A 224,553-nucleotide genomic window follows, 5' to 3' on the forward strand; every position below is an offset into this window, starting at 1 on the left:
TCTATAAGCAGGACTTCAAATTCAACTAACAACCCCATAGGAATGGTCCTCAAAGGGCCCCATTTTATATGTGTATTGAGCATCCTGGGTCCTCAATAGATGTGGATTAATGGCTCCCAAATCAGTACTTCAGGCCTGACTTCCACCCGGCATCTCCAGCTGCTCATTAGACATCTCCTCCCAGACTTCCCATCATCACCTTAAATTCACTGTGGTCACCTTGAGTCCCCAACCCACCCATCTCTCCCAGAATTCCCTCCCAGGTCATGTGCCTGCTAGATCTGGCGCAGCCCACGCTCCATTCATGCATCTTCACACCGTGTTTTCCTTCAAATGGCCTGCAATATTGCCACATATCTGCACACTGCAACCCCAAACCCAGCCCAGCTCACTTGCCTTTCCTGCCAGGGTTTGGCCCCACTCCCCTAAAGGGTCCCCAGATTCTCCTCCTCCCACCCAATTTCTTCCCTGGCTCCATGAGTGATCTTCCTAAAGATGTCATACTCTCTGTCTAGAACCCCACAGCTCTCCATATCTTCTGCTCCCTTTCCAAGCCCCTCAGCCCGGCCTCCTGGGGTTTGGTCCCAGCCTACTTCTGCAGCCACCCCCATCCTTTCCCCTCTAGGAAGCCTCGCCTCCAATAGGGTCTGACTCTTCCCAGCTCCTTATAAACCCCCAAGGTCATTCCAAATGCCGGACACTTGCTGCTGCAATCTCTGGAACTGCTGTTCTTCTGAGGAGCTAAATCCCAAGCATCCTTTTCCGAGGAGTTTTCCTGCACGTTCTTGACTGGGATGTGACTGACCCTGCTGACAGTCTTGGCTCCTGCCCATCAAAACCCAGTAGCTCCTCAAAGTCTCTGTGACAGCAAAACTGTCCCTGGCTGAGAGCGACCTTGGTTGGATGCTGTTCTTTCACCTTTCCTCACTGACCTTCTCTAAATTATCAATATGCCCCAGACCCTTCTTTCACTTGCCTCAAAGTCCTTAGCTTCTGGCTGGAAGCTGTGAGGAGTAACGGCAATAATGACAACAACAACACTTGTAATAATAGCATCCCCTTAAGTGGCACTTTCTACGCATTAGACACTGTTTAAAGTCTTTTACATATATTAATTCTTTTAATCTTCACAAAAACCTATAAAATAGTATTACTATTATCCCCACTTTTCAGATGGGGAGAGTGAGGAAGAAATTAAGTAACTTGCCCAAGATCACCTACCTAGTAAATAGTTGATAAAAAGGCACAGCAGAAAGCACAGGCTTTGGAGTCAGAAAAACCTTTCAGATACCAACTGTTACCAACTGGCTGTGTGACCTTGGCCAAGTTAATTCCGCTCTCTGAACCTAATTTCTGCATTTGTAAAATGGTAATAATAATAACACTTAATTCATGGGGGAGGTCCTTGTGAGGATTAAGTTAGTTAACATAGAACAGTGTTAGGCACAAAGCAACACTCTCTTTCTGCATCTTATGTTCTTCTCTCCACTCAGATACTTAAATATAGTAACAGTGGTAATGCCTCACATTTGAATTCAGGTTCTTGACCTCCACACTGCATGGCTGCCTACACTATTCCATCAAACCCTCCCAGGCCACACTCGGGCAGCTGTGCCTCCTTTCCTCCAGTGAGGTCCCTCACTGCCCTCATCGTGTCCTGGCCTCTAGACTGCTGACATTTGTAATCTGGTCGCACCATAGCTTGCTTGCCCCATCCTGCTCCCAGAATGCAGAGCATCAGAGCTGGCCCAGCAAACCCCAGCCCAGCTCCACTGCGTCCCGGGCCTACTGGGCAATACGTCAGATGTCCAGATTGCTCCTTGATTAGACCCCTTCCTCTGTGTCCCTCCAGCCCTGCCCATCGCTGGCAGCCCTGACTTGAAGGAGCCGACCTCAACCTTGGCTTCTACTTTTAGATCAAAGCCTGGATCCAACAAGAGCCTTACACCTTCACCCCTTTCTTCCCACCTGAGGCTTTGTTCTCTTCTAGGCCCTGGCACCCTGTTCTTCCTTTCCCTTCTAGAACTTGGCTCTTCCCAGTGTCTGCTCTTTTTAGCAGTCAGTGTATTCCCTCTCCAATGGCTCCTTCTTGTCTGTCTATAAATTTGCTCCTCTCCCTGACTAACAAAGCTTTGCTGCAGCCTCCTTTTCAAGATATGGGCCTGTCTCCAGTCCTGTGTGTATTTCTCAAAGAATCACCTACAGTTGTCCATAGTTGCTGCCCCATTTCTTCTCCAACTCACTCTTTAGCCCCTACCATTCTGTTGACTTCTTAATCACCACCTCTAATGACCTTCATGGGGTCCTCACCCGCACCTTCCTGCACCAAACTCCTCTTCAGGGTTTGAGCCTGTGACTTCCTTCCTGTGTCCCCCTCCATCTCAATGACCTCTGTGCTCTTGGTTCCACTCCTGCTTCTCTGGAAAGTGTTTCTCAGGCATGTTCATGCCTGGCCCTGAAATCCTCTTCTCCTCTCTGTACCTGTCTCCTTGGGTGCTCTCATCTGCTCCTCTAGCCTCAGTCCTCACTGTCCCGACATGAGCCCAACCCTGAGTTTCTTTCCTCCTGCTTCAGCCTTGTGCTGCAGCCAGCCCTCTATATCCTCTCTCTCACTCTGCCCCACAGGGGTCCCAGCCCCCTACCCAAGTCAGTCTCTGTGCTGTCCTCCAAATCTCAGATGGATTCAAGCCTCTGTAGCTTTGCTCCTCTGTAGACGAACAGACATGCCTCACCCTTTCATCCGAATATTTTTTGTTTTCTTCATTTTCTATAAAGTCATAGTCAGGAAAAAAAACAATTAAAAATAAATCCTACCCGTTTTAAGGTGTACCTCCAGCTGCCCAGCTCTAGGGAGCCTTCTGGTATAAGCTCTCACCCACCTCTGACCTCCTAGGTGTTTATAAGCAGAGCCCACAACCCACTACTGACTCTCCCTTTTCTCAAGATAATGTGTGAGTCTTGTCTCCCATACCTGGCTCTGGGACCCCAAGAGGCTTAGAAAGTGTGGTGTTCAAACAAGGTGTCTGTTTCCAGGATAAAACTGAAGGAGGATAAAACTGAAGGAGACTGCATTGAATGGTATCTAAGTTCTCTTCCAGCTCCAGTGTTCAAGGACTTGGAATTTGAGGATTCTTTCTAGAATGTTCCTCTGGGAAGGTCTTCAGAATTTCTGGAAAGTGTTTTCAGTTAGCAGACATCCACATGTTCATGAGCTGCCAACAAGATTGCCCCCTTTTGGGGAGTTGAGCCCCAAGAAAACCAGGCAGGTCAAACGTTATTCTGTGTGTGGAGGTAGGGAAGAGGAGCATGGCCTAGAGATGGACTCCCTCTCCTCAAGTCAGCAAATCCAGAAAAGGATCTTTGAAAATCTCATTGCATAAGCTAACCTCCCCTTACACACACACACACACTCTCTCTCTCTCTCTCTCTCTCTCTCTCTCTCTCTCTCTCTCTCTTTACCTATATCCCCGAGGGGTAGGAAAGTTCCCCCAGAAGCTCTTAAGGAACATCCTCTTCCTCTCTTACTCCAAAAAAGAGAATAGTCAGAAGCTTGGGCTCAAGACCTCACCACAAATCACAAAGCATGGCTGCCCCCATGGGGCATCATTGAGCATCGCAATCTCCATCACTTTTTGGCCTCACCATGATAAAACAAACCTCCATCTCCAGGACCCCAAGAAAACACTAATGTACTCCACCTCATCGTCTCAGCTCCTTCACCTCCCAGGACACTCTGACTCCATGCCCATCAATAACACATTACACTCAGCCCTCCAACACTGACACACACCCATTGCCCTACCACTAAGGGTCCCCTATCTCTGGTGCCATCACCCCAACTCTTGTATGGCCTTCAGTACATCTAGTCTACCCAGTTCTCAAACATCCATTTTGAGCTGAACTATTGTACCCCATCTGCAGACCCATCTTCCTCCCACCACGTGGGCTAGCCCTCTGGAGAACAAGCCTGCGTCCTCTTGTCAGCTCAGCACGGTGATCACCACCCTGTCTCCCCCGTGGGCTCTGAGAAAGAGAACTAATGTATACTAGGTAGCCTTGTATGTCCTAGGCGTTTCTCAAAGTGTGGTCAGAGGACACGGACATCAGAATCACCTGGGGAAAGTGCTTAAAATGACACATTCCTGAGCTCTATCCAGAACTACTCACTGACCGGTGGCGGGCGGGGCCAGACATCTGCATTGTCACCAAACTTCTCTGGTGATTCCTGTAACAGTTCAGAATCATGGCTCTAGATGCCTAACATCTCCACGAACTTAATATTCTAGGCAGTGTTATTCTACCTTGAACTGTTGAGGAACCCAAGATATACAGAGCTTAGGCAAATTGGTAACAGTCCTACAGTCAGTCAGTCATTGGCGCCCGGGAACCCTCCTGCCGTGGGAGGGGCCCTCTGCACCGTGGGCTCCGCGTTAGGGCCGAGAAGAGGCCATGTGCATCGCAGTGCAGGCCGGATGTGTGGCCCTAACAGGAGCCAGTTCTGCATTCCCTGTGTGTTTGTGCTGCAGGCAAGTTTCTCCACACCGCGGTCACCTTCTCTCCACACAACAGTCCCGGGCCAGCCGCGCGAAGCAGAGCGGCCCCGCGGGCTCCCTGCAGTGGGCAGTGCGGGAAGCGCAGCTGCGGTCTTGCGGCCCAATCCGCTCCCGCCATTGGCTCAGGATCCCCGCATGGAGCGAGGGCTCCACGCTGTGACCAAAGCAGGGACTGCACGTCCGGGGGTGGGGGAGAGCGCTGGAAAGGTGTCGTTTGAGGGCCACATTCGCAGGTTCCTTTCCACTTCACGGCTCCGTTTTCAACCCACTCCCTCCGCTGATCCCCATCTTAGACCCATTCTAAGTAACTCCTAATCCTCGGATTTCAGGAACGCTTGGGATGATTCACAAGCCAATGTCTCTGGGTACTCACAGAAAGTGAGGAAAAGCACCGCCTATATTTTCTTCCAAATCCCAGAAAATTGCTCCAGATACAATGGTCTTTACCGGGAGCCAGATATATACCCTGTCTTCATTCCAGAATCTCAGCCTATAGAATTTCTGGAAAGTTTCTGGCCACTGCCATGCTGGCTGCTTGTTCAAAATATTCTCTCATTTGTCACCCATCTCCTTAAAACAAGGCTCTCAGAATTGGACCCAGTATTCCAGGGGTGGCCTGATAATCTCATAAAGCAGTGGGGTAAGCGCCTCCCTTGATCTGGCCGCTCCTTTTTGGTTAATGCAATTTGTGAGTGTATTAGAGGTTTTAGCAGTCACGTCACACCATTGACTCATATTGAGCTTGCAGTCAACTAAACCCCCCAGGTCTTTTCATCATGAACTGCTGTCAAGCTGGGCCCACCCCTCCACCCGGTACTTATGTCATTGATTTTGTTTTAACCTAAGTGCAGGACTCTACATTTATCCCTGGTAAATTTAATCTTGTTGGTTCCAGCCTGTTGAAATCCTTTTGAATCCTGACTCTTTCATGCAAAGTATTAGCTGCCCCTCCCAGCTCTATCACCTGCAAACTTGATGAGCCTGCTACCTCCCTCAGTTGTCAATAAAAATGTCCGACAGGACACAGGCCCAGATGGAGCCCTAAGGCATACTGCTGGAGACTTCCCTCTAGTCTAGGCTGACATGGATCCATTAATCAACCCTCACTGGCTCTGGCTCTTCACCAAGCTTCATGACCATTTGGTTCAGATGTTTCTGCTACATCTACAGATACTGTGAGAGGCTGTCAGCTGCATTGCTGGAAATTTCTCCTGCCCCAGGCTGTGGCCCCGACATTATGGCTGTGCCCTCTTTCTATTCTCCAAACCTCTAGCATCATTTATTTAACCATACCTTCAGCGGATTATAGACTTTTGACAGTGCCCTCTCCTGCGTCTCTTGAAGTGTTAAAATGTTTCTGAGCTTTAGGATCTCCCTGGGTATAACCCACTGTTGCTATTTCCTATCCCATCACCCAAGTGCCTCCTCTGAGACCTTATTCTCACACTTAAATTCTCTCTCCTGCCATCTTCTTCTCTGCCTACAAATATGTGTGGTGGCCTCCTTCGCCTAAACAGCCTTCTACTAGTTGTCTCTTTAAACTGGTTGGCTTCTGTCTCCAAAAACCCAAACAATTCCCACCTTACCTCCCATGTCTTCTGAACCTTCAGCAATCTTCCATCCCTCAGCTGAGTAACCACCCTGCCCAGTCAATGCCCAGTGATGGTGGAGATGGGGTTGGGGTTTGGGAGTCAGTCAGAAGATTCACAACAAAGCCTGAGTGATCAGATACAATCAGGTATGGGAGCTTCATAAAGCAGAAAGCCTGCGAGCCTTCACACACCAAAGTGAGGCTGTGGTCAAATTACGAGGTGATCAGGAAGTTCACAGGAACTGAGACATGACGTTTGAGCCTAGGCAAATTGTCTGGGCAAGAGAAGACCTAGAAGCAGTCTGGTCACACACAAGAGCAGCAAACACGGAGAAGTCCGACCCTAGGAACTTCTTACATAATTCTTACAGGGGTTGACACCAGTCCTGGGCCCAGGTCAGATGGGAAAAGACAGGTCAGCTGAAGTGGGGACAATAGAGGAGGGTGGGTCCTGTAGTTTTTCTGAGCCCTTATCTCAGGCTATACAAATCAGCTGTTAGGAACCTCAGAGAAACTTTAGTTCAGGGGTCATACACTCAAAAATGTATGTGGGCCAGAGAGGTCACAGAAATGAGACAAACCAGGTATATAAAGCACCAAAATGAGAAGTGGTGACTGGCAAACTGGAAGGAACATGCCCACAGAAGTAGTAGCTATTCAACTGCAGCCAATTGTAGTCATACGGGAAATGTGACATTGTTGCCCGATTTTCCAGAGAAACCAAAAATCTGGATATTTTAGTGAAAGTTTATCTCAAATGTTGCCAACTAATTAAAAAACTTTCAAAAACATGTCTGAAGCTTTGATTTGACTCATGGCAGCCATCTTAACTACTGCCAGTTGCCTGGTACTTGGAGAGGCTAAGTGACTTGCATTTGTAATATTAATAACACTACATTTAGTTCCTCTGAGTTTTTTGATATCTGTGTAGGTTACTTTTCTGTATAGAAATACTTATCCAGAAATTACTTTGGTTTTAAAAATTATATTCAATTTTCAAAGTTACATATACAAAATCCTAGTTCTTGTCTAAGCTTTTTAAGTTCAGCTTTTACAAATCTTATTATTTTGCTTATAAAACAAAGGAGTTTGATTTAATGTAAGGTTAACATATTTGATTTCCCTAAGTACTTCATTTACCTGACTAAAACAAACCTTCCCATTTACTTAATTACTATGTCTCCAATACATTAAGTTTATAAATACAGCAAATCTTAAATCATTTTAAATGTTCCAAAACTATATAGAAACTTAGCAAGATTTCAGTTTAAAATTTAACTCGAAATAAATTACTCAATACCCTTTAGTTGGTATTACAAGGTAAACCTGATAAAATTAGAGGCAAATTCTCTTCCGTATGTCAAGGATTTAAGAAACCAACTGTAGAGCAAACTGTAAAGCAAACATAGTAATGCTGTGGGTTTGATGTTCTTAAACATACCTATCCTTCATCCTAACTGCTCCAGCATTAAAAGGTGCTTCCCCATCAAGGTAACAATTTATGTTGCCCCATGTATTTTGGGGTTTACCTTCTCAGATGAGTAAGGTTGTAAAGCAACCAGAAAGGTGGGTTGGGCCACTGACTGGATTCTAAGGGACCCAGAAATTCCTATTTGTGGCCTGTGAAAGCCCTATCACAGGGTCTCCATTACTTAAAGAAGTAGTCGCCGAGCTCACACCCCTGGGTTTGATGCTCTTCAGTACCTAATTGCATTTTCTCACAGAAATCTAGAACCCCCCCCCCACCTAAGCTGCCACATACCTTGATAGGGTGGTGCATTTTCTTGGCTCTGAAAACACTTAGGAGTCTTTCCATCTTGATGATTTCTGCTTTCTTTTTATATTCTTCCTTTTTGAGAAGACCACACTCTTATAGGTATTAAGATGACAACTGGTTGAATGTTGGACTTCTGTCACAACTCTATGCCTTGTAGTCACAGTTCCTAAAGATCTGCAGAACTCTGGTCTCCTCGCCCTTAGTTCACTGTCCTGTCCTCCACTCTGCGCTGCCCCTCTTCGACAGCCTTCCCCTCTAGCACTCAGCACACACCTTCTTTCGTGAAACCCTCACCTCTCAACATCACCCTTTTTTAACCCTCTCCCACGCCAGCTAGATGACCATAGGATCTCTACTCCACCTTCACTATTGTAGGCCCTCTTCGCCATTTTGCCCACTCACCCTCATACTCCTATTCTTTTAGGGCAGCTGCCCTCACATTAGAAAGAGGGAAATCTGATATTACTTGTTTACACTAAGGCAGGGACAACTGAGTCTAAACTGGATGCTTCCTAAGGGGGAAAGAATTGAAAGAAAAGGGATTAACATTTATTGGACACTTACTAGGTAGGCACTAGGCACTGGGGTATTTCACTTGAGGTGTCTCATTCCCAATAGCCACATGAGGGGACTTGCTGAGAAATCAAAGCTCAGAGACGATGAGTACTCTTATGGTCTCAATGTTGGGAATGGTGAAACCAAGATGCAAACCTAGTCCATGCACCTCCAAAACTTATGTCCTTTCGCACCACACAGCTTTTCCTTCTTAAATCAAAATAAAATCCTTACTAGTCAAATGTTGGCAAAGTGAAAGCATAGTGTTTTGGTGAGAAATGCTGCTTTACTGCTTCCTATTAGAAATGTGGCTCGAATTTGTGAACTCCTACAATTCTGTGACCCACCAACCCTGGAAAAGCTCTCCTAAACCTCTACCCCACAACGCAACAATTAACATGTTGTGCTGGTCAGACAGCATTTTCACATGTATTGTCCCATTGACCCTGTAAGGAAGGTAGCAATACTAATAACCAATTGGAAAGATGAGGGGACTGAAGCATCGAGACAAATATGCCCCAAATCACCCAGCCTGTGAAAAATGCATCTAAGAGTCACACATCAGTTCACTGCCCCTGAACCTTGTGTTCCTGCCACTCAGCCAGCGTCCTCCAGGCACCCTTGCCTTTGATCTTATGGGATTGGGTGGTAACCTGGAGTTTAGGACTCTGCATCTGCTCCTCAAGACCTCATCCAAGCACTTCTGTCCCCTTTCATGGATTTTCAGTCTCTTCCCTAACCTTATGATCTTTTCCATTTTGTTTCCCTCACCCCACATCATCTCCTCTGTGATTCCACTTTGAGCATCTTGAGTCACAATAGGATCAAAAAAGCCCTACTGGGGGGGGGGGTGGTGATCACTTAGTGAGGGGTGTAATTGTCCATTACATCGTTTTGTACACCTGAAACTAAAACAAAACAAAAACAAAAACAAAAACCGTGCTGCCAACAGTTTCTTACTGTCCAAGCACTAACCAATCACGGCTCTCCCGTGTTTAGTTAGACCAATGGTTTATTGGTCTTTCTAATAAGCCATTGCCTAGTTCCCACACTGAACTGGGTGTCTTAAAAACATTACACAACCCTCGTAACAATGTTGCAAGCCATGTGCTATTTCCCACCCCTTGTGGGTGAGAAAGACCTAGACACCTTAACTTACCTCAGGTTACAGAGTTAGGAAGCAGCAAATAGGGATTCAGTCAGGAGTCGTATCAAAGGCTTCATTCTTATAGACATCACACAAATTTTTGTGAGAACGATGACCACGCCGATTATAAAAATGGGTAGGGTTTTGCTCAAACAATATAGTCACAAGCTCACTATTGACAGACTTGAAAGGAACCTTCTGGAGCCCATGGTCCTGCTGCAGTTAGACCAGCATGGCAGCCTCTGCACGAGTCTGTCTCCTGCGTCCTGACCCGCTGTGCTGCCAGCTCGCAGACACCTTCAGTGCCTCCTATCCCCTGGCGGCACAGCTGATGTCTTCTATTTTCCCTTATAGGGTGTTTCAAGGGTTTTTAATATTCAGAAAAGGATATTTGGAAGAACATTCCCCCAGCGAAGGCAGTTTGAACTGGTCCTTGAGTCAGAGGTCACTGAGAAGAGGCAGGGGCACGAGCAGGAAAAGTGTGTGCTTGTACCTCCGCTCTGCTCATGAGCTGACAACTGCACTTGCCCTGACACTAGAAGCAGGACCTTAAGCCAGAAAGCTAGATGGGAGGTAAGGGCTTCGAGAGAGAGGACTGGGCCATTGCTAAGAAACAGTCACTCTCCTAAGCCTTTCTTAACACACCTTATTTCATGTAACCCTGACAAGGCAGGTAATGTTATACACATACATTTGAAGTTGAGTTTCAGGCAGTTTGTCATTTACCCAAGGTCACATAGAATGACGGATCGAGGATTCAAAGCCAGGTGTGTAAAGCCCTGATTCTCAACCACTACCCTGTATTGCACTCTACACTATATACTTGAGGTAATAAAACCCAGCCCAGATGTAGCTTAGATTTTGGGTTAAAGAGCAGTTTCCTTGAAGGGTAGGATTGACCTCAATGAGTAAGTGAATAGGTTTTAAACAAACTGAATAAAACATGGCACTCTTTTCTGGGGCCAAAGAAATCTAGAAGAGGTGAATGCCAGGTGACTACAGAATGGTCTGCAGTCCAGAGATAGCTTAGCACAATCTAGAGAGGGTCTTCCTCACCCACGGGGCTGGGGACCAGGGGCAGAGGTAAGAGTTGTGAGATGGGAACTGCAGAGGTTTGGTTCAGTGGGGACGAGGGGAGCGGCAGAGGTGGGGGCAGAAAGGAAGAGATCGGGGTATCGCAGTGCAGTGCAGAGGTCGAGAATCCCAGGCAGCCAGAATACATTCGTATCTCAGGCTGAGGTCTGGGTACCTGGGTCCGGCTTCTCTTCCAAGGAGGGTGGCTTCAGAGGCCAGTCTCCTAAGGAAGAGGACAGTGGAGGGATTGCAAATGAGCAAGTGCAATCTACTTGTACTCCAGGACAAACCTGGGCCAGCAACCAAAGTGAGTTTCCAAGATTTCTGTGGCTTATCAAACGGCTTCTTCTTTTTTGAGGTCCATCACTGGACTCTTTCCCGGGAGTGATTAACAAAACCCTTAAACACGGAGGAGCAGAGTGTTTGGAGACTGGGGGAGAGAGAAACCAGAGGAGAAACTTACGGCTTTTTTAAACCACTCTCCAACTCCTGGTTATTCTCCAGGTTCAGCTTAGAATATGGTACTTCCTGCAGGAAGCCTACTGTGAACACCTGAGCCTGTCAGGTGCTTTCCTCTGTGCACCTGTAATGCTAATGGCCTGCTGTCGCCCCCGCTGACAGCACAGGAGAAGGAACACGCACTGGGTCTGGAACATACATGCTCTAGAGCGCTCCATCTTCTATTTTCCTGAATGTCCCTGTCCTAGAACAATCTTAACACACCTGTAATTTAATACACTGAAGGGCATGGAATAAAACTGAACCAAAGGGGCTTGATTTAACTCCCAGTGTCTCATGGTGTGAGGGTGCTGGCAACAGCTTCCCCGGGTGTAATGGGAATTCAGCTGCCCTCACCCTTCACGCAGGGTACGGAGAGCTGTACCTGACAGCTTCTCACACTGGCTTCAGGTTGCTGTGGAGAGCAGTGGTCTGCTGATCAGGCAGAAGACATCAGACAAGACTTGTGTTTCCCTCCCTTCCTCTAGGACAGGATTAGGTACCAAGGCTCTTCTGTCCGCCCCCCAGCTTCGCTCCATATGGGTTTCTCCAGGGTATTTTCCTTATTCTTCCCTATGCTTTTCTTGCGATGGTTAAGGAATCACTGACATCGTTTCTGAGTCAGTCATATAATAAATATAACCACTGCCACCACCACGCCATTTATTAAGTGCTTGCCAGGCACTGTGCTCAAGCTTTACATTATCTCGGTAATCCAACCACTGGAAGGTAGATATTTTCAACACCCCCTTCCCTCCCACACACATCATTCTCTGAGGAAACTGAGGTTCAGAGAGGTCGAGTCAATCAACAAGTTCAAACACAGCTGGCAAGTAGCAACACTAAAAATCTGAACCAAAGACAGATATTCCAACTTTTACAAAATCCTGGCTTTCACACAAGAGGCCAGGATGTTTCTCATTGGAAGTTAAAGAACACATTCTCCTTCCCAAGATATTGCGTGAAGACTGGATTTTAGGTGGGGAAGAAGGCGAGGTCCATAGTCAGCTATTGTACTTAGAACACTCAGAGGAGTGAAGAGTCGGGGTACAGGCTGACCCGTGGGTCCCTGTCTCCGGCAGCCGGCTTCCAGGGCCTTTCCCACCTAAGGTGTCCACTCCTGACATGTGACTACTCAACATGCTGTTTCCTTCCAGCAGGTGCTGAAATGCAGAGGTAAGCTACACTTGGTGACTCGGAGCAGCGCCAGAAACACCTAAGAGAAATTGGGAGACATTCACAAAATGCTCCTCATCCCTGAACTGATGGACCCTAAGGCATACAGATGCATTTAGGTGGAAACAAACTTTGGTTCTCCCGCCCAGTCCCCCTCACCCATCTCGGGGGCCGCACAATAGGCCCCTAGGCTGCCAGGCTGCTGGTATCTGAGGCTTTGTCCCCCAGCAATGCACCAAAAATGTTCAGCAGGCTCTGCTGAGGATCCCAAGATCTGTGAGGATTACACAGAGCTGGCTGAAAACTAGCAGAAAGGACCTCCAATTAGAGAAGCTAAACTGGGATGGACAGAGGGGACAACAGAATGACAAGAGGGGAGAGCACACACAGAATAAATGGAGTTTGTGTTAATAAACAGAACTATCACAGGTCAGGAAAAGAAAAAAACAAATGAAGATTAACAGTGATGACCTCAGGTTGTGGGATCCTAGAAAGTCCACCCAAACAGGTGCAGTCTGGAGGTTCTGAGGAAAGGGTCACTGTTTTAGGGGAAAGGACCTTGGTGAAAGGGTTGCTGCAGACTGGGCAGGGGGGAGACTGAATAGGAGAAACAGGGAGCTCTACAGAGAGGCTGGAATGTCTCTTTAGTTAGAGCAGGCAGTTTGCAAGGACACCAGAGTTGTGGGCAGGGCCTGGAGGACAAGCACTGAAGGTCCCAAAGGGGCCATGGGCTGAAATCCGGTTAGAGCCTCTGGAATCTCATGAGCCACTTCAGGTGCATCCCGGCATCCACCCTGTTTGGGTAAAACTGGTCCCTGAGGGCCATTCCCTGTAGTGCTACTAAACTCTGTACTGGATTGTGAAGGGTAGAAGACCCAGAGGTGGGGAAGTTATCAAGGGGAAAGCCCGCTGCATCAGTGATTAAGTTCACATTCCGAGAGAAGACAAACAAGCACACTGCCACCCCTGCCCGATCCTCACGCGAGCCTCTGGTCGAAGGAACCCACCACACACATCACAGAGCTGAGGAACAAATGCCAACTGGCAAATTAATATTGTCCTTGAAGTTTGGACAGAGGGATGAGAGGAGACATGGAGACCTGGGAAGATCCAAATCGGGACACAGCCTCTCATCATCTGCCCACACATCCGGGCAAGAGGGTCAGTGTCCTCCATACATAACTACCGCGGCAGTGTGGGCGAGAAAGACAATCAATGCTGCTGGAAGGCCTAGAGCAGAGTCCCTCCCGGGGGGAGCCCAGGGGCTTGGAAAGGCCTGGGAAAGTCATCTTCCTGCTCCCTCCAGTCTCGTCTTGTAGTCACAGGGTGCACGACACATGGCTTCAGAACCTTTGCTTGTTTCACGTGGTTTCGTCTCCAACGAAGCAGAAGCTCCTGGAGGGTAACAGGTTTTTTCCACACCCTGCAGTGTGGGAATGTGGCAAATACTTGTCACAGGTTGGGTGTCTGGAGTATTAATTACAAATTTTTCTACCAACAGGAAACACATGTCCAAACTATCCCATTGTTGTTCTTTGACCTATCGCTTGCATTTGACACCAATCTCTCCCCCTTTGTTGGTTCATGTCTGTAGACGTCTGTCCCTGTATCTACCTCAGGCTGGCGAGTGGGCCCACCTAGTCTAATACCAGCTCGGCCTTTTTGTGGGACTAATGAAAGGTCTGTGACCAGAGTCTCTAGGGGGCAGAGAGAGTCTCCTCACACTGGGCTGGCCCACGGATAAGGATCCTTCCCCTCTCTGTCTCCTAACAGATTCAGATTAATGATCGCTCATTCCTAATTGTCAAATTTCTTTTCCTTCATCCTGTGTCTAATCACCAGTGACAGAAACCATTACGCAAATGAGAGCAGACGACTTCCCCCAACTGTTCGCGTTGGTAAAAACCTTGTAATTTAGAGCTCTGATTTGTAGGGGAAGCTGGTCTCCCCCAGGCATCCTGGGCATCTGCTCAACTGATGCCCAGAACGGCCCCTCCTCCATCCTCTGAACTCCAACCCCCAACAAATATCTGACTTCAAGAGCGGTTTCCTCTGGACATGCTGGTGTGAAAATGGGAGCTTGCGACATGGCTGACCTTCACACAGCCCCAAACCTCAGCCCCTTGGTGTCGGCTTCCATGAGTAAGGATGAGCAACAGGGCAAAAATGCTTCCTCCGCCCCAAATAGAACTACAGTCTGAATGACCCTAACCTAGGTGAGTGAAGGGCAGAGCCACAATTTCTTCCTTGGGGGAAAAGGAGGCGGCAGAACATGAACCAAGGTTCTTAGTCATCACCTAGATCTTCCATGCTGTCGATGCAGAAGGATGCAGGGAGAAGTTATGGGACCTATTCAAGGACACACTGGAAACCCAATGGGATCCACAACTGTCTCCCATAGCTCGTTCCAGTACTCTTGTAACTCCCGAGACGGCTTCCTGGCACTTTTCCCTAGATGTCTTTAGCTGGAACCCAGAAGAGCTTCCACCCTGAGCTGTACCTTTTGCACCCTTCTGGGCTAAGCCTGTCTGCACCAGGCACTGCGCAGTGGGTGAGATGTGAGGATGGCCTGTAGTACAAGGGAGGAGGTAAGGTAAGAGGATCCATATAGTTTGGTAGAAAGGAGCAGCAGGGGGTTTGTAGCTCTGGGTTCGAATCTTCATTGCCACTCAACACTTAACCTCTGAGCCCATTTCTTCAGCTGTAAAATAAGAATACCTACCTTGCAGGATACTGAGAAACAAAGATAAAAGCACTAGGCACATATTGTGTGCCTAATAATTGGGGGTCACTATTATATTACCTAAGAATCAGAACCAATCCTGTGAAGGAATCCTGATATGGTCACCGTATCAGACCTGTCAGCACAGCACCCAGCGAGGCCCAGCTGAGTGGCACACAGCTCCCTGGCCTGCATCACCCACATCTGCTGGCTGAGCCAGGAATGCAGCAGATGAGGAGGAAAACAATCTGCTCTCTTTCAAACTGTGGTTGTGGCCAAGTTTATCCTCCATCTGCCTTGTTTTCCTTGTGTGCTACTCTTTCCCAAAAGAGATGGACGGATGGAGATCACCCATTTTCCAGCATTGATTATATTTGAAAGAACTACACTTGAGAAGGTACCGTGTTTGCACACCAACACTGCATCAGAGAACCCCAGAATGGGGTACTAACAATAAACACCCCTCCCCCAAATACACACAGGTGCGCACACACATATGCACACGTCCTCTCAGTCCATCAGTGCACTGTAACTGTAAACTGAGCTTTGGAGGTAAGAGCCATAGCTCAGACACTGGAAGTAAACCTTTGGCAAAAAAAGAAAAAAAAAAAAAAGGAAAAAATGACCCCCGAGACTCCAACTCCTCTTTCCTTCCGGAGAAGGGGCGGTGACAAGACACAGAGCCACCCCATTGCCCAATTCCAGGGCCCCACTTCCACTTCGAGTTGTGCAGTGCACAGCTGCCCAGCTGTAAGCTGCAGCTCGGACAGGGGTTCCCATGAGTAGCTATGAACAGGAAAGGAAATTCCACTTCTGTGCTCCACCAGTCGCCCTGCTTTTTGAGGGTGTTTGTGAACATTACAGTGGGGTCTCACAGAGCAGCTGGTTTAGAGACAAGGCTACACTTCTGTCCTTGCCATGACGTGAGGTGGATGACAGGTGGCGGTGAGTTAGCTGCCTAAGCTTGACCCCATTCTGTCTCCTGAGCCAGGAAGCTCCGCAGACGCAGATGTAGCCTGGGCAGGAGGGCCACAGGCCCCGGGGGCTCTAAGCAGTCGCCTCAGGCAGGCTGCAGTGAGAGCCGACCGACAACCAATGGCTAAAACTGAGTTCCAGAGCTTTAGGTTAGGTCAGGCGGTGCTGCCCTGAGGGTCCCTCTCTCTGTCCCACTGGACAGGGTTAAGCAGTAGAGAAACTCGGTAAGCAAAGAGGCAGGCCAGTGTGAACACATCCGCGCGCGCACACAGCCCCGCACAGAGGCTTGCACCCCTGGAACCTAGAGAAGCCACTGCTAGGAGGGCTCCCTTGGTACCCAGCACAGGGAGCAAGAGCTGGTGCTGAAAGAGAAAAGCTGCATGTGCCTGCAATTTGGAATTTATGCACAATCCTTGGTTCTTGTGGCCCAAGGCTCTTTTCTATGTATGGCTTGAACCTGAAGGTCCCAGTTGGAACCCTGTATTCTCTCACAGGAAGCTCTCTAGGCTCTCAAAGGCAAACCTCCCCATTCATCTCCCCATTCGAGTCCCAGGAGCCATTCCCAGCCAGCACAGAGCCCGACTCTGGGACACCTGGGAGGCGGCTGACTGACCTACGGGTCAGGGCGGCGCTGGCCCTGCAGCCCCGGTGTAGAGGGCATCCACGAGCACCTCCTCTCTTAGGCTGAGGCACTGAGGCTGCAGGAGACAGGACTGAGAACCAGAAGTGGCATCCTGACCCACAGGAGGCGCACGGAACAGATACACACATGCGTGTGCATGCACACACATCCCGAGGTTGACAGATTGACACACACAGACATGATGACAACCAGAAGCTGGGACTCCAACACTGAATGCAGGACTTTAGGGAGGCAGAGAGGTGCTGGGCACAGAGGCAAGGGTAAGAAGTCCCTCCAAACGGGAGCGGAGTGCCAACCACCCTGCCTTGCCCCGAACACCTGCCTCCAGGGCCACGCAAGAGTCCAGTCCGTTAAGTGCTGCGTGCAATGCTAGTGCTGGGAGTCTCCTGTCCTCATCAAGGAAGCGGTGTGGACCGGCTAGCAGGCGCCTGGCAGGAGGCCTCGACTCCTGGCAGGCTAGTTGTAGCGGCCCTTGATCATTGTGTTCAACAAGGGCCCCACCTGTGAAGAGACAGGAGGAGCCAGTCAGAACTGCCTGTGCTCTGAGCCTGGAGCCACACGGGGGTGTCGGGAGACATTCGATGTCCAGCCACCGGCAAGAACCAGGTGTTCATTCAATCTTGTAAACCCTCTAACCAATTCTTCCTGGGGGTCAACCCAGTATTCTGGGGCATGGCCCTTGCCTCTAGGTCCATCTTCCCCCTCACAATACCCTGTATCTGTAAATGGCACCAACTGACAAACAGAAGGTCAGAGGGCTAATAATCCCCAAACATCCAAGACTGTTTGTCTGCATGTTTCTTAAATGTGCCTAAAGAATGTTACATGCCTCTATATCCTGAAAAGGTCACCTACAATTGGGGCCAGCGTCACTTCCCAACCCCAAAGGTCCCCTGGAGGCAAGAGCGTTACAAATACAAACCTCCTCCATTTGCCCGATGGGCCACGGGCACACCTGTGTGGGAAGCAGGTCTCAACATTACCTAGAGCAGCCCTGGAACAGCTGGGAGTGAAGAGATGCTTTACTGCTTGCTTCCCATTCCAGAAGAATCCCCTCAGGGGTCCCCAGCTGGCACACAAGCCCCATGGGGAACATTATCACTAGCATGGAACAGATTATAATTGATCCGCCAGTCAAGCCCTGCTTTCACCAGAAAAACAAGGAGCTTCTGAACATACCCATAACCTCTATGGAGAGGACACCAGATACTGAAACAGAGGCGCTACAGAGAATGTGACGCTTTCCAGGGAAATCCTGACTTTCCCAGGTCACTGTCCAATGAACCATACAAGTGCCACCTTGGGGCAGCCACATACCTCTTGTGGGTTCCCCAAGGCCTCTCCAAGCATCTTCTCAATGTTTCTCATTATGGCCACTTTCTGATGGGCTTTGAGAGGATATTCAATTCTCTTAGGGGTGGGAGCCCCCTGCAAAGGAAGCAGTAGCTCAGGAAATGCCTTTAGCACAAAGTTTCAGTGTCACCCACTATTCCCAGCACCGTCCTCCCTTGTAAGAAACACAGCGCAAGTCTATCCTTCGTCATCTTCCCAAAGACCCGGGAATCACTTCCATAGACAGCCAACCTCCCCACCCTGCCCCCAAATAATTTATTACACCTACCTTATCCCGGTCCCACCTAGGAAAAAAACCCCATATTCACCTTATACCAGAAGTTCACAGTGATGGTAATCCCCCCATTTAGTAATGACTCTATGTGATGCCACCTGAAAGAAAATAAACAGGCTCCTGTTTGCTACCAATACTTTTCAGAGGAAGAGATGGAAAACTAGAGTCCAGCTAAGGGAAATAATGAAGACAGTATCTTTATGTTCGTCCTGTCAAACACACCCTGGGACTAGAGGCAGTGGTCTTCAGTCTCCACATACCAAAGAGCCAAGAACAATTTCTCCAGCCTCAAGCCTCTGGGACCATTTTGGACGTGAGAAACTGTCATCTGTCCTAGAGACAGGGTTATCATTTCCCCCACGTTCACTGTTCTCAGATCTGGACACACCAATCTTCCTATTGATCATGTCAGTCCAGTCCTGCCATAACCCAAGAGGGACACAAGGACGACTCTGCAGGGACAGGAACGAAAGCTCCTGAGAGGCCCCCAGTCCCAGCCCCTCCTCACCAGTACATTGGGATGTAAAGCACGTCACCAGGGCCAACCACTGTTTCATAACCAACCACGTTCTGGAAACTGGGAAACCTCTCGTAGTCAGGATGGTCAAAGTCCACCTGAGAGGTTTAAGAGAAAGAAAAAAACATCAGTCAATCATCAAATTTTACCAGTAACTACTATGTGCCAGTTATTCTGAGAGTCCAAAAAAAAGATGCCTTAAAAATGTCTTTCGAATTTACATCCAGCAGAAGATACAACATACACTACATACACACACTGTAAACACACACACTCTCTCTGAGAATGAGGTAAGACAGGCTATGATTGAATGCTGAGTGAAAAAGAATCCTAGGCCTCAGTGCTCCTGAGATAACAAGCCCATCATCACAGCTTGCAGGTCAGAACACCTACTTGTGGCTTGCAGGCATGAAGAAGTTAGGACTCATCCTTCACCCAAACCTTCAGAAACTTTCTCCCAAACACATACTCTAAACAGCCAAGACTCCTGTATGAAGTAGCAAGGCAGCTTTCACCTCAAGAAAGAAAAGGACCTCTCTGGTTGGCCAGAAAGGCAACCATATACCTCACTGGGCTGCAAAAAAGACATTGACGTATCTCTCAATTTTATTCGCCTTTCTTTTTATAAAAAAGGAGCATCCATGACAAAAGAAAACAATGATTAAATCCAATGGAGACTACATTTTGTTCCGTGAAGTTGTAATCCAAACAGGGTGACCTGACCATTGGCATCAGCAATGGGGTCTGACCTCCAGCATTAGCTCTACGGGGCTACTTATACTTAGAAACATCTGGAGACCACCACAGGGGCCTGGAATAAATGAAGTACACTGTGAAATTATCCTGAGCTTGTCTAAACCTGACATACTACCACAGGGAAGGGGAAAGCCATACCAGCCTTGGGTCCCCAAGGAGTTCTATGCCCTCCTCGGCTCACCTGGCTCTGTCTGTCACACGGGTGATGAACAGGATATGGGTAGAGGCACTCAAACTGATCCGGAGGGAATAAAATGCATCGCTTGTAGCCCTTTATCTGAGCAAAGAAGTTCTGTTGCTCATCATAGTGAGCAGGTGTCACATTTCCTATAGGAAGAAAGACATTTTCTTATTCAGAACAGTGGCTCTATTGCACAGGCTAGAACTTAGGGCCCAGTGCTGGAGAGAAACCCAGCCTACCCTCCCAGCTAGGGGTTCCTAATCAAAATTTCAGGCAGAATCAGGAAGATGGTAATTACAACTCTCAGTAAATTAGACGTTACACTTTTAATCAGTAATAAGTCTAGAAGTAAGGATTCGGCATCAATTAGCAAAGCAGACTTTCTTAAATGATGGCTGCTGCCCTTACTGGAAGCAACAGCACATTGAAATGATACCCGTCTAGCAAAGTAACACGTTGTATATACCTATATTCTTCTTGACTATGGCAAGAATTCAAGGGCAGCAAAACAAGAGAAGCAATTGAAGTGACTGGTATCAGCAGTGCATGACCTTCCCTGATGGAGTTAAACCATCATTTTAGGTTGTATAAACGTATGTAATTGCTTTGGGTAGCTCTTCTGGAGCTCTAAGATTCCCAACCTCTCCTCCCATTTCACACCTGTGGGATGCAACACTTCTCAGAGCAACACTGGGGCTGATGATTCTCATGGGGGAGGAGCAGAGGGGGAGCGTATCAGATTCCTAAAGAGTGTTGTATAATTTAAGTAGGCAAATGTTTTAAATGCCATCTTGAATTAGTTCTGCCCTAGTGTGTGTATTCTCCATCTACTCTTTATAGCTGAGGTGGCGCCACGTCTGGTGTTTAATCCCACAATCCTTGAGAGCTGAAGGACCCTCTGCAGGGCATTGCGTTTAGAAAACCTTTCCCAGGTCTGCCTGGGTGGACCAAGACAGCTTCCTTCTTCAGTGCACAGTGGCACTGTACATCCTCACAGGGGATTTGTGACAGATCCTCTACCTGACAGACCCACTTCCCTGCACTCTACCACAGGATAGGAAGGCAACAGAACAACGCAGTCAAGTAAACCAGAACTCTTTGAAACCAAAAGTTGGTTTCAAATGGGCAGGTTAAGGGTCAATCCATAAAGTCCAGATCTAAATCTGAAGAAAGAACAATCAAAGGGAGAGAGATTTCAGAGCCCAGTGCTGAATGACAGTGAATAATTACTCTGCTTCCTTGTTCAACCCAATTTATTCTCCATTTACTAAGTATGGGCCTGGCACTGAGCTATTGTTGGAAATAAAAATGAGGCAGTGACTCTGGCCAATAGTAGCTCTCCTTCTGATTAGAATTTAAAAGCTTCTCCTTTTATTCAAAAGAAAAAAAAAATATTTGCTTGTGTATGCATAAAATTCTCTAGCAGGCAGGATACACAAGCAACTAATAACATGCGGTGTCTCCAGAGAGGGAAAACTGAGAGTCTGGAAAATAGGAGTGGAAGAGTTATCATTACATACCCATTTATAACTTTTGAATTTAAACCCATGAATGTATTATCTATTCAGAAGATGAGGTTTAATTCACACTGAAAAACTGAGATTCTCTCTTTTACTGGGATAGAAATCTTCTGAATGCAGACACATCCAATAGAGAAGAGCAGTATTTCAGAGATCTCTGACATGTGAGTATACACACTCACACAGCAAAGGGAAAAGGGAACTTTCTTTTTAGAGTACATGAAACTAGCTTACAGACTTATACGTTATCTCATTTAATCTTTTTAGTAACTATTTATAAGATACTGTTATGTCCCTTTTGCAGATGAGACTGAGGCTTGAGAGGGTGACTGGATATTCAAAGTCATGAAGCGAATAGATGGTGGACACAGGACTAGGCACCAGGTTTGTATGACTCCAAGCTATGCTGCTTTCAGAACGATGTCTTACCTTCCATGCCGATGAGCAGCAGATTGGAAGTCAGCTGCCCCCAGCCACGCTTTCCCTGTTGCTTATTAATCCAGTTCCAGTTAAAACCCAAGAAGTCCATGACAATCTTCCTGCCCACAGTGTCATTGAGGGTTTGCTGTAGATACAACCTATGTCACCCAAGAAGAAGACCCCATTAGTGCATGTCCACCCCCTTGGCATGGCCTCCCCACATCTGGAAATGTAAGCCCAAACCCACACCAGCATCTCCCACACAGAATGGCTACAGTCATGTGACTCTTAACCAACATGGATTCTCACAGAACTGAATCTTTACTTATCCTTCTCTGAGCTCACCAAACATTTTTATTTTAAAGAAGTGCTTCTTAACCTTTTCTGGGTCATAACATAAATCCTTTAAGAATCCAATGACGGTTCCCCATAAAAATGCATACACAGAACTTTCACACAACTTCATAGCTTCCTCGAAGACTATCCAAGACCCCAGAATAATGAACCACCCTTGTTCCAGAGACTCTCAGGGCCTGAGAAATCCCTGTGGCCCTTGATGGCCATTGTGGTAGACTGTATTACTGTTCACCAAGAGCTAATTCCCTTCCCTGTGGGAGAATTATTCTTCTGTACCTCCCTTGAAACCAGGTTTGCTTATTTAATTTGCTTTGGCCAATGAAATCCACAGAAGTGACTTGTGTTGCTTCCAAACCGTAATTTAAGAACTGGTACACACTACTACCACATCTTCTCCCTCTGCCACAGCAATTGCAAAGCTTCAGAGAGCAGCTGCCAGGGCAACCTGGGTCCCAAAGCGAAAAGGATGATGTAAGATGACCCGTGAGAGACATGTAGTGTGAGAAATAAAACTTTCTTGTTTCAAGTTGCAGAGCTCTGGCTTGAAGCCTAGTTTTCTCCTAATGATTCAGCCACCTCTCTGTAGGAGCCTTCTACAGCTGAAGGAAGACACCAGGCTTTCTGTACGTCCAGGGCTCCTAACACACCTGAGGAAGATCAGAAGTTACTTAAGGGATATGAAAACCCAGACACACTTAGTCAAGCCCACAAAAGACATTGACAAGGGGACAAGTGGAAGACAAGATGCAGCAGCAGCCCCTTCCTCGTCCGAAGAACATTACTTAAAAAGGCTCACAGGTATCTTGGTGCCTAGAATCATGTTTAAGACAAAAATTACTAGAAATCTTAACAAGTTGGAAACACTATCTACCTCTTTGGGGACAAGGAACCCACAAGACTCAAATGCAACCTTCGGACTTGCTCCAGAGATTGTAATATACATACACATAAAAACATTTTGCAAGTAACTTAGAAAGAGGCAGAACCACTCATGAAGCATGAATCTCAACAATTTCTATTACACCTGAACAGTAAATACTCCAAAGAACTCAAAGAGGATCCTAATACCCTTTACCCCACAATCACAGCCACCTGTACAATTATACAGCGGAGTTGGTTGATGTTCAAGGCAGGGCAAAACTTGCACACAGGAACATTTTCTCTGTAAATCACGTATAAAGCACAGACCACATTCATACCTCATACTTAGTGAAGGAAAATGCTCTCATTATGGCAGGTAAGAAACTTAAAAGTAACTGAGGAACCAGAGGATCCATGTTTATCTCATGCGCATTTCCGTGCATGTGTTCACTGAATGGAATTACACTCGACCAGCACTGTTTAAACCGATCTCAGTCTGAACGTTGGAGGTGTGTGTATGCACATACACATGTGCGTGGTATGTTAATTCTGAGAAAATTAATAGACCTGACGACTCAACTAAACCAGTCTTTATAAGACATAAATAACAAATCAATCATAGTTCAAACCCTGGAAACTCTTTTAGTCAAAAGTCCTATTATTATGACAACTGCTGAGTCAGGAAGATGGGGAAGAGCTATTTCAAATCCATTCACTCAGCTGCATACTGCTAATAGGAGTCAGGAAGACAACTGAGGCAGGAGACCAGAGAAAAGCCCAGGGTTGGCCGCCAAATGTGAGATAGAGATGGTCATTCACCATAGAGTAAGTACTTAGTGAAAGCAGTTTCCCAGACACAATCGCAATGTTCTAGTGTAGGACCGAATGCTGACTGGACCTACTGAAGATGCTGTCCTCAAACAGGGATAAAAACAGAGAGGAAGAATCACGCCGTGTGTGTGTTTTGTGCTTGCTGTTGCCAGTACGAGGTGGAACGTCAATATTCAGCCCCCGCCCCCCACCGATCTAATCTCATCTTCCCTAAGCTAGAAGATTCTCATATCCTTCATCCCAGAATCACACTAATTCATACGACGTTTCAGTTTGAGCCGTCCCCAACCAGCCTAATATTTTAGGACACGGGCTGCAAACTGGCCATCTCTGGGCGACATCAAATGACAGACATTTTTGTTTGGTGCCTCTGCAGCATTTAAAAAAAATTTAAATTAGCTGCTCACATTTAAGCCAAAAAGATTTTAGGTAAAAATCTCGATTTCTGGCTTCTCTTGAACAGAGTATCCGGCAAGCCTGACACTGCACTCCCGAATGGAAACAAGTGACGTACTGACTTCTCAATGTGAACAGGGTGTCTGCCTGCGTTTAGCCTCGTCATAATTTTTACCCAAACAGCTTTACCCATTTTGTTCACCTACCTCACCCCTTCCCGGCGACCGTGACTCTCACTTTATGAAGACGACCAAGAACTAAAGAGTCACACAGTCCAAGTCTCATCACGCCCTCGTCCTTCCACCCAGAGGATCCACCCGACTCCTCCATATCCTCAAACAAGTAGGAGAAAACAGGTGCCTGAGAATCAATGGAAAACCAACATGCGGGAACGTACCTCTCTTCCCCTCCTCGCTGCTGTATGTCCTGCAGTTTCTCGACAAACTCGTGGAACTTCATTTCCTCCCGGTTGGACCTCGGTTTAAAGTTCTGGAAATTGGCCATCTTTTTCTCGTCGTAGTACAAGAACTTGTGGGTACTGGCACTGTAGACGGAGAAGTCTCCGCTGCCGATGTTCTCTTGCAGGTAGTCCAGGTCCCATTTCAGGGCAGGGTACACAAGATTCGTGTCGGTTAGCACCACCGGCTCCTACGCGCAAACACCACGTGAAAACAAATGAAGTCGTCCCAGGAGGCTGGTGGATGCCTCTCCCACCATTCCAGCTACTTGCCAACTTCAGAACAATTTCTCCCGTTAACCACCTCGAACCCCTCAAGTCCCGTTTCTCCTCGCCGCCCTCTCCCCCAGCCCTCAGGCCCTGGCCCACCGCCCTGCCTGTGCTCCAGCTCTATGGACGCTCGCTCTCGACCTCTCCTCGCCAGCGGCTCCCTCGCCCCCTCCAGGACGCGGCCCCGCCCCCTACCTCATTCTCGATGAGCTCCTCCGCGCGGGGGTCGCTGTGACTCAGACGCGGGATGGGCCGGGTCGGGAAGCTATAACTGCGCAGTTGGGACTCATCCCAGGCGGGGCCGGGAGCTTCGGCCTCTTCCCGGGGCTCTCCAGATCCTGAGGCCGCGACCTCCGCCGCTGTAGCCGCCATCTCCGCGGCTGGGGACGGCCCTACCGGAACCGGAAGCTCCACCTATTCCGGATAAAACACAAGGAAAGCATAGAAATGAGCTGCGAGAGAGAGAGGCCCTAAAAACGCGGAGCCGAGGCCTGGGAGAGCTCCTCCTAACGGTCACCTACAGCTCTACAGCCTACACTCCACCCGTGGAGGCCTGGGCCAGACGTCACTCCCACTGAGTAGGGGTAATCACCTGTTTAACCAATTCGCAAAGTATTATTGCTGCTTCAAGGTGACCAGACCTACACAAAAGGCAAAGCAGGAGGCAAGTTTAGTGGGGCATTAAACTTTACACTAAGGGATGGGGAGAGAAACAAACTCTTGACCTACCTAAAGTAGTCGGAAGGAAAAGCAATTGTCATTGATAGATGTTGGGCAAAGATTGCTCTGCAAGCCTAAGCAAAAGATATATGGCAAGTTGAATTCTTTCAAAATCAAAGGCAGTTTTCTTTTGTTTAGCATCATTTGATTTTTCTGCCTGTGCTGCCATCTCTTCTACTTGAAGGTATTTACCAATGTTATTATTAATTGCCAACCATTATCATCCCACATTTTCAAACAATTGATATTTGTTATAAACAGCCCTGTCAATTACCATGATGGCTTACTTTGACAAGCTATTGCTTACTTTGACAGTTCTTTTATTTTTTTTCACTTTTATTTATTTTTAAGTGTGTTTTTCCAAGACTCATCAGCTCCAAGTCAAGTAGTTGTTTCAATCTAGTTGTGGAGGGTGCAGATCACAGTGGCCCATGTGGGGATCGAACCGGCAACCTTGTTGTTAAGAGCAGCACATTCTAACCAACTGAGCTAACTGGCTACCCCCACTTTGACAATTCTTATGGCTGACCGTCAGAGGCCAAATTCTAAGATGGAGCCAAAGATTTCCATCCCATGGTGTAGATGCCCTATATAAATCTCTCCCCTTGAGTAAGAACAGGACTTATGAATATGACAGGGTCTCACTCCTGCAATGAGGTTACATTATATGGCAAAAATGTAATTAAGGTCCCTGATCAGTTCACTCTGAGTTCATCAAAAGTGAGATTTACCCTGTGTAGGTCTGAACTTGACTTCATTGAAAGGGCCTGACCTAATCACTCTAGCTCTTTAAATCTGGGTCTAGAGACAGATGTCAAGAAGATTTGAAGCCACAGAAGCCTTTGAAGAGCAAAAGGCTATGTAGTAGAGAATGGCAGGTATGCTCTAGGAACTAAGAAAGACTCCTAGTTGACAGCCAGCAAGAAAGCAGGGACCTTAGTCCTACAACTACAAGGAACTGAATTCTGCCAACAACCACTGAGCTTGGGAAGAAACAGAACATCAGATGAAATAGCAGCCCCAACTAAACCTTGATTTCAGCCTGCTGAGACCCTAAGCTGAGACCTAGTAGCTAACCCATGCCTGGACTCCTGACTCATGGGAAATGTGAGATAATTAATTTGTGTTATTTCGGGTTGCTAAATTTATGGTAATTTGTTGTGCAGCAATAGAAAACTAATGCACTGGCTTAACTATGTAATTATGATACACAGTAACTATGCTATACCAAACTGAAATGGGTTTAACTCTGTGGAGGGTTTGGGGGCTGGGGGTGGCAATTAAGGCTTTAGTTTTATCTGCATGTTTGAATTTTTACAAGAATATATTAACATGTAACATTAGGAATTAAAAATAAATTAGACTGAGAAGATTCAAATGACTAAAATCAGGAATGAAAGAAGGGGCATTACTACTGACTTTGCAAAAATGAAAAGGCATATAAGGGAATACTATACATACATTTATATGCCAAAAAATTAGATAACCTAGATGAAATGGACAGATTTTTTTCTACGTATATACCTAAGAGAATTGAAAACATACACCCACACAAAAACTGATACAAGAAGCTCTACAGAAGCATTATTCATAATAGTCAAAAATGGAAATAACCCAAATATCCATCAACTGATAAATATATAAACAAAATGTTGTATATCCATATGATGAAATATTATTTGGCCAAAAAGGTATGAATAACTGACATACGCTACAACATGGACAGACGCTGAAGATGTTATGATAAATGAAATGTCAGACACAAAAGGCTACATATTATGATTCCATTTATATAAAATGTCCAGAATAGGCAAATCCATAGCGACAGAAAGTAGATTAGTGGTTGCCAGGGGTGGGAGTAAGGGGAAATATGCTAATAGGTAGGGGGTTTCTTTTCGAGGTGATGAAAATTTTTAGAAATAGTGGTAATAATTGCACAACTTTGTAAATATACTAAAAAATAAGTTTATTGTACCCTTTAAAGGGGTGAATTTTCTGGTATGTGAATTATATCTTAACATAAATAAATAAATAATTTAGACTAACTCTGTTTTTAGATTCAAATTAGATCAGGGCTCGCTTGCTGTTGATTGAATGCAGATAGTGTCCAATAATCCTGAACATCAGCTAGTGATGCTTATTTACAAGAGGACAAGTTGCTGTGAAGTAGTCCTCAAAATTTATATACTGAATAGTATACATCAGTTTTTATTGCTCTGATATATATTTGAGAATGTCAATAATAATGGATTCTGCTCCAGTGGTCGCCCTAAAAGTTCCTGGAAATATGTGCATATTTATACTGTGTAAACTATGCAAATCCTACTTGTGTAAATAAAATGAAAATATATTCACATGCAAACATAATAATGTCCTCTATCCTTCTGTTAAACTACTGTTTGCTAATTGTGTCCTGGTTTGAAAGATATTTATCCAAGTGCTAGCAAATCTGAGGCTTTAGGAGGGCACTAGAGAGCTGCCTCTGGTGATAAGTTTGGTTTTACATTTGTTTGGGTTGAGGTGACTGGGACATTCGTATGTAAACAGGGACAGAAACCGAGGAGCCAATTCTACTCCGATTTATGTGTTGCACCGCGCATCTAGGTGAAAACAATTAATCACTTTGTAAAACAGAACAAGAATAAGCAAGACCAAGGGCTGAATTTGAAGAAGGATCACGTTTGGGGATGAAAGGAGGAAGTGCCAGTGAAGGAGACATAAAAGGCAAGCAGTCAGAGATTTAACACAGGCTCACTTTACTTGTAGGGCTCCTGCGGGAGGTGGGTCAGCTGTCCACCTGAGATGCTCAGGTTCTGAGGCTCCATTATCCTGGGATGCGGCTAAGTCAGCTGAGGGAGAAAAGAGACACAACAATCTGAAATACCAACGCAGTGACCTTGGTTTCCTCCTTTTCTCCCTTTCTCGCTTTCCTTCTCTGCCTCAGTCCATCCACTCATCTGGCTTCCCACTTCCCAACACCGTTTAAGCCCCGCCCTGTTGAAGCCTTAAAACTTTTTCTTCACTACCCTCTTCCTCGGTCGCGTTTGGCCCGGCTCAGCCGCCGTGACAGGCCTTTGCGCATGTGCGGGGAGAAACGAGAAGAAGGTGAAGATGGCGGCGGCCAGGGCGGGGGTCCTGGGAGTCCGATTGCTGCAAAGGGCATCCCGGAACATGGTGCCGTTGGGTGTACGGACAGGTCCGCGAGAACCGGCGAGGCCTCAGTGTGGGAAGGGGATGCTTGAGGTTTGGTGTGTCGGGGGGAGAGTGGAAACCGCGGCGGCCGTGTCCGGGCTGGGGGCGGAGGTGGAGTTGGTATATTCAGGAGAAAAGCGGGTGGAGGGTCTTGCTGGTCCTTGGAAGTCTCGGGCTCTGGCCTCCGCAGCTACTGCAGCTTGAAACCTTCGGAGCTTCAGGAGGAACGGGGTCCCTTCTGACCTACCCTGTCTGCTCTGCAGCCTCCCACATTACCAAGGACATGCTCCCGGGACCCTATCCCAAGACCCCAGAAGAAAGGGCTGCCGCCGCCAAGAAGTATAATATGCGGGTGGAAGACTACGAGCCGTACCCGGATGATGGCATGGGGTGAGATAGAAAGGGCCTGCTCGCACCTGGGTGGCGATGGGAGAAGGCGGCTGGTTTAGGTGGCTCGACTCTCTTTTCCCCGAACCTTCCCGTGACCCCTCAGTCATTGGTGTGGGTGCTTTTCTCTATAGAGGAAGGTGGGAGAGGATGGGTGAGCAGCTGCTGCCGAGAGGACTTCAATTTTCTCCTTGGCTCAGGCTGTTTTCTCAAATGAGGAAGCCGAGGTTTTAATAGCTCCCTTGAGGACCCCTGAATAGCAGGAACCTTCCTTGGCTGCATCCGGAGCGCAAGGTTTCATTTGGATTGAGCATCTGCTAGGCTCAGGTGCGGTCAGCCAGGCACGTGACCAGGCGGGAGCTGGACTCCTGTCACAAGAACCTTGCTTGTAGATGGAGTACTCTATATTTATGTGTATAGCTCTCTTTTTAAAAAAATATCTTAACTGTTAGGGCTATGGAAATCGTAGCAACTATAAAGCAGATTAAACAGCCAACTCCCTTAACTCCAATTGATGTTATCTACCCTCCCACCCCCTCCTCCCCGCATACAGCCCCATAACATCTCTATGGTTAATTATCTGAAGTGATTACTATCTCCCTCATTTTCTGTCCTAGCATCATTCTTTCAATTGTGGTTTCCGCAGCTCCTATTTGTCTTGTTTTCCAATCACTTTCTGTGACATACGTCTAGTTGTCATCATTTCCGATGTCTTTTATTGTGTTGTGGACAAGAGCAGGCTCAGGAGCAGCCTGTATAAGTAAAACCTGGATTTGTTGGGGAAAACCCAGCTTAACAAGAAGTCCCATGAGGTGTTTGAGATATTGAGGTGTATGCCAACTTGGTGGTTGAGGAACACAGATGCTATGAAAAGAATAGTTTTCTAATCTGTACCCGTTTTGTTTTTATTACAATTAGCTGGGTGACCTTGGGTTCAGATCCTAAACTTCAATTTCATTCTTTAATGATAGAATCAGTATGACTGACAGCTAAATTCCCTTCCAGCTCTAACCTTATAACATTGTGTGGCTTTTTTCCTTTTTTGTTGAAAGGTAAGTACAGCTTGCTTATGTTATAATGTTTCAGAGTTTGACATGAACTTTTAATTACAATTTGAACTTCTGTGGTTCTATACTTAGTGACTAGAAATTGAGATTTTGATTTGGAAGTCGGTTCCTCTTTCCTTAGGTGAGACAGTTGTCTTTGTCAGTGGGTTACTACTTATCTTTGAGATGAGGAGAGTCTGAATTGTCTGAGTGACACTGCTCAGAGCCCCCTTGAGAAGTTCTTGCTGTCTCTCAGGTATGGCGACTATCCGAAGCTCCCTGACCGCTCACAGCATGAGAGGGATCCGTGGTATGACTGGGACCACTCAGACCTGAGATTGAACTGGGGTGAACCGGTGAGAAACCATATCCCATGTAACCTTTCTTCCTTTTCCCTAATGTCTTCCTTTAGCTCAAATGGCACTTCTCTGTCCAAGTAACACTAAAGTTTTCTGCCCAGGGAAGCAAAATCCAGTGAATTGAGTTCTGAGGTTCCATGTGTGGTATGTGGAATGGGACTTCTGAGAATAAACAAGCCTATACTGTGAAAGTGGTAAACTTCCATGATTGAGCTGTCTCTAGTCAGCAGAAACTTGACATAAGCCAGCATCTAGTCCTTGGGCCAGAGCATCTCAAACTTGGCTCTCAGAATATTGCCCAGGGCAGTAGAATGCCTGTCAAGCCCTGTATCAGATTCTGATTACACTGGATCGCTTACCTTTTGCAGGAAGAGCAGTATGTGACAGTTATCTGCCTTTCTGCCTCAGATGCACTGGGACCTAGACATGTACATCAGGAATCGTGTGGACACGTCCCCCACACCTGTTTCTTGGGATCTCATGTGTAAGCAGCTCTTCGGCTTTGTGGCCTTCATGCTGTTCATGTTTTGGGTTGGAGATACTTACCCCTCCTACCAGCCCGTGGTGAGTATCTGAAGTGTGCCCTTAGGCACATTTACTTAGCCCTATCTCCTGAGGGAATGAAGTTACTGGAGTAGGAATTGAGCCAACACCAAGCTGGGCTTCCTGGTAGGACCTATAGAGGGCTTCACACATTGGCTTGGCACAGTACCAGAGCATAGCTCCATGCCTTCATCTTGGATCTGAGTGAGAAGAAACAGTTTAGGATGCAGTGAGGAATAAGAATGTGGAAGCCAGCTAGTCTCTAGAGTTGCCGTTTGGGAACTGTACTTACCAGTTAGGTTCCTCAAGTGATCTTTCAAGGTAGAGTCATGGAATCTAGAGCTGAAGCCTTATCCTTTTTGGAGCTGTGAAGAGCACTACCTATGGGGTATTGGAAGCAAATAAGGGTTTACTACAAATAATAGTTACAGTTTGGAGAATGTAAGAGACAAAAAAAATACTGTCTAGCTTTAAGGAAATTGAATTTGGATAAGAAGAAAATTTAGGTAAATGACACGATGAGCAACATTTGAACAGATATATAGGAATTTGGCACCGTTTTTGTGTATATATGTGCATAGTGAATGTATGTGCCAAGGAATATGGGAAAGGTTACGGTAGATGCTAAAAATTTATATATAGACTTTGGATGATGGGGAGAAGTTAGAACATTTGGGGCAAGAGAAAACAATGAAGGAAAGAAAAGGAGAGTGAGTTGGAGTGGAACAAGCATATGAAATAGTTCCTAGATAACCAGCTTTGGTTACCTGGAGAGCTGCCAAAAATTCAGATTGCTGGGCTCCACTTCTGGGAGAGCCTAATTCAGTAACTCCACAGTGGGGTTCAATATTTAATAAGTTCCCAGGCAATTCTTATGTCTTGGGAAATCAGATGTGGAAATTGCTGTATTAAAAAATATCGTGAGGTGAGTTGATCGTTTAGGTCGGACAGCTTTTACTGCCTGACTAAGGCATTTGGACTTGATGGTATAATAACACATTAATTCAGCAAATATTTATGAAGCCCCTGCTATGTACCAAGTACAGACCATGCTAAAGGTTGGGGATACAGTGATGACTTGGTCTTCGTATAGGCAGCTGAGAGCCATACTGGGTCTTTGAACAGAAGAATGACATAATGAAAGCTAGATTTTTAGGAAGATTAATCTGGGAGTAGTCTACAGGATAGATTGTAAGGAAAGGAACTGAAAGCAGGCAGGCTGCTGTGTTTGCAGTTGGCTGCTCAGTGCTACCTCGGCAGAGATAATCAATGTTCTCATGGTAGCTGGTGTGGCTGTGTGCACTGACACGAGCCTTCCTGCCAAGCCTCAGGGGCCCCAGGCTGGAGAGTGCACGTAGGGCTGGTGTGAGCACTAACTTCACTTCAGGAGAGCAAGAAACACAGTGTGGCTCTTCCATTTTTCAGTTCTGTAAGCACATCACCCTTTTCTCCTCCCCGTGAGCTGTGTTCTCTGACAGCTGTTTGTTGGTAAAGCCAGCAGCCCCTAAAGCACGTCCCAGCCGTGTCTCCTCTGTGCTTTCCCCCACTGCTGCTCCTGCACGCCTCATTTGCTAGGCCACTTTAGTGGTGGAACCATTAGAGGCTGAGTGACTTAAAGGAGATTGAGTCTGTCTCGACCCCGAGAGAGAGTGGGATGGATGGATGCATCGTCTCATTTAGAAAGCTCTCCCTCGTGCTCTCTCGCTCTCTCTCTCTCTTCCTCCCCCCCTCCCCCCACACACACACAGTATAGGCACCACTTCTCTTACAATCTAGGCTTTCTCTTTGCCTTGGGCTGAGCAGGGAAGAGGAGTGCTCTTCCTGCTGTTCTAGCCCAGCTGGGTCTGACCAGAGGCTACCACATACCCATTTAGTGTGCATGGCTGTTAACTCAGAGTGGGATATAATCAGGTATTGGCTGGATGTATGTTGTTCTTGCTGACCTGCGTTTTTTCCTTAGGGGCCAAAGCAGTATCCTTATAATGATCTGTACCTGGAACGAGGCGGCAATCCCACCAAAGAGCCTGAGCCAGTGGTTCACTATGAAATCTGAGGAGGCTATGGGTTTTGTGCACCCTGACTGACTCCTTCCTTCTTACAGATTTAACCTTCACGAACTCCCTAATAAAACTTAGTACTGTGCGTGGTATGTGTGCCTCATTTCCCCACACTACCCTGAGGAACCTCATTTTTTCCTCTTTTTTGTGCCTGTTGTCTGTAACCCCTTCGCCTCCAGATTGGAAGGATGGGAAGGTGGGGGGAGTTAAGCACAAGAAGATGTTAATTTGTTAATCTTGCTGGGACTGTGAAGGTAGTTGAGGGTTCTGTTTGTGCGCAGATGGTAAGTGTAGTTTCTTTTCCCATTTACAGGGTTGGGGAAAAAAGGAAGATACGTTACTGACTTCCCAAGTTAAAACAAGATTTATTTCCCATTAAAAAAAAACTGTAATAACAATGGTTAGCTAAAAAAAAAATTGTACTCTAACATGTTTAAGTATATTATAGGAAAAAAATAGGTGTTTTTGGACTGGCCTACAGCTGTGACTGCCTCTAATCTTGTTTCTCTTAGAATACGTATTCCTTATGCCAAAGCAACTTCTGAATCCTGGCTTTTTATAAGCTGACATTACCTGTGTTTATGAATTAGAGGACAGTTCAGTGAGTTATTACTGAACCTATGGAAGCTTTTGTTACCTTAATGATTTATCAAAAATTGTATAACATCCTTAGAAAGAGGAAAACCATGTTTTTGAGGGTCTATATCAATGCATCTGTTTTTATGGGCCCAGCACACTTCCGCTGCGCAATTCTGCTATCTACAATGCATCTGTTTTCAAATGAACCAACTTAGGTTCTTCCTTTTGGGAACATTTTCTTAAATTACAATCATTGCCTGAAAACCTGACACACAAAGAAGCATACATTCCACATGACCTATATAAGCAAATCCATTCAAGTTAGATAAGGAGTCCTTTAGTGGTTGTCCAGGCAGTGGTACACTTTTATGTAATCAGGGAGTGGGTAATTCTACTGAAATGCCTCTCTGAAAATTTCCACTGGCTTTCTTTTTTTTTGGGGGGGGGGGGTGACAATTGTTAGTAAAATTAGATTTCAGTTGTACAATTCTGTATTACATCTATAAATCTCGTGTGTTCACCACCCATAGTCAGTTCTTCCATCACCATATATTTGATCCCCTTACCCTCATCTCCCACCCCCCATCCACTGGCTTTTTATACGTCTTCTTTCTCTGTCCTTTAAAGCAGTTGGTAATCATTTAACAAACATCTGTGTGCCTCATGTATATATCAGGCAGATAGGCCCTGGGGATATAAAGTTGAACAGGACACAATAATGGCCTTCAAGTATTTACCTAGAAGAGGAGACTGGCAGTTATAAAACAAGGTGAAAAGAATTTATAACGTGTGAGTCAAGAGAAAAGTGCAGTTTTTTTTAAAAAAAATTGTGTCCTGCTTGAAACTGACCTTATGCCTTTGGTTCAAATTTCAGAGCACTCCAGCAGTGACACTTACTGCCTCATTCCCTAATTCGAGGTGTTGCCTGAGGTTCAGTTTTCAACCCTGTTTACTTTCTCTCAGGTCTCATCCACTGTTGTACTAAAAAGTTCAAGAAATAGTGAGTACTTAGTACATAGATAGAGTGAGCAGGCACAGGCTGACCTAAATTGTCTTCTGTCCTGAGTTGGAAACTCCCAAATCCACATGAAAGGAAATCTACAGAGTTGTGTCACATGACTTGGGGCCTGTCTCAAGATAACTGGCTCACTATCTCTGGAGGATATCAGGCAGGAATATGGTAGAATTCATGCATTAGATGAAGTTTTGAATCAAACTTAGGTCTAAAATCTTAAACTGTCGTTAGGACATTTTTAGTAGGAAATGCCGTAATTCCCTCAACAGAAGATAGATGCTCTTCGCCTCCCTCTCCAGCGCCTTTATCAGTCACAAAAATCTGTCTAGTTTTCTTTTACAAATATTGCCGCTATATTAATCCACACTTGCATCACCTGGTACTTGGATTGTTCTATTGTCCTAATTTGAGTCCTGCTTCCAGCTCTGTTCTCTAAGGGGATCCATATTGCTAGTCTCAAAATACAATCTTTATCGTATTGCACCTTTACCCATAATTTTTAGTAACTCCCAATTATCTCAGAGTTGAATTGGAATTCCACAATCTATATCCAGCCCACTCCCCGCAACCCTAGCCTCTTTCATTCATGGCATGGGAAATGGCAGGGCAGCTACTAGCTGGTTGGGCCACTAACTCCTTGCTGGGTCATCACCTATCTTCTTGCAGCTCCAAGGTATAATACTCCTCTCATGTCCCTGAAACCTTTCCAGAAGCCCCTGGTCTACACTACCTTGCCCTCCGCACACTTATAGCCCTAAATTAGTTCAACCAGTAGTTTGGGGCATCAGTTGTTTCTGGGCTACAGTGTTTCATCGCTATTTATGGCCTCGATTGCTTTTCACCTTTTCAATTAGGGTTCTGCTGAGAGCTCCTGGAGCTGGGGCCGAGTCTTCTCCGCTTCAATAAGTAGATAATGAATTAGTATTTTCTCTTTTCAGAGGCTGCCCCAAAGCCTAGCTCAAATTGAATAAACCAGAATTTACTAGGGGCAGGATCTGACCTACTGCAGCAGAACCGCGCAATCACAGGACAGGTGAGGGAGGCCCATTAAAAGCGGAATCCTATTATATCCTTTCCGTGGGACTGCCGGCTCCTTGGCTCGGCGCTTCGCGGCGCGTGTGGGCGGCAGTGCCCTGCGGGCAGGGTTCCTTTTGGCCCTGCACAGCCGCCGTCCACGGTGCCCCGCTGAGCCTGACAGCCCTGTGAGAAGACCAGGTCCCGCTTGTCACGCCTGACCCCTGGCCTGGGCTCTCCTGGCAGGTTGGTTTTCCCCGCCTGTCCGGGGCCCCTCAGGGCAGAGGCCATGCTGGGGACCCGGAACGCCGCTCCTCCCTCGGGAGAGCGCCGGGTGGGGTGGGGGGCGGGCTCGCCCTCCGCGGAGACCCGGGCACGTCCCCGGGCTTCGGCGGGTGCGGCGCACAGGGCCGGATTGGACCCGGCTCCACTCTCCCTGCTGCACCGGGGTCCCTCTCCAGCGCTGCCCTCGCGTCTTACCGTCCCTGGGCCCAGACCTGGCCCGGCCCGGGAGCCCGCTCCGAGTTTGGGCACCCTGCCTGGGCGGGGAGGCCTGTGGCTAATGAACCCCGCGCGCCGCACTTCGGGGGAGGCCGGACAGAAGCTTGGCGGACCGTCTAACGGGGACCGGGCTGCCAAGGGTAGCCGGCGCCCTCCATCACTGCAGGAGTCTGTTCGGTTCTTCAGCGGTCATAACTCTCCCACCTTCAACGCCCCGCTCCCCGGCTACTCCGACCCCAGCGGGGATTTTTCTGTGAACAGATGTCTCTGAACAAAGTAGATTAAAAGCCCGTCTTCCCAGTGTCTAGAGGGTCCGGGTTTAAACACTCTATGGAGTTTAGTTAAGTTTAGACTAGTATAATGGTTAAAAGCACTGGACTCTGGAGGCTGATAGGGATTCACATCTTGACCTAGCCAATTTTCTTCTTTGTAAAATGGGGATGATAATAGTACTTATCTCGTAGAACCATTGTGAGAATTAAATGAGATACACATGTCAAGGGCGCAGTGCTAATCGTGAGTCCTAATTTTAAGGGATTTTTTCCAAGAAACGTGAAAATGGCTTTGACCAGCAGGTGGCACTGATAACTGGTATGATGTGTAGCGTGTCAGAAGATACCTGAAGTAGCCTCAACTGTTTAGAGGACCCCTGGAGATTTTAGCTAAGTTGGCAGTCTCAAGCTGTCTTCAAGCTGGAAAGTACTTTAGAGATTAAGTAATATTTACCGCGGGTTTTTATAGGTTGCCAGTAACCTGACTGGCTTGCTCAGTCAGGTAGTAGTGGGTCCCAAGTTTCCTCCCTTTAAAAAGTGTTTCTTTTTAAAAACTTTTCTGCGCTTTGCTAGCCCATTGGGATATGGGCTAGCAAACCTTGAATATGCATCAGACTTGGGTTGGAAACCACGGAGTTAAAGTGAATGTCTGCATTCATTCAGCAAATATTATCAAGCACTTTCTATGTGCCAGACATTGTTCTGGCACCAGTTGAAACATGGTGAACAGAGTAGACACAGTGCTAGCTCTCATGGAGTTTACTTAGTGGGTGAGACCAACGGTACAAATGTAAATACATACGTAATTATAAATTACTAAGAAGAAAAAAATTGAGGCTGTTTTTGACTGGCTCACCTCTCTGAGGAGGTGAGAAGCTGAGCCCAGAAAGATGTGATAAGCAGCCAGTCATGGAGAGAATGAAAGGAAGAGCACTTAAAGTATAAGAAACAGGGCCTGCTCGGTGGCTCAGGCCGTTGGAGCTCCGTGCTCCTAACGCCGAAGGCTGCCCGTTCGATTCCCACATGGGCCAGTGCCAGATGACTCCCTTGCCTTGCCTTGGAGCGCGTCCTCTCAACCACAAGGTTGCCGGTTCTATTCCTTGACTCCCACAAGGGATGGTGGGCTGTGCCCCCTGCAACTAGCAACGGCAACTGGACCTGGAGCTGAGCTGCGCCCTCCACAACTAAGATCGAAAGGACAACTTGACCTGGAAAAAGTCCTGGAAGTACACACTGTTCCCCAATGAAGTCCTGTTCCCCTTCCAAAAAAAAAAAGTGTAAGAAACAGAATTTATGAAAGCTCAAGATAGGAAAAAGCCAGGAAATATAAAACGGCTAAGGCAGCTGGAGCACAACGAGTAAGGGGGAAAGTAGCAAGAGATGAATTGGTGGGCAAGAGCCTTTGAACAGGGCCACAATAAGAGGTTTCAATTTTACTTTGAGTGTGATAGAAGCCACTGAAAGAGTTTAAGCAAGGAATGCCACAATCCTATTTTTTATTTTAAAAGTTTACTCTTGCTGCTGTGTAGAGAATGGATTGGATGATGGTATGAGGAGCAGGGAGATGGCCAGTTGGAAGATTATTGCAGTAATCCAGGTGAGAGATGATGGTATCTTCAAATAGAGTGGTGGTGGTGGAGATGGAGAAAAGTAGACAGATTTCGATACATTTTGGAGTTAAGATCTGGGAAACTTAGTGATGAATTAGAAGGGAATAAGGGAGAAGAGGGGATCAAGGGTAATTTTCAGGTTCCTGAGTTAAGTAACTAGGTGAACAGTGATACCATTTACTGAGATGAAAACTAGAGGAAGAACAGATTTGGGGGGAGGAGGTGTGGAAAAGAGAATTCCATTTTACACAGACTAACTTTTAGGTATCTTTGCTATTTCTAAATGGAACTATTGGATTAGCAGTTGTATATAAGAACTTGGAGCTCGGAGGGGAGATTTGTGTTAGTGATATAAATTTGGGAGTCATCAGCACACGGATGATATTTAAAGTCAAGAGAATTATTAAGGTCACTGAGAGATTACCCGATTTGATGGTTATTATCACCAGGGGGCTTGTTGACAACCAGTGTGGTTGAATATCTTTGGATTTAAAGCTTTAGATTTCAGTAATTGGGTAAATGAACTGTTCTTACAGATCTGCAGATGGTCATGTGTCACCCTGTGATGCCCTGAGATGCCCCATCCCGTGATGGAGAGAGAGAAACAAGATCTCGTGTTCACAGGTGCTCCCTGGGTCTGGCCCTTAAGCTTGCTGGTTTCTATTTTCAGTGGGCTGAGGGCCATGTCAATTTTCTGCCACGTACAGGACAGACCATGAAGCTGAAGGAACTTGAGAGGCCAGCTGTTCAAGTGTGGAGCCCAGCCCTCCAATACCCTGTGTATCTGGCTGCAGGTATGGTGATTTTGTGGACCAGGATCCACCAGAAGTACACAGGTTAGGGGAAAGTTAGTGTCCAGAGTGTTTTACTGAGCATCAGAGAAAGCTATAGAGTCATGGAAAGATGGGGTTGGCTCGTAGCATAAGCAAGGGGTATTAGATGTTTTTGCTACCTGGGGCAACCTTGGAGTATGGCTCAAGGCCAAGCACCTCTTGCTTCTTTGTTACCATTTGAAAACGATTATACCCAGTCCTCTCTTGTTCCTTCTCCTCTCCACTCCCTAATCATGTATGGCTCAGACCCATGCATATATTCTTGCTCATATGCTGCCTCTTCTTGACTTTTCTTGCACCTAGGAACATCTGCCCAGCAGCTAGATGCCTCCTTTAACACAAATGGCACACTGGAAATCTTTGAGGTTGATTTCAGGGACCCCTCTTTGGACTTGAAACGCAAGGGAGTCCTTTCTGCCTCAAGCAGGTACTGTGTCTACACTGCTGATGAGTATGCAGGGCAGATCCTGGAGTAGACCCTGATGGGGAATCCTGAGAGTAGTGTGTGTTTCTCAGGGCTCATGAGGGGACAACGGAGGGGAGAAGGACCTTCACCAAGTTGGAGAGACGTTAGCTCTGGGTTTATTTTGCAAAAGGAGTTTTAAAGCACCCTGTCCTTTCTGGTCAGCAGCAGGTCAGGCAGAGTCATGTGGTAGAGATGTGTCACACAAGTCTGGACCCGGATTACCTGATCTCTCTCTGAACGCAGAGATGTTGACTCCTTCCTCCCTTGGGCTCTTGTGAAGATAACAACCTTACACAACAACCCTCTCTTCTGCCAACGGGAGGAGAATGAATGATCCTTTCTTCACCGCCAGGGACTGATTGGGTGCTCATGGATTTCGTGGCCCTGGCAGGTTGAGAGGGCATTCACTTACTAGCATTCACTGAGCACATGCATACATTTCCAGGCACTCTCTAGGGGCTCTGTATGTCTTATTCATCACCCAAAATAAGTCTAAGCAATAAACATCATTGTTCCCATTTCTCATAGGAGGGAACCAAAACTCTGAGAAGCTAGGATGTAAATCTCGGCCTGCATAACTGCAAAGCCTACCTTCTTTCCATTATTCAACTGTTCTTTTATAGGTTTTGTACAGATAAGGCTTACAGTCTGAAGCGATGGTCTCCAAATTATTGTACCATTAGGAAAAATGTGAATAATCACTAGATTCAAGTTACATATTCAATAAAATAATACACATTTATTGCTGTACTGTTAATAAAGTATAATATATATCTTTTTTAGATTAAAAATATAAATCTTTTTCTTATATCCCAGAGAATTATCTCGCCCATCCCACTTTGGAGATTACTGGTCTGAATGTTCCATCTTCTTGTGCATTTTGGGGTCCATCTGAGAGATTAGTTAAGATGTTTAGACAGAATACCTTCTTCTTTATTTTCATGGTTTAATCTTATAATGAAGGTTTAGTTATTGTTCTTTTTTTTTTTTTGAGCCCCTATACCACTTTATGACAGTATCCTTATTTTGCAGTTTTTTACATCTCTTTGTATTTTCAATACCTGTACCTTTTGAATATCAGGCACTAGAGGGTTTACCAATAATGATGAGATATTCTTAGCCTCTAAACAAGCATTTCAGAAAGGGCCCCTGAAAGGGGTGAGGTAATTCAATAATGGTTATACTCCTAGAGATAAGAAAAGGGGCAGTGGGCAGAGCTCTTCTCTTCAACCAGCCAAGCAGCAGTTTCAGTAGTGGTTTCTTAGGGCTGAGTTCCTAAAAAAGAGGCAATAAGATTGCTGAAGAAACCTTGAAACTGAATCCTAAGATCCCTGTGGGCAGGGATTTTTGTCTGTTTTATTCATTGCTGTAGCACCCAGGACAATGCCTGGCATTGGGTGCTTAATAAATGTTTGTTGAATGAATGAGTGATGTTAGAAATTTCTGGTTTACCAAACTGAATTATCACTTCAATTGGTTGTAGTTAATCTTTAGTTAGTCCTAGTGTCTTAAGAGCTTTTCAAGGGTGATAATCTGTTTATTTTGAAGCCAACTAGTTGAATGGACCCCTTTTGAAACATTGGTACTGAAAGTGGGAGTCTTCACGTGAAAGGGAAGACTTCACGTCTTCACCTCATACCCTGTTCCACCCTGCAGGGATTTGGGGCTATCACCAAAATAAATAGGACAGTTCACACTGTGCATTGTATCTCATCTCTACTTTCTTTTCCACCTCTAGAATTGTTCCCAAAGATGGGTTCTCATTCCCAAAGACCTAAGGGATCCCCTTTGACACAGTCCTGTTGGGGCTTTTTGGAGGAAATCCTCTTAGACACCCTAGGGTCTCAGACACCCACTTTCTGTTCCAGCCTGGCTTAGGTCACTTACTCAAAAGTCAGTATCACAACCTATTGACTAAGATGATCAGGGTAGATGGAGGGCTATCCATCCTTTGCTTTCTGCTTTCCTCTTTTCTGTGTCATTTACTGCATGGCTTAGTGGAAAGCACAGTTGTGTTGGATTGCAGCCTGGAACAAAGCTGTGTGTCTTGTGTCAGTGGTCTTAGGTTTCCTCACTTACGTATAAAGAAGAGGTTGTACAAGGAGACTTCTAAGAACCTGTGGAGTTCGAATTCAGATTGTGTGTTCAGACTCTCCTTCCTTTTCTTTTTCTAGCTTACTCTCCTTCCTTTTCCCTTTGTTTTTTAAAAAACCCCTTCTTGTGTCTCTTCATTATTAACTAAACATATATTTTACAAAATCTTCTGCTTTCCTTTACCTTCCCTTTTCACCAGACCCATGCCACAACCACATTTGAATCCTGAATCCATGGAATTCTCCTCAATCCATGATGCATCAGGGAAATATCTACTTAGAAATAACCTGACTGAAAGAGAAATGTTCTGAAAGACTGGGTGTAAATAAGGGACAGCTTCAAGCTGTAAATAGCTGAAGAGAATGCATGGATAAACGCCGCTGGATGCAATCAGAATCAATATGGGTCAACATGTGCACTGAAGCAAGCGATGTTTGGTCTGTTAGATGAATCTCACTCAAGAGGAAAGATTTCTGGGAGAGTAATACGTTGTTTATGTATTGACCTTTGAACTGAGGACATAGCTGCTGTGGCTCAATGATGTCAGAGGCCAATGTGTGATCTGCTACTCTCCACCTCTGTCTACACTGAGGTTCTAGATCTCTAAGTGACCTCTGTCACCTCTGTATGACCCATCCTCTAGTAACATGGAGAAAGTAGGTGGTCTTTCTTCCAGTACCTTTATTTTAGTTCTACCTTCTTTGGGAGCACTTTGACTTCTCTTTGGGTGTCTGTGTAAGGGATAACACCAAGCAGAAAAAGGTCACTTTGTATACTTCTTTTAGTTTTCCTGTTTCCAAGACTTGCCTTCTCTCTAAAAGACATCAAGATCACAGAGTAGAGAGAGCATGGGCTTTGCTATTGGACAGACCTGGGTTCAAATCCCAGGTCTGCCATCTACTGCCCTCTTGGGTGGGTCATTTATCTTCTCTGGCTGTAAATTTCAGATATAGAGTAGGCACATAGCCTGGCGCATACCATGCATTAAGAAAAGTAGTTCTCTCAAACAGCCATTGCGCCACTTCAGTGACTTTATTCTCCAGCTTGGAGCACTGCCTTCATTTCTCTGTGTGACTTTCAAGGAGACTTGGAGTTCCTCAGCTGCTTTGGGCGGGAGGTGGACAAACTCGTTTCACTTGAGTTCACCAACACGAGGCTGGAATGTTTCAAAGGGAATCTTTCTAAGCAAATAAAAGCAAAATCCAAAACAAAGAAGTACATAATTTGTAGGAGCAAGAATTTATGCTGCACATATCATATTCCTAATCGTAAGGTAGCTAAAGCTTGGCACAGATGAGCTTGTATGACTTTCTGATCTCTTCAGCCTTGCCTTTTGCTTTTTGCCCAAAGCATAGCCATGAGCTAGTTTTTAGGGCTGGTTCTATCCTTATGAAATTCAGCGTCTTCCCCAATTATTCTAGACTGGTATGCAGTCTGATGTATCTAGTACAATGGTTCTCAAGCTTGGCTGTTTGGTAGAATTACCTGGAGGGTCTTATTAAAAATGTAGATCCTGGACCTGTCTCTGGAAATTCTGCTTCACAATGTCTGCGTAGGAATCAGAGGGCCTGTATTTTCTTTAGGTCCCACCCATTATTCTGTGATGCCATAGGGTCTCTGTCATTTCATCATTATCCTGGGGACCTCTTAGCAGAGAATTCCAACTGTATTCTTATGTTTTGATAGTTCCCACCTTCCCGTACAAACTCTTTATCCTATATCTTCTCCTTAAGTCTCTTAGTTCTATTTTCAGGCCAAAGCGCCATCTTTTTTTCTTTTTTCTTTTTTTTAACATTTTATTTTAAAACTATTCAAACATAGAAAAGTTGCAGAATAGTACAATGAACAATCAAATACCTAACTTAGATTCATCAGTAGTTTTAACATTTGCTCACATGCTCATGCGTGCTCTTTCTACACACACACACTCACACACGCACACACACACAGCTATCTCTTGTCCCCTGTCCATTTGCAGAGGAGAGATGATTGAAATGCCTTGAACCCACTGAATGATCAAGTCCCTGTCCTTGCTTGACTCATCCCAGGTGTTCCCACTCTCCCAGGTGTTCTCTATCACATCCTCGTTGGGCTCTTGTTTCACCCTCACTAGTGACTAACAATAAGAATATACACTCTACACACTGACAGAAAGAAAATCATTTTGTCACACTCTGTGTTCCGCATTTCGGCCACTCCAAGTAACTGGGCCCTCTCCTCAAACCCTTTGGTGGCGCCCCCCTTCCTTGAAGCCTCAGGTACCTTTTACTGTGGTCTGTATGTCATGTGCTCTGACCATACTGAGGTCATTACACCTCCTCTACCATTGCCATGTGAGTTTTTCACAGGCCAGACCCCACTCTGGTTCCTGTGTGACCTCTTAGGGCCTTCTCTAGCTACTCTGTTCACGTGCCCTCTGCCCACTCTGATCTCTAGCCCCAGGATGCCGTGGCAGCCTCTTGAGCTAGTATGGGACACATTCTTCTGCCCTATTAAGCGCAGCCCCACCTTAGAAAACATCGTCTTTCTGACAGTAGCTTTAGATCCACCATTTGTGCCAGCTCTGCTGTTTTGCTTTAGATGCTGACCTGGTCTGAACTAGTGCTTAGCTAGTCACTTCTGACGGGTTGGCTCTGCTCTCGTGACTGGCCAAACAGGTTCCTGCCTGGTCACCCCACTCAATTTCCTTGCTTGCTATTCTCAGGGTGTGGGAACATTTCATTTCAGTTAGGGAATTTTAGGACATCATTCGATGTGAAACCTGGCTTCTCTGAAGGGCTGCAGAAATCTCCTTGGCTAGCAACTATGAAATAGAGGACAGACCACCTATGAGGCTTTGGGGATTTCACGTGCCTTCTCTAGGGGCGTTGCAGAGCACCATCCTTGTCTGTAGGAGCCCAGGGTCCATCTTTTTCCTTGTGCAAGACACTGGCTGTATGTTGTTAGAAGCAGCCTCAGAAAGCCAGAAAAGTGTTTCCCAAGCAGTACATTTATTCTTCATGCCTCTGTGCCTCCAGGGATGGCCCACTGCAGCCACATAGCAGCTCCAATGGGACAGCCGCACGGAAGAGGCACGGGTGGGGAGGTCCTTGTGTCTTTTCTCACTTCCAGTTTGGGAGAAAGAAGGGACAATTGTTGGTCTAGAGAACATGCTTCTAGTCAGGTACAGAAGAGTTTGGCTCTTGCTTTAGACAGGAAACAGTATTTAATGATGGTTAAGAGCTCAGGCTCTAAAACAAGATGGACCTGACTTTGAACCTTGATTCTGCCACTTCCTAGCTGTCAAATGGGAATAAAATTACTAGCTGTATATTCAGAAGTTTGTAACTTCTCTGTGCCTCAGTTTCGTCCGTTGACAGTGGAATGAGTAATAACACCTTATGGGCTGTTGACTATTAAGTAAGCTAATATATGTAAAGCACTTAAAACGGTGTCTGGTACATAGGAAGTATTCAGGAAGTGTTAGTTGTTATTTGAGTTGTGAGAATTCTGTGAAGTAATTTATTTGAAGTATTTATTACTAGGTCTATATAACCCCAATAATATTAATTTAAAAAGAAAAGCATCGCCCCACAACTCTGAGGCAGTGGCCTCCTGACTTCTGGTGTAACATAGATGGAGTATGACTTTCAGAGAAAGGGCAGGATCAGGCAGAGGAGACCTACATTCTGTGTGTGGGACATGAGGGCAACAGGCAGGTGCCCCTGAGGGTGGGGATGGCTGCCCAACAGCAGAGGCTGGCACATGTGCCCACCCTCTGCTTACTGACATGGGCCTGATTTGGTGCTGATGCTAGTTCCTCCTCTTTGTAGGTTTCACAAGCTGATCTGGGGGAGCTTTGGCAATGGGCTTCTGGAAGGCTCCGGGATTATTGCAGGCGGCGGGGACAATGGCATGCTTACTCTGTACAATGTGACCCACATCCTGTCTTCGGGAAAGGAGCCTGTGATTGCCCAGAAACAGAAGCACACGGGGGCGGTCAGAGCCCTCGACTTTAATCCTTTTCAGGTACTACATTTCAGTTGGTGAGACATGGCCACGCCATAGAGGTCAGAATGGAAACATTCACTTATGACCTCCGGTCTATAACTCTAAGCCCTTCCCAAGTTGTTCCTGGGGAGGCTTTGGAAGCCCCATATGTGGGTCTCTTTCCCCTTTGTCCCGTTCTCATCTCTTCCTGGGATGCTGTCCCTCCAAAGGCCTGTTCTTCCTACAGGGCAACCTCCTGGCCTCAGGGGCCAATGATTCTGAAATCTTCATTTGGGATTTGAATAACCTGAGTGTGCCAATGACCCCAGGATCCAAGTCACAGGTGAGGAAGCTCCCGGGTCTGCTGCTTACAGCGTGCAGCTGACTTTCCCAGGCACTCTTGAATTCTGGAGGCAGCCAGAGCGGAGGAGATTTCAGGCTTTACCACTGGAGGGCAATAAAGCTCCACAGACTAATGTGCTACCAGCCTGATTATAACTGGGATGAAGAGGAGAGGGGAGGGGAGAGTGGGGGAGGTGGAGAGTGGGGGAGCGGTTTGTGGTCATAAACTGTCCACCAGAGGAGGAAAATGAAGAAGAGCTAGGGGAGGAAAAGACATTGAGAGAGGGAATGAGGGAGCTGTTTCTCGTAGGCAGGGTTAGGTAGGGCCCTGAGCTCACCGGTAAGGGGACAAGGGGAGGACTCCCACATATACCCTTGTCCTTTTTGTCAGTCTTATCTCTGTATCTGGTTCTCCCATGCATTCGAGGGTCTCGTGTATGTCTGTCTCTGAGTGTACCTCTGTCAGTCTATAACTGGGCCTATCGTTTTGCTTCCTGGGTTTTCTCTGTTTTATGCTGACAGTGTTGTGAGGTGAGTTAAGAATGAATTTGATAGCATCTTGTGCCCAGAAAGTAGTAATGGCTTTTCTTTTTTGCCTCACTGTCTGGGGATCTTGGGTGTCTATGTTTCTTTCCCTCCCTCACTTTCCTCCTTCTCTCCCTCCCTCTATGTCATAGACATGAGGGCTATTTTTAAATCTTGACTCTATCCTCTCAGCACCTTGGGGTAGGAGTAAAACCCAAGTGTGCCTGCCATTGTCTCAGCTTCCATACCAGTTCCCTAAAGGATCCTCTCTGGAAAATTCAGCTCCCAGCTCCCCGAGACTGTCTTGGTTTGGGTAGCCCCGTCCAGGTCTGCTTCTGGGCTTTCTGTGAGTGATTGGGAGCAGTGGAACAGCAGACGTCTCTTGGTCCAGGGGTGACAAGTTGTCCTCCACCCCCTACCCCCATCCTGCCTCAGCAGCCCCCAGAAGACATCAAGGCACTCTCTTGGAACCGGCAAGTTCAACACATTCTGTCTTCTGCTCACCCCAGCGGCAAGGCAGTTGTGTGGGATCTCAGGAAGAATGAACCTATCATCAAAGTCAGTGATCACAGCAACAGGGTGAGTCCTGGAGGCAGAGTACAGGCTTGGGACCTGCTTCTCCCTCGCGCCTAGCCGTGGCAGCTGCTCCTCCCCATTCTCCCTCGCGCCTAGCCGTGGCAGCTACTCCTCCCCAGGCCAGGCTTCTGCTTTCAACTGTTGCACATGTGGATCCAGCAGATTTCCTGTTGCGCATGAAAGCTTAGGTGAGCTAAACAGAGGTGATCTGGAGGCTTCTAATGCTCCCTTATTCATGGTCATCACTCATTTTCTGATGGCTCTGGTGTTCTCAGTGACCTAGAGGAGACACAACCCCTGCCCTCCATGGTCCCATTCCAACTGGGCAGAGAAGGTTCATAACTAGAGAAGGCAGGTTACATCACCCACTGGGGTCTGCTTTGTTCACAGATGCACTGCTCAGGCCTGGCCTGGCACCCAGACGTAGCCACTCAGTTGGTGCTATGCTCAGAAGATGATCGTCTTCCAGTGATTCAGCTGTGGGACTTGCGCTTTGCCTCCTCACCCCTGAAGGTGCTGGACAGTCATAGCAGGTATATCCCAACCGCCCCACATCCTTGGTGGAGGGTGAGGGCATAACTGACCTGGGTAGGAGGCAATGAATGCTTCACTTTGGCTACCGAACATCCTCCCTGGGTTCAAAGCCATCCCAGTGAACGCACAGTCCCCCAGTCCTAGCTCCTGCCCCAACCAAGTGGAGTTTCATTAGACCCAGAGATTATGGAGAAAAGCCTGAGATCCCATCTAATGTCCAGAGATGGGACTGGGTAAAGGGTCATGAGAAATATTGGAGCCAGTCCCCCGGGAGAGTCCCCAGGCTCTGATCTGAGGATAATGCTCGTTTCTTTAGGTGATGAAGTTGCTTCCTCCAAGACGTCACCTGAAGAAAAGAATTTTGGCTCCTATTTGTCCTGCACAGAGGCCTGCCTCTGAAGCTGTAGCTCTTGGGCCTGCAGCAGAGAAAGCAGCTCCAGAGTCTGTTCTTTTTAACTGAAGGGCCATGTTGCATTTATACCTCGTTGGGGACTTTTGAGAGTTAGGTCCCCACTATCTTCCTGGGCTAAAAGCACCCATAAGGATGGGTGCTTGCCGGATTCCTGCTGATTCATAGTCCCTAGTCTACAATCAGGGAAAAGAAGCAGACCATCCTGCAGTGACCTGTGGGATGTAGAGTGGTCCAATGGGTAGTGCGCAGGCTCTGGGATTTAATTGGGTTCTGGCTGCCTGACTGCTGAAAGTTCCTTAATTTCTCAGCCTCATTCTCCTCGTTTGTAAAGTGAAATCAGGCTGCTCATTTTATAGGGATGACATTTACCGAGATATATAACGTATAAGATATCCCACTCTTAGTGGGCATTCCGGAAATCCTAGTTCCTCTTTCCCTTTTAGGGGGATCTTGTCAGTGTCATGGAGCCAGGCTGATGCTGAGCTGTTGCTCAGTAGTGCCAAGGACAACCAAGTCTGGTGTTGGAACCTGGGGAGCTGCGAGGTAGGCTGGCCCTCGTGTGGGCATGCTGGCATGGGAGATGAGACGATTGTGGGGGAACCCCAGCTTCGCTGTGTGTTGTGGGCTGCCTTTCCTACGTCAGGGTTTCCCTGATGGTGTGTTCCGTCACTTCAGGTGGTGTATACGCTACCCACGCAGAGCAGCTGGTGCTCTGATGTGCAGTGGTGCCCTCGGGAGCCTCCAGTGTTCTCTGCCGCCGCCTCTGATGGCTGCATCAGTGTGTACTCTGTGATGGGGAGGAGCTGGGAAGTCCAGCAGAGGAGACAGACTGGCAAGGTTTGAAGGGCTTGGTGGAGAATGCTGGAAGGGAGAATGCTGTCTTCTTTTGGTGGGGAGAGAGGACATATGGCCTGGGAAGAAGTGGGGACTGTTGAAGAGTGGGAAGATGGGACGCTGGGTTTGGGAAGGCTGCACTTTTACTCCCGTGCCCCTCTTCCTGGGAGGAGGTAAGTTCCTGCCACTATACAAAGGAGGCCTTCACCTTGACTTTTGTTCTTGGATGTTCCCTGTGGTATTGCAGGGACATTGGACCTCCATGCTGGCACCATTATTTTGGAAGGATGAACTGTCCTATTTGTCTTTCTCCTAAGTATACACTTTATGTCACACTCCACTGTAGACCTTGGATGCAGTAGACTTTCCAAAAGCTGCAGCGGATCCCACCCTCGCTATTAGTCCTCTGGAATCTGGGAGTCCAGCTTTGTGGGCCAGATTGGGCATTTCAAGGATTCCTCCCAAAATGGAGTTTGCAGGTGGAGTTCCTGGATAAGCCACCACTTCAGGCTGGTAATGCAGGTGTCCTTGTGCCCTCAGATCTTTTCTTCCTTCAGCAAAAGCCAGCCTCTCCCACCATTGCAGGTACCAGAGCAAGTGGCCCAAGCATCATTGCTACCTCCCCTGAAAAAGCCCCCCAAATGGATGAGGAGGCCAGCAGGTGTTTCATTTGCTGTAAGTGTAGTGTGTGTATGAGCGTGGTTGTGTGTGTGTGTGTGTGTGTGTGTGTGTGTAGCCTACCATGTGCCCAGAATGAGGCTATGTTCTGTAGGAGATTTATTCCCAGGGATTGTGTCTCAGATCCGGTCCCACTTTACCACTCAAGCACAGAGTTACTATAGTTTCCCTCTCTGCCCCTTCACCTGCTTGCTGTGCCAGTCCTGTCTAAAAGGAATTGGTTGCTTTACACGTCCCGCTTATGGAGAACCGCCTGAGATTCCACCTGCTTTTTCTCTAAGCATTACATGTCTGTGAGTCCAGCTATGTAAGGGTTAGCATGCAAAGCAAGAATGAAAACAAAAATGATTTCATCCTGTCACTCTGCTCACAAACTTTGACCCCGTTTGCCTTATAGGCTTAAGGCCAAATGTACACAGAGCTTCATTTACCTTTCCAGTTTTTAATCCTACCTTATTCTCATGTATTCTCTATGCTCCGGTTAAATATGACTCCCTTCTGCTCCACAAATAACTCCCAACTCTGCTGCCTCCACCTGTACCCCACCCTTCAGCTTGTCTCCCAGGCTATTGAATTGTGCTGTAGCCTTTTAAGCTTAGATACCACCCCCTTCATGAGGCCTGTCTTTAACCCTAGTCAAACTTAACCTCACTTCTGAATCTAACAGATTTGTACTCCTATACTGATATGTTCTAACTCTACTAATGTTATTTATATACATGCCTGGAGACTCTACTAAGTAATAGACTCCTTGAGGATAGGGACCACATGTTGTTCATTTTTATCCCTAAAATAGTACTTCTCAAACTTCTCAAATCACCTGGGGATCTTATTAAAATTCAGATTCTGGTTCATTCCGTCTGGGGTAGGGCCCAAGATTCTGGTTTTCCAACAAGTTCCCAGGTGATGCCCTCGCTGCAAGGCCCTAAAGCACCTAGTGCTTTCACTATTAGGTTTGAATTTAAAACAGGTGCATAAAAGTAGAGATTCTCCTTTTTCAGAGCCAACAGTTTTACTAGAGAGGTAAGACCAACACATTAAGGAGGAGTGAGGGGAAGAATTCTGAGGTCAGAAGGCTTGAATTCTTATCATCGCTCTGTCACTTAGCAGTTGGATAACCTTGGGCAAGTCACTTAACTCCGACTTCAGTGTTTTTATCTGTGAAATGGGGATAGTAATACTTGTCCAGCTTGTGTTAGTAAGGTGGCATGAACCTCAAACAAGAATAAGCTTTTTTTGTCAAACTATCAAGTACCATACCAATTCAAAGGCAAGCTGGCTTTGTTGAGCACTAATCAGTAGTATAGATTTTGTGCTGTAGGAGTCAAGAGAAGAATTCTGCCTGGGAAAGTTCATTAAGGAGGGGGTCTCAGGAAGGGAAGTAGTGAATGGCTGGGGAGTAAAGCAGGAGGTGTCAACCTTGGCTGCAACTGGAATACCCTGAAGAGCTTAAAACATACTGATGCCTGGTCCCACCCCAGAGGTTCTGATTTAATTGTCTGGGGTACAGCCTGATAAGTCTGAACAGCTCCCTGGTGGTTTTCATGGGCAGCCAAGGGGGACAACTGCTGGAGTAAAGGACCTTCACTAAGCGCTGCTTTTGTGCCAGGTGCTGTGGATGTAAAGTACCTAATTTGGCGAGAAGGGTGCTTGAGGTGTGCTGGTAGCTGAGGTACAGAGCAGGGATGAACTGGGCATTTGGGGGACGTGGAGCTGTCATGCAGATGAGCAGGGAGACTGGCGCTGGAGAGGCAGATCGGGCCCTACTTTTGGAGAATTTTGTGCACAGCGGGCAGAGAAGTTACAGCTCTCTCCCGTGGCCTTGTGAAACCGTTACAAGATCCTGAACATCAACAGGTACAAGGTGATAGTCTAACACTTGGATTGAAAGAGGGGAAAACCTAGAGGATAGTAGCCTATTCCAGTAATCTCGGTGTGTTAGCCCTGGGAACGGGACAGAGGGGACCTGCATGAGAGACCTAGCACCAGAAGAGGTTAAGACTCTTATCGCTTGGCTGTCGTGGGTACAAAGACTGTGGTAATGCCAAGGTGTTTGGTCCAGGTGACTGAGAGAAGGGCGGTACCAGGACAGGTGAGGAGAAGATGAGTAGCAGGTGCTGAAGTTTTAAGCTAAGAGTGCTAAAAATGCAGAGGTGTTTTTGGTATGGGGCACATTCAGTACTCAATGCCTGCTCCTACTTCAGCCCCAGGAGTTCTCTTACTGATTTCCCACCCTAGGGTTGACCAACATGTAGCCTTGCCCGCGATCCTGACTTGGCGTTGAAGGCATGACCTTCACCCTTCCTGTCTTTCCTCACCAGTTTGGGGGGAAGCTGATCACATGTGGCCCCCCCAGCACCACTGCCCCCCAGGGGCCACAGCCCTGCCTCCGCCTGGTCTTCGTCAGTCAGGTCACCACAGAATCCGGATTTCTGATGCGGTCAACTGAGCTGCGAGAGGCCCTGGGAGCAGGAAATCTCCTGAATTATTGTCAGAACAAGATCCAACGAGTGTCATTGCCAAGTGAAAAGATGCTCTGGCAGTTCCTGAAGGTAGGAAGCCTGACGCCTGGCTGCTCAGCAGTGTTCCCCCAAAGCTGGGTACTCCGACCTCTGTCATCTCCAGGAGATGCACAATCGCACTGTGACCCAGATTTCAGAGGCCCTAACCCCTGTTAGGTTTTTCCTACATAACACCCACCCTCTGGATACAAAATCTTCATCCTTTACCAGAGGCTCAGAGGCCCTTTGCGGCTAGGGAAGCTGAGGAGTACAAGTGACATTTGCCTTTTGTTGCCACTGTTGCTGATGTCCTAGATGCTTTACCAGAGCCAGGGTGAAGGCTCTCACGGTGCCATGCCAAAGGGCAGATAAGGTGATGGGAAGGGAGAAGAGGAAGGGAAAGGAAGGGAAAAAGATTAGCTGGAAGAATAGATCACCATGAGAAGGCTTTGACTTTGTCTCCAGTAACCCAAGGCAAGTCCTCGTAGTGGGACTTAGGGCTGAAGGCCCACCCTACTCTGGAGGCACGACTTCAGTTACAATGCTGATTTACTCTCAAGTTGGTTATGACCCCAGGAAGAGTACTGTCACTGTCAAAGGAAATGCGCAAGCAAGAGGAGAGGGCTGAAGGGAGAAAGAGAAATAACTGATTTTTACAGGGAGAGAGTTATTCAGATCCTCGGGATTATAGAGAAGAATGGAAAAAGAAGGACAGGGACTTGTCCTGGGGGGTCTAAGAAGGGCTTGGGTCTGTGCTTCAGACATAGTGGAACTTTGTGAAGGTAGACACCAGGAGTCTGGGGAGGAGAAAAGGATTTGAGAAAGATCATCAACTACAGAGTAAAGCTAGAAAAACATGTGGGGAGAAAAGAGTAAGAAATGATGCTTTTGTTCTAAGCAGGATAGAGATGATAGCTCCAGGAATGGGGGGGTGGGAAGCAGATAGACAGAGTTCAGCCTTTATGCAGGCAGTGGTGCTGGCAGGACAGAGGGGAGTCTTGTTAAGAAGCTACTCAAGAGCTGTCCATCGTGATGGTTCTGAAGCTGAGTGTGGGCGAACATTTCCCAGGGAAGAGCATGGACAAAGGAGGGGACCTTGAGAGACTATGAGAAAGATGGTAGTCAGAACTGAAGGTTTAGTGTAGGATAAATGAAGGGCCCAGACCAGTGACCCTAGATTATGGCAGGCCTTCAGGAAGGCTTGGTCCTCAGTATCTGGGACACTGAGTAGGTAAGCTGACTGTTTACTGTGTCTGCGCACCTCCCACCAGGCATCTTCTGAGCTAGACATTTAGACTCAGAAGACTGCTGTAGGAGGACTTAGCATCCGTTTCCTCAGAAGGCTGTGGGACAACCTGTCGGCAGGGCACACCCCTTCTGTGGCAGTCCTTACCGCAGTCTGTGCAGCAGTACAGAGTTCTCTTAGTCAGCTCCCCAGAAGACAGCTCAGGTGCAAGACGAGATGTAAATCAGGCCGATGTGTAAGTTCCTTAGGTTGCCCTGGCCCAGATGCCTCAGCCCACAAGAGCCAATTTCTCTTGTACCAACGCTGAAAGTATAGCTTCTAGAGTCCCTGCAAGGAATCTGTTCAGTTACAAGAGTCCATACCCGGAGAAATCCAAAACTCCAATTCTAAAATCAGTTACAAGAGTCCTGGCAATCAGGGAAACCCAAAGCATGGTGTCCATATAGATTATTTATAGTTTATGTTGTTCCAGTCCAAATGCACTGTACCAATCACAAGTAATGTTGCCTAGAAACACAACTGACATTTTATTCTTATCAGGTTACCAGGGGAACAGTTCTAGGAAATCAACCGGAGGTCCAATTCTCATGCAGAAGAGGGAAAGGGTTTCGTTAACATTATGCCCACAGCCCAGCAGGAGTAAAACCTGAGGAGAGGAAAAGGGAGAGATGGTATTGGCCTCAGCAGGTCACTGCTGGTAATACGAAGATCTGTCTTTGAGGGTACCCTGGCACGGATGTCCAGCTTGTGTAGGAGAGGGTCATTCACATTCATTTAATGGTGACTTCTGTGTTCTGTGGTTCCCTAGGTGACCTTAGAGCAAGACTCCAGAATGAAGTTCCTAAAGCTATTAGGATACAGTAAAGATGAGCTTCAGAAGAAGGTAAGCTGCTTTCCCATTAGAAACATGTACTTGATGCAGAAAAAAAGGAGGATTAGTCAGTGGAAACCATCTCAGAATACCTCTTCATGGGCTTCACTAATGCATATATGAACATTTGACCTCCTGGTTAGGCTTTTCCCCAGGAAAATAGCTGAAGGATCTTACTGAGTTTAGTTGGTAGGGTTTGGAGGTGGGAAGAAGGCATAATGCTTTTTGATCTTGTGCTAGGGAGAGTGGTACTCACAGGTATTTCCCTGCAGGTGGCCAAGTGGTTGAAGACTGACTCGGGGCTGGGTGAGAGTGCTCAGCCCAGGGGAGATGACCTCGACAGTAAAAGACAACAAGCCTTCTGTAGCCAGGTATGGTCGGAGCCCAGCCAGCCAGATCCACGGTAGCACAGACCTGCCTTCAGGACATCTCCCCCTTCCTGGCTCTTGGCTTTGCTCTAGTGAAGTGCTCAACTTCTATAGAAGTCTTCAGACTCCTCCCTCTCTTGGAATCACAGTGAGACATAGAGTCCATAAGCTTTGGGGCTGAGAGTAGAGCTGTGTTTTAGACATGAACTAGAGCCCTTCCAAAACTTTACCTGGTTATTCTTTTAGCTTTACCCATTAAGGACCGCACAGTAGAGCTCCCAGAGAGAGCTACTAAACCAGCTCTGTCTTTGGGCTTCATTTCTTAAGTAGCCACCTCTGTCCTTCCTTGTACAGGCTTCCAAACACATAACAGAGGAAGCCTCTGCCTCCTCAACCTTCTTTGATGAGCTGGTCCCTCAGAACCTGACTCCATGGGAGATCCCCATCACAGAAGGTACCCAGACCCTGAGGGAGAAAACCTCTCCGCGTGGGAGTAGGTGGGCTCAAAGTTCTCGGACTTGAGGACATTTCCTTCTTGTCCCCTGCCTCCTGCCTCCCTCCAACCATCATAAATGCTAGGTGGTTCTGTTACTGGTTAGAACTCTCTCTGGCTGTAGATTTTCATGGATGGGTCCTTCCTATGGAAGGCCTCCTACCAAGATATTTTTTTCTATCCTTCTGTCTTCTTGCTTAAAGGGCTGTGACCCTGTTCTTGCTGAGCAATCACACATCACCCTTTGATACTGATGCATGAATCCCTCCCTCACCTTGGGTCCTCTCCTTAGAGAGTTACCACCAGACTTAGGCACCCCATGATACCCACTACACTTTGTTGTTGAGGAATGAAACTTGGGAGTTTAGTTTGGGACGATGGAGGCTGAGTGATACAGAGAGAAAGGAGGTGTGCTGTGAGCCCACCCTGCAGGGGACAGGAAGCTGGGCTCTGAGGACGGGCTAACGTGGAGGTACCTCTGACCGCAGACATGGATGGACTCCTGAGCCAGGCACTCCTGCTTGGAGAACTGGGCCCTGCTGTGGAGCTGTGTCTGAAGGAAGAGCGCTTTGCTGATGCCATCATCCTGGCCCATGCTGGGGGTGCCGATCTACTGAAGCAAACACAGGAGCGCTACTTGGCCAAGAAGAAAACCAGAATCTCTTCAGTAATTGCCCACTGTGTAGGGAAAGAGGGGAGGGGATTACTTTGACCTTGTCTGGGGGACGCGCACACCTTGGGACTGGGGTTTAGAGGATCTGCCAGTCTTTTTCTTCCCACTCTAAGCATCCCAACCTCATCCCGAGCCCCTCACTGTGGTCTGACAGGACGCCTGCTCATGAGTGGCTTTTCTACCACATTCTGGTGCGTGACTCCTGGTGCTTGTGCTGGATGGATGGTTGATGGCCTCCTTCCCTCTCTGCCCATTACAGCTGCTAGCCTGTGTTGTGCAGAAGAATTGGAAAGATATGGTGTGTGCCTGTAGCCTGCACAACTGGAGAGAGGCACTGGCCTTGCTACTGACGTACTCAGGGCCAGAGAAATTCCCTGAGCTCTGTGGTAGGTGGTCCTAGGCTTTAGAAGGGAGTGCTGTGACCCCAGTGTGGCATCAGTGGGCCCCCTAAGGGAGGAGGCAGAAGAGCAGCCCGAGCTCTGGGAGGCCAGGCCATGTGGTGTGGTTCAGCTGGGAGGCAAGGACTACAGCGCATGCCCCTACTGTCATTTGTGGTCCCGTTTTACTTTTTCTTGTCACATCTTGAAGCAAGAGCTTTGCCCTTCATTGCAGAGCGGGGTTAACGTCAGTGTTGCCCAAAGCCACTGTGGCTGCTTCTCCCACAGTTCATGGTCCTCCACCTGTTTCCAAACAGGGAAAGGAGGAGGAGCAAAGGGGAGCTGTGCCATTAAAGAAGCTTCCATCTCTCTGCAGACATGCTGGGTACTCGCATGGAGCAGGAGGGCGGCAGGGCACTCAGCCCCGAAGCCGGACTCTGTTACGTGTGCTCAGGGAGTGTGGAGCGGCTGGTGGAGTGCTGGGCAAAGTGCCACCAGGCTTCCTCCCCCATGGCCCTACAGGTACCCCTTCTCTGCAGGGCACTGGTGCCTCCATAGCAGGGCCTCAGGAGGCGCTAGTGGTAGGGATGTGCAGGGATATCTGGGCAAGTCTCCTAGGTGCCCCGGCTGGAGTCAGGGTCTTAGGGAGGAGAGGAAGGTCCTTAACGTCTGGGCCCTTCTCCCAAGGATGAGCTATCCCTCCTTCCCTCCTCAGTCAGCAGCTACTTAGGTATTAACCTTGTGATGTTTTCTCTTTGCAGATTCGGTTATACATGTTTATTCTATATTTGAGTAATTGTGAGCCTGGGCCTTCTGTTAGCTGCTAAGAAAAATTCTGTGGACCTAAATTGTACCAGACACTCTGTGGGAGACCAGAGAAAGTGGGGGAGGGGGCACAGACTCATGGGGAGGCAGTCACACGTGAAACAATAGTATAAATGAATCTGAAATGGCTGATGTACTAGCAAAAAGGGTAAAGAAAGCAAAAAAGAGGCAGCGATGTACGAGAATCTAAGACCCAGATGGCCCCAGTTGAGTCCATGCTAATAGCTTAGGTGGTGAGGTCAGGTGGCCCTTCAACTGTCATGTCTCTTATATATCATCACCCATGTCTTCACCTGCCCATGGCCAGGTGCACTTCTCCCTATAGTGGGAAGTCCCTGGGTGAGCTGCTGGGGCTTAGAGAGCAGAATGTGCTTGGAAGGAGCTGACAGCCCTCATCCTTGTTCCTCTAGGACCTGATGGAGAAGGTGATGGTTCTCAACAGGGGCTTGGAGCTACTGCGGGGTCGTGATGGGGTGAGCCTAGGCCCTGCCACAACCTACAGGGTCACTCAGTATGCCCACCTCCTGGCAGCCCAGGGCAGCCTGGCCGCTGCCATGAGCTACCTCCCCAGTGACTGTGCTCAGGTGAGTGGGGCCATGTGGAAAGAATGAACCATTTTATTCCACCATTTAACACTGGCTGAGCACTTCTGTGTCCCAGGCACTATGCTAAATACTGAAGCTCCTGGGATAAATAAGATCTATTCCCTTAGGAAGCTCACAATCTCTCAGGGAAAATCAGATGGCAATAATTTATCCTAAGCGCCCGGGGCTCCAGGGAAAGGGCTGGTTTTACCTGCAGAAGTCAAGGAAGGTTTCTCAGTGGTTCAGGTTGTCGAGCTGGACCTTCAAAGGGAAGTAGCTTACCTGAAGATATAGGGTGATCTAGGCAGAAAGAATAACGAGGAAGGAGGCTTGGCAGGCATTAGGAGGCTTTGGGTCATCTAAGGTGGCTCGAGTGTAGAGGGTCAGCTGAGGTTTGAATGCTATATGGGGCCGGGCTTTGTGAGAGAGAATGTTTGCTTGTTTTAATTTTACTTAACACAGTTCATTATTATAACTTTTGTAGCCACCAATCCAGCAGCTGAGGGACAGGCTTTTTCATGCCCAGGGAGCTGGTGTCTTGGGCCAGCAGTCTCCTCCTTTCCCCTTTCCCCGAGTCATGGTGGGAGCTACCCCCCATTCTAAAGAGACATCATCTCGTAGATTGGGATTCCAGCCTTCTCACCAGGTAAGACCTTGTTTGTTCATTGATTTGTTCATCCTTTCAAAAATAAAAAAAACTAAGTGTCTACCAAGTGCCAGGCATGGTTCTAGTCACTTGGAACATATTAGTGAACAAGAGTGATGAACATGGCTGACTTCATAGCGCATAGATGCAGTTACTTTTCTAATAACTGTTTATTGAACAACTGCTTGACTCTTAGAACAAAAAGGTGCACAAACCATGATCCTTGCCCTTAATTAGCTTCATAGTCTAGTGGAGATATAGATGTGTAAAAAAAAAAACTACAGTAAAATTTATAAATGCCATGATTAGGGTATGATAAGGTGCTACAGAATCACACAGAAGAAAGCAATTTACTCTTGGGAGTTGGGGAAGTTTAGGGAATATTTCAGAGTGAATGTAATGTTTGATCTCAGTCTTGAAGATTAAAAATTATTTAGGCAAAGGAAAGGGTAGGTGAAGGCTGTTTCAGGCACAGGGAACAGCATGTACAAAAGCATTGAAGGGAGAGTAAGCAAAGCCCATTTGAGGAACCACTAACATTTTAATGGGGATGCAACACAGGTATTTGTGGCAGTGGAGTGGGCTTAGATGAAGCTGGGGTAACAGGTGGGAGTTCTAACAGGCAGGACCTGGCATTCTGAGCTGAAGAGCTTAGACTTGACCCTGAAATTTATAGCAGTCAGGAGCAATTGAACGGTCTTATGCAATTGATAGCAGTCAGGAGCAACACTAGCTATGTGTTTAGGAAGCGCAAGGCTGCAGGCAGTTAGGAGGCTATTGCAAGAGATGATGAGGACATGAAATGACCGAAAGCTGGACAGTAAGGTTCGACTTGAGATATTTAGTAAGTAAAATGGACAGAAATGAGTGATGGTTTAGAGGAGTGTGTGAAGTGGGGGGATTGGCTCCTAGGTTCCTGGCCACAGTGCCCAGATGGATAGGGTGCTATTAACTTATGATACCAGGGCCTTACCAGAGGAGCTGGGGAATGAAATCGAACGGATTGTAAATAGAGGTGTCAGGCAGAAGCTCTGATGTTTGATTCATCCTGTCCACCTTCAATTCTAACCCTACTTTTCTTTCTTCCCTCTCCCTCCTTCGCCCTCCCTCCTCTCTCCTCCCTTTCCCTCTCTCTCTGTCTTTTCAATTTTGGAATAATTATAGAATCACAGGAAGTAGAAAATGTACTGGGAAGTCTCATACATTCCAACCCACCCCTACACCATGCCAATATTCCACACAACCACCGTGCAATATCAAAATTACGAAATTGACATTGGTACAATCCAGAGTCAGATTTCAGATTTCACCAGTTTTACATGTACATGTGTGTGTGTGTGTGTGTGTGTGTGTGTGTGTAACTACATAAGAATTTGTCTTTTCAGGTTTTGAACAGGGTGCTTCACAAAGCAAAACAATTTTAATTTTATAGGGTCCATTTTATAGTTTTCCTTCTGTGAGTCTTGTTTTTTTGTGTCTAGTCCAAGGTTCCCCAAATTTTCTCCTATGTTCTTTCTAAAAGTTTTACAGTTTTATGTTTTAAGTCCATGTTCCACTTTGAGTTAATTTTTGTATAAGTTGTGAAATTTATTTTAGGTCAAGCTTCATTTTCTTGCCAGTGGATGTCCAGAATCATCTACTGAAAAGGCTGTCCCTCCTCCATTGAATTGATTTTGCTCCTTTGTCAAAAATTAATTGGGCATATTCTGTGGATTTATTTCTCAGTTCTCTATTCTGTTCCATTGGTCTATGTGTCTGTCCCTCTGCCAGTACCACTCCGTCTTGATTACTACTTCTATATAGTAGGTCTTGAGACTAGAAAGAGTAATTGCTCCATTTTACTTGTCTTTTTCAAAATTACTTTGAGTATTCTAAGACCTTGCCCTCACATAAATTTTATAATAAGCTTGTCTGTGTCTACAAAGAAACTTGCTAAAATTTTTACAGGAATTGCATTAAAACTATAGAATAAGGTAAGGAGAATTGACATCTTTGCTCTGTTGTCTTTCCATCCATGAACATGGTATGTCTCTTCAATGCTATCTCCATTAGCATTTTGTAATTTTCATCATACAGATCCTGACATGTTTTGTTCAGTTCAAACCTAAATATTTAATTTTATCTTGAGCAATTAAAATCCAATGGTATTGCATTTTTAATTTTGGTGTCCACTTGTTCATTGTTAGTATATACAAATGGAATTGATTTTGTGTGTGTTAATCTTGTATCCTGTGACTTTCCAATGTTCAATAATGAGTTTCCTGAACTGATTTATTAGTTCTAGGAGCTGGGGTTCTTTTGTTTTTGTTTTGTTTTGTTTTGGTGGATTCGTTGGGATTTTCTATGACTGTCAATATGACAGTCACATTGTCTGCAAATAGAGACAATTTTATATCTTTTTCCCCCAATCCGTATGCCTTTAATTTCTTTCTCTTGCCTTATTGTGGTACTAAAATAAGAATGGTGAGAATGAACATCCTTGCCTTGTTTCCAATCTTAAAAGGAAAATATTCAATCTCTTACTATTAAGTACGTTAGCTGTAGGTTTTCTGAATATACTCTTTATAAGTCTAAGAAACTTTCCCTCTATTCCTGGCATACTGAATCACGAATCAGTGTTGAATTTTGTCAAATGTTTATCTGCATTATTTTTACATAGTAATTTTTATTCTTTAGCCTGTTGTTATGGTGGATTACATTGATTGATTTTTAAGTGTATTGAACCGGCCTTGTATGACCAGGAATAAATCCCACTTGGTTGTAGTATATTATTTTTTAATATACATTGTTAGATTTGATTTGCTAAAATTTTGCTGAGGATTTTTGTGTCAAAGTTCATAAGAAATATTGGTCTGTTGTTCTATTTTGTGCTGTCTTTGTCTGGTGTTGGTATCAGGGTAGTACTGAACTCATAAAACGAGTTAGGAAATATGTATTCTATTTTCTGGAAGAGATTGTGTAAATTTTGTGTTAATTCTTTGCATTTGGTTAAAATTCTCCAGTGAAACAACCTAGGCCTAGGGATTTATTTTGGGAGGAGCTTTTTAATTAAAAATTTAATTCTTTTAATATTTATAGGACTATTTATCTATTTAATTTTGGCTGTTTTAGTAGTTTGTATTTCTTGAAGAGTTGGCCCATTTTTTTCTAAGTTGTCAAATTCATGAATGTAAAATTACTTTGTAACATTTCTGTAATATTCTTTTAATGGCTGCAAGGTCTGTTGTAATATTCTGTTTCATCCCTGATCTTGATGACTTGTGTCTTCTGTCTTTATCTTTGTCAGTTTTTATAGACCTATCAATTTGGTTGACTTTTTTTGGAAGAACTAGCTTTTGTTTCATTTTTTTCTATTGTTTTTCCATTTTCAATTACTTAGCTTTTTCTTTTCTCCTTTCCAAGTGCTAACCCTTTTTTCTCTTCACAGGTTCAGACTCCATCTACAAGGCCAAGGATTTTCACACCTCAGTCATCACTAGTGATGCCCGTGACACCTTCCCATCCTAGCCCTTATCAAGGCTCCAGAATGCAGAATATAGGAGACTACAGGGTACCTGGGCCCCAGGTAACCCAGCCTTTGCCTCTGGGCCCTGGGGTAAGGCCTGGTGAGTGAGTGAGTGATCTGTCTGGGCAAAGCATGGAGGAAAACAATTGGCATTGCCAGCATGAATTTGGAAAGCAGTGTGTCTGTGTAGTAGAGGAGCTTGGAATTTGAAGTTAGAATTCCCAGTACTACCACTTACTGGCTTTGTACCTGTGGGCAATATACTTAGCCACTCTGTTTCTTTTGAAAAGTAAGAGTAGTTGTTATGTTGGTCATTTCAACCCCACAGGATTGTTTTGAGGGTCAAATAAGGAGTATAGTTAAAAGTACTTTGTAAATGGTAGATCTCCATACACGTGTTAACCATTTATTATTATTAGGTTTTTAAAAATTATTACCATTGCCTTATTCCTCCTTCAGGTGCTCTGAGTCTCTCCCAAATTGAAATTTCGTGGCAATGATTTGTTTCTATTCCACTTCAGCTTTCTCTCAGCCACAGCTGTTAAAAGGGCAAGGAGTGCAAGCTCCTAACCCCATGGGATTCCCTGGAACATGGCCTCCTCCTGGTACCTTTCCACCCATGGCAACCTCAGACGTCATGCAGCCTGGCTCCACCTCCCTGCCTGAGACTGCTGGACTGCTCCCTTTGCTTCCTATGAGACCACCAGGTCTCGGCCCTGTGAGCTCCCAGCGCCCAGCCCCTCCTATCAGCTTCCCTACGGCACACCCTCCAGGAGGACCAGGTGTGCCGTGCTCCAGTGCCCTCCCAACCACTGGCATCTTGACTCTTCATCCAGGTCAGGCTTTCTTCCAGGGCTTCCCTCTTCTGGGTCATTGCCTCCCTCTTCCCCACCTCCCCACTACCACCTTGGGAGTCTCTTCTTCAAGCCAGTGAACTGGGGCCCGATGGATTGGAGAGTGTCCACTGAAAGTATGGCTAGTCTGCAGAGGGAGGTGGATTCCAACAGAAATAATGTTGATGGCTTTCAGACTAAAAATTTCCAGTGTTCCTGACTATGCCCCTAAACATCTCTATCTTCATACTGCATAGGAACTCAAGGTTCCTTGAAAACTGATCCAGCTCCCAGGGCAAACCTTCAGAGGAGAAAGGTCAGTATAGCTCCCCCCCCACCCCCTCAGACATTCCCCAATGACCCCCATTCTAGTTCCTTACAGAATTCAGCCCAGTCCTTCCCATTCTCAGGCATGCACTCTGCCCTCTCTTTTCTTTCTCACTCTTCTCCCCTCTGCCCCCTCCTCTTTCCTTCTTATATACGTACAGTTTTCCCATTTCCTAGTACCCCACTCACTATTCTGTCCCCTGTTCAGTCATAATTTCTGCCACTCTCTCAAACCAGGGCCTAGGGAGTCTCTCAGCTTAGACTTACGTGCCTTTCTTTCTCTCTCTTTAGTTGCCAGAGACATTTATGACCCCGGCACCAATTACTGCTCCAGTTATGAGCCTCACCTTGGAGTCACGAGGGGTCCTTTTCTCACAGCCCGATGTCCCTGGTGTTGGTCATGCTCCCCCTGGAGCCCCAGGAGAACTCAGCCTGCAGGTGACAGGAACAGTGTGTTCTCCTCCCTTTGGAATCCTTTCAGCCCTCCTTGGGTATAGAAAAGCAGGGAGCCTCATAGATGGGCCTTCTTCCTCAAGGTGGAGGCAGACTCTGAACTGGGAACGGGGAGAGGGCAGACACCAAATGTCCTTATTGCAGAGGGCACCTCCTCCCCAACTCTGCTCTAGTCGGAGCAGTGTGACGCTGAGTCACTGAGGACTGGTCCTTCGGGAAACTCTGAGAAGGACAGTTTGCCTGTGTATCCTTTCTTCCTGCTCCTCCCTCAGCAACGGCCACCAGAGAAGATGGACAAGAAGGAGCTGCCCCCAGAGCATCAGTCCTTGAAGACCAGCTTTGAAGGGCTTCTACAACGCTGCTCCCAGTCTGCCACTGACTTGGTAAGTCTGAACCTCCTCACACCCCATACCTGATTCTGGGACCCCTTAGCTGGAGATCACTTCTTTGCGTGACTCTTTCCTCACTGTCCCTGGACATGCTGTCTGTATCTTATACTTATTTGATGTCCATCCTGGGCAGGGTGGGGGAGCATGGGGGTGGGGGAACTGGTCTGGTTTGAGGTCTAGCACCTTGGTAGCAGGACACAGCAGCATTGAGACTTAACTCTTGGAAAGGCAGCTGGGAATACTGGTAGGAGGGTGAAATCAGGAGTAAGGAAACCTGCCATTCATTCACTGGCTGTGTCAGCTTGAGCAAGTCACTTACCCTCTTGAGGCCTCCATTTCTTCTTCTGTGAAATGAAAGAAGTAGCATTAAGTCATTCTAGCTCTAATCTACTGTGATTCTTTATAGTCCTGTGTAATGCTAGGCTTAGGGGCTGCAGTCAGAATCCATTTCCCTCCTTGCAGAAGACAAAACGGAAGCTGGATGAGGCAGCCCATCGTCTAGAATGTCTGTATGAGAAGGTCTGCGAAGGGACAGTAGGTACACTTAGTGGTACTCTCTGCCTCCTGCCCTTCCACCATTACCCATGGCCAAAGGGAGCCCATAGTCCCCTCCCCTTAGGTCTCACCGAACTGGGTTCCCCACAGAATACATCCACCTTGCCTGGACTAGGCTCCAGAACTTAAGTCCTGTCTTATCCCTTCATGCTGCCAGGGTAGGGGCTGGGTTGGACTTACTAACCTAAGGGCCAATCCCTCCACAGCTCTCGCCTCATGTCCTGGCTGGGCTCCACGAGGTTGCCCGATGTGTGGACTCAGGAAGCTTTGAGCAGGGCCTTGCTGTACATGCCCAGGTGGTGAGCTGCAGCCGCTTCAGCGAGGTCTCCAGCTTCATGCCTGTCCTGAAGGCTGTTCTCACCATTGCTCATAAGCTGCATGTGTAAGCCAGGCAGCCTCTCTTACCAGGAGGCTGTTTCTGCTGTTACTTAACTCGTCCCTGCAGAAAAGGGAACTTTGGAACAAATTCTGTTTGTTTTTCTCAACCCTCTTTCCTGCTGCCAGGCATATGATGCTGTAGGCTTGGCTCCAAACCAGCAGAGTGCCTGCTTTCTACCCCTATGTGCCTGGCCACCTAGGATCTGCCCAAGACTCACTCGGCCTCTGAGGCCGAGCATGGAGCCAGTTCTGTACTTTCCCTAATACTGTACTCCCACAGGACCTGGGGCAGCATGTATTCTCCCCCAAGGATATTCTATTTAAGTGGCTTCTGAGAGGGTGAGCAGGATCATTACTTCCAAGTCTACCTCTGCTGTACCCAGCCTGTGGGTCTTTGTTTTCCCCCTTCTGTGGGTTATGAGCCTGACCTTACCTTCTCCTTGCCTCTGACTTCGCACTTCCAGGTCCGTATTTCTCTGAGTGCCAGAGGCTGGGGTAGAGTTGACTGTTCATCCTTTGAACAAGTCATGGACATGAGGGATGGGTACTGAGCAGAACCAAGAGAACGAGCTTTGGCCTTTATCAAAAGGAACTTCTCACCTACCAGCATTAGTAAGGGTAGGCGAGGTTAGGTGGAAGGTGGAAGGGGTGCAGTTCCTTTTGCTGGGAGCTTCTTAGCCTATGAGATAGGAGCAGAGGGACCACTGCCTGTGGGGAACGGTCCCTGACTTGACCTGTCTGAGCCCTGGCCCAAGGCCCTAGACCATTCATTCTGTGAGTATAAGCCCAGTTCTGGAATAGGAACCATATCACTGAAAGACTGTTCTAGCATTGCTCCTCAAGGGTTGGAGGCCCTTCTCCCCCTCACCCCCCACACGTCTCAGGGCTGCCTTCTTTCTGGCTGGATGCTGCATTTGAAGCACTGATGTACTTATGTGCAATAAAGCTGCTTTGATTTGGTTTCCTCAGTCATATCCCAATAATTGTTTTCTGAGTCCTTTTTTGCCTTTACCTCTATTCCTGTCTTTGTTCTTGCTCCCTACACCCTAATAAAGCAGGGGAGAGGCTTTGGGATCGATGGGGAGTCAAGAGAGTTGAAGAACGAAGGGTGTCACTGAAATAGACTCCCTCCTTACAGCATTTGTGGCCACTCTGCTGTGTGTGTGTCTCCATCCGTGCCTGACAGTCAGCACCAGGGTTTTCCCCACACCACTTCAGGGCTGAGCTCAGCTGCACAAAGGGGCTGGGTGTGAAGCCAGGGGGTACGGTCTCTAATCCAGTTGTCGATCCCATCATGTCTGCGGGCTAGATGTGTGTGTTTGGGAGGAAGGGATTGTTAGGCAGTATTTGTTTGTAAAGCCACTTGCTCTTCAGATAATACTTGCACTAACTTCCATTGATGAAGCAGTGTGAGCCCCAGCAAAGTCCTTTCCCAAAGTGTCTTTGAAGCCAAGAGCCCATTGAAGGGAAGAAAGGCCGGGAGAGGGGATTAGTTTGTTCAGCAGCTGTGAATTTCAGTGGGAGGTTGATGAACTCCGAAGTCTTTGTTTAAATTAAAGGGGGGGGAGAAAAAAGCCGCTGCTGGAGTGAGAGCCCCACTGGGGGCCCTGAACTAACACAAGGAGAAGTCTGAGCTGCAGGGAGCTGTGTACTGACTGCAAAGACTTTTCCCAAACACTTTCGGAAAAGGTGTTGTGAGAAGAGAAGGGGGCGGAGTGGGGGATTAGCATGTGAAATGAAGTGTTCATTGACTCCAGTGGGGGTAGAAGGCTATTTTAATGGCATTTTGTTCTCTTATTTTCTCTTTTTGAGCTCTTTAGAGATATTGTTTTGCGAAGGCAGGCTTTCTTTCCCCTTCTTTCCAGTCTTCAGATTGCCTCTATGGGAGCCAACATAAATATTTCTCCTCCAGGAATGCGGGTTAATTAAAAGGAAATGAATGAGTGGAAGCATCCAATCCAGACCCACAATAGGCGAGTGCCCTGGCCTGCCCTCCCCTCCCACCACCACCAGCACCACCAGCACTGAGCACGACCCTGTCTCTGTCTTTGCCCTAACCTGCTGCTCAAGCCAGTTGAGGCTGGGATTCTTTTCAAGAAAAGAAAACCCTGCCTGTGTGTATGCTTACAGGCCAGGGACAGGAAGGGACAGTGTTATGCACCCCACCCCCCAACCAGTGTCCTTGTCACTTCTTAGGACCTCCCTCTGTTTCTGTCCTCTGGTTGAGGACTCCAGATGGGCTCCTAAAGAGCACACTAGAGGAGGGAAGGGGCCTGGGTTCCAGTACGCACCCCATGGTAACTTAACTAGCTGGTGGAACAAGCCAGACATCTTAGCATCAGTTTAAATCTATAAAACAAAAGTTTGACTAGCTGACCTTAAAGTGTCTTCCCCCCCCCAAAAAAAAAGTGTCTTCCCAAGTGGCTGTTAGTTCTGGAGTTGTCCTCATTTGTGAAAGAGAACACAACCCTGCTGATTGAGTCTAAGAGAGAACCTAAACTCCATGATTGCAGGGAGGACCGTGTGTTGTTCACCACTCTATTTCCACTCCAGTGTTTGCTGAGTGAACAAATGAATGAAGGGATAATGCAGGAGTGGGGAAAGCAATAAAGGTCTAAGGTAGCTCAGTAATGTTTCTTTTATATGAACTCAAATGAATCTGGTATCAATCATATCCATTTGGGAATACAAAACAATAACGTGTGAAAGAACGTCACGTCCTGGCAGCATGACATGTTTAAGAGTACTGACCTGGAGTTATCAAATATGAAGCACAATAGTTTCCCCTACTTTTCTGCTGAGAGACCTCCTGGAGAATGCAGCTTTCCTTTACAAGAATGCAGCGTTCCTTTCCTTGTCCTTTTATATTTTCTAGCTCTTGCCAGGTTTTCTTACTGTACAACTATCAAATAATTCTGCCAAGGGGGACAGCGAGGTTGGTATATGCTGCTGCTTCATGAAGGAAGAAGGGAAAGTTGGGCGACTCAAGAGGCCCAGATAAAAGCTGAGGGAAGAAACAAAAGCCTTATGCTGATAGAGCTGGAACCGAAGCACTAGGAGACCCTGAAGGGAAGTGTGTCCCCTATAAAGGAGAAAGGGGAACCTCTCTCCTCAGTAAGTGTTGGTAGGCCCAGAAGATGTGTAGGAATGAGGTCATAGCTTTGGAGTCTGACTTGGCCACCATCTCAGTTTGGATATGGGGGCCCTTCTACTCTCACAGGCTGGCCCTTAGAGCCTCACTCAGGCCCTGTTACGTACTTGGAGCCATATCTCCTCTGTGCTCTTTCCTGCTCTGGGAGAGGTGAGATGAGGTTGTCTAGCATTTGACCAGTTGTGCTCCCAAAGAGCAGACCCAGGACCAGCCTAGGGGAAGGGAAATGGCTGGGAAGCTCCTTGGGCTCCAGAAGATCTGTCAGAGATTGGCTCTTCCCTTCCCAGAACGCTCTCATAAGCAAGTCCCAGCTGTACTGCTTCTCTCTGAGAAGAGGAGCAGGAGACTGAAACACCACAAGCAGCAAGCTCTTAGCTACTGAGTGAATGTCTTAGTGGAAGAATTATGTGAATGATTTACTAATCCTTAGCAGATTGGCCTCAGTCAGGCCAGAATAACAGGCCATCGGGAAGTAAGGCTCTAGGGATGATGGTATTCTGGCAAGGTGGGAGTAAAGGGAGGGCCTAAAGGTTATAGCTTCCACCCACCCTCCCCTATATCTCCAAGAATGAGTTCAATACCTGGCGGAAAAGACGTACATAGTGACTGCAATAAATTAAAAATTGAAGGTGCTGCACTTCCTATTAGCAACAGTTTCATTGCAGGAAGTTTACTTACTGAAGGAAAATATCCAAGTCCCTAAATCCTGCCTGTTTGAGAACCAGGTTAGTGAAAAGGAAGGGTCCTAGTTCCTCCTTCCTTATGACCTGCGTTCAGAGGTGCAAACCAGGGTCCGGATGGGAAATTGGCTTTATTGAGCTCAGTCTTGGCTCAGAGGAACGAGGATCCTTTGTGGAAGGAGAAGAGGTAAAGTTGGTTGCTAGGAGGAAATGGACAGAAGGTTACTTTAAAGGGTAGGAAATGACTGCTAATCTAACCTGACATAGTTCCTTGACATTGTGGGTATGTGGAGCACCTCAGATGATTGTCTAGGAAGATCATTACCCCACTGGTCAAGTCCATTCGAGATGGGGTGCAAAGATAAGTAGCACCCTCCGTTTTCAGCAAGGCAGCACTCTAGGGTTTCCACTTCCCCCATCTTCAACCCCTGCCTCTAGGAACCAGTCCCCATGCTTCTTCCTGGGCCAGTTTTCTCAGTTTCTCTTCAGGGAAAGAGGGCAAAGGGCAAGGGGAGAGAAAACATTAGAGATTCCGGGAGAATCTATGCCAACAGTTAGCAGGGAATCAAGCACAGGAGTAGCTCTACTGTAGGAGGAAGATGGAGCTGTGGTAGGACCTGACAGCAGAAAATGGGGTGGAGGGCAAGAAAATGAGCAAAAAAGAAGCTATGGCTTTACCTCGCGGGCCCTGCATATTTGAGAAGGGGTCTTCCTGTTCCTAGGGCTCCATCGGCTAGGTCCCGCATTAGGGTAGCTAGGAATCGGAGGGGGAAACGTCTATTCTCATCCTCGTCCAAGGAAGATCAGTAGCTCAAAATCTCAGAGTTCTCAGATCTAAGAGTGGGCGGTGAGGACGTTGCAGACAGCTCCAGGGAACGCAGCGAAATTGGAGAAACAGATTGGAAAGTGACAAACTCAGGAGATTGCAGTTTGGGAGTGCTCGGGATGCCTAGGTTTGGGAGTGCGGGATCTCCATTCCCTAGGTTCCTCTATTACTGGGGTCTCTAAAAGAAGCCAAGGAAAAATGGGGAAAGGAGCAGGGAGAGGAGCCCCTTAGGGTTTTCTCACGGGTTTGTGCGCCGCGCCCCCCCGCGGCCGCTCGGCGCGGCTACAGAAGTACTTGGTGACTCGCCGGCGGCACTGCTCGCAGCGGACCGCGCAGCACCAGTGGAACTTGCAGTTGCAACTGGACACGGTCTCTGCGCGGCGCTCCTCCACCGCCAGCCCGCAGTCCCCACAGAGCCGGCGGCAGCTGCGTCGCTCCCAGCGGCCCAGGGCCCGCCCGCGTCGCAGGCACTCTCGGCCTTCGGTGCCCAGCAGTCCTAGCGTTTTGTTCTCCAGGCAGTAGTCCGGGGAGTCCTCCAAATGCACCAGCTCCCGCGTGGAGATGGAACGGAAGGTGTCGGCGATGGCGCCGCGGCCGGCCGCACTGTTGCCAGCACCTTGCAGCAGGTCCACCTTAAGAGCTGCGTGGTACTTCTCCTTCAGGTGCGCGCCCACCTCGCGGAACTCGGGCAGCTGCAGCCAGCAGGTCTGCGTGGTGCAGCTGCCAGACACGCCGTGACACTTACACGTGCGTTTCATGGTGCCCTTCACCGCCTGGGAGAGAGTCAGGAGTGAGCGGGCCAATGATTAAGCGCGTGGGGAGTCTCTGCCTCTGACAGGGGGGTTTGCGAGGCATCTAGTCAGTCTATGTGGCCAGCCGCCTTAGTACCTCGTTTTCCCAAACTGTTACATGAATGAAGAGGCTGGTAATGGAAGGAGCCAGCTGCCTAACTCCAGGGGCTGCAGGACTCACCTTGCGGCCGGCCTCGTTGTTGTGCAGGTTCATGGCAGCCCGGGCATCTTGTCCTGTCTCCAGGGCATCGACGAACTGCTTGGATATTGCCTCTCCGAAGCCCACGTTGTCACTGCAGCCTCCCCACAGCCAACCTTGACCTCCTGGAAAAGTGTAAGGGGAGGAAAGGTCATTGAGCAGGTGGTGCGGATCCTCCTGGGCGGCTGTTTCTAATCAGGTTGAGGGGATATGAGATGGGGAAGGATTAGGGCTGGGCGAGAGCCCAGGCTCAAGATTTGTTTCAGCCTTGATTTCTTTTTGCCATTTTTGCGCGCCCACGTCCAGCCTCAGCCAATCCGCTGCTCAGGCCTCCATGACATAAGTAGTTGCCGAGTAGATTCTCTGCAAGGTACCGGCGCTCCTCTCCTTAAACACAGTTTCTGGCCTTTGGGCGGAGTGTGCACGTGCCGTGCCAGCGATTGACTTCCGGAAGGGACACACGGCGCGAAAAAGGTGAGGAAAGCGTGAGCATTGAGGGGATCGGGAGGAACAACGGAAAAAATATGGGACAACCAAATTGGAAGTTGAACCAGAGGGCAGAGAGGATAAGAGGACAATGGAGGTAAAGAGTGGAAAGGAGACAGAGATAGACAACATGGAGGGACGTCACCCCTGTGTTTGAGAGATTGACTGGATTGAATCCTCTGGGAGCGTTGTTCCTTTATCATTATTATGTTTAAATTAAAGAAAACGGAGAGAAAGGCCCACGCAACATTTAGCCTGGTTTGTCACAATAGCTTTGGGGCTTAAACTGGTTCACCCTTACTTTCCTCAGATTTGGAAGAATCCAGCTCTTCTTCACCCCACCCAGTTACCCACCAAGCTTTTAATTCTTTTTTTTTTAAATTTTATTGGGGAACAGTGTGTTTCTCCAGGGCCCATCAGCTCCAAGTTGTTACCCTTCAATCTAGTTGTGGAGGGCGCAGCTCACTGGCCCATGTGGGGATGGAACCCGCAACCCCCTTGTTCAGAGCTCGCACTCTAACCAACTGAGCCACTTGGCCATGCTGGCTTTTCATTCTTTAAGTGAACTTTACTGGCCTGCCGGACCTACCCCCAATATCACTACTCACCCAGTTGCCCATTCCGGGAGTCATCACAGCCACAGTTGTCAAAATCCCCCAGGCTGCAGTTTCTAGTCAGAGTGTACATGACTCCAGCAGAGCTGATGGCGTGTACAAATGCTGTCTCCCGATTCGCTGGCAGGGACCAAAAATTGGGTCTATTAGAGGGAGGGGTTGCAATCCAAAGAAATACCCGTCATGCTACCTTCCTTCAGTATAATCATTATACTCTCCTTTCCCAGCTCCATCCTATTTTTCCACCTTTATAGTGTGCCTTACTCTCTTCCAGGGTCTACTCCAGCCCTGGTCTCAGCCCTACTCTTTCCCCTTCTTTTCAGGTAACATATTTTATGATTAGGTAGCTAGATTTTTGTGGAAGTACATGATTGTAAAGGGTTTAGGTGGGAAAGAGCCTGAGGAAGAAATGGGGGAGATGAATCTGAAGTCCAGGTTGTAAAGAACCCATCCCCACTTCCTCCTAGAACATTGAAGCGCTTTCATTTCCTGGCATGGCTACTCTTTATCTTCTCCGTGGGAATCTGGTTTCTAAGACATTTCCCACTTGCCTCGTACCTCTCTGCTGAGCCGGCTGAAGGAAGGGGCTTAGAGGCATGAGGAATTATGAACCCTACCTACCTCCTGAAGTTATCTGTATCCTGAGGAAGGCTTTTGCAGGCCAAGGATGGTATAGGATTGGGGTTGAAGCAAGGTCTACTCATTGAGCAATGAGGGTTTGGGGGAAGAAAGTAAAAAGTTCTATAGGTAGAAAAAGGAACTGGAAGAGGAACAGAGAAGATCCCAGAGTGGGAGATGACCTGAGAACAGACCAGGTGAGGAATAAGGGTGTTGGGAGGCAGGGGGCCATCCCTGGAGAGTGGGGCTCTAACCTGTGGCCAGGGGGTCCCGGGAGCTGTGGCCGAGGCTTTCCTTACCACTGCGAAGGCCGCCATGGCTGGACAGCTGCAGGGCTCTCTCAGGGCAGTTCCAGCGGTCCCAGGCAAACTGGTATTTGCATTCCTCAATACCACTCTGGGCACCAGCTGCCACGCTGCTGGAGTAGATCAGGTAAGCCTGCCGGGATACAGGGGTCAAAATTCAGACTCACGGCAGCTGGACTTGGGAGACATTTCCCCTAAAGTGGCCAAGCCCTTCCCTTCCTGCCCACTCTCCTATCCCTCCAAAATAATGACAGAGTAAGCACTTTAAATATGCTATCTCATTTAACATCACAGATAACCTTGTGAAATAAGAACCATTTTATAGATGAGGAATCTGAGGCTCAGAGAGGTGAACTAAAGCGATTTGCTCAAGGTCCGCCAGCTAGCAAATGGTAGAAGTAGGAATGAAATTCAATTTCATCAGGCAGTAGACCTCACTACATCTTTGTACACCATACTATTCACTATACTATTCTACCTCTTCACAATGATCCCAAATTACATAATTCATGAATTTTCCATTGTTCTCATCTCATTACTATCTTAGAAAAGACCGTTTTGAAACTGGAAATGTTCTTAGAGACAATGCAGTACAATGCCAATACTTTGAAGATGGAAAACTGCATCCCCCCCACTGCACTGAAAAGGTTGTGACTGCAGCCTGACACTGAAAGGCTTTTGACTTTTCTGCCTCTGGACATTCTGCCCATAAATTCAGAATCAATATTCCCGACTTCTTGTCTTGGCTCTGACACTTGTTCGCTGTGTGGTTTGAGGTGTGCCCCTAACCTTCTCTGTGCCACAGTTTTTCTGTCTGTAATAGATAGAGCATAATAAAAGATGTGGATATAATAAAAAGAAATTGGCATGTGTGGTCTTCAGCCAAGAAGCTAACATTAGCGAAATCCAAAGAAATCAAAGGAAGTTTTTTTCTTACCTTTGGACCAGTCATCAGGAAATTGTTCACTGACCTAGGAGAGAGAAAAACCACAGAGCATAATGGAGATGCACCAACTCACTTCTGCTGCCAAAAGCTGTAAGGATTACTTCAGGAAATATAATTGATAGGAAGAAAGGGAAAATGGTTTTGCCAAGGAAAGATTATGCCTAAGGAATCTACTAAAGATAATTTATTTAGTAAAAAAAAGAATACGTACAAAAGGAGCTAGTATTTTGCTTCCTTTGGATTGTTAAAATTTCAAATACCAAAAATGTTGGGAGTAATGTTTGATCATTATTTTGCCAGGGTGGGAAGAGAGCTCGCATTAACTCACTGCTGTGTACCAGATGCTCTACTCTCAGTATTTTACATGTTGATGTTGTTAAATCCTTACTATCTCAGGCATTATTATCCCTGTTTTTCAAATAGGGAATCTGAGACAAATAGGGAATCTGAATTTTGACTCCTGTATCCCTGCAGGCTTACCTGATCTACTCCAGCCACGTGGCAGCTGGTGCCCAGAGGTATTGAGGAATGCAAATACCAGATTAAAATATATTGTTTAAGCTCTCCCAGCTAATAAGTGATTGAAGCAGAATTTGAATCCAGGTTTGTCTTACTCCACTGTACTCTGAGAGGGATAGTTCTCTAATCAGAAAGAGGTAAACAGTGAAATATCTTTTTAGGGATTGAGTCATAATTAAATTCCCAAAACAAAACAAAACAAAAATTCCAAAAACAATTTGACTCTGGAAAATAGTTTAGCTGTTCCTTTCAAAAACGAAAAATGTACTTGCCAAACGATTTAGCAATTCCACTCTTGGGCATTTATTGCAGAGAAATGAAGACTTATTTTAACTCAGGAACTTGTACTCATATGCTTACAGCAACTTTATTCATAAGAACCAAAAATTGAAAACTACCTAAATGTCCTTCAAAGGATGAATGGTTAAAAAACTGTGGCACATCCATACCATGGAGTATTGCTCAGCAATAAGAAGGAATGAAGTATAGAGCTGGAGAATAGATTAGTGGTTGCCAAGGGTTAGGGTTGGGGGATGGGTTTGGCTATAAAGGGATAACACCAGTGAGTCTTGTGGTGATGGTAGAGTTAAGTATTTTGATTGTGGTGTGATTATGCAAAGCTATACATGTGGCAAAAATCACATCAAGCTATACACACACACACACACACACACACACACACAATGAGTGTATGTAAAACTCGTTTTCTGAATAAGCTTTATGAATGTTGTACTATAGTTGTAAGATGTTAACACTGGGAGAGGCTTGTGTGGGACTTCCCTGCACATTTCTTTGCAACCTTCTGTAAGTCTATAATCATATAAAAAGGAAAAATACAATGTATGCATACGTAATCCGGAGTGTTGGAGATTTGGCAAATGGACTTCACTATAGACATTTGAAAATTAACACAAACATGCTACCTATTATCTTTCTTTTTCCATTATAATGGAAGAAAGTAACATGGGAATCATTATATATATTGTACCATGAAATTCGGTGTACCCTGCAATTCTAAAGGCCAGCAAGATGCTGGCCATCGTCAGAAAGCAGACTGGGAACGAAATAGACTGAGAAAGTTCAGTTTCCTATCAGAGGCCAAAAGAGCTTGACTGACTCTCTTTATACAAAATACACACAACACCTAAAATGTGGGTAGTTTCTGAAAAACATTAGTAATAAACTGGGAGGCTGCTATATGAGAGAAAGTGAAAAAGATTTTGGATAAAAATGTAATGGAATTTTAGAAAATTGTAAAAGACTACAGAGGCTAGCAAAACTAAAGCCCACTTTTTAAAGCTTGGCAAGCGAAATTAAGTTGATTAAAAAGCACTACTCACTTGGGGCAGTAGCACCAGCAAAGTTCGAAAATGCATTCAACACTATTTAAATGAATTCACAATTGCCAAAGCCATTATGGGTTTGCAGGTAAATTTCTGATCTGGAAAGACTAGTGTCAGAAAAGTCAGCCAGGCCCTTAGCCTCAGAGAATGGAGCCTGAGCTTGCTCTGGCTCAGATGGGCAATCTTTATCTTAGGAATAACTTTCAAAGGCTTTTGGACATTACCAGGCCAGACAGTGGCTAGTTTCTGTTCCCCAAGACAGACAATATCAAGAAAGAAAAGAAAACAAAAATTGAATGGCAGAGGAAAGAGAAAGCTGTGCCATAACCCTGGGGTAAAGAGACTTCCTGTGAGAAGATACTAAGTTGGAATCACAGGGAGTGCTGAGCAGAGATACTAGAGGATTCTTTCCTCGAAGGCCCTACAATACGTAACGGTCTGTATGACACGCTGATCTAGTCCATTTGATTAACCAGTCATATCTAATTGAGCACCTGCCGAAGGCCTTATTTGGACAATTTTCCCATGAATTGACTTGTGTTGTTAACCCTCGAGTTATTCGCAGACATAGTTGAACCATATGCCTGACTTATTCATATCCAAAATATTCAGTATTAAGAAAAGACTTGCAATAGTTGTTTACTAGTCTTACTGAGATGATCATTTCACAATATATACATGTATCGAATCATTATGTTGTATACCTGAAACTAGTATCATGTGATATGTCAATTTATCTCGATAAAAGAAAAGACTGTATGTCCTTGTGGTGAGCACCAAAAGAAGAGGATCTTGATTAATGAGACAGAGGCGAGATTTCATTTTTGGGGGGAGGGAGGTAGATAAAAATATAATACAGATCCCAGAAAACACAGTGAGTGTGTGATGTTAGAAAGTAGAAAGAGCGCCAAAGAAGAAGGAATTGAGGTGTTTGTATCAGTACCACTTAGGGACAGTTGTGATTGAAGGAAAGATGCTAACAAACAATGGAAGATATAACATTTGTTTAGTGGATAGAGGCAGCTCTATAAACATGAGACAAGCAGCACACTCCTGGACGGAGGTACAAGCCCCCCATTCCCCGTATGTACAGTTGCTGATGATACTACCCCCATTGGGTGTGATTCAAAGGGTTTATGCCTTCCTGAACCCTCCCAACTAGTCTCAGACCTTTTCTGGAATTCCAGACTTGCATATCTAACTATGTTCTTGGTATGTCACTTTGGTGTTTAAAAAGCATCTCAAACTTACACTCCTGATACATCCCAAACTGAACTCCTGGTCTTCACTGACACTATATCAAACCCACTCCTTCTGCAGTCTCCCACACCTAAGCAAAGGACAGTTCCTTTTAGTTGTCAGACAAAAATCTTAGAGCTATCTTTGACCCCTTTCTTTCTCTCACATCCTGTATTCAATCTGTCATCAAACCTGCCAACTCCAGCTCAGAATACATCCAGGCTCTAACCAGTTCTCAGCATCTTCACTGCTGTCCCTCTGGTCCAAACTATCATTCTCTCTTGCCTGGATTATTGGTAAAGCCTACTAACAGGTCTCCTACCTTCATTCTCCCACATTCTACTCTCAAAATGATTGGTCCCTTTAAAGATTGATTCCTTTAAAATATACATTAACTTTTTTCCATTCTCTGCTCAAAATCCTCCAGCGGTTTCCTATTCACATAGAGCAGAAGCCAAATTCTTACCATGGTTTATAAGATCCTACAAAATGTAGCCCCCACTAATGCCTCTGGCCTAATTTACTACTCTCCCCTGCTTACTCTGCTGTAGCCACATATCCTTATTCCTCTGACATACTGGGCACCCTCAGACTCCAGCACTTGCTGTCCTCTTTGCCTGGAATGCATTTCACTCATATCTCCATCGCTTGTTCCTTCACCTGCATCAGGCTTTTTAATCAATGTGTCATTCTCCTGGAGGCTGTTCTTAATCATCCTGTTTTAAATCGCAACTCCTTCCATCCCCTTTCTCTGGTTCATCATTTTTCTTTTCTCCACGGCACTTTTATCATCAGAACACGATGTTTTACATGTTTACTTATTTTTTTTGCTCTTGCCTGCTCCCACTAGACTGTAAGCTACATTAAGGTGGATTTTGCAGGGATGGGGTTGTGGTCTGTTTTGTTCACCAAGTATTACCAGAGCCTGGGGATAGCAAGCATTTAATAAATATTTGTTGAATGAAAGAATGAAGGAACTCCCTTTTAGGGGTGGGAGAAGGAAGAAATACCATCTGAGGAAACTCAGAGGCAGCAGCTATCTAGAGAGAGAGGGAAATAGGAGAGAATCCCTCATTCATGCCCATGGTCTTAAGCACCGTGATTACGCAACATCTCCCAAATCTTTACCTCCAACCCTGACTCCTATCTCGAGATCAGAGCTGCATTCCCAAATGAACACTAGACTTCCCTACTGGGAATGTTTCAAATTGTAAAGACAGTATGTCTAAAAGCTAACTCATCTTTCCTGCCAAACTACCCACTTTTCCTGATGTTACTATTTTTTGTTAATGGAGCTGCTCTCACCATCCAATCAGTTATTAAGACCTGTGTGTATTTTACCTCTATTATATTTTTCACATACCAGTTCCCTCTTTTCTCTCTCACTGTCTCAGTGACTCTCACTGTCTCAGCCTCTGTGGTGGTCTCTGACCTAGGCCACCGTAGAAGCTCCACTGACTTCTCTACTTACAGTTTTTACCATATTCCAATCCAGTGTATAGGTCTGCAGCTAAATCAGCCTTCTGAAAACCAGATTGTGATGTCCTGTACAAGAATCTTACGCAGTTCTCCAACTCTTGCTACTCAAGGTGCTCCATAATCTGACCTTCATACCTTTCCAGCCTGATTTCCCATGAAATATCCCTACTTGTCCAGTCCTCTAGTCAAGCTGAACCAGTTGCTATTCCTGGACATCCATACATTCATGCCTCTTTGATTTTGTTCTTGCTGTTCTTTTTTTTTCTTTCTTTTTAAGTGTGTTTTTCCAGAACCCCTCAGCTCCAAGTCAAGTAGTTGTTTTAATCTAGTTGTGGAGGGCGCAGCTCACAGTGGCCCATGTGGGGATGAAACCAGCAACCTTGCCTCGTTGTTAAGAGTGTGGCGCTCTAACCAGCTGAGCTCACCAGCCGCTCCCATGCTGTTCTTTTAAATCTTTCCCATTCTTAGTATTTTCAACCAGTAGTGCTGGAACAACTGGATATCCACATGCAAAAGAATGAAGTTGGATCTATATTTCACACCATATACAAAAATTAATTCAAAATAGATCATAGACCTATATGTAAGAGAAAAACATTGATAATTTAGACTTCATCAAAATTAAAAACTTTTGTGCTTCAAAAGGCACCATTAAGAAAGTAAAAAGACGGGGCCGGTCCGGTGGCTCAGGCGGTTAGAGCTCCATACTCCTAACTCCGAAGGCTGTTGGTTTGATTCCCACATGGGCAGCGTCCCCTGCAACTAAGATTGAACATGGCACCTTGAGCTGAGCTGAGCTGCCGCTGAGCTCCTGGATGGCTCAGTTGGTTGGAGTGCGTCCTCTCAACCATAAGGTTGCTGGTTCGACTCCCGCAAGGGATGGTGGGCTGTGCCCCCTGCAACTAGAGGCAACTGGACCTGGAGCTGAGCTGTGCCCTCCACAACTAAGATTGAAAGGACAACAACTTGAAGCTGAACGGCACCCTCCAAAACTAAGATTGAAAGGACGACAACTTGGCTTGGAAAAAAAGTCCTAGAAGTACACACTGTTCCCCCAATAAAGTCCTGTTCCGCTTCCCCAATAAAATCTTTTTTAAAAAAGTAAAAAGACAACCCACAGAATGGGAGAAAATATTTAATTATATATCTAGTTAGGCACTTGTATTCAGAATATATAAAAAGTACTTACAACCAAACAATAAAAAAGCAAATAGCCCAAGTGAAAAATGATCAAAGGATCTGAATAGAAACAATCCAAGTATCTATCAACTGATGAATAGCTGGATAAAATGTGGTATATCTGTACAATGGAATATTATTTGGCCATAAAAAGGAATGAAGTACTGATACATGCAGCAACATAGATGAATCTTGAAAATATCATTCTAAATGAATGAAGCCAGACACAAAAGACCATGAATTATTTGATTCTATTTATTAAAAATGTCCAGAATAGGCAATTCTATGGAAACTGAAAGTAGAATAGCAGTTGCTAGAGACTGAGGGGAGGGAAATGAGAAGTGACTGCTAATGGATATGGGGTTTCTTTTTAGGGTGATAAAAATGTTCTAAAATTGATTGTAGTGAGAATTGCACAAGTTTGTGAATATAGTAAAACCCATGGATTTGTGCACCTTAAAAGGGTGAATTTTACAGTATGTGAATTATCTCTCAATAATGTAATAATCCCATGTATTCTTAAATAAGTATCTTGTTCAAAAGCCACAGGCAGCATTTCCTGAAGTTTCACAGCAACTTTTTTCTACCTCATATTAAGGCTTTCCTTTATTCCCTTATACGTGACTATAAGTAGGGGCTGTCTTAATTATCTTTGTATCCCCTCCAGCTCCTACTATAGTACTGAACATAATAAGTAAAGTACTCTATAAAAATGCATTGAACTAAAGAGTTTTAGAAAAACGATGGAAGGATCATCAGATGCAACAGAACAAGAAGGGCTGAAACAAAGATTTTGGCAGATATGAGAGGGAAGTCGTGACAAACCAGTGCTCCCACTAATTTTCTGACATTGTGAGAAGATGGCCGTGCACAATTAGCAGATGATCATACAAGAGCAACAGACAATGAACGCTGAGCATATGTACACAAAGGTTGGTGTTATAATCAAAACTTCTAGCACGTTGATCTGACACACGTAATGCCATGTGTAATTGTTATTGGACTTCATAGTAATGAGGCATCAGTGGTCAGCAATTTACATCAATAACTGTGTTAGTTTTGCTTTTACACGGCCAAATAAAAGTTTTTGTCTCTTCTATTTTTGTTAGTCTTCCAGTGTATATACTGACACCATATAAAATTTAATTTCTGTCACACAATAAGAGCTAACATTTATCGAGTATGTCAGGAACTCTGCTGAGTGCTTTACCTGTATCATCATTTTCAATTTTTATAACAACCCCGTGGGGTAGGTACTGTACTATTTATTGAGTGTTCATTCTGTGTACGCCAAATACTGTTTCAAGTACTTTACATGTTTTAAGCTCACATAATTATCACAGCATTTATATGAAGTAGAAACTATATGTCTTTCTTTTTATAGACACAGAAACCTAAACACAGAGTCACTGGCCAGCATCACACAGCAGGTTAAGTGTTAAAGCCAGGACTGCAACCTAGTCAGTCTGATTCTCGAGCATCTGCTCCTTCTGTGCTGTGCTTTTCTGCAGCCCATATTTGCCTTGCTCTTATTCCCATCTGCTAATCCGGGAATGCTGATCCTTGAAAAGTTCTTGATACGATTTCTTGGAGGTCTCCCTCATTGACAAATGCAGTTAACCACCATGTTGTCTGAGCTGCTTTTCTGTTCTTCCATTGCCCCAGCCTTTCCGTGTTCACCAGGCACCCATATCAGCCAGGCAGAGACTCTACTTTACCTAAGGGACACCACATCCCCGGGCATGGTTTTGGAGATGGTTGCTGCTCACACTGGGTTCTATGCATGAACAAAGTGGGCACAAACAAATGTACCATACTAATGCAAGATGTTAAAAATGGGGGAAGCTGGGTGGGACAAGAGGGGAGGGGACATATGGGAAGTCTGTGTTTTCTGCTAGTTTTCTATAATCCTCCTCTAAAAAAACAAAGTCTATTAATTTTTTTAAATGTAGGTATAAATGACTTTTAGCCCCCTTTAGAGTTTTATGTTTCCACTTGGGTATCCAAACTACCATTTGTGTACAAAAGTCTTATAGAGTTTTAATAAAAATAGTTCTTTAATAAAAATAGCTTATAATACCCTCCTAGCCATCCTCCAGCCCACTTCAGTGGACTGAAGCCAAGGGGCTTGCTAACAGATTCAAGTGACAAGCTTCATTGCTGGATCTCCTCTAATCTCTTCCTTTGGAGTGATGCTGTCCTGGGAAGACTCCATAGTCACTTATGCAGATAAACTCCTGGGGCCTATAATTCTCCTGAGCTGCCCATGTAAGCTGAACCCATTGGAAAATTAATCTAAATGGATTATCTTGTAGAGTGCATGTGAATTCTCTGGGGAGTTTATTAAATAAGAAGATTCCTGGGCCCCAGCTCCAGAGACTCTTGTTGAGCAGAGTGTGTGTGTGTGTGTGCGTGCGCGTGTGTGTGTTCACATGCATGGGGGGGGGGGGAGTAGGAATCTGCATGTACACGTTTCTGAGATGGCTGTATTGCAGATGGTCCTCAGAGTCCACTGGGAGAAACACTGGTCCAGGGGGAATAGGGAGGCACCAACGTAATAGGGAGGCATCTAATACCTAAGTAATAATTTGAGGGCCCGAGAAACTCAAATTATTGCTTGAATCTTCTGGAAAATGGCTGCTCCAAATGCAACACTAATAAACTGGTGGACATTTTCTTCTTTTGTATCTGGATGGAGTACCTTCTGGTTTGGGTAGCTCTCAGAGCTCTCACTGGTCACTGCCCTGAGGGGCTGGTCTCTGAGCTGAGCATTAAAATCACAGATCTCTTTCCTTCCTTGCAGTTTTTCTTGGTATTATAGGATGTTTTCCTGGCAGTTACAGCTGACCTGTTTATGACCATCTTCCCCATACCAGGAATAAAATATTTGGGGGTAGGTGGGTTGAAATATACTTACAAGGATTCTGAGTGTTGTCTAAGGGCCATCTATCTTCTAGGAAACATGCTAACTACCTCCACGCGTGGAAGTCTTTGCTGCCATAGCTATTATTTTACACTCTTAGACCACTGCTACGCTCTTGTCATCAATCCTGAAGTGAGTCTTTAATTCATTATTTGATCTATACTTTTTCCTACAAGCTTCTAACGCCATCTTATCCTTCTCCCGAGATAATTTACTGATAGTGAGAACTGGGGAGAACAATCAAATCTCTCTGTCTCTCCATCATTCATTCTGAGCTCTCACGGTAACATGTCACTGTAAGTAGCTTCACTGTCACTCTCATCTAGTCTGGTTCGCCAAATTGTGTCCTGCTGTCCTGGTCTTCACTACCTTCTGCCACAAGTCCTGTAATATCAACATTTATAAGTTCTTTCTCCTTCTTTTTAATGTGTGTCTAAATCCTTCCTGTTCTCTTCATTACTAAATATCTTTTCAACTATTGTTGAACAACAGATACAGATGTATTAGTAGTTTTAGGCTATGGGTAACCACTAAAGCAGAGCCCCGTGCACTTTCTATCATTTTCCCATTTCATCTCTGCTCTAGGGACCGTCTAACCTTGCCACCTTAGTGGTTATAATCTAGCTGTAATCTAACCACAATGCGAAGTTTCTTGGTCTAGGTTCTATAGCTCCTCAAACACCACAGCTTTCAGTATTATGCAGCTTATCTCCTGGGCTATACTGCCTCCTGAATTGCCTATTCCATCATCAGTCTGGTCACCAGTACATTTTTCCCCCCAGGCAGCTGGAGCAGGAGGGGAGGGACTTCGGATCAACCCAAATTCAAATGCCACAGCTTCTCATTTAGCTCTTGGAAAATCTCCAAGTTTATTTTCTTCGTTTGTTTGTTGACCTAACATTTATTATCGAGATACCCATGCACTCTAATTTTCAAAGCGTCTCTTCACTTGATACCATTTGAAGAAACTTTTACTTTCAATCATTATTTATGATTGTTTTTTACCACCTGAGGAAGTTCACAGAAAATTGCAAATCCCCATTCTCTGTCAGTTCCGTCTAGTGGTGGACAAGAGGTCTAAGTCGCTATCCAATGTTTCAACCCTTTCTCCCTAGTTGGTGGCGGTTCTCCAAGCTAGCACAGCCCACAAGGTAGTGAGTAGCACCTCACATGGTACGGTTAGCAGTTTAGCTGCCATGGGGAGCACACGTGCCCGACTCTGTATAGCGTGCGACACACATGGGCACTGGACCAGGAGTGCCAAGCACCAGGCTATCTTTAGACTTCCTTCCCCCTTTGCGTGACCAAGGCCTTGTTACTAGGCCACGTCTGTGTGCCAGACTCCCTGTCCCGTCAGTGTGAGAGTTCCTTCCCAGGACAGCACTCAGTTCCATGCAGCCAACTTCTTGCAGGTCAACCTCACTAGTTTGCCAAGTGTGCCTGCATACGTTTGACTCTCAGTGGTTGATGTAACTTAGATTTAAGTGAGGATTCCCCTTTCGCATTCCTCACACATATTTTTAAAAAGCAAAGGTTCTGAATATGAATCTCCAGAATTTGGTGTTTTCTTCTCAACACCCAGGACTTTCACCTCAGTGCCCTCTGATCCCCCACTTTGTTCATCCCTTCACTTTCCCCACAAGTCTTTAAATAACAGGTTTGGCTTCTTCCTACCCTTTAATCTCATCTCTTGAGGTCCATAAAAAGTCTCTGCGTCATGAAGCTCTAGTTGGCCTATTTCAGGAGAGACCACGTAATTACCGTAATGTGGGGTGATGGCCCAGGGGAAAGGAGAAATGGTCATGAATGAATATAGACGCAGAGCTCCCTCTGGAGATTTGGCACAGAGAGAGAACAGGGGAAAGGGGGCAAAAGGTTAAGGGGGAGGGTCCAGTGTAGGGAAACTATCTGGAGCTGGAGCTAGAAGTTGTTCCAGTGAAGCAACTTTCTCTTAGAAGGTTGTCTGACAGCCAGCTTTTCATCTCATGGAACTATCAAGATGCCTTGGGCTGGGGACAGCCTGAATACAGCAATTTCTGAGCAAGTTTCCTTGTGATTCTAACGACGTGCTATAACATATGACACACAGGGCACACCTGCACCAGCACATACACACAAATATGTACACACACACAATTACAGAGAAGGCAGACCTTACTCATAACTGAAATAGTATCCCGTTGGTCCAGAATTTTTCACTACCCCCTCTGGCAATACCTGAGGATATTTAAGCTAGGAATAATTCACCGCACAATTGGAAAGAGTTAAGTTTAAAGTGCATTTTTTTTCCCAAGGGTACACAGCGTGACTAATTCTTATCCATTGTAAAGTATAACTAATTGAAATCAGGCTCTTTCCTATTTATCTAGGGGAAGGATTAGGAGGGAAAAAGGCAAAAGATACCTGAAGTCTTGAAGGGAAGAGAAGTATTCAGAATTATAAAGACAAACTTCCTCCTCCTTAAAAATTTGTCGAGAGGGAACAAAGGTGATATCAGTGGAGAGATCTATTTCAGTAGAACAATGGAACAGAAGCCAGATTACAGCAAGTGAACAGTTATGAAATAAAAGCAGCTAGTGTTGACTCATTGAAGGAGTGTGGCACTGAAAGGAAAGAGAGAAAAATGCAGTGAAAATTTGGGCCATGTGAAGGCTTTTTTTCAAGATGAGTATAAAAGGAAAAATTAAGCAATGTGTAGCTTTGGGACATATCCCCATAGCTATTTCACTGATTTAAACTTCATCTCTGTCTTCAAAAGGAATTCAGCCCTATAAATCATTTTCAAAATTTTTTTATAAATGTGAATTTTCTATATTATAATGTAGTGCCCTAAAATATATTATAAAAAGTCTTATAAACCAGTTGACTAAAAAGAACAAAAAAAGTTAAACGGATGTGTCAATTTTAGTAGTAGTCCTTATATTAAAATTTATATTTAAATCCCACATTATCTCAAATCCAGTCCTTGACAAATAATTACTGGCAAAGACCATATAATAGCCCACAGGACAACTATGTATCATGGGTCTCAGGCAGATTTCTTCCCAAGCAAATCACAAGTTTTCAAGGGATAATCTTTTCCCCTGAAAGTGAATGAAATGTCATTTGTATTCTAGGATATTTTACAGAGAGATAGGCTGTCTTTCCCTGTCCTAATTTCCTTCTTTTTGTGTTGTAGCAAACTCTGATGAGAAACATTGAGCTACAAAAAAGCACTTGAATGCTTAGCATTTAAATGAGGACTGTAACTGGGAATAAGCTGTACTCATTCTCTGTTCCGTGGTCTCTAAGTGAAAGCTGCTAAGGAACAGCCCAAGCCACTGTTCCCAGAAAGCCTGTGATTGCAGGAACCTCGTCCAGGATCATGAGGCAGAGCGTTTTGCTTTGTTTTCTGATCTTGTTACCTTAGTCCCTCTAGTATAAACTTCAGAAAATATTCATGTTCTCAATTGCATTGATGGATGCAATACCAGTTTGTGTCAGGATCAAGAAAGTAGGTGTACATGGTAATTCTAAGAATTGTTCTATAAAACACGAGGTGAACAGTTCAAGGTAGGGAAATTGACAAGCCTGGACACTTTGGTATCATTTTCATGACTTAATGGAACTAAATCCATTGGATGGTAAAAATGTTCTCTCCTCAATCTGATACAATGATCAATTTCTGTTGCCTGTACTGACCAGCACAGCTCAAACAGAAATAAACTCAAATATGTATTTGAATGAATTTTCTCTTTTCACTAATTTGTATTCTTGATTCCGCCCCCCCCAAGAGTGTCATATCTGTGTGATGTCCCCCAAGATTCACTCTAATTACTGGCTCTAGATCTCTCAGACACAGGATAGGGGATTCCTTATCCTACCCCTCTTCTTCCTATTTTGAACCATGGTAGCATTTGGATGATTTAGACTAGGAGAAATATATGCAGTTGAAAATGCTACAGAAAGTATAGATGAAGCAAAATTAGCCAGGGGTTGATAACTGTTGAAGCTGAGTTTTGAGGGTTTGTTATTTATGCTGTTCTATCTTTGTAAAAACATTTTTTCCATAATATAAAATTAAACAACAGTATACTCTTAAAGCAATAATTGATGCAATCTGGGCTCCACCAGACACCTTGGATTAACATGAAGAAATGCCAGACAGGATAATATGGACAATCTATTGGTTTGCTATTTATTATCCTGGGTATTGGGGTGGAGTGGAACTTTCAAAGTCTAATATAATGAACTGAAGATACTGAGTAAAGGAAAAGGACTGAGATTTATGGTAGCAAAAGAGAATTACAGGGTGTTTCTTTTGTAAAAAATATTTATTAAAAAAATACAATAGTTATCCATATATAGTTGCACATACAGGAGAATTACAGTTTTGAATGAAGGGGAAATTTTTCCTTATGCAGGATGGTTTAAGGTAGGCCTGGAAAACAAGAATTTTATCTGTGGAGCTACATAGAAATAACTGAACTATTGGCCTACTTTCAGGGTCTATTGAGACTACTGGAAAGTAGCCTCATACTATGCTGGTACCAAAGGATGCTGAAACTGGGAAAACAACCTACTAATAAAAGCGAATGTGGGCTGGTCAGATAATGGTGAATTTAAATGATTCCCTCTTGGTCTGATTACTTTTGGCCTGCAGAAAACTCTGACCTAAGAAATATCTAGAGAAAGGGTATGATCAATAACAAGGGCCTATAATAAACATTATGAAAAACAAACCGTAAAATTTTGGCTTATAATGAGACTAGAGTCTGTCCAGAGTGAATTGTATTTTCTTTCAAGGGGTCGTTGGCGTGTAGGTATATTTCAAATGAGAGGCACTGGAGGAAGTTATTTATGTGAATCGAGCCCAGAGTTTCCCCCAACTGTTAACCTCGCCTGATCTTTTACCTAGAAAGAAAAATATGCTTTCTGAAAAGTGAAGGTTTATCCTCAGTAAAATTGTATTGACCTCTCTTTCTAAGCCTTCTGAGTTCTCCTCTGCCTCTCTGATGGAAATAGAAAAGAGAAAATAAATGGAGCCCAGGAAAAAGGGATTTTATTAACAGTTCCAATAGAGACTAGCATTACCCCATATAGAGCAGTCTTAAACCAATTGTCTTAGCTGGGTAAAGGAAAGAAAAGTGAACTCCTTCCATGGAAGAGAGAGGGGTTGGATTGAAACTCCTTTTCTTCTGGTACTTTTTTATACCCCACTTACCTCTGTGTAATATCACAAAAAGGAGATCCTTCTTTATGCCATGTTATCCTCGACACACACACACACACACACAAACACACACAATTATAAAGATGCACTGGAAAGCATCCTCCTGATCGCGTGTACGAACTGGTTTCATGAGAAAAGCTATAATAACGTGTCTCCTCCCAGGACCTCACAGCCTTTGTAAATAATATTGATAATGATGATAAGAATTGTCATCACCAGTATTATTATTCATGGCAGGAGAAATAGAGACTCGGAAGGGAAAAATGCAAGGCTCAAGTTGTAGAGAGAATCAGTGGCAAAACTGGGAACTAAGTTTCTCTGATCATATCTCAAGCCCTTCGAAGAACTTCTTACGGTGAAGCTGCTGACCTAATCCTGCTCAGAGTTACCCACTCCCCTAGCCCCAAGCTTTTTTTAATGGGCTATGATTTTTTTTTTTTTTTTTGGATCAGGGAAGCTGTCAGTCATGTGAATCTTTTTTTGGCATATTATTTTCCAGATTCCAAAGCAACTTCTCATACTTGATTTTATTTCACAGAAGTTCCCAACCTCTGTGAGGATGAGAATCCCTTTCTAGTGTGACAAAGCTTAGTAGATCCTCACTTCATTGCACGTGTTCTTTTTGTGTCTGTTAGTGGGAAAAACTCAACCAAAACTTAATGTGACAACAAATTACCATGAATTCCATAATTTTTAGAGGAGTATGTATTTGACTGGTCATAATATACATTTGAAAAATTGTAGCACATATACACATAATATACATTTGAAAAATTGGAGTATGTATTTGACTCTTCATAATACACATTTGAAAAATTGTAGCACATATAATTTTAGCCATCAGAGATGCCTGGTGAGAATATGGATTCAAAGACTTCCCCCATCCAATAATGGAAGCCTTGGCTAATCAGGGTTCTGCATGTCATTATCAGATGAAATTTGAAGAGTCATAGAAAGGTTACCCTACAAGTGTAAATGTAGAAAACCAAGGGATGATGTATTTCAAAAGCTGCTTTAAAACCCAAAGATTTCAGAAAAATTCTTGCTCTACTGCAGGAAAGAAACTGATCCGGTTTAAATCCTTTGGAAAGGAGTAAAGGTAGTGATCTCTGTTAAAGAGTGCGAGCAAAGCCATAGTAAACCTTCATGTCCTGAGGCATCTTTCTGATTTGGTGATTGAGTTGAGCAGAGAGAGGGCGTGTGAGAAATGGACAGAACTGGGCAAGACCCCATAGCATTAGGAGACATCATTTGGAGTTAAATATAGGCAACATTTAAGGAAAAACATGTTCTAGGTCCATTCATTCCAGACGAGTAAATGTATTGGGAGCGGAAAGTCCAATTGGTTCATCTCTGGCCATTGTTATAGCCATCGCGCTCTGCTTGGCTGTATCATGCTTTCCCATTCTCTCTCTCTTTTGGGAGCCATTAGGGTTAAGAAAAACAAATTCAAAGAAAAGATTTTTCTCAAGTTACTAAAGGATCATTCTCTCAGAAGGGTCCCAACAAGAGGAAACTGTGGAGAATGCTTTTCCCTCCCCAATTATTTTGCACTGAGATAACTAGCAAAACTGTATTGTAGGTTCATGTCATCTTTATTCTATCCTTTTCAAGCCCAGGAATTTCTGCTGATGGACTCTTTTAGACAGTAATTTCAGGCGAGACTACAATTGAACAGCCAAGCAGAAATTGTGGTTCTCTATTTGTTAAATGCTTTTGAGGTCCTCACATAAAAGGTTGATAATGAAGTATTAAGAGAAGCATCTGAAAGGCTGCAGTTGGTCAAATTTCTCTGCATGGCACAAAGGGAAAGATGACCTTATGCAAAACCCTAATAGTTCCATTATAAGAATAATCAAGATTTAATGTTAAATTTAAAAATCACATTTCAAATGCTACCAAAAAACAGGCTCTTGGCAAAGTATAAATGTTTAATTTAAATTGGGGCTTATCGGGAGAAGCAATGAAAAACTAATTGCATTATAAAGGAGATTTGTACATTTTCTCCTCAAAGTCAGGCAAAGCGAGAAGGGGTTCTTAAACCCTATTTTTAAATTAGAACTTTCTTTCACATCTCTTTTTTCTTCTTTCTTTTTGAATCCAGACATTTGAATTTGGACAGACAAGCAACCCAGCCACCTTTCAGTGTGGCTGTGTCAGTATCGGAATGAAATGAACATGACCCCCTCCAGCAGGGAAGGATCACACAGTAAAGGTATTTTTTATAGAACAATTCTTCACACTGCCCTGGTGACTGGGGAAAGGAATCTCGTGTTTCTCTTTTGCTGATACTGAATCAGCTGAAGAATACCATGAACATCAGTAGAAATGCTCTGAAATAGTCTCCGCTCCCTTTTGTCTTTTTGTTCTCATGACGGGGAGAGAGGAGACATTTTTTTTTTTCTGAACATGCAATATTTAATTAAAATGCCAATTAAAAATGGAACAATTGTTTGGTGTTTCCGTTTATAATCAGAAGTGTTGCAAAGGATTATATTAACTGGCAAATCATTATATTAATTTGGCATACTGATCAACTCTAATAAAGATGGCTATCCTCATTTATGATAAGAATACACTCTCAATTAACACAGGAAGCTGATTTCAGCAAAGAAATTCCTATTCTTGCTTCCTCAACAGTTTAGTAGCAATTGGATTCATAGCTTGGGGAAATAGATGGCCAAAATGAGAACTGATAAGAGATTGAACTCATATCTCAATTGGGGAGACACTCCAAACACTCTAGCAATATGCATTTCCTAGATCTTATGTCTGTATGTTATTGCACACTAGCTTATTAATATTTCCATGTATAGATGCTTTATGTGGTTTCTGAGAGCTAAGTGGAAATGATGATAAAATTTATCGTTTGTGCAATGGTTCATGGTTTACAAAGCACTTTCACATGTCTCATTTTTTTTGAGCAGTTTAGAAATATTTGCAAATTGAGTAAATTAAATAATTTTGTAGAAAAGTTCAAATTTCTAAAACATTTTATTTCAGACATCTTTGTTAACCTAGTGCCAACTCAGTAGATCAAGTTAATTTTTAATCTCTAGGAAATGATGGTATGAGCACTTACTTAGACTATTCTGAAAAAATTGAAGTTAAGTCAGAAAGTGCAGAAAAAGATAGCATTAAATTTTTGTCTCCAGCCCTCACCTCAAATATCAGATTCAACACACAGTAGAACTTGCTTTGAACTACTGTCCTCTTCTCCGCAATGTTGACATCAGGATTTGGTAAAAGAAAAAGAAAAAAAGGCTACTATCTCCCCAAAACAACTTAGAATATTTGTGATATAGCAGTTTAGAAAAATAGGAAACCCCTACTTTTTAATCCATTCCTTTATTGGTAAAGGTCTAAAGATTTACTGAAATCAGCCATAAATATGGGAAGAACCCTACTTCATTGAACAGTTTTTTCCTAGGAGAGATCCCAAGGCATCCTACGTTTCTGGAAATAAAAACGAGCTCTCTCTCATACATTACATGCATTTACCTAATTCTAAGTTCCAGGTAGGAGTCCAGGTTACTTACCAGGTATGGCTGAGTTGGAGGACACAGGTGAAAAGAAAGATGCACACAGAAGGCTTCATAAGCAACATTATCCTCTGGAGTGACAGAGATAGAAAATTCTGAAAACGTGGGAGTCAGAGCAGTAAGATGGGGAAGTATTCTCCTTGTGGTAGTGGGATGGAAATCTCCTCAAACCCCAACTTCCTTGGGTGTAAGCGATCCCAAACAGAGTTAAGGGGAGGTGAAATGGAGCTGCCAAAGTTCCAAAGAAGAGATTATCTACTTAATTAAAGTTTTTTTTCCCCTCTAAGTCCTTCAGCCAATCAGAACTCAAGTGCCAGAGAAAGATTGAGTCGATCAAAAGAACACTCCAGGATCCTCCCAGACAAATGCAGAAGAAGGGGACGAGGAAAAGGGGACAAAGAGAGGAACACGGAGAAAGAGGACAAAGAAAGAGGGTTGGGGGAGGAAAAGAGACATAGCAAATCCCCTCCACATAATCACTGTGTGGAGTCTCTCTCCTCTCTCTTGCCTATGCCCTCCCACGCCACCACTACCTCCCCTACCCATGCACACTCACACACAGACACAGAGAGGTGAGCCTGGTCCCCAAGGAGATTTAGAAGGGACTGTGCTTTCCTGGTTGCCCTTTGTAGGGCTTTGAGGCTTAATTTGCATTTAGGATAGCTCTCTTCAGAGAAAAATATACCATGTACTGGGTGAACCTCAGCTTGTGATTTGAGAATACAGGGATACAACCCAACATACCCTGGTATCCTCTCTCTAAGAAAGAAGTTTAGGAAACTTTAGGGAGCCTGATGTTTTCTTCCTTTCAATTTTTCCATCAGACCCTTCCTTGTTGAATACCTATTACATTCTCAACCCTACACTAGGCGTTGTGGACATTTTTAAAAACCAAAACATGATTCTGCCCTAAAGACATTTATAACCTAGTGAGGTGATAATATAAGAATGTAATTGAATAAGGTATTAAATTGCGACAAACTGCCTATAAATCATACGGGTTGATTTAGAGGTTTTCTGAAGAAGGCAGAATTTGAACTTCAAAGAAGGGATGAGATTTCAATAGGCAGCCAAATTCCTGCCCTCTTAATCACAGGTGGTGAACTCAGGAGGGTGCCCGGGCCTCCTACTCACATGTCTCTGAGTTGCTGTCCCTCTGTCCTACTAGAGAGGAAAGGTCACCTCAGTCACAGTGCAGGGGTCCTCAGAGGGCCCCCAACTTACTCCACATGGCCCCCTCTTCTGCTTTAGCATCCATCTCACCTTTCCTCAGAGCTCCCCAGGGACAATGGTCTTTCTTGGTTTTCTTTGCTTTATCCTTACTTCTCTTGCTTCAGAACCCTCTCTGGCTAGATCTACACTGGCAAACTGAACTGGAAAATAAAGGATTGTTAGGTTAATTCACTACCTAGCTTATTCAGGCCAGATGGTTGAGGGGTCCTCACCTGAATATTTTGACTGGGTGATTTTGTTGTCCACTTGGACTCTTCTAGGCCTTTATTTGGGATTCTTTATTGTGACATGAGTTTGGTCAGTTTTGACTCCTACACAAACAACTTTAGGTCCTTCACTCTCTCTTCTCCCCCTCCTCAAGTTTTTTGAAGTATAACGGACGAATTAAAATTGTACATATTTAAGGTGTGCAACTTTGTTGTGAGAGCAATTAAGATGATATCAATTTTGAAGTTTATATAACCTTAAACTCCTCTCATCTTTTCCAAATCCTAGGTGTGGAGTTTCCTCTCGGTAGCCTCAAATCAAGGGTTCCATGTAAAAATGAACTACATTTGCATGATTTCTCTAAATATGAATTATATTACATTATTCAATAACTTTTAATATTATAATATGAAAATAAGATGTTCTTAGGTCTCTTGGAATTTTATACCAGCAGCTGATATTTTGAAGCATGGACAAATATAACCAAATGTAATCATCTTCTACCCTAGTTTATCTTCTGAAGTTGTGTGCTTGATAATGGTCTTTTAGACCTAAAACTGTGGCAATTAAGGCATAGGGTATAAAAGCAATATCCTGAATACTCTGAGTGATACTACTCTTTTAAATTACTATTAATATCCTCATGCTGTGCTATATTGTTTAATCTCTGTTTAAAACTTTGATAGTGGCACCTATGCTTTGTTGTACTTTTTTTCTGAGAAAACATGGAAATGTTAATTTGTCTATATATTTAATTGGCAAAAACTTAATGGCCTATAATATGTCAAGCCCTGTGTAAGACTCTCAATTATAGTGATAGAAGAGGCTGTCAGCACATGGATTGTCTTCTGGAAGACACAGACTAGTAAACATTCAAAAATGTTAAAAGAGAGAAATGCATGGAGCACTATGAAAGCATAGAGGCTATATACTTAAAACAAAACGAAACAACACACCAAACAGAAACAAAAAATCAGGCAGAAGATGCAGAAAGTCTCCCTAGAATATGCAAAGACATGGTTGAGTCTAAAAAAAAAAAGAGTAAGAGTTCATCAATCGTGATGGAGAGGAGAGGGGTTCCACATAGAAGGAATAACATAAGGTTTTACAAATCTGTGAAACAACAGGGTACATTTGGAGAACAATAATTAGTCCATTGTGGCTGGAGTGTGTGTGGCATGAAGATACTAGAAGGAAAGCCAGAGAAATCAGATAGAATGCAAGTAGGGAAGGGCCTTCTACTAGGGAGTTTGGATTTTATTATGAAGGCAGTTGGAAACCATCAAAGGGGGTTAAGCTGATGTGTGATATAAAATTTGTATATCAGAAGGATTATTTTTTGGCAGTGATGAAAGATGGCTTAGAGACAGAGGCAATTTAGGGCCAGTTGCAGAAATGTAGGTGAGAAGAGACAAAGACTGAACTATAGCAGTGAATAAAAGAGGATGGAATTAGGTGTCTGTTTAGTATGACAGACTGCTAGTGACTGAGTATTTGCTTGGCAATTCATACTCATTAAGTATTCAAGATTCATTTGTTAATATGTAATCCATTGTTCTCCAGAGTATTTTTAAAAATCTATTATTAAAGTTGATGTGAGGACATTAATATTTAGGTACAAGCATCCTTTTTGATTTAACCAGGCAGCCCCCCCCAAAAAAACTCCACTCTATAAACAAAATAAAAATACTATTAGAAATATTTCCTATATATATGTTAAAAAGTAAATTTCTTTAATATGTAAAGAGCTATTACAAAGCATTAGGATGAAAATAAAAAGTCCTATTTAAAAATGGCTAATTCATATGAATAAGCTCTTCAAAAATTAAGAAATAAAAATATCCAAAAAGCAGATGAAAATATTTGGCTTTACTAATTATAAGAGAAAAGACAGAATAAAACAATGAGATACTGCCTTTATTCATCAAATTGGCAAAGGTGTAAAAATATGAGATTCACGACGGATAAATGTGTTGTGTTTTGTCAAATGGTCATTTTATATACTCCTGGTAGGAATGTGAACTAATCTAATACTTTGGAGAACAATATGATAACATGAATTTAAAACTTTAGTCATATTAATATATGTTAACCCGATCACTCCACCTTTAGGGATTTAGCCTAAGGAACTAATCAGGTAATATTTATCAGGATATTCATATCAAGGATATTCATATTCAAATTAGTATAAATAATAGCTTTAGTAGAACCCTTTTGGAGTGTCTACCCCGTTCATAATGACTGCTTTTATGGGCTATCTGACCCCCCCATGGGGGCCCTCCAGCAGTGGATTTTGTGCCACGTGGCATCATTCCTCTCCACACCCAAGACAACTACGTTGGCATTCACCCTAGCTGAGCCAATCAGGTTTCCTTCCCTGGGAATCTGGATGAAAGAGAGAATGAGAAAGGAGATAGTAATCTGTCAAATTGAGCTTCTCATTGTGTCCTGAATATTCCATGTATTTTTTTTTTCCGAAAGAAGAATGCTGAGCGCAGAAAGAAACTTGGTATAGCAAAATGCTTTCTAAAATAGATGACTTAGAGAATCTAGAGGTTCTGTAATAGTGCGTAGAAGGGGCCAAGATGTTTGTACAACCAAAAAGGACTACATCAACTTAAATAAGTGATACCTGGCTGAGACAGGTTAGTGTTGAGTAACAACTTGTGGCTATGATCCTCTTTCACAGTACAGGACCGCGACTCAGACTGCTCTGTCTTTGTAGAGGAAGTGTAGACAGGAAGTAATTAGTAACCCAGGGGTCCTGGTTAACCCATGTCTTTTTACTTTACTGTTCCATTTCCATTGGTTTTTCAAGGATGCGAAGAGGGGAAGAAATATGCAAGACTGCGAAAGAAAAATTGATAGAGAATACTCATGTGTATGGTGTATTAGTTTCCTAGGACTGCTTTAATGAAGTACCATAAACAGAGAGGCTTAAAACAACAAAAATGTGTTCTCTCACAGTTCAGGAGGCAGAAGTCCAAAATTAAGGTGTCAGCAGGACACCTTGGGGGCTCACAGGAAAAATCTGTTCCAAGCTGGGTTTTGTTGTTGTTAGTTTCTGGGGTTGTCCGCAATCCTTGACATTGCTTAGCTGCAGAGGCAGCACTCCAGTCTCTGCCTCGGTCCTCCTGTGGTACGCTCCTGTGGGTCTGTGTCTCTTCTACTCCTTTCAAGGATACCAGTCATATTGGATGAAGAGCCTACCCTACTTCCGTATGACTTCATCTTAACTAATTATGTCTACAATGACCCTATTTCTAAACAGGGTCCTATTCTAAGATAGAGGAGGTTAAGACATCAACATATCTTTTTGGGTTTACAATGAAACCCATAACACATGGTATAGATAGCTTTAAACCTGTAACTCCAACAAATCTTGTATTCTTATTCAGATGTTGTTATAATCTCAGATTTTAACACATAGGACCCTTTCACTTGGTGGTCAAATCCCACACATCAGATGTTGAAACAAAAGTTCGATGATTCCAGAGCCTGCATTTTGCACATTGAACCCCTTTACATTGAGCCATTTGATTTATTTTGAGAACTCTTCATTTATTTCCCAGAGGGGTAGCTCCTTGGCTGATGGAGGGAGAGTGCAGTTGATGGGTCAGCTGTCCTGCATACAGACTTTAAATTAATACGTTCCACATCTCCTTTATTCCCTCTGTTGTACCTGGTATTTGCCAGTTAAAATCTTCTCCAGGATTCAGTATGACTGGTCAGCCCCTTGGCTGCATCACCCACCACATGTACGAGGACTTTTGGCAGTAGCTTCCTCTCCTTTATCCATTCCCTAACTTCCAAATAATGGTTAAAATCTTTCATTTGCTTATGGGCTCCCTCATTATTTTCACCACTGTAAGTTTTACTTATTTATATGTTATATCGTCGCCATTATTTTAATGAGTGGTCCCAATAGGGAAAAGGGCAAACTGCATGTGTTCAATCGGCCGTCTAAACCTTGTGGCTATATGTACTTTTTTGATAGATATCACCAGATTGCATTTCCTTTCCACTATTTGTGCTGCTCGATTCTTTTCCTTGTTTTATTGCATTGGCTAAACTTGAATATAATGTTGGTAGTAGAAGTGAGCCTCTTTATCGTATTTTAATGGAAATGCTTTTAACATTTCACATGAAATATAATTTTTGTTGTAGGTACATATCCTTTATGAGACTGAGAAATTTTCCTAATATTCCTGCTGCTCTTTTCCGGAAGCTAGATGCTATGTTGAGAGCATAGTCAAGCAGCCCTATGGGAGGGTCAGTGTGGCCTCAGCCAGAATCCGTTTTCCAGCTCTGTTAGTGAGCCATCTTCAGAGACTGGACTAAACCACACCTTCAGCTGGCTGTGGACTAACCATTCCTGACTGCAGACTTTTGAGAAACCCTCAGCTAGAACCACCTAGCTGAGCTGCTCCAAATTTCTGACCCACAGAAACTGTGAGAACACGAATGTTTTTTATTACATTTATTGGGGTAACATTGATTAATAACATTATATAAATCTCAGGTGTTCAGCTTTATAATACGACACCTGTATTCTCTATTGTGTGCTCACCACCCAAAGTCTAATCACCTTCAGTCACCATGTAGTTGACCCCTTTTACCTCCCTCCCCCTCCCCCACCCCCTTTTCCCCTCTGGTAACCTCCATTCTATTGTCTGTATCTATGAGGGGTTTTTTTGTTGTTGTTTTTGTTTTATATCCCATATGAGTGAAATCGTACTATTCTTGTCCTTTTCCATCTGACTTATTTCACTTAGCATAATACTCTGAAGATCCATCCATGTTGTCACAAATGGCAATATTTCATCTTTTTATGGGTGAGTAGTGTTCCGTTGTATATATGTACTGTATCTTCTTTGTTCAGTCAGCCATTGAAGGATACTTGGGTTGTTTCCATGTCTTGGCTATTGTAAATAAGAACATAAATATTGATTGTTGAGTTAAACTGTTAAGCTTTTGGGTGATTTATTATGCAATAATGGATAATTAATATAGGGAGTTTTTGTAGAGGCTTTATTAGATTAAGGAATTTTCCAACTATTCCTAGGTTTACAAGGGATTTTTTTAAAATTATGAATTGATATTGAGTTTTATTCTATGCATTTTATCTATCTAGTGAATGAACATTTTTCTTTAATAATGCAAATATGAATTATATTGGTTGAGTTTTTAATGTTTAACCAAGCTTGCATTCCTAGGATACACCCAACCTGGTCATATTGTATTGTCACTTTTGTACATTATTAGATTTAGTTTTCTAACACTCTACTGCATTAGGATTTTTACATCTATGTATTGAGAATGGCCTATAATTTTCCTTTCTTATAAAGTCCTTGTCAAGTTTTGGTATCAGGATTTTGCTAGCTTCACAATAGAAGTTGAGGAGTGATTTATCTTTTTCTGTAGCCTGGATTGGTTTATGTAAGGTGAACTTGGCCCTTGAATATATGTTAGAACTCACTGGTAAACTATGTGGTCCTGATTTCTTTTGGAAAATGTTAAACTATTGCTTCAATGACTTAATGGTTATAGAATTATTCAGGGTTTTTATTTATCCTTGAGCCAGTCTTATAATTTTTCAGTAAGTTACAATTTTTTCTGGACACTGGTTCATTTCATGCAAGTTTTCAAAGTTGTTGATATATAGTTTTTCATAACATACCATTAGCATCTACTTAATCTCTGTCATATTTATAGTGTTCTCATTTTTATACTTATTACTATTTGGATCCCCCCTCTCTTTTCTTGATCAATCTTGCCAGAGGTTTTCAAATTTTACTAGTTTTTTTCTTTCTAAAAATCAAATTTTGGTTTTGTTCATCTTCTGTGTTGTATGATTTTCTTAAGTTAATAAGCACCACGAATTAGAACAGAGCTCAGCACATAGAAAATGCTATATAAAGCATAATTTTTTAATTTTATTTTTATTATCTCCTTCCTGTTATTTACCTTCTTTGGATGTATTACGTTTTCCCTTTCCTAACTTCTTAAGTCGTATGCCATTTTGTTCTCATTCTTGGCTCGCTTGCTCTGGGGGAAGCCAATTACCACGTTGGGGGCACACTCAAGCCACCCTATCCTGGTCATCTTCTTTTACAAAGCATTTAAGTTATAAATTTCCTTTCTGGTACTGCTTTAGCTGTATTATATATATGCAATATATTTATGTCACTCAATTGTAAAGAAGTTTAGAATTGAAGTTTAGAAGTTTAGAAGTTTAGAAGAATGAGTTTTTTCATTCTAAAAGAATACATACGTTGTAATGTTGGGTATCTTCTAGATACGTCCACTAGATAAAATTGTGAAATACGTTGTTCAGAATTGTTAAACCTTCCTGATGAATTGATCTTCTTTCTCTCAAATAATGCTTTTTCCTTTAAAATTTATTTTGTCTGTTATTAATATAGCTAACCAGATTGTTGTTATTGTTAGTGTTTGCTTGGTATGTCTTTTTCCATTCTTTTACTTAAAAATGTTCTGTGTCCTGTCTTTCTTATAAACTCCATTGAGATAGATTTATTTTAAATCAATCTATGTTTGCTTTGAATGGGACCACTTAATTCATTTATGTTTATTGTGATTACTGACATGTTTGAATTTCCTCCTGCCTTTTTTTGTGTGTGATTTCATTTCTATTTGCCTCAACACCCTCTCATGTATCTTTGCATGCCTTCTTTTAAAGTGATTGAATTTTTAAAAAAATTTTTATTTCCCACGAATAACTTGGAAGTTATGTACACTCTTCTTTTAGTGTTTACCCTTGAACTTTTATTATCCATATTCAACTTTTCAAAGGGAACAGGAAAGAGATATTAGGTAAAAACTAAGGCAATATTAATAATGTGTGAACTTTAGCAAATAATAATATATCAGCATTGATTTTTAATTGTAACAAATATAATATAAATTCTACTAATGTAAGATGATGATAATAGAGAAAACCGAGTGTGGGGTGTATGGGAACTCTAAACTATTTTTACATCTTTTCTGTAAATCTAAGACTGTTCTAAAATATAAAATCTAAAAAATGAAGGAATGATAAATACACATACAGTAGAATAAAAAATTTGAATTTATACAATTGAGAAGCTTGATCCAGAACTTCCACTTCTATTAGTATAGCCGACTAATACCTCGAGCAACTCTTGCATTGAAAACATCTAAATATGCTGGATAGAATTTTTTTTTTTCCAAGTCAAGTTGTTGTCCTTTCAGTCTTAGTTGTGGAGTTCAGGTCCAGGTTCAGGTCTCAGCTTCAGGACCAGTTGCCATTGCTAGTTGCACGGGGCTGTCAGGGGGCACAGCCCACCATCCCTTGCGGGAGGTGAACCGGCAACCTTGTGGTTGAGAGGATACACTCCAACCAAGTGAGCCATCTGGGAGCTCAGCAGCAGCTCAGCTCAAGTGCCATGTTCAATCTTAGTTGCAGGGGGCACAGCCCACCATTTCTTGTGGGACACGAGGAATTGAACCGGCAACCTTGTGGTTGAGAGCCAACTGGCCCATGTGGGAATCGAACCGGCAGCCTTTGGAGTTAGGAGCACGGAGCTCTAACTGCCTGAGCCACCAGGCCGGCCCAAATATTTTTTAAAATATCTGTTTTTATGAATTTGATGAGCTGACAAGATAATAAGGAATACTCTTGAGATGAAACCAATAATTAAATAAGGGAAAGCAGTAACCCAAAAAGATAAGTTGAGCATAAAGCCAGCTTTTTCCCTGAACGCATTTGATAAACCTGAATTCTGAAGCTGTGCATAAAATTTTATGATAATAATACCTGCTTAATGATTTGAACTTTTATTAATGTGAAATGTTCCTTTCTGTCTGATTTAAAGTTTTTAGCCTTGAAGTCTATTTTCATCTTATATTAATAGTAGTTAAGTTTTTGGGGAGTCAAAAGTTACATGAGAAAAAAAAAGTTACATGAGGATGTTTGACGTGCCTTTTTTTCCATACGTGGTCCCGGAGAGCTATACAGGCTGCCGCCAGCGTCACATGTGGTGTCTCAATATACTCTGATCCCCCTAGCTATCTTGACTCAGGTATGAAAAAGTCCTTTCTTCCTTTAGTTCAGCCATGACAGGGTCCTTAAATAACACACAAACAAACAAACTTTAATTTCAAAAACTTTAAGGAGTTAAAATTTGAAACCACAGAAATAAATGAATTTAGAGAAGATAGAACTCATAGAAGTGACTGAAATATATTGAGCAATTCCTATGATCCTATAAAAGGGTTTACATGAATTAAGTCATTTAATTCTCACAATTCTGTGAGGGATGCGGTATTATTACTGCCCTCATTTCTGGGTGAAGAAGCGGAGGCTTAGAACGGCAAGGTAAGTTGCCCAGGTGTATACAGTAGCTAAGTGGCAAGCTAGCATTTGAACCTCGGTGTGTCTTACTCCAGAGCTTATTATTTTTACCACAATGCTGTACTGTCTAGCAAAACCAAATTCTACTCTATAGATAGCCTTGGCTACTTTATAGGATCCTCAGTTTTTATTTCCCACTCCCTGTCTCAGTTTTGAAGGGGTTTACTTCCCACTTTCAGTCTTAATAACTTCTCACTAAAGTTATCCATTCAACATTCTCTGGGGTGTTGGAATTTAAGACCTTATACCTGTAACCTGCGTTGTATTTAGTGGCCAGAACGCAGGCGGGCCAGTCATATTGAGAAGCTTTTCTAGGATCTGCATCCTTGAGCTATTTCACAACTTCTCATTTGAACTTACAGATTCTTGAGAAGATCCAAGCATTTTCACAAAAAGCTTTATGAAAAAATATGTATAAGCTATGGAAAAGAGATTAAGAAAGCGGTAGGATGATATAAGCACTGCCCTTTTTAAGGTAGGTACTTGTAAGTTGAGGTTTTCTTATGTAGGCATTATTTCAAGCAGTCATATTTGTGTCACTATTGGGTTCACACATGAAGCTTGAGACAGAGAACTTTGACAAGGATCAGAAAAGAACAATGTTAGAAAGTATGAGAAGTAGCAGTGGTGTTAAGATGGTCTAATAACAAATTTATTACTGACTATAGAAAAGGCAATTTAATGATTCCCTTGAGGACCAAGGGAAAACAGACAGCAGCTGCTTTAGGAAGGATTTAGGTTGGCTATTGGTGAAGGAGGAATTTGTCTCTGTGAGTCTGCAAATGATGTAGGGGATTTTGGAGTGAGTGAGTCCCGGGATCTTGTCTCGTGAGACCGAAGAATGGAAACACGGACCCAGGAGAGGCAAAGAGTTTTAAAAAGAGGAGAGTTTATTGAAAGCAAAGGGTCAGAGCTCCTGAGCGGTAGGGGGTCCCGAACGAGGGTGTCCAGTGACTGAGGCAAAAGCTCTTACTTTTATACCTTCCCTTGCCTATTTGGGAAAGGGGAGCTGGCGCCTTCTAATGAAATTCGTCTACCAGGTTTGGTCCGCTTGCCTATCCTGAAGGAATTAGCAAAATAACCCACTCTTATCTATCAGACCTGCTCCATTTGTCAGGCCAAAAGGAATTTTATGATTAACCTCAAGGCATTTGTTACATTATGTCCTGGAATGAAAGAATGATATCCTAAAACCTGGAGTTTTAGGATATGGCTGTCTTTGTTTATTCCACCAGGGACCTCCCTGTCTACCTAGGGACATGCTAACTAACCTGTCTCATTGGGAGGACCTTTCTGACAACTGAAAGTTATTGGATGCTGCAATTCTTTTTTATTAAAAATGGTAGGGGAGAAATGGTGGAATCTTCTCTGGAGATATTTAAGAAGAGAACAGGCTGCTGTCTTTCCAGCCTGCTTGAAAGTAGTTCATTTATTCATTCAACACATATTTAATAAGTGCCTGTGATGTGCTATATGCCGTTTTATGCACAAGGGAGACAGCTGTGAAGAAGACAGAAGCTAACTTTTGTTGTCATAGAGTTTACAAGGCAGAGATGGTGGTAACTTGGGAGATAAATAATGAACAAATTTTTAAAAATTCAGATACTATGTGCTAAGAAAAAAGACAACAGGAAATGATGAGAGGCCAACGTTAGATTTTGTGGTCATGTAAGGCCTTTCTGAGGAAGGTGATATATGAGGTGAGACCTGAAAAACAGAAAGGAACCATGTGGTATAGATCTAGGGAAGAGCATTCCCCATGAATGGAACAGTATATGCAAAGGTCGGTTTATGGAGCAAAAAGACCTGTCTGGCTGAAGCATCATAAGCAAAGAGGGGAGAATAGTTGGAGATCAGGTCAAAGAAGTAGAATAACCTCGATTAGAAAGAGTCTTCAAGATGTTTGGATTTTATTCTAAGGGCCACGGGAAGATATATGAGGTTTTAAGCAAGGAAGTATATGGTTTATATTTTAGAAAAATATATTCTGGTGTCTATGTGAAAAATGGATTAGAGGGGTAATAAAACAGAGCAGGGAGAACCATTTAGGAGGTTACTGTAACCCAGGTAAGAGGTGATGGTGGTTTAGCCAAGAGTGGTACCATGTTTCCCCCAAAATAAGACTGGGTCTTATATTAATTTTTGCTCCAAAAAATGCACTAGGGCTTATGTTCAGGGGATGTCATCTTGAAAAATCATGCTAGGGCTTATTTTCTGGTTAGGTCTTATTTTCAGGGAAACACGGTAGCAGTGGACATAAAGAGAAGTGGATATGGTTCTATGATCTCTCAAAGGAAATGTATTTCTATTATCCACCCCCCAAAAAAACCAAATAATGTAGATATGCGACAAGCATGAACATTTCACTTTTAGTGCCCGGGACTTCACAATGACTTGTACACTTACATTGTTTGGGGATAGGAAAAGCATTCTTTGAAAGCACTAATGAAATCAGTGTCATACTGGTGTTATGGGATGGTCTGATGGAAATGCTTTGTACATGGACAATGGCTCTTCTTGTTTATCCTCTGAAGTCACACCATGCTTATTAGAGATAAGGCTAGAAAGATAATTTAGAGTGATCATGCAGAACGGTATGCAAGGCTGAGGGAACCATATTTTATTTTGTAGGTGGAATCATTGAAGGTTTTTCTGAACAGAGGAATAACATGATTAAAAACTTTTATAAAAATATTAATTTGGTGAAGAATGGATCAAAGAGGAGAGATTCTGGAGATAAGAGAATCACCTACAAAACTGTTGCAGTTATCCAGGCAAGGAGTAACACTTCTAAGAAGCATTTAGACTAGGGTAGAGATAAAAGGATTGGAAAGGAAGGGACTGATGAGATGAGAAACATTTTGGAGGCTGACTCAATCAACAGAACTTACAAGTGGAACTGATTGGAATTAGTAAGTGGAACAGAAGTAGTCAAAGGTTGTTTCTGTGATTTTGAATCTGGATGAAGAGGATGCTATTAAGAGAAAGTAGTACAGAAAAGGAGATGGTTTGGGGCAAGCGGAAATAGGATACATCTGTTTCACAACAAGGTGAATTATACTGAACACATCTAAAGTATACATTTAAAAATAGCTAAGATGGTAAATGTTGTTATTTTTTTACACAATTCCAAAAAAGAGGAAATAAAAGAAAGAGTAATGAAGGCATCAATTCTGTGTCAGCAACAATCTGCTAAGAGACAGGATGGAGAGAGAGAAGAATACCTTAATTTGGTGAATTGTGGGACAAGTCAAGGAGACAGATGGCAACCATTCAGCTTAAGTCCTACAAGAGTGAAATGTGATGTCTAGTGACCCTGTGAGCCTATTCATAACACAGCCAGGAGATTCTCTGGATTTTATTTTACTCTGGACTCCTAAAGAAATATGTTTTATACTTTTTAAAAAGGAGCACCAAGTAATACACAAAGTTGTCCCCACCCAACTGCTCATACCTCTCTGCTGTGTGCTAGGGGAGGAGTGATGAAATTACACCTCACCTCTGGCTATCAACAGCTTCTCACCTGACCATTGTCTTTACTGTTTAGCCACCTAGGTTTCCTGAGTACCAGCCTGGATGGATGCTGTGAAAGTGTTTTATTGCTGTGTTTCTCAACAGTCGTGGTTATCCCTTCCTCACTAGTCATTCTCTAGTCTCTCTCTCTCTCTCTCTCTTTTTTTTTTTTTACCTTTTTAAAATTATAATTGGCGAATATAATTCTAAGACATTTAAAATGTAAATTCTGATGATTTGATAAGTGTATACTTGTGAATGGCTTTCTCCCATCTAGTTAATTAACACCTCCATCACTTCACATATTTATTTTTTTTTTCTTTTGGTAAGAACATTTAAGTTCTACTCTCTTAGCAAATTGTGGTTATACAATACTGTGTCCTCAACTTCTATCCCTCCCCAGCTTCCCATACTGTTTTCCAAACAATCACTGATCTACTTTCTGTCACTATAAATTAGTTTACATTTTCTAGAATTTTTTATCAATGGAATTGTACAACATGTACTCTTTTTCTCTGGGTTATTTCATACAGTATGTTTTTGAGATTCTCACGTGTTGTTCATTTATCAACAGTTGATTTCTTTTTATTGCTCAGTAGTATTCCATTGAATGAATAGACCCGATTTTGTTTAAGCATTCATCTGTTAATGGCCATATGAATTGTTCCCAGTTTTCAGCTATTACAAAGAAAGCTGCTGTAAATGTTTGGTATAATTCTTTGTATGGACATATACTTTCATTTATTTTGAGTAAATACTTAGAAATGAAATGTCTGGTTCATATCATATGGTAGGTGTATGCTTACCATTTTAAGAAACTACCAAACATTTCCAAAGTGATTTTATCGTTTTACATTTCTACTGGCTGTATTTGGGACACTGACAACACCACATGCTGCTGCTAGTGGGGATACAAACTGGTATGGCCACTTTGGAAGATAATTTGGCACTTGCTTACAAAACTAAACATAGTCTCACCATCCAATCAAGCAATCATGCTCCTTGGTATTTACCCAAAGGAAATGAAAACTTATGTCCGTACAAAAATGTGTACATGAATATTTATAGCAGCTTTGTTCATATTTGCCAAAACTTGGAAGCAACCAAGATGTCCTTCAGTAAGAGAATAGGTAAGTAAACTGTAGTACATCTAGGCAATGGAATATTATTCAGTGTTAAAAAGAAATGAGCTATCAAGCCACTGAGGAAACTTAAATGTATATTACTAAGTGAAAGAAGCCAATCTGAAAAGGTTGCATACTGTGTGATTCCAACTCTATGACATTCTGGAAAAGGCAAAACTATGGAGACTAAGATCAGTGATTGGCAGAGGTTGTGGGGAGAGGTGAATAGCCAGAGCACAGAGGATTTTTAGGGCAATGAAACTACTCTGCATGATACCATAATGATGGATACATGTCATAATACGTTTGTCCAAACCCAGAGAATGCAAAACCCCCCAGAGTGAACCCTAGTGTAAGCTATGGACTTTGGGTGATGACGGTGTGTCAGTGTAGGTCCTTCAGTTGTGACAAATGTACTACTCTGGTGGGGGATGTTGATAATAGGAGAGGCTATACATGTGTTAGGACAATGGGTTTGTGGGAAATCTCTGTACCTTCTTTGTAATTTTGCTCTAAAACTGCTCTAAAAAATAAAGTATTTATTTTAATAAAGTATCATGTAAAAGCTCGAAGACGAGCTATACTGGTATTAGAAATAGAAATAGATATGGATAGAGGTGGATTTCCCATAAGGCTAAGTTAGGCCCCTTGCATTGCCATATGTTTTTGTAAAATTTACAAAAAAATAAGACATTTTTGTATTCTTAATGAGGGCTCCCCATATTGTATTAGCTACAGGATCCATAAATCTGGATGAGTCTAAGATATAGGGGGTTCCTGACCCATATTACTCTTCTCATCCTGAGTGTTCTTTTTGTAACTAGCTAGAGAATACCTTTCATAGGAAAGTGGGATTTGGGTTCTAATGAAAAGTTTTAAACATCTGTATTCCCGATAGTTGGGATCTCTCACAACAAAGAGAGTATAAATCTCTCATCTGTTTATTGAGGTTCTTATTTTATCTTCAATATTTGTCACTTTCTTTTTAAATCTGTCTCACTTCTTTTTGGCTTTTAAATCTCTCTGTGTTTCACCTTCTGTTTCTCTTATGCATTATCTATTGTGTTTATTCACTCTAGTGTTCCTGGTCATTTAGTTTTTATTTCTGAATTTTTAAGTTTCTAATTCTTTCATGAGTTCTGTCATTTTATTTCTGACTTTTTTGATATCAGATTTCTAATATTCTTTTATGTCTTGTGTCATTTTTAAATGTTTTTCTGTTTGTTTTGAAGCAGAATATAACAGTTTAAATCTATTTCTGGTATGCTTTCGCTGTCTGTAGAAGTGTTATTCTGCCTTTTATATTTCTTTTCCATAGAATAACCTTTATTGGATTTAACCTTAATACTTTTCTGCTGTTAATTTTTAATGTGCTGTTTTTTTTTCTTGAACTTTCAGGTGATATGAGTATAGTGTTTAAAAATATGGTGGCTTGCTTTCTGCAAATCCCCCCCACCCCCTACTTGATCCAGACCTTTTCTTTCCTTGGCTCTATTATCCTAATCCTGCTCAATTTTGACTCTACACCCAGAAGTTTCTCAGTGTGTGGCCGTGTCTTGGAATGGAGCCTTTGGCTGGTCAGTTTCAAGAGTTTATAGGGGCTAGACTGCTCTAGCCACTTCAGATTTTAGCATGGGCCCCCATGCATTCATCCACTAATAGGATTAGGCCAGACTCCTCCAGTTTAATCTCTTGTTCTCAGTGTTCTCAGACTGACTCACCTCACTTTCCTATTGGCTATTTGGGGGTTTTCCAGTTTTGGGATCTGTTAGATGTCTTGTTACTTCCTCTGCTTTTTCCCACACAGATGCTGAAATTATGCAGATGTTATGGCTGTTGGTGATTTGCTCTCACCTGCTTGTATGTGGGGTTCATGGAGATGCCTTGTCAATTAATTTTGCAAAATGTAGTCCATGGATTTTGGTTTTACTATCTGTTGTTCTCTTCGTTTTTATGTGGGAATCTGGAGAGATTAAGTAACTATGCTGCCCTCATTTTTTTGTTTTGTGTTTGATTTAAAAAAAAATGTACAAAAATGACACATTCTAGTTGTTTTTTTAAAAATTCAGAGCTATATAAAATAAAAAGACAATGCTTTCCTTTCCTCAGTCCCATTCCCATGAGGTATTTACTGTTAAAAGTTAGGTATATGTCTTTCCAAACATTTTTCTACCATAGGTATATCATATATATATGATATGTCATATATATATATATCATATATGTATAAAATAGGGAAAAAACATTTTTCCTACCACTTTACTATCTACATTTTTATTACAATTTGTTTTTCCTTCTTAATGATACGTTGGGAATATCGCTAGGAACTAATATAGTCTGATAGTTCTTGCTGTTGGTCACCATTGCCAGGTGGCTAGTTCTCTCAGGAAGGATACAAACTGCTTCTGGTTGTTTTGAAATAAGCATTCAAATAGTGTTAAGGTCCACCACAAAATAATTGATAGTATTTGTCTGCAGTTTGAGAGATTTGGGTACTCAGGACCATTGGGCAAAGACCTCCATGAACTCTAGGCTGCTTTGCTCTAAGAAAATTCTGTTTGGGTGACAGTCCAGGCTAGAGTCTCCCTCTGAGCTGGGCTTAATCAATGCGATTTTTCCTTTCCTGCAACGGAGTATGAGATTTTGTCTTGGACCAAAGAAGAAGGAGACTATTGAATTCCACTGATGAAACTCTAATATGGCAGGGTGACCAGAGCGTTCATAAAGTGAAGCTCTGCCACGACTGGACCAACATTGAGTAAGTCATTCGACCTTTCTGGGCTCAAAGAAAAATGTTATTTGTCTAGAAGATTGTTTCAAAATGCATTATAACTTAATTTTAGAAAATAAAAGAAGAGATATAGGGCATGTACTTTCCAGTTCCATTTGGTAAGCATCAGTCCTTTTTTATCTTATACCCAGTCTGGTACTAGGGAACTATGAATCTGTTGGGTCATAAATTCTTTGCCCAAACAGACAGGAGAAAATACTGAATAGAAGTATGATTAGTAAGTTCCTTAAGGTATAGATGGGCTTACTCAATAAATTGTGCTTTTATTTCCTGGAGAACTCACTGACACAGAATAGATTCTCACTACATTTGTTGCTATTGAATTGAGAAAGGGAAACTGAGCTCACAGAATCCTGCAAGGACTGAGTCTCCTTAAAACACATTTTTCCTTTCCAAATCTTGTATAAATGAGGCACCATTGATCTTTGGGAGAACTTTTTAAAAAGACAGATGACTGGGCCCCTCCCCAAATTTATGAATCAGAGTTTCTTGGAGTAGAAGCTGGGAATCTATCTTTAAAACAGTTCCCCTGGTGATTTTGTTGATCAGCCAGGTTTGGGAACTATTGGATTAAATGATCCCAAGATGAACTGCTTGGGCTAAGGGATAACTTTCTTAATTGCAATGGGCCTGATTTGGGATGCTAAGAAAGCCCTATCAGGCAGAAAGAACCTTCTTTCTTCCTTAGCCTCTCTCTCCTACTTCTTTATTATTATTAATTTTTCAATTACAGTTGACATACAATATTATATTAGTTTTAGGTATGCCACATAGTGGTTAGACATTTATATACTTTATGAAATGATCACCCTGGTAAGTCTAGTACCCATATAACACCATATGTAGTTATTACAATATTAGTGACTATCTTCCCTATGCTGTTCTTTACACCTCCCGATTCCCTTGTGCCCCTCCCCTGTTCCGTCTCCTGGCTGCCACCATCTTTCCCACACTAAATCTGCTGTAAATAACACTTAAAACAGCAGCGCCACATTGTGGACAAAAACCATACGACACTGTCCTAATGGATCACGGGGGCTGCAGTTGCCACTTTGTCCTGCAGAGTGCGGCACTGCCTTAGATTTTTAGGTGAGGAAGTTTTCCTTACCTATGTGGATGATCTCAGTAAACATCCCCTGGGAGAAAGCATGAGATGGAACATTTCTGCCAGATCAGAAATCAAAAACCTCCACGTTTAGAAATATAAAACGTCCACGTTTTGAAACTAGAATAAACTGGGGAAGAGACCAAGTGCATTGGCAGGCATAAGCCTTTTACTGAGGTTAAAAGCCAGTCTCTGAGACAGTCTTGGTCAGGGTAAGATTATACAGGTGGTCTGCAAGTCAGTGTGTGACTTTATAAAGACATGTCTATTTGGGGTAGTACCAGATGTCACACGTCTTGAAAAGAGTTATTTTTTTATACAGTACACATGAGTCAGGCATTAATTAATAGACCAGACCTCTTGTGATATTTCTACCCAATGACACGTTGGATTTATGTTGGTGGAGCATTTGGGTCACTATAGTATTGTTTTGATTATGCATCTTTTGATTGGGTCCCACCTGGCCAAGGCTCTCTCTGTCTGTCTTTCTGTCTCTCTCTCTCTCTCTCTCTCTCACACACACACACACACTCATTTTTCACTTTTCTGATATTTGTACCTGGATGCTTTTTCAATGGCCTAATCATGCTTAGTGATCCACCTAAATGAATACAGTTAGAAAGAGGATGTATTAAAGGTTCTATAAATCCACCAGTCCACCTGATTTCGTTCTCTTCCTGTTTTCCAATAACGAACTGCATGTAGGCCCCAACGTTGGGAGGGAGCACCCAGAAGGATGCACGCCTTTGCAGATTTGCATAAAATTTCCTGGAAGATGGAGGCACGGCTTCGTTTCTCCGCTTAGAGTCTTCTAGCTGCTTGGTTTTCTGCACTAGAGTTACACTGGTAGCCGGGATCACATGGTTTCGTGTAATGGTTTCTTCCTGGTTTTGATTGCTCTGATATGTTTGCTGTCTCCCTCACTAGGCTGTAAGCCCTTTGACTGCAGGCTCCATGCCTCGATCTCTTACATCCTTTGCACACTCACTTCCCACGTTGTTGGAAGTCCACTATGGGCTCAATACAAATAATTAGATTGACAGGTTGAATAATGAGGAGAGGTGTTTTCAAAGAGTGAGCAGGAAAGGAAAACCAAGAGAGAGAAAGGGATAAAAAAATAATGTTTCTAAAAGACAGACTTAACTGACCAGTGAAAGGAAGTAGTTGATAAAAGAAAAATGGAAGAGTAGGTCTAATCAACATCTATGTGAAGGGAGGAAATTAGAGTCTAGCTTTTTTTCAAAAAATGGAAATGCTATTAAGGATAATAATAACCCCTGCGGAGATAGTCATGGTCTAAATAGGAAGAACTAAAAATTTCCTCACTGATTGAAGACAAAAATGAATGCAACAGTTTCTTTCTGTGAAAGAAATTTGTAATTTTGGAATGAGTTCGGGTTGATAGATGAGTCTATAAATTTAATACAATAGGCCAAGCTTAAAATCCTCCCTGAATGCTACAATTAAAAGTTGAGTACCAAAACCATTTTTATATCTTGCTTTATTGTTCTGTAAAGTTGAGCCAGTTTAAGTGTCCACTAAGATTGAAAAGAATTCTGCTTTAGCTTCTTAGATACAGTAAATAAAAGAGCATAGCCTTGCATTTCTGACACTCAATCTCATTAGTGATGTACATTTTCCAGAGAACCTTGTTTAGTATGTTTTAACGCTTATGAATATTTAGAATTTAGAAAGGACTAAGATTTATTCAGATAATAACATACTTGGAAATGGATGTTTTATTTTTCATTTGCTTTTTAATTGCACATATACTCGAAAGAATACATCTAGAATGTTTTAAAGCAAAACTCAGAATTTTATCACTTCACTTATATCTGTTTTTTACTTTATTTTTAGATTTTTTCTTAATGGGGGATTGGAAGAGTTTTTCAGGGTCTTCCAAACCAGGCCATTGACAAGTAACTCCTTTATCCCTGCCTCTTTAATAAATGTGTTCTTGAACGTCAGCCCATGACTTTTTAAATGTCTTCTAAGCTTGGCTCTAGTCTCCTTAAAATGTCCTGCTCTCCTGGGCACCTACCACTTTAAAAGTCTTCAGTCTGCTGAGCTCATCTCCTCGAGTGTCTGCTCTGTCTTGGGCATCTGCGTCTTTCAGAATCTTCTCTTTAAATGCCGATCTTATCCTGGGCCTTGGCCCCTTTATTTTTTAAAAACAAAACTCAAAATTTTATCAATTTGCTGATGTCTATTTCTTATTTAAATAATTGCTCTTCTCTCTCTGAAGTGATTGTTTTGGTGGAAGCGTTTCATATTGTTTGAGGGGAAAATAATCCATTGATTTTAGTGATATAAATGTAAAATGGCTGGGGTCTGGGTCAGTGATTTGGCCACAGTTGTAAAGAAGAATAAATAAACCTAAAAACAGTAAAATCTTGGAATACAGCATACTGGTTAATTGGGTTTCTGATTAACTATGGGTTATAATGAGAAGACACTTTTTGTTTGAAATTTCTAAATTGCCTCAGTGTGTTTTCTTGCTTTAATAAGTAGTCTAATGAACATAATTAAATCTTCTCTTACTGATTCAGCATCCTACAATGCCTCAGGATCATTACTCTGAACATAACATATAATTCTGTACTGTACTGTAGCTACAGACGGTATAGGAGTTTAAGATGACTCCTGAACATTTCTATACTTTAAAAAATATAAATCTCTGAACTGTGCATTTCACTCTATGTAAATTCACCTTAATTAATTAAATAGGTAAATAAATGCCTATTCCATATCATAGAGGAACAGACTATTCAATCCAGAAGAGACTTTTGATATTATGAAATTCAATGCCGTAATTTAACAGATCAGAAAACTAAGACGCAGAAAATAATAAGCAGGGTTAGTACAGCTCCACTACAATCAATATCTCCTGATTGCAAATCCAGTGGCCTGTGGACTCTGCTATTCTGCAACTTTCAGATGACTTGGGATTCTTGTCATTTGTCTCCCTTCCTCCATAAAAGTGGAGTCCATTCTCAAAATTGGTTATTTGGGATTTCTTATTAAATGAATGTAAGCTCCACTAAAATGTAAGCTCCCTAGGGTGAGGGTATTTTATCTGATAAAATACCCTGATGTCTTTCTGATGTCTTCTCAACATGTAGAACTGTGTCTGCCTCTTAGAAGGCCCTCACTAAATGTTTGTTGAATGAAAAAATGAGATGAAATTGGAATATTTAGTATATACAAGCTAACCTGATTTCGAGTTCATGGGCTACATATAGCTCTATGTTAATCTACTCAGCATTCATTAAGTACACAGATTATAGGTTAGAATCATATGATCAAAACTTTGATATGTAGTTAGAAAAAGAAAGGAAAAGGATAAGTATTAAATAGTTGTGGTAAAACGTCATGAACTTTTGTCTCATTTTGTCTACCTCAGTTTCAAATACCAAGTGAGGAACCCAAATACGAAACTGTAAAAACACTCTTCAGATGGTCAAGTGAATCAACAAAATAGAATGTCACAACTCAGCGTTGCAAAGCTGTTTGTTAAATATGAATTCTACATAATATTTAAGCACATTTCTTTAAACAAAGCAAACAAAACCATCAAAACTAGAAAAAACAGAAAATTCTTGAACACTGGACACTGTACTTATTGTCAGATATGCCTTTTGACTCTCAAAATTAGTGAGTTTACTCAAATCATCTGAAAAGTGCTTCAGTATTAAGAAATACCTCAGAAACAAACCCAAGAATAAATGAATTACAAAAACCCTCTTCTTAAGGACTAGCTTAAAATTTAACGGTGTAAACATCTAAGGTTGTGTGCATACACAGGTGTATTTAGACTTGGTTTTAATAAGACAAAATCTACAAAACTAGACCCAATGTGGTATTACCGTTCTTTTCCAGGAAATACTTTTGGATGCCAGAATTCTTTGGATTTCTTTTTTTCTTGAATCACCACTAAACCATAAGTTCCTTGAAATCAAGGATAATGCCTAATATAATACATACACATTTATAACTGCAGTTCTTGGCACAATGGTGGAAAATAAAAGGAACTTTAAAAGTCTTTGTTGAATGAATGAAGTTAAAACTTAACTGGAGTAGAAGACATGGGTAAAGATGAAAGGAAATGAAGACTTGTCTTTTTAGAGCTCCAGTCCTGGGTATTTTTGAGTTTGCCTCTAAACCCCTTAATCCTCATTATCATGAATATCCACTGGGAACAGAGCTTTGTGAGGAACACATACAACTACAAATGTTTTCTGCCAAAGTACATTGAAAGGACAGCTTTCCTATAGCTTCTTTATTCTGAATTTTGCCTACTTTCTGAAGTAACATGCCTAGTAATACGAGTCTTATATGTGCCATGAAATATTGCTTTCTGGATAGAAGTTTAACTTTCTGCATTCTCTGCATTCAGTTTTCTATTCCAATCACCTTTAACCTCTTCTGAACCAGAAGTCATGTGGTGGGAGGGATCACAAGTTTGTGAAAATGACGGGACATAGAGAATGTAGAGAAGAGAAGATGCTGCCCCATCCCTTTAAAGGGGGCAGATTCGACCTCTAGGAAGCAGAGGCACTGAGAACGGGCTAGCTGCCCAAAGTACATGAAGGGTGCAGCCTTCTCACTGAAGTGCTATTAGAGTCCAAGGTCCCTGAGAGGTCAGTTTGCAACCTCAGAGGTCAGGGCTATTGTGAGGGTCTGCTTTTTTGTACTTAAGGCTTGGGATGGCATTTTTCATGCCAATGTTCCTTGGTCTTACGAGTCTAGAAATTTCAAGATCAGGGACGGAATCAGTAGTTTAACTTCCCATTTTTCTAGTTAGCAAATGGGCTGAATGTATAAACCTCCAGTAGTAAATGGCATTTTAAGTTAATGTTTATTAACCCTGAGGAAAGGAAGTGTCACCTTGGATTTTTATCGTTGATTTTAAAGTTTTAAGCATTTCACACAAATGGTTGTATCAGTTCTCCCAACCTCCCTGTAACTAGAGAAAGGGGAAGAATGATAATATAGCACAAATCAATTCCCTGAACAGAAAAAAAAAAAGGTTTAGCTAACTATTAAGCCCACTTTCTCAGCTATGAGAGGTTTTGTTGTTGTTGTTTTTAAATACGCTTTACTCTCTCCACTGGATAGCTTCTTTGCAGAGGAGAGGTTGAGAAGCACAGAATAATATCATAAAATTTCTCAACTTTAGCTTTATCTTCTTGCTATCTGAGTGACGTCTTTAACAAAATGTGTGAGAGGTGGAGTTCCGCTGGTTAACTAAGTCCTGACAGTAAATCCTTTGATTTTCTTTGAAACTGGGGATTAGAGCTGACCTAAGGTAAAATGACGAAATAATCCGAGTTATCTAGCCTCCTCCCCTCCCACTTGCAGGCACTCGCCCTGGGGACCACCTCGTTAGCCCTGAACCTACAAGTGATCACCTCATCAAGGGCTTGACTGCACTCCCAGTCTATGCTTTCTCGTTTTTTTTTAACTCAAGTTCTTTGTTTTATTCTCTCTGGAGCATAAATTGTTTTTATGGATGACAATTACCTAACTTGAGAAATTAATGAATGAGCTGCTTACGTTTGCTAAACCCATTTTCTCTTTCTACTTTCACAGTAATTCACGTTAGCTCTTGTCTACCACTGTGTTGACACTGGTTATCATTGACCCCCATTGTTGGAGATCTCCGAAGCATGGGGCACTGTTGACTCCTTCTGTCTTAAACATTCTTTCCTAAAACCACACTCCATTTTCTCATGGATGCCCTCCTACCCAGAACTCTCTGGCCACTCCTCAGTCTCCTTTGTCAGCTGCTACACCTCTGCACAACCCTTACATGTTACCTCTTCTTATTCGGTACCTTCTAATTAGGCTATCTCATAGACTGCATTGTTTTAATGGCCTTCCCTATGCACATGACTCCCACATCTGTCTAGTCCACCTCTCTTTCTTGAGTTGTAGACTTGTCTCTCCAAATGCTTCTGGGACATTTTTCCTTGGATGTTTCGCAGGTACCTGTAACTCAGCATTGTCAAAACTCATCCTGGAAACTTCTCCTTCCTCCTCCATATTTCCAACTCCGTGAATACCACCATCAACCCATTTGCTTGCAACCAAAAATATCATTTAACCAACAAATTGTTTTTAAACACCGTTATGGGTCACATATTATGCTAGAGCATGTATACGTGGGTGAAGATGTTAAATAAGATTGGCCCCAGCCCTTGGGTTACATATAAAACCCAAGTGGGAAAGCAGACAATAAATTGTGGCACAAATAACTAATTAGTTATAGTTGCTATAAGCAGCACGGAGGAAAAGACAAGGAATCATTTCTGACCCTTCCTCCTTCCTACATTGAGTATCAGCTGTCAATTCTCTCTCCCCTATCAATTCAAATTCCCAAATATCTCTTCAGTTTGTCCTCTCTTCTCCATGCCACTGTCACCAATATCTCTCACTTGAACTATTGAAATGGCTTCCTGACTAGTTTTCCTCTGCTTACCCTTGTGCCTGCTGTCTATTTACCACACTGTATCCATAGTGATCTCTTAAAAATGCAAGCCCTCATGTCACTTCTTTTGGAGCAAAAATTAATATAAGACCCGGTATTATAGTGTATTATATTATACCCGATCTTATAGTAAGATAAGACTGGGTCTTATATTAATTTTTGCTCCAAAAGACGCATTAGAGATGATTGTCCGGCTAGGTCTTATTTTTGGGGAAACACGGTAGAGTCAGGGGATGAGAGGCATTCTGCCCCACACGTGACTAGGGAGACAGAACATCTTTATACAACAGATGAAAGTTGATGGGTGGTAGGTTAGACTTTCAAACCAGAAGGGCTTTAATCATTGATTGATTAACGCATTCACTAAACAACATTCATTGAGCACCTACATGACAAACACTAGTAGGCACTGGGACACACCAGTAAGTGGGACATAGGTTCTCAGGGCTCACAGCCCAGAGGGGGAGACATACAAGTGATGAGTCAATTTCAGTATAGTATTTCAAGAGCTAAGAGGGCACCCAGCACAGAGGAAAGGCACCCAAGACAGATGTGGGATTGAAGGAGCTTCTTGGAGGAGGTGACATCTGAGCTGTGATTCAGAGGATAATGAAAAAGTAGCTAGGTAAGAAAGGAGGGAAGGGCATTCCAGGCAGGAGGTGAGGAATCTGCTTCACACCCATGGAAGGATCCAGCAGTTGAGGTGCCAGGGAGCTCAGTGACTTCTCCAAGGTACAAGGCAGAGGAGAGACCAGACCCAAATGTCAGCAGGGAACCTGAGTGAGGAAGAAACCTAGCTTAAACCTCAGCCAGGAGGTGTGCTTCTGGTAATGGGATGTAAGAGGGCAGGAAGCAATGGGCCTGAGGATGAGAGCAGGGCCTCTTCTTCTAAGGGTAAGAGTGGCCTCGGAAGCAGAAGAAATGGGAATGGATGAGGGAGAGACTGAAATCCAACATAAGGTGAGCCAGACCTTGAAAGTTCTTCCTTACTGGGCGACCAGGACCACTAGGGTTTGGTGACTCTGAAGTACAGAAGTCTTCATAATATAGTATAATATAATATAATATAATATAATATAATATAATATAATATAATATAATATAATATAATATAGTATAGTATAATATAATATAAAACACCAGGTCTTATATAACATAAGACCTGGCCTTATATGAATTTTTGCTCCAAAAGACGCTTTAGAGCTGATTGTCCGGCCAGGTCTTGTTTTTGGGGAAACACGGTCACACTTTTCGGAATATTTTTGATTCCCAGTTGGTTGAATCCGCAGATGTGGATACGGAGGGCAAATTGCACGTCTTATGATGGCTTCCAAGGTCCTCTATGACTGGCCCTTCCCGCTTATAAATTTACGTATCTCAGGCCACCCTTCGTCCTTACTCTCTATTCCCAGGATACCCTACTGTTTGAACTTTGGCACATTCCTTTCCCTCTGTCTAGAGCACTCTGCTGCTGCCCCCCCCCTTCTCCCACTAACGTTTCATTTAACTAATTGTTTTTTGCTTCATGTCTTCAGAAAGTTGATCCAGGTTAGCTCTCCGTACTGCACCCTCTCCAGGCTCCCTGTGGCTTCTGTTTTTGTGATATTCATCATGTTTTTACTGTGGTGTTCCATGAGGACAAGGGCCCACATGTCTCATTCACTGCCAACACTCTAGTGGTATCTGGCCCAAGGGGTATATTCAATAGGTAGTTGTTGAGCTGAGCTTGTTGCATAAACTACAAATAGGAGATGTTTAAAGGACTCCCTCTTTGAAGCCTGCTGTCTTTCAGGCAATAAATGTGCGTTTAAATAAAAAAGCTGAAAGCTGTACCCCAGAAAGTTTGTTTGTTTGTTTGTTTTAATTTCTCAGAATGTGTGACAACTCAAGTGTGATTCAGGGTACACAGAGGAGGAAAGAGGAATCAGATCAATGGGGAATATGTCTTCTGGCAGATATTTGGGATCTCACGGTAGCCCTCAAGTCACACTGTGGAGGCACTGACTCTACCTGTACTTTCTAAACAAGACAGGAGCTGGCCAGGTGTAAGAGAGGTGAGATGGTGATAGAATTGATCCTGCACATTTTTTTATCCTAGCTCAGGAAATCATTTGCCATGTGATCTAGAGAAATCTTCCTCAATGTTTCCACATTAAATGAACATTACAGTACAAGCTTATCTTGCCAAGGAGGAAAAAGAATAATTAAAAGTTAGTGTAAGAAATAAACCCTTACTGTTTTCAGATGCAACAGAAGTGTTTTTTAATGTTTGAGTTAACATTAATTCAGAGGATTCCCATCTTCTTCATAATGAAAGTAAATCAGAACTGCTTTCTCTTCCCCTTCCTCTACTTTTTTCGCTCCCCGTCCACGTTTTTCTACCCCTTCCCTCCCTCCCCTCCTCTTCCTCTCACCTTCTCTTTCCTTCTTTCCCTTTATGAACAATTTCAATCTAAAAGCCATTAGGTAAACAAGGTAGGTCTCTTCATGGTGGGAGTAGGTGGGGGGCAGTGGTGCCTAGAGTGGGGTGTTGGAGTCTAAGGAGGTCAGGGGTTGTCCATGCAAGGTGCTGCCTGAGAAGTAGATGTTGGATCCCAAGGACAGCGAGGAAAGCTTTCACTGGCTGAGGAATGGGGTATTCAAAGACTCTCAAAGTGATCCTCACAGAATATTTATTAAGTACTGTCTTTCCTTCAGCACCTCAATCAAGTGAACAGAACTAATATCCCTAGTAATGGGACAAATCTAAATCACGTGCCATCTGAAAGGATGCAATGAGAACACAGCATCAGTACTTTCGTGACAGCCCTGACAAAGGTGCATATATGCTCTGAATTTAATCGTGAGCAAATATTAGACAAACCCAGTTGTGGGACATTCCAAAAAATAAGTGACTCTTAACCTTCAAAAGTATCAAGATCACAAAAGTCAAGAAAAAGTCTGTTCTAGATTGAAGGAAACTAAAGAAACATGGTGACTATATGCAATGCATGATTCGAGATTGGATTCTTTGGTTAAAAAGGATATTATTGGAACAATTGAATGGAGTGTGAGGATCGGTGATTGTAATGTAGTTTTCCAGGAGATGCCCTTGCATGTTGGAAATACACACTAAAAAAACACAGGGGTGATGGGATATCATACTGGCAACTTACTTTCAAATGCTTTAGAAAGAAAAAGTTCTTTGTGCTGTACTTGCAACTTTTCTAGAGTTTAAGATTAGTTATATAAGGAAGACAGTGTCTAAAGTTGGCAAATAAATAGAAGGGAAAAAATAATCTAGAGTTATTGAAGGCCATACTAGAAGTGGTTCAAAGAGGTTACGTATGAAATATGGTTGCAAAGAGGGAGGGAAAGTGACATCCCATTGTAAACTAGTCTATACTGTTTGATTTGCTCTATGTACATGTATTACTTTAATAAAAACCAGTGAAAATCATTGAAAGCTAGTAAATGCTTCGACCCAGGCCAGAGGAGCCCCAGGTTTTATGTTTACCCTGAATCTGTGTTCACCCCATCTAGAGGAAGTTCTGGGGACCTGGAACCCCAGCATTTCTTGCCCAAATGGCCCCTGAGCCCACTTCTAGAACCCGTGTGGTCCTCTTCCCTGCGTCTGTCCCCCAAGAGTGGACTATGTCACTTGTGCACACATCGCCTGACCCCATGGGTGGCTGTTTGGAGGGTGTGTGACTGGAACTGACACGTGGGTTAGAGTTCACGTGGATGAGAGCATGAGGACCCTCCAGGTGTGGAATAGAGCTGGGGGAGGGAAAAGAAGGCGCGAGAGGCTGGGGGCCTGGGAGCCCGCTCTTCCTACACTTTCTGATATGGAACACTGAGGTCTTTGAGAAGTCTAAATCCAAAAATAGCCTTCTCGAACATGAAGGCAGAGGTGTCAAGGCAAAAGGAAAGGATATATCTTTATCTTATTTATTTACTTATTTTTTTTGTAAGAAGACTTTTTTTTTCCAAGACTTTATTGGGGAACAGCGTGTACTTCTAGGACTTTTTTTTCAAGTCAAGTTGTTGTCCTTTCAATCTGAGTCACAGCTCAGTTCCAGGTCCAGTTGCTGTTATTAGTTGCAGGGGACACAGCCCACCATCCCTTGTGGGAGTCAAATCGGCAACCTTGTAGTTGAGAGCTCATTGGCCCATGTGGGAATCGAACCGGCAGCCTTCGGCATTAGGAGCACGGAGCTCTAACCGCCTGAGCCACAGGGCCGGCCCCGTCTTTATCTTATTTAACAGTTTGTCATCTTGGTTTATACATTTTAAATATTTAAACACAGTATGTGGACCTTCATTTGTGCTCTTCCTGTCGCTCTGCAAAGGTTAGGGGCAAACCTGTTGAAATTCTCCTGGTAACCTTGGTTTCTACCTTATCATTAAAAAAAAAAAAATCATACATTAGGAAAATATGTTTTTGAAGCCTTCTGGATCTGTCTGTACCTGTCACCACAGTGTTTTAGACTGCTTGTAAACATTTCATAAGCCAAGTTAGTACAAGGATAATTCACCTATGGGAAAAACCACGTGCCAGGCAGGCCAAAGGTCAGTGACTGAAGATTGCCTGATCTGGTGAGATGAGCCGCAGCTCCCTCTAACATTTCAGGATGAGCGTGTTGCTCTCCATGCTACTGTGATTGAACCTACCTGTTCTTGTTGTATGTGACATTCTAAATGGTTTACCTGCTTCTACAAAAACAAAGATATCATGTTCACTCTACTGAAGGCTTGTATTTTCAAACTGGCCCAAGTTTGTACTTTTGTAAAAAGTTTTAATTTGAAACTACTCTGATTCTCTCTCTCTCTCTCTCTCTCTCTCTCTCTCTCTCTCTCTCTCACTCTCTCTCTCTCCCCCTCTCTCTCCCTCTCCTTCTCTCCTTCCTTCCCGAAGACAAGGTACATAGACATTTGCTCCCAGAAAAGGAAAGTTATTGGGAATTTCTTTTGTCTTGGAAAGGAAACAAGCTTTTTATAGGGAACAGAGCAGATGAACTTACGGACCCAGAGTCTAAGAGTTTGGCTTTTCATTGCATTCCTAAGAGGGTCCCCTCATGTGCTCTTAAATTCTGTAGCTTCTTCATACCTCTTTTTCTTGATCTCTAGCTACACAGAGCTGCCCAAAGGAAGTTGCTATCTGCATAAACTGAATAAGGATACAAAAGTACAAAATGTCATGTGAATATGTTTTATTCATGAGAAACACTATGAAAGCAGAGTACAGTGAAGAAAGAACTGTTGGTCACAGAGGGTATTTTTTTCCAGCCACACCCACGTACTGACAACAATCTCAGCCAGTTGTGTTTTCTCTGATTACAAAGAGGTAACAGACAAAAAACTCTGGCTGCACCAGAGTCCCACTTCACATAAAAGGGACATTTTTGGAGGCAAGACTCATGGGGAGCAGGACTGAGGGGTAGTCACAAGGACAAAGTTCCCTTCCAGGTCTAACATTCTAGAATTTTCATTTTGAGTAGGGTTTAGGAGCAGGGATGCTCAGCGGAACAGGAGAACTTTTCTCTGTTAGTGCCGAAGTTCTGGCATAGCCCAGTCTGTCTGAGGTTGAATTTCACACTTAATCCCCGTTTAAGTCAGTTGTGGCTTCACAGGGTTACAAACATAGGTTCTTAAAATTTTTATTAGCTTTGTTGAATGAGTACAAGAGATAGGAAGATACACCTTTTACTGGCATCGAAAACAGTAAAAGCTTGACCAACACCTTTTCCTTTTATTGAATCACTAATTTAATCACCAGGCTTAGGAGAAAGAAGTATAGATTTCCAAAGCTAAAGATGATCGAGTGTTGTAACAAGAACAGGGTTATGCGGGTTCCAGCTGGGATCCATTTCTTCCCATACAAAAGGTGGAGTGGGATAAATCTTTGAGCACTGTAAAAAAAAGACAGAGAAGTTTACATCTCACAAAATGGAAAGGAAGAAATACTGACAGAAGGAGCAAATTCATTCCTGCCCTATAGTCATTCTGCCCTTTGTCTGGCACCAGCCTAGCACCACTAAATCTTAGAGCCCACATCTGGCTGGAGAGACTCGCCTTCACCCTCTTTATCCCATGCTGTGTCCTTACAAAGTCCCTTATTGAATACAATGTTGTGAAAAGGTTCACTTTCCTCATACAAGTCCAGCAACTGACAGAAGTGTTGTATTCATCTTGAAGTTTAGAAAATTATTCGCAGATTGTGTATACAGGTTCTCCATCACCAGAGTGAAATGAGTGAATTCTTGTGTTTCCTCCTGATTCTTGTGGTAACTAAATCATTGCAAAAATAGCTTTGTCTGTGAAATGTTTAAAGATTATTCGTGAAAAGATTATTTTTTCCTAGAATCTCCCATCTTGATCCTAAGACTAGATGCAAATGCATTTCCCTCATGAAGGAAATCTAAGGATTCTTACTATGATAGTCAAGTACTTATCTTCTTGTCTTCCTTAATGAAAGATCACCACTTTTCACTGAGATTCTTTGTAAGGGCTCCAAGGGTAGACCTGTTAGTAAATTTTGAACCAAAATCCAGCTTCTACAGATATGTCCAAGTGACTAATATGGCTCAGGTAGCAACAGAGAATTTAAGGGATATCTTTGGTGTCTGCGCTATCTTTCTGGGAAAATTGCAGGTTAGTGTGTGTGTGTGTGTGTGTGTGTGTGCGCGCGTGTGTGTGTGTGTGTGAATTTTTTATTTTTATTTTTTGCATTTTTGTTTTTCCATTACAGTTGCCAAACAGTATTAGTTTCAAGTATACAACATAGTGATTAGACATTTATAAAACTTATAAAGTGATCACCCTGATAAGTCTGGTATCCATCAAATACCACACATAGTTATTACAATATTATTGACTCTATTCGCTATACTGTACTTTACATCCCCACGACTATTTTATAACTACCAATTTGTATTTCTAATCTCTTCACCTTTTCACTCATCCCCCCAACCTCCCTCCCATCTGGCAACCATCAAAATGTTCTCAGTATCTATGAGTGTGTTTCTGTTTTGTTTGTTCATTTATTTTGTTCTTTAGATTCCACACATAAGTGAAATTATATGGCATTTGTCTTTCTTTGTCTGACTTATTCTACTCAGCATAATACTCTCTAGGTCCATCCATGTTGTTGCAGATCGCAAGATTTCATCCTTTTTATGGCTGAGTAATATTCCATTGTATACATGTCCCACCTCTTCTTCATCCGTTCATCCATTGATGGACACCTTCCATATCTTGGGTATTATAAATAATGCTGCAATGAACATATGGATACACACGTTGCTTTGAAGTAGTGTTTCGGATTTCTTCTAATAAATCCTCAGAGGTGGGATTACTGGATCCTCTTTGTCTCCTGTTATAGCCTTTGTTTTAAAATCTGTTTTGTCTGGTATAAGTATTGCTATCTCAGCTTTTTTGTTTGTTTCCATTTTTTATAAAATATCTTTTTCCCATCCTTTTACTTTCAGTCTGTGTGTGTCTTTTGATCTGAAGTGAGTCTCTTGTAGGCTTTTTTTTTTCCCTGCAGGTTAGTTTTTAACATAGGATTTATAAACCAATATGGAAATATTTCACCTAAGTTTACATAGCTTTCTGATTTCATCAGAATGAATACTATAGATAGCATCATTAAGTAGGTATATATAAAAAGCTATGAATAAAAAAGCTATTTCATACAGTTCTGTTAGTTAATAGTTACTGTATATTTCTGACAAAATCCTAGAGCAGAATCACATTCTCTATTTCAATATGGAGTGGGAGCTCAATTTGGAAAAAAAGACTCATTATATAAAAACCACCAGCTTCCAAGTCCTGAATTGCTTCTGACCTCATTTCTCCATTGCTATCCAAAGAGATATGCAAATATTTTTCATTATGCTGATGGGTACAGTGGTAATGAATTAATATTGGCAAGATATTTTGAAATGACAATGTAGAGTTTATTAAAGAAGCAAGAAATGGAAAACCAGAGAAAGCCTTCTTGATTGGCCAGATTTTGTAATATTATATAACATGTTTTTTACACCCCTCAAATAAATAGGGCAGATAACTTTAAAGTTTTTCTTTTTAAGTCTTCCTGTTACCTATTACTTTGACAATAGAAAAAAAAAGCAGTCTGATTTAGGAATTACTTAAAATATTTAAAGGGCCAAGCATCTGGGAGAATGGAAGTCAAATGATGTAGCCCCTACTCCTTGTTTTCATCTTTCATTCAGCAAGCGTTTACTGAATTAATACACGGGGTGTGTCAGCAACATTTTATACTGTGTGGGAGATATAAAGATGTCTAAGAGGGCAACCCCTTCCAATAATGAGTTTATAATTTATTAGAGGAGGTAAGATATACATACTCGTATACAAATATCTGTAATACAAGACAATATAGTGCAAACTATAAGAAAAACGCAAAGAATAGTACTTTCCTGGGGTGAATGGGACATTTTGTGGAGAGTTGGCCTTTGAGCTGGTCATGAATAGGCTGAGATTGTCCAGACAGATGTAACTGCCTGAGTAAAAACATGTTCAAAGTACCTCCTTTGTGAAGCCTTCTCTGGCCCCTCTCCCCACTTCCTGTCTCCTCCTGCCCCAAACGGCAGTAGATTTGTGTGCTCCTTGTCTTGTACTGCACATTGTAATTTGTATGGATTTTCATTTTGACAATTATATTCTAATTGTTTGGAAGTCTGTGTCTCCAGGAGACTGTAAAGTCCTTTAGGATAGGAGCCATGTATTTTCATGTTTGTTTTCCTAACATTTAACAGGGTTTCTGACATAGGGTACCTACTCAATAAATACTTGAGGGAGAAGGGAAATAATTACAGAATACATTCAGGCATCCGTGAGTAGTACAATTTGACTGGAATCAAAGATTCATAAAGGAGAGCAGTGGGAATTAACGCTACAAAAATAAATTGGAAAGTAGGCCTGACGCTGTCAAGTGCTGCTGAGTAAGTAAAACTGTAGAAACACTTCTGTGCCACTGATGAGACTGTAAATTGGTGCAACCATTTTGGAGAACACTTTATCAACATCTAATAAAATCAAAGATGCCATTTTCCTGGGACCCAGTTATTCTAATTCTAGTAAAGCTCTTTCTCCTGTATACAAGGATACAGATACAGAATATTCATACCAAAAAGTTGGAAACAAACTCAATGTCCATCAGCATGAGAATGGATGAATAACTATAGATATATTAATAATGAATAATTAATAGCTATAATATTAGTTATATATGTTATAGATTATATTAATATTATAAGTCATGAATAATAATAAAAACTATAGATTTATCAGCATAGGTGAATATTATAGATGTATTATTGACTGAGTAAAAACAAGGCTGCAGGAGAATTCTTATTTACCTTTTACATAAAGATTAAAATACTGCAAACAGTATTACATATTATTTAGGGATATATGTATTATTATATATGTTACACATACTATGTTTTGTGTATATATATATGTTACATATATATGTATTTTTTAGGGCAGAATAACAAATTCAAGAGAGTAGGGAAAGAGATATAATCAGGGAAGTTTATACAAGGGCCTCGACTCTGTTGACCATGTCCCATATCTTAAATTTGATGCTGGGTATATGAGTGTTTTGTTATGTTATTTTTTATTTTTTACTGGCGAAGGGGAACAGGACTTTATTGGGGAACAGTGTGTATTTCCAGGACTTTATTGGGGAACAGTGTGTTTTTTCCCAGGACCCATCAGCTTCAAGTCAAGTTGTTGTCCTTTCAATCTTAGTTGTGGAGGGCACAGCTCAGCTCCAAGTCCAGATGCCATTTTCAATCTAGTTGTGGAGAGCGCAGCTCACTGGCCCATGTGGGAATCGAACCGGCAACCCTGTTGCTCAGAGCTCGAGCTCTAACCAACTGAGCTATCTGGCTGCCCCTTGTTTTGTTATTTTTAATATAGCCTGTATATCATAAATATTGCATAAAACACATTTTAACAAGTTATTTGGACTCATATTATGGCAGTGCTGGAATAACATGCTAAAGAGTTGAGATATTGTTTGGTAGTTAACAGAACTCTTGCAGACTTTTGAGGAGGTAACAGATATCATTATAGGCATGATCCAAGTCACCCCAGACTAGTGCTATATAAGATATGGGGGGAAATTACAACGGTATTAATGCTGTGTCACTAGATATGAGATGGGTTCCTTTTGCCCTTCCACTTCTCTGACCATACACGGTCCCTGTAAATCTTCTTTTTCCTTTAAATAGCCTGCTTTTCTTTCTTAAAAGTCTAAGTCTTTTTTATCAGTTGATTCCGGGTTCTTATGTAAACTCTTGATATTCCTTTTGTATTTCATCTGTTCTTATAAAATCCCCTGAAGACTCACTCTGTCCAGTTTTCTTATTCTTGCCTCCCAACCATATATTATGTTATTCCTTATTTTGAAATATCTCATTTCCAGCCTTGAAATTTTTCCTAAACTTACCTCTGCTATGAAGCTTTCTTTATTAAGAAAAAACCCTTAATTTAAAAGTTCCAAGATAAATGTGTTTGCAACACAGTTTAAAACAAAGAACATTTATCCTACAATGACAGCTAAATAATTGCTAGTACTAATTTAGTGCTTAGTATGTGCCAGGCATTGTTGTAAACATTATTCTAAAATGTCATGTAATGTGTTACATATAAACACTCATTTCATTCTCGTAACACACCTATGAGATGTGTGTTATTATCATCTTCATTTCACTGGTAAAGAAACTGAAGCAAAGAGAAGTCAACTTGAATAATACTCTGCCAGGAGTAAATAAATGCTAGAGCTTGGAGTCAAAGCCACGCAGTCTGGCTCTCGAGCCCATTCACTTCATCCCACCTCATCACGCTGCCACTCTGTATCAATAAGGACACCTCCAAAGTGGGAAGCGAATGTAGGCTGTCCTCCATTTCGGTTAGATGCTCTTGTCTTGTTAAAAAGGGCAATAACTGTAGGAAAGTACTGATTATTCCTTTCGCCTCCTCAAATTTCTCTGACTTTCCAAAGAGTCTTTTGTTCTTGAAGGACAAGACCCACAATCTTCCTCATCTTTGTCTTTCCAGTGCTTGGCACAGTGCCAGGCCTGTTGGAGGCATTTGATCCGTGTGGATCAAATAAATCAATTTCATGAAATTAAGTAAACATAAGTAATAGTTATAATTCTGTTCTTCAGGAAGTTCTACTTAGCGGAAGACACTACAGCCCTATTATTATCAGGATCAAATAACAGTTACAAGTACAGAAAGTATCCTTCCTTTTTAGCAATAGGTTGTATTTTGGAAATGCCGTATGTATTGAATCATATTTTCCTCGTGTCCTACATTACTATATTTGAGAGTCTAGATCAAAATTTCTGATAGAGCTACCAACTACTAACTATTAAACTAACCACTAAAACTTCAGCTTCATTAGCTGTCTTTATTTCTGTCCACCCACCTACGTTCTGAAATGCAACCCTGGGAGATTGCCCTAGGAAGGCAGTGTGGTATGCAGGAGAGGCTTATGCTGGGGAGTCAGACTGACGTGTGTTGAATTCTGGTTGTGTCACTTATTAGCAGTGTGACTTTAGATAAGCATTTAATCTCTTGAGATTCAATTTTCTTATTTGAAAATAGAGCTAGTAGCTTATGTCTCATCAGGCTATTGTGAGTATCCATAGGTAAAGCACCGGCACAGTGCTGAGCACATAAGGACTCACTTCACCTTAACTTCCTTTGTGACCCTGAACGGAAGAACATTGCTTGGACATCTGATCATGAAGCCAACCTGCAAGAATGTGGGTTGGGGCTTGAGGGCTGGATGAGTGGGAACGGTAGGGATAAACCAGTTTTCTTCAATATACCCCAAAGTAAATCTAAAGTCCAGCATGTGTTGAATGTTTTCTCCCTGCCCAAAATGTGGGCTCTGTCACTCATTTGTCATTAAAAATGTCATGATAACACCATGATTTTCACTGTTCTTTTACTAACAGAAGCTCATGGATACTAGCTTCCAGGAAAAGAACGAGGTCCAGCAGTTTACTACAACTCCCATATACAAATGGAGAACCTGAGATCCGGCAATGGTGTCTTACCCAAAAGAATGTGGTAAGTCAGTTCCTAAGTTCAAGTGTCTCTCCAGGCACACAGGCAGCCAGAGGTGTCAGGTCTTCAGTAGACTTATATGCCACGTGCATTGAGCATGAAAAATAAAGAGAAGGCATTGGTTTAACCTTCAATCTAAGGATAAAGAGTGGATAAGATATGTGGAAAATATGTAGAAACACATCATATTAAGAAGATACATATTTATGATTGCAATTCCTTTAAGTCTTTGCTCAAATTTTACTGTCTCAATGCCACCTACCTTGGTCACTCATATACTTGCAGCCCTCCCTGCCCCACCCATTGCTTCTGATTCTCCATTTCCTGCTGCACTTTTAACCTTACTTATATAATATCTGTTATATAATAGGTATTAAAATTAAGCTTTTAGGTTTAATTTTTATTATCTCTCCCTCTACACACACTAGAATTTAGACTCCAAAAGTGCAAGGACATTCTGTTTTAGTCACTGTTGTACCCTAAGTATTTAAACAATACCTAACATATATGAGGCACGCAATAAATATGTGTGGGATAAGTAGGTTCTGAGAAACTACAGGACAGTTTCAAGATAATAAAGACATTTTGAGCACATGCATTTGCTCCCTCCCCAAACCTTAGTAAAACAATAATAAAGAGATTTTTAAAGAAGCATAATCCCCCAAGAACAAAAAGAATGGGAGAAGACACGACAGTAAGACTTTGGAAGATGGAAAACAGATGGATGAGTGATAACTATCCTGGTTATCTGTGGAAATAGATCTGCTAATACAAAACGAACAAACAACAAACAAACAAACAAATAAAACTGAGGGAAAACGTGAAGAACAATAGACTATGCAGAAAGAAGAAAAGGGGGCCGGCACGGTGGCTCAGGCGGTTGGAGCTGTGTGCTCCTAATTCCGAGGGCTGCCAGTTCGATTCCCACATGGGCCAGTAGGCGCTCAACTACAAGGTTGCCGGTTCGACTCCCGCAAGGGATGGTGGGCTGTGCCCCCTGCAATTAGCAATGGCAACTGGACCTGGAGCTGAGCTGCGCCCTCTGCAACTACGATTGAAAGGACAACAACTTGACTTGGAAAAAAAGTCCTGGAAGTAACACTGTTCCCCAGTAAAGTCCTGTTTCCCTTCCCCAATAAAATCTTAAAAAGAAAGAAGAAAAATATTCCTTCAAACTATCATTAATATTCTTAAAATAATAAGAAAAAATATTGCATCCATGGAATAAGACAAGATGCAATAAAAAGGAAAATTCCAAAAGATCTTCTGGAAATTAAAGTAGGATAGCAGATCTTTAAAAACTCGATGGAATCACAGTGTGAGGGATATAAATGATGAACGTCGAAGTATTACCTTGTCTTGTGCACCTGAAACTAATAATAAAAAATAAAAATAATAATAATAAAAAAAAAACTCGATGGAAGGTTTGTAAGATGAACTTGAAGAAACCACCCAGAAAACTAAACATAAAAAAAAGACATGGAAAATAAAAGAGAGTTTTTAAATAGAGGATTGATTCTGAAGGAGACAGAGAGAGAGAGAATGCACAAAGAAAATGGAGAGGAGAGAGTAATTAATTAATCTCCCCCAAACATCTCAGAATTGAAGGGTAAGCATTTCTAGATTGAAAGAGTCCAGCAAATGTCCTTGATATTGGATGAAAATGGATCCATACCAAGATACGGTAGCATCATGAAATTTCTGAAAACTGAGAACAAAGAGAATATCTTAAGAGCACTCTTTTTCATGAGACTAATAGAGAGTAGGCTTTTCTAAAATAAGGAGAAACCAAGAAAGAAGAACACGAAGGATCAGGAAATCCAAGAGAAGAAATGGGACCCTCTAGAATGAGGCTGAAGAGAATTCTCAGGACAAGACAATTGCAGCAGCCTTAGAGAGCAACAATTCCAGCTTGCTCCAGGAGAGATTTCTTCAAGAAGATGAAATTGATAGAATACCCAATGTGACTAAATGTATTGAGAAGAGATATAGACAGTTGATTGAGAGATTGGGTTGAATTAATGGTAAGTACACAGAAAACTAAAAGTAAAAAAAAGATGTGTTAGATCCAAAGTAAACAAAAAGTTGTGCAAGAGAGAAATCACAGATCTATTACATGGCTATGTATGAACAATATTTACACAGTGATAGTAATATAAACACTGAATATTGATAAAACCAAAGATGACAACACAACTGTATTGGGAGGTCAGGGAAAGTGAAGCATGCACATGCCCATGTGAATGAGTGAGTATTTGGTGGTGATGGTGAAGAAGGTGGAATTCTCAACTTTGATGGCGGAATTCAATAAATAATACATAAAGGTTGTAAAAATTAGTGAGTAGCCATAGAAGCACATCATTTAAAGATACAGAGGCAAATGCCCAAAGAGTCAGCTAGAAAGAGTTAAAAATTGTTATCTCGAAGGAGCAGAAAATGGTGATCAGAGGTGGACAGGGTACTGCTATTTTCAAAATAAGCCTTATAAAGCTATTTGACTCTTTAAACTATGTACAAGCATAACTTAGGTATCAACATAAAAACAAAATACAAAAAATGACAAGAGACTTTAGAAGTGAACAGAGGCCACTGGGACACGGCTCCCACCCACCCAAACATTGTCTTACCTCGTATTTCACCAACTTGCCCTGCGCACTGCCACCACCTCGACCCTCAAACCAGGTTACTAAGAGAGGAAAGAGAGACCCTGGTTGAGTCTGGGATCTGCTCTGCCAAAATTTTGTTAGGAGCCCTGGGTCATTTTTAGTCCATTATCAGTAGATGACTTCTTCCTCAGCGATTTAAGGGCTATCTACTAAAGTTACAAACATCAAAACTAGATGGTCTCTCCTAATGCATTTTCTCTTCCTTACCTTCCATTTAATATCTTGATTCCAAAACCCTTGATGCTACATGCACCTTCTGTTCCTTCTTTCTTTAGGTTCTACTGTAGAAGCAGGAATGGCCATCTGCTTTTGGCAGGTACTCACACTTCCCAAGTCTTTAACACTTGGATAATAGAATAGTTTGTTACCCTTTCACCTAACTGGATTGCCTTCACCAGGGATGAAAGACAGAGGTACTAAATATTAGCTATGGTTATTTTTTGTGGAGAATATTACCGTATCCTACCAAATTCTAAAATATTTTCCCCTTCTCTTTCATTGGCTATTCTGCTGGCTCTGATTTTAAGGCTGATCCATGACATAAATACAAAAACTATTTGGAGGACAGAGTTAGAGTGACCGTGGTATATCAGGTATGCTCGTTCATTCATTGCACAGTGCTCACAAGAGAAGAATGTCTCATTTTAGATGAGTTGAAAACAAAACAGAACATTTCACACGGTCCTTGGTTCTGACCTAGACAACCCTCTTATCTGTGCTAGAGAAGGTGTGCTTATCCTATTTTCAATTAAACAAAGCTGGAAGAGATATTTAATATCTTGGAGGAAAGAATTGGAATTCAAAAAGCTCTCAATAGTTTCCCAAGTTAGGATTAACAAATAAATGAAATTTGCCAGGGATACTTTTAAAGTCCCATGCTTATGTTCAAAATATTAATCTCAGAAACAAAGCATGGGAAACATTTAGTTTAACAGTTCAAGTAAAAAAAGGCTATGAATTTTAGGTAACTTTAAACTTAGCAAGTTGGCAGCAGAGTGGCTGAGGAGTGACTGCCAAAACCGTAAATGTTTCTTTTTCTTCCTCCTGGAGGACATAGGCAAAATTATTTATGGATCAGTCAGTTCACCAATAAATATTTCCTGAGGAAAGTGCTGTGTAGAGCACATATAGAGAATAAGAGAAAGAATTCAAGGATCTTTCAACAGGTTGATAGACAATGTACACATAGGAAGTGAGGGCAGTAATGATAACTTATATTTGAATAGTGGTTTAATTTACCATGTTTAATTATTTCTATCATTTGTTGACTTACAGCTGACCTATGGAGTCAATGCAGTCACCAATTTAAAGATGAGAAAATAAGGCTCAGAGAAATAAATCACTGATTCTCAAACATTTTGCTCTCAGGACACCTTTATACTCTTAAAATTATTGAGGTACCTCACACATGATTAAGTCAAAATGGATGAAAGACCTAAATGTAAGAGCTAAGCTATAAAACTCTTAGAAGAAAACATAAGTGTAAATCTTTGTGACTGACCTTTGATCAAACAATGATTTCCATGTGACATTAAAAGCTTAAGCAACAATAAGAAAAATAAATAAATTGGTCTCCATCGAAATTTTAAAATTTTGTGCTTCAAAAGATACTATCAAGAAAGTGAAAAGACAACCCACAAAATGAGTAAAATATTTGCAAATTATATATCTGATAAGGGACTAGTATCCAGAATATATAAGGAACTCTCACAATTCAGCAATTTTAAAAGGCAATCTTATTTTTATTTTTATTTATTTTTCGTCACATATATATATGAAATATATATATAAAGTATATATATGTATGTGTATATATATATATATATATATTATTTCTTTTTACAAAGGCAAGTCATCCATTTGCTTTGGAAATTGAAAATTCAAACATCTTTGGCTGTGCATTTTGGCTGAACCATCACTGATATATAGGACATGTTCCCAGCCATGCGTATGGTAGCTACAGAGTGAATGGAACAAACAGGACTTGTGTTTCATGGGGCCCAGTCTGTTGTCACGTGTGTGTGTTGTCAGCACACACTGGAGGGAAAGGAGCCTCAATAAATTCCACCAACACTGGTAGCTGGAGTCTGTAATGAAGCCCCCTGTTCTGGCGTGGACCTCACCTGCCACCTGAGAGAAGTGGGTCTTCCCAGCTGGGTGTACATCTGTGTCAATAGAAGTCACACTCGGAATGAACAACAGTGTTCATTTTCTGCTCCTCCAGACACCCACCTGTGTGTGATCCCAAACAAGGCAGCTGAACACGGACCACACCAGCCTTTACAATCCAACTCCCCTGCCAACGTCCCCACCAACGTCCCCAAGAGCCTGAGGAACTTCTGAACCTGTGCGGCCAGATCCCAAATAAATGTGAAGATACAAGGCAATCCCATTTTTAATTAGGCGAAGGATTTCTATAGATGTTTCTCCAAAGAAAATATGCAAATAGCCAATAAGCAATTAAAAGATGCTCAACATCATTAGTCATTAGGGAAATGCCAATGCGTGGGTGGAAGACATTTTTCGCTACCCTTCTAAGTTATTCTGCCTGGTCTAATAATTACATTGATGTGGGACAGATTAACAAAAGATAATAACCAAGTTTAATTATATACACCCATGTGGGAACCCCACATACGTGATAGGATCAGAGCCAGAAAGGTAAAATGAGGTGATTCTATAACATCCTGAGCTAAGGAACGAGGTCAGGAGGCTGGGGCTTCAGAGAGGGGGAAGGCCATTTGCAGGATGATAAGAAAAGCAGATTTTAGTAATTAGATGTTTTACACGCCCTATAGATAGGTCATAAAAAGTTATTTCTGGTGATAACTTTTATTATGGGCAAGGCCTCAAATTTAAATTCTTTCAGGGAGAGGAAATAGTTTCTCCTGAGCCTGCAGGGTCTTGATTGCCTTCAGCTCAAAATAATCCACATGCCAAGTAGCACATCTTGGGGGGGCTTGTACTGAACCCCTTCACCAATCAAAATCATAATGAGATACCACTTCACACTCACTAGGATTGCTATAATGAAAAAAACATACTAACAAGTGTTGGTAAGGATTCAAACAAATTGCAACCCTTATAAACTGCTAGTAAAAATGTAAAAGGGTGCTGCTACTTTGGAAAACTGACAGTTTTTGAAAGGTTAAACGTAGAGTTACCATATGACCCAGAGATTCCCCTAGGTATATATATCCAAGAGAACTGAAAATATATGTGCACACAAAAACTGATACACGAATGTTGATGCAGTATTATTCACAATAGCCAAAAAAATATAACCAATCCAAATATTCGTCAACTGACGGATGGGTCAACAAAATGTGGTATATCCATATAATGGAATATAATTCAGCATTTAGAAGAATGAAATATTGATACATGCTGCAATGTGGATGAAGCTTGAAAACATTAGGCAAAGTGAAAGAAGCTAGTCACAAAAGACTGCATATTTTATGATTCTGTTTGTATGAATAGGGAAATCTATAGAGACAGAAGTAAAATAGTGAATGGTTGCCTAGGAGTAGGTTGGGAAGGTTGTCACTGGGAGGAGATGAGAAGTAATTGCTAGGAGTAGGAGGTTCTTTATGGGATAATGAAATGTTCTAAAATCGATTGTGATCATCGTTGCACAACTCTGTGAATATACTAAAAACCACTGAACTATATACACTTTGGTGGGTGAACATTATAGTGTATGAATTATATCTCAATAAAGCTGTTATAAAAAATTAAGGACTCTGAAGAACTTTTGTTTGTGTGGGTTATTTCTATTAAACATTAACCATATTAGAAATTAAAACATAAATGTTTTAAATATTTATTTATTTGAAATAACAACAGTAAACCTATTGCATGTTAACATAAACAAATAGCATAATAAATTTTTATGAAAAATAACCATATTTTTATAACAAAAATAATTTAGTGAGAGTAATGTTATTTTGCTATATTTTTACTAGTATATTTAATGTCTGACAATAGAAGATAGCTGAATTCTCGTATGTATTGCATTATGTTGTTTGGTCAAAGTATATGAAGAAAATCTAATCTCACACAGATATACAGTTGGAAAAGGAAAGAATATTTTAATAGCATTTTTAAAGATAATTGTGGCTATTCTTTGATACTATACTAAAACTCAACAAGTTGTAGTTAGTTACAATATGGAATCTGAAACCAGATCAATGAACTTTTCATATTCTTTTACATTTGAATCCATTGGTCTCTCTTTCATTTTGAATGCACCTTTCATTCTTCTATGATTTTATAACATTATGCTTTGGTTATTTGGAAAATTTTACTTCACTGAGTTATGCAAATCTTCCAAAATGCTGACGTATTTCATTCTATAATATCAAAATATCACATTTGTTAATATCACTACTGATTTCATCACATGAGTCTTTAATTATTGGGAAGCTGTCAAACTCAGTGCCACGTGCAGGATTTCCAAAATTCTAATTTTTTCTTGAAAGCTCAAATTTTATCATTGGAACAAATATTGAGAGTTATTTCCTAGAAGCAATGATCTACTATTCTAGAAAATGTCTGCCAAATACTCAAGTCTGAATATTTATAGTTTGCCTGTCATTCTTGCAACTAAAAATGATGTTATGTAAAAAAAGTGGTTAATTCAACTCACAACTAAAATGATCTCACTGATGCTTTTTCTCAAGAACACCATTACTCTTTGATATATAACAGAAGTGTTTTATGCGTGCTTCCTGTTTCATGACGCAGAATTTGAAAAAAACCTGTTCTCAAAGGTCAAGATTTAATACATAACTTTCACTTCTTTATCAAGAACACTTTTAAGTAAAACTGAATTCCCTCCAAGTGCATGGCAATGAGGAATACAGTAACCACAAGTATGGTTTGGTGCTACTGCTTTGCTTCCTGTCAAGGTGCACAGAGTTTACCCACCATTACTTTGGTACAAATGTTAACATGATGGTGAAGAAAGGCTAATAACGGCTTAAGATTATTATGAGACTTATTTTGGCTTTACAGATCCCCTGAAAGTTTCTTGGGGGATTTTTAGGGGTCCATGGATCACATGTTGAAAACCTCTGCAGTAAATGCTTCTCCCAAAGACAAGCATCTAGAAAATAATAGAACCACTACTTGAAACTGGGTCCTATTATCTCCTACTCTAATGGTTTCTCCATTGTACGATCGAATGCCAAAATGAGTGTTACAGATACGAAGTATAATACGAACTTTTATTAAAACCAAATAATTAAATTTCTACTAGAGGCCTAGTTAGAAATTCAGTTAGTGGTTATCAGCCTGATATGATCATTTTAAGTTCATCCAACCCTTGTCATAAAGATAACTTAAATAGATATTTTGAAATCATGAAGAGATAGAATACAGCTACTCGTAGATGGGAGACATTCATTCCATACTCTGAAAATAAAACTCAACTGCTATCACTTTTGGTTAAAGGCCTTTCATGTACTTGAAATCATAGAATGTTAAAAGTAGGTGGAACCTAAGAGGTAATCAAGTCCATTACCTCACCACACAGGAACCTCCTCCCAGCATCTGGGACAGGTTAAACAATTCTGGTGAGGAATGACTTACACTTCCCAAAACATCAGAAAAGCTCAAGTGATTTTGACTTGAAATAGAACCTACTATCCCTTCCCCCCCTTCCCCCAATACTCTCATTCCCACAGTTTCACTCCTTTCTTCAACCCTCAGGTGCAATAAGGAATAGGTCTATTTCCTCTCTATGGCATATTTTAAGTCAGCCATCCAGTCCCCTCATAAACCTTCCCTTTTTCAGTCTAAAAATACTCAGTTTCTTCGACTTTGTTTTTTGTATGGACCCACACCAGGGTTGTCTGTTTGGTTGGTTTTGGATTTATTGTGGAGGGCCAGGTGGGATCTTTCCTTGACCTTCCAGGTCTTGCTTTCAGTCTCAGCTTCTCTATACAGTGGTCCTGGGTCACCTTTCCCTTCTTCACTGATTGAGCCCTTCTTGTGTTCCAAGCACTATATTCTCTACTATCATTTTAATTCCCAGAACAACCCTATAAAGTAGGTACCATCAACATCCCCCACCCCCTTTTTAAGGCATTACAGTTTGAGGATTTTGGGTAATGGTATACAGCTGTGTATGTAACTACCACCGAAATCAAGATATAGCATAGTTCCCTCATTCTAAAAATTTTCCCCCATGCCCTTTTGCAGTCACATATGTGATTTTCTAAAAATGGAAGAATTTTGTACACACTACTTTTTTAACCTGAATGTCTCTCTTAGCAACATGTATTGAACATCTTTTGGTGGCAGTTAATTTTACAACATCATTTTAATGTCTGCATAGTAGTCCATTAAATGTTTCATAATTTGTTTAACCAATGTCCCCTTGTCAGATATCTATGTTTTACAGTGTCCTGCTCTGTCTTCCTGGAAGTATTTTTCTACTTCTATTATACTCGTCCCCCGCCCGCCCCCCCCATCTGATACTTCTTAGTCTGTTTGCTAATTCTTTGTCTTCTTTCTACCTATTAAATATTGGTACTTCCCAAGATTTTGTCCTTGAACCTTCTTACTCCTGTAATCCCTTCCTAAATGATTTTCTTTCTGCTTTCACTATGAACTCTTTAGATCACATCTCTATTTCTCTTCCAAATACCGAGATCCTTATTCCCTACTGTCTACTGGGTATTATTTCCATGTGGATATTCTTCTTGCAACTCAAACTCCACATGGCAAACACTGAACTCCCATTCCCTTTCCAAAATCTTTTATTATTATTATTTTACCACCTATTTCAGTTTGTGGAGGTCATGTCACCTTTGTCGCCTCTCCTCCCTCATCTCATATACCCAATCAATGAAGTGCTATTGATTTTACTCCAAAATGCCTCACGGCGCGTGCTCTTCCTTTCCATGTCCACCACTACCATCCTAGGTTTTAGATCCCAGGACCCCCTAACTGATCTTCCAGCCCTTTATTCTGGTCCTCCTTTGACCTGCTCTTTAACTGTTACCACCAGTTAAAGTTAACTGTTACCACCAGTTAAAGTTAACTGTTACCACCAGTTAACTTTCTGACACATGAAGGAGATGATTTTCCGCTTGTGCTTGAAAAATACCTGATCTCTCTCTCTCTCTCTCAAGTCTAAACTTCCCAGGCGGGCTTTCAAGGCTGCCTTTCTACTTTTCCCTCCTACTCTCCCACTCCACCTTCCTCCTCTGGTTACATCAGCCATGAACATTCCTGAACACACGTTCTTGCTTTTGCTCTACCCTATGACTATCCAATCTTGAGTCTATCTTGCTGACTTTTTGCCTTCTGTCTCTTACGCGATAGGTGTTTGCACTGTTGCAGACAAAATAAAAAATCAGCCCTGCCTACTGGTCTGTCCTGGTTAGCAAGGTCTCACACCACCTGGAAGCAGTTGTGTATTAGGGATAATCCTGAGTTAGGGAGGGGCTCGGCAGTGAGGGAGGCTAAAATGCCTCTTTACATTTCTTCAAAGCAGAGCAGCTTTGGATCTGTGCAGGGAACAGGGTTTTCTATTCCGATTTAAACTCTCCTAGAGTTCTGTAGAGCAGATGTCACACCAACTGAACGGTAGCTATTTCAGTATTTTCCCCATTCCAGAGATTAGCACACTGACATAGATCTAGGAAAGCAGAGCTATGAGTCAGGCTCCCCTCCCCATAAGGGGCGACAGCCGACCTTACATTCAAAGACAGAGAGGCTGTAAGGATAGCACCTCCTGATTGGAGCAGACGGAGTCAGACAAACTTGGGGGCTGCTGATTGGCTCCGGCTGGGTCAGGCGCTGTTGGGCTGTTGTAAATGTAAATAGCTCTGTGACCGACAGTAACCCCGGTGAGAGGGGGTGGAGAAGAAGGCTCTTCCTCTCCATTCATGTTTGCTACCAGCCAGGCCCAGACAGGCAAGCCCTTTAGCAGAGGGGGCTGGGCAGGACAAGGCGAGAGGTTGTGTCTTCGGCAGATCTTAAATTGAGCTGAGAGTTAAACATCCACCCGCAGGTCTGAGCCAGGGCTGGCAGTTTCCACACAGAGCTGCTTCCTTTCTGCGCTCAGTTTTGACTATTGAAGAGGGTTTAATGGCATGTTCTGTGCTAAGACGGAGGTGGTGGAGGACTCTAGGAGGGTAGTTTTATGGGGTAAGATTAGTGGCTGTAGTGGGTGTGTCACGGGGAGATGGGAGCCTGTCTTCCCTTGTTCCTGGTCACACAGTCCTATTTGTTGAGAAGGCAAGAGTGGAGGCAGAGTCTAAGACCAGAGGGGTTCCTGCTGCTCAGGTCTGCTGATGGTAGCCTTTCCACTAGAGGTGCAACTTCTTCCACCCTCTACTCCAGGGAAAAGGGAAGTCTGTGGGGACCGGAAATAGGAAGAAAGGAACAAATGGGTACATATTAAGAATAAAGAGTGACTTTCACACGTTGCTGATGGGAATGTAAAATGCTGCTGTAGAAAACTGTTTGGTGGTTCCACCAAACTTTAAAGATAGAATTGCCATATGACCCAGCTACTCCATTCCTAGGTATACTTTATCCAAGTGAATTGAAAACAGGTACTCAAACATTTATATTTATATTAGTGTTCATAGCATCATCATTCACAATAGCCAGAAGGCAGAAACAACTCAAGTGTTCGTCAACAGATGAACAGAGAACCCAACTGTGATATATCAATACAATGGAATATTATTCAGCAATAGAAAGGAGTGAAGTACTGATCCATGCTAAAATGTGGATGAACCTTCAAAGCATTATGCTCAGAGAAGGAAGCCAGACACACAAGGCCACCTGTTGTGGGATCCATTTACATGAACTACCTTGAATAGGTAAATCCATAGAGACAGAAAGCAGAGTGGTGGTTGCCAAGGCCTGGGGGAGGGGAGAAAACATAGAACAACTGTTTAACAAGTACGAAGTTTTCTTTTGGGGTGATGAGAAGATTTTGGAACTAGATAGAAGTGTTGGTTGTGCACCATTGTGAATGGACTAACTCACTTTCAAATGGGTAATTTTGTGTTATGTAAAATTTACTTTATTGAAAAGACTAAAGGGTGAATCCTTACTTCTGTCCACAATTCTCTAAGAAAGGAATAGGACGACAGTAATGAGCAATTCTGTGCCTTTCACTTTCACTTTCTTCTCATTGCTCATTTCCTTTCTTTGGGCACAACGTTTTTTAAAGCCCGGCACAGTCCTGGCTACTTACTGCTCCGATGGGAAATGGCCAGGAGAGAGAGGACCCCTTTGGCCCCTCTGAGACCATCCTAGCCTGGGCAAGGAGTCACAGTGAGTCAGCACTGCAGACACTCGGCCTTTGTGAGCTGTCTGTGGCCTGGGTGTAGCAGGCTGGGCAGGACTGGGTGGGGGAGGGACGGGCCTGGGTCCTGGAAAGGGGAAGGCTCTGCCTCCAGCAGCCCCAGTAGAGAATCTCAGCTCCTTAGAGCCTGCAATTAAGGCCTGTGGCATTTGCCCCAAGTCAGTGTTCAAGAATCAGCGCTTTGCCTGCCGCATAGAAAGTTAACTATAGGTCACCACGCCCACCGCCTGTGACATTTCGTACAGTTTGTCCCAGAGACAGAATTTAACACAAGACATGAGCTCTTTCAATAATTTTATCAACTGATTGTTTAGGTGCAGAAGACATTTCTAAAAGAAAAAGATGCCCTTAAGGATCTCAAAACCCAACATGAGGGTAGAGAATTGTTTGGAAAAATATAAAGGAAATGTCAGGTATATTTCTTTGGTTTGAGAGGAGAGCCTCAAATTCAGGTGTGTTTGAATGTTAAAATGGGTCATCAAGTGGAGTGAGTGGGTTCTTCCAGAACAGAATGTATTTGCAGTTTAGTTTGACTTTGCATAAATTTAGCTCCTTACCATTACAACCAGGCTTTGCCTCTGAGTATAATTGAGTATCACTGGGTATCTACTTGAGTATATGAGAGATTTAGGCATTCTGGGCTTATCTAGTTTGTCATCTCCACACCCAATATAGAGAGTGGTTAATTGACAGTTCTGGAGCTGGATCACAGCACCATTACTCTCTGACAGCTTACTTTCTCTCCAAGTAAACTCAGTTATCTCATCAATAAAACTGGGATAATATTATCACCTGTCAAGCATTCAGTACAATGCCTGGCTATAGTAAATGTTGTTACTATGAATGTGTCCACAGGTCTGGTGCACTCAAAACTTGGATTTCCTGCATCAAAAGGTTGTTAGATTTGTTTTTATGCCGTGGCCTCAACTGCTTTATCTAATGTAGAAAATGGTATACAGATTTTTCCAAGGATTTTGATATAGCAAGACTATCATCCTGGATTCTCTAGTGCCTAGTGGCTTTTCTCATGTTGCTGGTGTCTGTCCCCTTGTCGTTTGAAAATAGAAATCACATCACTATATAAGTAAGAGAATATGGAGTGCTTCTTTTGATTATATTTGGGTTTGAATCTCAGCTATTTACAATGAATGGTAAAAACATTAAAACAGAGGGAATTATTTTCTCATACTTTTTTATTGAGATATATTTCATATCCCATAAAATTACCCTTTAACGTGTATGACTTAGTAGTTTTTGCGTATTCAGAGTTGTGCAAACATCACAATGTGACTTTAGAACATTTTCATCATACCCACAAAAAAACCCATGTCCACCAGCAGTCACTCCTCATTCCCTGTCCCCAGCCCCTGGCAACCACCAATCTGCTTTCTGTTCCTGATATTTCATATAAATGGAATCATACAATATGTGGTCTTTTGTGTCTGGCTTCTTTCCCTTAGAATAATATTTTCAAAGTTCATCTATGTTGTAGAGGTATGAGTACTTCATTCTTTTTTTTTTCCTCTGGCAAATTGTGTTTATGTATTCATCTCTTGATGGACATTTGGGTTCTTTCTACCTTTTCGTTACTATTTATCAGGGGTGCCCAAACTTTTTTCAACGTTTTTCACCAAGGGCCATATGCAGGAAAATACACAAACAGCCGGGCCACTCACTCGAGGTGAAGTACGTATTGCCTCACCTGGTTTGTTTAAGTAAACTAAATATATTTTTGGAATTTGCTGCGGGCCAATTAAAAATGGATTGTGGGCCGCAGTTGGCCCGCGGGCCGTAGTTTGGACACCCCTGCTATATATTAATAGTATATAGTTCTGCTATAAACTTGCATGTACAAGTTTTTGTGTGGACATGTTTTCAGTTCTCTTGGGTACATACCTAGGAGAAGAATTGCTGAATCACATGGTAACTCTACATTTTAACTTTTTGAGGAACTGCCAAACTTTTTCTAAAGCAGCTGCACAATTTTAGATCCCCCCAGCAATGTATGAGAATCCCAAATTCTCTACACCCTCACCCACACTTGTTATTAACTGTCTTTTTTATTGTAACCATTCTAGTGAGTGTGAACTGGTATCTCATTGTGGTTCTGATTGGCATTTCCTTGAGAACTAATAATGTTGAGCATCTTTTCATGTGTTTATTAGTCATTTGTGTATCTTCTTTGGAAAAATGTCTATTCAAATACCTGCCTATTTTAAAATTGGATTGTTTTTTAATTGTTCAGTTATAAGAGTTCCTTTTATATTTTGGATATTAGTCTCTTATCAGATATATGATTTGAAAATATATTCTCTCATTCTGTGGGTTGTCTTTTTACTTTCTTGGTAGTATCTTTTGAAGCACAGATTTTAAAATTTTGATGAAGTCCAACTAATTTTTTTTTGTTGCTTACATTTTTGGTGTCATATCTAAGGATTAACAATTGCCTAATCAAAGAATATAGAGATTTATAGCTTTGTTTTCTCTTAGGGGTTTTATAATTTTGGCTGATCCATATTTGTATATGATTTGAGGTAGTGGGCCAACCTCATTCTTTTACATGTGATTTCCCGTTGTCCTAACACTATTTAATGAAAAAACTATCCTCATTGAATTGTCTAGGCACCTTTGTCAAAATCAATTGACTATAAATGTATATATAAATGTATATATTTATGCTCTCAATCCTATTCCACTGATGTATATGTCTTTCCTTATGACAGTACTACACTGTCTTGTACTGGCCCTTTGAAGTAATTTTGAAATCAGGAAATGGCGAGTGTTCCAACTTTGTGCTTCTTTTTCAAGTTTGTTTTGGCTAGTCTGAGTCTTTTGAATTTCCTATAAATTTTAGGATCAGCTGTCAATTTGTGTTAAAAAAAAAAAGGCAGTTGGAATTTTGATAAAGATTGCATTGAATCTGTAGGTGAGTTTGAGTCGTATTACCAATTTAAGTCTTCCAATCAATGAACATGAGATTTCTTTCCATTATTTAGATCTTTAATTTCTTTCAATAATACTTTGTAGTTTACAATCTACCATTCTTATACCCTTCTTTTGTTAGATTTATTCCTATTTATCTTATTCTTTTCGATGCTGCTATAAATTGAATACTTTTAACTTTATTTGCCTATTATTCATTGCTAGTTTATAGAAATACAATTGATTTTCGTATATTGATCTTACATCCTTCAACCTTGCTGAACATGTTTATTAGTTCTAATAGTTTTTTTGTGTGTGTGTGGACTCTAGGATTTTTTTATATAGAAAATGATGCCATCTGCCTGCAGAGATAGTTTTCCTTCTTCCTTTTCAATCTGGATGCCTTTTATTTCTTTTTATGCCCAGGCAGGTTTTTTTTAGGGACTATCGTGGTTTTTCCTCTAGGAAAGAAGGAGGAAACAGGTGGCCATTGGGCATCAGGAATTTTATTTCTGTGCTCTTCCCCATTATTTTCTTAAATTACTTTTTACTCTTTGTCCCATGGTTAAATCTTGATTATTAAGTAGAGCCTTAACCACTTTATATTTTCCCATACAAAACATGTCAAAAATAAGAGGTTATTACTTTGCCCCCTAAGTTCTCCTATTTTTACAACTCACCCTTACAGATAAACTCATACTTATTTCCTTTTCCTCTCAATCTCGATTTCAACTGAACAGATTCTAAGAACTTTTCCTTCTTGGAACGTTTACAGATAGGAATAAACCACAGCACCAGGATGAAATAACCAACATAAAATACAGATTGCCTGGAAGAAGCATATAAGTATGTTTAATCAGAGGGAGGACAGCCAGGTATAAAACAGGAGGAAATGAAAAGAAAGTAGCAGAGCTTAGTGGGGATAAATTGTTTAACTTGGATGACAGTTCGTGGAAAACAAAGCAGAGACTTGGAAGAAACAGTGCAGTTATAGAACTGAAAAAGAAAACACGTTCCGCCTGAACGTTTACTACCATCAACTTAAGGTATTAAGGTCTGGCAAGGCCTTGATGAATATAGTCTTGATTTTGGATGCCCAGAATTACTGTGAGAGTATCATGCTTCTTGTCCAAGGTGAGGGCAACCTTACTTTAGAAAGTGAGGGGAGCTGGTTCTAGGAAACTTTTAGAAGCCTAAGTATCGTCAAGGTGGCTCCTGTTGGAAGATGGAGCTTCTTCCAACTGTAAAAAAGCCTGCCTTCTCTTTTCCACACGAGGATTCCCAGATAAAGTAGTAAAAGCTAAAGCCTTTTCCACCTTATGATCATGAAGCCCTCCCTGTTCCAGGAATTTATAAACCTTCCCTTGGATTGTTTTTTTCTTTCTTCCTGCTGTTGTTAATCAGTATTTCTAGGAGGCCACTTTATTTCAGGGAGGGACTACATTTCAGAGGAATGGCCCAGACTGCCTCACCTAGGACACAATGTAAAAAATAGCTTTCCCAGGAAGCGTTCTTCCTGCTACTAACTTCCTCTTGGGTCCATGTGACCATGTGGCACACAAGAGATCTGGCATTTCCCCAGGCCAAGGTATCAGCTGGTATTAATGTGTTTGGTTTAATGGCAGCAGACTCCTGGTTTCCTGCTGCCAAGGCTGAGTTTAACCTAAAGTTACCCTTAGGAAGGACAGGACAGGTTACTGGGGTATGAGTAAGCCATTGTAGCTTTTGCTTCTGTTTTACTCTTAAAGGTGCAGGAACAGGACCTAAGTGGTGTGGTGAACCATAAAGATAAGTTCCAGGAGACTCTGAATCATAGCCAAACAACTCCCAGACACAGCGCCATCATATTCACTTCACTTTTATTATGAACAAACACAATCTCAGATCAGTACAACTAGCTTCAGAATTATTAATAGAAATTATTCCAAAATTATTCTTAGGTCACAAATAACTATTATCCCACATAAAAAAGGAAAAATCCCATCCAATCAAGGAACAGGTATCCTATGTTTCCATGGCAATGAGTTTATGCATTCTCAAATTTTGTCTGGTTAGTTATTCACCACTTATCCAATGGATTTATTCAATCCCTCAGAGAGAACCATATTGATTAAATGATAGCATCTAGGACAGATGTTCATGGTGGGTACTGCTACTATAAAAATATTCGGGACTCAAGAGAATTCCTCTGCTGAAGGATCCCAAAATGCTTTATCAAAAGCATTAGTCACGCCTCAAAACTGCCCTTTGAGGTAGGTCAGTATTATTATTCCCATTTTAACAGAAGGAAAACTGAGGCACATTATACTTAAGTGACTTGCCCAGGGTCACATAGCAGGTCAGTGGCACAGTGGTAAGAGAAGCCTTGGCCTTAACCACCCACGTAACATTGCCTTCTTGCTTTCTTTAACCTTTCATGCTGACCCATTTGAGCTACACGTACAGAGAATACACTCAGGATACTAGCAAACCAAGGAGAAAAAGTTTCCACTTTAAATGTTACAACCATCTTTTAATCTAAAAAAAAATTTACAAATCAAATACATTCAAATTACTTCCACCCTCCATCAAATGTGGGCACTTAATAATAAACACAGCCCTAAGAAAAGTTTCCAAAATGAAGCCTAGAAGGGAATCCTGCAAATAGCTGTCCTGATAATTCTCCAGCCAGGCCCCCTTTTCTACCAGACACTTCTGCAGGCTTTCAGGTACAAAGGAACTCCACAGAGTGAGGAGGGAGTGAGAGCAGGCTCATTTACAATACTGATTAGAAAAGATGTAAGGCACCCAAGTAAGTTGTCTGCTACCTCCAACACTGTTAGAAATTCAGACTCGATCAGATCTGAGTTTCTGGATCATTAATGTACCCTTTGAATTCAGCTTTAGAATCTTGAAAAGTGTTCCTTATTCAGCAGACACCCCCCCCCCCCCACTACCACACACACATCTTCATATACACTGGGGCTCTCAGCCTGAAGACCCAGCCTTGTGTAGAGTCACGGTATGGATCAGATCCATGGAAAATGATTAGAATAGAAAGATAAAGTTGTTTTTGATCATACATTATAAAGCAGGCACCTGATGACCTGTGAAATTAAAACTATCCAACCGACATTTCCAAGGGACAGGTCAGCAGATCCAAACTACAGCGATCTTCGGTTAGATTCTTTTCTACTGAGAGGAATGGCTCAAAAGGCAAAGATGCCTTTTGTGCAGGCTTACCCCTGTAGCCTCTATCTATGCAGTTAACACAGGAAGGAAAGCCCTCTGCCCTTCCACCATTGGGCTCAACAGTGGACAGAGCATTTGGTATTGTACATTTCTAATCTTGATGGAGCAAAGCAAGGCTTCTTCATTGACTGAGGTACAGGGACAGGAGTGGTCCAAGGTTCTCAGAACACAGATGGTTTTTTTCCCCCTGTTCTGTACTAGTGTCTGCCCTAGGCTGTGTAGTGGGGAATGCTGGTTAGTTTGCTGGACAGAAACTCTATTCAGCAAAGTTCATGGCATCTCAGCCAAAGCTTTGCAGTGTACCCTGACTCCAGGGAACAAACCAGGTCCCCTTTCGAGTGAGGCACTTTGGAACTTGCCTTTGCTTCTTGTGCTTCCCAGCGAAGACTAGGCTCCCTCCTACTTCTACCAGCACTGTACTGTCAGCTGGGAGCAGGACTAAAGCTGGGCAGGGTGACTGAGCAAGCAGGGGGAGTCTAGCATGCTCTCTGGTTCTGACCCAGACAGAGGAGCCTGAAAACAAACTCTTTTGCTCCTGGCTGGCTCACTGGCATGATGCAAGTATTTGGCTTGGCTGTGCCTCATGAGAGAGAGTGCCTGAGCCAGGGATGTTTCTAGTAGGGTTTGCCAGCCTTGTCTTGAGTCATCAGCGTGGCAGGGGAGCACAGGGGTGTAGGTGGAGGGACTCTGGAGGCCAAGTGAAAAGTGGCAGCTAGCTCGACTTTATAAAGAGAAACAGTGGTTCAGTGACCCTGAGCATTCTGCCTGCAGGAGAGGGAGCTGCCTGGACAGCAATAGCCATCACTGCTTCTGAATACACACAAAGAAGGCTGCCTGTCCAGAGAAAAAAGAAAACATCAGGGAAGAGATATGACCAGGGAGAGAATGGACAGAGGGTAGAGCCAGGATTCGATAATTAGGGTAGTTAAGCAAACCCCTACCTGCTCTCAGGCAGTGTTATACTTCAGGCGAGATGTTAACAGAGAAGGAATGAGAGAGTCCGACACTGTGGGGAGCAGCCTTCTAGTTTTTACTTGTTCCCAGGAGAAATGGGACTTAGTGAATGAGCCTAACATTTAACTTGTTTGAATAACCAGCTTCATATTAGGACACCCAATAACTTACTCAGTGATCTTCTGAATCCAAATCCCCAAGCAATGTGTTCTTGACGTCCTTCTTCTGTAGTTCTCTCTTAGGAAGAGATACAGACCCTGTTCCTCAGCCTCTCCATCTCTTGTCCAGCAGTGAGGGGAAAGTAGACAACCCACCTACCTCCCCCTTTTCTTCAAGCATCCCTCTTTCAGAGAGAAATACTCTAAGTGAATTAATATTCCAAGCAAAGTTTATCTGTATATATATTTTTATGTTTGACCCAACTCCACCTCCGAAAACTCCACCTTCCTTTTTTTTGAATGCTCACCACTGTACCACCAATGCATTCCTTTTTTTGGATGTCTGGAAATACTGTAGCCACCTTATTACTACGAAATGAGGTGACGGTCAGATGGCAGAGCAGAAAGACGAAAGAATTTTGACAATTTTGTGAGCTGCTGGATTCACTAATTTTGGCAAAAACCAACCTCAAGACTTCTGGTTATATGAAATAAGAAATCTCCTTTTTATTAAAGAAAACAAAAATCCTTCTCCAGCAAAGACCACTTTTACTACAAACTAAATGCTTCTTCTTTATCTCCAGCCTAAACTCTGTTGGGACACTGAGATTTGCTTTTGTGTTCTAGTCTTGCCACGCTCCTCGGCCATTCCCTACTCAGAGTTAAGAGACAAAGAAAACATGCTGTGTGGTGGGGCTTGATGTTGTCCCTAGGCAGGCACAGCAGGAGCCTCTCACTTTTTTTCCCACCTCACCCCATCCTTACTTATCATATCATGCATGCTCTCTCCTCTGACAATTTACCTGCTTTAGAAGCTTTGTGCCATATGAAGTTGTTTTTCCATTCTATCTAGCAAAAGCCTGGACTGACGATAATTAACAGAGGACTTCCCAGAAGATTTTATCATTTATCTATAGCTTGACCCACCTACTCAGGCCAGCTCAGGCCGGCTCAAGGAAAGTTATCTGGGGCAAAACCCATTAGTTTTGGATGATAGAAAGGCTGTCTAGGCTTCAGAAGCTGGACACCCACCAATGACTCACCAGCTTTTTGCCTGGGAGGCAATGAAGAGGAAGAGACAGGAAGGTGATAGCAACAAAGCAAAGAAAAGGGCAATGGGTTTAGAAGACAGAGAAGAGAAGAGGAAAAATAAGCATATCAGCTTAGCATCACGAAGGCAGAGTTGTTGGCTTTCAATACTTTTGCATTTTAAAAGAATACTGTACTGGAATAGGTTAACGGTCATCATCTTTAGCGTCCTGATAGCATTATTCAGTAGTTAATAAACAGAACAAAAAACCTCTGCCTGGCTGGCTTTTGGAAAAGGAACCCAAGGGACCCAAAATTCAGCCACTCTTGTAGCTTCCGTCTCCAGTTCTTTTAGCCCTGGCCAAGATGGCCTCCTTGGATACTTTCTTCCGGTCATAAGCCAGACCGAGAGCAGCCATGCAATCGATGAAGAATGTGGTTAAGTTGATGTGCCAGCGGTACTCACTGGTGGAGTAGTCATAGGGAAAGGAGTGGTGGTAATTGTGGAAGCCCTCACCTGGAACACAAACAAGGAGAAAAATTATGGAACTCTACTGTAGATTTCTGTCTTTCTGATTTTGGCACACTGGTTACCTAGCAGAGTACCTCAAACCTAGTAGAAACGTGCTGTTGTCGAATGATTGAATGAAACCAGTCTCTTCTACTCTGAACCAAATAGACCTCCTCAGCGGCATTGTAAGAAACAAATCAGGAGACCCTGGTTACTCATGGCTGTCTGGGAGCCTTTGTAGGAGGACTGGCAGTTTCTCTCAGAAGACAAGTTCATTAGAGAGAAACTGTTATCACTGGAAATGGATTTTAGATTGGAAAATTCCAGAGCGTCACTAAATATTGGTCTGAGATCCTCTAAGCTCTGTGTGTATGTGCAAGTGTTAGAGAGGGGAGACGAGAGAGTCTAGAATGAAGAACTTTTGCTGTGTTTCTTACAAAGGTGAGCAAAGGAGTATACCTGCATTGGTACTACCTCCAAGGGTGTAAGGGACCAACAGAATTGGACAGCAACAGCCAAGTTAGGAGAAAGGAGGCCCAGCCCAGGGGCTTGAGTTTCCTCAGCCACTACTGCGTCAGTAAACTGCTCTGACTTCAAATTCTTTGAGTTTTGACACTAATGCGGTGGTGATGCTGACAATACAGAAGTTCTGAGGGAGTCAGAAGCCAAATGCTTAGATATTCCCTTTACCCTCTGAGATTCTGTAGTGAGCAGTTAGAGGAAAAACAAAGAAATTCTGGATTCATGGTAATTTCCGTAATGGGTAAAACTTTGGACACTCCAGAGAGTTCTCCAACCCTTGGCAGGCCACTTCTTTCTGAACTGCATTCAACAATAACAATACTGACCCTTATGAAGCCAGGGTAAAGCTGGGTAAAGAATAGCAAATAAAAGAACATGTTGAGCCCTTTGAAGATAAAAGAACCCCAGTAGAGGAGTAATGATATTAACGAGCAAATGAAGGAAGTCCTGCAACGTAAATCACACCATCCACAGCATCTCAAAGTGCGTCTTCTCTGTCACACGCCCCCAATCGTCCACAGTGTGAACTGAGGAGGGTGGAATGATCCCAAGGCTAAAGGTACTGACAGAGGATTCCTAATTTCTTTTCTTTTTTTCAGAGAATTTTTGTAAAAATTTATTTGAGCCACACAGAGGATACGCCTGGAAGCAAGACCTCAATAGATTGAAATAAATGCTTCTGAGGATTCTTAGGCTGTGTATAAAGTACGAACCAGGCCTGTACTTACCAGATTTAAAACTGAATCAGATACACACGTGGGGGGGAGGGGTGGGTCAATAGGTAGAAGAAAGACAAAACTTTGCAACTGGGGCAGCACGATACAGCCCAAGAAAGGCTCAAGGGAGGTCAGCTTTGGCAGAGAGATGCGCATGTGACTGTGGGGGAGGTAATTCAAGAAGAAGAGATTAGAAAGGCCGGAAAGGGAGCTAGGGGAGAAGGGGGCGGGGTGAGGTGATAAGGGAGGGGAGCAACAGGTATGGAGAAATAAATGATCACTGAGGCAAAGTAAAATATTGGGAGCCACTTTGAACTGATAGTCAGAAAGAGACTAAAGTTGGGGAAGCTCACTATAGATCCATGTGCAGTACAGAACAAATCGCATTCCGGAAACTTCCATTTCTATGAAAATCTCACTTAGACGGCCTAGGTGATCTATTTCAACATGGTTCAGAGTAAACATGCACAATGGTAAAAGGTGCCTGAAAGGAGAGGGGAGATGCATGAAAGTTAAAAAGAGATAGGAAAAAACATGCCTTTATTGCAGATTGTATAAAGATGGTCAGCATGGAGAATATCAAGGAAGATTTTAAAGGGAAAGAAGTGACTATTAGGCCCTAGTTTGCATAAACATGTGGAACAGCAAGGTAGCACTCAGCACTGGTGAGGAAGAGGCGGCCATGGGTTTGCTTATGGAAAGCTAATTCTAAGGAAAGGTTTGTGTAAGCTAATTGCTTAAGCCTCAGTCAAGGCCTAGATTCAGTTGAAAAGAGTGACAGAAAAAAAAAAATGGAGACAGATGGTAGAACCCTGTTGTCCTAGACTCTGGCTTTTGGGACTGAAATTATAGAGACAAATAAATTCATGACTAGCTACCGTGTTTCCCCAAAAATAAGACCTAGCTGGACAATCAGCTCTAATGCATCTGTTGGAGCAGAAATTAATATAAGACCCGCTATTTTATTATATTAAGGCCCGGTCTTATATTAATTTTTGCTCAAAAAGACGCGTTAGAGCTGATTGTGAAGCTAGGTCTTATTTTCGGGGAAACACGGTGGCATTAGATCCACAAGCAAGCACTTGTGATCAAACTGCTTTATTGGGAGTTCCCTAAGCCATGTTGGAGGGAGGTGGGTGTTCTTAGCACAGAAGAAAGCAGAAGAGAGAAAAACAAAAAACAGGAGACAAGAATGGTAGGTGGTGGGAGAGGGCCGCCAACAGTTGCTTTGATGTCTTTCCTATTGGCATCACCAAGCACTAAGGCATGGTATACATTTCAAGTATGGCCTATCTGAATACAGCAAGGAGATATAGGACAACTTTATTGAATTAAATTATAAGCATTTATTCTCCATTATATAGAGCATATTTAAATATAAACCACTAGGCTTCCTAGTCACTGACTCTATTGTTCTATTTACGCATTCCCTGCCATAAGCAAGACTGCAGTCCAGCCCAGAGGTGACCGGAAAAAAGAAAACCAAAAAAGGCTCATTATACATAGCATCTGGGGATCATCTGGGAACCTGGCATCAAAAGCATTGTTATTTTTCACCCTTTCCTTTGAATATAAGCTTTATTGCCTGACTCAGAAGAGTTTTCTGATATAGTGCCCCTTACAGAGGCAAAACAGATAGAAAGAGGTCCTAAGACAGGTTCATCTGGTTTTTCTGGCTCCTAGCCTGATACCCTTAACCAGGAGACCACTAGATGTGGTCTTGCGGTGGACTGCTGACTTACCGATAGCTCCCAGTGAAACCAGGACATTCTCTCGGGGGTTAATGGTCTTGTCATAAGGGCGATGTCCGTAGAGGTGGGCAGCGCTGTTCACCAGCCAGGTGGCATTGAGCACAATGGCGTAACGTAAGAAAGTGGCAACGTACAAGCTGTGTTGAAAAGTTTCACCCCAGAAATACCAGGGCACAAGTGTGGGCAGGATGAAGCACATGAGCAGGACAGCAGGCTTGTAATACCTACACGGAGAGATCACACGCCAAGTCAGCAGGGAGGACTCTGTGAGACCTACCTGATCTCCATTATCACTGGGCTGTCTCCTTCCTTCTGCATTGTGAGTACAATGTGGCAGAAAACAGAACAAGAGGGAATGGGGGGGGGGGTGGGGGTGGGAGGGAATCTTGTGAGAATGCAGTGTTATTCTCACTCTTTAGATGAGGTGATGAGGGGTTAAATGACTTTTCTAGGATTGCACCACTAGGAACCAGTGGAACAAGGATTGGAATGCTGGTCTCCTGACCAACTCCATTGCCCTTTTTTTACTATAGCATAATACCATGTGGGTAAAACAGGCGAGGTCCAAATTACAAACAAATACACTGAGTTGTGCTCAGGCTTGTTTTCCCATTCTGCCTTTGGGCTCTTTCTGTTTCCCGTCAGTGTTCTTTACAGAGATTACGTTTAGTGTCTTGCCTCCATTTCCTGCCAGCCATCCTCTAATCCTTCCTCTTCTTTTCCCTCAGAGAAGCACCCTCAGTGACCTCAATGCCTGGTCCTTCTGGAGACCTGTCACATTCGTCATTCTCTTCAGGGTAGACTAAGCCATTGACTTGATTTCCTACATCTCCTCAGCAGTCAAGCCTTATGCTCTTTTATCATTGGTATTTCCTGCATCCAACTCCTTTCCATTCCTGCCCTTGCTTCTCTAGCATGGATCCCCGCTACTTCCTAACTTGTGGCCCTGCTTCTCACCTCTTTGAAATAATGGTTTCTTTCACCTGTTATGACAGTGAACTTTCGAAAGCACACCTCTGGCCATGCCACATTCCTGCTCTGGAAACTTTAAATGGTTTCCTAGTGTCTATCAAATGAAGTCCTAAGTCTGCTTTTGAGACTCTACAAGAATGGCACCAGTCTCCCTCTCTAGTCTTAATCCTACCACACCCCATATACTTCAAGCAAAAGGACTCTGTTGCTGCAGCATACTTCATGGTTTAGTTCATTCCGTTCTGTTTGCACTGTCCCGCCCCCACCCCACACCTGTGAAAGTCTCTAGCCATCAGTGGATTCCAAACCCACTTTCTTCATAAACCCTTCCCTGATGTTCCCTGCCATGAAATCTTCCTCCCCTTTGTGCCACTTATTGGTTCAGAAAATATTTTGCGATGCATCATAGTTACTCAGACACGTGGCTTATCCTTTCCCTCCCCAATAGGCTACAAACTCCTTGAAGGTAAGGACAATGACAGTCATCTTTGCAACAGTGACTTCCTAGGTCAATAAACATTTGTTGAATTTAATTGGTTTAATTAAGATAGCTCAGAAGGAACAATAGTCTTTGGCTGTGGACCTGTGGCTGTTAAACATTAGGGCTTTAAATGATGATTTGGAACATATACACCCAGTACATTTCTCAGCTTCTGTTTATAACTCCTAGGAGAAAAAAGGGGTTCCCCAAACACCAGTTACCCAGCTCCATCCCACTTCACTCACCTCCTCTGGAACATCACCAGCTTCTCGGCTTTTAGGTCAGACAAGTCTAGCAAAGCACCTTTCTCTTTGACAGCTGGGTGTTTGCGCACAAGCAGCCAACCCACATGAGAGAAGAAGAAGCCACGCCGGGCATTGTGGGGATCAGCATCTGTTTCTGAAAACTTATGGTGGACACGGTGATCTCGGGACCATTCGTACACATCATTCTGGAGGGACAGAGAAGAGGCAAATAGGCCTGAAGGGAGACACCTTCTTAGCGGAATCCCGATGGATAAACATCTGCAAGAGCTCATGGCTCCCAGCCCAACCTCATGAAATACCCAGGAGCCGAAGCTCCAAAGGAGGGTCATGGAATTGCCTCCTCTTTCCGTCCAACTTGCCAATGAAGCTGAAGTGGAAAAGCCACTTAAAATCCCAGGACCACATGAAGAGGACTGGCTGCTTGAGGAAGGTTATATGGAGGGCAAAATGGAGGTAAATCACACAGAGCTCGGACGGCATCCTTAGGAGAGAACATCACAATTCTTCAAGCAAGAAATGTTGGAAAAGGTCTTCACGGGGCGCCTAGTTCCTGGGCAGGGAGAACATGAGGCAGGCAGCCTTGCATTCTAGAGTCCTGGTCAGTCGATAAGCCACAGGGAGCTCCATTCTGATGCCTTGGCAAGAGACAGCTCACACATCTTAACAAGGCCAGGCACATAAATCTTACCGTGTTTCCCCGAAAATAAGGCCTAGCCGGACCATTAGCTCTAATGCATCTTTTGGAGCAAAAATTAATATAAGACCCGGTCCCATTTTACTATAATGTAAGACTGGGTCTTTAATATGATATGATATGATACCGGGTTTTATATTATATTAATTTTTGCTCCAAAAGACATGTTAGAGCTGATGGTCTGGCTAGGTCTTATTTTTGGGGAAACACGGTAGGTTGGTCACATTCCCCAGTGACCTCTGGGCTCCTCTGGGACTCTTCCCATCCCTTAAAGAATGTGCCAATATCTCTTCCTTCCCTTTGCCCCAACATCAGGAGCCCTCAAGTGCTATGGTACAGATGGTTATACAAGTGTGGTAAGTACCTGGGACATTGCCATGAAGAAAGGGACAAGTCTGGTTTCCTCTTTTGTCCCCCTCTTGCTTCAATCTAAGCCCCGTACCACACGCTACCCTTTGCCCATTTCTACCCTTCAATAGCTATGAGTTCCCTTTCCCCAGTTTCCTTCATTCCATCTCTGCTATAAATTTTCTGCCTCAACAAACCTCAATATTTGACTTAGCCAGCCTGGCAGTCCAAAATAGGACAATAATGTTGGTCTCCCTAACCTCTCAGTGACACAGTTTTCTCATCTGTAGAATAATAATAGTATCTACCTCCTAAGATTGTTGTGAGGATTTAATGAAATAATCTATGTCAAGTGCTTAGAATAGTGCCAGACACATAGCAATATAAAAGTGTTTGCTCTCATGACCTGAAAACAGCAGAGTTCATGAGTCTGTGAAACATCGACTTCAATCCCATCATGGTGGAGTCCTAAGATATTCACCTAAAAGGGTGAGTCTATTGTCCACTGTCCACCCAGGAAACCAGCGTCAGTTCCTGGCTTATGCATTGTGGCGCTTGAGGATGAAGGACCCCAACAGCCAGACTGCGTGATAACAGAGGGACCTTAGGATAAAATATAAGCCTAGACACAAGGAGTATTTCTAATCTCCCTTTTCCAGCGACTCAGAAGCATGCTCATGCCTTATGGACGTAAGGACTGAGCCTGAACTTGACATGACCTGAAGGAGAGAGGAAAGTGAAATGGTCGTCCCGGTGTTGCTCCTCTTTAGGTGCTGATCCCCATCCCATCCCCAGACCATCAATAGAGTGGAGAAAAGAGCGGAGCAGAGCCGGCTTCTTACCTGGAATGCCATTGTGTTGGCAACAATCAGGAAGAACCGCAGGGGCAGCCGCGCTTTGTAAGTTCGGTGACTCCACAGGCGATGAGCTCCGGCTGTTATGCCCAGGGCACTGACCACATAGTAGAAAAACGCTGCCAGGAGGAAAGAGTGGGGAGGGGGGAGGGTCACTAATCAGAGAAAACATGGTGTTCTCTGTATGTCTGAATCTGTGTCTTCGGAGACTTCAGGTGAAGATCTGCTTTGCCCTAAACTTTGGGACAACTGGGTCTTTTAGGTCTCCTCGATTTTACCGCTTGACAAATGCATCACCTCCCATCCTCCCGACCTAGGAATTGCAATAAGCTGAGGAGTCCCAGGAACTTCAGAAAGGCAGGACAGAGAAGAGAGCTCTCGCTACCCAACCATTTGTGATTCTGTCATGAGGGACATTATCCCAGGGCCCGTCTCCTTTGATCTTCAGGTAGCTTCCCCAAGGTGTCAAGGACCACAGAGTACTCCTGCAGAGCTTAGGACCAAGGGCAGTCTTAAAATATTTAACAGCCAGTATGGTCTGGGCTCTCACCAATTCGAGGGACTCTGGGTTCTAAGGGATACTCGCGGAGCTCAGAACTATGGCTATTTACCAACTGGTACAAAAGCATATCAGTGTTTTAATAGGCAGTGTGGCCACACTGTACATACCATACCTGCACAGTGTCTTAAGCTTAGCCAAGAATTTTGTATTCTCTGATTCACTGGATACCTTGAATGGACTTTAATATCCTACTTTGCAGTTGAAGAAAAAGATGCTCAGAGAGGTTGTGTTTATCTGTGGTCACAAGGCTAGCACGAAATGGAGCCACAATTTGAAACTAGTTTTTCTGTCAACAAGCAGTTCATATTCCAACTAGATTGTTCACCTCCCCAAGCTACAAACACAGTTCCTGTGTCTCTCCTTTGCCATGTCCCTCTGTCAGCCCATTCTCTCTCTGGCGAGGCTAATTCTAGATACTAGTGGGAGATGCTGAAAGCTGTCAGCGGAGCAGCCCAGCACTGTCCTCCCTCACCTTCCTGGAGGCCTGCCAGCTCAGGAGGTATCAGCTATAACCTCTAACTGGGAAGTGGGTTGCTGGGTATACCCATCAGCCTCTGTTCAGTAGCTCTAGGAGGCAGGGGCTGAGGTGGACTGGTAAAGCAGTGACTATTGACAATGTTCCATTCCTAGGGAAACGGCTAGAAACAATGGATCCTCAGTGGCCAGAGAATTTAGTTGCAGTTGGAGACACCACACATTGTAACGAATTGTCCTGTGTTCTCCAGCCATAGATAGCAGTTTCCTAAACAGCCCCGGTCCTCTCCTCTACCCTATCTTCCTCCACCTATCCTATTTCTCCTTCAGGATCCGGAGGAGAGCCATTGAGCCAGAGTCTATCCCAGTGAAAGTTCTGTCTCTGATTTTCTCTGTGCTGAGATTAAGGCCTCAGGTAATTTGCTGGCCTCAAGCTATGTGACGATTATCTTCCTAGATGCAGTATCTGCCTATATCTACACCTGGAAAAAAACGACAGTGGAGCCACAGCCCATGAATCACCGAGGAGGAAGGAAAATGGCTTTGGACATGAAAGCAGAAACACTCAGCTCAGAACCAAGGGAACCACTGGGGTTGTTTCATGCCATAGGTGACCCTGGAAAGTTGACTCAGAAAGCACGGATGATCCTAGTATTAGGTACTTTAATGCCTTTTCTATCGACATCAGATAGAAGGCCTTCTGTCAGGTGGAGACTCATTGTCTACTAAAGTCCAAATTGATGGTTAAGTAAAATCTCATAGCTTTGGCCCTAACACAGAGATAAGTTTTGCCCCTTGGCCCTCAGTGTTGTCAGGGATATCCCTTTAGCCGCCCCTCAGGGCCCTTCTGAGAGGCTCTCCAAATTGCTCAGTCAGGAGAAATGCTGTAATCCCAACCAGTTGCTAATTTAACACTGTCCTTAGGGATAAAAGAGAAGGCGAGGCCAAGCTCCTAAATTCTGAAAGTGGGACCTCTGACCCCACCTCCCCTTTCTTGTTCTTTAAGACAGAGGAATTCTGATATCCCCATATCAAGATGGTCATTCCATCAAGTAAGCCACCCACCACAGGGCCTGGGGACAGGACTGAAAAAGGTCACCTTCCAGTCTCTGTGCGCCACATTTCTAAGTCCAAAGGCACAGCACACACTCATGGGCAGGGCAAAAAAGGCAGCAGGCACAGCCTTGGTTTGGGATAGCATTCTGCCACCTGCAGCAGCAGCCGAGGTTGGGGAGCAAGCAGAAACAGTCTCGCCAAACTCTGGACTTAACCAGGCCTGCAGGGAGTGCTGAGGCTGGAAGGGGCTTATGGGCAACAAAACTCCTTGTGAAGAGTCCTCTACTGGGGTGGAGGGGTGAAGAGAGAAGGTTAGGCTCCCTGGGGAATCCTTACCAAGGCTCTCAATTCCCCAAGCTGCGGCCTTCCTCAAGCTGCAACTAAAGTTCGGCTGGGTTCTCAGAGGGGCTAGAGAACAAATGGCTCCCTCCCCTCACAAACAGAAGAGCCCTTTCTGATCTGCAGATGAATCGATTCCCTGCACCTAGCAGGCCCCAGCAATGACACACATGTAAGCTACGGAGCACTGTCTTCCTAGTAATTCCAAAAGTACTGCTGTCCCAGTTTGTACCTGAAAAGATTGAGATCTCAGGAGAGGGGATCTACCCAGTTGCAATTTCACGTCTGTGGCACTGAGAGGATTTCCCAAGACAAAGCTACAGGGACCAGATCCCACCAGGAGGTCCTGGGAGAATCAATTAAAACTTGGCCTACCAGCCCTTCTACATAAATACCCTCTGAGAGTGCAGCTGCCAACAAACACCCCACACCTGACACTGCCCTGGAAACCCTAATGTTGTTTCCCGGATAGAGAGTTCTGGCTCACCACCCTCAGATAATGGCAGTGTGGGGCCCCTGGGCCTTTGTAGCTCCCTGCTCTCCCCTTCCTAACTCAGGCTTAGGGTGGCAGAGGTGAAAATGCCTGCAAAGCACATGTGTGTATCCAGGGGGCAGGGCCCTGCTATCAGCCCATACCCATGGATCCCTGAAAAAGCTGAGCCAAGGGCAGGTCAGGGACAGAATTGGGAACTGGCTCCCTCATTACAGCAGCCTAAAGCTGGGGCTCCTTAGGGCTCTCTTTTCTGGCCTGGTCTGGCTGTCCTGGCAAAGAGAGACTGCATGGCATCAGGAGAGAAGGGCTGGAGCAAGCTAGATGGGGAATGGGACATGAAACAGTTCAACATTATCTCATCCTAAGGACATTTCACTGAGTGGTGTGTACAGTTCCCTGGGGACCTACATGGAGTCACAGCACCACATCTGTTTAACGCAGGTCATACAGGAGCCTTCATCTTTCTAACAGAAGCCTGCCTGGTCAGGCCAAGGGGTCAGGGCAAAATAATTTTGTGGATAACCACCTCTCTGTTCCTCCCTCTTATAACTCTTCCTGAGCAATTTCTCTTGCTATCTCAAGACAATGTTCAGCATATGACCCCTGGAAACCACCAGTCTCGTTCCATATTCCCATGCCTCCCAGGTAGGGGCCTTGATTCTTTTGTGGCTGCCAGGGCTGGGACAAGCAGCCAAGCAAATGGCTTAAAACAGAAAAGCTCTTTCAGGGAGAGCTGACTCTGGCGCAGTTCAGTTCACTTCAAAGCCTGAAGCACATGGTCTCAGGGCTTCCTCCCCAATATGAATATGAAAGGACCCTCAGCATCCACACCCCTGCTTCCGAGCCCCCTAGGCTCTTTTCCCAGCCCACTCAGCCTCTAAGGTGACTGAAAAGAAGTGGTTGGGAAAACCTGGGCCAGGAGAGGCTGGTGCCTCTGTCCCATGGAAGCTCCTACTTTATTAAAGAGTGGAGAGAACTTGGGGTACTGGGTCCCGAGGACAAGAAAAACTCTTACCCCAGAGCCAGGTGTAGACCTGGGAGGTGGGGACCAAGATGATCCCATACAGGGCTCCCAAGTGTAGCAGAAACATAAGGATGATATTCCTCCAAACATACTCAGTCTTGGGCTTTGGGCCTTCCTTATCTTTGTAGGTTGGGTCATAGATGTCATCTTTTATTTCAGGGCGGATCTCTTCTTCCAAGTGTAGGGCTGTCTTTTCCAACTTGCCTTCTCCATTCGGCAGGATCCTGGGGGGAGGTGCTGTGATGGTGGTGGTGGTGGTGTAGGAGCTAGACATCTGGAAGGGAGAGGAAGCTGAGAGTCAGGAGAGAGAAGACTACACGTGGAGGTAGGGGCCACTTCACTCTCTCAAGCTGGGAGAAGGATGGAGTATTGGCGCAGACCCTGCCCCAATTCCCAGGTTAACTGAAGATGGGATCTACCCCGAATGGAAGAAAAGGAAGTAACTGTGTAGATAGATTGCGGAGAGCGTGAAACCTCAAGGTGAAGGGGCAATGGAAGGAGTAAAACACACCCCGAAGAACACACAAAGGAAAACCCGCAGGCATATGTACATAAAGGTAGCAGCACGACCCGATTTTTCTTTAAAGCTTAAGAAACAAAAGTTAGGGAACCAAGTCCCCAAATTACAATTCACATTCCCAACAAATGAAGGCAGTACAACTCTCAAAAGATGGTTATGTCCTCCGCGGAGATCTCAACTCCTCCACCGAGTCACCCAGAAACCCGGCCAGCGCCGGCGAACCCGCGGTCTGGGGGCCATTGCTGGGAAGCTCACCTCCTCTTGCAGCAAGTGGGCTGGCATCTGGGTTCTCTGGTGCTGGAATCACTTTCCCAGGGCTGCGTCTGTGGAGCGGAGTTCGGGGCAGCTCGAACAGCGGGGGGACTTCGGTAGCGGAGCCCGCCTTTGCGCGGCGATGGGCAGGGCTGCGCTGGGAAACCCTTCTAGCGCGGTGCGCACTGGATGGGTGTCCCGAACCGACTAGCTGTGCGTGGATCTCCAGGCTGGGGATTTAAAGGCTAGAGCTGGCAGTGGGTGACCGTGTCCCGTATTTCCTCAGACCCTTTTATTCGCTGCCAACAGGGGCAAAGTGCGCAGAGTTGGCTTCGCTGTGCGGAGGGGGGAGGAGACAGAGCCGAGGCGTGCTAGGGGCTGGCCACGCAAAAACTGGGTGCTGCAGACACACCGCTGCCCAGCCGCCACAGCTCCTGCCCCTGGGGAAATGCTAATGGGCTTCTGTAGACTCTGGCGCGTCATTGGCCGAAGGGAATTTGGTGCCACCTCGTCCTGCGGTTTCCATTGGCTCCGCGCAATCTGCTGTTCCCTCTGCCGCGAGCTCCTCGCTCCCCCTCCCACCCCTTTCTCCTCGGCTTCTCTTCCACCGGCCACGGGGCCTGGGTTCGGCGCCCCGCGGCCTCGGAGGCGTTCGGGAGCCTTCTCTCCGGAATACCGAGAGGTCCCAGTTCGGGAATGGGGAGTGGGTACCAGCCCAGGACTGGCCCCCGGGCACTTCGCGAATGGATGGGCATTGGGGAAGTTTCACAGGAAACAGTAGAGAAGACACGGGGGTGACCAGTACACACAACTCCATCCTGCCTTCGGATTCCTAGAGACGCGTGGGAGGGGCGACGTGGCTTTAAACCTGGGGTCGGGATCACAGGGGGACTGGTGAAGCCGGCCGCCCTCGCTAGCGAGCGCTGGGGGCTCGGTCCACTGCGGAACAATGGCTCTGCCCCGCCCACCACTTCCGCGATGCTAACCAGAGAACTGAACTGGCCAGGTCTCTCTCGGGGCGGGCCGCGGCACGTCCATCCACATATGTGTAGACCTGCACGCGCGCAGGATGTTCAGCCACTAGGCACGCCCATCGGGGTCGTTCACCGTCAGGCACAAGTGGGCGATCCCATCCCTATGCCCACGCCTCCAGAATGTGTGCGGGATCTTTTGGAGATTCTTCAGATTGTCAGGTTATAATTCTCAAATCTCCGTGGAAAAAAAAGCAGGAAGCACAGATATATGCTTTCACCCAGAAGCAGGAGAAAGGGCTACGTGGAACAAGAATAGCTAACAGGTATGGAATTGTTACTGTAAGGCAATTCAGCAGAATTGTTTTATTTCATCCTTACTGTGACCCCGTAAGGTGGGCAGTCCATTATTCCCTTTTGAAGTTGAAGAAAGTGAGATATGGAGAGATGAAATAACTCACCTATGGTCACAGCAGCCAGCAAGTGTTGGAGCTGCGAGCTGAGCCCAAAAATGTGTGGCTAGAGCCCAAACTCTTCCTGCCCAGAACCCTGGGTCCTTGAGATGCTCTGACCTCGCTGACCTATCCCTTATGCCCCCTGTCTTTTCTGGGCCTATGGGAGCCTTACCATGAGAGGAAGTTGAGAACCAGGCAGGCTATGCATTCTCCCAGCTTCCTTCCATACCCATGCCTCTCCAAATACTCTCCCAGGATCCTTCTTCTGGAAAGAGGAGAAAATAAGGACTTGAGTGCCAACAGTTGGCTTCTCAGGAAGAGAGGCCTCTGGGATTGTCTGGCAGGAAGACTAGGGAGCTCCTTGCTGGCCACTGGACTCAGGGTCAGGCCAACTCTGGCCAGTCACCAGGCACCTCCATTCCAATCCTGACTCCCCGTCTAGTGCAGAAGTTTTGAATGAGACTAGATGTTTTCAGAAATGCTTAGTTTGTGGAAGAGAACTCTATGCAATGCTAATTCTTTTCCGGCTCTTTCTGCAATGTCTGGTTTTTAATTTCTCTGTCAACTACAGGGCTACTCTGCAAGGGAGGAGACTGAGGGTTTCTTTTGGGGTGTACCTTTAATTGTGGCTGAAGGTGGCTTTACCATTGAGACCAGTTTTCTTTTGCTTTAACTGCCTAAGTATATTTGACCTTGTTTCCTCCAGACTCTGGATTTCATCGGGGAACAATCTGAAAAATCAGGGTTCCTTGGAAACTGCCCTCCTTGCCACTTAAACTCCGGTAGATATTACTGCTGGTATTACTTAGTGCTGGCATTATTACTTAGGCCAGGTGCTAGATCATTCATTTCCTGCCAGAGAAAGGGGAGGATTGCCAAGACAAAAATGCAGAAGAGTACTTTATTCCTGTCTAAAAACAAGATGCTACCCTGTGGGGCAATCTTTGGGAGCCTAGGTAAGGACTAGATTAGGGAGAGAGTTTCAGAGAGAAATGTCAGAGCCCATCTCATTGCTGATAACTGTGATAGAAGGGTGACTGGTTCCATAGCTTGGGTTTATTCCCTGAAGTTCGTCCAGGGCATATCACATGGCTATGAGTGTGTCACCCATTACTTTAAAACTCTCAGGAGTGTGCTACTGCCCACAACATATGGCTGCATGGTAGAAGTATTATTATGGAAAAAGCGTGAGTTTTGACATCAAAACGTACTAGGTGAATGGCAACTTAGAAGTTATAAATAAGTAGGGGATCAATACTTGTATCTAATAGAGTTTATATATTGATTAAGATGATGTATATTTTAGTACATAAATGGAAAGTACAAAGTATGTTTGGGAGATGGAGACTGGAGCTATAAACCTTCCTCTATGAAAAGAGGCACAAGGTACCATGGCAGTTTTTAAACTTCATTTTGATTCTTCAACTCAAGAAAGCAAGAAAGAAACAGACCCTCTTTAGACTTCTTATGTAACTAAGTTGTCAATAGCAAGAAGTCACAGAAAATAGTCTCCCTGTTCATTCAGCCCGTCTCAAGTGTTCCTGGATCTGGCAATTATAGGCAAGGAATTGTTCATATGCAAAACAGGGTTGGGAATGCAAATCTACGCTTGGAAAAGTTCTCTGGTTCACCCCCATTTCTCTGGGTGTCCTGGTACTCTGAGCCTGGAAATCCTGAGGCTCTTCTCCAGCACAGCCAAGTAACATGATGGACCCTGAGGGGTATTTTAATGCAGCGATTTGCCAGAATTATAATTGCTCCTCAGCCATACCCTTGGGAAATTGTCACTACTTTTGACATGAACCTGATGAAAACATAATTTAATATTGAATGATACAGTGTGTCTATTTCAGCCACCACTTCCTTCTCCTTTATTAGCATAAAAAATTTAGAGGTGCTTTTACTGGAAAAAGAAAAGAAAAAAACTACCTTAAATTAATCATACGACAATATTTTTATTCTGTTTTCTTAACTGGGAATTTGTTTCCCCTTAGAGAAGATATCACCTCCATTCCTGAGGCCCTGGTCACAACTATGGCTTTCAAGGGACAATGGTAAAACCAACACACTGACTTGGATTCTAAGTGTGTTTCTTGGTCAAGGGGCCCCAGTGCAGCAAAATAAACAAATCGTCCTAACAATTATCACAGCAAAAATGAACAGCCATTATATGTAACGGGCTTAGACTGATAAACTTAGCTGAAACTCAAAATGATAAAGGAGCAAACGGAACTGAAAGGGCACCTCATAAGAGAAGGCATAGATGGGAAACTGTTTAACTTTACTAATTACTCAATACAAAATAATAAGATATAATTTGTCCCTACCAAAGACTTGAGAATAATCAAGTCTTTGGTAGGAGGATAAATTGAGTCACAAACATATTCTCCATAGCATTACTTACAATATTAAAAATAATGTTATAATACATAATATTACAAAAAAACTATAAGCTATGATACAGTTTTATGCAGCTAACACCAAAAAAATATTGTGTAAGAAGCATTTCTAATGAAATGGGAAAGTGTTCATACTATAATGTTAACAAGGTGGGACATAAACTTATCTATTTATGTGACCACAGCTATGTAAAACAATATTGTAAAAGGGAGGGAGAAAAAGGAAGTATTAGGCTGAGATCTTCATTCTGAAATTACTGAGACACCTCTAACTTTGGGCAATTTACTTTGTTCTGTGAGCTTCAATTTCCTTATTTGTATAATAATATGAGGATAATATTTGTTTTGAAAAATAATATGCTCTCAGGACGTAAAGTACAACATAGGGAGTATAGTCAATAATATTATAATAAAGACATATAGTGTCAGATGCGTGATCTAAACTTCCCGGGGTGATCACTTAGTAAGTTATACGAGTATAGATGTCTAATCACTGTGTTTTGCACCTGAAACCAATATTATATTGCATGTCAACTGTAATGGAGCAAATTTTTTGAAAGATCCCCTCTAAAAAAACACAACCAAAATGGTTGTGAAAATTAAATAATGTATTATCATGATTAATACACTATTGGATACATAGTAACTTGCAATTACAGTATTCAAAGTGCTCCATGACTTGACCCTGAACTTCCTGTTTCAGCTTTAATTCTCACTACCTGCTTGGTATAACTTACACCTTCATCAAACTGCACTTTTACTGATTTCTAAATAAGCTCCATCTTCCCACCTTTTGCTCCGCTTCAACTCTGTCTGTCAAAATATTACTCATTCTTCAAGGACAAATTCAAGCTGTGTCCCTTTCTTAAAGCCTCTCCTGATTCTCACTGCTGTTGGAATAGACTTTCTCTCATCTGGGGCCTCCACAGACCTAACTCCATCATTTATGGCACTTCTTACACAGATTTAAAAATAATTACCTACATGTATCTTATTTCTCCTATCAAACTTCAAACTCCTTGAGACAGGGCCCCTGCTGCCAAAATTAGTGAATTTAGAAGGATCACGGATACAAAATCAATATAAAAAATTATTCCATTCTATATACTATTAAAGAACAATTGGAGAATGAAATTTAAAACATACTGTTTGTAGGCTGGCCCCGTGGCTCAGGCAGTTGGAGCTCTGTGCTCCTAACTCCGAAGGCTGCCGGTTGCATTCCTACCTGGGCCAGTGGGCTCTCAACCACAAGGTTGCCTGTTCAACTCCTTGAGTCCCACAAGGGATGGTGGGCAGCACCCCCTGCAACTAAGATTGAACACAGCACCTTGAGCTGAGCTGGCGCTGAGCTCCCGGATGGCTCAGTTGGTTGGAGCGTGTCCTCTCAACCACAAGGTTGCCGGTTCTACTCCCGCAAGGAATGGTGGGCTGCCAGCGTCCCCTGCAACTAGCAACAGCAATGGCAGCTAGACCTGGAGCTGAGCTGCGCCCTCCACAACTAAGACTGAAAGGACAACAACTTGACTTGGAAAAAAAGTCCTGGAAGTACACACTGTTCCCCGATAAAGTCCTGTTCCTCTTCCCCAATAAAATCTTAAAAAAACCTACCAACCCCTCCAAAAAAACACATACTGTTTGTAAAAAACACATACTGTTTGTAATAGCATCAAAAATATCAAACACAAAGGAATAAATCTAATAAAATATGCAGAATATCTACACTGAAAACTATAAAACATTGCTGAGAAAAGTTTTGAAATTCTTTTTTTTAAAATTTATTGGGGTGACAATTGTTAGTAAGGTTTTGAAATTTTTAAAAGAAATGGAGACATACCATGCTCATGGTGAGAGGACTCAATGTTGATCTTTAGATTAATTTAATCCCTATAAAAATACGACAGTTTTTTTTTGAGGAAATAGACAAGCTGATTCTAAAATTGAAGTGGAAATTCAAAGGGTCTAGAATAGCCAAAACGATCTTGAAAAAGACAAAGTTGGAGGGATTAAACTATTTTATTTCCAGACTTACTACAAAGTTAGAATAGTCAAGATAGTGTGGCGTTAAAAAAGTGGACACAAATAGGGTAATGAAACAAATTAGAAATTTCAGAAATACATCAATACATATATAGTTAACTGATTTTTTACAAAGGTCTCAGCTCAGTACAATTCAGAGGGGAAAGTCTCCTTAACAAATATTTCTAGAATAATTGATATCTATATAGAATAAACAAACCTTAACCTCTAACTCACTCTATACACAAATATTAATTTGAGAGTAGTCATAGCTAAATGTAAAACTTACAACCATAAAGCTTCTATATAAAACCACAGAAAAATATCTTTGTGACCTTGAGGTAGGCAAAGATTCTTTGGATAGGACACAAAAGAAATAACCATAGGAAAAAAATTGATAAATTAGACTTCTTGAAAGTTCAAGTTTTCTACTATCAAAAGGAACTATTAAGACAACAAGTAGACAAGCCAGAGAATGGGAGCATATATCATAGCACATAAAAAGATAAACATCTCAATAAAAAATGGCAAAAGTTTTGAATAGACAAAAATAAACATATAAAAACAGCCAACAAGCACATGAAAAATTGCTCAACATCACTAGTCTTAGATATAAAACCCAAAGCATAAGCAACAAAAGAGAAAATAAATTGGACTTCATCAAATTTTTAAAAATTTGTGCTTCAGAGGACATTATCAAGAAAATGGAAAGACAATCCACAGAATGGGAGAAAATATTTGCATATCATACATCTGATAAGCGACTTATATCTAGAGCATAAGAAGAACTCTTACAACTAAATAATAAGACAGTTAACCCAAATAAAAGTTGAAAAACATTTCTCCAAAGAAGATTCACAAATGGCCTATAAGCATATGAAAAGATGCTCAACAATGTTGGTCATTGGGGAAATGCAAGTCAAAACCAAAATCAGATACTTCATACCCATTAAGGATGGCTATATTCCAAAAGATAGATTTTATAATAACAAGTGTTGGTAAGGATGTGGAGAAATTGGAACCCTCATACATTGCTGGAGGGAATGTAAAATGGTGCAGCCACTTAAAAAAAAAAATTTTTTATTGGGGAATATTGGGGAACAGTGTATTTCTCCAGGGCCCATCAGCTCCAAGTCAAGGCGTTGTCCTTCAATCTAGTTGTGGAGGGCACAACTCAGATCCAAGTCCAGTTCAGTTGCCGTTTTCAATCTTGGTTGCAGGGGATGCACCCCACCATCCCATGCGGGAATTGAACCAGCAACTTTGTTATTAAGAACTTGCCCTCTAACCAACTGAGCCGTCCGGCCACCCCACTGGCAGCTCAGAGGCAGCTCGTTGTCTTCAATCTAGTTGTGGAGGGTGCAGCTCACTGGCCCATGTGGGAATCTAACTGGCAACCCTGTTGTTAAGAGCTCATGCTCTAACCAATTGAGCCATCCGGCCACCCTGGTGCAGCCACTTTTGAAAAAAGTTTGGCAGCATCTCAAAAGGTTAAACATGGAGTTACTATTTGATCCAGTAATTCCATATCCAAGAGAAATGAAAACATATGTCCACCAAAAACTTGTACACAAATATTTATATTAGCAGCATTATTTGTAATAGCCAAAATGTGGAAACAACCTAAATGTCCATTAACTGATTAAAGGATAAATAAGATGTGGCATATTTTTACAAAGGAGTATTATTCGGCAATGAAAAAGAAACGTGCTAGTACATGCCACAACATAAATGAACCTTGAAAACAATGCTAAGTGAAGGAAACCAGTCAAAAGGACCACATATCATATGATTACATTTATATAAAATGTCCAGAATAGGGAAATCTATAGAAATGGAAAGTAGATTAGTGGTTACCTAAGGCTTGGAGGGGTTAGTGGGGGAGGTTGAGGGAGTATGATGGCTAAGGAGTGCAGGGCTTCTTTGTGGGGTAATGAAAACATTCTAAAATTGATTGTGATGATGGACACACAACTTTGTGAATATACTAACAGCCGCTGGATTGTACATTTTAAATGAATAAATTATGTCGGTAAATTATACCCAATAAGGCTATTAAAACAAAAACTGCAATAAGATGCCACTTCACACTAGAATGACTAAGTTTAAAAAACCTGAGCAACTAAATGTTGGTGAGCATGTGGAACAATTGAAACTCTCTTGCATTGTTGGTGGAAGCATAAGATAGTACAATCACTTTGGAAACAATTTGGCAGTTTCTTATAACATTAAACATCTGTCTATTCTAAGATCCAGTGATTCCACTCCTAGGAATTTCCTCAAGTGAAATAAAAATGTATGTCCACAAAAAGACTTGTACAAGAAGATTCACTGCACCTTCATTTATTATAGCCTCAAATGGGAAACATCCCAAAAGTTCGCCAATAGGAAAACAGATAAACAATTCCCGGAATAGTCATGTAATGAACACTCATAATCACAATGAACTACAAATGCAACAACACGGATGATTCTCAAAAACACGCTCACCTAAGAAGTTAGACACCAAAAGTACATACTGACTGATTCCCTTTGTATGAATCCAGTAACAGGAAAAACTATTGTGTATCGAGAGAAGTCAGATGTGGTTGCCCAGGGTAGGGCGACTTGACTTGGAAGGGAACCTGAGGAAAGATTTTGGTGATTGAAATGTTCTGTATCTTGTTTTGGTTACTTGAATATATACAATTATCAAGATTCATCAGACTGAACACATGATCTGCACATTTTATTTTACCTCAACTTAACTAGGAAGGGTTGGGAATGTGATCTGCACATTTTATTGTATGGTAATTTTACCTCAACTTAACCAGAAGGGTTGAGAACCAGAGTATGAGCCCAGGAAAAGAAGTCCTAAAATTTGTTTGCTTCATTCATTCATCCATTCATTCATTCATTCATTCATTTTAAATACAATAAATATTTATTGAGCCCCTACTATAGAACAGACACTATTCTGGGAGCTGAGGACACACTGGTACGTCCCATGTTCTCTCCTTCGCGGAGCATACTTTCTGATGGGAGAGACAATTAACAAAGTGAACACATATGAGTATAATGTAAAGTGCAGGAAAAAAAGGATAAGGAGATTTAGAGTAAATTGTTCTACTAAATGCAGAAACTTTGCAGATTCTGGGCATCATTTTTGCTTAAGAGGAACCCAAAGCTCATTTATTTTATAAATTGCTATTCACTTGTCCTATACGCCTGGTGCTTCAGTGTTTGTGCCTAATTATTAGTGCCTAATTATTAGTGTTTGTGCCTAATAATTCCCCTAAGTGAGTTCCCACTTGGCTGTAACTTTTCTGCCTCCCCTTTGGGGCACAAATTATGGTAATCAGGACTTGCCCTTCAGGATGTTTCCAGGGCTAGACCCAGAGTCTCCATCAGGCGAGGTTGATTTCTAGAGTGCAGTTAGTTTGCTTGCAGGGGACAACCTTAAGGCAGAGTTCGCCAGAGGGGCTGAGTGTCTTCACCAGGCCTCTCTCCCTATCCTGACCTCTACAAGGAGTGAGAGTCTTTCTAAGGAATTCTGTGGCTTGCTCTGACTTGATTTTGCTTCCCCTTGATTTTCCCTCACAGATGGGAAATCAGTCTTGTTCTGGTCTCCCTGGGGCTTGGATGAGAGCTACTGTGATAGGCTTTCTGTATGTAAGTGACCTTTATCCCAGGAAATCATATGGTTCTCATGAATGCCTGCTTATGACCTACAGGCCCCAGCATTGGGCACTCCCTTTTCTCTTTTCCTGACAGCTTTCCCCAACACCTGTGCTGTTGCATTGATCAGACCTGTCTCATCTGACAGGCGGGAGGACAGCTCAAGAAATCCTCCTCCTCTTCCCACTGCTAAGAAGTCAAAGATGTTTATTGTCCTGTCAAAATTTCCTCCCCACAAAGAAAAGCTATGAGCCCAAACAGGTCACTGCCAAGAGAGGTGAGAGAGAGAGAGAGTTATGCCTCTGGAGTGGGAAGGCACTTCTCAGAGAGGCATCAGTCCTTGCCCTCCCTTTGTGTGGGGGCCTCTCTTTAATGACCTCACCACTCCAAGCATGGCTTGGGTTTTCCACTCTAAGCACCCCAGCGAAAGTGCTGTCGACTTCCCTGGGAAACCATGATTTCTCTACAGGGCGTCATCCAGGTGTAGGGAGAGAGGCCCACTCCCAGAGCTTTCAGATGGAAGCAGACTTGTGAGGCATATTGTTGCTTCGCCCTTTCTCATCTCCCATGGCTGTGAATCACTCTTGCTTACAAAATCGGCTGCTATGTCTGTCAAGTTATTCCCTCTTACTGACCTGAGCTGGTCTGGGCCAGGGTTTTGAAATGTATGGGTACATTCAGTTTGTTAGCGTCTCTCTGATTCTGGATTCACGTTAAAGTCCTCAGAATCCTGGGCATTAATATATTGATTGACGCTGCATTGTTTTGTGGTTCACAAAAGTCACACCCTTTGTAGGTTTCAGTTTCTTTCCCGATGTTACAGTAGGCAAGGGGGTGACACAGTAGCCGACTGTGCTCAGGAAATAAGCTGACACTTGGGAGGATGGAAAATAACAAGATTCCAGAGCCTGTTTCTTTCTCTTCTAACTCTAGTCCCAGCTTCATCTCTGACTTTCTCTTTCAATGCTTTGTCCCTCAGTTTCTCTTCTGTGAAATGGGGGCAAGCTGACTTCAATTACCATGTACTTCCCTCCCAGATGGGAAATCAGTCTTGCTCTGGTCTCCTAGAGGTTTGGGGGAAAGGATGAGAGCCACTGCGATAGGCTTTCTGTGTGTAAGTGACCTTTATCCCAGGAAATCATGTGGTTCTCATGAATGCCTGCTTATGACCTACAGGCCCCAGCACTGGGCACTCCCTTTTCTCTTTTCTTGACACATTCAGGGAGAGGGAGCTTGGGGACACATGCCTGGGATATGGCACAATAGGTTGCAGAAAGAAAGAGGGAGATAGAATTGCAGCTCTGGGTGGGGGCTACTCTGTGTAATGCCTAGCTTGAAGGTCTGTGACTGTTCCCAGCCAGATGTCAAAAGATGTTCACAGATCTTCACGTAACGTGGCTAGCCCACTTGACATACCCTCCTTTTGCCCTCAGCTTCCTGCAAGGAGAGGCCAGCCATAACCATAAGGCTCTGAGCCTTGGGGAGGTAAGGCTTACAGGAGGACCAGCTGTGAGCCCTAGAGCTGCTCAGGGACCTCAGGGCCATCTCCTGCCACAGCTGCCCTCCAAGCTCTGTCCTTCCTTTACCTTCTCTTTGCTCACTCGTTTACACTTTTTGACACCGATCTAGGCCCAACTTGGGGTGTACATAAGCACATATAACACATGCCCTTGGCCTGAGGTCCTAGCCCATGAATAATAGAATCTACATCTATCTCCTCCGCTGTCACTTCAGTCCCTCCAGATCCTGAGATTAAAATGTCACTTTGCTCAAATGAAAAAAGCACACTGAGACAAATGGGATCCAACCACCCCATATCTCTCTTCATCCACACTGCCGGTGGTATCGTGGTGTCAGAGCAGAAGGCCAGAGCTGCACAAACTGTCCTCGCAATCCTGAACGCAGGGTTTCCCTTGGGACAGAGGGCAACATGAACCAGGGATGGAAGCCAGCTCCCAAGTCTGGGCCAGCATCTGTCCCAGCCAATTCTGTGTGCTGAGAGAAGGGGGCAGGACCTTCCCAGGCTGTGGGCTCTTTCTTGTCCTGTGGTCCAGGCTGAGTCACAGGCAGGAGGGCCAGTGTGATTGGACTCCCCTCCTCCTGCCCAGAGGAGAGAGAATCAGGCTGGTCTCTCCCTTGTGGAGCCCATCTGGGCACCCCTGGCTTCTGGAGAAGATTCAGTGAAACCGGATGGGGCCCCCACATCTCCATGAGTGTTTTGGTTCACTCAGTCAGCAAATATTTGTGGAACACCCCATGGACCCAGGCACAGTGAGAAGTGCTAAGGAAGTCCTGACCTTGGGAGTTCAGCATAGAGGAGGAGATCCTCATGATGGTGGATGATGGAGCTTAGTACAGGGTGCTATGGACTCCAGAGGAGAGGCACACAAGAGCAGCTTGAGAGAATCAAGGAAGACTGCCTGGAGGAGATGGCAGTGCTAAATCCCAAGGGGCTGTAGGATGTAGACGTGGAGAAAGGCAGTTGAGAAGTTTAGAGGCCCAGAAGAAGGAAAGAGATTCCAAGCTGATATGCCACTGACTAGGACCCTGGACCACGGCTCCTCCTGGGCCCTCGGCTGCAGAGATAGTGTAGCATGTCTTCTGCTGAGTGATCCTGGACAAGAAGGGGCCAATGCACTTGTTGAGTCAGCTCCCTGTGTTACCACACTGTCGTAGAGCTATGACCTACCTGTCTCTGCAGCCCTTCACCCCCAGGTTCTCCCATCAAGCACAGGACATGTGTACACGCACACACATACTTGCACATCCTGGTGTACGTGCCAGAGGAGGGGCTTCTACCAGGTTATTACCACCTATATCTGGGACCTGGTCAGACAGTCAGTGTGAGTGTGAACAGTGAATATCCTGGGGCAGAGTGTATGATCCAGGGACTGACAGTCTGGGCAGGTGAGATGTGGAGACAAAAGTCTCCGGACCAGGGCCAGGCTGGAGATTTCTGTGGTAGCCTGACCTCACATAGAAAATCTTTCCCCAGACTGGGAAGCCAGCCCCCCACCGGAGTATTCCATCTAGGATGGACATACAGAGATGACAAGCAGGTACAGGCCCAGGGCCTCCAACAACAGGTAAATGAGCTGAAAGGAAAGTCTTTCTTGCTCTGACTCTGCCTTGGAGCCCAAGTGGGGAGAGGAGAGGCCTGGCCCCAGCCTTGCCTTTGTGGTCAGAGAGTTATCCCCCCATTTGCTTTCTGTAGTTGCTAAGAGTGCCCTTAGGGAGGTCACATGTCCTCCAGAAGTCCAAACCAGGGCCTCCCTCTCTCCCATTTGTGAAAGATATTAGACTTTAGCCAATCCTAGCCCTTCACCCCCTTACTCTGGTTTCCTCCTCCCCTCTTTCCCTCCCTACCAGCAGGCCCCTGCCAGAACTCTCCCCTTTCCCCCAAGGCAACCTTTCCCCAGTCAATCTAGCCTGATGCACTGGGGGAGCACAGGCAGCCCACACTCCCCTGGCCTTCCTTTTGCCTGACAGTAACCTTTCCAAGCTTATGTCACCCCTGCTTTGCACTAACACAACGGCTGAGCCAGGCTCAGCAGGGTTGCAAGGTCCAGAGGGCAGCTGGCTGTGTCCTGAGCCAAGCTTCCTTCTGTGTCCCCACCCCTCCCACCCCCTCCAGCCTTTCCCAGGCCAAGAGTCTGTTGCTGTCCCATTCTGTCCCTCTGAGCCAATGTATCCACCTGGGAATTGAGTGTTGACTGGGCCCTCCCCGTGCCCAGGGGAAAGTCAATTCCCTTGCTGCTCTGTGGGAGGGAGAATGGAGCCAGAGTTCTGGGCCCGCCCCTGGGGAGCTCACAGATTTCTAAAAGAAACAGGACAAAGCACAATAGCTAACTGGGCAGGATAGTATCTGATGATGACAGAGTTTAAACAGACCATATTAAGTGGGGTACTGGTTCCAGGAAGCGAGAGGGGCCCTTCCTTATAGAGGAGCCCCTAGAATTGTTTAGGGGAAGAGAATGGGCTTGAAACACATTTGTTAAGCTTTTTTTTTTAGTGTCTACTTATGTGTACTTATGTACTTTGACAGTATTAGCATTTACCCACATATGTATACTTCTCTTGCAAAGCTCAGAAAAGTTGTACCAGGGTGGAGTTATTGGAGTAAGGGACGATGTGGTGGCATATGGCATATGGCATATGGCATACATGTGGTGGGCATGTATGGAGAGGGAGTCCCCCCCCCCCCGTGACACCCTGCGTGACAGCATGTATCAGGTACATCTGCAAGGAATGTGGCAGGTACTTCATGGATTTTGTCTAGCAAGTAGTTCTTTCCAAGCACAGAAACAAACATGCTAAGCAGAGAATGGGAAGGAGATTGGTGGTTCCTGTTCCCCTCGGTCCTCCCAGGTTCTGCAAACTGCCCCACGGGCCTATCCAGCCTCTATAAACCCTGGAACCTATGGTCCTGGCCCCTGGGCAATTTACAGCCTGGAAGGCCCCCCTGGGTTACCCAGAGGCGTCTTCCTTCTACTCTGCTCCCTACCTCCACCTTTCTTCTCCATCTCTCCCTACCCAAGAGAGAAAGGGGGAAATCCCTCAGCTTCACATAAGATGTAAAATAATGACATCTAAGGTGTAAAGTAATGTCATCATGGTGGATTTCCAGGCTGTTTGTCTGCTGTTGCCACACCAGGGATTAGCTGGATTCCCATTTAGAGCCCAGAGTTATTTCCTTCTATTTCCCCAGGAGACTCTGGGTCTGCAATGTCATCTGGCCCAGACATGCTCTTGCAGAACCCTTGGTTTCCCCATGTCAGAGCCAGCTATATTCATCCCGTGCCTCCCAAGCCTGTCTTTCAGCCGAGAACCAGCCAGGGGGAAAGAGGAGATATGGCAGGGCTGTCAGCCCCAAGGACATCAGGGAGGCCCACAGGGGCTCTGACCCAGTCAGACCCTGTCAGGCCGGGCACCAGCAGTCTTCTCCCCTAACATCCTCTGTCATGATCGCTGGTCTTGCTCCCCACGCAAGAACGCAGGACATGGTGAGGCCAAAAAAGGAACACCAACGGAGCCATAGATAGGGGAGTCATATCCCTATATTCTTGCTGGTGGCTGGTTGAGACACGATAGCAAACATCCGCCAGTACCCCAACAAGGGGTCTTCCTGCACCCCAGTCTCGCTGGCAGCCAGGTGAGACACAGGAAGCAGGAGCCACACAATCCACAACCTGCCATCTGCTTCTCTGCCAACCAACCAACCCCTTGCTAACTGCAATCCGCGCTTGCTAGCGTAGCCACGGCAGTTATATCCGTGGCCAATGGCTAACCGGTTACAGCTGATAGCCAACTAGTCACAGCTGATGGCCATCTACTACCCGTGCCAGCACCTTTCCATGTGAGGCTGAGAGTCTGGAAACTGCTCTCTGGGACTCTGTCCCCATACCCCCCTTACCAAACCTCTCCTTCCCCGAGACAAATGCGAGCTTTTTCTTCCTGACCCCCAAGAGCTACCTGACCCTCTGGATTACCTGGCAAATCTATGACTGCCCTATTATGTACTTGGCATTGGCTGAGGTCAGAACTTAGTGCCAAGGGAGGGTCATTTGAGATGGTGGGACTCCAGGAAAGGGATGGGGCCTGGTGCTGGCCAGCTTCCTGCCAGAGCAGGCTGGCACCTGGACCTGTGGGTCAGAGCTAAAGCCAACACCCAGCTAATTCCTTTACCTCCTTCACATTTCAGGGCTTATCAACAAGAAGGAGCCAAAGGCAGAGTTATGGAAAAGGTAGGACTTGTTTTGGGAAGATGTGTGCTCCTGGTTTCACACCGGAGAGTAGATGCAGGAATGGTAGGAGTCTGCTTCTTTGGTCACTGGGGTGGGGGTGGGGATGGGGGTGAGGGAGAAGGGAATGGAAACAGCACATGAGGTGAGAGGTGGGGAACACAGGTGGCACTTGGTAGAGATTCCATCCTTCTCTACTGGAAGGTGTGGAGGCCACAAGAATGAGCCTCATAGACCTCAAACTACCAGTGGAATAATTGACCAAGAGCACTCACCTGGGCCATACTTCCAGGTGAGCAAGCAACCTGGGAACTTCCACTTCCTCGGAGCCGCTCAGCCAATGATTGAGCTTAGCAGGGATACTAAGGTAGGCACCTTTCTGGGAGACACTGAACTCCCCTGATGGTTTATGTTGGCTCCCTGGATGTCTTGGCAAACCTTTCTTAGACTAACTACACTGCAGAAATCCACTCAATCGTCCTACCCTCTCTCCTTGACTCAGGCTCAGACTTACATCATAGTGTGACAGCTCTCTATGCCTTCCTTGGCTCCCTCCCCATTTTCTCTCACAGGTATTTTCAGTTGCACCCTTATCCAGCCTTGACGTTTGCTTCTCAGAAGACTCGGATTAACACAGTAGGTTACTAGGCCTCCAGTGGCTTAGGACCTATTAGAAGGGCCAGACATGAACCTTTAGAGTTACCCGGAAGAAAAGAACAAGTAACAGAAAGGAGCTGGGGAGAAAACCGGTCTTTTGGTTGGGGCCCCTCTGAAGGCCCAGTCCTTCAAACTGGTTTTTTGGTTCTTTTACTGAGAAGTCAAGGGTCCTTCTGCCACCTGGTGGTCACTATGAGCAAAGCACCTTTGCGGCTTCCCACTCTGTTCTGTGATTCTGCTCAGGAGAGTGGGAGTGGAGAATTTGTTCTGGTGTTTGGGTTCTCTCTCTCCCTCATTTATAGCATAAGTTACAGGAATTGATTCCAAACTTTACATCCAAACGTTCCTCCTTTAAAATCAGCACCATCGCTGGACATATCTATGAATATACTTGTGGGGACAAAGCCCCAAAAAACAGTTTCCAGGCTCTCGGCCTCACAATAGAAAGGTGCTGGCTCGGGTAGTAAATGGCCATCAACTGTGATCAGATGGCCAGCAGCTGTGGCTAGTTGGCCGTCAGCTGTAACCCGTAGGCCATTGGCCACTAATATAACGGCTGTGGCTACGCTAGCAGGAACAATGGGGGCTAGCAAGAAGATGGTGGCTGGCAAGCGCGGACTGCTGTTAGGCAGATTATGTAGATTCTGCTTCCTGTGTCTCCAGCCCAGCCGCCAGCGAGAATATATTGGTTTGACTCCCCTATCTATGGCTCCGTGGGTGTTCCTTTTTGGCCTTACCGTGTCCTGCGTTCTTGGGCGGGGAGTGGGAGCTGAGACCCTGCACGACAATACTAAAAACCATTGACTCGTACACTTTCAATGGATGAATTGTGTGGTATGTGAATTATATCTTAATAAAGCTGTTTTTAAAAATTAGCTCTAAGAGGAGTTAGAATGAACTGAAACTTTTAGAACATGAAAATGAGAATCGTTGGTTTCAGTTCCTTGGGGCACCCACAAACAGATAGGCAAGACGGTCACACAGTAGGTATTTAATAAATACTTAGTAAATTACTTATGCAGTTAAATGGAGCCACTTCTTTCATTGCCTCACTACCCACCCTTTGACTTCTATACCCCACTCCTTTTAACCAGGCATCTATAGTCTTCTCACTTTCCAAAGTCATCTGAGAGATTCTAGTCTAAACCTCCAAAAGCTTTTATCAGAATTCTTGAACTTTTAGCACCATTTGGTACTGTTAATCTCCACCCCCTTCTTAAAACACTCTTCTGACTTGTGTGTCTTGAAAATCCACGGTTCTCCTCCTATTATGGCTTTTTTTTTTTTTTTGGTTCCTTTCTCCCAACTCTCTTCTCTTTCAATCCTTTGGCACCCTCAGCTGTTCCTGTGGCTCCAATAAACACTTCTAGCTACCTGATCCCATCGCTCTTTCCCCAGTCTTTATTACTCTCTCAGGCTCTGGCTCAAATTGCCCAATGGCCTCAGATTCCATCATCTGAGTGTCCCATTAACACTTTAGACTCAAACCTACTTAAAGCTGAATTTATCACCCTCCTGCTGAAACCTGCTTCTTCTGATCCTTCTCCCCCACCCTCTTTTAAGAGCATCACTATCCTTCCAGTTGTCCAGGTTTGATACCTTAGATCTACCTTTGATTTCTCTCTCCCTTACACTGTACATCCAATCAGGTGCTCATCCCAGCAGGTTCTGTCTAAGAGACTTCTCGTATATTTTTCCATTCCTTTCTACTCTCATTTCACTACCATAATTCAGGCCTTCATTATCTGCCCCTAAACTAACACAGCAACTGATTTCCTTGCTTCCAGTTTCCCCCCAAACCAACCTATCCTATAGTCAGACGACTTTTCATAAAATATTGCTTTGATTTTATTACTCTGTTCAGAAGCTTTCTTTGTCTTTTTATTGCCTAATGAATTAAATGTCTGACATTTGAGGCCTTCCATATTTGCTCCTAACCCTCTTTCCAGGCTTACTTCCTATTCTCTAACCAAAATGGAATTGTTCTTCCATAAGAGCATTCAATGTTCCTACCTGCCTGCCTTTGTACATGCTGCTGTCCCAGCATGGATGACACACAGGAAGTCGTTATCACTGTAGTCAGACAGACCTGATTGGAAAGCCTGATTCCACCATAAGTTATCTCTCTGATCCTCAGTTTCTTCACCTGTAAATGGAGATAATAAAAACCTACCCCATAGGGTGGTGTGAGAATTAACTGAGATAACGCACTGCAAAGAGTCTGGCATGGGGGAGGTTAATAACTGGTAGTAATACTTTATCTGCCTCTTAAAATATTATCCATTCTTTAAAGTCCATCTCAATGCCATTGTCTTCAAATTTTCTTTTTTCGACCTTCCCACTTTCAAACCCAATGACCTTCTTTCCTCTGAACCACTGTTTGTTACTATACTTGTCATTGTAGCTATTTTCATACTTGTCACACATACTTGTCACCCATATTCTTCCCCTAATCTCCAAGGAAATAGCAATTAATTCAAATTTGTGCAACTGGTGATAAGTAAATCTATTGCATGACTGTCTCGCATGTGAAGAAATGAACTATAATGATTTCTTGCTGACATGGAGAGCTAGGGTGGTGAAGGCAACCAGCCAAGAGGTACTCAGACTCTGAGAGGAAAATGAACCTTAAGTTTTTATGAATGTAACTATGGCTTTTTAAAACTAATCATTTTTCTGAATATAAAGTACTCATAATCACAGAAAATAAACTACCAAATAAAAAGTATCTGTAATCATACCATCCAGAGATACCCCTCCTAAGTTTTATATTCTTTAATATTATTCTTTTTTTCTATGTATCTAAGTATAATATACACATAAAATTTGGGTTCTGTAGATATATATGCCAGAATTTGTCACATAACATGTGGTGAGCATTTTCAAATGGCATTAAAGATTGTTCAAAAATGTTAATTTCTGCACAATAATCCATCATGTGAATGTATCCGAACTTATTTAATTCTTGTTTTTTATTGTTGGATATTTGAGCTTCTTCTTTTTCAGCTTTTTAAAATCTCTTATCAATTATGCTGATAGAAATATCAGGATAGATTTCTAGATTTGGGATTATAGGGCCAACAGAATAAAAGAAAGTAAAGCTCTAGGTTCTGAATTCCTGTTCAGGAAATTAAAAAAAATTTTTGAAGTATGATTGATCTTTATGGAGATTGATATGCAAAAAACTGTACATATTTAATGTGCACAGTTGATGAGTTTGAAAATAAGTATACATCTATAAAAACATCATCTTAGGAAATTTTAAATCAATTTTCCGTTTCACCAGCTGCTCTAGCTCTCTTATTCATTTTTGTCCCTTTTTCAGGTGTTAAGGAGATAACCCATTTCAGGAGTGAATATGTGATTGGATTCCATGTCTTCAGAAAAATCTAATGCAAGCTTAGCTCAACTCACTTTCCAGTGACCACCAGGGATAAAGATTACTGTAAGTCTTAACATTTCTCGCAATGTCGTAACTTTTCCTTGTGTGGTCTTTTAACTCTGTTTCCTTGTGCATATTTAGCATGAAGCATTTTTGAATCTCGGCACACCTTGTTTGGTGCAGAGACAAAAAAGGGGAGGAGAGGTACAAATCGGTATTTCATTTCTCATTAGCCCCAGAAATTCAGCTCTCCTGCCATATATCTTTAAGCACCCTGGACTTCTCCCTTGCAGAACTTTATATGATTATAAATTATTTGTGTATTTATTTAGTGCCTGTCTTCTTCACCAGAGTGTAAGTTTCACCAGAATGTCGGTTTCTGGTGGTGTTATTTGCTGCGTCATCCCTAGACTCGAGCATAGTCCCTAACATAGAGTTTGCATGCAGTATCTGTAGAATGAATTATGACTGGAATGAAGACTCAGGATGGAAAAATATGTATCTCCTGTAAATGGGGCCTCGGGTTGAGACAAGGAGGTGTCTTGGGTGATGGCCCCAAGACTCTGACATGACGCTGGAAGAGTGAGCACTGGGGAATCTGCCTGCTGTTCCAATCTCCTGCCTTCACAGGCATAGGACATTCAGTCAATCATGCCTCGTGTGACATTTGGCGAGTGGCTCTGAGGGAAAGAAGAGGCTTGGATCCTCTTCCCCAAGCCTCTCTGTCATATAGCCCCTTTCTCTCTCGTACTTGTCTTTCTCTTCCCCTCCCCTTTCTTTCTAGCTTGGTGTTTCAAACTCACATGGAGCTCTTTCCTTCCCCACTCCATGCCCTCAGCAAGGAGCCTGACTAACACCTCACATCAGCTGCAGAACCCTGCTTGCCACGGCTGGGGCTCTGTCTGGAAGTGATCACGCTGATGGATTACTTCAGGACCACATGAGCACGAAATGTCTGGACAACACTCAGCAAAGGGACATGATCATGGCCACAGACGCAAATTTCTAGACAGCTGAAGACTAACTTCCTCATTTTTGTTGATGGCATCATCTGTCTCCCACCACCTGGGGTTGATTGGTTCCGTCCATTTCTACAGACGGCATAGACAAATGGACATAGATGTTCAGGAGGGTCCTCTAGAAATGGGAGGAAAGCTGAGGGTCTCATACAAAAAGGTTTCCTTTGGGGAGATGGAAGATGCAGAATGTATTCCAGCAGGACTTGTGAAATTGGGAGGTGCTAAGAAGGAAGTAAAAGGCTGAAGTGAGTCATTTTGATGAAGTGGGTGGGTCACCTACAGCCTCTCTGTGAGGTCTGTGATGAAATAGAACAAAATGCCGTTTTCTTGGCTTCCTGAGCTGGGAGAGCTGCGATAGGACTTTATACACCCAAACCTTCCAATGGATCTGGCTCGTCCATTCTGATGTATTGAGAAGCTGGGGACTGTGGAGGCCCCTGGAGTGGTGCTGTGGTGTTTGTTATATAAACACAGGTAGGGGAGGACTCCCTTGGGCTTACCCTACTCAAGTCTGCTTGCTTGGTCCACCATGCTTGTTGCTGAAAACTTGGGCTACTCAAACTCCACATGACTCTGGGGGTATATTGGTGAAGATTAAGCTCTTATATGCAGGGTTCTTTCTTATAGATAAGTGAGTTCCAATTCTTTCATTGAGAATCATTGCCAAAGAGAGCCACTGTTTCTTATGGAGTGTGTCCTTTTATTTTTATTTATTGGGGATGAAAAAGGTTGAGAGTCACTATGTGGAATACAGAAAGTGGTTTGCAGCTTGCTTCTCCCCATAGAATCAGGACTGTAAGTCACTTGAGGATTCCTTCCTCTAGAATATGGGAGGTGCCTTATCCCTGGGGAACTTACGTATGTGGAGAACTTATAGGGAGATGGGTCACAGGTTTTCATCCTGCAGACTTTGATGTCTCTGGTCTCTTTCTCAGACCTAGTAGATCTGAATAACAATTGAAAAATCTGGCTGGGATGGGCATGGCGTGAGAATGGAGGGCCCTGGTTGAGAAAATGGGGTAATCCTCTTTTTAATGTCTGTACTAGGATAGCATGTGACCCAAAAATTTATCCCAGTGAAGCAATGGGACCAATTCCCCAAGTGGGCTAAGAGGCATCATGATTAAGAGGACTTTTGGCTTTGATGGGCAATGAGGCTTGTTATGTGATAACGTGCTTTCATTCCAGGACTTTTATAACACTCTCCAGCTGAAAGGCCATCATTCCATTCCATTGGCATCAGCTGAAATGGAATGGGAGTGGACACAGGGAGTTATGGGACTCTTGTGCTTCTGGGAAATACCAAGAGTCCTGACTGAATGCATCCACTTTAGATGTGAACTGCTGTGTATGAGGGGAATGCTCAAGGATGAATGCCATGGTAAGATAACTAAGTTTGTTTCATGTCTTAGAGTGCACTGTTTATAAAGACTTCTATACTCTACTGTTTCAATCCTAAAACAGTCCTTAAGATCAGCAGGGCAGGCCTTATTATCAACACTCTGCAGATAGGTAAACTAAGTCTCAAAAGGGACTTGGTCAGAGCCATATGGTTAGTAAATTGCTGAGCCAAGAGTTAAATCCAATAGTTTTGGTCTCAAGTTCAAGCCTCTTGGATTTAGTGAACTGATGATAAGAGGCAGCCAGAGCTACTGGACTCCCCTGAAAATGGTCACCCTCTTTAATAGGGTATGGTCACTCAAGAAAAGTCAAGTGCCATTTAGAAACTTGAGGGCATAAGGAACTGCTGGACACAAAATTATCAGGCGATCCCACTTGATTACAACATTTGCAACTTCTTGCGTAAGACGAAACATCCTAGGAATGAAAAGCACCTTTTGAGAAAATTTCTCAAGTTATATTGCATAACCTGTACTCCCAGGGTCATTATGGGTTGATCCACACATAGGGACAGTGCTCAAGACTGAGCAGGGAAGGCTTTGTTGCCCAGGTAGGTGACTGTAAATAAAGCAATCCAGCTCTGGCCACCAGCTCTCAAAAGAGTGCGACCTGTCCTACAAGGAACCTCCTCGAGTGCATCCAAAGCCTCGCTGATGGCAGGCCTCCCTCAGAGTACAAAATTACCCCGAAGGAACCGGAGACCAGCTCCTCTTCTGCTCCCTGCTTCTCTGGACAATACCGCCTGCTTTCTGTTCATCACCCCTGTCCCAGTGTTCAGTTTTGCAAGCCAGGGGTCCTTTTGCAATTGTTTGAAAGCTTGTGGGTAAGAGACACAAGATCAGCTGATTTTACACAAAATGGCCAATCCTGGCATAGTTCCTCATTTTCAGTCTTCCCAAAGAAAACAAGCACTTTGGAATGTGTCTCACTAGCCAATAAAATGGAGAGAGGAAAATTCCTCCATCTAGACTCACAGAGAAGCCTTTGCTCCGGCCCAGACCGAGTTAGTTCCCTCGGTAGTATCTGGGCTGGGGCAGGAGATCCATACAGCAGACTCCGTGGTAGGACAGCCACTGCTTTTTCAGCCCTGTCTCAGATGTTGGGGTACACTTATTCATCAAGGAGCTGAGCCCAGCCCTGGGTTGTCTGGGGTCAGGATGTCTTTATGGCGACATTCGAGACTGGTGACTTTCATCATGCTGATGTTTTACTGAGTGTGAAAGTGGGCTTCATGCCAGTACAGCAATAGAGTAGCCCAGATGGGAAGCCAGTTGGAGAAAAGTCAGCCCCCACTCCAGCCATCAAGGAAGATCGACCTTGTGGGGTCGGCCCTATTGTGAGCCACAGCACATGCCTGTAGGTAAGCCAGGGCAGCTGATCAGAGGCTGCAGCTGGGCATGGTCAGGGAGGTGCTTGGGGGCTCATGTCAGGCTCTTAATTCAGAGACCTGAGATTGGAAAGAAAGCAGATTAGTCCTGATAGCTCTCCTATTTCCGTTCTGTGCTCACACTTAGATTTCTATGCTTACAACTAAGCAGAGCCATAAGATAAGGTTGTCAGCTGAGCTGGGTCCAGATATATCTTCTCCCCTTAAGGAGTCCCCAGGCACACTGTCCTTGTCCTTTGCTCTCTGACCCACCTGCCCAATCAGGGCTTAGCCTTTTCCCTAGGCTGAGCCCCAGCCCTTAAGGAGCACCTTTCTATCGGTATAGCTCACCCTTAAGCTATGAGATGGCAGACCTCAGAGAAGAGAATACAATATGGAATTCTGCAGACCTTCCTCCTTCCTTATCAGCGCTCAGACACCCTGTCCCTTAAGTATCTGAAACTGGAGGTCCTCCTGCCACGATCCTTTTCTCCTGATATGGGGTGGAGTGAGGGAGAGGAGCCCCCTTCTCCATCCCACCAGGGGACAGCTCAAGGTGAGACATTAAAGGAGCCTCAGACGTTATTGGCTGAGCCTGGGGAGGAGGCAGCACTTCTCCGTCCACCGACCCTCGCCTTGGCCCCACCCCAATCCATGGCGGTCCTTTCAGGAGCTTTTAGTGGAAATGAGCTCAGACCCGCAATGGAGTCCGCCAGCCTCTCTCTTCTCCCAGCTCCTCCCATTTCTCTTTCATCACCTTTTCTGTCCAGCTCCACTCAGGACCATCCCTCCATCAGGCCCCATCTTCAAGCAGCTCTCTTCTCCCCGCCAGCATTCACCTCTGTCACCCCTCCTTCCTTCCACCCGCAGACTTCACTTCTTCCTCATGTTCCCTTCTCTCCCCTCATCAAACCTCCGTGCCCACCAGTTCCCTCCCACCCCTTGCTTCTTGTCCCCTAGGACTTGCAGCAAGAGGGAGAGAAAGCCCCTGACAGGACCGACAGTCATTCCTTAACCCTCTCCTCCTCATCAGCTCCCTCCCCCCCGCAGGCACAGATTCCCCTACAAAAGGCAAGAGGCAGAGGCTGTGTGAGACCAGCTGCTCTCAGACTCCCTTTGCCCTCTGCTGGCTAACCTGGGCTGGGCCTTTGCTCCCTCTTTCTCCAGGTGAAAGTGGGTACCTGACGTGCTGGGTGCCCTATCTCATTCTCCATGACTTCTATAGAAAGTTCTGAGGGGCAGGAGCTGCAAAATCTGGGAAGCGGAGCCTGGGACAACCCTGCCTACAGTGGTCATTCTACCCCCCATGGGACACTGAGGATCTGCACCATCTCCAGTGCCGTGCCCTCCAAGCCCGAACCCAAGAAGTCTGAAGATGGACCCCAGGGGAAGGCTCACGGGATCCTGGTGTCCAACTGCTGCCTCCAGATCAGTCGAAGTATCAGAGGTAGGGTTCTCCTGGGTTACTGGAGTCAGGAGAGGGGTCACCAAAAGCTTTTAGGGTAGGGAATGTGGTCTGAAGAAGAGGTAACCTCTCCGTGTCTCTTTGGGTTTGTGAATTGTCTGTGTCAGAGCTGCATGCCCCAGAACACAAAGGCCAGTCTAACTGTCCCAGAGGTGGAGCCTGGCACTGTCTTCACTTGGAGGCCCAGAAGGGTATGTGGGAGCTGGTTTGAGGGGGGACATGGAGTGATGATACGCTAGATTGCTCCCCCTGGAACCCATGCCTCCCTTTCATGCCTTCATTCTCTATGACCCAGCACCTTCACCCCGTCTACCTCAGGGACTTGGATGGAGGAAAGCAAGCATGGTTAGAGTAGCCAGATTCAGCCAAGGGATAAGGTGATGGATGGGTGAGGAAAGGGGCTGGGGTGGAAATGGGACTAAAGTCCAGGGACTGATGGGTGGGGATAACTGAGAGGAACCCTGCTGTTGGGGATCCCGGGCTTCTCTCCATGGCCCTGTAGGACTTTGGGGAACAACCCTGACTGAGAACACTGCTGAGAACCGGGAACTTTATATCAAGACCACCCTGCGGGAGCTTTTGGTGTACATCGTGTTCCTGGTGGACATCTGTCTCTGTGAGTAACATCTGTCTCTGTGTGGAGTACCATCTGTGAGAAGTATCTATGTGTACAACATCTGTGCACAGACTTCTGTGGGCAACGTCTGTGGGGACATCATCCATCTGTGTGAGCAAGCTGTGTCCCGCCATCTCCATCTCAATAATCAAATTCTATTTGTTCCCTTTTCAGCGTAAGGTATTTTGTTTAAAAGGAACTTGTCACTGAGTTTGGGAGAAGAAGGCAGGCTGTTAGAAAGCTGTTAATAAAAGTTGCTCTTGAGCTACAAAGGGGAACTTAGTTTTGAAGTTCAAGCTCCTGACACCTACTCAGCAGCCCCTGGTTTCTGTTGGCAAGTGGAAGTTTTTACCCTGCTGTAAAGCGTGGAAGATCACTCCTTTCTTCTGGGAAAAAATAGTTTGGTGGGTTTCACACAAGGATTATACTATATCTGATCCATGTCTCTTTAGAGGCAGGAAGGAAAAGATTCAGCAAGTCTGAAAGCTCAGGTAGCTGGTGAAAGGGTGGAAGATGTAAATGGTGGAGAGGTGATACATGCAGTTCGGGTTCTCTCACGTGAGAGCTCACCATGCCACTGGCATTGAGGGAAGCTAATCTGAAGCTCTGGCTTTAGACACAAACTGAGAAGGTTTGGTCTCTAAGTTGAGAGAAGCAAGATAGAGTAGTGAACATGAAAGGATAGAGTCAAAGAACTGTTGCTAATAATAAAGTTGGACTCAACAGATGCTATAAGGCCTTTGGATAAGGGTGCTTTGTACTCAGTTCATTACTTCTTTTAGACACTTGCACAGCAAGTGAAGTTTGGCCAGTTTTTATAGAGTTGTGTGTGTTGATTAAAGCTGCAGCTTGGACCATACAACTAAAGTGCCTCTATTACTAGGTGGCCGTATACACCACAGAAGGCTCTATTCTTTTTAGAATGCACGACTCTTTTGAAAGTAGAGTCTGAAGGCCTGATAACATCAGCGTTGATGCAAAATTTCATCCTCTTTGTGAGTCAGTCACATTTGTATGAGCCCTCTAGGAAAGCTGAGCAGAAAGCCCTTGCTTCTGGCTGTCCTCTGTTGGGACTCACTCTACCAGGACAGCAGGGGCAATTCTGAGTGTTTACCATGGGCCATCAGCATGGACTGAAAGGCGTGCATGTGGGGAACAACGGTCAATGCAGTGTGCATATTGTGGGGCCCATTTGTTTTCTTTCAGCAAACGACTGTCAGAAATTCATTTGTTGACATATTGATTTTTTTGTCTCCACCATCTGCTGTTAAGGAGTGTTCCTCTGCTTTTTCAGCCCATGACAGCAGCTGAAATCCACAGGCAGATGCTTGCTCTATAAATGGCTTGAAAGTCTGTATTTCCAGATTAGCCTTTGGAGCAAGATGGGGAGGTTTCTAGCTGCCCAGAGTTATGGGGAACCATTTCTGACTCCTCTGTTTAGGGCTTGGAGGAGTGAAAGTTCTAGAAGCCTGAAAGTCCCATCCACCCATATTCTCCACTTGTTGAGATTTCAATGCACTGCTCAATGATACGTGGTCTGTGACTTCCGAAAGTCTGAGTCGTAGTTTCAGTCTAATAAGTACAGAATTCTTGAGTGGCCAGGAGCTTTGGAGGTCATCTAGTTCAAGGATACAGAAATCTCTTCTCTAAGATTCCTCCTGTGATGCTTTTTCAGATGACCAACCAGCCCCATCCTGGGGAGTATCCATGGAGATTTCACTGTTTTATGGGGAACAGTTCTACTGTTGGGCAGCTCTATTTTCTTCCATCTATGGAGCCCCATCCTCTGTGCCAGATTTTGGATGGAAGGATACAGAGATGACGGATTCTTGGGCCCTTCATGGGCTCATTTACTTTTCAGAACTTTCTTCTTTTGAGCCATTTTCTTCCGTGTTACTTTCTGAAGCCCTAGTGGGTTCAAGGCCTGGCACTTCCAGTTACCAGTTGTGTGATCTGGGGAAAGTTTGCTAACCTCTCTTAGCCTCGGATAACCATCGTAGCCACCTGACAACATGGTTATGACGGTTAAATAAAATCTCCGACTAATGTACTTAGTGCCGTGCCTAGCACGTGATACATAATATCTATTATTATTTATAACTCACAACAGTGTCATGAGCACTATCAGTGATGGAAGGTAAGGGAAAATTAACCTGACACCTTTAAACCTCTGAAAACCTCCAATTCCTATGGAGTTGGGCTCTTAGTAAAGTCCTTGAAACCCTTAAACTACTTGAAGATGTGCCATAAGTGCCTTTGACTTCGAGAATTGAAGTCCCTGTCGCAAAGTGCCAGCCCCCTCAAGAATTTTCATATGAAAGAGAGTTTGAAGGCCTTCACATTCTGATGGTTCGTTCCTACAACATTTAGTTAAAGTGTACTATACTAGTTTCCTAGCCCTCATTCTCTCCAGGCCTCTTCCTTTTGTCAGGCAAATCTTCAGGCAACATTGAGCCTTTGGCATGGTCTCAGGAGGGCCACTTTGCCGCTCTCCAAGGTCCTGATCTCACTTTGCTGCCATCTCAACATCCACTCAGCCTTCCTGAACTCTTGCCATCTGCAACTAGACCGTGCATTCTAGCGAGGATGATATAGCCCCTAAGGGGATGGAAATAGTTTCTTTCAAAGGCAAACAAACAAAACAAAACAAAACAAAACAAACTTTAGGGATTACAATAGTTTTTGGCTCTCCAAAGGGCCACAGCAAATAAGCAAATATAGGGTAATAATATTTAATTGGGGTAGAGGTTGATGAGAAAGAAAATGTCTAAAGAAACTTCTGGGTTGGGTTATAATGCAAAAAAGGTGAAGAAGCACTGAACTATACCCACCTAATTTTGCTAATAGTATGCTAAGTATGCTGACTAAGCTCTTCTGCCAAGAATAGGATAAGTATGGAAGTCTTCCATAGAGTCTGGCACAAAGCAGGGGGACTGTTGTGTTGTTCTATCAGGATGCTGTCTTCTAAGAGCTGCAGTAACATGTAGTTGGATGTTAATCTTTACCAGTAGGCTTTTCCATGTCAGCTCCTGTGACCGGGTTCACATGCTCCAGGACCCATGTTTGATATTAGGGTAAACACTCTGGCATCATGGAAAGATATGAACATTGGAGTCAGACAAATGGGGTTCAGATATCAGCTGTGCCACTTACTGGTTTTGTGACCTTAGGCACTTCCTTTTTGGTAGAATTAGGGTAATAACCCTTATCTTGTGGAGATAACATGCATAAAGACTCTAAGAGAATCACTGGTAGTAATTATCTTTGTATTATCTAGTGGAATTTTGAAACACTCACTTGGTCTTCTAGACTGGTTGTAAAAAAACACCTTTCAAGAAAGAAGCCAATCTGAAAAGGCTACATACTGTATGATTCTAACTATAGGACATTCTGGAAAAGGCAGAACTGGAGATAGTGAAAGGAGCAGCCATCGCCAGGGGTCAAGGGGAGAAGGGGACGAATAGGGGGAACACAGGATTCTTAGGGCGATGAAACTACTTGTGACACTATAATGATGGATACATGTCAGACTTTTGTCAAAACCCATAGCATGTGCGACATTAAGAGTGAACATTAAGATGTGTCAGTGTAGGTTCATCAATTGTACCAAATGTAGCACTCTGGCGCAGGATTTTGATAGTGAAAGAGGCTGCACATATAGAGGGGAAAGAGGTAGATAGGGAACTCTCTGTACCTTCCACTCAATTTTGCTTTGAACCTAAAACTGCTCTCAAAAGTAAATTCTATTAAGAAAATATCTTCCAAGGTTTGTGCTTAGCTCCCTATACAGGGATAGTGTTATTTGAGCAGCATCCACTTCTGACATTAGACCTTTAAATTAAGGCATTTTCCCTCAGAAGAACTCACATCGAAAGATATTCAATAAATGTTTGTTGTTTGTGCTGTTAATAATAATGATGGTGGTTGTGATAAACTGAGGTCTTCTGGCCTCCCATTTTACAGATCAGGAAAGGTTTATATATAACGTATAGCTTGTCCAAGGCCACACAGCAAGTAAGTGGCAGAAGTAGGAATCCAATTCAGTGACTGTTGCCTGGACTCAAATTCTGAGGCTTTCATCTGCTAGAGTTTACTACAGCCAGTCTGCATACAGATGTGTTACACATTAATTTATTAACATCCTTCAACATCTTAGCAAGGATAACTCCTTGTCCTACCCTAGTAGAAGCAGAATCTTGAGAGAAATCTACCAGCTGATTACTCTTCTTTCTTTGTGTTGCTGTATTTAAAAGATGATATAAAAACAATAAAGAACATCTTGAAATATAATTCACCCATAATTCACCACCACAGCACCAAAGATATTTTCATTTTTTCACATTACCAGTCCTTATCTACATATTTACATATTTTACCTAGTTGTATTATATTGTACACTTTCACTTACAATTATATCATAAACATTTCCTCATATTTGTAAGTAGTTTTTATATTTTCATTTTAATGATTACAGTCACACCACAATTAACTAAACCATTTATCTCATGTTATGTTATTTCAGTATTTGCCTATTATAGCTATCTATCCTTGTTGCTTTTTTCCCCACTTTTGTTGAGTTATTTCCTTGGGAATTTCCATGGAGAGAGATTACTAGGCCAAAAGACAGGAATATCTTCTCAGTACTTTCTATGTGTTGTTAATTTGCCTCTGTAAGCTATCCAATTTATTATGCAGCTAGTACTGTAAGATCACACCAATTTTGTCACAACCTTACCAACACTGGATATTCGCATTTATAATATTATTAAATAGGCATGAAGTGGTACAATTTTCCTTAATTTGTCTTAATCACTAGCGAGGATGGACACATTTCTCATGTTTTATGTAATTTTTATATATTTATTTTTTTGTAAATTGCATAAGAAAGATATGTTTTAAGAGGGGCAACAAAGTGGTTGTGTGATGAAGTTTGGAGCATTAGACACTAAGATGGGACCAGTCACCATCTTCGGGGTTCCTGGGGCTGAAAAGAACAGCCAACAAATTTAGATATCACTTGCACAGAAATTTAGCCTGAGATGGGCCCTAGTAAACTATAGTGGTCAACCATTTATAGTGATCACATTTTTTCTCCCTTATGCTTTATTCTAGGAACTGGGTAGACCGAGACACCAGGGCTATTTGGAGTCTCACCTGGCTAAAACAGAGCTATCTTTTTAATGCAGGCAATGTGGGTGAACCATCCATCTTCTCATAATAACTGTATCAGTTGTACAATCCTTTAAGCCTTACAAAGAGCTTTTACACCTGTTATCTCATTTGATGCTGACAGCAATCCTGTAAGGGATAGATATCATTATTTCTGTGCCATAGATTAGGAAGCTGTTATTATTGTCATTATGAATAGTTGAGGAATGATCAGTAAATCATAATGGTCCCTGATGGGTGGAGTTGTTCCTCTTCCTAGGCAGAGAACATGCTGGAGAATGATCCTGCCTCCACCCCTCCCCTGTCACCATCATGATATTTATGAAAGGGCTTCCAGCCCTTTGTCTGCTTGGCAGGATGGCTGTAGCCTTTTGTTGATGGAGGAAACATTGAAGGTCTTTGTGTGAAAACAATGGCTGTTTGTTTTAGGAGACAGTATTGTTATCTCAAAGGTGCACCTGGGACTGGCCCTATAGAGGAGCCGCTCTGAGCCAGGACAGGGCTGAGTTTGGTCATCATGGAGTTGGCGAGGAGGGCAGAGACCCTTGACCTTTGGTGACTTGTGTCTACATGCCAATTAATATCAACTGGATGCTCTTTATCCATCACTGGTTGTAAGGAAATGCCTGCCTCTGTTCACTCTGCTTTCTTTTAGTGATTTTAAGGTTTTGTCTATAGATTGGTGGAATCTTGCATTCACAGGAGAGGTTGAAGTAAGATCAGGAGATCAGGAAGAAGATGTCATTCTTTTTTATTGAGATATAATTGACATAGAAGATTGTATTAACTTTAGGTGTCCCACGTGATTTCATATATGCATATATTGAAAATGATTACAGCGATAAGTTAACATCCCTTAGCATACGTAGTTACAATTTTTTTTCTTTTTATGAGAACTTTTAAGATTTACTCTCTTAGCAACTTTCAAATCTACAAGACAGTGTCGTTACGTATAGTTACCATGCTGTACATCACATCCCCAGGACTTTTTTATACTATAACTGGAAGTGTGTACTGTTTGACCGCCTTCAGTGTTTCACCCACCCACCCTCACCCCCTGTCTCTGGGGGTGCCAGGTCTTGAGATCAGAGAAAGAGTTGTTACCAAGAACTCTGCTTTAATCAAGTACGGAAGAGCAAACTGAGCTCACTGATGAAATCTAGATCGTCTAGAGTTTTGTAGATGAGATCAGGCTAAGGCACTGCCAGTGTATGTGGCCAGAGAAAGAACACATATTCATAAGGCATGAATCTGAGTACTGACTCTGCCTCTTGCCACCTGAATGACCCTGAGCAAATCAAATAACCTCTGAACTTCATGATTCATGGGAAACTGCTCGTGGGTAAGGTGAAATAATTAGGCCATATCTGACAGGCGACTGGGAGACTTTGCATGGGAAAGCTCTTGGAACATGATGAAATGTGCTAGACAGGTAAGAGAATATAATAATATTGATAATAATCTCTTTATGCTATTGGTGGTGGCAGTAGGAAGCCTAGAGTTTTAAGTTCAGGCAGATCCTCAGGACTGGGTGGAGTTTTCCAGTCACGGAAATAAGGCATAGGGCAATGGTTCTCAAAGGTGAGCTCTAAGGGTCCCTGGAGCTTCCTGAGACCCTTTCAGGGAGTTTCTGAGGTCTGCCCTTACCCAACTACATACTGTGACAGGTCATATTTTCTTCATATACTTCAACCAAAATAACACATTGCAACAGATTCAATGCTGAAGCAGATATGAAAACCCAGCTGTCTTCTATTAAGCCAGACATTAAAGAGACTTGCAAAAATGTGAAACAATGCCACTTTTCTCACTAAATTGTTTTTCTTTGTTTTAGAAAATATAGTCGATTTTTTGTTGAAATGTTATTTATGTTTACATGTATTAGATTTGTTATCATTAGTATTGTTAAATCAATGAACTAATAAATACCGTTTCCCTGAAAATAAGACCTAGATGGACAACCAGCTCTAATGCATCTTTTGGAGCAAAAATTAATATAAGACCCGGTCTTATATTACACTATAGTATATAAGACCTTTATTTTACTTATAGTAAAATAAGACCAGGTCTTATATTATATTACAGTATATAAGACCGGGTCTTATAGTAAAATAAGACGAGGTTTTATATTAAGTTTTGCTCCAAAAGACGCATTAGAGCTGATTGTCTGGCTAGGTCTTATTTTCGGAGAAACATGGTATTTAAGTTTTTCCCCAGTTTTAAGTTCTATAAGGTAATTATTGATAGATACAGCACAAATAAACAAAAGCTTTTTGGAGTCCTCAATAATTTTTAAGAGTTACAAAGGGGTCCTGAGAACAAAATGTTTGAGAACCACTGGCTTCAAGAATGAGTCTGAGCTGGCCAAATTAGATTATTTTGCAGCATGGAGGAAAAGGATAGATGAGACAATAAGAGCTTATTAGCAAAAGATTCAAACTAAGGAGAAGATTCTGTGGATTCACACAGTCATTCATTCAAATATTGATGAAGTCCTACTATGTGTCGGGCCCTAGGCCAAATGTTTAAGGCTTTGAAGTACAGGAGACACATCCTCTGTCTTCAAGTTGCAAAGGAGGCCGACATGTAAACCAACAGTGACGAATGCTGTGGTAGAATGGTGCCCTGGAACCAAGGCAAAATATGGGGGACAAAATGGTCAGGGAGACCAGGGAGCTCTTGCAGATCCCAGAGGCAGATGACCATTCAGTATAAAGAAGCCCAAAGTCATTGCCAGGGAGGCCTAAAGTCATTGCCATTAGCTTGCTTATTTATTTTACGTTATTGGCTCTTAGCCTGGAGAAGGCAGAGGTTGGAGGGGTTAGCATTCCTCAGGGCTTTGCCATAGTCAGAGTCTCAAAGGTCAAGTATGAGAGAAAAATGTAAAACAGTATTTCTCCTCATTCTATTGTAAAAGAATTCTACCCCATTCCCCCCAAACCCTGGGAATATTTTTATTAAAATTTTAACTACTACACGGTCCTTGTTAAAAAAACAAAAGCCAAATAATCTGGAGTATGATAAAGGTCACTGTTATTAACCACTGTTAATACTATGGTGTATATCATTTCAGCCCTTTTCTAGGCACATATAAATACATATGAATTTTAGAGAAGAGGCTTTGGTTGGTTTACACTAGAAGGCTGTGTATGTCACATGAATGCTGTCTATGAGGTGAAATGTTTGCTGATGGTGACAAAACCAGTGTGGGAGGCTCTCCTAAGCTGTTAATGGCCAATGCATAATGTCAGTGTGGGAGGGTGTCTTGATGCACTTTGTGGGAAATAACTCATACTTCAAAATAGCTGCAAGGAACTGCCAGCAAAGGCCAGGATCAAGAACAATGTGTCTTGCTGGCTCTTTCTGTGTCCCGGTCTGCCTCTCCTCACTAATCCACTTTACTTCTCACCTACATCTGCCCACCACTTTGGACTCCTTTTCTTTCCTCTCTGGTCCACTGTCCATAACCTTTCCCTGTCCTCCTGTCCCTGACATAGCCTATGGCTTCTTGAGACTTTTTACAGGGGTCTCTCTGCTGGGAATTCCAAGGAAACATTTTCTACTTTGGGTTCTTGAACCCCAGGGAAAATTTGATAATGTGTTTCAAGGAGTTCATGCCCTTCAAAGTGGCAAAGACATTGTTTCTATTTAAATTATTTAAAAATCAATCAATATATTAATTACTTAAACTTTCTTTTCTTTACATAGAACCTGAGAGCGTCCTGTTGTGTACTGAGTGAGCATGCCCTATAGTAAAGAAGGTGACACATTTATCTGCAGTGACCAAAGCTCTCTTCCTGGCTTGTCTTCATCTTGCAGTATCTCATGAGCCAATCATGGATGAGGCTACTCTTAACAGACCCTGTAACTCCAGAGAGTATCCGTTTTTGGCATTGGATGAACATATGGCTTGGTCATGGTATTCATTATTCTATAATCTTCACATAATCTTTGATGCATGTGCCTTGAGTTACAAAATTACAGGTAAAGTCCAGGGCTTCTATATAGCGAAATCACTCATTGCCAACTCTACTCTTTAGTCACCATTTTCTGATCATTTGTTAAGACACTGCATGAAATGGTGGAATCATAATTGGATATACATGTGTGTGTGTATATATATATATATATATATTTATATATTTATTTTTATATATTTATATATTTATTTTTATATATTTATATATTTATTTTTATATATTCCCAATTATATATATATATATATATATATATATATATAGTTTTAGGTCTGTCTTGCCTGGTTTCCCATCTTTCCTGGGTCCACATTTTCAAGGACTCTAGCCATGGTGCTCTTTAACATCAAGGGCTCCTCTTCTAATACTTCTTCAGTTGCTAGTATTAAAAATCTCTTTGGTGCAGCTTGATATAGGCAGCAAAAATCTTTAAACCTCGGGTCTATGCCCACTCTCCATGGCCTTCGTTTTTCCAAGATGATCAGTCTCTGGTACATCTCAGGCAAAATCGTTCAAGGAAACAAATAAGAGCACACAGTCTTCTTCTGTAACTTTCTATGACAATAGTGTAGAACCATCTCTGTCTGACTCATCAGCCAGAAAAACTCCCATACTAAAGCAGGTCTTTTATGTTATATTCCAGTTAGCGTCTTCAGCTTTCTTGAAACAGTGTGCCCTTTTTCTTAGAGACCACAGCTATATATGTCTTATGTATCTCTTAGGACATTGGCTTAAGTTCATGCTATGCCTTGAGGTTTCTGAGGTTTCTGGACAACAAAAGAACTATGTTGTTTGGGGGCAGTATTTTTTTTTCTAGGTTAGCTTTGAAGAAGACTCTCCATCTTCCTCAGGACTTTTGACCTACTGGTTTGAATGCTGTCTTAATAAACTCGACAAGCAGTTCTGAAACTGTAATAATTTATACACCATCAGCGAAGTTTATAGTAAATTTACAGGCATCAATAGCTTTGCTCTCCCTTGCATCTGCACTAGAAATTGAATGTAACAGAGGAGTTCCAGCAGCTAATCACAAGTGTGTCCTTATGGCCTGTTTGCTAGTCCCATCGCTAATCGTACAGTTACCTGATTTCAGTATTTCATCACCTGAGATAATCTTGTTACATTTGATTCAGCATGGATAAATGTTTATAGGTCTTTTTATTGCTCCTCTCCTAAGATTGCAGAGCTACCAGAAAATTTAGGGAGATCACTGATCAAGTCTTAGGTTCATTTTCTATTTCTCAGAAGGATCACCTTCAGCCTGATTGAATTCCCTTCAGAAACAATTCAAAACTCTTTGGCCTTGAATCTAATTTCCTAAGAAGAAACTGGCCACATATAGTCATAGGTTCTCTAGAACTTTATAATCTTCTGAACCTAAGTCCTAAATGGCTTGAGAATGTTCATAGACTTAGTTATCAAGGCAGCTGTGAGCGATATAGTTCTCTCGGCTGTATTCTCTGTAGATACACTGATGTGAAATGCACTGGTTTTTCTATAATCCTCCAGGGAATACACTGAGGATTTAACCCTTTCCTCCTTTCCAGGTCCCAACTTTCTTCTGCTTACTGTCCATCTTAAGAAACATGAGGTATTTGGAATCCAAATTTAAATGACCCAATAACAGTAATCAGAATGTATGGATGGGATAGAGAACAAAAAAAGAGATTGGAAGGAGGGATTGCCCACCAGGAAGAACAACAACAAAATAATTATTTAATAGGGACTTCCTACTAAGAAAAGGAAAAAGAGTTCTGTGTGCCCAGTAAATGTTTTAACCAAGAGATCTGCAATTAGGTTGTACTTTTCTTAAGACAGGAATTTTGTGCTATCGGTTTGTTGGTTTTAAATCTTTTATCACCCTCTATGCCTATTTTAATTTTCTTAGAAAAGTTCCTTTTACAGAGTATCCATCTGACATGGATGTATTCATATGAAATGCTGCAGTTGGGATATTGATTTAGCTGCAATAACAGTGGCTTAAATAAGATAGAATTTTATTTCTCTCTTGCATAACAATTCAAGGTATAAGAAGACCTAGTCTAATATAGGTCTCCACAAACAGGCTCCTTCTATCTTATTGCTTAACGTATGGCTTCTTCTTTTTATTTATTTATATATTTTTAGATTTTTTATATATTTATATATTTTATTTATTTATTTATAAAAGTATTTTTTTCAATTACAGTTGACATTCAATATTATTTTATATTAGTTTCAGGTGTACAGCATAGTTGTTAGACATTTTTATATAATGTGATCCCCTCTATTAGTCTAGTACCAACCTGGCACTATACATGGTTGTTGCAATATTACTGACTATATTCTCTATGCTGTACTTTACGTTTCTGAGACTTTTTTTTTTTCTGAGACTATTTTTTAACTACCAATTTGTATTTCTTAATCCTTTCACCTTTTTCACCCATCTCCCTAACCTCCCTCCCCTCTGCAACCATTAGTTTGTTCTCTGTATCTATATATCTGTTTCTGTTTTGTTTCTACCTCAACATATGGCTTCTATCTCATGATCCAGTTCCTGCTCTTATGTCTGTACTCCAGCTAGCAGGAAGTAAGAAAGTAGAAAGGGAAAGCATGTTCCTTCCTTTTAAGGACATGAGCCAAAAGTTGAAAGTGGAAGCATATCACTCCATTTGTATTCCATTGGCCAGAATTTACTCAAGTAGTCACCATACCTAGCTGCAAAGGAGGCTGGGTAATGTGGTTTTAGTTGGGTAGACATGTGCCCATAGGTAATTACATTATTGTCATGCAGGGATTCATGCGGGGTCTCTAGTCCCACTCCCACATAAGAATGCAGGACATGGTGAGGTCAAAAAGGAATACCCACGGAGCCATAGATAAGGGAGTCATACCACTATATTCTCGCTGGTGGCTGGATTGGAGACACAGAAAGCAGGAGCCACACAATCTGCAACCTGCCTTCCACTTCTCTCTGGCATCCAACATCACTTGCTAGCTGCAATCCACCTTGCTAACTGCAATCCACGCTTGCTAGCTCAGCCACCATCTTCTTGCTAGCCCCCATTTTCTGCTAGCGTGGCCATAGCAGTTATATTAGTGGCCAATGGCTCACTGGTTACAGCTGACGGCCAACTAGCCACAGCTGATGGCCATCCAATCAGTTGATGGCCATTTACTACCTGTGAGCCAGCACCTTTCCACGTGATGCTGAGAACCTGGAAAGTGCACTCCTGGCTCTGTCCCCACTATTATTGTGTAAAAAGAGGAAGAAAGGTATTGGGGAATAACTAGTAGTCTATGCCAGATAGGGGGATAAGAAATCTTGTCCATAGTTTGGAATGGAAGCAGCAACAATTAATGGAACCCAGAGAAATCAAGGCACTTATAACCTCTGTCACACAAAATCATCAGGGAAATTGATGAGACCTGATTCTTTTCCACCAGGAGTCGGTATTACAGTGTTTAGCTAAGCTATTGTGGAACTATTGTCGGAGGCTGCTGGGGAGTCATAAGAAGGGATAGTTTCAGGGCATTGTATTTTATTTCACTAGAAAGTATAATCACCTTCTAGAGATATCCATAAAACGTCCCTTCTTCCCCAGATTATTTATATGACAAAAGCCAAACTGGATCATGTGCTAAGAAATAGGTAAAGATATTTCAGAGAGCTTCTCAGCAAGGCAGCTGGTAAGAGAAGCTCAGGAAGAGGCCAGCAGAGGAGCTACAGGGCAAATTTATAGAATTGGTAAAGCACAGGAAACTTCCAACTCCTCAACAGTCGGAGGACTGGTGGAACAGTGGAAGTTCTATCCACATAATGACTGTCAGGATGGGGACTGGGGGTTGAAGGGACCCCCAGGTTTCCAGAGAAGCATCCTCAGTGCTTTTCCTCAGAGCTGTCCAGCTTAGGAGGGAGCAATTGACTTTTGAGTGGCAAAAAGTTGAAGACACAGAGTTTCCAACAGAGGAATAGTGCAGACACATAAAGGAATTATACACTTGCTGGCAGAAGCACCCCAGCTCTTTAAGGTTCTTTGTCAATTAGTTGAGAGAAGGGATCTCATTCCTGTCCAAGGAGAGTACTGTTAGAAAAGAATAGCTGTGTTTATTAAATAATAATTAAGGCTAGGGAAGGGGCTCAAGTGGCATATGATGGCCTATAAGGCAATCACCTGGGAAAGGAGATGCATAAAGCAACTGCTGACTTCTTATTGCTTTGAGCTGGGAAGGTCTTCCAGAAGTTCAAAAGAGAGGACAAGAATATTCAATCTCTACTGTAAACATTGGAATGGATAGAATCAAGTTATTATCCAAGCTCATTATGATGATGACTAATAATAATTATTACAGTCATACTTCTTTAATAACAATATGTGTATGCCCCACCTATGTCTAAAAGGGATCTGAGCCAATTTACATTTTAAAGCACAGCTACAACAAAATGTAGCCCATTAGAACTACAATCAAAAGACTTAGGAAGTGAAGTGGGAAAAGATAGGGGAGGATGGTAACTTATGCCAGAAAACTTAAGATAAACAAAAGTATTGCAAATGGTAACAAAGCCTGAGGTTCCTGGCAGTCAAAGCAAAGAATAAAACACGGATTGCGTAGTTCTTATTGAGTAAGAAAAAGCATACCAGGGTGACAAAAAAAAAAAAAAAAAGAAAGAAAGAAAAGAAAAAGCATACCCGTTAGTAAGGAGATGCTAACTTTGGGAAAAATTAGCTCTGTTGGATTTTATATAAGAGACATGGAAAATCATAATGATAAAAGCTGTGTTAAAAATTAAAACTACTTTTCTTTTGATTATTTCTTATATCTGACTCCCTTAAAATCCATATTAAATACTCATTTTATAAGGGCAATTTTTAGGAGTCAGGATATGTGTGTGTGTATGTATGTATGTATGTATGTGCACATGTGCACACATACACATGCAAATGTTTATAAACATATACATATACACATATATATATATAATAGCTGCAATATGTATATGTGTGTGTGTGTGTGTGTGTGTGCTTATATACATTTTCATTATATTCTAGAGACCTGCTTTACCCACAAATAAAGCTTGGCGGGCCTTTAGGAATTAATGGTAGGTATGTTCCTATAACATCATCATCAGTTGGCTTGGTCAGCAAGCCCCCTTTAATATAGGGTAATAATGTATTTTAATTAATGTGAACTTGGTACAGATAAAGTCACCCACTGCCCTCTAGAGATTCAGACAGGAGCAGAAGCTTTTCTAGCTCCCTTTTCCTCAGAAATAATGCAATATTTTTGAAAATGTCATAGTGTCCATATAACTAAGGGCCACGTTACAATGAAGTAAAACCCAGTGAAAACAGGCTTACACTATAATGGGATTTATTGTCTAGGTAATGAGAGTCAAAGTAGGTTAGGGTTCTGGGTGGATCAATCCACTGGCTTCATGATATCGTCAAAGACCCGTCTGTTTCTGTCGCCAGTTCTGCCAGCTGCACAATCACTTTCATCCTAGGGCTAATTCCCTTGGGCTTTCTCATTCATATCTAGTATGAGATAAAAGGTCCTAAAAGTTCCAGAAATCTCTCTTCGTGACTCCTTGGTTTGAAGTGGGTTACATGCTCATCCCTCAACCTGTAATAGTGCCAAGGGAGGGGCATGTGTGGGTAAGCTTAGGATTAAACTTCCTGTCAAGTCCTTGAGCCAGGGTTGGATTCAGCTTCTAGCAACTTATATGTGAGATGATCCATACAGGTGTGACACCTGAAATAAAGTCATGGTATTAACCAAGAGAGGATCTTAGGGAGGCAGTCACAAAGTCCAGTACGGTATCCAGCACCTGGAAATTTCAGCCTGTAACTTGGAAACAAATAGGTAGAAAGATTTTTTTGTTAATGATTTGATTGTTTTATATGTATTATTATTAGATGTGGAGTTAATTGAACTCCACGGAAATGAAGAGAAATAAAATCTACCTATTATACTCCTCATTATTTAAAAAGTTAATTTTTCTTTCAAGTTTTTACATTCTTGGCATTTAAAAAAGTATTTCATTGTAATGATAGGGTGGAAACACTTTTGCACTTTTTTTTCAATTAAAGTTTATTGGGGTGACAATTGTTAGTAAAGTTACATAGATTTCAGGTGTGCACACAATGTGATTTATAGATGATGTGATACAGAACTGTGCACTTTTGCACTTTTTTATTACCATTTCAGTCGCTGTATCAGTCCATTAAGTCTCAATGATATCATAATTTACTTAATCATTTAGATTATTTGCAATTCTTTGATATTATAAATAACCCAGGTCACATTTTTGTGCATGTGATTCTTTTTCCATCGTTGGGACTCATCTATGTCAGAATATGAGTCTCGAAACAGATTTTTGTACAATTATCCGTTTAAACCAGAATGAAGAAATTTGAAGCTTCTTTTAAGGTGGTGATTTTTGAGGCTACCAAGTACTTTTGCAATTCACCTCCTGACTCAGATAGTAAACTCTTCAAATAGAGTTTTCTCATAAGGACGTCTTATAAACTTGCATAATCCTAACTATTTGGATTGATTTTGGAAGGAGAGTGAGAGACCCTAAACAGAAGGATTCTGAGTGTTCGTGAGATATATTAATTTAGTGTAGAGCGGTGGCCAAATTCATGCTCTTTGGAGTAAGGCAGACTTGAGCTTGAAGCCAAGTTCTACTTGCTGGCCATCTGATCTTTGGACAAGTTATTTAATAACATTTTGGATCTCATAAAATGCAAATGGTAGTTCCTATTTTATGAGACTTTTTTCAGGATAATGGGAGACAAAGTAGGCAAAGCCCAGTGAATAATGTGTCAATTAATGGTGGTTATTGTTATTATTCAGCAACTGTGAATTTGATCTCAGGCCAAGGTCAAAAGGCATGATGTAGTATGTCTAAAAGAACTTAATTTCTGTCCAAGAGAAAAGAAAAATCAGAAACTCTGTGTTGGAAGAAACCAATCAACCTTGTCTATAAATCCCCTTCATAGCATTCTCATGCAGTTATTGTCCAGTGTCTGAAAATTTCCTGGAATGAGGCCCTCACTACATAAAAAGGTAGTATGTAATGTACTGATACACTGACATTTGATATACTGACTCAAATTCTGACTCCTAGCTCCCACCCATTCTATGGTCCAGTGTCATTTTTTTGCAAAACATAGAACTTCCACTCCTTCACTGGATCTTCAAGGAAGGAGCCAGAACGCCACCCACTGCCAATTGCAGGACCCCCTCCATGTGACCTTTAGTCCTTTGCTGACATTCTCAGAGGTGAAATGGATATTTGTGAAGTGCTCCATTTCATAATTGAGAGCACTAGTAGTTAGGAAGTCCTGCATTTTGGGGACTTTTCCTCCTGTAACTGCTACCCTTTAGATATAGTTCTGTCCTTGGAAACAACAAAGTTAATTTACCATGGAGGCAGACAGATTTGCTTTTGAATCCTGGCTCCATTAGTTATTTACCTTGGACAAGTTGCTTTAGTTCCTTGAGACTGGAAAAATGGGGATAAAAGAACATCTAATACATAGGGTTGTTGTAAGATTAAGTGAAGTAGGCATATAGAACACTTAGCATAGGGCATATAATAGGTGTTCTGAGTCACTGGGCATTTGACCCGGTGAAACCATTTTTCTCAGAATACATAGTCTTTACTGTCTTGGATACTACCGTGTTTCCCCGAAAAGAAGACCGGGTCTTACATTAAGTTTTGCTCCAAAAGACGCATTAGAGCTTATGTTTTGGGGATGTCATCCTGAAAAATAATGCCAGGGCTTATTTTCTGATTAGGTCTTATTTTCAAGGAAACACGGTAATCAGAGATGTTATGCCTCCATAAAGGGTTGGCAGCCAATTCAGAGGAATGTTCATTCTGAGCAGTAACTTAGAATTGGAGAATTAGAGAAGAGAAAAAGATGCAGCAATGAGTACCACCTAGTGGCCATGCAGAAGATGTAAGCATTTAATCAGCCCATCTCATGAAGAGAGGTTCAGCTCACTGATTGTGGGGACAGAGCCAGGAGAGCAGTTTCCAGGCTCTCAGTCTCACATAGAAAGGTGCTGGCTCAGGTAGTAAATGGCCATCAACTGTGATTGGATGGCCATCAGCTGTGGCTAGTTGGCCGTCAGCTGTAACCAGTGAGCCATTGGCCACTAATATAACTGCCGTGGCTACGCTGACAGAAAATGGGGGCTAGCAAGAAGATGGTGGCTGAACCTGCAAGCGGAGCAGTGAGGGTTGAGAACAGTGTGGCTCCTGCTTCCTGTGTCTCCAATCCAGCCTCCAGTGGGACTATAGTGATATGACTCCACCATCTATGGCTCCGTGGGTGTTCCTTTTTGGCCTCACCATGTCCTGCGTTTTTATGTGGGGAGTGGGAGCTGAGACCCCGCCTGCCACGCTACACGACACATGGTGTAGCGAGCAGGGTCCCCCGCACGACACTGACCATTAGTTCTGTGTGATGGGCTCTTAGCAGACAGATGTTTGATTTCCAGCCCATTTTTCAGATGCAGAAAAGTTGAGTCTGAGTACTCCAAATATTAAGGTCAGATAATCACAGATTTGAGTTAGAGAAAAGTAAAGTCGTTTCTTGGACTTAATAGAGTGGAATGAGGGAATGTGAAATAATAATGCTTCCTTCCTTGTTAATTTTCCCCCTGGAAAAGTATGATGTTACTTGTGTGTAATCTGGGACCATATTAGCCCCTCTTCCCTCCATGAGTATGGATGAGCTCCAGTCCACCCAAGCCATTTCTTTTCCAGATGGGGTGGTGGGAGAAAATATGGCCCAAGATTTGAAAAGGAACATTCTTAAAGGGAGTTGATCATAAGAGGCTGAGAAACCCTACTTAAACTTTTTTGATGTAAATACAGACTTACAGAAAAGTTGCAAGAGTAATACAAAGAATTCTTATAAACATTCATCCAGATTTCCCAAATATAAACATTTTACCATACTTGCTTTTCCTTCATTATTCTCCCTCTCTCTCACCCTCTCTCTCCCTCTCTTTCTCTCTAACTTTCCCTCTTTCTCTCTTTCTTTCTACACACACAGACACACAGACACAGACACAGACACACACACACACACACACACACACACACACACACTGTTTGAGAGTAAATTGCAGACATAATGCCCTATTACTCCTAAATACTTTAATGTGTATTTTCTAAAAACAAGGACATTCTCTTATCAAAGTCAGAAAATCATCATTGTTCCAGTACTTTATCTAATGAACAGAGCTTATTATAATTTCACTCATTATTCCACTAATAGCTTTTATAGTAAAAGAAAAATATTATGGTCCAGGATATAATCCCAATTAAATGTACATATTGCATTTAGTTTTCATGTTTCTTTAATCTCTCTCTCTCTCTCTCTCTGTTTTTATAAACTCACTGGAGTCCCAATTTTCTGTGTGTTTTTTTTAAAGATTTTATTGGGGAAGGGGAACAGGACTTTATTGGGGAACAGTGTGTACTTCCAGGCCTTTATTCCAAGTCAAGTTTTGTCCTTTCAATCTTAGTTGAGGAGGACGCAGCTCAGCTCCAGGTCCAATTGCCATTTCTAGTTGCAGGGGGCGCTGCCCACCATCCCTAGCAGGACTCAAGGAGTTGAACTGGCAACCTTGTGGTTGAGAGCCCCCTGGCCCATGTGGGAATCGAACTGGCAGCCTTTGGAGTTAGGAGCATGGAGCTCTAACCGCCTGAGCCCCCTGGCTGGCCCTCTTTTAATCTCTTTTAATCTAGAACAATTCTTTAGTCTTTCTTGTCTTTAATGATTTAGATAAAATGTTGAGTAACAAAATAAATCATAATATTAACAAATTATAAACTATAAGAAAAAACAAGAATCCATGCGTTTATACTGACATACACAAGTGAATAAATAAATGAGAAAGAAGCGAAAGCTTTTCCTGAAGAGAGTGCCAACTAATAAATGCAGAAAGGATGATAGAATGAGAAAATCACAACTTGGCAACCATAATAGTAATAATCAGGCAAAAGTCATCAATAGATGCTAAAACTAGTAGCAGGATATTTGCATAGTCTCAAAGTATTTCCCCACAAAATATGTATTAATTACAAAGAGGAAAATAATAAGTTTACATTGAAGAAAGCTGGAAGACACCACCTTAACAGGGATCAAAGGTAACATTAGATAATATATGCCTTTGGTATTCCTTGCCAAAATGCATAACCTGAATTTAAGCATGAGGAAACGTCAGATAAATCTATGTTGAAGGACAATCTGTAAAGTAAATGGCTCATACTCTTCAAATCCTGCCTTTTAACCAGAAAACGCTGACAGTTCTGCTTTAGACTGGGTGTTAGGGTAGTTGAGGGAGACCCAGTTCTTCAGGGCAAGGGCCAAGTCTTTTTGTTGTGGGGGTGTTTCTCTCAGGAGACCACTGTTCCCGTCAGGATGTACCGGGGCCAGAGTTACCATGCCTACCTCCTCCTCCCACAGCTGCAGAGTTAGTGACTCTGGGGTCCACGAGACCACATCTCCATTGTAAGGTGTTTGGCCAAGGCCTTAGAGTCCTCTAGAATTTGGAGGCACTTTCCCAGGGGCATAAATATAAGACAAATACAAGGAAGCACTACCTGATGCAGAAGGTGGAAATTTCTTGACTCTGGAGAGTGAGAAGTCGGAAGTTAAGCTGGTTCAGGAAAGTGAATTTTCAGAATGACAATGTCAAGACACAATTACTGAGTGGTATTCAGTCCTTCTAAGGTGAGTGTGGCAGGGAAGAGGTGGGGTGATCTTGTAGCAACAAGTCTTCCTTCATGTACTCCCTGGTTTCCCCAATGCCACCATCAGCCTCCCCAGCCAGTTCTAGGGGGTGGGTTTGATGAGCTTCTATCTAGGTAGCAAGTTTGGCCCCACAGCAATGGGATTTCCTGGGGTGTTTTTTGTTTGTTTGTTTATTTTTTCTGGAGAATGGAGATGGGAACAGTGAGCAGGACACAGCCTTTTGGGTTGGTTTTTAGTGACCTATGGAATGACAAGCTCCAGTGCCTATTACTATACCAAAGTGATGTCTGAGCTCTTCTTACATACCCCGTCAGACACCGGAGTCTCCTTCCAGGCCATCAGCAGCATGGTGGACTTCTGGGATGTGAGTATGATATCACTTCTATCCACCCCCCCCCCAATAGCCTGAAGGCTGAGGCCACAGGCCAGGGTTCAGGGATATCAGACAGTGGATCAGGCCATATGCAAAGACCAGGCCATTCCAGGAACAGGATGAGTCAAAGGGTCAGGCAAGAATTAATGGGTCAGCCTAGAGGTAAGGTGGAGGTGGGTGAGAGATCAGGGAATCAAGCCAGTAGTTAAGACTAGTATTGGGAGTCAGAGGTAAGGCTGAACTTCTAAATGCACTTTAAATAAAGAGGAAACCCAGATCAGGTCAAGATCTGGTCAAGGTTCATGTATTAGCTGAGGAGTCCAACAGAAACAGACTGGAGATAAGCTGTGGTGTCAGGGAGTGAGGGTAAAAGTCATTCTGAGGGTAGGGATCGGCGTGAGGCTGAGTTAGGCCCAACTCAGCTTGTGGTCTAGTTTGCCCAGGGCCCATTACTGGACAGTTTGTATTGGACCAAATGGTACAACAACCAGAGCCTGGGCCGTGGCTCCCACTCCTTCATCTACTATGAGAACCTGCTTCTGGGGGTTCCGAGGCTGCGGCAGCTGAGGGTCCGCAATGACTCCTGTGTGGTGCATGAGGACTTCCGCGAGGACATTTCGAGCTGCTATGACGTCTACTCTCCAGACAAGGAAGAGCAGCTCCCCTTTGGGCCCCTCAATGGCACAGCGTGAGTGAGTCCCCCCACCAGTGTCAGAGGGCTTGCCCCTCTGAACCTGACACCATCCCACCAAGGTTTAGGAACCACGTCCACTGAGCCTTAAGGGGAGAGGTAGAGGTAAAGCCTTGGGGGTACTCAGGGGAAATGGGGTGGGGGCATCTCTCTGAGTCCTAACTGTGATTGTTGGGAGACCTTGGTCTGAATCACTCAGGAACAAAGAAGGTGCATTAGCAGATAGAGCCATAGCCTCTGGACGTGTTTACACACAGGTCATGGCCACCTTTGCCCTAGTGGCACTTCTGCCAGAGAAAGCATCCTTTCTTGCCCAGAAGTCCCTTGGGGCCATGGAGAATGGATAAAGCATTGGCTCTGCCACGTGAGTCATGGTTGGAAGAGTCTGACCTTTGGAACTGAGTATGGACGAGGAATTAGGGAAGAGAGTGGGGAAAGGATGAATAGGACTGAAAAGAAGGGGGGGAAATAAGGTTCCAAGGGGGGAATGTTTGTGGACAGAATAAAGAATCATGGGGTGCACAACCATAGGAGCAGAAAGGGGTTTTACTGGATTGTATGGGACAGGCGTTCCCCTTATTGGAACTACCCCGGCTGGGGTCAAAAGTGGGGCTTGGGTTTGTCATTCATAGTGTTGGGTGACATCGTGAAAAATTAGGAGATTTACATTTGAGAGCGCTGAATCCTAACCACTAGACCACCAGGGAGGTGAAAGGAAATTTATATTTGAGTTTCAGTTTTGCCACCAAGTAGCCAAATAATCTCAGACATCTCTGAGTCTTAGTTTTCTCACTTGCAAAATGTAGATAATGTTTACCCTCAGTTCTCAAACAGTTGTTAGTATCAGACAAGATAATATCTGAGAAATACACATATGTATGATATGCATATATAATCTATGTGAAACTGTAAAGCCCAGGCAATCATTAAGTATTGCCATTGCCTTGGGAGATCAGCTTTCCTTTGGGTCAGACCTCTGATCAGATGGCTTCTTTCTTGGCAGGTGGACATACCACTCCCAGGATGAGCTGGGGGGCTCCTCTCACTGGGGTCAGCTCACAAGCTACAGCGGAGGTGGCTACTACCTGGACCTGCCGGGATCCCGACAGGGCAGTGCAGAGGCACTCCGGGACCTTCAGGAGGGCCTGTGGCTCGACAGGGGCACTCGGGTGGTCTTCATCGACTTCTCAGTCTACAATGCCAACATCAATCTTTTCTGTGTTCTGAGGTGGGTCCTCTTTCCCTACGACATCCCTCCACCTGTGGTTCCTGGTTCCTTTTTTCTCTGCTTGAGACCCTTCCCTAAACATGTACCCTGTGGTGGGGGTGGGGATGGGGATGGGAGGAACTGTGCCAGCCCAGCCTCCCCGGACCTCTCCCCCTCCTCCCACAGGCTGGTGGTGGAGTTTCCTGCTACCGGAGGTGCCATCCCATCCTGGCAAATCCGCACAGTTAAGCTGATCCGCTACGTCAGCAACTGGGACTTCTTTATCGTTGGCTGTGAGGTCCTCTTCTGCATCTTCATCTTCTACTATGTGGTGGAGGAGATCCTGGAGCTGCACGTCCACCGGCTTCGCTACCTCAGCAGCATCTGGAATATTCTGGACCTGGTGGTCATCTTGGTGAGGGACAAATATCTTGGACTTGGGACACATTGGGAGAAGGAGCCTCCACCCTGGTAGGGGCTCCGAGTTCTTCCTGTTGAAGTCCCATGTCCTCTTTAGGACTTCTGGTCAAATGCCTGGATAACAGCTCCCGACGCCAGAGGCTGATGCGCCCCTGGCTCAGCCCTGGGAAGGCCACACCCCCTCTCCCTCCAGTCTTGCTGCAGGCCCTGCTCTTTCTTTATGCATTCGATCTGGTGTTCCTCTTCTGTCTCTTGCCTTTATGACCTGTCCCATTAAAACTCCTGCCTTTTCTATTAAAGTATTCTCTCTTTGTCTCCTTCCTGTTAACAGGACACATTAATTTCCTGACCAAGGCTGGGAAGTGGCGGGGGAAATAAAGTCACTTAGCTCCAGTTCTCTATGGCCTTTTACAACCCACATGGGTTGTAATTTTTTTACACTGGCCCGAGCCTTCTCTTGGGCTTTAAGAACTGGCCACTCATCCTGTCCAGTTCCATTTGAACCTGAGATAGCCAACAACTCAGCAGCGGAGGGTTTTTTTCTCCCCACCTGTCTTACTTACCTCTGGGACTTCATTGTTGAACTTCCCTTGAGATCCCCTCAACTTCTGACACCCCCAACTTGCGATGACAGCTCTCCATTGTGGCTGTGGGCTTCCACATATTCCGAACTCTCGAGGTGAATCGGCTGATGGGGAATCTCCTGCAGCAGCCAAACATGTACGCTGACTTCGAGTTCCTCGCCTTCTGGCAGACACAGTACAACAACATGAACGCTGTCAACCTCTTCTTTGCCTGGATCAAGGTACTGTGGGACTCCTCTCTTCAGTCCTGCCTCAGGGCGCTCAATGCTCCCTTCCTCAATGCTCGTCTCATTTTCCTTGTCTGGTTCGGCTATTCCTGTGGCCCCCGTAGTCCCCCAGAGTGGACTGTTCAAAGCTTTTCTCTTTTCTTCCTTAATTGCTTGGTTCAACATGGTCCTTGCAGATATTCAAGTACATCAGCTTCAACAAAACCATGACCCAGCTCTCCTCCACACTGGCCCGCTGCGCCAAGGACATCCTGGGCTTCGCTGTTATGTTCTTCATCGTTTTTTTCGCCTACGCCCAGCTCGGCTACCTGCTGTTCGGGACCCAAGTGGAAAACTTTAGCACTTTCATCAAGTGCATGTGTGTGTCCTGCCCCCTTCACTCCTCCTTGGCCCCTCACCCTCCAGCTCTGTGGGTGGATGTATTCTTGGGGAAGCTGGGAATATGCGTGTGGGCATGTCTGTGCTTAAAGCATCTGTGAGAGTCTCTGGAGGCCCTGGCGCATGTGCTCAAGTATCTGTGCACCTCACAGTCTCTCTCAGATTGGGTCGGAGGTGCAGGGTGGGGTCTGTGAACTCGTGGAAGAGCAGCCGTTAGGAAAGTGGGATGGCAGGGGACTGGAGTCCGCGTTATGGTTAGGCTCTGGGTGAAGCCCAGTCCCTGGTCTCTCAGTTTCACTCAGTTCCGGATCATCCTTGGGGACTTTGATTACAATGCTATTGACAATGCCAACCGCATCCTGGGACCTGCCTACTTTGTCACCTACGTCTTCTTCGTCTTCTTTGTGCTACTGGTGAGGGTCCTTGTGAGAGGTGGGGATTTGGGAACCTGAGGGCAAGAGGTGTAGAGGGTCTGCAGGGTGGAGTTTTGATACCCCTCCATGTTCTGCACTCAGGATTATTATGGGTTTCTCAAATCAAGAATAGGGAGTCTGTGAGGAGGGATCTTCTGAGAGCTGGCTAAGGTGGTTGGTCGGTGTGGTCAGCAGTCAGCTCATTTGCACAGTGTAAGGAATCTGCAGTCTCCCTCACTAAATGCAAACCCTTATCCTCCAAGGATGGAACCGGAGATAAAAATGCCTCAGGAGAAGTGGATGCACCTGGAAGCTTCTATGCCTATTCTCCAAGACCCCCTTTTTCTGGGGATCTCAGCTATTTCTACTACCACTGCTTTGTATTTGTTCTCTCTCCGTGACAACCGGAGAAATCTGGGTTTGATATTTGTTAACAAAGCCAGCAGGTTTCTTTATTTGATCATTGGATGGGGATACAGATATGGATAGAGGGTAGATGATAAAGAGAGCACAATTATATTCTCGCCTTGAAAAGTCTCTGACTTCAGTGCTTCATGGGCCCTTATATGGCGGGGTTCTGTGGCATGCTGGAGTGTCTTTCTGGTCAGTTTACTGCAGCCATTGAGTGAGGACACCAGGTTTATGAGGGAGTGTGCTCTATCCCTAAAAGCACTGTGCTGAAAGCCCCTGGGGACCCTGAGATGCAGGGGTTAGTGGGCTGCCGAGCCGAGGTTGAAAGCATCGGCCCCTTTACAACACGTGTCTAGGACATTCCTAGGGTCAGAGGGCTCAATGCTGTTAGTGGGCTTGGGGGTGAGGACCTGTGTCCCTGCCTTATCCTTCAGAACATGTTCCTGGCCATCATCAATGACACATATTCAGAGGTCAAGGAAGAGTTGGCTGGACAGAAGGATGAGCTGCAGCTTTCTGACCTCCTGAAACAAGTAACTACTTAATTCCTTGAGCTGCACCTCTGCATAGAGGTCTGTGCTCTTGTGTGCCTTAGATTTATCCCTGGAAGCCTGGCATCTTGTCAGTGGGGGTGGGAGCAAGGGATGATGTAGGAACTGGTGCTTGTTTACTTTCCTCTTCTAGAGCTACAACAAGACCCTACTGAGGCTGCGTCTGAGGAAGGAGCAGGTTTCGGATGTGCAGAAGGTCCTGCAGGGTGGGGAGCAGGAGATCCAGTTTGAGGATTTCACCAACACCTTGAAGGAGTGAGCAATCAGGAATCCAATTTTCTCGAACATTCATTATAAATCTTTGACCCTCAGCCATACATGCTTAGTCTATAAGCCTCTGATCTTGGCCTATGGACCTCTGACCTTGACTAATTGGCCTTTGACTTTGGCCTATAGGTCTCTGATCCTGACCTTCAGAATTGTGCCCTTGGTTTAAAGGTCTCTGACTATGTTCTGTATCTGGACCTTATTGAACCAACTCTTAGGACTAAAGTAACAATATAATTCCCTAATCATTGTATACATCCCTTATGCCGACAAAACTCTGATCTTGGTTCTATTTTCCCCCACAAGTACTGGTCTATTCCTTTAGCCATTCTCTCCCTTCTTCCCAGTAAACATATTAACAAACACTGAACATATGTATTGTGAGTACCAGCTGTAGGCCAGGCACAGAGTAATGAGTAATTGATCATTGCTAAGGTATCCAATGAAAGGTGAGGCATAGCAAGAGATGAGGCCAGAGAAATGGGCAAGTGTCATATTGGAAAAGCCTCAAACACCATGGCTCTACCAAAGAGTAGGGTGGCCAGAAGGGTTTTTAAGCAGGGAAAGGGTATATTTAGACCTGCACTTTAGAAAGTTTAATCAACTCTAGTTGCATTATAGAGGATGGATTTCAGGGGTAGGGCATAAAGCGGAAGCTGAGGGTGGTGGGGGACAGGTTATTTAGAGGCAAAGAGAGTTCTTTGGGATAAAATTGCTAAACCTTGGAAATCCTGGCTTTCCCATGTGGTCCCCCTCTTCTCCAGAGTGAAAGGGTCTTGCAAGAGTCTGGCAAAAAGAGTGGGGAGTCCATAATCGAGAGATCACAGCAATGGCATATCAGAAGTCATTTCATTATCCTGTTCTCCTCAGACTGGGGCATACAGAGCATGAGATCACTGAGCTCACAGCTGCCTTCACCAAGTTTGACCAAGATGGGAATTGCGTCCTGGATGAGAAGGAGCAGGAACAAATGCGACAGGACCTGAAGGAGGAGAGGGTGAGCCCAGCTGGTTGCTGGAGAGGTAGTGTAAGGAAATTGCTTCCCTTCCCTTCCCTGTCAACATGCCGAGAACACAAACACAAACTGAAAACCCTCTGATAGATGGGCAGGAAAGAGCGCTCTAGAATAATGTTTCTCAAGTTGCTACGTATTAGAATACCCTGGAACTTTTAAAGATCCTCATAGTCAGACCACGTACCCTCGACCAGAATCTTTTGGGTGGGGGGAGTTGGGGGGCCCAGACGTCAGTACTTTTTAAAACTCCCCAGGTGATTCCAATGCATAGCAAGGTTGAGAAACACAGTCTTAGGGGGCAAAGACCAATTGCCCCAGAATCTGACAGTTCCTCCTGAGGACTTGCCTTCTCCTTGGGATTTTCAAACTCTGATCCTCAGCTGCCCCTATTATGCCTGCTTCATTCCTATCTAGTGTAGACCAAAAAAGTCAAGGGCAGGAGGGGCAATGCGAGGAATTTGGGTACTGTCCCTCCTCTCCCAAACTGAGTTGGCTTTTATTGAACACATCAGTCAAGGCCTCCAGGAGTTCTGTCTTGTTTCTTTGGGTGGTGATTCCCTCCCAGAGGTTGGGCCAGCTTTGTGTCAGCACTATCACTGATCCCATTATCTCCAGAGTTTTGAGAGGGAAGGGGAATAGCAAGAACTGGAGCCCACAGCCTGGTCCTGAGACCCCATTAGAACAGGTGATGGAACAGGAACTGATGGCTTCCCTGAGTCATCTTCTCCTCTCTGACCTCTGACTTCCCGATCAGGTGGCCCTCAACACTGAGATTGAGAACTTGGGTCGGTCTGTTGTGAGGAATCCACCAGGCGAGTTGCATCCAGAGGCTGCCAGAGCCAGTGGCTGGGTTTCAGGAGAAGAATTCTACACGTATGTGCAGTCAGGGGCCCAGGGCTGACTGTCTTTATAATATCCTACCTTGAGCTTCTTTCCCCAACCTTTGAATCCCCTGTCCTAGCCCAGGGAGAACCTCTGTCCCCGTTTAATTCTCCCTACAAGGCTCAGCTTACCTTCCTTGCTCCTATCCAGACACACATTGTTCTGTCCCCCTTCCCCCTATAGACACCCAGCTCCCTAGACACATATTTCTGCTCCCTCGATCTCTCTCAAATCCTACACAGGCTCACAAAGAGAGTTCTGCAGCTGGAGACTGTCCTAGAAGGAGTCGTGTCCCAGGTTGATGCTGTGGGCTCAAAGCTCAAGATGCTGGAGAGGAAAGGGCAGCTGGCTCCCTCCCCAGGCATGGTGAGTGGCCCCTCACCTGGATCCTCTTGGCTCCCCACAGCTGAACTCTACCATCTGTTCCACTTAGTCGGTGGAGGCAAAACAAAATCTGAGAGCTGTTCTCAGGCTCTTGCAGCACGATGTTCTTTATAGTAGTCAGTGTATCAGAGGAGGCGGGGGTAGAGGGAAGGCCGAAAGGTGGCTGCTCTGGCCTGAGGGCTACGTTGGCCTCTAGGAGATGGTCTGAATCAGATCTGGACAAAGGAAAGTGGGACACAAAGTCCTCTCTCTAATGACCTGTCCCTTTTTCTTCCACCAGGGGCATCAAGGCATTTGGGAGCACCTACAGCCCGCTTCAGCTGTGACTCCGGTCCCCTGGGGAGTCCAGGGTGGGCCGGAGAGTGGTGAGGGAGGGGTCCTAAAGCACCAGACAGCAGATGCCTCTCTCTCTACCTCCCCAGACGCCCTCTCTGCACATGCGCTCCACTTCTAGGGCAGTAGTTCCCACCACCACTGCTGCTGCCAAGTCCCGCCCTGTGTTTGGCCTTTTGAGCCAATGTTTCTGTAGGTCGCCTGGTATCATGCTTCGGCTTGTAACTCAGTGTTTCTGTGTGCAGCTATGTAGCCGTGCAGCTCTGTGAAATAACGTTTCCCACTGAGCCTCTCACTACCTGTGCTCCCACCTCTACTTGCAGTAATTAAAAAAAAAAAAAGGTCAATAACAAACAGAATAAAGGAAGGGAGGGTAATGACTTTCTCTAAGCACCTGAATAGCCATGATTTGTGAAAAAAGTGGAAGCCAAGAGAGTAGTGATATCGAGATGTCTTTCTACTTTCCCGTGAATTCTATGCTTTGTGCATCTAGAGATCTGCTGCTAGCACCTGTGGGGTCCTTGTCTTCTCCATAGTTTCCCTGTAGAAGACGAGGGGAAACCACACAGGAGAGGAGACTTTCTCACGTGGGGAGATTACAAAGTTGCAGAGGAGTCAGCATGACAACCTCGCCAGCCTCCTGGGGCAAAGTGCATGAGGGCTCAGTGGAGGAGCCTGCTCCCGACATTCTGCTGAACACTGGGAACTGAGGGGGCTGTAAACCAAGATGGAGATGGAGCCTGGGGAGAATCAGGCAAAGAAATGACCTCAGGATTCAGAGGTCTTTGGACCAAAATGTGTTTGGCTCGGACTCTATTCTTCCATAGGACAGTGTGGTTTCCCTGGTGACTATAAATAAAAATCCTTAGGAAAATCAGGACTTTGCATTTGCTTCTGGGATTGTAAGGGGAAGAGGAGATGTGGAACGGTGAGCCATCCTTGTGCTTGGGCTAGGAAAAGCTCATCCCCGCTGGGAGGTCTAGAGTGCAAGCAGTGACAATGTGAAGGAGCTGGGCTGCCCCAGGAGTCCTGAAGTAAGAACTTCTGGCTCATAGACATGGTTTGAATGGATGGGCACTATGATTGTACCATCAGAGACTGGAGACAGTGACCTAGGGAGACCTTGTCCTCAGGGTGAGGAGAGTAAGGTATCCCTTACTCTGGGGTAGCTGGTGTGTGTGTGTGTGTGTAGATGAAGTATAACCAGGGATAAGACCAAAAATTCCTACACCGAGGTTTTGGCTGCATAGGTCTGCATCCCAATACCTGTTATATACCCACTTTCCCTTCCCCTGTAACCTTTGTCCTTCATTTTGCATCTTCCATTGCTCCCCAGTCACTTTTTCTAATCTATTCCCTCCCACCCCCCTGTTCTCCTGTCCCATCAAGTACACTCCATAGAGGTAGACTTGTGAAACAGCCAAATAAAATTACGATAACCAGATCATATCCTAAGCCCTAAAAAAAGTTATGATCTAAGCTTTCTTATAGAAAAGCCCAATCAACGGAAGAGAAGCAGGTGCCAGCCTGCAGCTTAAAAAAGGGTGGGTGGGTGGTGTCAGTGCGTTGGTGTTAATCCAGGACATTGGAAGGGAGAGTATTTCAGCTCATGAATGAAATTCAGGATGAATGCCTGAAGGTTTCCCTAAGTCTGAGACTACTTTCAAAAGCATGGATTCCCTGAGCAGTCTTGAGCAACTAATACCAGCCTGGGTGCGGAGTCTCTGGGGAGGGGATAACCGGTCTGCAGAGACTCTGGTCGGCAGGCCACCGGAGCTCTGCTAACTCTGAGAGGTCGCGAGGCTTACGAGTGACGCCTCCAGGGAGTGGCCGCAGGGATGAGCGCATCCTCATTTCCAGATGTCACGACTGTTGACAGTGGATCGGCTCACGATGGCCTTTCTTAGCTTCAATGTCGACTTGTTGCTTACATTTTATTACCCATTATTGTGAGGCATGACTTAGCGGAGAGACAGAGCTGCCAACCAGGGCTCGTGGGGAGGGGGGCACTCCCGGTGCGCAGGCGCATGCGCAGGCCTCCCAGAACCGGAAGCACCGCGGGGCCCAGCATGGCGGCGGCAACCGACAGTGTCCCCGCGACCCAACGGGAGGAGCCGGTTCGAGGTACACGGAGTCGATGGGGATGAAGTGTCCAGAGGGAGGCTTGGGACTCCGGGTAGGGGCCCCGGTTGCAGGGCCTCCCTTGGCCGGAGCGGGCAGGTCGGAGGGAGGGGCGTGCCCGGGTGTCCTGTCAAAGCGACTGAGTGGTTGGTTTGGCGGCGGAATCGGGTGGAGCTGGTTCGGGGGCAGGGGAGCACAGTTGGTGTGTCCGGTAGGACAAGGACGAAGTGAGGCACTTGAAATTATGGCACATGGAAAGTGGAGCCGACTTGATCGAATGAGCACAGGTGGAGGGGTGGGGGGCGTCGGATGCTGTAGCGGGATTAAGGACCCGGTGTGGGGCCGGACACCTAGTCGTTCTCCTTTGACCCAGACGATGCCGCCGTGGAGACAGCTGAGGAAGCCAAGGAGCCCGCGGAGGCTGACATCACGGAGCTCTGCCGGGACATGTTCTCCAAAATGGCAACTTACCTGACTGGGGAGCTGACGGGTGAGGCGAGGCCTGGGTTGATGCGGGTAGTGCACCTGTCACGCAGGGGACCCTGCTCGCTGCGCCATTTGTCGTGCGGGGCGTGGGGCGGGGTCTCAGCTCCCGCTCCCCACATAAGAACGCAGGACATGGTGAGGCCAAAAAGGAACACCCACGGAGCCATGGATAGGGGAGTCATACCACTATATTCTCACCGGCGGCATCCGCCTCTCTGCAGTCCGCTCTGGCTAGTCCCCATTCTTCTGCTAGCGCAGCCACAGCCGTTATATTAGTGGCCAGTGGCTTACGGGTTACAGCTGACGGCCAACTAGCCACAGCTGATGGCCATCCGATCACAGTTGATGGCCATTTACTACCCGAGCCAGCACCTTTCTGTGTGAGGCCAAGAGCCTGGAAACTGCTTTTTGGGGCTTTGTCCCCACAGCACCACTGCTGGAGCTGCGCCTTGACGTAGGGAGACCTGGGAAGTGCCTCAGCAGCATCAGTTTGCGGCTCCCTCCCTAACCCCACCCGCCCTGAAATATGCCTGTTGGAAATTTGGGGAGGTCGTGGATGGAGAGGAAAGCGGTCCATTCCTTACCTGGAGAAATTCCCCAGCTACTTTCAGAAACACATAAGAATAATTAATACAACTCTGCAGGCCTCTGTAGTGTGGACTGTCGCTGGCAAAGCAAAGACGAATTCAAGAAATACCTCCTTGGGGGAGGTGCATTTTGAGCAGGGTTGTGAAGGGAATAATTAACCAAAAAGGAGGAAACCACTAGTGAGTGAAGTGGTATCAGTGAGCAGTTTGGCTAAAGCAGCTGTATTAACTGGAGTGAAGAGAAATGGAATTGGGGAATGGGGAGTGACTTGCAAATTAGGGACTTCTTAAGTTGGTCTGAGGATTTGGTGACTCGCCCTTTAAGACATGATTAATTTTTTTGGTCCATGTGTATTTCCAGGTGAGCACATGATCTATGTGTGGAAGAGAGTCGAAAAAGTGAAATCTGGTCCAGTGTGGCCTCTCATAAGCAGTTACGATATTGTTTCACTTCCCCAGGAAGTTCTGTGAGCTAAATTTGGGAGCTAGAATCTATTTAAAAAAAAAAAAAAAAAAAGGCTTGATGCAAAATAGAAGGGCTTGTGAGTTTCTATCAGTCTGATTATTTATCTATTTCTGAGCAAGAGAAACCACGTAACAAAATCTTGATTTTTGTCTTGTCTTTAAAAATTCTAAAGATTTGGCAATACTAGTCCCCCATTCTTGTGAGGCTATGATTGATTGGAGCCAAGCAACTGTCTCCTTTAAATGTGCTAGTGCTATGTAGTTTGTCCCCACCCCTCCATGTTTTCTCCCTTTTACTGGGACCTGGTGTCCAATGCAATTTATCACTATTCTTACATTGTTGTGTTTTTAGTAGTGGTACAGAAATGATTTTCTGCATCAACATCTATATCAAAATTTGTAAAGTAAATGATAGACTAAGGTGACCACATGTTCCAAGAAGTGGGAGAGAGCATATTTCTTTGGGGAAGTGAATACTCCTGTGTTTTATATGCAAACATCTGGCTTGCTTCACTCATTTACATGATCTGGGGTGTCTGACCCTTGTTTTAAAGAGAATAATTGGATAGTAGTGAGTATAGATATGGAAGAGAGAAATGAGCAGCATTTCAGATGAAAAGCAATGATGGTCTGTGACAGAGTAATGGTAAAAGGAATGCAAAGGAGGGCATGGGTGCAAGAACATTACAGAAGTGGAATTTATAGGACTGCTGAAGTGGGTATCGAGGGATGGGAGCAGCCTAAGATGTGTCGGAGGTTGTAAGCCTAGATGGTGCCGTCAACCAAAGTAGGAAAGTTGGAAAGAGGAACCATGTTCAGTGTGAAAATAATATTTTCGGTTTTGGTGTGGCTGGTTTTAGATATCACCAGGACTCGAGTGACTGTTATCAAGATACTCAGGTGACTTTCACACGTGAGTCCAGAGCTCAGAGAATGATCAGAACAAGAGAAACAGATTTGGGAGTCACCTGCATAATGCTGTGAGCTGAGGCTCTGCAGGAGGAGATTGGCAAGGGACAGGTTAGAACTAGATAGAGGACCTTGACTAAAATCTCTGGGAATGTCGGGATAGGGCAATCAATTTGTTTTTCATAACAGTACTTGAAATACCTAGGTTTCCAAATGATTTATTTATTATAAAATTAATTTTAAGCAGATTGTAATTTCCTCGGTTGTCAGTCTTCCTTTCCTAAGTGCTTTTTTGAATTTGAAAGGAAGCTGGAATCATCCTGTGCGCCAGCCATGTAAATGTCAGTTATGTGTCAGAGCTGAGAAAAATTAAGAACTAATCGTTAAGGAGGTTGGATGAGAAAGAATCTGGTATAGAAACCTAAAAAGAGCAGTTAGAAAGGGCTTAGAAATCTGTGTAATACAGTATGCAATGCTACAGCTGCCATGGGAGACTTTCATGGAGAAAGGGAGAACATAGTGTTAGATACTAGAGAGAGAGTCAGGGGCAGAGTAACTGAGAAAATGCTATGGATTTCGGATTTAAGAGAGCACTTATGACCTGGGAGCATGTAATTTCTCTGGATGGTGGTGGCACAGGCCAGACTGCAAGGGTTCACATGAGTGAATGGTGAGGGAGATGAAGCAGAAAGTGTAAGCTATTCCTTCAAAAGGGTTAGCAGGGAAGCTTCTTTGCTTTCCTGAGCAAATGACATAGGTATAGCAGAATAGAGGGAGTGCTTTTGGTCTAGAAGAAACCTGTATATATTTCTTAGATGGACAGGAAGGTCCAGGATGGAGAGAGAGATTGCAAATGCAAGAGAAAGGATTGAAGAGAGGCCCTGAAAAGGTGGAAGGGTTTGAGATGGAGAGCACAGGAGGAGGAGTTGTCTTGGCAAGAATAGGAGCACTTCCGCCTCTGGGGAAGATATGAAAGTACAGAGAAGTTTCGAAGTGAGGCAGAAAGGTTGAAGCAGCTTATGTAAGTGGGCTTGGCTTTTGGGAAAATTGGCGTAGAAGCCACGTGCTTTGAGTAGGGATGGAGAAGAGAACTGAGAAGCAGGCAAATGGTTTGGAAAACTCAATGTAAACAAAGCAATCAGAATCACACACTAACAAACGAGTTACTAAGAAGTGGTGAGGTCCTAGTTGATTTCATATATATTTATGGTGTAGTCCCCCAAATTACATGTTTTCATACTGTAGAAATACCAAGACTATTTCACCTCCCTTATCGTAGGACACGAATGTATCCTTTCCCTTCCTAACTCAGATCCTGAAGCTTCTGGAGCTTATTTGGTTTAAGTAGCTTGCTGATTATTGCCTGAGTTTCTACTTAGACATTCGGAGTGCACAGGCTGAGTAGAAGTGTCAGAGATCAAAAGTGGCCTGCTCCTTTGATATTCCCGAGGTCCTGCCTTGAACTACCATTTCGCCTATAATTCCACATTCCAGTGATCTAAGACAAATCTTAAAGGCATCACATGTTCTGTTTGTTTTAAAGCCACCAGCGAAGACTATAAGCTCCTGGAAAATATGAATAAACTAACCAGCCTGAAATATCTTGAAATGAAAGATATTGCTATAAACATTAGTAGAAACTTAAAGGACTTAAACCAGAAGTGTAAGTATTAAGTTTTATAATTAATTAAGTTTTAAGTATTAAGTTTTTAATTATAAACATGTTTGTAATGAATGTTCTCTTGTGCTTGGGGCTGTGGAAAAGGAGAAGGACCATCGCCCCTGTTCAGAGAGCTCATTTTCTGAAAGTGAATTACAAAGTTAATTTCTTCCATTCTGAGGAATAGCATGTTTTGGTGGTATAGTTATTTATGCTTCTGATTCTTGATTTGATCAGTTTATTTCTGGTAAGGGATCGGGGAGAGAAAGGGTGGCCAGATTCTAGTGAACTGATTTAACAATGAAATCCGTAAAGAACTACTGTATAAACTGAAAATCAGACATCTATAAATGGAAAATGCTAATTTAGACTGGCAGAATATGTTTTTCCATTAACTTCTGTTTGTGTTCCCTGTCTCTGGGGCACTCTTTCTTGGTCTGGGAGTACCCAAGAAATGGAACCAGCAATGGGAAGATTGCTTGAGGAGCAAGGAATTTAAAAGAGACAAAATTAATGGATGAGAGACTTGCTTTGTCTAGGTCACAGCCCTGCCTGATCAGCTAGCTACTGTCTTCTAAAACATTTGTCCTGCTAGTGATCAGAATCGTGTCACCCCACCATTGTGTCTTAGGTAGAGCTGGAGAGAGACTAGTATTGTTACTTTCTCATTCTTTTTCTATATAACTTGTTGGCTGTGTAAATGTGATTTCTCTTTGTTTTTACAGATGCTGAACTGCAGCCTTACCTGGATCAGATCAATGTAATTGAGGAGCAGGTAGCAGCTCTTGAGCAGGCAGCCTACAAGTTGGATGCATATTCAAAAAAACTGGGTAACCATTTTTATTTCTGTTTTGATTTAATAAGAGTACCCCCCACCCACCAATATGACCTTAGTTGATATGATAGATAATATTTATGGTGTGCCTACAATGATCTATTTTAATCTTCCCCAAAATCTAGTGAGAATAATTTTTTAGTAGCACCAGTAATAAAAATAACATTTCCTAGGTACTTAATGATATATCAGATATTGTTCTTTATGTCTTACCTGTATTACGTTTTTTTATCCTCTCAATAACCTATTAGGTAAGTACATGATTTTTATCCCCATTCTATAGAGTAGGAAACTGAGGTTGAAAGGGTTAAATAACTTGCTTAAGGATACAAAGCTTGGATATGGGAGAGGTGTATTCCAAACCACAGCCTGTTTGATTGCAAAGCTCAAACTCGTAATTGTGGTTCAGCAGGCTGAAGCATCTTTAATAATGTAGATATATATGTCTTAAAAAACAAAATAGTCAATCAAGAGTTTTCTTTAAGGATTACTTTTCCTTTAAGGAGGAAGCTGGTACTTTTAGTGTTGATGGCTTGCTAACTGGCTGTGGCTCTTACTATCCATGATTAAAAATAACAAAGTTGTTTTTATCCTAGATATAATTTACAGATTATTTTATTTTCATCATTGACAATTGTTGACTACTTCAAGAGAGTGGTTTGTAGCAGACTGAAATTTGAAATGGGTGGTAATTAATAATTTCATTGTCCACAATTAAATTTACTAAATAGTCACTGTGAACCTTCCTATGTAAGAGGCATTATACCAGTGCTTTCGAGGTTTTTTAAAAAAAGTGAATCTATTACATTAAGAGGCCTATTTGATGGTCTGTTAAACCTTTGTATCTTTCAAAATTGCTTTCCTCCAGTGAGGGGTAGGGTAAGAAAATAAAAGGTGACACATACATTTATCCTTCCTGAGAGTTCCAGGCTGTCTCCCAGAGGGTGTCTGAGACAGTGCCTGAAGAGGCAATTTCCTGTGCTTAGTAAGGCTCCTGGTGGCTCAAACAGCAGTCGATCTGCTCTACTCTGGTGGAGCCATCTGAGCAGGTGCTGTTGACAAGTTAGAACATAATGAACTTGTGTTGGGTTCTCTATTCTATGTGTGTGTGTTTGACTCCTTACCTTAAGCTGTGCACATCAGTGATATTGGATGGGATAGCTGCCATTTATGGTGTACCTACAATTTGGACACAGTTTCGCCAGCTGATGAGATTGAAGCTAATACACTTTTCAAAAATGTAATAGACTTTTTTTCCCCAATTTTTTTTATTGGGGAATATTGGGGAACATTGTGTTTCTCCAGGGCCCATCAACTCCAAGTCATTGTCCCTCAATCTAGTTGTGGAGGGCACAGCTCAGCTCCAAGTCCAGTCGCCGTTTTCAATCTCATGTGGGAATTGAACTGCAACCTTGTTGTTGAGAGCTCATACTCTGACCAACTGAGCCATCCGGTCGCTCCTCTGGAGACTCAGTGGCAGCTCGTTGTCTTCAATCTAGTTCTGGAGGGTGCAGTTCACTGGCCCATGTGGGAATTGAACCAGCAACCCTGTTGCTCAGAGCTCGCGCTCTAACCAACTGAGCCATCTGGCAGCCCCTAGGTAATTTTTAATTTGCTTGGAAATGCTAATGGAAAAGTATCATTGTAAGAGCCAGTTTTTAAAAATACAACTTTTCCTTCCTCTATCCCTGGCAGAAGCCAAATACAAGAAGCTGGAGAAGCGATGAAAAACTTATTCCTGTGGAACAAAGTCTTTTTTAATGGGGAAGAATATTTTATAAGACCTGAATCCTGAGGCTGAAGACTTGTCAAAACTCCTCAAAAGGAAGCCGTGCTGGCCATCCCAGAAACATCTCACCGTTGGAGTAAACTAGAGGACTGTGGCTACTCCTGCACTTCTCTTGGGGCAGAATCCCTCAGAAACTCACACTTGTAACCCCTTACCTTTTACTTGAATGCTTCATTATCCGTTCAGCACAAAGAGTCTCTTAAAGTTCAGGATAAACCTGGGCTTGCCAGTTGAATCAAATGAGAGGTCCTGTTTTCTCTACATTATTTTCTTAAGTGGCTGGATTTTGAGTTACTGTGTAAATGGTTGTTTTTTCTCTTAATGATGTTACTGTATTGCTAACAAGATTAAAAAAGAAAATAAAACAAACTTGTTCTTTATCACCTTGTGAATGTCAGTAATTTACTTTTCCATAACATTGCATAATTTACTTTTCCGTAACATAATAGAAAATCTTAAAATAATTTCAGGCTGGGTCTTCTAGACTGAGCAGAAACAGTAAAAGGAGTGTTGTGATAGCTTGGTGTATGTTATGGGCCCCTCCTGTCTCTTCTATGTGTGAGTCAGTTATGTGGAGATGGGTGACATCTTTTCGTATGTTCCCTTTTGGAAATGTGATAAAAACAAAAACAGGATATGTATGTGTATGTTTATGTGAGGTGGGGAGGTAGGGTTGCCACTCATAAAGTATTTTATAAAATGTCTTCCTACTTGTGTCTGCAGGGTCAGAGGGGCTCCTGGGTAGCTGATTGCTTCCTTTCAGACTAAAGATATCAGTGGCTAGAGGATACTGACTGATCAGTCTAGTTTGAAAGACAGTCAAAGTTGGGTGTTAGCACTTAGGAAGGTGCCTGAGGTCCTCCATTCCATCTCCAAAACAGTTCTTAACTGTTTCTGTCATTTCCCACTATCTCTGTTCCAAACTACCATTTATCCTCTGCTCCTCTGGACTATTTCATTTATCCTGCTCTAATTATTTCCTGCCTCCTGCTAACTTCGGGCTTAGTTTGTTCTTTTTCTAGTTCCTTAAGGTATAATGTTAGATTGTTTATTTGAGATCTTTCATTTTTCTTACTACAGACATTTATAGCCATAAACTTTCCTCTTAGAACTGCTTTGCTGCATCCATAGGTTTTGGTATGTTGTGTTTCCATTTTCATTTGTCTCGATATTTTTTATTTTCCTTTTGATTTCTTTTTTGGTCCATTGGTTGTTCAGGAGTGTATTGTTTCATTTTCATGTATTAGTGAATTTTCCAGTTTTCCTCCTGTTGATTGAATTCCAGTTTCATACCAATGTGGTTGACATAATTTCTGTCTTCTTCAATTGGTTGAGACTTGTTTTTGTAGCTTAACATATGATCTATCCTGAAGAATGTTCCATGTGTCCAATTTTCCATGTGAGAAAAATTCTAAAGCCAGACTTTGCATGCATACAAGGGTCCTATTTTTTTCCTTTTTTCAATCTTGTTTTTTGTTACTTTGATACTTACATTGTGTTCAGCTTTTTTTTTTTTAAATGAAAATGTATTGGGTGACAATGATCAACAAAACTACATAGGTTTCAAGTGTATAATTCTTTAATACATCTATATATCGCATTGTGTGTTCACCACCCAGTCAGTTCTGTGTTCAGCTATCTTGATCTACCTTAATTCCTATGAATGAGTTTTCTTTTCATAAGCTTTCTACTTTACAATAGGTTTAGATTTGCAGGAAAGTTTTAAAGATAATACAGAATTCCATGGATGAGTTTTCATATCTTACTGTTGTTTTCTCTTCCTGAAATTATTACTCATCCATGTTTGGCAAACTTGTACTGTTCAAGATACAGACTTGATATCCACTCCTGGGCTGGGCTTTATTATCCAAAAAACATGCTTAGTGTGCCAGTAAAGCAGGGGCCTCGATATTTATGAGGCAGAGAACTTAATATTTCCCAAAAATGCATTGCAGAAGTTGTGAGGAACACCAGAACTTTGTTGTTCCTCCTTAAATTTATTCATTTTTAATTGTTTGGCTGCCCTTGGTGACTCTTCTATGCTCCCCAGTTGTCAGGATCTCTCACATTATCCTTCCATTTCCTTACACACTGTTGTCTCTTACTGTAAAGTAAATATAATGTGAGTTAGGTGCCCCTTTGTGCCTTCCACTTGTTGTCAGGGGAACGCTCTGTCCAGGTGACACCCGGACATTGACTCCCCATTCAGCAGGAATAAACTCAGGAAGGCCTCGCTAGCCCCCCTGGTTGAACAATAGCTGAACCACTGGTGGAACGCATGAATAGGATCACGTAGGTTGCCCTGTGGCCATAGTAACTTCATGTACATTGTGAAACTGCCGGAATCATGTTCCCCTGCCTTCTACCCTGGATAATTACCCTGAAACTTGTGATTCATTGCCCCCATGCTTGCTGGTTGTAATCGCTATGGCCTAGCATTCTTTCCCGACTGGTAATCTATTGGAAAAAACGCTACATAATTAGTGTCCTGGGGGAGCCCTAGTCGGAACTCTCCAACTGGGATGCTCGCTGGACACACCAGAAGCCAAGACACTGTCTTGGTTCCCCAGAGCCTTGGAAACACTCTGGGTGGTGAGAACTCACAGTTGCTCTTTGTCTTATTTTGCTTTATTCTATCTATTTTACTTATTGCTTCACCTAATAAATAGTGTTTTGCTGCCTCAACTCTGTCTCAGTGTGCATGGTGAATGCGTATTGGACACCCACATTCTGTGGCCACTTAAAACGTAGCCCCCTACTGCTACACCTACCAATTGGCTTGAACTCTCCAAAAAGTCAGTGTCATGAAAAACAACCAAAAAGGTAGGTGGACTGTTGTAGATTAAGAGATTAGAGATAGAACCAAATGCAAGTGGGAAACTTGACTGGATCC

General features: G+C 43.4%; 7 protein-coding genes across 18 annotated transcripts; 4 read left to right on the forward strand and 3 right to left on the reverse strand.

Annotated features, from left to right (window-relative positions):
• Positions 1-11,811: 11,811 nt before the first annotated feature.
• On the reverse strand, positions 11,812-28,675 carry HIF1AN (hypoxia inducible factor 1 subunit alpha inhibitor). Of its 2 annotated transcripts, none has more exons than XR_013994994.1 (10): positions 28,380-28,445; positions 25,100-25,318; positions 24,575-24,825; positions 21,742-21,890; positions 19,793-19,938; positions 18,847-18,953; positions 18,373-18,436; positions 18,029-18,139; positions 17,034-17,212; positions 11,812-12,411 (listed from the first exon to the last, which is right to left on the reverse strand). XR_013994994.1 is itself a non-coding variant. In XM_081074498.1 (10 exons), exons 3-10 carry the CDS (start codon positions 25,274-25,276, stop codon positions 17,168-17,170), a joined length of 1,050 nt encoding a protein of 349 aa, XP_080930624.1. In that variant the 5' UTR covers positions 25,277-25,318; positions 28,380-28,473; positions 28,651-28,675; the 3' UTR covers positions 15,444-17,167. The 2 variants fall into 2 exon arrangements, 1 of the variants encoding a protein (XP_080930624.1); XM_081074498.1 differs by lacking the exon at positions 11,812-12,411 and adding an exon at positions 28,651-28,675 and having other exon boundaries at positions 15,444-17,212; positions 28,380-28,473.
• Positions 28,676-28,679: 4 nt separating this feature from the next.
• Positions 28,680-33,293, forward strand: NDUFB8 (NADH:ubiquinone oxidoreductase subunit B8). The gene is made up of 5 exons (XM_081074499.1): positions 28,680-28,820; positions 29,080-29,206; positions 30,506-30,605; positions 31,017-31,172; positions 33,112-33,293. Exons 1-5 carry the CDS (start codon positions 28,736-28,738, stop codon positions 33,202-33,204), a joined length of 561 nt encoding a protein of 186 aa, XP_080930625.1. The 5' UTR covers positions 28,680-28,735; the 3' UTR covers positions 33,205-33,293.
• Positions 33,294-35,981: 2,688 nt separating this feature from the next.
• Positions 35,982-65,464, forward strand: SEC31B (SEC31 homolog B, COPII coat complex component). 3 transcript variants are annotated; one of them, XM_081074060.1, is made up of 27 exons: positions 35,982-36,062; positions 38,736-38,823; positions 38,907-38,993; positions 39,336-39,459; positions 45,405-45,600; positions 45,809-45,904; positions 46,864-47,007; positions 47,395-47,537; positions 48,394-48,493; positions 48,626-48,787; positions 49,370-49,459; positions 51,784-52,014; positions 54,018-54,092; positions 54,353-54,451; positions 54,803-54,902; positions 55,430-55,608; positions 55,874-56,000; positions 56,368-56,513; positions 57,227-57,400; positions 57,885-58,046; positions 61,474-61,651; positions 62,073-62,387; positions 62,642-62,700; positions 63,003-63,149; positions 63,437-63,547; positions 64,016-64,087; positions 64,315-65,464. In XM_081074060.1, exons 2-27 carry the CDS (start codon positions 38,775-38,777, stop codon positions 64,492-64,494), a joined length of 3,546 nt encoding a protein of 1,181 aa, XP_080930186.1. In that variant the 5' UTR covers positions 35,982-36,062; positions 38,736-38,774; the 3' UTR covers positions 64,495-65,464. The 3 variants fall into 3 exon arrangements, with proteins under 3 accessions (XP_080930186.1, XP_080930185.1, XP_080930187.1); XM_081074059.1 differs by having other exon boundaries at positions 35,986-36,062; positions 55,430-55,623; XM_081074061.1 differs by lacking the exon at positions 35,982-36,062 and having other exon boundaries at positions 38,811-38,993; positions 49,325-49,459.
• A 1,646-nt stretch (positions 65,465-67,110) lies between these two features.
• On the reverse strand, positions 67,111-90,728 carry WNT8B (Wnt family member 8B). The gene is made up of 6 exons (XM_081073804.1): positions 90,536-90,728; positions 73,094-73,127; positions 72,151-72,289; positions 71,228-71,353; positions 70,116-70,258; positions 67,111-69,916 (listed from the first exon to the last, which is right to left on the reverse strand). Exons 1-6 carry the CDS (start codon positions 90,601-90,603, stop codon positions 69,371-69,373), a joined length of 1,056 nt encoding a protein of 351 aa, XP_080929930.1. The 5' UTR covers positions 90,604-90,728; the 3' UTR covers positions 67,111-69,370.
• PKD2L1 (polycystin 2 like 1, transient receptor potential cation channel) lies at positions 69,676-213,684 on the forward strand. Of its 9 annotated transcripts, XM_081073794.1 has the most exons (24): positions 69,676-69,805; positions 70,143-70,268; positions 70,440-70,607; positions 89,101-89,211; positions 127,381-127,495; positions 178,843-178,962; positions 179,684-180,392; positions 181,107-181,299; positions 183,853-184,132; positions 184,258-184,341; positions 184,653-184,766; positions 204,909-205,036; positions 205,480-205,733; positions 206,740-206,964; positions 207,130-207,358; positions 207,998-208,168; positions 208,351-208,532; positions 208,845-208,965; positions 209,811-209,909; positions 210,061-210,182; positions 211,065-211,191; positions 211,964-212,082; positions 212,334-212,457; positions 212,756-213,678. In XM_081073794.1, the coding sequence occupies exons 9-24, from the start codon at positions 183,898-183,900 to the stop codon at positions 212,927-212,929; spliced, it is 2,508 nt and encodes an 835-aa protein (XP_080929920.1). In that variant the 5' UTR covers positions 69,676-69,805; positions 70,143-70,268; positions 70,440-70,607; positions 89,101-89,211; positions 127,381-127,495; positions 178,843-178,962; positions 179,684-180,392; positions 181,107-181,299; positions 183,853-183,897; the 3' UTR covers positions 212,930-213,678. The 9 variants fall into 9 exon arrangements, with proteins under 9 accessions (XP_080929920.1, XP_080929926.1, XP_080929921.1 ...); XM_081073800.1 differs by lacking the exon at positions 184,258-184,341; XM_081073795.1 differs by lacking the exon at positions 179,684-180,392.
• On the reverse strand, positions 144,257-160,063 carry SCD (stearoyl-CoA desaturase). The gene is made up of 6 exons (XM_081073803.1): positions 159,625-160,063; positions 158,841-159,123; positions 154,890-155,020; positions 152,985-153,190; positions 151,278-151,510; positions 144,257-148,303 (listed from the first exon to the last, which is right to left on the reverse strand). The coding sequence occupies exons 1-6, from the start codon at positions 159,649-159,651 to the stop codon at positions 148,104-148,106; spliced, it is 1,080 nt and encodes a 359-aa protein (XP_080929929.1). The 5' UTR covers positions 159,652-160,063; the 3' UTR covers positions 144,257-148,103.
• Positions 213,579-222,040, forward strand: BLOC1S2 (biogenesis of lysosomal organelles complex 1 subunit 2). Its single transcript, XM_081073805.1, has 5 exons — positions 213,579-214,932; positions 215,303-215,419; positions 218,920-219,039; positions 219,762-219,866; positions 221,567-222,040. Exons 1-5 carry the CDS (start codon positions 214,836-214,838, stop codon positions 221,596-221,598), a joined length of 471 nt encoding a protein of 156 aa, XP_080929931.1. The 5' UTR covers positions 213,579-214,835; the 3' UTR covers positions 221,599-222,040.
• Positions 222,041-224,553: the final 2,513 nt, after the last annotated feature.

This window comes from Rhinolophus hipposideros (genome assembly GCF_964194185.1).
Source record: "Rhinolophus hipposideros genome assembly, chromosome: 15".
Taxonomy (NCBI): domain Eukaryota; kingdom Metazoa; phylum Chordata; class Mammalia; order Chiroptera; family Rhinolophidae; genus Rhinolophus; species Rhinolophus hipposideros.

Bases quoted from the DNA above. Each gene is read 5' to 3' on its own strand.
- HIF1AN (XM_081074498.1), bottom strand. From the start codon at position 25,276: ATGGCGGCTACAGCGGCGGAGGTCGCGGCCTCAGGATCTGGAGAGCCC. The intron at 18,954-19,792 runs GTGAGCCGAGGA...TAAACCTCTCAG, and splicing joins CGTGTGACAGACAGAGCCAG to GTGGACTTTGACCATCCTGA. The intron at 17,213-18,028 runs GTATGTGGCTGC...GTCTCTTCACAG, and splicing joins CCTTGGGGAACCCACAAGAG to GTGGGGCCCTTGTTGAACAC.
- NDUFB8 (XM_081074499.1), top strand. From the start codon at position 28,736: ATGGCGGCGGCCAGGGCGGGGGTCCTGGGAGTCCGATTGCTGCAAAGG. The intron at 30,606-31,016 runs GTGAGAAACCAT...TTTCTGCCTCAG, and splicing joins GATTGAACTGGGGTGAACCG to ATGCACTGGGACCTAGACAT. The intron at 31,173-33,111 runs GTGAGTATCTGA...TTTTTTCCTTAG, and splicing joins ACCCCTCCTACCAGCCCGTG to GGGCCAAAGCAGTATCCTTA.
- SEC31B (XM_081074059.1), top strand. From the start codon at position 38,775: ATGCCCCATCCCGTGATGGAGAGAGAGAAACAAGATCTCGTGTTCACA. The intron at 54,452-54,802 runs GTATGGTCGGAG...TTCCTTGTACAG, and splicing joins AACAAGCCTTCTGTAGCCAG to GCTTCCAAACACATAACAGA. The intron at 64,088-64,314 runs GTAGGTACACTT...ATCCCTCCACAG, and splicing joins AGAAGGTCTGCGAAGGGACA to CTCTCGCCTCATGTCCTGGC.
- WNT8B (XM_081073804.1), bottom strand. From the start codon at position 90,603: ATGTTGCTTATGAAGCCTTCTGTGTGCATCTTTCTTTTCACCTGTGTC. The intron at 72,290-73,093 runs GTAAGAAAAAAA...GTATCCCGGCAG, and splicing joins TCCTGATGACTGGTCCAAAG to GCTTACCTGATCTACTCCAG. The intron at 70,259-71,227 runs GTGAGTAGTGAT...ACACTTTTCCAG, and splicing joins CTCCCGGAATGGGCAACTGG to GAGGTCAAGGTTGGCTGTGG.
- SCD (XM_081073803.1), bottom strand. From the start codon at position 159,651: ATGCCAGCCCACTTGCTGCAAGAGGAG. The intron at 151,511-152,984 runs GTGAGTGAAGTG...CTCTCCGTGTAG, and splicing joins CTGGTGATGTTCCAGAGGAG to GTATTACAAGCCTGCTGTCC. The intron at 148,304-151,277 runs GTAAGTCAGCAG...TTTGTGTTCCAG, and splicing joins GGTTTCACTGGGAGCTATCG to GTGAGGGCTTCCACAATTAC.
- PKD2L1 (XM_081073794.1), top strand. From the start codon at position 183,898: ATGACTTCTATAGAAAGTTCTGAGGGGCAGGAGCTGCAAAATCTGGGA. The intron at 184,342-184,652 runs GTATGTGGGAGC...ATGGCCCTGTAG, and splicing joins TCACTTGGAGGCCCAGAAGG to GACTTTGGGGAACAACCCTG. The intron at 206,965-207,129 runs GTGGGTCCTCTT...CTCCTCCCACAG, and splicing joins AATCTTTTCTGTGTTCTGAG to GCTGGTGGTGGAGTTTCCTG.
- BLOC1S2 (XM_081073805.1), top strand. From the start codon at position 214,836: ATGCGCAGGCCTCCCAGAACCGGAAGCACCGCGGGGCCCAGCATGGCG. The intron at 214,933-215,302 runs GTACACGGAGTC...CCTTTGACCCAG, and splicing joins ACGGGAGGAGCCGGTTCGAG to ACGATGCCGCCGTGGAGACA. The intron at 219,040-219,761 runs GTAAGTATTAAG...TTGTTTTTACAG, and splicing joins AAAGGACTTAAACCAGAAGT to ATGCTGAACTGCAGCCTTAC.